General features: G+C 40.9%; 1 protein-coding gene across 4 annotated transcripts; it reads left to right on the top strand.

Annotated features, from left to right (window-relative positions):
• Positions 1-72853: 72853 nt before the first annotated feature.
• Positions 72854-223625, top strand: FAM110B (family with sequence similarity 110 member B). Of its 4 annotated transcripts, XM_047727566.1 has the most exons (4): positions 72854-72981; positions 96331-96402; positions 156646-156732; positions 220370-223625. In XM_047727566.1, exon 4 carries the CDS (start codon positions 220675-220677, stop codon positions 221785-221787), a length of 1113 nt encoding a protein of 370 aa, XP_047583522.1. In that variant the 5' UTR covers positions 72854-72981; positions 96331-96402; positions 156646-156732; positions 220370-220674; the 3' UTR covers positions 221788-223625. The 4 variants fall into 4 exon arrangements, with proteins under 4 accessions (XP_047583522.1, XP_047583523.1, XP_047583521.1 ...); XM_047727567.1 differs by lacking the exon at positions 96331-96402 and having other exon boundaries at positions 72871-72981; XM_047727565.1 differs by lacking the exons at positions 72854-72981; positions 96331-96402 and adding an exon at positions 151298-151473.
• Positions 223626-288358: the final 64733 nt, after the last annotated feature.

The following is a 288358-nucleotide window of genomic DNA, read 5'->3' as shown; positions in this document are numbered from 1 at the left end:
TGGTCACCCTCATTATGATCAGAAATATTATCACAGAAGGATTATTCATGATCCCAAAGTAAGGCTGGTCTCATTAGCGTTGGAGGCCCAGCAAGAGTGGTAATTTATCATACAGACTGCTTTGAGATTGTTTTTCTTGCAATGAACTAAGCAGATAGCTTTTGAAATATGAGAGAGAGGAAAAAAAAAATAACACAGCAAAACAAACCCAAAGAATAAAAGATAACAATGCATCAAGATAAGTGGGACAATCATGAAAAAAGCAGAGTTCCTGCCTCTGCCCCAAGATGCAGAGAGCAGAAAGGGCCTCATTCCCACCCTTACAACATAATCAGCCATACTCCCTTCAAATGCATGTTTGTGTTTGAGCCCACTGGGGAACTGAGATGGCAAAGCAAGACCTGGTGTAAAATATGAGACATGGCTTAATCAGGGATAGGGGCAATGGGACAGCCAGCGGGGTGTGGCAGACATAACCAGACCCCCGTCAAATCATTAGACTAGAATAGTTTAAAAATTAGTGAAAGCCAAGCGTGAACAAGCTAGAAAGTGTGAACCCGGCCAGGGGTTGCAGAATTCGGTTTGCCCCAGACTCTTTCTGTACAAACTCCATTGGCTGCTCGTAGAAAAAGACCATTAAGAGCCCTATGAAGCACACCGATCATGAGTGAGTGAAGGAGAAGAGGAGCAGAATTACAGAAGAGGTAAAGGACTACTGCCCCAAGGCACTTTCAAAAACTCCAGGCAGCGGAGGAGGGAAACAGAAAAAAACTTAAGCCTGGAGAAGGAGCAGGATTACATAGACCCCACAACTACAACCAGCAGAGGGGAAGAAGTTCACATACCCCAAACCCAGATAAATAACACAGGCCTAAATCTGAGGAGTAATCAAAACAACCAGTACCCCCAGCCCCAAGCAAGCAAGCTTGATATAATCAAGTACCAACAGCAGAATAATAAAGGGCAGGTGGGAACAGAGAAGAAGAGCATTCAAGTGATCTTCTTTGAGCCAAAGGGAAGACCTAAAACCCGCAATTCAGCTGACACCCACCCCCCACCCCACGCTAAAGAAAAAGTATCTCTTAGAGCATTTTGAAGCCTGTGGTATACTGACAGTTACCATAGCAACAACAAAGCTCCAACCCAGGCAATCTCAGACTCGGCCACGAAGCACACTCAAATCTTAAAAAATAGAAACTGCACAAAATATGTTCTCAGACCATAATGGAAAGAACTCTCCAAACTTAATGATAAGAAAACAAATGACCCAAAAAAGGGGGAGAGGAGGAAAGACCTGAGCAGATACTTTGTCAACAAAGATGTAGACAGAGAAAATAAGCAGATACAAAGATGCTAACCATCACAAATTATTCAGAAAATGCTAATCAAAACAAAAATAAGGCACTGCTACATGACCCACAAAGATCTTAGAAAACAAAGCAAAGCACAGCTAGAAATACCAAGGGTTCCCAAGGATGTGGAGCAACTGGAACTCAGTATAAACACTTTAGAAACAATAAAGGTAAAATTAGTCATTAGAATAGTGAAACAAACATACTCCCCTTCTGTCAAGGCAAACAGAAAAAACACTAAAAAAATACAGGTACCTATCGCAAATATCTTCCTCTAATTCTAGTTCCAGTTTAGTAGGTTTGGAATGTACCCCTGATCCAGACACCAGTAGACTTTCAAAGATCCACCAGGGTCTCCAGAAACCACTAAGACACTCTTATTTTGAGCCCCGCCATTGTACTTTATCTCTGTATCTCCAAATACTGCTTTAGGTGAACTCTTTCCTTACTTCTCTTTGGCCCCTCCTGTCAAAGTCCCATTAAATGAAAAGCCAGGTGGAACTCAGGCCACCTATGCTTTTAGGCTATTCTTTTCCAAACAATGCTTTTAACTGTATGGGGTAATGTGAGAAGAAGCCATTAAGGTCTTTGGGGAAACCAAAATGTTTGGCCAATCCCTGACTTCATAAGATTGGCCCAAAGGTCAGCGACGGCAACATTTTGCTGGTCCTAGGAAAATACATGAACTCAGAAAGGAAAAAGGTGACCGAACTTTAGGGAGACATTGCTAAAGCACAGATTCTAGATCCTGCAGTAATGGACCTAACATGGTCCAAACATCCTGCCATACTTGTTTCATGTTCTCCTCACAATGATCCCCCAAAGAAAGTAGATTTACCCTTCTTTTACTTAAGAGAATGCTTTCACTGAGCAAGCTTAAGTAAACTGCTCACAGTCACACAGCTATTAATTGGCAAACATAGGGTTTGAAGCCAGACTTTTTCTAACACGTAAGCCCTTTGTTAATTCTGCTCTAACCACAATCAGCTGATATGACACTTCATTTAAGTTCGCAGTCGGGTGGTTAAAGTGATTTTTACTTGGTTTATTAGCTCCGAAACTGGCTTCACGTTCTTTATTTCTCCATGATGAGCCTTTATCTTTAAACCTAAAGAATGATTCCCAGCCTCACATAAAACTCTCATCTCACAAAAGAAATTTTCATAAATCCCATCTTGATTGACTCATCCTAGGGTGTTGAGGAAGACAAGAGGCTTTTCATATCTGTATAAAACTAGGCCTGTTCAGTGTTATTATGCATGAGCCTTGCCAACAATTCCTTCTCTTCAAAGTGGTGGTGTACCTTGAATTCATTTGGAATAGCAAGGCATTCTAGTCTGAGCCTCGCTGATGAATTATGTCCCCAAAGGGATTTTTTTTTTCTAAATAATGTTGAATTAGATTTAATCTGAGAACTTCTCCGGCCGGCTTATTTTCTTATAGCAATTATTGAACTGAATCTCTCTTCTGACTCCCCTGGTTCTTTTCAGATGAGAATAGCCCATTTAATCAGTTCTACATCATTCCTGGATTTGAATAAAACCTTCAAAGCCTATGGGACTTGGCATAGTAATAAATACCTCAAGCGGAGGCAAATGAAGCAACTGCTAGCATTAAAGAAGAGGGAAACAATAGGCAGATATTCTTTGAGTTAATTGCAAATTAAGTCTGTCTGACAAGAAAGGAATTCTTCCTGGTGCATAGTTTCCCTCTCAGGATCTTCACACGAGATTACGAAACATCTCTTGATAGTAACGGCCAAAGGATGTTGCCATTGTTTTGATATATGTTGTTTGAAAATTGATGTATGGAAGTCACATTCCAGAGTAACTTTTTATTTGGATGTTTACTCATCACCCCAAACTCATCATATTCGAAACAAAGCCAACTCCCTTCCTCCTGTATTACCTGATATACATACTATTATATAATAGGTATATGTATACAATATATTACATATACTATATTAATGGCTCAAGTCATTTTTCCTTCTTGGCTTACATCTCCCTGGCAATGGCCTCCCCGTTCCCATACTGAAGGTGGAATCATCTCTAATTTTATATCTTCTTTAAGAGGAAGTATAGAGTACAGAGGGAACGGCTTTGGATTCAGATGAACCTGGGTCCAAATCTTGATTCCACCCCTTATTGGTTATGTGCCAGTGACCAAGTCATTTCAACCAATTTGAGCCTCAGTTTACTCATCTGTAATATAGGGATCATAAAGTTGGTCTTACAACATTATTGTGAAGATTAAATGAGATAAAGTACACAGAACATCCAGCATAGGACCTGATGTATGTTAAGAGTTCAAAGTACTTAAATTCTTATTGTTAAAAATGAAGATGAAACAGTCTTGAAAAAAATTGCCTGATTTTTTTACCCAGGCCATGCAGTTAATAAGACCATTTGAAATTGCACCATAAGCTGCCACAAAACAATGCCACCTATTTCAAAGAAAAGATTCAGTGGAAACATTCACTAAGAAAAAAACATCTTGGTTTATATATCCACCATTTGAAGACTAACCAGGCTGAGAGGAGAATTGACACATCACCAAAAGCAGGATTCTCGCAGTAAGACCTGTGGTGGCAGCTAGCCGGTTGTGAATGGCCAACTGGTGAGCAGTGGGAGATTCCAGAAGAACAGTCTTTTCCTTGTTTCTCAAGGGAGTGCACCGTCCACTTCCATAGTATTTCTAACTTCACATTTGACTAAAAGTTAAGTATTGGTAACCTACTTCATGAATAATGAAAGGTTAATATTAATTGATACTAATAAATAAGTACATTTACTTGTTTCATAATAACACTAATTCAAGATTTTACTAAAAAGTACCATCCAAACTTAGCAAACTGTAAACTACATATTTTGCATGTTCACAGAGTTAACATGCCTACAATTTACAAGAAAACGTCTTTGAATTGGGTGTACAACCTCCATTTTTTTGCCAGATACTTATGTATTCCACATAGCAAGTGATAATAAATAGTAATTATCCATGTGATTTAATTCCCCACAGCCATTCACTCACTGAGTCCTAGATATTCTTCTTCTGAAGTTTTCCCTTTCCATTTTCACCCCTACCACCTTTACCCAGGATGGGATCATCACACAACCAGAGAATTTAATACTTTCCTCTAATACTTTCCAGTCTCCCTGACCTCTCTTTTCAACCATCCTACAGCTAAATCAAACTTCTTTAAATACCACTTCAGGGTAGAATTCATCACCTCCCCTCTCTTAAAATACGTAAATCGAAATGCATGTGTTTGATTTTTAAAACCACCATCCATAATCTGCCCTTCCTGTCTAGTCACCCATAATTCCCACAGTCTGCCAATAAAAATTCTCCATTCCTTGCAAAGGAAGTTCTTCACCGATCCACAGGGGCCTTTGGGAACTCAAGAGTGATATTCCGATAGGGGATAGGTGGAGATTTAATAGTAGATGGGTGGAAATTTGTGCTACACCTATTCCAATCTTGCCAGTCATCAAGATCCACACTAATGCCTCTTTCGAACATTCTTTCCAAACCTCTCTAACCACATTAATTTCCCACTACCAAACCTGAGCACTTAAATATCATGCCACCCAATCTGACAATTATTCATTGTCTCACAAAGTTCTTCAACCACTCCATATATGCTTCCTATATATTATACTTTCCTGTCCAATAGAAATTTCCCCAAGGATAGAAACTATGTTTTATTCATCTCCTACATTTTAAAATAGTGATGGGTGTGTAATATACATGGTCACATAGGGTACAATTATTACTATCAGTCATATTGCTAGGCATTTTAGCCAGATTATTTAATTTAATGCACACATCAATCCTATCTGGCAAATATTTATTATTCTCCATTATAAAGCCAAGAATTCTGAGATTTGAAAGCAAAATTACTTGCCCAAGTTCAGAGAGCTAATAGAAAGAAAAACCACAGGTTGGTTCCAGGAATGTCTGATACCTGAGTCTTTACTGTAGAAGGTATTCAACACAAGGTTGATTGCTGATAGCTGTCTAATACTAACTTATTCCAACACAGCTTCAGTAACTCCTACATACTAAATAATGAGTGGAGTCTCAAGTCTCAATAAATACTTGTTGGTTGATTGACTATAGGCAAATGTCATGCAATTAGCCAAATAAGCTTTCAGTGTTTTAGTAGATAATACAGCAAATAACTACATTTGCAAGACGACTGAGAATTTTTTCAGTTTATTTTCAAAAACTTAAAACTCTACTCCATACTTTCCATTTGGGGAAATAAACAAAGACTACCCAAATGAGAACAGAAGCTGTTCATTAAGATCTTGTTACAGCAAGGAAGTCAACCACTATCACTTGCATTTGGCAGAGGCTCAAGGAAGGCAGGGAAGTGGGAAAGGTTAATGGTGGACAAAGAGAAGTCTTCGGAAATGCCCTGATTAGAGATTGTTGGACTGGGGTGGCTGGAGGTGAGTTAAATATGGCAGGCTATATTCTGTGATTGACTTGGGCAGCTTGTATTTCTCTGGTTGGCTCTGAGTTGAAATGGGGATGGGAGCAGCAAAAAAAAAAAAAAAAATAGAGAAGCTGGCAGGCATTGACCAAGTCCTGGCCTTTCTAGGCCAGTTGCTACAGAGGCTGTGGGTCAGAGTTCTATTGTCCTATGTGGTTTGGCCTTTTTCATTGGTATATTCATTCTCTCACACCTAACCAGAGGTCGCCTTCTACCCTAATGCACATTGTACAGATATTTGGAATGTTGTTTCTATTTTTTGTTTGTTTGTTTTTGTTATAAAGAAATCAAACAGTTTATTTGCAAAGACTTAAGTTTAGTGGGTTAATAAGCTGATTTTCTTGGGAAATGCAATTTTCTATAGAGGTTGCCCAATTCTTAAAAAAATAAGCTCTTCCCCCCAAAAAAGGATGAAGAAACAATTAAATCAAAAGATGACAACAGATCTCATTGCTCTACCTAAAACAGTGAAATTCTAGTAGTGAGGAAGAAAATATTTCAGGGACTGTAGATTATAAATAAGGATGTTGGCCTGGTTTCCACATATACTACGATGAACCCTCTGCTATAACCATACTCAATACCGTCTTCAACCTCTGAAGGTTTTGATATGCGTAGTCACTGGTTGTCTTTCCCCATTTTTACAAAGTTCTGTGTAGCTTGTTTCTGGCAATACCCAAAATATAAAAAGCAGAAATCCTGTAAGGTAATGCTAGGCAGGGAGCAGGGAATATTTGGGAAATCTCTATACCTTCCTCTCAATTTTGCTATGAACCTAAAACTGCCCTAAAAATCAAGTCTTAAAAAAAAAAAAAAAAATTTATAAGTATGATTTTTTTTTCCTGATAGCAACTCTATAAACAGCTCACTTAAATTTTTGCCTACCAGTTTTGTCAAATCCGGGGCTTTAGGGACTTTAATCTCTGAAATACTTAACATTCAGAGATGCTCATTTTCCTAAATCACTAAGCCAAACTCTCCTGCTTGCTGTAAAGTAAATGTATTACAATTCTCTTTATGCTGCTCACATCACATTGGAAGTCATAGCTGGGTTTATTCAAAGCTTTAGTCTGGGTCCAAGAGAATGCAATTCTCCATTATTTAGAAGTGGCATTATCTCTTACCTGGAAATAAGTGAAAAGTCAACTCACTCCTATCAAAACTATAAACAGTTTTCTCAGGGAAAAAAGCAAAATAAGAATCTCCTTAAAAATTAGGATTCTTAAAAAAAAAAAAAAAAAAAAAAAATTAGGATTCTTAGAGAATTAGCATACAATGCTTAGTGCTAGTGAGTAGATCAAAGGAAATAGGAGCTGACCTGGCTTTCAAGAAATTTCCATACAGTCAAGTATTACACTCTTAAGTAAGCACCAAAAACACAAGCCCAGGCCCTGACTAGAAAGAGGGAAAGACAAAAATATTGGAATGAGGCATGAAACGCATGCCTAATGGGGTTAGGGAGGGGGAGTACTAGTGATTAAGGCTCCCTGGAGGAGGCTAATCTTTGGCCAATTCTTGAAATATTTATAATAATAATATGCATTGTAGAATACTTAAAATATGTTCTATACATCATAGGTGGGCATGGTAACCCACCTGATCATTTCTACTTAGCTTGACTTCAACTTCCAAGCTATAATTTCTGCTACTATCAAACTATGAGCCTAATTCAGTCCCTAAATGGAGTAACATAAGGAAAATTTGTTCAGAATTACGTCAGCCCAGCTGCCAGTTAGAATATCATGCCTAAGGAAATAATTTGCTATATTCTCTCCCAAATGTGCCTCCAGAACATAATTTTCCCTTCTTCCTTTCTTCTGCTGCCATAAAAAATAAAAATAAGAAAGTCCTATATGCATGGTTTCAGAAAAGCAAGAGTAATTGAAGCAACATTAAAGCAAGCACGCTCACATACACATCTTGACTCCCACAAGAGTGTTCCCTTTTTAATCCCATTGAACGGGTAAGTGGTATGGTCCAGGTAGAATTTGAAATTCTACCTCAGTCTGTTTCTTCTTGTTATTACTATCTACAGAGTCACATGCATTTACAGTTAGTCTTGGGGAAGAAAAGCTCTGTTTGTGGCCCGGGCCACTCCTAGGGAAGGAGAAATGCTTTCTCATTACAACCTCATGGCTGCCATTTCTTCACTTGTCTTCTCCACAGTACCCTGAATTTCTTCAGGGTAGGGGCTGAATTCTTCACAGGGAAATAAGAAGGTGACAATATGAGGGGGCCAAGATTCTTGCCTTGCATATCTGCCCACCTGCCTCTCTTTCTTCTTCTTGGCAAAGTCACCCTTCAGCTTCAAAAATTTTGAATTCGGTCATCATGGAAGCCATGATGAAATCACTTCTGGGTTGGCAACTGCTTCCTCTGCTTCACCTCTGAAACCAGCAAAGCAGCTCTAACAAACTCCCATGTGTTTGACTATGTTATTACTGAGCACAGTGCAGTTAGTTTGTGATCTTTAAATAGCTCTAAGTCTGACATTTCCAGTTGACAAGCATTTGGGGGGGATAAAGCAAGCACCCTTGACAGCTGCATTTGAGCTGGGTTTTGATGAACTAGACTGGAATGAGTGTGCCTCTAGGGTAGGGCGTGTGGGCCCATCTGTTTAAGGCTGATTATGAATGACTGATAATGAGTGACCAGACAGCAGTCATGCCCTGATAACAAGACTGTGTGGAACAGCAAACACCACTTTTTAAAAAATATTAGAGATAAATGCTATCTCTTTGAATGCCTGGTCTGGTAGTTAGAAGCCAGTTTACATTTTTTTCAATTAAAGTGTTTCATTTTGGGTTGCACTGGTGGCAAGAAAAGAAGGAACACTTTGGAAAGAAGAGCAAATCACCAGGGCAAAGATATTTTAAATATAAACAAACGATTTTAGGAGCAATAATAACTATATAACCACTTTCTATTTAACTTCAATACCAACATACTAATGATCATGAAATGCAGTTCAAGAATGGAGAGAAGGAAGGAAGGAAGGAGGAAGGGGAGGGAAGGGAAGGAAAGGAGGGAAGTTGAGAAGGAGGGAGGGAGGAAAGGAAGAGAGGGAAGGAGGGAGGGAGGGAAGGAAAGAAGGAAGGGAGAAAGGGAGGGAGGAAGGAGGGAAGGAGTTTTTGGACTTTTTCGGGTTTACCTGCCAGTTTTGTTCTTCCTAACACTATAGCTGAACTACTAAAAGTATACAAAGAAAACCTACATGAATTAACACACACTCATTATACCCACAGCAACCCAGATTAGGAGGGAAATAGAATGAAATTAGAAATCCAGGTTCTTTGGTGATAAATTGTGTTTTTGTCAGCCTTAGAAACTGACAGGGGAAAATCCAAAATCGACCAGTCATTGATGGAAATGTCTTTTAAAACAGAGTAATGAATTTAAGCTTCCTGCACACAATTTTACCGGTAGCTCTGTTTTTTCCCACTGTTTCTAAAATCTGTGGCTTTGAGCCTGTCCCCATGCTGTCAGTCCACTTTAGCACATTTTGATGAAGGGAAAATGGAAAACATTGTTCTCTAAACTGCATCATAGTATTTTCTAACAGGGCCTGAATGCACGCCGAGTATCTTGGTGTTCACACTTGATTTAGAAACCACTTTGAAGCTTGGAATCAGAGTCATCAATATAATAATTTGACAGTGTTAATTCCACTTGGTAATAAAAAGTGCTTCTTTTTGGAATCTCTTAGCATTACAAAGAAACAAGGGCATTCCAATCTCTCCAACACAGGAATTCTAGCTCAAGGGCACTTGTGTTCTCATATATATTCCTGATACATATATTTGTTTAAAAATATGAATATCCATTAGCCTCTTCCAAGTCTCATCAGTGTAATTTCATTTATCTTTAACATTAATCTCCCATGAACACTGAAGATTAAGGAATTGAAGTATAATTCACTTTGAGACATTCTGTGTCAACAGACTCTCAGCTCAAACCAGTTAAATATGATTTTAGTTTTCTAAAGAGGGCAGGGAGTATGAGAAATAAATTAGTCATTAAGACATCTAAGATGCCAGGGTGAGGGCAAACGCTCCAACTGAAAAACCCCCAATAAATAAGGAATTAAATAATGACACCATCTGGGACACAATGGGGAGAAGGACAAGTGGATTACAGCAGTGACCTACCACCCAATCCATGATGCTGCGCTGGAAGAAGTGGGAGAATAAATGATACATTCAGGGCATAAATAACAATATTCCCACACACATTTCCAAGATGGCTTCTATAGTCCAGAAGACACCACATTTTTCTGTGGGCTTCTTAACATATAGGCATTGGGAAAATTTTTTTCACAATTGAGTTAATTAAGTAATGCAAAACGTGAATCTGACTGTGGAAACAGGTGGAGGCAAATTCCCTAGAAAAATAAAATTAGTCAGCTGTAAAAACTACTGAAAGTGTTCAATGATTTCTTAAATCACTAAATATGGTCAATGAATAATAATAATAATAACACCATGTGAGTCAAAATTAGGACTGGAGACGCCATGTAGGTTATTGAGAAACACTGCTTTGTGGTAAAATGCTTGCTCAAAATTAATGAAATCGGAATTTGTGGGCTCTCGCCCATATCCGAGGAGGCCAAGAGGTCTGAGTATTATGCTGACTAACTGCCCTTCTTATCCAACTTTCCAGTTTCTCTTAGAGAATCCTGCCTATATAAAAATCCAGCTAAAATGCCACTTCCTCCAGGAAGACTCCCCTGAGCTTTCCCTATTCTGAAAATTCCCTACTCTCTCTTTTTCCTATACATTGTCGCCCACATCAGGGCTGCGTTGTCCACACAGAACAAAGATTGACTCATTATATTAAAATTCCCATACCATTGAGAAGTTAAAAAGAACAGGAGCTACCTGGTACATCATGCTCAAATGATGTGCCTGGCACCACATAGCTATTAATGCACATCTTTCTGAGAACATCCCTCGGGTTAGGTAGTGCTTTGATCCCCATTTTTCAAGTGCAGAATCTGAAATACAAGGGTTCAGTAAGTTGCCCCAGATCACAGAGTTGGCACACAGCTAAGCTGCCTCATGTTTGTCACACACACCAGATAACTGAATGCTGTGAACATGCCTAGATTTTGTATTTGACCAACCAACCAAAATTAGCCATGAAGAGTTAACTAAAGTCTGTGTGTCCTTAACAATTTATTATCATAGGATATATGTGTGAGTGTGTGTGTGTGTGTGTGTGTGTGTGTGTGTAGGAAAGCTAAACCTACTTAGCTTTTAGCTTCATAAATTGCAAACTTGCTTCCAAAGTGCTAAGATTGAACAGTATACTGATTAAGCTCTGCTACACTCTCCTACAGCCTGGAATAGAAGTTTGGGACCACCTCAGTGGCCCCTCGCTGTACAGGGCTGACGAATCCAAAGTCCTGCTTGACTCCAGTCCTAACAGAAAAGCTCCCACTCCATGTGCCTATGGGTATGTGCTATCAGGAAAAAAAAATAACATTCTTAGTTCCTTGTCTTTTCCCTCATTTTTTTTTCTTTTTAACACATTATTTCTTTCTATTTACATACCGAAAGAGTTACACTTTTTTTTTTCATTCTGTATTTGCCTTCTCTTGCTGTAGGAACAAATCACCACAAGCTTAGAGACCAAATTGATTATCTCGCAGTTGGTAGGTCAGAAATCCACGTGTGCTCAGCCGTTACTCTGAGGTTTCACAGAGATGAACTCAAGGTGTCAGGGGGCTGTGTTACATTTTGGAGGCTCTAGGGATGAATCTGAATTCAGTTTTCCTTGCAGCTGCAGCTCCCTGTTTTCTTGCTGGCCGTCAGGCTGTCCGCAGGGCCCTCTCTCAGCTTTCCAGGAGCTTCTACTTGCTCCTTTGCTCACCCCTCCCTGCTCCCTTCCTCCAGCTGATGGCCCACAACCCACAAGGCAGGGAGGGGAATCTCTCTCCTGCTTGGAATCTCTCTGTCCTCCCTTTAACCTCATCACCCATCACCCTCTCCTGCCTTCCTTCTGGTCATTTAAGGCCTCATAGGATTATACTGGAACCATCGTGATAATCCAGCAGGATAATCTCCCTGTTTTAAGGTTAGCTGATTAGTAACTTAATTCCATCTGCAAAGTCCCTTCACAGCAGTATCTAGATTAGCCTTGGATCAAATAACCAGAGGACAGGAATCCTGGGGGCGTCTTTAGAATCCTGCCAATCACACATGTTTACCCTCAAAGTGTAAACATGACAGTGTTTTCTTAATCAGAAGTTAAGGATTTGGGTGCATTTTAATTTTGTTACTCCATGTTCTGTTTTCCAACTTAATAGCTTTTCTACCTATTATAAACAAATAGAATAAAACTAGAATTTAGATAGATATAATGTTAATAAGAAGACTTTTTACCAATGAGTGTTATCACTTACATAACATCTCCTTATGATTTGTAAGTATACTGATGGAATTGAATGATATCAAATATATGAATGCATTAACTGCTGGGTTTTTTTAAAAAGTATCAATAAAACCGTCTATAAAATAATTTCAACACCATGATTAAATTTTGCTTTGGATTTTGCATGCAACATAACGATGCAAGCTTGCACAAATAGTAAGCTAGGCAAGATAAAAATATACTTCCTAGAGATAAACAAAATGGAGTAAAATGGACAGTTTGTCAGAGTTATATCATATGAATGGATAGTTCAAGGATTTATGAGAATTTTATGTATTCTGATGATGAAATCAATTGTCCTCAAAATCATTTTTGACACTATGCAGCACGTAGAAGTGTTCAGTTTATGCTATTGAAGAATGAATGAATGAGATTTGGTGGTGGTAGAAAATTTACTAATTTGCTCTATAAAAGGCTCAATGAAAGGATCCAAGAATTAACCTTGACCTTCTCATCCATGGAAGAAGGTTACAATCACATGTTATCTAATATTCCTCTAGCTTCATATCCTATAATCATGGTTTATAATAATTTTCATTCCGAGTTCTGACGGTTTATTCCACTGAAGATATTTGCAAATGTTCAAACATAGAAAAAAATGTAGATAGAATTTTTCCTCAGGAAAATTTAGAAAACAATTAAAATAGGATTTGATCAAGTGCTTAGAGATGCAATTTGTTTTCAGTAACAGTTATCTGTCCAAAATCTATGAATTCTCAAGATATTAGTCAATGGACCTAATTGGGGAGACAGAAGCAATATGATGAGGAAGAAAGGATATGACATTTTCTCCACCTTCCTTCCTTCCTCTCTTTCTTGGCAGTAGATTGAAGGCAGGACTTTAGGCAAAGCACTTAATTTTTCTTGATTCCACTTTCTTAATCTGTAAGAGAAACAAGGCTTGCCAAATGAGGGGATATTTCATCTAAATAATCAATCTCACTCTACTGGAGCCTGAGGCTGTTCCTAGTGACCCGAGTCTGATGGGACGAGGAGCCATAGCCCCCAGCAAGTTGTTAGGAATGGCAGTAGGCATTGGCTCTTAACTTCAGAAGTGGATGGGTACATAGCCTCTACACACTGAACGGCGTTATGTGCCTCCATCATTGAAGAAAGACACATGTCCATCTTTTACAAATCTCCAGCGATGATTCTCTTGTGGCAGACTCTCACTGTTCATGTTTCCTCTCCTCTGACATTTCCACTGTTTCAACCAAAGGCCATTTCCTTTTGGTCTGTCAACAGTGGAAATTGCAAACAGCTGCTCACCAATCCCTTGGATAATAGGCTCTCTGTACACATCATGTTATCAGATCTTCAGAGTCACCTCCAGTATCTGAAGTAGTCACAAAGAAGAAGAACTTTGAAGTTGAAAGGGGCTTTAGTAAACATCCAACCCAACTTCCACCCAAGGCAGGAGTCCCATCTGTATGTTCTGTGTTTGAGCCATATTTGGCCTCTGCACAAAAATTCCAGCAACAGGGGACTCATGACCCCCAAAGCAGCATATTTCTTATTCAGGTGACTTGAATTGTTAGCAACATTATTCTTATATTTAAGTGGAATCAGATTGAAGTTTCTGCAGAAGCTTATTCTGTTATCTAGAATCAAACAGAAGGAGTTCATGTATTTATCAGGTAGTTCACCTATAAGAAAAAAGTCTTCCTGTTTCCCCAAATGGTTTATTCCAGTTTAAACCTGACTTTTCCTCATGTGAAATGGTTTACATTCATCTTACTATCCTTTTTATTAGTTTCTGCACGTTCTTTATTTTGTGAATGCTCCTCTTTTAAAAAGTTATTCGAATACCAAAATTGGCTACAGGTCAGTAAAAATAAATGATCTACAGTCATAGGCAAAAATGTGGCGGAAACTCACAAGCAGAATATTCCAGAAAATAGGGAGACAAAAGAATACAGTATATAAATTCAAAGTCTGACAAGTTTGCATATATAGATAATATAACTATAAAGAAAAGCCAGCTAATGATATTTATGAAAGTCATGATAATCCTTCTCTCTAGAGAAAGAATGAAGGTGAGATCAGAGACATGTGGCTAAGTTTGGGGGATGTTTTGGAGAGTCATTAGTGTTTCATTCCTTGACCTGAGTGGTGATTTCATGATATTCACTGTATAATTTCATCAGTTTGAATATGTATCTATTTTTATGAATGTATATTTTCCATTTGTTCCCACTTAGCATTTTACTCTTAAAAATATGCATGCATACACTTTGACTCCATAATTTAGTTTCCAGAAAATTATTATAAGCAAATAACTAAGGATATACACAAACTTTTTAGCTCCAGGCATGTTTAATGCAACAAAGTTTGCAATAAAAGGGAAAAAAAAAAAAAAGCCCAGAATAAGTTAAACTTTCAAAGTTAGACTGAGTTACTTGTGACATAGGTATGTCTGGATACAAAAGTATACCCATGATGTTTTTCAGAATAAAAACATACAAGAAGCTGCAAATCTGTATAATCACCTTTTTGAAAAAGTCTGAAAAGGGTTTCAATAAAATATTAATAAGCACTTCTCAGAGGCTTACTAAGGTTCATTTTTATTTTCCTTCCTCTTTTTCATCTCTGCTTTCAGATTATTCTATAATGATATATGCCTTGTATGCTTTTGAAATAGAAGTATTATTAAAAATAAAATAGAATGGACCTGGTGGGCTTGATAACTCTAAATGACACACGGATCATACCCACTTGCAAACTACAAAAGCTATTTTTCAGTGCAGTGAAATTTTGCACATACTTTGTAGGAGTGACAATAGGACACTGTGAAAAAAGAAACGGGGACTAGTCAACTTTAATACAAAATCAATGGAATTCAACCCATATCTTTTTAAATTTAGTTTTTTTTTTTTTTAAATCAAAGTTATTCAATGGCAGAAAGTCACAAAGCCTGTCAATGCCTTGTTGGAAAAAAAAAAAGCAACATATCATGCTCCGCCCTTTCCCTAATTCCTGCCTCCCAATTTCAACTGTTTTCCCTTATCCTTTCAGTATATGTGTCTCTATTTTAAAACAACATATTTACATTGCTTCTTTCTGTAGCTTTAAGCATAATCTGCTTCCCACAACAGAAGGTAAAGATTTATCTCTTTTTCAATATACCATGCCTGTGCGTATTCCTGTCTTCACAACCTCCCAGTATCACCATTGTGATTATACTTATTTAGTGTTTACATCATCATGACAGGAATGCAATATTCATAGCTAAGTCATGCGCCATCCATTGCTGAAAACCTTTCCACTTTCCCTGGAGGTAATAATTATTTTTCTTTGTTCATTTGCTTGGGTTGCAATGTGCTTATCTTCCCCAGTTGTATAAACCCAAAACCCACCCCCCCTTGTAACCTCCTTTCAGTTCAGCCAACATATCGTCTATTTTTCAGGTTAACAAATTTTTTAAAGAAAAACTCCCCAGAGCTTCTGACTTTCTCTAATCAGACCTGGGTACTTGCTCAGGACCCCTTTTATCTTCCTGGTTAATCCTTTCCCTCTCTGTTTTGTTGACCTTCTGTTTCCTGGATCCCATGACTTCCTGCTTGGTGTACTGGTGTACTGTACTGGTGTACTTCTATATGTATGTGTGTGTGTGTGTGTGTGTGTGTGTGTGTGTGTGTGTGTATATATACACACCCACACCCACTCCTATATGTATGTGTATGTGTGTGTGTATGTGTGTGTGTGTGCGTGTGTGTGTGTGTGTATATATATATATATATATATATATTTTTTTTTTTTTTTTAAGATTTACTTATTTGTTTGAGAGAGAGCATGAGTGGAAGGGGCAGAGCGAGAGGGAGAGAGAATCTGAAGCAGACTCTGAACAGAGCCTGATGTGGGGCTCTATACCATGACCATGAGATCACAAGCTGATCAGAAACCAAGAGTCCAAAGCTTAAGCGACTACCCCACCCAGGCACCTAAGCGTACTTGCATATTTCGATGGGATGCATTGTTTTGTAACTTCCCAAAAAGTGGTGCATGGAAAGTAATTTCTTTGAGACTTTGAATGCCCCCAAATTTCTTTATTCTACCTTCTCACTTAATTAATGGTTTCTGTAAATTCTAAGCTGGAATCATTTCCCCTCAGAATTTTGCAAGATTGTTCTACTGTCTTCTACTTTCCAATGTTGCTATTGATAAGTCTGAACTCATTTAGACTTTTGGCTTTCACGTATAGGCTTATAATATTTTCTCTGAAAAATCTTGGGATCATCTCTCTGTGAAAGTTCATCTATTTCATTCTGTCTGGATACTTTGTGAAAAACAGAGTCAGTCCGTTCTGAACCTTGTCTTGAATTCCTTCTTTAATAATTAATTCACCTCCGTTTTCATGTTTTTTTTCTGAGTCTTCTATGATTCAGATGTTGAAATTTCTGAAGTCTTGATTTTCTTACCTCTTCTCTCCATTTTCCACACTTTGTCTTTTGTTATGCTTTCTAAGAGTATTTCATAAAATAATTAGTCTCTACTGGGCGGCTGAGGCTGTTTCCACTGACTGGACTCACGGAAAACTATAGCTCCCAATCACTCCATTGGGGTTTCCCTTTCTACTATTATACTTTTAATTTTAAGAGCACTTATTTTAATCTGTGAATGCTCTTTTCTTTTGTGGCATTCTATTCTTATCTCATCAATGGAATAGCTTCCCTTATCTCTCTAATAATAGTTTTCATTTTTCATGTTTTAAGTAATCTTCTTTCTGTATTGTCTCTGTTTCTTCCAAATTGCTTTTTTCCCTCTCTCTCTCTCTCTCTCTCTGTTCTTGTACTGGTCTCTTTCATATTCTGCAATTCTTGGTTGGGCACCAGAAAGCTGCTTGGGAGCTCTACAGAAGAGAATAGGGCTTGTCAATTATGGGTGTCACGAAAGGGTCATCTGGCTAAGCCCATTAGTTGGAGAACCTCCAATGTTCATATCTTTAGGTCTTTTCCCCAGGGTTATTTGGCTGATGGAATAATTTTCTAATGTCTGCCTGGAGTGAAGAAGCCAGCATACTAGGTCAAGCTGCAGGAAGAGGACTAGAAGTGGTCATAAGGAAGTCTCTTTGTATATTGAATACAAATACACTTTCCTATAATCCCCAATTTTCAGTGAAGAACACCAGCTTTCAGCTCCACCAGAAGTCCTCCAGTTCGGCCAGAGATCCACTACTTCACCCACCCCTTACAGAGATGTACCTCCAGTCTTCTACCAGAGTGGAAGGGAATCTGGGAGCTTCCAGCTTCTTAAACATGATTTCATGAAGTCTTCCAGGCTCCAGGCCCACTTGTGGCCATCTTCCAGGGGGACTTGGTGCTGCCAAACCTTCTCTTTTAGCAGTTTGGTGTAAATCAGATGCTTCTCAGCTTTACTGGAGCCAGCTGAGATTCAAGTTTCTTAAGTGTGCTAAATCAGTAATCATCCATTCATCTGCTTTCTAGCTTTCTAGTTATCTTCTCTTACAGTCTCTTTGCTCTTGTGGAGCATACATACACACATATATGCACATATATACACATACATATATATAAATTTATTATATTATATTATTTATATACATTATATAAAATTTATTTTATACCTAGAAATATTTTTAGTAATCCAATTTATTAGGGATTTGCCAGGATGCACAGATAAACATGTGCGTCTTAATTGTAAGCTACCCATATATTTTGTCCCATGAACTTCTCTTACGACAAGTTTTTCCAAATTTTATATGTTTCAAGATATTTCTTTTTTTTTTTTAAAGATTTTATTTATTTATTTGACAGACAGAGATCACAAGTAGATGGAGAGGCAGGCAGAGAGTGAGAGGGAAGCAGGATCTCTGCTGAGCAGAGAACCCAATGTGGGACTCGATCCTAGGACCCTGAGATCATGACCTGAGCCGAAGACAGTGGCTTAACCCACTGAGCCACCCAGGCGCCCTCAAGATATTTCTTAATGGAAAAACAAGGAAGCATATATACTTTTACATTTTAATCTTGTGCTTTTTTGCCCATATTTCACCCTTTTTAGGTAATTTGGAAACTCAACCATGTGATAGGAATGACAGTCATAATAAAGAGAGCTACTATTTTATGCATCCCTGACTTTATACTAGATCAAAGTAATAGGTAGCCCTCCTAGCTTTGTGTTATCTGCACATCTGATAACCACATTCTTCATCTTCCTTTAAGTCAAGGGTTGGCAAGCTATGAACCGTGATCCAAACCTGGCCTGCTGCCTGATTTTGTAAATAGTTTTATTGGAGCATAGCCACGCTCATTTGTCCACAACGTGCTACAGTGACAGAGGTGAATAGTTGCAGCAGAGACCATATGACTTGCAAAGCCTAAAATATTTACTTATTGGTCCTTTATAGATGAAGTTGGCCAACACATGCTTTACGTTATTGACAGAACCTATTAAATATGACAAGGCTAAATCTAATCCCACTGGTGAGTCACCAAACCTTTCCCATGACTGACATTGATTTATTAACCAGTACAATTACACAACCAGCAATAAATGAGCTTAACTCGTCTTTTGGATTATACAGATCAAATACATAAAAGATAAAAACTTAAAAAATTAATGCTGACTTTACATTGAATGAATTGTCTCATAAGAAGTCCCCTGTCAGTGTGGGTTTAAGCAGTGATAACATTCAAACTCAAAAGAATCACCATAGATGATATTCATGTACAGGATTCCTAAATCCTGTGCCTGAGATTCTGGGGAAGCATGGAATTCTAAAGGATTCTAAGAATTCACAAAATCGGTTTCAAAAAATATTAGACCTATTGAAGGGAGAAAAGGGCTAAGGCTACTTCGAGCTAGTGAAATATTGTTTACTACATTTTCCCTCTTGGAGATTTATAATATATTAGCACACAAAAGATCCAGAAGCTTCCTGCAAAAGTAAAATATGAACACCTTTTTTTATGCAAATATTACCCATTGGAAATGATCTCTTCCAATCCTAAAACTGTGATTTCATCATATATGCATTCTTATCATTGGAAACATTGTAAAATGCTTTACTGACATCATTGGTACTAACCAAAATGAGTAACGGTATTTTTCATGGTTTTCAGAAACTCTAACAAATTTGTGGTTCTCGGTCTGCTATAATAGACGTGGAAGCTAGTTTAAAAGAAGCTGACGGTTAATCAAGACAGAATCCGGGTACTGGGATAAATGGTGTTTATCACTCTTTGCTTCCCTCTCCTTTATTCTGAAGCCACCAGAAAGCAATGGGGATAAGGTAAACGCAATAAATGTTGAGCTAAAGACAAATGGGATTACTTGCCACTGCTGGAAGAAACTGGAATGCTCGGCATTCCACAGCCAACTAGCAAGACAGCCCCTCAGCAGATATATTCTGGAGTTTGTCCAATCTTGGATAGTATTGGCCACTGCTTTTATGCTCTGTTGGTAGAGATCTGTTGAGGACCACTGAGAGAATGTGCTTCTGTCTGTCATTGCTCTGTCCATTGAAATCCCCTCTATCGTGCCAGCATTTCAATACTCTTTTCCCTCCCTATCAGAGATGATTCTAGTCATTAATAAAAGTAATTTATTTGAGTACTATCTTAGGCCTCAATTTACACAGTAATGACAAAATAGAAACCTAGTACTTTTGCTCACTACACACCAGGTACACATTCAGCAAAACCCATCCTTACAAGTTATTTCTTTTCACACAAAGCATAAAATCGAAAGGGTCCCAAAGTAATGAGAAGTTTTTCTCTACTTCCATGAACCTACAATGATTGACTTCCTGATACATTATCTCATTCAAGAATCAAGTTGCATTATCATTCCTGTTTTACAAATAAATAGAACAAAGCTCAGAATGATTAAAGAACTTGCCAAAGGAAGATCTCAGAAGAGAGCCCCAAGATTCACACTTAGATCTTCTATCTACAAATTCCAAGCTCTTTCTAACAAACAATGCTGCCTGTCTAAGCACTCTTTGTTGTTCTCATTCTTCAATTCCATTAGCCTAGTAATTCTATTTAAGAAACAAAAACTAAAACTAAAATTATATGTGGTTCACATTGTGTTTCTGTGGGACCAGCATGGATCTCAGATTCAATGTAATCACAATAAAAATCCCAGCAGATCTTACTACAGAAATTGACAAGCTCATTTTAAAATATTTGGGAAGTACACAGAAGTTGGAAACAGCTAAACAAATCTGAAAAAGAACAAAGTTGTAGGACATACACGCTCTGATTTTAAGAGTTACTATACAATTGTAGTAATTAAGACAGGGTTCTTTTAGTGTATAGATAGGCATAGAGATTAATAGGGAATCGTAAGAGTATAGGAATAGATCTATACATCTATGGGCAATTGATTTTGAACAAGTACCAAGGTAATTTGCTGGGGGAAAGATAGTGTTTTTAAGAAACAATGCTGGAATGATTGTGTATCTGTGTGAAAAAATAAAAATAAAATAAAAATGAATTTTTTAAAAAGATTTTATTTATTTGACAGAAGGAGATCACAAGTAGGCAGAGAAGCAGGCAGAGAAAGGAGGAAGCAGGCTCCCCACTGAGCAGAGAGCCCAATGCAGGGCTCGATCCCAGGACCCTGGGATCATGACCTGAGTTGAAGGCAGAGGCTTTAACCCACTGAGCCACACAGGTGCCCCAAAAGTAAAATAAAAATGAATTTGATCCTTACCTCACACCAAATAAACTTTAATTTGAAATGAATTATAGACTAAAACTTAGAGATGAACTTTTAACCTTCCAGAAGAAAAACATAGTAAGATATATTCATGAAGTTGGGGTAAAAAAAAAAAAAAAAAGAAAAATTCTTGGCTAGAACACACACAAAAAAGTGTAAGTCATTAAATTTAAAAATTGATTAAGTCGGACTTTATCAAAATAAAAAACATCTGCTTTATGAAAGATACTGTTAAGAAAATGAAAAAGCAAGCCATAAACTAGAACAGAGCCACAATATGTAACTCACCAGAGGACTTGTATCCAGAAGGTATAAGGAACTCTGATAATTCAATAATAGGAAAACAAAAAACTTAATAAATAATGATTTGAATAGTTTCATCACACATACAAATATATATGTAATATATAAATATATCTATATATAAATATATACATTATATATATATAAAATGGGGTGCCAATAAGCCCTTGAAAAAAAAATGCTATCCTTTGCCATCAGGGCGATCCAAACTAGAGCCACAAGGAAATGCCAGTATGTACCCAGTACAATGGCTGAAATTAAAAAAGATTGACTCTACTACGTGTTGACAAAATGTGAAACCATTGGGACTGCTATACATACTTTTAGGATTACAGAAAATGGTACAGACCCTTTGGAGAAGAGTTTGGCAGCTCCTTATTAAGAAAAAAAAAAAAATGTAACATACCCTCACCATGACATAGCAATTCCCAAGTATTTACCCAAAGAAATGAAAATGTGTGTGCTCAAGGTGCAGCATCCCTTCCTGATTAAAACTCTTCAAAGTGTAGGGATAGAGGGCACATACCTCATTATTATCAAAGCCATCTATGAAAAACCCACTGCAAATATCATTCTCAATGGAGAAAAACTGAAAGCTTTTCTGCTAAGGTCAGGAACACGGCAAGGATGTCCATTATCACCACTGCTATTCAACATAGTACTAGAAGTCCTAGCCTCAGCAATCAGACAACAAAAAGAAATTAAAGGCATCCAAATAGGCAAAGAAGAAGTCAAACTATCACTCTTTGCAGATGATATGATACTATATGTGGAAAACCCAAAAGGCTCCACTCTAAAACTGCCAGAACTTGTACAGGAATTCAGTAAAGTGTCAGGATATAAAGTCAATGCACAGAAATCAGTTGCATTTCTTTACACTAACAAGACAGAAGACAGAGAAATTAAGGAGTCAACCCCATTTACAATTGCACCCAAAACCCTAAGATACCTAGGAATAAACCTAACCAAAGAGGCAAAGAATCTATACTCAGAAAACTATAAAGTACTCATGAAAGAAATTGAGGAAGACACAAAGAAATGGAAAAATGTTCCATACTCATGGATTGGAAGAACAAATATTGTGAAAATGTCCATTCTACCTAAAGCAATCTACACATTTAATGCAATCCCTATCAAAATTTTTTTCAAAGAAATGGAACAAACAATCCTAAAATATATTTGGAACCAGAAAAGACCTTGAATAGCCAAAGGAATATTGAAAAAGAAAGCCAAATTTGGTGGCATCACAATTCCAGACTTCAAGCTCTATTACAAAACGGTCATCATCAAGACAGCATGGTACTGGCATAAAAACAGACACATAGATCAATGGAACAGAATAGAGAGCCCAGAAATAGACCCTCAACTCTATGGTCAACTAATCTTCGACAAAGCAGGAAGGAATGTCCAATGGAAAAAAGTCAGCCTCTTCAACAAATGGTGCTGGGAAAATTGGACAGCCACAAGCAGAAAAATGAAATTGGACTATTTTCTTACACCACACATGAAAATAGACTCAAAATGGATGAAGGACCTCAATGTGAGAAAGGAATCCATCAAAATCCTGAGGAGAACACAGGCAGCAACCTCTTTGACCTCAACCGCAGCAACTTCTTCCTAGGAACATCGCCAAAGACAACAGAAGCAAGGGCAAAAATGAACTATTGGGATTTCATCAAGATCAAAAGCTTTTGCACAACAAAGGAAACAGTTAACAAAACCAAAAGACAACTGACAGAATGGGAGAAGATATTTGCAAATGACATATCAGATAAAGGGCTAGTATCCAAAATCTATAAAGAACTTAGCAAACTCAACACCCAAAGAACAAATAATCCAATCAAGAAATGGGCAGAGGACATGAATAGACATTTCTGCAAAGAAGACATCCAGATGGCCCACAGACACATGAAAAAGTGCTCCACATCACTCGGCATCAGGGAAATACAAATCAAAACCACAATGAGATACCACCTCACACCAGTCAGAATGGCTAAAATCAACAAGTCAAGAAATGACAGATGCTGGAGAGGATGCAGAGAGAGGGGAACCCTCCTACACTGTTGGTGGGAATGCAAGCTGGTGCAACCAGTCTGGAAAACCGTGTGGAGGTTCCTCAAAAAACTGAAAATAGAGCTACCCTATGACCCAGCAATTGCACTACTGGGTATATATTCTAAAGATACAAACGTGGTGCTCCGAAGGGGCACGTGCACCCGAATGTTTATAGCAGCAATGTCCACAATAGCCAAACTATGGAAAGAACCTAGATGTCCATCAACAGATGAATGGATAAAGAAGATGTGGTATATATACACAATGGAATACTATGCAGCCATCAAAAGAAATGAAATCTTGCCATTTGCGACAATGTTGATGGAACTAGAGGGTATTATGCTTAGCGAAATAAGTCAATCGGAGAAAGACAACTATCATATCTCCCTGATATGAGGAAGTGGAGATACAATGTGGGGGGGTTGGGGGGTAGGAAAAGGAAAAATGAAAGAAGGTGGGATTGGGAGGAAGACAAACCATAAAAGACTCAATCTCAAAAAACAGATTGAGGGTTGCTGGGGGGAGGGGGGACAGGAGAGGGTGGTGGGGATATGGACATTGGGGAGGGTATGTGCTATGATGACTGCTGTGAAATTTGTAAACCTGGCGATTCACAGACCTGTACCCCTGGGGATAAAAATACATTATGTGTTTATTTAAAAAAATAAATAAATTTAATTAAAAAAAAAAAAAAGAAAATGTGTGTGCTCACAAAAATTTGTCCTGGAATGTTCAGCACCTGATTCAGAAGAGCCAAAAACTGCCCAGTAATAGCTGAGTGGATAAATAAATTATGGTATATTTATATAATGGGATGCTATCTGGCAATGACAGCAAATGAACTCATGTAACAACATGGTTGAGGCTAAAATATGATCTGAGCAAAAGCAATCAGACACCCAAAGGGTGAATGCTGCATAATCTCATTTTATGAAATTCTTAGAACAGAGAAAACAGTGTCTGGTAACAGAAAGCAGATCAGTGCATGCCCCAGATTTGCAGTACAGGTGGAGGGACTGACTTTATACAGGCAAAAGGAAACCTTTGGGGGCAATATTCTATACCTTAATACTGACGGCAATTACATGCTTGTATATGTTTGTCAAAATTCACCCCACTGCATATTTAAAATGGGTGTGCTTTGTACACTTGAAATTAATAGAACTCTGTGTGTTAACTATACTGGAATTTTTAAAAATTAATTAATTCATCAGATGGGTGTGCTTTATTGTTTGTAAATTATACCTCAATAAAGTTGATTTATTTGAGGCATATGTACAGAAACAGGAAAAAAAAAAACAACCCAGGAGCACAGATGACAGCATGGTAATGCCTAGATGGTAATGCCTAGATGGTAGAACTGTGGTTGATTTTTTACTTCCTTTATCTTGCTCCTCCTTGTCATCTAGCATTTCCATTATTATATATAATGTTAGTGATAAAAAAGGATAAAAGTAAAAATAATACCCCTTCATTAAAAAAGAAAAAAGCCATGTCTGTGTTTTTCTCATCCCCTGCAGTATCTCATCATGAGATTATAGACAAGCTTATTCATCCCTTAAGCAGCTCCTGAAACCCAGGCCCCCAGTAGTGCCTAGTGAATGGAACGGAAATGCTGGATTCACTTAGGTCATCACCAGTCCAAAACTCCCTGGTCTGCTGCCTCTTGAGAATCATCCAGAATGTCCTCCACCCAATCCTCTTTTTCTGGACCTTACCTGCTGACCTCCATATAGTTTTATAGTCCTACAGGGTGTGTCAAAGAAAATCCAGAGATGAACAAAGAGGTAAAGAGGTAAAAGCAGATTCAGCCAAAAACTATTGTAATAGGGGAAAAGAAATCTCAGTATAGAACTACACTCAACTCCAGATACAGCAGGGAAAAGTGGGCCTTTATAGCCAAGGAGCCGTGTGAAAAGTACTAAGAAGAAACAGGAGGGTGGTGGTGGGGGGGGGGTTCTGGTTAAACTAACTTGGCAGGATTCTTGCAAAAGGCAGGCAGAGGAACCAGATAATCATAGGGGATGGGCCAGGGGTGGAGGTGAGGAATTTGATCAGATATGAAGGGTGATCAGGTACCAAGGGCAGGGGATTCTCACTAAACTGATCCAGCAGGATTCTTCTTGTTCTTGAGGTCAAGGCCCAATCGAAATAGGGCTTAAAGGAGACTGACCAAAGTTGGGTCTTTGTCAGGTGCCTTTTCTCTTCCCATTTCAAATTGCCTTTCCTGTGCAGGCAGGTTCTCCGTCCCTATAAAACCAGGCAGGTAACAATCCCTGGAAGGCGTCATGGGCTGCTAAGACAACTCCTTTGCCCAGAGCTGGGCTATTACCCTTACTAGGACCCTATATGTGTTCCTTGCTAGTGAGAGAGCTTCTCCTTCTTCACAAGGTACTGTTCCTTGGAAGAGCCTCAATTTGGGGGAGGGGGCCTTTGTGCAATTTTGTGCAGTTTTCCCTCCTGTTCCTTCCATTCGTTTCTTGAAATCTTTCTTTTTTGGCTAGCTTCTGCCACTGTCTTTTGATCCGAGGAGGCATTCCTTCCCCTGCCTAGAAAGTCGAGAGGATATAGAAGCATTACTTAATCCTTGTCACTTCCTCATTCCTCGGGCATTGCAAGCCTTTGGTGTGTGCCTCCTCTGACAAAGATAAAGAAAATATCTAGTCTATCTTGTAGAGCACAGAAGGCTCCTCTGGGCAATGGTGACAGGCCTGATAAATTGAGTTGGGGACCATGTGTGTATTCCCAGGCAGAGAAAGGAAATTTTTTATACCCGAGGAAGCCAGCCAGATAGCAGGCAGCAAGCTGGCGAAGGTTCCCTCTGTGTCTTACCATCTTGCTTTCCCGTGCCTCCTCTAAAGCTATGTTTCATGAGAGGCTTTTACCCATCATGTCAACGGATCATAAGGAATCGCTGATAAGGCACACTTTCAGAGAATGTAGTCAAGAGACTTGCACTCCTGCCTAGCTGTGCTTCTTTTCCCGGGATGGGATAGGGGGCATCACAGAGGAGACTAAGTCCTAGTGGCACTGAACTCCGGGTACAGGAAGGACTGGCATCGGTGACAACTTCCAGGCCATGGAAAGTCTGTTCCAGACGCCTGAGAGGTCTCCCAGACAAGGAAGTATAGTAATCTCTGTAGGACTCATAGAGTTGCATATGGATCAGTTGCTAAATGATATTCAGTCACTCTAGTTCTTATAGAAAAAGATAAACCTGAATTTAATTCTCATGGGAAAATGTGTAGTATCTGAAAGTCTTCAGGCCTCGCAAAGGCACTGTCATATTTGATATTTGAGAAAAACATCTGTAAATGATGAAGCAGGCAGGCTCTTTGAATGGTGAGGAAACACACCCTTTTGTCCTGGGCTCAGTTTTCTCCATGAACAAGTGTTCGAGGCCAAACAGATGGTTAATGGCAGGGATACAGCATAAGTGAAGTACTATGTCAAGTTCAAATCTGATGGTTTGAAAAATACAAGCTTCCCCTCTTTCCCTGCATCTTTCTTATTACATTTAAAGAGAGGATTTTGCAACCTGCCTGGTCTATTATCAGTAGAACATGCAAGACAAGGAGCATTCCACTTTAATAGTTGCTCACTAGAACCGTGCGAATCTATGTGAGCTCTTCCTCTTCCAGTTCAAAGTTCAAAGGCACAGGCACCTTCGTTAAGTGTGATCAATAAAATGACCCTGTACAAGTTCTTAATTGGGTATAAGATTGAAGAGTATATTAATCCATACGGAAGTTGCCATTTTTGCCTGTGATACACGGCGTTAATAATCGAATACAATGTTTTGGAGTCATAATCTTTAGTTACACGAGAACTGGCAATTCATTTATTCTAAAAAGGAGAGAAATGGAGAAGCATAAATTTTAAAATTCAAAAAAAATTTTTGAAATGCATGTCTGCTGACAAAAAGTTTTCTCCATATTCCAGTAAGGAAGACTCACAATAAAGTAGGTTCTCCAGATAGATGGGAATGTCATCACATGAAAGTAAAGTCAAAATCAAGATATATGTATAATTTACCAACTTTCCTATTTTGATCTGAATCTATTTATTTGGGAGAGAGGGTAAAATACAGTAAGGTGTTCTTCAGCAGTCTTCCCTAAGAAATTAAAAAAAAATTGTGGTTTTGAAATATTATGGTTCACGTATTTCTGAAATATCGAAGAATATTTGCATTTGTTCATTAAAATAATGAGATAAATAGGTTTGATATGTTGACAACTTAAACGTGTAATTTTCATTTTCATCAAATTTGTGTCTTCATTCTGAGTGTATAATAAGTTGCTATTTTGGGATTGACTGGCACTCATTATTAGGAAGGGGAAGGTAGAATAGAGCTAAGGACTCTCAGTACTATGACAGTCTGTTTTCCTCACCCAGAAAAAAAGTTATCATCATTGCTCTAAGCCTTAAATACTACTACTTTGCCTTAAATAATACTACTTTTTTTTTTTTCCTGAAAGGACCTGTCCAGCTCCAGGATTCTTTAATTTTACAAACCAATTAAATTATACTACTGGTGGAACAGAGCAGTTACTCTGAATGTTCTGTGTTATTCTCTGTAGCTCATACTCTTCTGCCTATTGGAATTTTAAAGATAGTGCTACAGTGATCATGACTGTGATCTCTACCAAATTTCTAAACAACTGAGAAATAAGATAATGGAATAAGGCAGTTGAAGAATAGGGCATGACTGGAGAATGTGGCTCAGACAAAAGGATTCCAAACAGGTGACCCTAAAAATTCATCCAGGGCAGGTTGGGGCAAAGAACAATGTGGAACCAGGACAGGGTTGCCCCTCACCTCTCCCTTACATTTCTCTCTCCAACAGAGCCTTCCCTAGAGGGATAGTCAAGGAGAATGCTTATTGCTTATAGGCAACAAATCCCAAATGAAAGTGGCTAGGCTAACATGCTCAGATTCTCCTTCCCAAATCACCACATGGGTCATTCCATATCTTTAGGAGTGGGATGGTTAAGACACACAGAGACACACTAATGTTTTTCCATCTGGAAGGGCACATCAGAATGGAATAATCTTTTAATCTTCTTGTTCTGTATCAAGGATTGGGGATCTGTGACTGTAGCAATTTTATTGTCCAATCCAAGAAAGACAGGTAGGTTTTATCCTACATGATACATGCAAAGCTGTGTGACAGACAGTCTTCCTGGATCACTGGCTGGCCAGGACAGTGAATACATATGTATCCTCCATGGTAAAGAATATCACAATGAATTGGTATTATCTGTGTGGACAGGCATGGGAAGGTGAGTGACTGAGTATATGCAACCCATTTCCCAGTCCTAAACCCTGGGGCCTATGAATGGAGCTCTTTGAAATCAGGAATCATCCAAGGAAATGAGGAGAAGCTGCATTATTTGGATTTAAAAAAAAAATCCTACTTTTGTGATTGTTCCCAAAATAGCATTTTATTATATTGTTCCGCAACACTAAAACACTGACAGGCATCCCTATCACCTCTGAGATAAAGGTCAAGTTCTCTGCTGCTACACCAGTTTTTTCTCCCATATTCCTCTCATGACTCTACTCAGTCAGTCAACAAGGACTCTGTCTCTACTACCATGAAAATAGATTAACCAACCTGGCAGAAACTTCCAGCTCTTACCTGTAACACGTGTTTAGGAATTAAGTAATTGTGTGCTATGGTCTGAACATTTATGTGCCCTCAAAATTTATATGCTGGTATTAGGAGGTGGGGCCTTTGAAATGTGATTAGGTCATGAAGGTGAAGCCCTCATGAATGGGATTCTTCTTTTCATAAAAAAGACCCCCCCCCACACACACACACAGATCCCTTGTCACTTCCACTGTGTGAGGACACAGCAAGGAGGTCCACAATGAACCAGGAAAAGGGCTCTCACTAGAATGCAACTGTGCTGGTGTTTTGATCTTGGACTTCCAGCCTCCAGAACTGTGAGAAACCAACTTCTATTATTTATAAGCCACCCAGCCTATGGTATTTTTGTTATAGCAGCATGGAGGGGTTAAGACACCATGAATCCTTTGAAATTGCTTGAATGCATGTGCAGTTTTCTTGGGAGAGGATTCATGGCTTTCATTAGACTTTTCAAAGGATCTGGGCCCCAAAAGATAAACACTCCACTCTTTACAGTCCCTGGCACAGATCATGGACAGAGAACAGCAGCTTTTCTAAAATATCCTCTCTTTGTCACAAATCCTTTCACTGGGACCACCTTCCCCTTTAGAAACATGTCAAAGGTGTCATGTCACAGGAAGAGCAGGGAGATATTTTGCATCTTCCAATAGCTTGGCGGTGTCCCTTCATCTTGCTTGGCCACAGTCCTTGCTTCACTATCACCACCTATCATTGATCTAATGATAGATCCAAGTCTGCTCACATTCCTACAACCACCACCAATTCCAGATCCTGACTGTTGGAAATATCCAGTGGACCTATTCACTGAGAATGTCTTAATTCTGCTTTTTTCTCAATCACCCCGTTGAGCACTTTTCCCAGTAGGGAATGGGTGAATTAAGATGCTACTGTATTTCTCCCAGAACTGTTCAAGTGTTGGGCATGGAGTAGATACAGAAGAGAATTTTGGCTCAAGTAAAGTTCACTCCAAGTTCATAGTACCTTCAGGTAGGTCTGAAATGCCTGCTCTGCAGGTATTGGCCACTGCTCCTAAATGCCATTCTTAACAAAGGGCAGAAAGGAAACCACTGTTTACACAGGTTCTCCACTATTTTGGAACTGCAAGAAATTCCTAGACTGACCTTCTACTGGGCTCTTTTTCCAAACATTTTTTTCAAAACTTGGTTTATAAAAGCAATAACTAAGTTCTCAGAGAGAGCTTAAATCTGTCCTTTTCTCTTCCTAAGTTTCTAAGGTTTCTTATTTTCTACTGAGATAGGAGTGTTACTGGAAGAACTCTTACTATAATTTTTTTCACCTTTGTATACAATTCAAACTTGAAAATGGAAGAGGTTGTTTGTGGAAAGTTAAAAAAAAAAAAAAGGAAGACAAAACAAAAACCCAGTTTCTTAGGTCTCCAGTTTGTGAAGTCCAGACCTTGAAAACCTTCTTTGATCTATCATTTTAAAAAGTAATTAATTGTGGAAAAAATAATGAAAAAAATGAAAAAATACTTCATTTCATTTGAATATAAGAGAAATGTTGGTAAAAAGTGAGAGGGTATATAAACTTGAAAGTTGATTCAAACTATTCTCCCAGATTCTCTCTTTCTTCTTACCTTCTTACTAACTTGAGAGATGTATCTATTTTCTTTTTTTTTAAAGATTATTTATTTATTTGATAGAGATCACAAGTAGGCAAAGAGGCAGGCAGAGAGAGGAAGGGAAACAGTCTCCCCGCTGAGCAGAGAGCCCGATGCGGGGCTCGATTCCAGGACCCCAGGATCATGACCCGAGCCCGAAGCAGAGGCCTTAACCCACTGAGCCACTCAGGAGCTCCTTACCTATTTTCATCAAGAGCCAAATCTTAGTTTATAAGGGGCATATGCCAAAACGTTCATTCATGGTTTTCCTCTCTTTTTGTCTTTCTTGTATCTTTTCCTCCTTTTTGCCCTTTGTTTCTATTTTGACCAGCTCTACCCATGTCCAAATATTTAGTTCCTAAATTATTTAGTCATTATGATTTTTCCTTAGTGCCTAGGAACTTTCCAAGTATTCTAGAGGTGCTCACTAAGCATTCTTCAGTGTCAGCCAAGACAGAAGGACAATGGCTTCTTCTCTCTTCCACCTCAGGGACAGAGAAAGAATTGCTCCCATCCACTCTCCAGAAGAACAAGGCTGCTTCTATGCTCATTCTAAAAAAAGGTGCAAGGAGGGGCGCCTGGGTGGCTCAGTGGGTTAAGCCTCTGCCTTCAGCTCAGGTCATGATCCCAGGGTCCTGGGATCGAGCCCCGCATCGAGCCCCGCATCGGGCACTCTGCTCAGTAGGGAGCCTGCTTCCTCCTCTCTCTCTCTCTTTCTGCCTGCCTCTCTGCCTACTTGTAATCTCTGCCAGTCAAATAAATAAATAAACAATCTTTAAAATAAATAAAAATAAATAAAAATAAAAATAAAAAAAATTAAAAAGGTGCAAGGAACTTACTCTAGCTAAAGGTGGGAGAGACAAACTCAGTATTGTCACTCAGAAGAACTGGTAGCTTCCATGGAGGTTTCTCTTCACTCAGAACCACCCTCCCTCCACACACACACACCCTGGACAAAACCCCATCACCTCTTGGACTGATGATTTAGGACTTGGAAGTTACTGAGGGAGTATCATCTACAATGCATCCTCAGGAATGCATGTCATAATAACTTCTTCACCCCAAGGAAGCTAGTCAGCCACAGTTGAAGTTGGAATGTTTTCAAGTCAGAATTCCCTTACTCTAGGTGAAGTCTGTAAAATTACACTGAATTAACTTCATGAATTTTCACCTACAGATGTGGCAGATTCCCTTGTCTCAAATCATGCTATTTAAAAAGGTAATTTGGATTTCTTAATTAGGTAGAGTAGGTAATAAATTAATTTGCTTAATTACAAACATGATATCAGTTTGCTTAGTTATGCTAAAAAATGTTATTCACTAGAAATATCAGTAGGTTAGAGAAATGCCTCTCTTCTGTTTTCATTTCAGTGGTTTCGTAGAAACGAAAAATCAATTGAGAGATCTTGAGTTACACTCAAGCAACAGAGAAAAAAACATTTTCAAGGGATTTCTTAGTAGAAATGTTGATGTACTGGTTCTTAGCTTAGAAGAATCCATTTATGAAAATATTTTTAAGGGTCTATAAGACATCATTAAATTTAGAAGAATAGTCTTGGATGAAATCAAGGTATCAGATTGCAACATCCAGCTTCATTTATATGATTGTTATTGTGCTGATCTTCAAATCAATATTTCTACAAAATGAAAAAAGAAGTTTCCCTGAGTTATAATATGTTCTTGAGACTTACTCTCTATTTTCTTCTCCAGATGCCATTTCCAAACCCACGTAAAGTAGATAATGACAAAGTCAGTTAGTCATGAGCCTTTCTATTACTATGCATGCTGTTTCAGTTTACAGTTTTAAATTCATCTTCCAAAGTTACTTTGTACTAGTCCTGAATCTGATACATTTAAAAATGATGCAATTTTTAAAATGGAACCCAACAATTCAGCCTGACTAATATCTCACCAAATAATACTTTTTAACCTAAAGAGAAATTTCCATAGTCTGGTGAAATTCTAGGATTGAAATATAAGGATATGCCCTAAGTCTGATTTTATAATGAGAATACTACAAACACGCTCTGCAGATCTCCACTTGAAGCTTACAAACCTTTCTCAGGAAACTTTGGGTAGTTCAATGTAATTCTGGGGCTTCCATCGTTCCCTGACCTATAGCTCAAGTTCAGCTTAAGGAATGCTCCATTTTAGAACTGTTTCTAGGAAACAGGAAAATAACGAATAACCTCCAAGTGGGCATTGAGCACTAATATGGTGCTCACCATATTCAGACTCAGACACAGTTGCAGAGAGTTTTCCAAATAGATAATTATGAATCCACCACCATGAAGATCTGATATGCTAGGATAAATCAAAGAAGAACAGTAGATAAAAGCCTGCATCTGTGCATATATAGTCTTCTCATTTCAAATTGAATCAGAAGGTAACTTGGTTTTGTGGGTCATTATTGTTCGATGTCCATTCTTTTTTTTTTTTTTTTAAGATTTTGTTTATTTATTTGTCAGAGAGAGAGAGCGAGCGAGCACAGGCAGACAGAGTGGCAGACAGAGGCAGAGGGAGAAGCAGGTTCCCTGCCGAGCAAGGAGCCCAATGCGGGACTCAATCCCAGGACGCTGGGATCATGACCTGAGCGGAAGGCAGCTGCTTAACCAACTGAGCCACCCAGGCGTCCCTTGATGTCCATTCTTTAAGCACACTCAATGGTTCCTTAGCACTTTGATAAAGTTACTGTACTCAGTGGCAAGATTCTGTAGGCACACTGGGATGCTTTGTAAATCCATAGAAGTTTCTCTGGTTAATAGGGAGTAAGGGTAGCACACTCATAAATCTTGTTCTGCTCAATATCAACATTGACGTCATGATATTGAAAGGCTTTATTCTTTACAATCATAAACCTGGAGAACTTAGTGTTTACAATCATATCAGGGACAAGAGCAGAATAAATAAACCATATACTGAGCTAAATCAGAATGTTGAGCATGGTAACACAGCCCCACTTGAGTCTGGGAGCAATGAAATTCTTTTTCTTCTGTGATAGAGCCAGCCATTCCCACTTCTATTACAACTAGTCAAAACCCTATTCTATGTACATATCCACTGATCGACTGCTGAGGCTCTGTCTCCACATACAGGTCTTTCTTGCCCAGGACGTGTATAAATCAGCTTTGTCTGATAGTTGCTTTCATATCCCTATTAATGCTTGTTCTGTGAAATGTATTTGTCTGGTCAGACTTGGATGTGTTTCTATTTGCCATGCAGACAAAACACTTGGAACACAAAAACATCTTAATACTAGTTTGCTCTTAAGCCAGTCTCTTAGACCTGTCTGAACCATTTCTCAAATATAAATAAAGGTTCATATTCAAGGATTATTGTTAGGACTAAATAGATTTTTTAAAAAGCAAAAACATGTTGTAAATTAAATAATGTTCACTTACTTGTGGAGCAAAAGGAGTAACACTGAGGACATGGGGAGATGGAGAGGAGAGGTCAGTTGGGGGAAATTGGAGGGAGAGACAAATCATTGAGAGACTGTGGACTCTGAGAACCAAACTATGGATTTGGGAGGGGAGGGAGTGGGGGGTTGGGTGAGCCTGGTGATGGGTATTTTGGAGGGCACATATTGCATAGAGCACTGCATGTGGTGCATAAACAATGAATTCTGGAACACTGAAAAGAAATAAAATAAAATGAAAAAAGAAGGATGTTTACAAATGTTATTATTATAATTGTATATAGATGCATTTATTATATCCTTCCTTAGATCCCATCACAAAGAGAAAGAAAAATTAATACAGAAGTAAAGGACTTTGTAAAAATACTTAGGGATTTAAAATCCTCCCATATCACTTTTGAAGTGGATACTGTTTTTTCAAGACCCTGAAATTCATTAACTTGGAAAAAGGATATACCAAAAAAAAAAAAAAAAGTAACCTTTGAAAACTACCAGTTTAAAAGCATCATTCACAGGGTGCCTAGGTGGCTCAGTGAGTTAAAGCCTCTGCCTTTGGGTCCTGGGATCCAACTCCGTATCGGGCTCTCTGCTCAGCAGGAAGCTTGCTTCCTCCTCTCTCTCTCTCTGTCTGCCTCTCTGCCTACTTGTGATCTCTGTCAAATAAATAAGTAAAATCTTTAAAAAAAATTTTTAAAAGCATTATTCACTATATTAAGTGTATATTATAAATATATAATAATTAAATATATAATAATTAAAAACATTATTCACCTGCCCACATCATACTAGATGTTGGAGTGAATATATAAATACACATACGGACAGCTCCTAATATCAAATAATAAACAAATGATTTAAGCAGATAAAACCAATGCATACAAAATAGAGGATAGTGTAATACTAAATGCCATGATCCAGACTATGATCCAGACATGTGAGTTTTAATAAACTATTATAAGTAAAAAAAAAAAAAAAAAAAATAGCATTCTTTGGTCCTCTGTTAAAACAGGAGAATCTCAGTAAGAAAGAAAGAAATCCATCAGACTGAAAGAAACTACATCATGAATCAGCCCAAAGGTATTATCAGTTACATTATCAGTTACATACCATAGGAAATTACACCGTGATTTATTTTATAATTATTTTTGTCATTAAAAAATTGTTGATATACAGGTGCCTGGGTGGCTCAGTCAGTTAAGCATCTGCCTTCCACTCAGGTCATGACTCTAGTCAGGCTCCCTGCTCAGTGAGGAGTATGCCTGTCCCTCTCCCTGTGCTCTTGGTTTCTCTCATTCTCTCTCTCTCAAATAAACAAAATCTAAAAAAAAAAAAATCACCGCTATAGTTCACAAAGTACTCTTTGAGAAATAAAATCTAAATGATTTGTTGAACAAAAGAAGGAATTAAACAATGAAAAATACTGAGGACTAACAGCATTACATCATTACCTCCCAGGGGATGGCTTTCTGTAGTCACCTTAAAAATCGTGCTAAAAGTACATTCCTTGTCTTAGAACCTAGAACTATTGAATCAGAATCGCTGGGGAGTGGGGGAATAGTTTGCATCCATCTGAAGATTTAGCAAGCACCCCAGAGATTCTGATGCAGTTAATCTAGGGAAAACCCATAGAGAAACACACCTTAAGAAGTAAAATCATTTGTAGAGGACATGGCCTCTTATCACTTAAAATGTTCCTTGGTTGCAAGTTAGAAAAAATGTTTTATTAGTACTTATAATTAGAAAGCTTTTCCAACTTTCGGAGTATATATATATCTTTCTTAAACACATACATAACATTTATAAATGTTCACAACATTCAGTATCATATAGACTACAGCATGGATCTAGAATAAAATGAAAAGTAAACTTAAAAAATTTAAAATATGTTGGGAAAATTTAAATTATATTTTTAAATAATTAATTTATTAAAGGCTATATCTTAAGGGGAAGTAGAATGGACCCAGAATGAATGAAAGTACTGTATATCGAAAATTGCAAGGCATAACTTAAGCAGTACTTAAAGATAAATTTATAGCCATAGATTCTTACCTTAGAACAAGAGGAAGTTGAAATTTAATGAACCAAATGTCAAAACTAAAACAGAGAAAAACATAAACTATTGGTTCCAAGAAAATGAAAGTCAGATAATAAAAATAAGAGCAGAAATTAAAGGATTCAGCAACTGTATCATAAAGAAGATCAAGAAAGCCAAAAATTGTTTTTTTGAAGAGACTACAATAAAAATCTCTGCTGAAACTGATCAAGACAAAAAGAGATAGTCTGTACACAGACACAAATATGGTTAACAGAGAAGGCAGGATACAATACAGATAAATCATAGATTAAAAAGGATACAATAATATGGATGACTGTTTAACCTATTATATTTTAAAACTTGGTTAAAATACATTGTAGAAAGGATCGTTAAACAAAATTAGTTAAAGAAGAAATACACAACCTAAACAGCTCTATAATATTTAACAAAATTGAATCAGTATTTAACAATCTTCACCCAAAGAAAATATAGAATTTGGTTGTTTTGTGAAGTATTTCAATATTTTATAAAATCATCTAAATAAGAGAAAAAAAGAGAACACTCTGAATTTCATTTCATAAGACTAAAATTATCTTGATGCCAAAAGTATATAAGAAAAGCAAATGAAAATTAAATTATAAACCAATGCACTCCTGTGCATAGACTCAGGAATATCTTCTAGCTAAATCAATCCAAGCAATATATGTGAAAATACAATCAATTGTATCAAAACGCTATCTTTCAGGAATTCAAGGTTAGTTTAACATTAGAACATTTATTCAAATAATTGAGCACACATGTTAGTAGATTAAGAGAAAAAAACCATAATATTTTCAATAGAATCAGAAAAAATTGTTTGATAAAACTCAAAGCTTATTTATAATAAAAATCTAAACTCAGCAAATTAGAAATAGGAGATAATACACACTAACAATTGACAACAAGTACTATACTAACGATCAAATGGTAGTAAGCAGGAACACAACAGTAGTGTCTTATACCATCATTTCCAATAAACATTTTTGTGGAGACCCTAAAATTCAGGTCTTCATACATTGCACAAGAGACTTCCAAATGTCACCACTGCCATAGTTCCAAACATGAAGTGTCACCTGGTGCAGAGCTAACACTTCACACATACCTGTCTTCTGTTGGAGATGCTTTTTGTACCACAGCCTCCCAAATAGTAACTCAAGTTTATAAGCATTTAAGGGCAAGTTGAAAAAGATCTCTGTGCATCAAAGCTGAACCAAGTCTTTACAGAATCAAGGACACCTGAGGCATGACATGATTCCTTTTTTTGTTTTTCCCAGAATTTTTATTTATTTTTGTAAGACACACACACACACACACACACACACACACACACAGAGCACAAGTTGGGGAGTGATAGAGGGAGAATGGATCCCACATGACCTGAGCCAAAGGCAAATGCTTAACCGACTGAGCCACCTAGGCACCCATGACATGATTCTTCAACAGAAGTTAAGGGCGACCTGCAGTCACTGATCAAGGGAGAGGCTCCTTAAATCCCCACAATCATAAAATCTGTGAGGTCCAAATGATCCCAACTTAGGAAATTCTTTATTCGTTGTGCTTCTCTAAGAAACTTCATCAATAGCTTCTGGCATCTCTCCATTTCTGATTTCTGAGGACAAGGAATCCTGTTGTTCTGCAATAAATTATCACAAATATGGTGGATTAAAAAAAAAAAAAAAGGAATGTATTCCTTCATAGTCCTAGAGTCTAGAAGTCCAAAATTATTTTCACTGGGCCAAAATCAAGATGTCAGCAAAGACTTGCTCCCTGCAGAGGCTCTAGGGAAGTACTCTTCCTTGCCTCCTCCTGCTTCTAGAGGCTGCTGTCATTCCTTCCTTGTGCCGGATCACTCCCATCTTTGCCTCATGGTGACATTGCTTTCCATCTTCCGGGAATGTCATCTGCCCCCACCTGTCTCTTAGAAAGACACTTGAGACTGAATTTCGGGCCCACCTAGATAGTTTAGGATAATGCCCCCCATGTTGAGATCTCTAACTTAATCATATGCGCAACATTCTTTTCTCATATAAGGTAATATTTGCACATTCCAGGAATTAGGACTTGATATCTCTGAGTGGCCATTATTTAGCTCATGACACAAAGTGACCCAACCTTATGGGGAACATCTGGAGGCCCTGACCAGTAGCAGTCTCTATATACCCTGGCAGGGCTCCACTCAACTTTATACCTATGATGGCTATCCTCAAACAGGTGGCCATATTAGGTTCTGCCTTTGCAGGCCAAGAAGTGACAATGCCTGCAGCTGCTATCATAGTAACAGGTAGCCACAAGCTTGCAGTTGCTACTGAAATATATATAAGATACTTACTTTAATTTAACAGCACATCAGTATGCTCAAAATTAAGGGACACTTGCCCACCGGCTAACACAGACCTTGATATATAACAAAAAGCCACTAAGTAGGTGTTTAAGTTGAGCCAAAAATACCATAAAGATATTTGTCAAGGAGATTAGATTCGGAGAAAATGTTCCTTTATTACAGTAAAAACTGTAGAAAGCATACCAGAATATTTGTGCTTTAGCAAGGGTTATTTGGTTACAAGGGACAGAAATCTACTCAAAAAAAGAGGACTGGGGGTGGGGTTACTGTAAGAATGTGCACGGTGTACACAATGGCACCCAAAGCTGTTCCTCTTTATCCCTTTCTCAGACCCCATTCGTTTGCCTTTGTTTCTTTAGATTCACCGTGCTTTTCTCCATATATACCCACTTACTCAGTTTGAGTGGAACCCATGACGGCCACCCCCCTCAGCTTGCCTTTGGATACCTTTTGGCAATTTCTTTCTGAGTGTCTTACTTCAAAAGGCAAAACACCTGATTTCTCCAGCTTTTGTGAACTAGAGCTACACTCAGAGGTTATGGATTGGCTGACCTTGAAGTCCTTGTCAATTCCCACCCAAGGGCAGAGTGGGCAAAGGATTAAGGCAGGGTCATGTGCTCAAAAACACACCACCTGGGGTAGAAGGGGCTATATGAGGACACATCTCCCCACCCTAAACTTTAGGCAGGCACCCTAAACTATATCAGCCACAATCTCCTGCTGAAAATCTAGATCATTAAAATTCAAATGACTCTTCATGAAACCAGCATAAATGTAAAGGTTAAAAATCTTAAAAAGCAAAATATACCATCTGGTTGTTATATTATAGGCATTTACTGGGGAATGGATTTTTTAAATATAAATATGCTCAAAATCTAATGTCACATTCACAGTATTTCACTATTCCCTCTTCATCTCTACTGCTTCTAAACCTTCAGTAAATTTACTAAAAGTTCTCTTACCTATAGCCTTACCTTCCAATTTCTCTTTATTTCCCCTCTGTTGTCACTTAGACATTTGGGACTAAAAGGAGAGCTGAGCTCTGTGGGACTCAGATCCCAAAGAAGGGACAATCTTTATCCCTTACCTATCTGTTTCTAAGATGCCAAGCTTTCTGCTCTGTGGGAAAACTATTCTTAAATCCTGAAAATGTGAACGAAAAGAGAAACCAGCATAGAGTTAAAAATTCCAAACCAGACCAGCATCAAAGGGATTGTTTTGCTAGTTCCTGAAAAAATGTGATGTCAATTGTGGTGAAGATCTACTTAGAGATGCCCAGCCTCATATATTGAGTCCCACTATGAATTGAGAATAGTGCAAAGCACTGGGTTAGGACAGGACATCCCTGGACTTGAAGAACTCCCCTTAGCAATTGAAAGTGACATGGACCAAGTGATCACAATCTAACATTCAGGCAGAAGAAGAGGTTTGTACGTAGTGACAGCTAGAAGGATCTGGAAACATAGTATTGGGTATTCAGGAAAGGTTCCATCACGCTGGTATCATGTTTCGTATATGAAGCAGATGGGAGAATTCCCCAGGCAGACAAAAGAGAAGGGGGAAACAGTGGTACGAAGATAAATGTGTGCAGAAGTATCTGTCTGTATAAAAACACCGAAGCCTAGTGGTGTCGAACACAGTGGCTGGAATTTTCAGAATGTGTGACAAGAGAAGTGTAGGACGTGAGACAAGAAGCATAAACTGGAGCCATGTGGTGAAGAACCTGGATCGACCGCAAAAAAGTATGGATGTATCCGTAGGTCACCAGAAGACACAGAAGGGTCTGAGATAGAAGAGAGAGATGATCAGATTTGGGAGAGACAAGACAAGGGCAAGAGTAGGTTAAAATGGGGAAGACTCTGCTGGTGGGAACTCATTCGGGACACATTCATAACAATCCAAGTGGGGACTTAGGGGGGCCTGAAACAAGGTTCAGAAATGGTAGGAAGTGGGACATTTCAAAGGTGGGGTCCATTGCGGTGTTCACACTGAATGAGAAGAGAACCCGGACGTCTTCCATCAGGCTTTAACCCAAGATTTCTGGCGTGATTCAAAAGTGAGGACAATGCTATCAATGAACTACTTATGAGAGAAAGAACAGAGTTGGAATAGGTTTGGAAAATTTGGGTTGAGAAAGGGGCTGAGTGGGGATGGGGACGGAAATGTACCAAAGGTGAACTTCAAAGGATTGGGTAACATTTAAATAAGGCAAAACAACTCCATGACTACACGAAAAGCTACAGAATTGTACATTTGAAATGGGTGACTTTTATGTTATTTAAATTACCTCTCAGTAAAGCTGTTAAAAAACAAAAAGGCCAGGGAGAAAGGATTCACAAAAGTGACTGAGAATTTCAAGGAGTAGAAGGTAAATATTATTCAGACTTTTCCTTGCTTTTCTTATTCTGTTACTTTTTTTTTCTCACTTTACCATTCCTTGTTCAGCTTCCAACCTCAAGCTGCCTGTTTCATAATCCCCACCAGAAAGGGCCTACCATTCCTTTTAATGGACCCAAATTCTGATGACTCCAAGTCAGTAGTAAATTCACACATGCTGGTAGTAAATTCACATATTCACATTTCTCATAAATGGCACTTGTGACCAAAGAGAAACTATAATTTTTATTTGATGGAGCATGTGCAGAATGTCAGAAGAATTTAATGCACAATAATAAATCAAAATGTTTTATTTGCTACATTTTTATAAATGATTTTGAACATCCCTATCAGGGGACCTTAAAAGTGAAGCTTTTAGCCAGATAAACCATAACCATACATAAATACTACAATAGTGGTTGAGAAAAATTCTTTATATCGGATAAATTCGTAATCCTGAATGTTTTTATATCAGTAATAAAGTATTTGTATGCTTACTAATGTATGACATACTGATGTGTGATCCTGAAATCATGTGATTTATTTAAATAGGCTAGAAGGTGACAACCACAGGTGTTCTACCAAGAAAGAATGAGATTACTACCAAAATAGAACTGTGATTTAAAATAGGGGGTGAGGGGTACAAGAAGAGCCCCATTCAGAGATCCTGTTAAAATGGGCATCAGGTTGTGGTTATGTCACCTTTTCTGCTCCAAACTTCCCCAAACCTTCCCATCTCATCTGGAATAAAAGCCAAATGCCTCCCACTGAGCTTCCTGGACTTCCCCCACCCCTTCCCTTCCTGACCTGGTCTCCCATTCTCTGCCCCCATGTCACATGCTCCTCGGCCTCTGGCCCTCTGTGGGTCTTGAACCTGCTGCTCCTTTGGCAAGGCTCTGACTCTTGCCCTGCCCTCTGGTCAGAAAGCTCTTGAGCTAGACAGGCACCTTGAGCTAGATAGCTCTCACCTCCTTCAGATCTTCCTGGTCTTGATCCTGGACCTCCCTATCCTCCACCTTTGCTCTATATTTCCCCATAGCACCAGTCCCTAAAATGACCATGTTCCTTTTATTTGGTTTTCCTGTCCCATTTTCCACACTTAACAATGGCTCCACGTAAGCAGACAGAAACCTTTGTCTATTTTGTTTGCTCACATGTCATCAGCACCTGTAAGAATACCAGGCACATAATAAGCTGTCCGTAAATATTTTTGAATGAATGAAAGAATCTATTCCTTGAAGTTTGGGCAATACATATTTATCCAGTAAGTATTCTAGAAATCAATACACTCTCCACAACTAAAGAAGATTTTTCTCGTTAACATATATTAAGAAGTACAAGGTATTTCCAAAGAAGATTTCACCTCTTTGAAGTGCTGAGAATCCAGTATGAATCTTAAGGACTTAAAATGATACGCATCCTCTAAAGGAAATAAGCATAGGCAAACATGTGTTTAGCCCATCCTGTGGTTCACTGCTGGTCACATTTGCTTATGTATCAAGTATCTATAAGAAGCCAACTCATACAGTGAGTAAGGCTGAAATTCTACGTATATTTCTGTATCAAAATAATTTTTCGAAAAATAATCTTCATGAAGTTTCTTGAATTCTTTTGCGTGTATGTGTGCTTTCTTTAAATATATTTTTATGTTTAATTCCTGTGTGTTGTACTTCTTGTATTGGTTGATTGTTAACTCTGGGTGCAGAGAATATTTATCTTTCTTTTTTCTTGGTATCACTTCCCCGAGTTTTATCCAATAGATTAAAGAAAGCCCATGATATATGTTGCTGAATGGTTGAAAGCACATAAAGGCGAGACTAAGGAAGTACCATACGTGAACACTGTTGGCATGGTCCCCAGACTATCAATTTGATTTTCTTACATTCATTTTGTCCATAGCTTCATAGAGCTCTGCCCTGATTAAGTAAATAAGGAAAAAATAATTGGAAATCTTTGGCATTGATACTGTTTGAAAAAATAACTCCCATGAGAGATCAGAAAACACACACGCACATTTTAATGAGATCTTCTATTTCAGAGTCTAAGGAACATCTGGTTCATTTGGTGACATATATCATAATGTTAAGAACATAGAGTGGCTAAAGCCCAGGAGAATAAAGTGTGGTGGAAAATATATTCAGCGTTATTGGAAATGCGTTTTATTGCAAAACAGTAAAGATTTATGACCGAGTCAGGAGGGTTAGCAGTAGTTTTCTCATTTCTCTTTAATAAATAAATTATGTTAATAATAGATTTAAAAAACATCAGCCAGGTACACTATAATTTTTAAGTTACATAATAAACAGTGACGAGAAAAATGTTTCTCTAATTAAAATTTCTATTTAAAATTCCCTACTAAATTTATCTATAATTATTTTTAGAGGTCTGTGAGGGTTTCCAGCTTGCTGACCTGAATTTAATTACTGCTTAATGTGTTTCATGCACACGTGTCCAAAATTTTAAAATGTTTTCTATAGATTATTAATCAATATTTTATATTCTGCCAGTCTGGTTGAAAAGCGTATGAAAATAAGGGGAACCAACAAGGAATAAAAGTTTGCTGTGCATTATCTCATGTCCCAAATTTAACAGAGTATAAATATTATTCATTTAAAAATTCATTCTTTGAGGACAATTTCCCTGAGCATAAATAAAAGAGATGCGTAACGTTGTAAGGACAAAGCTCACCAGTTAATTACCTCAAGGTAATTAACTACATGTCCATTATGGAAAACAGATTTTTCTGACAGAACGTAATGGAAGAAATATTTGAGGATTTATAACAACTATTCTGACGTCAAATTTTATAACATTATTTCCTTCTTCATGAGTTTGAAGAGTATGGGTGGAATTCTCATGAAATTCTCAGAGCCCCGGCGTCAGTATGGTGTCAGCAAGCAAGTTTTCCAGAGCCAAGTGGAGCTGCGCCTTTTACCCAGGTGAATTCCATAAACACCATCTGTAAGACCCTTTGCCATTAAATAAGTCCATTTGCTTGTTTAGGGGAGGTATACACTGCAAGACATTTGGAACTATGGTATAAATCACATGCAATGCTCCTCCAACAATTCTACATTTAGATAAGAATATTCTCTTACAGCAGGTTTCAAATTACAAAGCCTAGAACTTCTAGGGGGAAAAAAAAACATTTTAAGCCCCCTAATATAAACACCCCAGGAATAAATTACTGCTTCCAGGACTTTTCTCCCACCTTCTCAGCCCCTGTCTGACTATAATTGCTTCCCCAACTAGCTCCATCATGTTCACTAACTGAGAAAAACCATCCAAGAAGTAAATATGGAAGGAACCCTCCGAGGCCAGTTTGAGGATGTTCCATAGGCTCTCTGTTGACTAGATGTGTGCTCTTACTTCCAGAATCTCTTCAAATATTATTCTTGCTCTACACGCTGCTTTCTGAACTTTTGGAAGTAGGGCCAACTTTACAGAGTTAGTAGCCCAAGTACATAATGTCTTCCCTTGAGGGATATTGGGCTGGCTCTTTCTCCAGAAAATTTTCTCTTTTATCCCCTTAAGACAACTAACATTTCACCATCAAAGAAAACTTCACACCTTTGGGTTTCCATACCAGAGAAACACCAATGGAAAGCTAAATGTTTCCAGACTTAGAAGTCTGATGGAAACAAGGAATAACTCATATGTTAAAAGACCAACTTTCCATACTCCCCCTTTTTTTTTTTTTTTAATTTTTTTATTTTTTTCAGCATAACAGTATTCATTATTTTTGCACCACACCCAGTGCTCCATGCAATCCGTGCCCTCTACAATACCCACCACCTGGTGCCCCCAACCTCCCACCCCCCACCCCTTCAAAATTCTCAGATCGTTTTTCAGAGTCCATAGTCTCTCATGGTTCACCTCCCCTTCCAATTTCCCTCAACTCCCTTCTCCTCTCCATCTCCCCTTGTCCTCCATGCTATTTGTTATGCTCCACAAATAAGTGAAACCATATGATAATTGACTCTCTCTGCTTGACTTATTTCACTCAGCATAATCTCTTCCAGTCCCGTCCATGTTGCTACAAAACTTGGGTATTCATCCTTTCTTTCTTTCTTTCTTTCTTTTTTTTTTACAGCTTTATAAACATATATTTTTATCCCCAGGGGTACAGGTCTGCGAATCGCCAGGTTTACACACTTCACAACACTCACCATAGCACATACCCTCCCCGATATCCATAACCCCACCCCCTCTCCCAACCCACTCCCCCCATCAACCCTCAGTTTCCATACTCCCCTTTTAACAAGGAAAGGTCCAAATATCACTTGGTTCACTTTTTCCCGAATTTCCATTATTATCTTGAGACAATAATAAAAAAAAATAAAAATAAAAACTTGCATCTGCGTTGTAAACTAAGAATGACAGAACATGATATGCCAAGAGTCTTGGGCAAATTTTTACTATCCAATCTACTGCATTCATAGGGCTCAATGGAGAAAAAGAATCGTGGGTCACCCTACACTCAAACCAGTACAGTGTGGTTGGGAAGAAGGAATTAGGAAAACATTTTGATTTCTGCTACACATTCATTTCAACTTCCATCCTTACCACCTACCAGAGACTGAAACTGCCAATAAAAAATGCAGCCTGCATTCCAGAGACAAAAACAAACAAAACAAACAAACAAAGAAAAACGCAAGCACACACACACAAAAGAAAACAAAACCTTAAGAAAAAAAAAATTACAGGCAAGAAGAGAGAAAAGTCTTCAAAGAAATGCATACTAAGAGATCTTATCTTTTATGCACTTAACCTGGACCAAATGAGCTACTTTTTAAGCAATGAGAATGCAGGTGAAAGAGAATAATGCAAATCCTACCTCTTGCCTCAGTCTAAAAGAATGACACTGAATAAGTATAGTATCATTCAAGAATCTTCCGTGGAAAATGACAGAAACCTAAATCACCTTGTGCTAAAGAGGGAAGTTTATTGGCTCAGTTATCTTCAAGGGGTGGGAGATGGGGAAGGGGCAGAGGTCAAGCTGGCCTTGGAGAAAGCCGGATACTATATCCAAGTGTAGTATCTCCCTCCTTCCCCTCTTCCCTCTTCCTTCTTATCTTCTCTTCCTTCATCTTTCACTCACCTTTCCTCCTTCTCTTCCTGTCTCCTTGGCTCCAGGCCTTCATGTCTCTGTCTCTTCCTTCATCTTTCCTTTCTCCATCTCAGCTGTATTCTAAGTGCTACAGTCTCCACATAGTAAAGGGACAGGTTCCCAGCAGCCTTGTACTCATATCCTAATGGCTCTAACAGCAGAAAGAAAAGGAGTCTTCTCTGCCAGCTCCATTTTAATCTTGAAGGACACTGAGAGGCTTGGCTTGGGTTACATTTCCATCTCTGTAACAGGGGAGAGAGTAACATGACCAGCATGGCCTGAGTCATACATCTGTGTCACCATGGTTGGAGTGAGAGAACAAGAAGAGCTCAAAGGAAGGGAGAAATGTTTTAGAAGAAAAGGTGAAAAAAATCATGTTTTACTTACTGCAATGCCTGCAAATGATCAGAGCTTTTGTTAGGTCAGTATTAACCTTCTCTCTAGGTATGGATATTTCTTTTTATACAACTTTATTGTGGTATCATTGAAGTACATTAAACTTCATGTATTAAAATGTAAATGTGATCAGTTTGGATATAATGTATATACTTTTGAAATCATCACCACAATTAAGATAACAAACATTTCTATCACCCACAAGTTTTGCTCATGTTTCATTGCAATTCATCCTCCTCTACTCCCTTTACCTAGACGGCCATAGACCTGCTTGCTCTTACTAAAGGTTAGTTAGCATGTTCTAGAATTTTGTACAAACAGAATCATGCCATAAAGGTTCTTTTATGCCCTGATTCTTCTTGCTCAGGATTATGTGTTTGAGAGTCACCAATATTGTGCACATGGATAGTTTGTTCCTTCTTACGGCTGAGTTGTATTCCATGGTATGGATGTACTATAATTTGTTTATCCATTTCCCTGTTGATGAACATTGGGGTTGCTTTCAGTTTAGGTTATGACAAGGTTGTTAGAGGTTTTTGTGCATAAGTCTTTGTGTAAACACATTTTTGTTTTCCTTGGGTAATTACTGAAAGTTGAATGACTGGGTCATATGATTGGTATATCTTTAACTCTTTTAAAAAACTTGCAAATTTTGTCCCATGTAGGCTATCCTTTTCACTTTCCCATCAGCAGTATGTGAGAGTTCCCATTGCCCCACATCCTCACCAATACTTAGTATGACCAGTCTTTTAAATGTTAACCATTCTATTGACTGCGTGATGGTATTAATTTTTTTTTGCATTCACCTCATGATTAATGACGGTGAGGATCTTTTAATGTGTATATTGTCCAATTTTAGCCGGTACATTCAAGTAGTCTTTTTTTTTTTTTTAGTTGTTTCTCTTGTCGTTAGTCATAAGAGATCTTGATATGCTCTTATTATAAGTTCTTTGTCAAATACATATTTTATATTTTCTCCCAGTCTTTGAATTGCTGAGGTATAAAAAAATAAATAAATACTTGGTGTTTGTAGGCTGTCCCCTGCACAGAGCTTCTAAAACCTTTGGAACTTCCTGAATGATTCTAATGACTTTTTTTTTTTTTTAAAGATTTTATTTATTTATTTGTCAGAGAGAGAGAGGGAGAGAGAGCGAGCACAGGCAGACAGAATGGCAGGCAGAGGCAGAGGGAGAAGCAGGCTCCCCGACGAGCAAGGAGCCCGATGTGGGACTCGATCCCAGGATGCTGGGATCATGACCTGAGCTGAAGGCAGCTGCTTAACCAACTGAGCCACCCAGGTGTCCCAACTTTTTGTTTTTTTAAGTATAGTCCAGACAATGCTACATTACTTTCAAGCATACAGCATAGTGATTCAAGAACTCTATACATTATGCTAGGCTCACCACAAGTGTAGCTACTATCTGCCATCATATGTTATTGCAACACTATTGACTATATTCCAGGTGCTGTACCTTTCATCCATGTGACTTATTCAGAACTATCTTTTGTTATTCATAACAAGCTTCTTTCAACCACATTTGAGTATATGTTAATGCAATGACTTAAGGCCACTAGAAAGCCTCAGAATAGAACTGATCGTCACCAGAAAGACCAAGTGATTAGACAATTGGAACTTTAAGCTCTACCCATCTACCTGAGGGGAAGGGGTCACCTGGAGATTGAGCTCTATATCCATGGGCTGGGAGGGTAGCCTTCCCCAACTTCACTAGGACAGAAGCTTCTGTGCTTTGGATCCTCCCAGACCTTGCTTTATGTATGTTTTTATCTGGCTATTCATTTATATCCTTCGTAAAATCTAGTAAGCATAAGTGTCTGAGTTCCTTGAGCCGTTCTAGAAAACTGTCAAACCTTACGAAGGTATCCTACGAACCCCCAACCTACAGCCGGGTAGTGAGAAGTCTGAGAGGTCTGAGACCTGCAGCTGTCATCTGAAGTGGGGCGCAGACTGTAGGACTGAGCCTTTAAATTATGGAGTCTGTGCTAATTCTGAGTAGTTAATGTCAGAATTGAATTGAATTGTTGAACACCCGAATGGGTGTCTGGAAAATTGGAGAATTGGTTGTTTGTGTTGAAAAACACTCTAATTTTCAGTTTTCTTAATGGTGTCTTTCAAAAAACATAGTTTTTGCTTTTGTTATATTCCAATTTTTCAATTCTTTCTTTTATTTTTCATGCTTTGGGTGATCTAATAAATTTTTGCCTATTCTAAAATCTCCCAAAGATTTTTTTCCCATATTTTCCTCTAAAGATTTTAGAATTTTAGATTCCCTATTTAGATCTACATCTGTTTTAATTTTTGTTTATGATGTGAAGAGTTGAGGATTTCTTTCTTCTGTACAAATACATAGTTAGTTCACCACTATTTGTTTAAAAATCTTACCTTTTCTACATTTAATTTTCTTAGAACTTTTGCCTAGAATCAATTGGTTTATATGTGTGGATTTATTCACAGCACATAGGAGTAATAAGTGCCCCAGCATACCTCCTATATTCCAGACACACTGTTTACTCTGTTCTACTCAACTGTATGTTTATCTTTTCATTAACAACAAAATGTTTCAATTACTGTAAGATAAGCCTTAAAATCAAATAAGATAAGTCTTATTTGTGAGAGTTCGATTACCTCTTTCAAAATTGTGTCATCTGTCACTGGGTCCATTGCATTTTAATACATATTTTTCTTTTCTTTTCTTTTTTTTTTTTTAAGATTTTATTTATTTATTTGTCAGAGAGAGTGAGCACAGGCAGACAGAGTGGCAGGCAGAGGCAGAGGGAGAAGCAGGCTCCCCGCCGAGCAGGGAGCCCGATGCGGGACTCGATCCCAGGACGCTGGGATCACGACCTGAGCCGAAGGCAGCCGCCCAACCAACTGAGCCACCCAGGCGTCCCTTGATACATATTTTTCAATTGCCTTTTGGAGTTTATGGAAAAAAGTTAACTGGAATATGGATTAGGATTATATCAGATTGCTACATCACCTTGGAAATACTTGTATTTTCATAATTTTAAGTCTTCTAATCCATGAACATTGTATATATCACTATATTTATTTAGGTAATTTAAAAAATTTCTCTATGCAATGCTTTGTAGCTTACAGCTTGAGGGTCTTAAGCTTCTTTTGTTAGATTTATTCCTATGTATCTGTATCTTTCAGAGTTTTACATATATATGCATTTGTAATGGGAATTCGATAATGCAATTGTGAGAATCTTTAAGGTTGTTGTTTTTTTAGTGCTGGAACAGAACAGATAATTCTTTGTGGAAGATAGATATAAAGTGAGGAACAGCAAAATCAAGCTAAACCCATGAATATAAACTGAAACTTATGAGTTATCTGGAACCCACGAAGACACACTGGACCCTTACCAGTTCTTATTGCCTCTACCATGACGAATTTCATGTCCTGCAGGAGAAGCTGACACCTTGAATAATGGAGTTAAAGCACACTGGCTCATCAGTAAAAGCAGAAGGAGGATTTAACAGTAAGTGGAAGAATTGCAGACCTAGGTGTTCCCATACATCAAGGAGCTAAGCCAAGAGGTGAACACCAACATGAATGAGGTACAGAGGTTGTTTGCCCCAACCTCCCAAGCAGATACACAGAAGGGCCACTACTTTACTTCTGCTTTCCAAATCTTGCATGAAAATATGACTACAGTTTACCTGATTTGGAAATATGCAAGGAAGAGAACACAAAGAAATAGTTCATTGAAGATGAGTTTAACACATCACAAAATCACAGGAGTTCACTCCTTATCAACTTGCCACCCATACATATCTCTTCAAACCATACTCAGTGTTCAAGTAGAAATAATAGCAAAGTCACATTTCTACCAAACATGGGGCAAACAATAAAAACAGTAAGACTTTGCCCCAGAATGTATGCAAAGGCCTTTCTGGGTCTCGGGTTGATGTTCATTTTTCTTCCAGATGATTTACACTCTTCATTTGACATTTTGTAACCTAAATAGATATAAAATAAACTACTATTAATGTATCTTATGTTAACTAGGAAACAGAAAGGTGAAGAAAACAAAAATGCTGGTTAATATAAACATTCATATCAAGATAAGAAAAAATACTCAACTATTACCATATTTAGTTCTCTAAGTGTTTACATGGTAATAGCTGGTAATTATAACTAAATTATTTTGCTACCCATTCAAAATTCCCTTTGCCTTCAGAAAGTACATCAGCTGGTAATGGTTGTTCTCTCTTGAGTGACCAAACCTTCATTCTTGAATGCTCTAGTTATTAGCAATGCTGCCTGAATTGGCTTTTTGTAGTTTCCAATGACTTTAATCTTAGGACATGAAAGTAACTGAGAAGTGCCCCTCAGGGGTATCCTACATTCCAAGCATACTGTTTCCTACCCCCACTGTGGAGTAGCTACCCTATTGTTCCTTAATGGCCATGATCAATCATCCCAGCCAATATAGTAACAACTTTCTTTGCCTGGTGGTTCACTGATTAAAGCATCCCAAAGTGGCCAGGTAACAGTCTTAACTTCCAGCTTAGCGGAATTATTGTTGTTCCCACTGGTGGAAATGTTCATCTTTTGGAATTAAGATCTCCAGATAAGCAGTGTCCAAAGTTGCAGAAACAGAAAGCAAAAATTTTTCTGGTAGATCATTAGGAATCAGAGTAAGATATTTCCAATCCCTCATTCCTAGATGCCTGAATCCTGGGTATGGGAGAAACAATTGACTTGTAGTGCATACTGCATCCTGGAGGAAGTTTTTCTACCTCTCCAAGGTGCTGTCACCTAACTGATGCTATAAGTGAGTCCTCAAAATGCCAGTCTACCTGCTCTTTCAGGATAGTGGGAAACAAGGTAAGACCAGTTAATTTCATGAGCTGGGGCCCACTTCTGCTCTGCATCTGCTATAAAGTGAGTTCCAACAATAAGAAACAATGATAGAATCCTGTGTTGATGGATAAGGCATTAATAAGTCCATGGATGATGGCATTAAGAGAAGCATTGTAGTCAGGGAAAGCAAATCCATATTCAGGGTCATTGAACAAAGTGCTGCCCCTTCCATGATGCAGTTGTTTATAAAGCAGTCAACATGCCACCGGGTAACTAGCTGATCACTCCGGGGAGCGGTACCATAGCTGGTACTCAGTGTTAATCTCTGTTGCAGGCTGGGCATTCAGTAGTGGCTACAGTCAGATCAGACTTGGTGAGTGGAAGGCCATCTTGCTGAGCCCACGCATAACTTCCATCTTTGCCACCATGGCCATTTCATTCATAAATCCACTGGGCAGTGACAGGGGCAGTCAAGGATGAAGCTGACTGGTATCTACAGAATGGGTCATCTTCTCACTTGATCAATAGAAATTCACTTCTGCTGACATCACTCTTTAGTAAGCATTCACATGGAACACAAATGGATTCACATTCTTCACCCATTCTGTCAGATCAACCTACTTTCCCCTTCCCCTGGTGACTGGAGCTTGCCTGACCCTGAGAGTGAGAACCTCCTTAAATTGTGTGTGCTATGCACCTCAATTGTCCCACTCACCCTAGTCCTGACCCAGGTTGATATCTCCTTCTCTAAATTACTTAAAAGACCAAGAATATTCTATTTTAGAGTTTCTAGTGCCTATCTATCCATCTATCTATCTATTTTAGAAATAGAGGAAAACAAGAAAGATGCCAGAGGGCAAGAAGAATAACTATTGACCAATTCTGCCCAGAAATTTCAGAAACCAATGGTTCATGCATCCCTGTCCATGAAATCGACAGCAGACCAGACTGGACAGTTTAGACTTTATGTTGAAGACAGTAGGGAGTCATTGAAGAGATGACATCACTAGATTTGTAGTATTCATAGAAGTATCACTGATTGCAGTGTGGACCATGGAACAACCAAAAGGGAAGGGACTGAAAACAGTGTCGACACATTCTCTTCCTGAATGAGCTTAGAGAAGTGATTGCCATTCTACCTCAAAAAGTTTATAGGAAAAAAAAGAGTTGTCAGTTTTCCACAAGCTAATCTAGAGGAAGGTTGGGGAGTGAGGATATTGGAATGGGAGTCAAAAAGAAGAGTTTCAAGGATGAGATAACACTTGCACAGTCTTAGAAAAATATGTAGATAACTAATAGATGAAAAAAAGGGGAAGGTGTATTCTAGGTAAAAGTGACCTGATGATAGAGTGTCTGGTTTAAGAATTAGCAGAGCAGGGGGAAAAAAGAAAAAAAGAATTAGAAGAGTATGTGCAATGGCTGAAACCAAATCTTGGGGAACATCTACCCCTAGGGAAGAAACAAATATTTTCACCAAACCATGAGAAATTCCAATGCATTCAGTGGGACTCACTTCTATGTCAGAGTACTAACTGTTCTAATTCCTAGTTGTGGTCTTCAGGAAATTAATTTACCCAGCCTCTCGCAGGCCCAGGTAATTATCAGGCACGATATGATGAAGTTTGTTTAGAGAATTATGTGCAAAATCCAATTCCAAGCCCTCACATATTAGGTGCTTAAAAATGGCAGTTATTATTATTACAATGATTAAAAATGGTAACTTGAAGAATCGTGCAGTTATGTAATTTTGTGAATCCCTATCCAAAATGGATAATTACCAAATGTTACCCTCAAGTAGAATCTTGAATGACCTTCTCTTTGGGTTTCTCTCAATTTGGGCCTGCTCAAAATATTACCAATGATTCCAGTGAATCCTAGAATATAAGTTTATTAAATTGACAAATAACATCAAGCTTGAAGAAAAAGTATATTTGGTAGCAAATTAGAATTCAAAAAGGAAGCAAAAATGGTAGAAGCTTAAATTATTAGGGACAGTTAGCAGAGTTTAAAAATAATGATAATAAATCTACATGAACTTTCTTTCTGTTCTTCAAACACACTGGGTTAACTCTTGCACTGCGGCCTTCGCACTAGTTTCTTCCTTGTCAGGAACATTTCACTTGCTTGGCTGATTCCACTGAGTCATTCAGGTGGTCATCAAAGATCATCTTTGATTTAGATGGCCATTCAAAGATATCTTTTCAGAGTGGCTTCCTTGAGCACCCCATCTTATATAGCACTATCCTTCCATCTAGCAGCAGGTTATCATATCCCTTTCCATCATTGCCTTCATTACATTTATCAAAGCCTAACAGATTTTCATTTCATGAAGCTCACATAGAGTATGGCAGGTGTTTCCTTTGCCCAATGACTATTTCTTTGATAAGATTCTTTTATGACATTCACAAACCCAAGGCCCCACTTGAGATTCTGCCTAGACTGGGCATGCTCTGCTGGTCCCTATACTCAGTTTCCTTCCTTCTTTTCAGGAAGGAGCCATCTCCAAGCAAGAAAAGCAGTTCTTGGTGAAAGTGGGGAGAACAAATAAGGAGGCCATTGTCTTCATTGTCCATTGTCTGAATGGGGCAAAATCTTGTTTTCTCTTTGGGCTAGCAGGAAGTGAGGGAGAAACAGCTGGAGTCCAAACTTAATTCTTCTCAGTAGCTTTGTTCCACTTCATCTGACCAAATAGCTTCAGGCTAACAACTATAATTCTTAATTCAACGACACCTATCCTCTTTGATACCTTTAGGAAAATTTTCTCAGAAAATAGTCTAATTGTTACAATAGGTTGAATGACAATTTTGGTCTTTTCATTCTATTTTCAGCATCTTTATTTCTCTTTTAGAAAAAAGTTAATGGGAGTCACAGAGGAGCTGCTATCCAGACTACTTTTTAACTATTTCAGTGTCCTCACTAATACCCCCAGGATTTCTTTCAAATGTATTGTTGGCTACTTCAGAGTAGGTTGTTACTGTTTTAAACAAAAATAACTGTATACTTAGACCTCTCAAGCTTCACCTTGAAGATTTGGTTTATGTCCCAACCTGATGGGATTTCTTTGAAATCTGTTTCATATTTTTCCTTTAATTATATGCAACTTTGTACTGCTTGAGATGTAATAGGTTATGTTCACGTTTAGAAATTTTGTAGTGTTAATGTAGCTCCTTTCTTTGTACATTTTAATACAATTTTAATTGAGATATAACTGGCATTCTAGCATATATTTACATATATTTAATTAAAATGTAACCCATAAAGATTTACATGCTTATATATATTTAATTAAAGTATAATTGAATATACAAATCTTGAGTGGAAGCTTGCTGGATTAGCACAAAGTGAACCTCTGTGTAGCTACCACTTATTAAGGAAACATCAAATAACTACACCTCTTAAGCCTTCCATGCTCCTTCCCAATTACTAATACCACCCTGTCCCCCACCCCCCAAATTCCTCCTATCCTGATTTCTAATAGTTGGCCCTTCTATTAAATATAAGTGGAACCATATAGCACACATTCTTTTGTATCTGACTTCTATTATTTAATAATGAGTTTGAGTTCCACCCTTGTGGTTGCACTGACCAGTAGCTTATTTATTTTTGTGCTATAGAGTATTTCATCGTATATTATGATTATACCACAATTACCTATCCGTTGTACTACTGAGAATATTGGGGTTTGCTCGTATTTGGCTCTTACAAATACTGCTGCTGTGAGCATTCTTGTGCATGTCTTTTGGTTCATGTATCTATACATTTCTTTGGGGCATATATTGAGAAGTAAAATTACTGGGTCCAAGAGTATGAGTACGGTTAGCTTTGGTAGACACTGACAAAGTGCTTGCACAGACTTACGCTCCTACCACCATGAATCAGAGTTCCAGTTATTACATACCCTGTCAGCGATTTTGGATTTTAATTTTACTCATTCTTGTAGGTATGTAGTGGTGACTTATTGTGTTTTTAATTTGTATCCCTTGATTATTAATGAGGCTGAACACATCTTTTAAATACGCTTATTGGCCATTTGGATAGCCTTGCTTGGGAATCCTTGTCTAAGTCTTTTGTCCATTTTCCTTTGTTGTCTGTGAGTTCTTTACATATTTTGTATATAAGCCTTTTGTCAGTCATATGCATTGCAAATGTCTTGTCCTACTTGGTTTACCTTTTGATGAACAGAACTTCTTAATTTTGATGCAGTTCATTTTATTAAACTTTTATGTTTTAATTACTGTAGCTTTATAACAGATCTTGGTACTTAGTAGTAAGATTCCTCTAATTTTGTTCTTTCTCCAGATAGCTTTGAATAATTTTTTTAATGTTATTTGTTTTCTTTGTGCACATTTTAATCCAATAGGTTATAAGTTATTAAATGGCAGAATCATCATTTTTTCACTGGAAAAATGATGTATGCATTGTGAAATTCTCACATCTATGTGATAAAATCTCTCTTCTTCTGTTCTTTTCTATTAACTAAATCAAAATCTCTGCTGACCCCAAAACAGAATCAACAATATTTCTATCATACTTTGGCCTATAATCAATCAATCAGGCAACTAAGAAAGTTTTAATTCACTTAGTAGTCTTAACAATAGAAAATCATCTGACTCTCTACTTTCAATACATGGTCTTGATTACCCAGAACCAATTGTTTTCTAATTTAATCTTCAAGGGCTATAAAACACAAAAAATTTTTCAAATAGTTTGCTTCTTAAATCTACAAAATTCTTTCTGATTGCAAAATAAAATAGTTTCCTTACCTAATTGATGTCACTTTTTTCATGCCTAGTCATTTATAAAAATTCAGAATAACTGACCAGTCTGCTGTCTGCCACACTCCTCAGACTCTCAGAAACTTTAAGAATTGTCTCTCTTAACCATAAGTGACTCTTAATCTCACAAAACAAACTGAGGGTTGCTGGGGGGAGGGGGGTTGGGAGAGGGGCGTGGGGTTATGGACATTGGGGAGGGTATGTGCTATGGTGAGTGCTGTGAAGTATGTAAACCTGGCAATTCACAGACCTGTACCCCTGGGGATAAAAATACATTATATGTTTATTAAAAAAATAAATAAATAAATAAAAGAAACCGCAAAAAAAAAAAAAAAAAAAGAATTGTCTCTCTTCCCTGTCCTCCTATGACCTATTTCCAATTCCCCTGCAAAATTGTTTGCTATCTTTAAAATGTGATAATAAAAACTAGCCAAAACGGAGAGTGAAAAAAGGGTTATTTCTCAGACTTTGAAATGAACCTTTTCCCAAAGATACCATTCCAGTACAGAATTGAGTTTTATGAAACAAAAGATTCCAAATCTATCTCATTTTTGGCTTATGAACTGAGGACTGAGGTGGGCTTTCATTAATGAAATAATGGTTTGCCACGGTGTTTTCATCACTAGTGTTTAAGCAGAGGCCATCTGCCCATGATGAAGTAGGCACTTTGGGTATGAGATTGAACTAGACATCCTCTCAGATCAAAGGCTAAGATTATTTGACCCTCAGGACTTTTCCTTTTAGTAATTCATTAGCTTGCATTATATTGCATTTTCTGTTGTCACTATTTATCACAAAGGGTTATCATTTTTCCTTATTCTAGATCATCCTACCTCTAATATACAATCCATTTTCAAGTCCCACTGGCTGGACTTCAGAAATACAACTCAAATTCATTAAAAGTTCCTCCATCTTAATTACTACCACCTTGGTGCAAGCTACCTCCTCCATCTGCTTCCCCAGACCACTGTGAAATTTCCAAGCAGGTCTTAACGCTGCTTAACTATCCTGCCCCACCACCCTGCAAATTTGTGACATCTCAGCTAGACTGGTATTGCAGGAACAGAAGGCAGATTACACAGCTTTCAGGAAGCACGCAGAATAAAATGTACATTTCTTACCACAGCCTTACTTTTCCAAACTCACTCTAACTTTTCCTTGATCACTGAAGTCCAGTTGTACAGGTCTTCCTCTACTTAGACGATAGAGTAAGTACCAATTAACTCATTGTAAGTTGAAAATACAGTAAGTCAAAAATACATGTAATGTACCTAACTTGTGAAATATCATAGCTCAGCCTCACCTACCTTAAATGTACTTTGAGCACTTATATTAGCCTACAGTTAGGCAAAATGATCTAACACAAAGTCTGTTTTATAATAAAGGGTTGACTCACTCACGTAATGTATTGAATACTGTACTGCAAGTGGAAAACAGAATGGTTGCATGGGGACAGAATGGTTGCAAGAGTGTTGGTTGTTGGCCCTCGTGCCTAGGAGCTGTGGTTCTCTGCCGCTGCCCCCCCAACTCCCCAGCTCCGTCACAACAGAGGAAACTACCATGTATCGCTAGTCCAGGAAAAGATTCAAATTCCAAATGCAAAGTATGGTCTTTCCTGAAAATACATATTGCTTTCACAGTATTGTAATGTTGAAAAATCGTTTGAGCTATTGAAAGTCCAGACTTTCTGTACTTGTCTTCCTTTATCTCAAATACACCTAACTGATTTCTCCTTCAGGGCATTTGCCACAGCCATTCCCTCTGCTTGGAATACACTCTGCCCTCATCTTTGCATGGCTGGTTCCTCAAATGCCATCTTCCCAACTAAACCTTCTGCACCACATGATCTAACTCAACCCCACCCCTCCTCCGTCACTGGCTTTCTATAGCATCATTCTATGATAAACAAGCACCCTCATCATCACCTAGATCTTATGCAATCTTTATTAGGTGACTAATTTTGCTCTCCCACTGTGAGAATATGGTATAAGAACCTGGTCTGCTTATTCCTGCTGCATCATCTTAGAGAAACTTTGCCATGTATGTTGCTTAAAGGAATAAGTGAATTAACAAACTACTGAATTAGTGAGTAAACGCTTTTGATGAAATGTCCATTCTTCCTGCATCTTCCTCTACTGCCATCCTCCTAATTTTGACTTGTTATTGTAAAAACCTTCAACGTAATTTACACTTGTAGTTTGTTGAGTACATAACTGCAAAGGTCTCATCTTGCACTGTGAATTCTAAGGATCTATTTAGACACGCTCATACAAACATTATCTTCAGCATATAAATATTCTAGGTTTAAAAAAGTGTTTTAGATTCCTTAATTCTGGATTAGTTAAATTGTTATAAATGATTTGCCTGTCATTTGGTGAAGCATCAACACTATACTATTGCTGCCATTCAAGTAATCTTTTCAAATACCTGGGATTTCTCTTCTATAAAATATTATTCTTGGATTCTCTTTTATGAATTTTGAAGCTTTTCTTATCACTGCAGAGAAAAGAAATCCAAGTAAAAGGACCAGAAGCCAGAACTCTGCAGGCATATTTGTGGCTGGAGTTATTCTACTTCTTGTACATTATGTGGTTTACCTCAACATGTGGAAAAATACAGTAAGTTCTTCATTGCCCAGGGTACAGTTATAGTCTTGTGTAACTTAGATGCTTTATTCTTTTTACAAATATCTCATGATAAACACACACTATGCTAAAATCCTTTCTGAATAATTACTATTTGCTTAAAGAAACGGAACTTTTATCTATAAGAACTCTTTTAAACAAGCATGTTTCTGCCTGCCCCCTTACCTCTACTAATAAATTTCAACCCCACAAATGTGGAAAAATGCCTTTAGGTTTATTAAGGTCATTTATTCATGGGAATCATGGGAATATACAGAGTAAATCAGACCTGCCTATCAGGAAAGACAAAAAGGAAGAAATCTGAGTTATGGCTATACCAGATACGCTTATAACAGGAAATGTACTTCTTCTCTATTCCAGATAATATTTCTCTACTATTATGGGGGAAGGATTAAATTAAGTGTACAGTGTATTCAGTCTATGTCTCACTTATTACTTTTTTGTTATGAAAGGTTTTTTAAAAAGTTCTAAGAAGTCATCAAAAAATTTAGTTTAGTTTCTGACACTTTCAATGACCTCATCAATTTCACTAATAAGAAAAAGAATTCTTTTTGTATTTAGTCTTAATGATTAAGAAGATCTTAAAGATCAATTGCTTTATTTTCTTTGGGATCTTGAGAATTCATGAGGGCTTACTACTATTTTGCTATATCTATAATATTAGACATACTAATCTGAATGGAATATTAAGATTATTTTAAAAACAACTAAAACCTTTCCTTACTCCAAAATCTCAAAATTGTTTTTTATGTACAATTTTAAAACATTTGTTTGATATAAAAATTTGTTGAATATTACATCAAATAATTATGACTCATATTACTCTATATTTCTCTTTATACATTAAAAAATCTTATTTTAACATTTAATCATGCCCATTAACAGAGATTAAAAATACTCAACAAGAATATTTTATATTAAAGTTAGTGCTACAATAGCCAAACTATGGAAAGAACCTAGATGTCCATCAACAGATGAATGGATAAAGAAATGTGGTATATATATATATATATATATATATATATATATACACACATACATACAATGGAATACTATGCAGCCATCAAAAGAAATGAAATCTTGCCGTTTGCAATGATGTGGATGGAACTAGAGGGTAATATGCTGAGCGAAATAAGTCACTCAGAGAAAGACAGTTATCATGTGATCTCTGTGATATGAGGAATTTGAGTGGCAGGGTGGGGGGTTGTGAGGGGTAGGGAAGAAAAAAACCATAAGAGACTTAATCTCAGGAAACAAACAGGATTGCTGGAGGAGAAGAGGATGGGAGGGATGGGGTGGCTGGGGTATGGACATTGGGGAGGGTATGTGCTATGGTGAGTGTTATGAAATGTGTAAGCCTGATGATTCACGGACCTGTACCCCTGGGACAAATAATACATTATACGTTACTAACAAACAAATAAATTAATTTAAAAAGTTAATGCTGAATGAACAGTGACTTTCTTATGACCATCTAGAATCTTTGGAAACATTGTTTAGAAGGAACGATCTAACTGGCTTGTGTGTCATTCCCTGATGATTCTTATTCTCATCATTTCTGAAGTTAACTTCCTATTTTAAATCTTTGTCCAGCATAGACTCTAAGAGCATTTATCAGTTCTTTTTATTTTATTTACAATTGTAATTTCTCTAACAGAAAAACCCTATGCTCCTCTTTTTAATCCTCCCATTTTATAAAGTCGTATTAAAATTTCATTTCCTCGAAAAAAATTTTATAATTACCCCTCCTATCTGACTTCTCCATAAAGCATCTGTTTGGTACTTATTTGAAATTAATCTTGCATTATATTTATTTGACATTGTTTATCTGTTATGTTTTTTTCATGGGTCTATTCTATTACTTAAGGAAATAAAAAATTACCCATGGATTGAAATGACATCTTATAATTTGCTGATAACTTTGACTCCTTCCAGCCCTTCTGCATCATATGCACAATGGGCTCTCTACAGTTTGAGTAGCTCATCGGAAAATCTCTTATTATGACTAAACTCAATTATAGATCGGTGCATCTCTATAAATTATGTAATCACTTTACTCTAGTGTTGCAGTTAGGGCAGAAGATTGCAACCTACATGAACCAATCTATTCCTCATGCAATAGTTTTTTAAAACGCTCTCTTAAATATAATAAGCTACATTTAAATAGCTTTATCCATTAAAAGACTCACTCATTAGGAATGGCAAAGCTTTCTCATTGCAATTATTAATATGTGTACATATATAGAGATAAGCAGATAAGTAGAAGCTTATGAAAAGCACAATTATTTACTCATGTCACATAACAGTCTGCAAAATGATTTCTAGTACATTTAGAGTTACAGCATTTGATCTATTGCACCAGAGAGAAAATCAGTGTCTGTGCAAGGAAAGACAGAAAAAAATCACAAAATAAAAATTTCTAGCACCAGAATTTCTGTATGCCTTCCCCCAGGGACAGCCACACCTGTGGTGTGGCCTGTGGAGTTGGGCACTGGAGATCACTGGCTTTTTTGACAGTCCTGCAGAAACCAGAGTATAGAGAGGATATTAAATAATTTTAAACTTCAGGGCCAGTCCTTAGTTAAATAGTCTTGAAACTTCTACAGATGACTAATGAATCTGTTATAACTCATCTTATCAAAATGTACAATGGTCCTTACCAATCATTCTATTTATTTGAGAATAAAAATAAGATATACCCATAAAAAGTAAATTATGTATTTAAGATACATGTGAGTAAAATAGAAGTGACGGAGAAAGCACAAAATGTAATATGACTAGCATCAAAAATTAAGTATTTTCACAGTCTAAACTGTCTGCAAATATACCATGAGCATTAAAAATTTATACTGCTTATATGAGTCTTATGGCTCAAAATAAAAGAAGATTTTGTAGTGACATTTCAGTGTCCAGAAGAAGTCATTATTCAGGAAAGCTAAAATTATTTTATGCTAAATTAGTAGCATAAAAGATTTCATAATAGCATATGATCTTTCATATGAATTATATATTCTGGGTTATTTCTCAGTATCTCTTAAACATTATTTGACCACATGAAACATTGAAAATTGAGATTTGTTACCTATCATATAAAATACATATATATATATACTTTTTAACTTAAATCTTTTTTAGAAGCTGAGGCACAGGAAAACAGACATAGTATCTATTTCATCCACAATTTAGCTAAATGCAAGTTAAGGAGTAGGTTGTTTATATTTATATAAGATAACCTTCTGTGTTTATAAAGCTATATGGAAAATGCAACATGTCACGGGGGCTATACACTGGTGGGAAATCTGTGTGTATAGGAACACATCCCCTTTAATTAGTCCATTTTAACTAACGAGGAATATAAATTACGAACTGTGTATATAGCCACCTAGATGGAGCTACAGATAGCCCACACCATGCAGGAAAGCATCTCTCAGCAGGATTCTATGAGCAATAACTATTCAGTGCTTATAAATACATATTTACAATATTGACTGTAAATAAATAAATCAGTATTTCCTCTGCCTACTCTTATTGTATTTGGGCTTGCCTCTTCATTCTGGAATAGCTAAAACTATGCTTTAAGAGAATATTACTGGAAAAAAATGTTCTTCCTCCAGTGATGATGGATCCTTTGCCAAATATTAGTTGACCAGGTATGCGTGGGTCGATTTCTGGGCAGTTACTTCTGCTCCAGGGGTCAATGAATCTTTTTTTAATGCTGGTACTATACTGTTTGGATTACTATAGCTTTAAAATATAGTTCCAAAATCAGAAAGGGTGATGTCTCCAGCTCCATTCTTCTTTCTCAGGATTTCTTTGATTGTTTGGGGTGTTTTGTGGTTCCAAATAAATTTTAGGTTACTCACCAGAAAAAAAGACAGTTTCTTCAATAAGTCTTACAGGGAAAATTGGATATTCACATGCAAAAAAAAAGAAAAGAAAAGAAAGAAAGAAAAGAAAAGAAAAAGACAGACAGACCGAAAGAAACTAGACCCTATCTTAAACCACTTATAAAAATTAACTCAGGAAAAGTTAAAGACTTAAATATAAGACCTGAAACTATAAAATTCCTAGAACAAAACATAAGGAAAAGCTCTTTGACATTGGACTTGGCAATGTTATTTATTTATTTATGTTTGGCTAGGACACCTGAAGCACAAGCAACAAAACCAAAAATAAATTAGTGGGACTACCTCAAACTAAAAAGCTTCTGTGCCTCAAAAGAAATGATCAACAGAGTAAAAAGGCAACCTGTGGAATGGGAGAAAATATTTGAAAACCATTTATCTGATAAGGGGTTACCATCCAGAATACTTAAAGATTTCATATAACTCAACAACAACAACAGAACACACACACACAAATAATTCAATTTAAAAATGGGCAAAGGAAAAAAAAAATGGGCAAAGGACAAGAATAGACATTTTTCCTAAGAAGATATATTGAGGCCAAAAATACCTGAGAAGATGCTCAATGATATCATTAATTATCAGGGAAAAACAAATGAAAACCAAAACAAGGTATCGCTTCACATCTATTAGAATGGTTATTATCAAAAGGGAAGGAAATATGTGTTGGAGAGACTGTAGAGAAGAGGAAACGTTTGTGCACTGTTGGTAGGAATGTGAGTTGGTATTGCCACTGTGGAAAAGAGTATGGAGTTTCCTAAAGAAATTACAAATAGAACTACCCATCAAGCAATTCCACTTCTGGGTATCTATCCAAAATAAATAAGGAGACTAACTCAAAATGGTATGTGCACCCCCACGTTCATTCCAGCATTATTTACAATAGCCAAGACATGGAAACAGCCCAAGTATCCATCAGCGAATGAATGGACAGAGGAAATGTGGCCTATATACACAATGGAATATTATTCAGCCAAAAAAAAGGGAAGGAAACTCTGCCATTTACAACAACACAGATGAACTTTGAGTGCATTATATTAAGTGAAATAAGTCAGACAGAGAAAGACGAATACCATGTACTGTCACTTCTTTGTGGAATCTAAAACCTCAGACTCCTATCAACAGAGAACAGATGGATGGTTGCCGGGGGTTGGGGAGGAGGTGTGGGTGGTCACAAGGCACAAACTTCTAGTTATAATATAAATGTGTTCTGGGATGTAATGTACAGCCTGGTGACTGTAGTTAACAATATTGTACTGTATATTTGAGAGTTACTAAGAGAGGATCTTGAAAGCTCTCATCCCAAGGAAAAACATTTGCACCTATGCAAGGTGATGGATGTTGACTGAACTTAGTGTGGGAATCATTTCAAAGTACACACATACATCAAGTCATTATGCTGTACATTTTAAATTTATGCAATGTTAAGTTTCAGTTATATCTGCATAAGATGGCGGGGGAGGGAGAAGTTTTAGCAAGGCCTTGTGCTACTGGGGGAAGAAAGCAAAATCAACCACGCCCAAAGAACCCCTCTGCTTCCAGCTTTCCAGGATTCCAAAACCCCATTCTACTGTGACTCCCCTACCACCTTCACCGCTCTGCCTAGGTGATTCACATCTTGTTTAGAACCAAAACAGTCATCACAACTCTATTTTCTCAAATATAATATTTTCCTTTAGAGAAAAAAATAACACCTTAGGCACAGGAAATTAACAAGAACATTCTGCTCTTCATTTCTTAAACATGCGGCTTTATGAATCTTTTCAAGCCCAAGGATGAGCTGGATCCTCCCGTAATTCCCCTTTCGCACTGCCAGGTGGGACAGGTGCCCTGAGCAGCGTGCAGAATTGGGGCTTCTCCAGGCTGCCAGAGCTTCCTGTGTTCCGCTCGGTCTTGCAAGAAAGTCTGCAGCATAGAACTTTAGGCCAGTTCTGAGGGATGGCAAGTTAATGGATATGAAGTGACATAATAATTACGCCACTATCAGAGCACGGATTTACCTCAGTGAGTATCTGATGAAATTTTGTCAAGTGCTCTCGTTTTGCTAAGTAGTGTGAGAAATTTCACAAGGGCGTTTAGCTGCATCTCCCTCTCATATGGCTTACAGTTGTAATGAGGTTAATGAGAGACACCCGAATACCATCAATTGAGGACAATTTATTAATGCATAGTGAGGTCTGAGTTCTGAGAAATAAGCAATCTAATCAAATGAAACGTAGGAAGACCTTCTAAGAACAGCACGATTAAGATATTTTCTAACAGTTTGGGAACCCAGCCAATCCAAAATTCAGAAGGTGGTTATGGTTGATGATTAGAAGAAAATTATGGTAGTATTTAAATTTTCTATTTACTGTTTTGCATAAAACTCCCAACTCACAGCTAAATAGAAAAGTAGAGGCTGTCACAGGAAGATGTGAATATTGATAAATGCCATAATTATGTATCAAGATTTTTGTAGCCTATATTGATTGTGTATCCATACTTCTGTTCTATCAATAATACCAAAATGGAAGCATAGACTGATTTGTTTTTTCCCAAAATATTTCAACGTACTACGACTTAGTCTTCTTTATATTCTCTGGCAGAGTTTGGACAAAGAATTTGGATTGGCTGGAATAAAAAGAGGGGAGTAGAGACATTCTCTTTGTCACCCCATTCTGTCTTTTTCTAACCTTTCTCCCTCTGTTCCTCTATCTCATCCCCCCTCTATGACAAACTAGCTGGCAAATCGCAATTGCGGATGTTCTAGAAGGATATCTACTTAGAAGTCTTGACTGCTGGTGGTGAGACTAGCAGAAAATTTATAGTATGTGTAATTCGTGAGTAAATAAAATGAGTTAGTTATTGAAGTACTGCACAAAAGATTGATTTTTACCAATTTGGAGAATGGAAGAATAATGTCGAAGAGGTAATAAAGAATACATCTGACTGGTTTGTGTGATTACACAATGAACCAGGAAAGCTGTTGTATTAAGCACATGTAAGATGTGAATGACTAGATGCATGAGTGAAAACATTGAAAATGAGAGATTTGGTGACAGAATAAGTGAGGGAGGAATGAGTGGGTGAATGAGCTAAAAATCACATCCATACCAAATGCACTCTGACATTTTGTTCAAAGTTTCTGATAATTTACAGATGATTTCTGCAGATGTCAGAAATACATTGTTCATCCTTCAGATTAATCCAGGTGACTGAAAAATAGAATGCCTACACGAAATTCTGAGTATATTTTTACCAAACATTTAGAAGCTGTAACATACACTTGAAAAAGAGTTCAGGGGGAGAAATGCACATTGAACCCTTAGACTCATGTCTGTATGCCTACTTTAAGCCTGTTTTAAATAGAGGAAAATGGTTATTATGTATCAGTACCATTTGTGGCTCAGAGACCTAATATTCCCTCACTTGTCCTTTTCTCCTTGTTCTCTCCTGGTTATTATGTATTTTGCTCATTTGTATCTCCACCATATAAAGGTAGAAAGGAGGAGAAAAGTTCAAATTAGTTCGTTTTTCTGGCTACTAATTTCTGGTTTAATATTTGATTAGGACAAGGTTTGGATGAAATCAGCGATTTCAGTTATTCATGCCACTTTTGATTTTTGATTCCAGGGAAAATGAGAATTAGTGAGCTGTACACAAAATGAATTATATTTCTATTAAAGAAGCAGCTTAATGTTCTAAATTCACCTTGCCACAAATACTTTAAAAATGCTCTATATGTTTGGTACATTATTCCATACCATGAGAATACAGAAGGTGTATATACATTTTTTTTAAAGATTTATTTATTTATTTGTTTATTTAAAAGGGAGAGAGAGGAGGGGGAGTGGGAGAGGGAGAAAGAATCCCAGGCAGACTCCATGCTGAGCAGGGAGCCAAAATTGGTTCTTGGTCCCATAACCCTGAGGTCATGATCTGAGCCAAAACTGAGAGCTGGATGCTCAACCAACAGAACCACCCAGGTGACCCAGAAGATGTATATATTTTCCTAGTATTCCATATACCATGCAAGCAAATTCTGGCAGCTTAATTCTTCCACAAGTTTTGAAAATCCAGAAGCAAATAAAAATTCTGAACCAAATAATAACAAGAGTTCACGTATTTACTTTTTATTTATTTTTATTTTTTTAATTTTTTTTTAAAGATTTTATTTGTTTATTTGACAGAGAAAGATCACAGGTAGGCAGAGAGGCAGGCAGAGAGAGAGGAGGAAGCAGGCTTCCTGCCGAGCAGAGAGCCCGATGTGGGGCTCGATCCCAGGACCCTGGGATCATGACCTGAGCCGAAGGCAGAGGCTTCAACCCACTGAGCCACCCAGGCGCCCCACGTATTTACTTTTTAAAAAAGATTTTATTTATTTATTTGACAGAGAGAGACATAGTGAGAGAGGGAGCACAAGCAGGGGGAGTGGGAGAGGGAGAAGCAGGCTTCCTGCGGAGCAGGGAGCATCATGGGGGCCTCAATCCCAGGGATCATGACCTGAGCCGAAGGCAGCTGCCTAACAACTGAGCCACCCAGGCGCCACTATGTATTTATTTTGTAAAAGCAGACACAACCTCTCAGGGCTGAGGCACAGATCAGCTTTAGAGCTAGAAAGGACCTCAGCAGTTTCCAGCTCCTCTGGGTAATTAACTTGTTATACACAATATTTGGCAATCTAGAGTTTCTCAGGAAATTTTCTATTGTGTTTGGTGTCAAGAACAGACTAGGAAAATCAGTTCATTCAGTTCAATTGAACAGGCAGCATCCATGCGCCCCTCATGGTCTCAACACCACGGAGCGGCGGCTGGGGGAACATTCGGTCATCAGCTCCAGCTCCTGGGTGCCAACGATAACAGCTTCTCCTTCATCTGTGTTCTTCGTAGTGGAGTTCCTGGCTCCCACTAAAATCTAGGCTGACTCTCTTTTCTTGTTTGTCCTTCAGCTTCTTGAGAACTGTTGTAAGTAGTTCCCTATATTCAAGTCCCTGTTTCCTGCCTGGATTCTGACTGATGAGAGGGAGTGTTTATGCAGGGAGAGAGGGCTAAAAGGATAACTTTAGCTATTAACAGGTGACAGGCAAGCATCAGGGGCTGTAGGAGATAGCTGGATGGAGTCAGGTACAACATTTGGGTTTGTTGGTTTGTTTGCTTTTAATCTCCAACCCACTGTAGTCTGTTATTTGCATACAGACTATAAAATACAATGCAATATAATGTTCCAGCCATGACAAATGGCTATAAAAGTTTCTAAATGGTAGCTTCCACTTTTTAACCTCATCTCTTCTTACAACAGCAATCAATTCAGAGCTACTGCTGGCCTCCAAAAAGCGTGCTGAGTAGCACCGTCCAGTAGAGAGCTAGTACAAAGAAAAAGCAAAAACAAAACCAAAACGAAACCCTCTCTGAAGATTAGAAAATGAGACGGACGTTAGAGACCAAAATTTTGGAGTCCCTGGTAAATTAGCAGTAGTTGGGGACATGGAACTGGCAGACAACGCATAGGAAGAATGCGTAGGAAGAAATAGAAACAGTCTAGGGCAGAACATTAATGAGCACTGCAGTGTGGTAGATAGTCTGAGAGAAACAAGAAACAAAGATGGAAAAGAGGAGGAAAGAGAAGCATGAGCCCCACAGCATGCCACTTGGGTCCACTGAGGCATTAAAGAGGCATTTTGTTCAGTGTGCTCTACTGATTAAGGCAGGCTGCCATTCACATTTACCTACCCCAAAAATCAAACGTTGAAATCCTAACCTCCCCAGGTGATGCCATCAGAAGGCATGGCCTTTGGAGGTGATTAGGTCATGGAATTGGAGTCCTCATAAATGGGAAGAGTGGCCTCATAAAAGAGACCCCAGAGACTCCTGCTCCCTTCCCTTTCTGCCACCTGAGGACACAGTGAGAAGGCCATCTATGAACCAGGGAAGTTGGCTCCCACCAGACGCTGAATCCCTTGGTATTTTGATCTCTGACTTCCCAACCTGCAGAACTATGAGAAATGAACTTCTATTACTTGTAAGCCACACAGTCTATGGTATTTCTGTTATTACAGTTCAAGTGAGCTAAGACACGGGAACATAAACATATTAACATGTTTTAGAAAGAACTCCATCAAAACACTGGGAGCAGTTTACTTGAAAAATTCAATCACAGAGAACTCAGGCTTTCTTTATCGGTGATAGAGACAATAGGTACCAACAGAACTTTACTCCATGATGATGGAAATGGTTTTTGTCTGTGCTGCCCAATGGGATAGCCATTAGTGACCCGCGGCTATTGGACACTTGAAAATTGCCTAGTGTGACTGAGAAACTAAAGTCTTCATCCAATTTGATTTTAATTCATTTAAATTTAAATAGCCACATGTGGCCAGGCACTATCTTATTAACTAGATGATTTGTAGGACTCAGAAACAAGTTTGGTTTAGAGTAAAAATTATATAGGCTTTGAGGTCACATGGACCAGTTTAAATCCTTCGGTTATTAACTCTGTGATCTTGGCTATGTCACTGACCTTCCCTGGGTCTGGGCTTCTTGTTCCTAAAATGGGGCTTCTAACATTCATGCTTAGAGCCATTGCTACAATTCAAAATGAGGCATGTAGATTGCATAGCACAGACCAAATATTCAATAAATGATAGCTGTTAGTGGTATTAAATGAGGCAGGACAGTATTCGCGAACATAATTCAATTGTTTTGATTTCTCTGATCATGAGCATGCACATGTAATAAACTGTGAAATACACAATAAGAGATAACCCTGGGAGCGGTTGCCTCTGGTGGAGTAGCTTCTTCCGGGTGATAACGTGTGGACAATGTTTTCTAGTTAGCGATTCTCTTATCTCCGCCTTGCTGAGAGCTGTCCTTTTTCAGTGCGATTGCTTCTGGCAAATCCACCCTGCTCCTCCCAAAGAGCATTCTTCACTGCTTTTTCTATAACCTCGGAAGAACTATAGGCTGTTCAGGAAAAAAGACAAATAGAGCTTGTTCAATCAATAACTTTAATTTTACATACAATTCTAAGTCAATGGAGTCTGATCAGATGGTGTCAGGTTTCTTTCTGTGGAATGAAGAGCACACCTTCAGAGACATTTACTTAACCCTGGCTCATCCTTACAATCTCTGGGGAGAACTTCTTTTTTTTTTTTTTTTTTTTTTCTGGGGAGAACTTCTTAAAAGAATATACATGCCTATCCCTCCTCCACCTGACTGGAGACTTGGCACTGTTATGAGTGTTCCAGGTGATTCTGTTTCAGGGTTTGGTGAAAACTACTGATGTACACTATTTCTCTCGGGGGGACTCTGGACAGATGGGAGCCCAGGTTAAATGAGAGATCTCTGTACCATTCCAGGGCAAGGACATGGCACAAACATTACATGGGTCCAGCACAAGGATGTGGCAAACCTCTGAACACTGGACTGAAGTTTTCCTATGGAGAATCGGAGCCAATCGTTTGAACAAGTGTCACTTAGAGCTGGGCCTGGATTCTAAAACTAACTTCTCTTTACTTCTCCTCCTAATCTCCCCTGTCATGTTTCTAGAGATGGTCTACTTGTACATTTTGTGGGGCTCAAAACTTTTTCTGATATACTATCATTCAGCTCATCGGCTTTTGAGCATGAAATTTCACTAGTTGTTGACATGACCAGGTAAATACCCATCTGAAGAAAAACTAAGGAAAACTCCCCCCCCTTTTTAAAAAGATTTATTTATCTTAGAGCTCAGAGTGTGAGGGGGGAGGGGCAGAGGCAGAGGAAGAGAGAATCCTTAAGCCGACTCCCCACCGAGCATGCAGATCCAAGGCCTCTGAGATCAATACCTGAGCTGAAATCAAGAGTTGGCCGCTTAACTGACTGAGCCACCCAGCTCCCCCCCTTTATCCTTTAGAAACCACTCTTGCAATCAGAGGTTTAGAGCAACATCTTCATGTCTGTCTGACCCACTCCCTTGCCACCCAAAAGTGACCTGTGATTTATGGTGAGGCAACATACCGATTAACGTATGTATGCTTGTTAGGGTACGAGCGAAATATTGTTACATACTTTGGGAGACAATTTCTGTGGAACAAAAGAATTCCAAGCATAGGCCAAGGGCCCACTTCTCCTGAACAATATGCAACACAGAAAAATTCCAGCATAACAAACCAATTTCAACAGTCCCTGAAAGTCTGTAGCAGGCCCTAAAATTTTCAGTCCAGAAAGGAGGAAAGTATTGGGAATTATGAAGGCACGTTTTATTGGAATAATTGGCAAGACAAAAAATTTACTAGGATGTAATGGTTTAGACATATTATTGTTTTCTTTCTGGTTTTCTAACCACATCTTTTATTAATTTTTGGTTTTAAGGGGGGCAATGTGAAAATATTAAACCTACACTGGGCAACAGTAATACCTTAAATGAGAACCTTAGTCCTAAAAAAGTTAAGGCTTCCTTATTTTATTATGAAGAAGCAATTTAGGTGATAGAGAAACTAGGACTCATTGATTACATCCCTGATTTTCAGAGGCTGGATCACATGGGAATCTTTTATGGCTTGATAAGTGAGTATTTTGGAAAGAAATCTAACTCCCAATAAGCTAGAAAGACAATTGATTGGTGCATTTCCTTAGAAATTGGGGTTTTGATTGTTTTCAGAGGTGGCTGCCTGGAGGGGCTCGTTAATGTCATCAGTACTCTTCCCCTCTGTTATCCAATTGGCTTTCTTCTCCTGTGGCCTTCTTCTCCAATAGGTTATGTGTGGCTGCTTCAGGCTTACAGGTCACAGTCTCAGAAGCTGCCATATTAGCTCAGAAAAAGGAGCCCCACCCTCCAGGATTTGATCATGGGTATCTCCCCTCTTCCCTTTGCGCCTGGGGCATGAAATGCTCTCTCATTGGCAGGCTTGGGTCAAGGACCCCTTCAATGACAGGAAAGGTCTGTCATATATGCTGTGAGGGAGCAATTCTTAAAAAGAAGTTGAGACAAAGAAGTTAATTTTTTTAATAGCTTACTTTGGGGTGAGAAGAATTACTTCTGATTTGCTATGCTAATGATGAAAAATAACTTCATTCTCCCATTAACACGACTTTTGGGTTTAATGAAGACCACAACATAGTGTGTGACCATCACATGGAATGCAATTGTATGCCGAAGGAAAGTTCCATTCAAAACCCAGTATCATGTCACTTTCTTAAAATGGTTCTCTTGTAAATAGCCAAAAATTTATTGTGGAAGTCTGAGTTTTACTTATTTGATAATCTCTGAACTGGAATGAAACAAGTCACACAATTCAAATATAGATGATCTTTCTGAGGAAATGGGATGAATGCAATTTCATTTCAAATGTACAAAAAATATAAAGAAATCTCTACTAAATATTTTAGAGAAATATTTATGTTGTGAATTTGTATCTCATTCAATCGTTTTGATAAATATGGATTTCATCCACTAGAGTTCCCAATAGTAAAAACTAAAGTAGAATGTGCTTAGTATTCCTAAAACAACAAAAACCTCAAAAAACCAAGTAATTAAGAAAATCTGAAGAAAAACATTACCAACTACACATTATGACATGGATCCTGATGTACCCTGAAACATTTAGTTAATTGGGGAACATCAGCTGGCCCCATACTCTAGGGGCTGTACATCGTACTTGAGATTTTTTTCTATATTCTTTACTGTTTTTTCCAAACATCTTTTGGAGTCTTAAAAATGCTTGCAGTAATTAAGTTTACAAATGCTAGGCAGGCTCCACCGACTATGCACAAGCGAGTCCATAGCAAATGTCAGGCACTAAGATCATCTGGATGGGTTGGTTAACCAGGTGAGGTTATCACATTCACAAAACAGACTCTAGATCCCCAGTGCGCTGTGGTCTGATCTGGGGCTTCCTAGCAGTTGAGATCATGTGGATTCTTTCCACCGGGGTGGGAGCGGCGGTGGGTGTGTGGAAGAGGTTTGAAGGTGGGAGTCGGGGCGGGTGTGTGGGAGGGGTTTGGAGGTGAGAGCATGGGGTGGGCCTGTGGGAGGGGTTTGGAGGTGGGAACCCGAGTGGGAATGGGGGAGGGGATAGAGCGGAGGGACGCCGCCAGGCTGGAAGTGGGGGTGCAGGAGGGGGCGGAAACAGGGAGGGTTGGGGAGGGGGCGGGACGGAGGCGGGGCGGGGCGCTCTATAGGGGCGTGCACACTCCACAGGGACACGCGCTCTGGGGCACAGCAACTCGCTCCAAGTTCCCTCCCTCGCGCTCCGCGAAGCCCGCCTGAGCCCTCCCACTCGGTGCAGACCGAACCATCGCGGCCGCCGCCAGCCGGGCCCTCCACGGCCTTGAGTCCCCAGCCCCCTTGGCTAACAGGGTCAGCTCTCTATCCGTGGCCCCGCCGAGGCGGCGCGAGGACTAGGCGCCCCCTGCGGCCCGCGCTCGGCCCTCCGGCGGCGCCGGCGGCCCGGACCCCCTTCCTGGCTGGCCCGACCTTCCTCCCTGCCGTCCCCGGAGCTTGGAGCCCGGCTGGGGCCGCACCGCCCGGGGCCAGGGAGCGCGGCCGAGGTAAGTCTGGGCCGGGAGCCGGGCCGGGGCGGGGGTCGGGTGGGTGGCCGCGCGGCACCCCGACTGCGGACAATGCCCGAGCTGCGCGCGGCTGGAGCGGAGCCGGATCCGCCTCTAAGCCTCCGCGCCCGGCCTGGGTGTCCATCCAGCAGGGCCGGGGAGCCGCACTGGCCCGGACGTACCCCCCGGCTCGCTGGGTGGGCCGCGAGAGGAGGCGCTCGGTGCGCGTCCGGGCTGGGCGGGGAGGCCGGGCAGGGGCGCTGCGGAGCCCGGCGGGCTTGCGGGGCGCGAGCGGCGGGCTGCGAAAGCGCGCCTGCCGCTTGCTGCTGAAACACTGGGTAGGCGAAGGCTGTGGGGACGGCTCCTTGCGTCGTTCCCAATCTCGGGGGCTAAATACCTAGGGGGTATCAGTATGTCCTAATCGCCGTCTGGGAATTCTTGCAAGAGATGCAGATTCAGAGGCTCTGAAAGTTTGTTTTTGGTTATCCCCTCCAGCTGCACTCATGGTCTCGATCGTCTCCGCTTTCTTTGAAAGCACACAGATTTGAAGTAGAATGAAATTATCCTTGGCTCATTCGTGCCCCCGTCACCCAGCGGAGCTCATAACTTGGCAGCAAAGCTCGTGCAGGCTGTGGGAAGCCGCCGGTGTCTGCTGCCCAGCCTTGTGCCCTCTGATTGTTGTTGGAGGAGGAGCTGCGTGGTGGAAATGGCAGTGACAGTTCTCCCTCCGCGCAGAATGTGGGGAGGGTAGCAGAGATAACTTTGCTGTGTGCTTCAGTTACTCGGCAAAGTGGAAAGAAAACACCTGGTGCCGGCTTTTTAACCCTTTCAAGTTGTTATTCAGATTCACTGAGCCACAAAAATGAACAGGCTGCCTTCGCTGCCTAAGATACGGGCAAACTCTGGGTTTTTCCTCACGGCTATATCCTGTGCAAAATCTGGCACACATCTGTGACAACATTGCGTGGCTGGCATTGTAAGGACTGCAAACTGGTTTGTTTTTGAGAAGGGGAATGTGATAGTAGAATACGCATCTTTGCGGTATAAATAATGACTTTCATTGTCCTCATATCCCCTGCTGGTATGGAAGTCCCATATATAGCCTCTTCTCCCCAATTTACACGCGGAGTCTTTCCATGGAAAATACCTGTACTAACCTGTGCCTGTTTTGTGACATCACAGCCCCTGGTCATTCAGATGAGCTAATGATTAAGCATAGTTATTTTACGTAAGGGTGAGGTCATGATAAGCCAGACTTCTTTGTCCATAACATCCCATTGATTTATCCCATGGTATTTATGTTGCGACTATAGATCTTATAACAGTACAGTCACTAATTGAACAGGGAGGTGACCATGCTTTGTCAGCCTGATAATCTGTAAAGTGCTTGGAGCAGCAAGGCGCTGCTCCAAGCACTTGCTAGGTAAGTGTCACCTAGGTTTTTTTTTTTTTTTTTTATGGACCTAGTTTTATTTTTAATTTTAATTTCAGTCCATGTGTTTTTTTTTGTTTGGAAAACAGTTGTTTTGTTTTTCAGATCGCAGCACTTTTAAGTCATTGTCTATTTTTGACTCTAGTTTAATTTTAGATCAGAATTGAGGTTGGGTTGTTGTTTTGCTTATGACTGTCAATCCATTCTGTGTGTCATTCTTACGCACAGTATACAGCAGATCTGTAAGGGCAAGAACACAGTCCTGAGCTGTCACATCCAGGTACTTTTCATAATGAGGAGACTTAATTATCCTTAAGGGCCTAAATGTCTAAGGAAGAGCCTAGACATCGGGGAAACGTGGCATCTGGACCCCATTCTGAACACCCTCATTCTCCAGGTTGACATTAATACTTCCAATTATTACTTGAAATTCTACCGTGGTGGCACAACAGTGGGGTAACTCCCACTTGGTCAAAAGGTAATAAAATATAAACATGCGCATTGTATATACATCAAACAGATCTTATCATTCTTATTTGTGCTTCCAAATCTTTCGAGCAACCTAGTTAGCTAACATAGGAAAAATGAAAACTACGTACTTGCCATGTGTCCATAACCAAATGATTGTGTTTGCCACCTAGATATTTTAAAAGATTGTCAGGGGTTTACTTTCATTTTGGGGTCCTCCCCCACGCTCTTTTAACTTTGAAATGATATCTCTCTCATTCTTCAACAGTTTACTTAGCTAATCAAAGACATGGCTAACTCTTGGGGCCCAACAGTACCAAAGCTGCTGTAGGCACAGTCTGACAGTAGGTGGTGCTGTGGGTAATGCTGGTGGGCAAGGTGCATTTGTGGTCAGGTAGAATTGGAGGGGTTAATTAGTAATCCTATTGCTTGCCCTCTCCCCCAAAATATGCTGTCACTACACAGGTACCATCTAACAATCTTTTTAGGAATAAACTTTCTAAAAAGTCTCTCCTTTGTATTTCCACCTTTTTTGGACTATTTACTCAGCCAGATTTTTCTTCCTGAAAACCATAGTATTCCAGGTGTTAAGACAAACAATGCTTTGTAAAAGTCTTATTTAATCAACTGTACTCTTTACTCTTATTTTTTAATGATAGGTTAAGGTTGTCCATTCTGAGCCTAGAGGATCTCCAACTAACCTGGACTTTTTTTTTCAGTACTTAACTTGGAAGAGAGAGAAACAAATGATAAGAAACTCAGTTGCATCATGGCTTTAAGAAACCAGCTTCTCGTTTACTCTGATTTTTACCATTTTTCTGGGTCCCAGTATGATGCAATGAGCATTGATATTCAGGATGAAGACTGAAACTTTGCAAAGCCATGACTCATCCAAGAAAAATATATTCATTCTATTTAGTAGAGCACGGAGGGTAGGGAGTGAATAAGAAGGCTCAGAACCAGGGCTCTCCGGACTGTAATCCGAGTTAGCTCTGTGGGCTGGCTGGGGGACTGGCCTGGTCCTGGGCAGTTGACAGTGGATTCTCTTTATTCCAACACAGGATAGTTGTTGTTATCTTCTTTCTTCCGGTGACATGAAGTGACTGGCTGAGTCACATAGCTACTAAGTAGCAAAGCTGCGATTTTAACCCCAGGACAGTGTGCCTGTGGAACCCATGGATCTTTCCACCACACCATGTGGACTAATGTCTGTTTTGCACAGTCAGGAGGTGCTCATTGCATTCTTTTGGGGTTTGATACCGACAAGTCTCTTCGTCATAACTCAGTGACGTGCTTTGAATTTCCTGGGTAGCGTTAGGAGTCCAAAACCGGAGAGAGAAAGCTCATTTTGATGTTTAGAGGTAAACCCCTGAGATTTCACAATACTTACTGAAGAGTGCTTATTTCGGAAGGACTTAGGAGAAGGCTGGCAGGTTTAACTTCTTTGAGCTATGTGAAGGCCAGTGCAAATGGTTTAGAAGATGAAGTCGTGCTGGGTCTGTTTTTGGCTTTCTTGCTCAGGTGATCTGGTGAGAGAGTCCTAGCCTCCCCTGTACCCACTAACTTTCCTCCCCTTGGGTTAAAGGAGCTTTATTCATTTCCATCACTTAACTACATCAAATAATTAAATACATTACAATGATTAATGAAACACCAGATCAAACTCCTTTTGATGTATTTTTTTTTTTTTAATTTTACACTTTAGCCAGAGCTTGGTTTAAATTTTAGTGGTCATTTTTGTATTGGAAACATTCTAGAAATACAAAATAGTAGTATTGGGGAATTGTTCAGAAGAGAACACAAATTTTACCCAAAATGTTTACCCAAGAAACTAAAGGTAGCATTGATTCTGAAGTTTGAAAGGATAAGTTAACAGGATCATTCACATGCAAGGTTTTGGAGAAAGTGGTAAGAAGTACCATTTCTCATTGCTTTTGGTTGTCAGCACCCACACAGTGAACTACAGATAATGAAGGTATGAGCAAGGCTTCAGAATGTTTGCAGAATACATTTTCCTCCTGTTTTTAAGCCTGGGTTTGTTTTTTAGATGATCTCTTGTGGTACAAGGTTAATGACCTTAAACCATGTATATCCCTATTATGACACGTTAGGTTTCCTCCTTCTTGTGAAAGGGGACTGCATGTCATGTTTATGTTTTTAACATTTAGAGTCTCATAAGGAGAGTCACATAAGAACACAGCATTCAAAGACATAAGGCTGGTTTTTTGTTTTTCTTCTTTTTTTTGAAACTTTAGTAGTTAGTAGATGAAGCAATTTACTTCCTCTTTCCAGTATGTTTGGTGACAAAAATAGTGAAAATGTGGATGATTAAACAATTTTAAACTGGAACTAGCACAAAAGCTGGGATTTTAAAATGGTAAACACTTCAGAGGGAAGTTCAAAGGTGAATAGTAAGCAAAAGGAAACAATATGTTATTTGGCAGACAGGTTTCTAGAATTATAAGAATTCCGTGGTATGTTTTATACGTCCGAGCAAGATCAATGGGTTTTGAAATTGTCCAGCTCCAGATAAAGCTTTTAAAGATAAATTTAGAAGCATATGGGAAATTTTTTAATGGTTTTGTTGTAAGGCAGAGCATTTGCTCCTCAAAAGCTCCACTGGAAGTTTGTTTCTTTTCTTTTCCTTTTTTTTTTTTTTTTTTTTTTTTTTTTTTTTGGTCTTTTTCAGGAGGAATCACAGATATGCTTCAAAATAATCATTGCCAGCAATTTTTTTGGGGGGGGGCGGTATCATTGTCCGGAACTTAATGAAAAGAAAGAAAGTATGAGAAAGAATATCGTTTGGTAATTTCTTCTATTATGATTATTATGTTTAATGGATATTTTTAGAGGATTCACTGTGCACCTAGGTACTAGGGATAAGTAGTGCCCAGGAAAGACTAGGTTCTTGCCCCCTTGAGGTTTCATGGTATCAAGTGGAGGAAAAAGTTAATAAAATAAATAAATGAAAATCTAGTGTTTTTTTTTTTTTTAAGATTTATTTATTTATTTTAAAGAGGGAGAGTACTTGTGTGCATGTAGATACACTCAAGGTGCGGGGCAGAGGGAGAGGGAGAGAGAATCCTCAATGCATACTCCCTCCTGAGCACAGAGCCCAACATGGGACCAATCCCATGATCCGAGATCATGACCTGAGCTGAAATCAAGAGACAGATACTTAACCAACTGAGCCACCCAGGTGCCCCATGAAAAGCTAGTTTGAAGCAGTAGTAACTGCAGTCAGGAATGAGGGTGGCATTCCCAGCTTGGTTGGGTGGTCTGGGAGGGCTCCATGGAGGTTGCTTGAGCTGAGACTTACATGGGGGTGGGGGAGAGGCAATCTCTGCAAGGTCTCTCGGTAGAGAGGACAGCCAGCTTATGCAAAGATCCTGAGGCAGGCAGAACCTGCCTTGTGAAGAACAGGAGATAGCATCAGAGGAACCAGATCAAAAAAGGCCTTGCAGACCCCAGGGGGTCGGGGGACGGGAGGAATTTCTGTTTATTCTGAAGCAGTGGGAGCTGCTGAGGGTATGACACAGGAGGGCCAGGCTCTAGTGTGCAATCTGGCAGCTCACATGGCCTGCTTATGGAGAATGGATTGCCAGAAAAGAGTGGAAGTGGGAAGACAAAAAGCTGTCATGGTTACCAGCCAGGTGGACTGGAAGGAAAGAAGGGAAATGGGAGGGGGGAACACGAGGTTTGCACAATTTTGAATTTCTCCCAACCAAACCCATTATTGCTCTTAAGATGCATCTTTATTGTACTAACACCAAAAAAGAAAACATTCTGCCAGTTAAGCTTTGACATATGAATCCTGATTTCAGATATTAAAATGGGAAAATAGATGTGTCTTAGAATTGGTGAAATATGGTATATTCTGGAGCTCGAGCCAGTTTGTATTTTATTTCTGTTTGTTTATCAGTGATCCAAGTTGAATCCTATTTTTTGGAAAGACCTGCAGGTCGTATGTAATGGAATCCCCTCCCTCAGGATTAGAGGCTGATGTAGACAATTGCATCCAGTGTCGGTAGTCTTTCTGATACTTTCAAAAATGTGTAGAGAAGGCCTTCACAGACATTCATTCTGTTGCCCCCACATGCACGACAGACCCACTGGTGTCAGAGATCGAGGAAACTGTGACGGTCCGTATTTGTCAGGTTCAAGGGGAGTCACGGACCCTGTGTGCACATTCAGAATGGGGAATTACTGGCTCTATTTCTGTGGTACCAGGAGCAGGGCAGAGTGAGGCCGGGGTGAGGGCTCAGTTAGGCCATGAGAATTCCAGGCCAAACACTTAGTTGAAGGCCAGCCCATTACCGAGACACAGTTCTCTAGGTGAGTCTGTCTGGGTGCAAAGACTGGTTCTGTGTGAACGTGAGTGAGTTATGGAGGCTTCTGGAACCTCAGTTTCCTGATCTGTAAAACGGGGATAACCTACTTCGTGTTGTACCTACTTCATAGGGTTGCTGGGAGGGTTCAGTAAGATGGTGCTTGCAAAACGGGAAGCATTTCACCGAGGCTAGTTGCTGTTCTGTGTTACTGTGTTGCACACTTCCTTTATGTCCTCATCATACAGGTCACAGGCTGAAAGTCACTTTTTCGGAGACTCGCCCTGACCCCAGGAGCTAAGGTAGCCCCTTCTCCAGCCACCCTTTTCCCCTTCATCCTGCTTTATTTTCTTCAGAGCCCCCGTGTCGAACTAGAAAAGTATAATTTGTCTCCATGATGAAAGCGCCTTCTCAGGTTGAAAGGGACACTGACATGGCGGCTGCCAAATCCACATTGCCTAGAGCCACACCAGGCCCCTTTCAGGGCCTTGTAAGTGCTTACCCGGTGGGGTCCGAGGGTGACCTGCTGGTTAGGAGGTCTTTGCCTCCCTGGGACCTTGAAGGCACAGCAAAAAGGCCAGAACTCAAGCAGAACTCTGCCCTCACCTTGGTGTTTGTGCTGTGGGTTGACCGGCTTTCCAGTGGGGTACCTGAAGTCCAGCGGGCAGGCTTCAGAGAGTCCTTGGTCACATATTTTGGGGACAGAGAGTCAGAGGAGAGCCAGAGTTTGTATTCAAAAACAAGGATTTCTTGGGGGTAGGACATGCTCGTTGGTTCACCCTGCCCTTTCAGAGAGCGTCATTAGCTTCTTGCTCAAGCCAAACGCCACCCAAGGCCTCCCTGGTCCATGAGATGGCAGAGCTCCCAAGCACCTCCTCCTTGTTGTCATCATCATAGTCCTCCTTTTTTTTTCAAAGTATTTTAAAAGATTGTATTTATTTGTCAGAGAGAGAGAGAGCCCAAGCAGGGGGAGCGGCCGACAGAGGAAGAAGCAGGCTCCCCACAGAGCAAGGAGCCCCATGTGGGCTTGATCCCAAGACCCTGGGATCATGACCTGAGCCAAAGGCAGATGCTTAACTGACTGAGCCACCCAGACGTCCCTCAGGCAACTAGTCCTTCTATCAAAACCACAAGAGGAAACAAGGTAGAGAAATATACCCACTGTAAAAAGCAACCAGTGCTTGTCAGACTGCCCTGGACGTTCCAGAACCCCGCCCTGAAACTGGGGCCGTAGCCTGCCGTCTGATAGACCTGTACAGTCAGCAGTCTGGACTGAGGGCTCTCGCCCCTGCATCTGAGCCAGATCATGTTACTTACGAGGCCACATCTCACTATAATGACTCTGCTCAGGGTGCATTTGGATGCATTTGTATTTCGCAAAGGGAAATCATACCCATTTTAGAAACAAGAATATTTATATATTCCTTTCCAGGCTTTTAAGCTGTCACAGTGCTCCTCACTATTTGACTGTGGTCTTTGAGTAAAGTTAAGTGAATAAAATGTAAGGACTTCTTTTCTTTCCTTTTTTAAAAATTTTTTCTTTCTTTTTTTTTTTTTTTTTGTAAAGACCCACTTTCATATCGTGCAGACACACTCCACAATCATAGGTGTATGCTTGTGTCTGTTCACCTACACGTGCAAACTATTTGTCGTCTTTCTTTCTCTGGCTACCATGGGGTCATTGCTTCCATAGGTGGTCAGAAACAGACAGAAACTGAACTCAGAAGTGTTGAGAAATACCAGTGAATCCTGACAGCACTTCTGTGCCTTGACTCCATGGTTAAAACAAGGTCAAATTGTACTTAAATGTACTATTGTACTCTTGATATGAGTTGGGGATTTAAAAAATTCTTTTAATCTATCCCTGGCCTGTGCTCATTCAAATGATCATTAATTGGAATGTTGTGATTTTAAGAATCTGATGTTGTTCTTCCCAAGACATTTTGTTCTTGTTTAGTGACCATGAGAGAAGAGGAGAAATCTTTGTGTTGGTTCTGAATGTGACTGGTCAGGGATGTTCTTTGTAGCTTCTGAGGACTTTGTTCTAACCTACAGCACAAATCGGGTGTGTAACCATGTAAATCTTTATATAATGTTTTGGCCAAAGTGGCACCCATCTTTGAGGGGTTAGACTGGCTATCTAACAACTCAGTTATTTCACTTAATGAAGATTTTTTTTTCTAGTTCCTGTTAGTGAATTTGTATTTGTAGCTCTTATACGGGAAGAGGATTACAATCATATAAACCTATATTTTGTGGAAAGTTGAAATAAGGTTCTATCTGTATTGTTTGGAAATTGGTCTATCCTACCTGACGGTTATTTGGAAATTGGTTTAAAGTGAATTTTCCACAGAAGTGATGGGAGTCCCATGCATATCATGTAGCTGTGTGTTTGTGTGTGTGTGTGTGTGTGTGTGTGTGTGTGTGTGTGTAGAGGTCCAGTTTTCAATATGAACTTCACAGTGGCCGCATTTCCCAGTCAGAAGCGGCTCTGCCGTTTCCCCACTGTCACATACTCCAGCTCGTATGGCCTATTTTGCTTATCTGATTTCTCCTTCAGGTATTTTTTTTCCTCTCAGAATTCACCAGCACAGGACCAGACTGCTTTAGTTGTTAATCCCCATTGCTATTTCCACATGCCTTTTCCAGAGTGATTTCAGTGTGAGGCATTCAGCTGTTGAAGAGCTCTGTCTGCCCTTCGGACCTTTCCCCAAAAGGTGTTTAGATACTGTGAGTTAATGATAAAGAGACTGCATCCCGAGGACCTTTTAATTCAGGATACTAAGACATATTCAAACATTGTGCGTCTGAAAATACTTAAATACTCCTCATTTTAATTTGGAGGTTTTTTTGTTTTGACCAGGTAGAATTTGTTAGTCATAGATACCTCATGTTGGTCAGGGTCCTCCAGAGAAACAGAACCAATAGACTTCTTTCCCTGTCTCTATTTCCATCTCCTTTTGAAGGAGGTTTGTTGTAGGGAAGTGGCTCGTGAGGTTATGGAGGCTGGGAAGTCCCACATCTGTCATCTGCAGGCTGGAGACCCAGGGGAGTCCATGGTGTAAGTTCCAGAGTGAGGGGAGGGAAAGACGGGTGTCTCAGCTGACCGAGATCAGATCCTCCCTTTACCTTTTTGTTGTATTCAGGCTTTTGACAAACTAGATGAGGCCCACCCACATTGTGGGGGAGGGCGATCTGCTTTACTCAGTCTGTCCACTCAAGTGAGTCTCATCCAGAAACATCCCTACAGGTACATACTCATTCAACCAAGTATCTGGGCACCTTGTATCCCAGTCGAGTTGATGCACAGACTTCTGTCGTCCTCATGCCATGTCACTGCCTGTAGTAGAATGGAGGTGACCTCAGGGGTGCTTCTGACCTCGTCTATCCTCCGAAGTGTCCTGTTGCCCTTGTTGGAATTGTCAGGGTATCTTGTGAATGCGGTCATGTGCATCTCGCTGATGACTTCTTTGACATGGAGGATTCAGCAATAAAGCCAAGATTCATCTATCTTCAGAGAAAAATAAAGCTATGTCACTTTTTCTTTTTTTCTGTCACTTTTCGGTCCCCCTACCCCCTCTTGGAATAAAAATATAAAAGGAATATGTCAGCAGGTACTTTTTTCCCTCGCATTTTGATAAGTAGAGAAGGAAAACTCCTATAAGAAGCATCCTACCAGTAAGAGGATAAATTCCTCAAACCTTAAAATAGCAAACATACTGGCAAGCAAGACAGTTTTTGTCTCTGCTTGTAGATTTCTAGTCAATTCATTGATGCTTTGTGGTCTAATAAAATGACACTGTAGGAATCCCTAAAAGTGTTTGGAAAGGGGTGAATTCTTGCCCTGCAGCTGAGCTCACACTGACATGGGGAATGAGCCCCATGAAGGGGAGAGGCTTTCAGATTGATGGCTCTTTCCAGCTGGAGTGTGGCATCTTGATATTGAGGTCAGTACCCCTGTCCCCTTTGACGTCCCCTCTGTATTTCCCTCTCTAACTCTGAAATATCTCTTCTGCCTGCCCCTCATTTCCTTTCATCTTATTCAGTTCTGGGCCATCTTGTCCTTTCTGGCTGATAGCCCTGCCCTGAACTTTCTTCCCTTTCCTACCTCCACTGTGCTATCTCCAAAATTAGCTGAGGTATCCGTCTGTCACATTGCTCACCTGCTCCAAGCCCAGAGCACGTGCTCAAAACCAAGTCCCATTAACTTGCCTTTCCAGTTCTTCCCAATGTGGCTTCTGTGCCCCTCTGGGCCCTTCCCTTGGGCGCCTCCCTGCGTTGCATGGGCTCTTCATTCTGTCCGGAGTGCCTGTTCACCTCTGCTCTGCTTCATGCGATTGCGGTCACCCTAAAACACATCTGTCATGCCTCCTCTCTAATTATTTCCCTTGACCGTATATGGTCTGAATAAAAAAAGAGCAGAAGAGGGGGCGCCTGAGTGGCTCAGTCAGTTGAGCATCCAACTCTTGATTTCAGCTTGGGTCTTGATCCCGGGATCATGGGATGGAGCCCTGCGCTCAGCATGGAGGCTGCTTCTCCCTCTCCCCCTGCTTCTCCCTGCACATCCTTGCGTCCTCTCTCTTTCTCTCTCTTTCTTTCTTGCAAATAGATAAATAAAATCTTAAAAAAAAAAAAGAGCAGAAGAAACAAATCATGTCTTTTATGATGTTGAAGTTACTTGAATGTGAGGGCATAAAAGTATATCTCTGCCTTATGACTAATGTAGACTTGATAGAGGGCATAAATCATACTTAAACCAGCAGCTTCTTGTGCATATCTGCCTCCATCTTAAGCTACTCTGCTACGTGAGTGGTTTGCATCTCAAGATTGAGGTGAATGATCTCTCAGATGCTGAAGGGGTTCGCGGCTGGGATCAAGGCACCACTATTGATGATATCCTGAGAGATCACGGAGAAGATGTGAGGTGCCAGAATCAAGTCAGATGTCCCGATTTTTCAGAAAGCGACGAGATCCTAGACCTGCACCAGTATGGGGGCCGCTGGCCACACATGGCTATCCAGTGTGGGCTACATGGCTAGCGTGAATTGAGCTATCCTATAGGCATAAAGTACCAGATTTTGCAGATTAAGCTTGAAAACAGAATGTAAAATAACTCATTAATATTTGGGGGATATTTTGGATTGATGGGGTTGAATAAAATATATTGTCAAAAGTGATTTCATCTTTTTCTTTTTAATTTTTAGTATACCCACAAGAGGATTGGAAATAACATATTGTTCACCTTTGCTGCTTGCATTGTATTTCCATGGGAGGATGCTGTTCTAGACTCTATGATTCAATTATTTCACTCCAGCAGCAGCATTCTAAAACATAGTGTTAAGCAGATGGTTGTGTACTTGTAGAAAGGGAAGTAGTAATAACTAAAAGCAAGCATAGTTTCACTAAGAACAAATCATGCCAAGCTAACCTCATTTTTTTTTTTTTAAATCAGGTTACTAGCCCAGAAGATCAGAATGCTTCTCTAGATTTCTATCTGGGTTTCTGTAAAACACTTGAAACATCTCCTCTGATAAGCTCAAGAACAATTTAGAGTACATAGGGTAGTGGTCTATTGTGTGGCTGTGTCTGTAGCTGGTCTATACAAGATCTTAGAAGATCTTGTATAGGGGCGCCTGGGTGGCTTAGTGGGTTAAAGCCTCTGCCTTCGGCTCAGGTCATGATCCCAGGGTCCTGGGATCAAGGGTCCTGGAATCGAGCCCCGCATCAGGCTCTCTGCTCAGCAGGAAGCCTGCTTCCTCCTCTCTCTGCATGCCTCTCTGCCTACTAGTGATCTCTGTCTGTCAAATAAATAAATAAAATCTTAAAAAAAAAAAAAGATCTTGTATCAATTGTTGTGTCAGGAACAGACTAGGGATGCTCTCAGGCTTCCAAAGAGCTTATTCCATTTTAGTCACATGAGGGAATATAAACTAAGGTCGTTTGTGAAGAGGTCAAGTTTGACCAGGTTTCAGGGGTCTGGAAGAAGGTATACCACATCAGCCATGTTCTGCCAGACGGTCTGGAGTTCATTCATGGCACACATGTATTTAGTTCATATATGCTCAGGCACTACATCAGGTGCTGAGAATCAAGATTAATAATGCATTGTCCCTAAATTCAAAATTTCATCTTGTGGGAAAGAAAAACCCCCGTAGAATCACGGACTGTGTGGTAACACATCAGTGTGTTGGCTGCCCAGCAATGCTGAGAATATCACTTCTGCTCTGCTGCCACAAAGAATGGCTTGGTATTAATTGGTCTGAAACTAAAATCATTATCTTTAATGGTTCATATCTAACAACTTAATACATAGCAAATTAATTTATGGAGGGTTTTTTCCTAATTGGTTTTATTTATGTTTTTCCAGCTTTATTGACATATAATTGACAAATAAAACTAATTTATGTTTAAGACATACATTGATAGACATACAATGTGATATCTTAGTGTATGTATCCATTGTGAACTAGTGACCACAGTTAAACTAATTAACACGTCCACTACTTTATGAAGTTACTGTGTGTGTGTTTGTGTGTGTGTGTGTGGTGAGAACATTGAAGATCTACACCCTTAGCAAATTTCAATAGGTTATTATTAAGTATACTCATCATGTTGTACATGAGGTCTCTAGACCTTATTCATCTTATAACTAAAAGTTTGTTCTCTCTTCTTTTTTTAAAGTTTGTTCTGTCTATTTTTTTTTTTTTTTTTGAGATCTTATTTATTTGTTTGACAGAGTTCACAAGGAGGCAGAGAACAGGCAGAGGGAGAGGAGGAAGCAGGCTCCCTGCTGAGTTGAGAGCCTGATGCAGGGCTTGATCCCAGGACCCTGGGATCATGACCTGAGCTGAAGGCAGAGGCTTTAACTCACTGAGCCACCCAGGCGCCCTCTCTTTCTATTTTTTAAATTTGTTACTTTGACCAACATCTCCCCATTTCTCCCACCCCCTCCTCCCTGGCAACCACCATTCTACTCTCTGCTTCTGTGAGTTTGAATTATTTAGATTCTGCATGTAAGTATGTGAGATTATTTTTCTGTTGCTATGGTAGAAAGCTTGGTAATATCTACTTTGAAACATTTCCAGAACAAAAACACTGACAGTATATTTTGCGGGGTTTATTGGACCCATGTAATAGAGTGGGTCCTTCAAACTCATTTCTCAGAACATTCTGGCTTTGCCCACTAGGTACGTATACAGCTGCATTCATACAGAGGTGGATAATTCTGCATTCTGGGCAGGCTTTTGGAACTTCTGCTGAGAATTATGAATCTTCTGAGCTCTTATCAATCTAAGAGCCTTATTTATTGTGGATGATTCTTTCAAGATTTTACGTAGCCCATCCACTGCTTTGATTTTGTCAGCTTTGGTCTTCCAAGTAGGTGACTCTCAGTAACACTTAGGTGGCAAGGAGTTGTCTTAGACCCTTCTAGAATCATCTTCCTGACTGAGTAGCCCTCTCACCCATCACACTCTCTGCTTTGGCTGAAGAAGATTCCAGAGGCAGCCAGGTGACACCTCCTCCTGTATTTTGGTGGAGAGGTCAGTAAGTACCTCTTGCACTGTTACCATCCAGTGTGCTCTACCCTTTACACACTTAAAAATTTGTCAGAAACATGCAAGGCAAATAATTTGATTATAGATAATGAACTTGAAGCAAAATCAAAGCTCAGCTGTAATCAACTTAGTAGAAAATTATGATCAATTTCTTCTCTATCTTGACCTGTTTCTGTGTTTAATTTTCTCTAGGTCTGTTTTTCTCTGATTTTATTTTTTTTCTTCAAAGTATCTCACACCTTTTTGTGAAAGAAGCAGGATTTATAGTCAAACTGGAGACTTTCTTAATGTAATTTTTGGTCTGTAAGTGGGTTGTATTAAACTCTTTATTTTGAGAAGGTCTGAGTTATATATTTGACCTTGTTGAGACTTTCATACTAAATATTTAAATCAGTGGCATTCAGCTTTTTAATTATTTATTTTTTGTAGAGGAGAAGAATATTTAGTGGTCACTCTTTTTTCACATCCCAAATCATAAGTTCTATGGAGACCTGTGGCAGAAAAATCTTCCAACTTAATGATTTCTTGTCTAGAAAATCTCAGAGGGGGATCCGGTGATGTTTCTGGGCCCCAAACAGTGCATTCTCTGGGAGGGGTTGGAGGACCATGGGAGGCAGACATACTTTTGGGTTCCCGTGCCTCAGTGGGGGTGGGGGGAACCTGCTGGAGGTCACTCAAGGTTACTCCATTTCTTTCTCAGAACAACATTGCAGTGTTGGTATTACTGTGGTCCTACCTTACTAATAGGGACATTTGTGCCAGGAGGTGAGATGGAATCTTCCAGTCACTGGGGAGTGGAAGAGCTGGTACAGCGCATGGACTCAGTGAGCCACAGCTGCGTGCAGTGTTAGCTGTGGGCAGGAGGCGTTCCCATTGCCCTCCCCAGCCTGGCCATCCCTGGTGGTGCGTCTCATTTCCCTGAAATGGCAAAATGGAGTGAACATTTCCACATTTGCCTTCTCTGGCTGGTGCCTTCCTCCCCGGAGTGGCTCCCAGAAGTCCTGCATTTCACTCTCCCCTGGCATGTCCCTTCTGCCAACACTACCTCCCCTCCCTGACCCCCCACTGCAGGCCTGAGGGGGATCGTTGATGGGTTTTCCCATCTGATGAGTTTTTCTAGAGCATCTCCCCATCCTAAAAGACTGTTTTGGAATTAGATAGTGTACTTTCTCTGGAACTGAGACTGGCCGGGCTTTACCCAACAAAGATTTCTCTCAGTACTGCAAATGAAGGCAAATACTTGATGTTCCAGAATCTTTACCTATATGTATCAAAGATGGACTGTAACAGCAAGAAATGCCAAGGCCAGCATAAGAGTGTGAGGGGAGAGGATTTGGGCTGTGCCCAGTGGCAGTCCTCAGTCACACACTAGGGGCTTATGTGGAGATGAACTATTATCCTGTCCAAGACAGCTGCCCCAGCCTGGCATATGCCCACACTCAGTAAATAGTACTTGATGATACTGGAAAGGTCTTTGTGGGGAGGAAGGATTAGAGGATTGTATGCTGTGCAGATTATCCAGCCAAGACCCATGAGGGAAAGTGATATGAAGGTAACTTAATGAAGGTCAGAGGTGTCCCAGACCAGATTGAGCCGCCATGTAAAATGGATCCGTTATTGTTTGGACTGGCAAGGGGGGGATCCAGAGGGGGCTGGACAGTCAGCTTCCTGTCCCCTATGCTGAGACTCAGATTGTTTTTATCCTGACACATACCAGCTTCACCATGACCCACATGGTTGTCGCCATTTCTAGCGTGATCTTTCTGACTTCTGATTTTGGGTTCATTTCATCTTGCCTTAGAAGCTTATTTGGCTCCACGGTAGATTTAACAGAATCTATTCAGGGCACTCTCTCAAGGGCACGGTGTTGGAAAATAAGGTCACATCTCTCTTTTAACACCGAAATAAACTGATAAATGCTTGCAAGCAGAGGAGGAGAAGAACGAGGTGGCTGGCCTTCAGTTTGGGGGCATTCGTTACAGTGCTGGAAATGAGACTGGGGCACGTGGCTCCCAGGAAAGGGGATTTTCTGGGCATCCATATCCTGGCTTCCACATGTGCAGAGATATGCTTTTGCCTTCCGTTCTCTCTGGCTTGGCAAACGCCCAAGCAAAACGGGAACTCTTGGGGCTGACTTGGCAAAACAGATGTCAGTTCTTCCTCGAAAGGCCTTTCAAGAATGCCTACTGCAGTGGTCCACACCGTCAATTGATAAGAACCTCTGGGATTCTGCAGTTCCCCAGGGGCCCTTCCCTGAGTAGGAATTTGGGGGCACCATAGAGGTCAGCTTGTGACAGTGCTGCACAGCTGGCTTTGGGAGTCCTGGATCTGGGTCAGTGGTTCACAGATGCCAGCACACCAGAATCACCTGGAGGGTTAAATGCAAATTGCGGGTCTGTTCCCAGGGTTTCTGATTAGTAAGTCCAGGGAGGACCTGGGAAATTGAATTTCAAACAGGTTCCTTGTTGTTGTGGAACGGCTGATCTGGGTGAAGTCCTCATTTTAGGAGTGCATGGTGCTACATTGAGAGCTCCCAGGCACAGTAAAGTTGGCAAGAGCCTGTGCAGGAGGGAAGGAGACAGAGGTTATTTGAAGGTTGATGTCCTGTAAGAAAATGCTGGGCAGGCCCGAAAGGGTTACAGACGTTCTCCCAGACAAGCTCTGCCTTCTGTCATAAGCTTTAACTTCTCATCAAGAATATGAAACAAACAAAGAATCTGAAACAAAATCCATAATTTTTAATAGATCATTTCTGCTTAATAAGCCACATATATGTCTGCTTTTCCCTAGCCATTTTGCATTTGTCTTTATAGTCTGTGTGGATATTCATGTCTAAAGTATCAATGAGTTATGATTTGCTTTTGGGGGTACCATTTACTAAGTATTTTTAGACATTAGGAATCAAGACTATGATGAAGCTATGTTTTATTTTAAAATTAAAAAAATTTAATGGAAATCTGGTTTTGGAGCATGTTCAGCCTTCATAAAAATATTTTTAAATGCCATTCTAAGATGTTTTTGTTAACATCAAAACTTTGGGCCATGAAAATGTACTTATTTCCTCAGGTTTAAAAAATGTTTTTGTGTGGGCGCCTGGGTGGCTCAGTGGGTTAAGCCACTGCCTTCGGCAGTGTCATGATCTCAGGGTCCCGCATTGAGTCCCGCATCAGGCTCTCTGCTCAGCAGGGAGCCTGCTTCCCTCTCTCTCTCTCTGCCTGCCTCTCCGTCTACTTGTGATCTCTGTCAAATAAATAAATAAAAATCTTAAAAAAAAAATGTTTTTGTGAAATGATATCCTTTTTTCTTAGGAGTTTTTGGTCTCTTAGCTGATGAGTTTGATGTTCTTTTAGACAGGTTCTTTTTTGTTTGTTTTAGAGTACATAAAATATACACTCTTGGAACAATTTTTCTTACTTCAACAAAAATTAATGTAGATATTATTAAATGGATTAAATTTGGAGGAATAAATATATAGCAAAGGTGATTTCTAAATTTAGTCTTAGGCTCGTAAGTAAAAATGCCTTCAGTGAACTAAAACATGGTTTTAAAAAGTTATAAGGGTTTTAAAGAAACATCTAATGAAATGTGTGTTCTATAATTAAAATAAGTCCTATTTGGAAACAAACTTAACTCAAAGAATATTGAGCTATTTCTTACTATATCGTTCAACTCATTCTATTTTTATGGTTTAATTATATAGTTGACCCATTTAATCTGAATACCTCACCAAACAGAAACTAGGGTATCTTTTAAACAATTTTAGAATCTGAGAAATCTGATGTCTCTTTGGTGAGGGTGGCCAGAGGGAACTAGAGCATGTATTCTCTGTGGCTCTTTGATTTTTTTTTTTTTTTATCTATGAAATAGATACTTTTAGATAAATGATTATACTGAGCAAAAAGGAAGCTAGGAGTTCAAGTAATATCTGTATTATCTCTTGTTACATAAGAAGTGACCCCAAAACTTAGTGGCTCAAAAAATGTTAAGTGTCCCATCCTGACACTTGTGTGGGGGATTCGGGGTGTCTTCTGGAGGCCACAGTCAAGGTGTGGCTGGGGCTGTAGTCACCTGGAGGTTGGGCGGGGCCTGGAGCAGATGCATTGGAGGGGGCTCAGTGAGGAGGCTGGTAGGTTGAGGCTGGCTGTTGGTTAGGGCGTGGAGCTCAGTTCCTTCCCACGTGGGGCCTTTCTGACTGCTGTTTGAACTGTTTACATTATAGGTCCAATTTTTGGCCAGGGAAGCACAAGAGAATGGTTTTTCACAACGCCCAAGACTGGCTCCCTACCCAACTCCACATATTCACCAAATTTTTCCTGAGGTACAGCTTTGCACCAGAGTTCTCCAGGCAGACACCTGCAATGTTCTTTGCCTCAAGGAGCCCAGAAGAGATGGTGGAGTGATCAGAATGTTCTAGCCTAAAAGGGAGAGGAGGGAATAATAGCCCAGGGAGGTTTTCCTGAGGCAGGTCTGATCTGAGCTTTGTCACATCTATCTACCCAAGGCAAGGTGGGTGTTAGCCAGGTTTGCTTTAGGCTTGAACTTTGTACAGTGTGGGGTGGGAAATTGGAGGAGAGGGGATTCAGTCTCTTTTGTATGGGTTTGAGGGGCATGAACACAAAGCGATGGTTTGTCTCTAAATGAAATTACAGTGGACGTTACAGCAGTATTTTCTGCTAAGATTACCAGAGTCTCTCAAAAATAAATTGTGAAGGAAGATATCATCAAGTTAAGTATCTTGGACTGTACTTATTTTCATATTTGATTTTCATTAATTGATTTTATTGATATTTGGTATTTGGTTTGATTTAATATTTCATTTGAGTTAGTAGCTGAAAGGTGCTAATGAGGTATTTAATACTTGTACTGGGGCCAAAAACTGAGAAATATGTGACTGTAAGAGCCTACATCAGTCTTAATGTCCTGTGGTTTCTTAAGATTTAAAGGAAACCAATGGAATTCCTAAAAAATTATTCAAAAATGTACCTTGGTGTTCAGAATTCCTCTGTATTTTATAATGTACTGTTCTAAGCACTTCATATGTTTTGGAACATCTTATTCTCAAACCCCAAAAAGCTTAGGCTTCTGTTTCCATTTCACAGGGCTATAGAATGTGAAGTTTATTTAGAAAAGAACATATGGGGCACCTGGGTGGCTCATTCGCTAAGAGTCTGCCTTTGGTTCAGGGCATGATCTTGGGGTCCTGAAATCGAGCCCCACATCGCCCTCCCTGCTAAGTGAGGAGTCTGCTTCTTTCTCTGCCTCTGCCTCTGTCCCTGCCCTGCTCTTGCTCTCTCTCTCTAATAAGTAAAGTCTCTAAAAAAACAACAGAAAGCTCTTGCTCTCTCTCTCTAATAAGTAAAGTCTCTAAAAAAACAACAGAAAAACCAGAAAGAAAAGAACATATACACGAGTTAATTATTATGTTTTTAAATGTTCAAATAAATATATTAAAATGTCTTTATCCTTATCAGTTTGTCCACTTGTTCTCCCAGTTGTTGAGCACAGGATGCTCAAAGTCTTCAACTATGATTGAGGATTTGTGTCTTTCTCTCTTTAGTTTTGTAAATTTTTGCTTCAATTAGTTTGAGGTTCTATAATTATGTGCATACACTCTTAACACTCTTAATGTCTTTGCACTGAATTGACTCTTTGATCATTATATAATACCCCTTCTTATCTCTAGGGATACTCCTTGTCTTGAAGTCTACTTTATCTGATAGTAATGTAGCCATACCTGTTGTTTATGATTGGTGTATACATACACACACACACACACCATCATATGTATGTGTGTATGTGTATGTATGTTTATAAATCCTGTTATTTTTAACCTATCTGGCCTTTATACTTAAAGTGTGTCTTTTATAAGTGGCATATAGTTAGTTGTTACTTTTTGATCAATCTTGAATGTTATCTCTCTCTTTTTTTTTTATTGTGTTATGTTAGTACCGTATAGTACATCATTAGTTTTTGATGTAGTTTTCCATGATTCATTGTTTGCATATAACACCCAGTGCTCCATGCAATCCCTCTTAATTGAGGGTTTTGTCCGTTTACATTTAATGTCATTATTGATAGGGCCAATTTTAAGTCTGCCCTCTCATTATTTGTATTCTGTTCATTGGATGAGTTTTTCCTTTCTTTTGTCTCATTTTGGATTATTCAAGTATTCTTTAGTAAGCAAAGGTTTGGTTTTATCTTTACTGGCTGTTTTAGGGATTCATCTATGCTGAATTCATATTACAACTTCCAATTTAATCTAAGAATCTTACAACTGTACATTTCCATTTACCCTCCTTTCATCTGTTGTGCTGTTGCTATATATTTTACTTCTACATAAGTTATAAACTGCATAATACGGTAGTATGTTTGCTTTACAGCCAATTATCATTGTTTCTTTTTTAATTTAAAAAAAGTTTAAAATATTTATCCACACTTTTTCCAGGTCTTTGCTCTTCATTCCGTCTTGTAAATCTGAGTTTTTCTGTTTCGTGTTATTTCCCTTCAACCTAAAGAACTTCCTATGTCATTTACTGTAATGTGGATCTGCTAGTGACAAATACTCTAAGCTTTCATTTAGCTGAAAACGTCTTTAAGGTGCCTTCATTTTTGAGGGGTAATTTTGCCAAGCATAGGATTCTAGATTGACAGTTTTCTCTTTTTTCCTTTTAGCACTTCAGGTAGGTTGTTCCATTCTGGCGTCTATTGCTCTTTATGAGATGTTGGCCATTATTATTATTATCTTTGTTCTCCTGTATGTAATGTCATTTTTACCTTCTTGCTCTCTTTTAAAAATTTTAAAAATTTTTTATATTATGTTATGTTACTCACCATATGGTACATCATTAGTTTTTGATGTAGTATTCCATGATTCATTGTTTGTGTATAACCTCCAGTTTCCCTTGCAATATTTGCCTTCCTTCTTGCTTTTTAATTTTTGTGTCTTCTTATGGTGAGTTTTCAGAAATTAGACCATGATATGCCTAAGTGTGGATTTGTTTGCATTTTTCTGCTTGGGATTCATTGAGTGTCTTGGGTTAATGGTTTGATGTTTTTCAAATTTGGTACATTTCATTCACATTTCTTGAAATATTTTAAATTCCATTGTTCTCTCTCCTCTAATTATTCATATTCTGAAGTGTTTGATATTATCTCTCACGTCACTGCTACTTAGTTCATTTTTCTCCTGTTCATTTTCTGTGTTTAATTTGGAAAATGTAAGCTCACTGACTTGTCTTTTGTGATGCCCATCCAGTAAATTTTTTTTCAGATTTTTACTTTTTTAATAAAGTTGTGCATTTTAATTTCAGTATTTTTAACATACCATGTTATATTAGTTTCAGGTGTAGAGTATGGTGATTCAGCAATTCTAGACCTTCTTCAGTGCTCATCATGATAAGAGCTCTTTAATCCTTCTCACCAATTTCACCTGTCCACCCTCCCCTCTGGTAACCATCAGTTTGTTCTCAAGAGTCTGTATTTTTTTTTTTTTAAGATTTTATTTATTATTTATTTGACAGAGATAGATCACAAGTAGACATAGAGGCAGGCAAGCGGGGAGAGAGAGAGAGAGAGAGGGAAGCAGGCTCCCTGTCAAACAGAGAGCATGATGTGGGACTCGATCCCAGGACCCTGAGATCATGACCTGAGCCGAAGGCAGTGGCTTAACCCACTGAGCCACCCAGGCGCCCAAGAGTCTGTATTTTTGGTTTGTCTCTCTCTCTCTCTTTTTTTCCTTTGCTGGTTTGTTTTGTTTCTTAAACTCCACATATGAGTCAAATCACATAGTATTTGTCTTTCTCTTTCTCTGACTTTCTCTGACTTTGTATTTCTCTGAAATAATCACATGGCTTATTTCACTTAGCATTATACTCTCTAGCCCCATTTATGTTGTTGCAAATGGCAAGATTTCATTCAATTTTTATAGCTGAATAATATTCCTGGGTGTGTGTGTGTGTTTACCACACCTTCTTTATCCATTCATGTATGGATGGACACTTAAGCTGTTTCCATATCTTGGTTACTGTAGATAATACTGCTATAAACATAGGGGTGCATGTATCCCTTTGAATTAGTGTTTTTATATTTTTTTGGATAAATACCCAGTAGAGTGATTACTGGATGGAAGATATTTCTATTTTTAATTTTTGAAAAACCTCCGTACTGTTTTCCAAAGTGACTGCACCAGTCTGTATTCCTACCAATAATAGTACACAAGGGTTCCTTTTCCTCCACATCTTTGCCAACTCTTGTTGTTTCTTGTGTTTCTGATTTTAGCCATTCTGACAGGTGTGAGGTGATATCTCATTGTACTTTTGATTTGCGTTTTTCTGATGTTGCGTTATGTTGAACATCTTTTCCTGTGTCTGTTGGATGTCTTTTTTGGAGAAGTGTCTGTTCATGTCTTCTGCCCACTTTTAATCAAATTATTTGAGGTGGGTTTTTTTGTTTTGTTTTGTTTTGTTTTGTTTTTTTTTTTGGTGTTGAGTCGTATAACTTCTTTATATATTTTGGATACTGGGTGTCTGGGCAGCTCAGTCATTTAAGTATCTGCCTTTGCCTTAGGTCATGATCCCAGGTCCTGGGATCGAGTCCTACATTAGACACCCTGCTCAGTGGGGAACCTACTTCTTCCTCTGCCTCCCTCTCTATCACGAATAAATAAATAAAATATTTAAAATACATAAATAAATAAATATTTTGTATACTAACCCTTTTCAAATATGTCATTTGCAAATTCATTCAGCAGGTTGCCTTTTTAGTTTTGTTTTCTTCACTGTGCAGAATCTTTTCATTTAGATGCAGTCCGAAAGCCCATCTTTGCTTTTATTTACCTTACCTCAGGAGATACCTTATCCAATAAATTTTTACTCAAATACTGTATTTTTGATCCTGGATTTTTATTTAGTTCTATTTTAGAATTTCTATTCTATACTAATATATCTCAAATCTGCTCCCAGTATATGCTTATTTTTCTATATATTCCTTAAGATATTTATCGTAGTTGTTTTAAAGTTGTTAACTACTAGTTTCATGAATGGAGTCATCCATGTTTCTTTTCTTATTCACTAGGTTAATTCTTAATTATGGATCACATTTTTCTGTTTCTTTATATATTTTGTAATTTTAAAAATTGTATCCCAGATGGTGTAAATAAAACAGTAAAAACTGAAGTATAATATTTTGTTTCAAATCTCAGAGTGTGCAAGCTCTTCATTCTTCATGGAGATTAGGGTGAGGAGCTGGAAATTCAGATCCATTAGAATTCAGTTAAAGCCTGGGTTGCACTTTTAATCAGATTGAGTTCACCTGATCTCCTTTTTTTTTTCTTTTCTTATCTCTGTCAGTATTTCAACTGGGAGAGTGTTGGACTACCATTTTAGGTATTTTGATTCCCCTTCGCATTCAGAGCTTAAGGTACCATGAGAATGAATATGTGGGCTATGTGATTTCTCTTAGCTTTCTAACCTCTTCACTGTTGCTCTGTTGGTTTTTGGAGAGGCAGGTATGGGGGTAAATGGGAAGACTTACCAGTAATTTGCTGTTGCATTTGTTGTTCTTCCAGATTCCTGTTTGTCTGTCCTACCAGTTCACACTGTCCTGGAAGGCTGGTGTCTCCGTGTTCCTGCCAGCTCAGGTCTGTCTGTGGGATCTTCATCCTGCTCTACAGGCTAGCCAGGCCCAGCCTTCAGATACGCCGCCGACGCTGGCTTTCGTGAAGGGCTTGTTTCTTGTTGAAATTAGGTCTTGTTGAAATTAGGTCTTACTACTCTTTGCTAGACTGACCCACAGAAAAGTATGTTTTTATTTTGTCCAGGTGAAATTCCTTGCGACCACAAGATCAAAGGCCTTTTTACGTGCTCTGTATCCTAATTGGAAATGGAAGTCTCATATGCATTTTTTAAAGCAAATGCCCCACAGTTTGAAATCCCTCAGTGAGTTTTCTGGATTATGGTCAGGTTTGATCAATGGAGAACACTGGCAGGTGATCAGTGCAAGTTGAATGTGTTGGGTGAGATGCTTCTCCTTTTTCCTATTTCCAAGATTAAAATCGGATACCTATACAATTTTAATGAGCCACCCCTAGTTAAAGATAGCCAATAATAAAATGTCTGAAAGAGCATAAGAATAAAATCAAACCTTGTTCTCTGGCACTTGCCCTGAGACAGACTTCTTTTCAGTTATGAAATGGCCAATCAAATACAAGTCAGAAAACAGGAGAAGTTAAAGATACATAAAGTGGACCCATAGCTGTCTTAGTCTTTTTAGACTGCCGTAACAAACTACCATTGACCAGGTAGCTTAAGCAATAAACGTTCATTTCTTAACAGTTCTGGAGACGGAGAAGTCTAAGATCAAGGTTCAGGCAGATTCTTTGTATCATGAAGGCCCGTTTCCTGGTTCATGGACAACTGTCTAGTCTTGTGTCCTTACAGGGCAAAAGGGGTGAGGAAGCTCCCTTGTGTCTCTCTTACAAGGGCACTAATCCCACTTACGACCCCTCCGTCCTTATGATCTAACCACCTCCCAGAGGTACTGCTTCCTAATACCATCATAAGAGGTCCATTGCAATAACATTACTACCACTAATGGTTGAAACATGATGGATTATTTACTGTATTTCAGGTTTTGACCCAGTGGTATTGAATGTGTTGTCATTTAATTCAGAACAATTCTGAGTAGAACTGAGATTTAAATTGGTAAGTGTTTGTCTACAAAACAAACACTTGTAACTACTAAGCTATAAATACCCCCTTGTTTAACCACTTTTTTTATGATCAGTCCATTATTTAATATGTGTTTGATGGTCCTATCAATTCCTTTTTGATCAACCAGTAGCATTTTACCCAATACCTATTTTTTGTGAACAATAATGTGAAATGGTTATAAAAGAATTCCAAGACTATATTTTTTGAAGTATATAATTTATTTGGGGGAAATAAGGCTTATATACAATAGCCACACAGCCAAAAAGTGCTACAAAAAATGATGTAATAAATGCTGTATTTTATGGAGCAAGTTGTATTTTATATCATGCAGTCTGGTATTACCATCAAGATAGGTAAACTGGGATGCTTGGGTGGCTCAGTAGGTTAAGTGTCTACCTCCTGCTGAAGTCATGATCCCAGGCTCCTCAGCAGGGAGCCTGCTTTCCCTTTGCCTGCCGCTCTTCCTGCTTGTGTGTGCTTGCTTGTTCTCTCTCTCTGACAAATAAATAAAATCTTAAAAAATATGTATATAAGACTGATGAATCATAGACCTGTACCCCTGAAACAAATAATATATTATGTTAATTAATTGACTTTAAATTTAGAACAATCGAAAACAAAACCAAAAAGATGAATTATGTAATTTTGAAGTAGTTTACTACTATTAAAAAAAAAAAGATAAGAAAATTGTCTTAAATGTAACAGAGCCATTAATTCGATGTTTACTAATGGTGTCACTTTTTCCTGGCCGGGAATATATATATTAACACTCATTTCCCCGAAGCCCTAAAGACTGGGTATAGCAGACATGAAAAATGAAAAGTTCAGTCCTCAGCGAAACCGTACCCTAACTGATTTTACAGACATGCCAGGTGGGCTGGCTCTCATGCCCTACTTGCTCACTTGCTGGAAGCAGCGTTGGGAAGGAAGGCATGAGCAGCATCCTGTGGTCTGTGGATGCTCATCTTCCTGGATCCTGCTGGTACCGTCCAACTCTTGCTTTAATAAACACAGTGATTTCTGTCAGGACTATCCATTGACAAGGGCTTCACTGCTGAGATGCGTCTGGCTCTACATTTCTGTTCTGATGGCTAAAGCTTTCCTGTGATACGTGAGGTCAGGAGTGCCCACTAGAGGGGCGCCTGGGTGGCTCCATCAGTTAGGTATCTGCCTTCAGCTCTGGTCATGATCCTGGAGTCCTGGGATCAAGCCCCTGCTTAGACGGGAGTCCACTTCTCCCTCTGCACTTCACCCTGTTTGTGCTTGCTCTCTCTCTCTCTATCTCAAATAAATAAAATCTTTAAAAAATAAAAAGAAAAAAATAAGTACCCAGTAGACGGGCTACAACATGGATGAACCAGGAGGTCTTATGCTAAGTGAAATGAGCCAGTCTTTAAAGGATAAACGCTGTATAATCCCACTTACACGAAGTAGTTGAAGAAGTCCAGTTCATGGAGACAGAATTAGCAGTTGCTAAATATGGGGTGCAGGGCCACTGAGGGTGGGGGGAGGGGTGGGGGGGCAGAGTACAGAATTTATTTATTTATATTTAATGGGTACAGAATTCCAGTTTTTCGAGGTGAAAAGAGTTCTGGAGGTGGATGTTTGTGATGCTTGGACAAGAATAGGAATGTGTTGATGCCAGCGAACTGTACACTGGAGAATGGTTAAGATGGTAAATTTTATTTTATTTTATTTATTTTTTTATTTATTTGACACAGAGAGAGAAAGAGATCACAAGTAGGCAGAGAGGGGGAAGCAGGCTCCCTGCTGAACAGGGAGCCCAATGGCAGGGCTTGATCCGAGGACCCTGAGATCATGACCTGAGCCGAAGGCACAGGCTTAACCCACTGAGCCACCCAGGCACCCCAAGATGGTAAATTTTATATCAAGTGTATTATACGACTGATTAAGAAACCTAATAATATAAAACCTGATGTCTCAGTAAAAGCATGTATTTAAACGTTAAAAAAAATAAATGCCCAGTAGATTGCATTGCGTTTTATTAAGATTTTGCTTAGTTTTTATAGGACAGCAGAAAATGCCAGCATTGATGTTGGCATTGTTCTCTCCTTGCTTATTAATGAGACGAATAGCTTTTTAAAGAGAAAGCTAAAAGTAGAAGATTCTTTGGCCTGATATCATTGCCACCTGCTCTGGGAAGTACTTGAAAGGGACTCCAGTGATAGTTCTCACCTAGACAAAGGGCCCCAGACCTCGGCGTTGTTGAACAGTTTTAGTCTCTTGAGGACCAAATAAAAAACAACAGTGTGGGAAAGCCGCTGTGCCTGCATGTTTGATGAGCATAACGAGTGTGTGTGTGTTTTACAAACAGTGTAATTGATTCTTAGAGTCCTTGCGGTCCAGCATTGAATATATCATGGAGACTCATTTTTTTAAAGCAAAAAAAAAAAAAAAAAGTGAAGAGAGACAAAACATCTCATCAGCACCCTCTTTTTTTGGGATTTGGACATTCCTGGTAGAATGAGAAATCGCCAGTTTATGATCATAGTGGAAAACAGAATTTTGTGGACATAATTTCTTGGCATGGTAGGGTTATGTAAGTACTATTAGATAATTTTTATTTTTTGAGGAACATAGTGATTGATTTAATTACTCATTGATTTAATTTACTCATCCAAAAAGTGTAACTTAAAAAAGTGGAATTATCATATCCAGCAGTTCCACTTCTGGGTGTATGCTCAAAAGAACTGAAAGCAGGGTTTTGAAGAGGTATTTGTATACCCATGTTCATAGCAGTATGATATACAGTAACTGAAACATTCAAGCAACTCACGTGTCCATCGGTGGAGGAGTAAATTAGCAGAATGTGGTATGTGCATAGAATGCAATGGTGTTCAGCCTTCCAAACAAAGGAAATTCTGACACGGTCTACAACATGGATGAACCTTGAAGATAGACTAAGTGAAATGAGCCATCCCAAAAGGACAGATACCACATGATTCCACTTACATGAAATACTTAGAGTAGTCAAAATCATGGAGACAGAAAGTCGTTGTCAGGGGGAGGGGGGAGTGGGAATGGGATTTGCTGTTCAATGGGTACAGAGTTTCCATTCTATGAGATAAAGAGAGTTCTGGAAATGGATGGTGGTGATGGTTGCACAACATTAGGAATGCATTTAATCCCCCTGAACTGCACACTTAAAAATAGTTTTAGATGGTAAGTTTTGTGTTGGGTATCTTACCACAACAAAACATTTTTAAATATAACAATTTAAAGATCAGTTTCCAGAAAAGATAAATGCTTTTTGCCTTAGGTTAGGAGGTTCCTTACTGCTGCGCTTTTTTCTTGGAAGAAGTATTTTCCATAATGTAGGTTAATAAGGGATTTTGCACATAAAAATTTGAGTAACTACAAAATACATGTTTTCTGCAAATACTTTCTGCTGGACAAAAAAGTACAGTGACTTCGGAAGTTATATTTTGGATTTAGGAAATCTCTAGTGTTGTACAAGTTCAAAAGAAAATTTAAGTTTTATTTATTGAAGTAATCCCTTATACCCAATGTGGGGCTTGAATTTACAACCCCAAGATCAAGAATCATATGCTTTTCCTCCCTGAGCCAGCCAGGCACTCCACAAGTTTGAAAAAAAAATTTTTTTTTAAGAGTATTTATTTGAGAAAGAAAGGGAGAAAGAGAGCATGAGCAAGGTGAGGGGCAGAAGGAGAAGGGGAGAGAGAATCCATCCGCAGACTCCCTGCTGAGCCTGGAACCCCACACAGGGGGCTTGGTCCCAGGACCCTAAGATCCTGACCTGAGCCAAAATCAAGAGTCAGAGGCTCAACTGGCTGAGCCACCCAGGTGCCCCTCAAGTTTGAAAATTTCCAAGGAAGGAAGCTCCTCTGTTTCTTTCTTCCCAGGGTAGCATGTTAGTCCTGCGGAATATATCAGAATTACTCCTGCTTTATATTCACGTTGGTGCATCTAAATACTGTCCCACCCAGCTGTTGCAGGCATGTCAGCTGGGAACTACTTACCATAAACTGTTTGCTTTGGTGTTTTATTAATCTTTTCTAAATGAGATATTATTTCAGGTACTGACTCACAATCATTAAAAACCCTGGAAAAATGAAAATATTAGTAATTGGATTATAAACCAGTCAATAAGTGCTGGGTTTATAAACACATATTTGTATAATAAGCTCTGTGTTGAGTGTTAAAAGTGAATATTTGAGGGGTGCCTGGGTGGCTCAGTGGGTTAAGCCGCTGCCTTCAGCTCAGGTCATGATCTCAGGGTCCTGGGATCGAGTCCCACATCGGGCTCTCTGCTCAGCAGGGAGCCTGCTTCCCTCTCTCTCTCTCTCTGCCTGCCTCTCTGTCTACTTGTGATCTCTCTCTGTCAAATAAACAAATAAAATCTTAAAAAAAAAAAAGCAATTAAAAAAAAAAGTGAATATTTGAAATGACACTCTTAATACAAAATGTGTTGTTTGGAACAGGTGCATTTATCCTTAAGATAAATTTGTGACATGGACGCTGTAGTAGGCCGTTTACAGGTTTTTCCATTGGGGCATTTTTCAGAAATTTATATCTTGGATAGAACATTTCTTTGACCAAATATGGTTTGCTAAGTGTTATTGTTCATGGAGAATAGATGAACAAAAGTGATGGGCTACATTTGAGTAAATTTAATGAAACTTTCGAGTGTGCTTTTTTTTTTTGGTAAAGCCTAGAGAAATATAGGGATCTGTTTAAATTCAGTCTAAATACATTAATTATTGGAATACATAAAAAGCCTCTTTTGAAGGAGTCTTCACGGTATGTGAGGAGTTTTATGTGAGGTGATTATGGTCTTTTTGGTTTGAACCTCAAGAGAGTCTCTAGTTGTATAATCCTGTCTTTTTTAAAAGAAAGGGTAATTTTCTAGGTTTAGAAATCAATGGTTTATAATCAAGTGACTCCTGTGTACCTGGCATTTTTGCACATTTTGTTGAAATACCTTATCCCAGAGCAGGTAATATTTCCATTCCTTCATGGAAAAGCAGGCAGGACAAAGTTCAGGGGACGTTTGCCACATCCTGATTCCTTCACTACCTCCTTTATAACACATTGGCACGTAATCTTTGGTGATCCTTTCAGGTAAGGATACAATTATCTGCATTTTATGGACCAGGGAATCTGGGCTTTTAAGAGGTTAAGTTAGTTACTCAAGGTCACATAGTGAAGGTGGGAAAGCAAGATTTGAACCCAAATGACTTCACAATAGCCAAGAGTGTCCATGAGGTAATTATTTTAGTTCTGTTGCTCTATCCCATTGAAGGCTGCCTGGAATCATTAGAGGGTCTTAGAAAGTCTTCTGTAGCCCCAAGATGACACCATTTGCCTGGGCTCACTCTGTACCCACTACAAAATCCCAGTTGATATGCTGCTGATGGGTATAAGGACATAACAGAACTGGGGTATCTTGGAACCCCTGACTCATCAAAAGTATCTATGAAGTATCATGACCTGGGCTAAGTCCCAGGGATTAAGAGGACCAGGCAGGGGTTTAAGGTTCAGCAGGGAGATACAGCCGTAACTAATCTTTGGATCTGGGGTGAATGTTTTCATGGAGACCAAAGGCACCATGGACACAGAGAGGAGGAAGTGGTAAAGCGTGGAGGGCTCCTCAGAGGAGGGATTGTATGAATTTTGTGGAGGCCACGTGGGCTGAAGCCTCCAGACACATGTCAGGAGGTATGGGATATTTCAGGCGGTGAATGTAAGGCACAGCATGAAGGCAAGAAGGAGTGCAGCCCCATGAGCGTGTTCTGCAGTGATTCAGGACTGCTGGACCCAGCATATAAGGGAGATTGGCAGGAGAGGCGAATTTGTTAGGGTGCCCTGTCTGCCAGCACGAGGGGTGTTTGGCTTTGATCCTGTCCATGATACAGAGTCATTGGGAGAACAGAAGGATCGTAGGCATGAGGGTGGGTAGGCGGGCATGGTCCTCAACGGTTATGAGAAGGATCCATGCAGAAGGTTGGAAATCTGGGCGTTCGTTTGGGAGACAGGTTGTGGGATGACAGCACATTATGATGAAGTACTGGAAACAGAAGAGGGCTAAACTGTCAGCTGAGTGAACTTATGCTGCTCGGTCTCCCTACCTCATGAGGCAGTATCTTCAAAGTTGAGATTGGTCAGGGCTGGAATGCTCCTTCATAAGCCATATTTGCCCCTCTAACTTCTGCCCCTCAGAATGATGTCTCTTCCTTCCACCTTCCACCTCCACTTCCCTAGGTGATTGCAATATTGCTGGGTCTTTTCCCCATCGGCCTGTGCCTCAGTTTGTCAAGATCTGACAGTATGTAATGGTCTTACCAGAGCCTGGATTGTGTAGGAGGTACAGGGTGATTCCAGGCTTGTGCACGCTCTTGGGGACTAAAGCACTGGGTGGATGGCAACAGGTAGAAGATGGAGGCACCTAAGCTGGGCTTTGAAATGGGACTTGTAATGAGTACATCCAGAGTATAATGTCGTGTTATCTGCACCCTTACGTGGCTGGCCCATTTGAAGCACAGTAGTAACTTGTGTGTATGTATATGGAATTTGATAATTCTGTTAGCTCAGCTTGTGATTTCACTAGTATTTATGCCATAGGCAAAGAGTTGTGTGATAAACTCAGGCTTGTAGGTCTTTTTCATATTAATTAGTTTAGAACTCCTATCATGGAGTGCATTACTTACATTTTTTGGTTGATAAATTTTGGAAGGGCAAAGAAAGGGCTCTTTTGGTGTCTTTTCTCATCTAGTTACCAACAACATGGCAGCCCCTCAGAGAATATTTGTTGAATGAATGCCATTTTTTCCCTCTATATTTGACACTAATACTATAAAATTGTTCCATCTCTATACATTTAGAATCATGATTCTGCTACATAATATTTTAGCCATTTTTAACCTCTGAGTCAGCTGTAACTTTGATAAGCCTATATTAAGTATTTATTTACATTGTAGATAAACATGTCCTGTAGATCAGGTCAAAGCTCTGTGGATGCTTAAGAGCTGTTTCCCAAACAACATATCAAAGAGTTTTAAAGAATAATTTTGGAGTTGATTTATAAGCTGACCCATATTTCATCACGTTTCCATACTTGCTGGTTTTTTCCTATGCATTTCTTGGTAATTCTTCAGTCTTCTATATATTACCCTACATGGATCACCAACAGTTTTTTTTTTTTTTTAAGATTTTATTTATTTATTTGACAGAGATAGATATTTATCTGACAGAGATCACAAGTAGGCAAAGAGTCAGGCAGAGAGAGAGGAGGAAGCAGGCTCCCCGCTGAGCAGGGAGCCCGACCTGGGGCTTGATCCCAGGACCCTGAGATCATGACCTGAGCCGGAGGCAGAGGCTTTAACCCACTGAGCCACCCAGGGGCCCCATATTTTATTTGTTTATTTGACAGAGAGAGAGACAGAGAGAGCACACAATCAAGGGGGAGGGGCAGAGACAAAAACGGACTCCCCGATCCAGGACCCTGGGATCATGACTGAGCCACCCAGGCACCTCTGTATCACCAACAGTTTTAGGAAGACTTTTCTTTTACAATGAGGAGGTTTATTTTATTTTATTATTTGTTTAAAGAATTTAAAAAATATTATTTATTTATTTGATAGACCATGAGTGGTGGGGGGGGAGGGCAGTGGGAGAGGGTAAAGCAGACTCCCCAGCGAGCAGGGAGCTGGACTCAGAGCTCCTTCAGAGGACCCCAATGTCATGACCTGAGCTGAAGACAAACATATGCCCAGCTGAGCCACCCAGGCACCCCGAGGAGGTTTGTTTTAGACTACATTTTATTAGCCCACTTTCTGGAAATCTATTATAAAGCCAAAACATATTGGAATTGTTGAAAAATGGAATAATTTAGTTTTCCTATAAGCAGTAAATTTGACTGTTGGTTTTTTCTTTCTCTTTTTTGGTGGTCTCCAGGCTGGTACTTACCCACCACTGATTATTAAATATTTGAAGATGTGGAGTGCCATCTGCTGAAGGATTTTCAGGTCTTATTGATGAGGTTACTGATTTCCAGGTTACATGATGGTGGCCCAGAGTTTCGTTTTTAATCAGTTTTGTTGAAGTATACTGAATATATATTTGAATTCACTGATGTTAAGGGTATAATTCAGTGAATTTTCAACAGTATGCACAGGCATGTAGCACGACTACAGTCATGATATAGAACATTTCCATCCCCACCATACGTTCTGTCATCCTTGTTGCAGTCAGCCCCATCTCCCCTTGTAACATTAATCTATTTTCTACTGCTATAGTTTTGCCTTCTCAAAAAGTTCATATACATGGAATTGGACATTTAGTCCTTTGTGTTTGGCTTTTTAGTGTAAGGTTTCTGAGATTTACTTATATTGTCCTATGCATCAGTAATTCTTTAATTACTGAGTAGTGTTCCTTTGTGTGCTATACCGTAATTTATTTATTCATTAGTTATGGATAAATGAGTTCTTTCAGGTTTTGGGCTATTATGAGTAAGGCTACTATGAACATTCTTGTACAGGCCTTGGGAATTTGTGACTTTAAGTTTCTCTTGGGTAAATACCTCAGTGTGAAATTGCTGGGTCATATGGTGTGTGTTTAACTTTATAAGAAACTGCCCAGTTGGACAGAAGAAAGAGAATTAAGGAGTCGGTCCCATTTGCAATTGCAACAAAACCATAAGATACCCAGGAAAAAACCTGGGAATAAACCTTTGCCTCTAACCAAAGAGGCAAAGGATCTGTACTCAGAAAACTATACAATACTCTTGCAAGAAATTGAGGAAGACACAAAGAAGTGGGAGAATGTTCCATGCTCATGGGTTGAAAGAACAAATATTGTTAAAATGTCTGTGCTACCTAGAGCAATCTCAATTCAGTGCAATCTCTATCAAAATACCATCAACTTTTTTCACAGAGCTGAAACAAATAATCCTAGAATCTGTATGGATCAGAAAAGACCCCAAATAGCCAAAAGAATGTTGAAAAAGAAAAACAAAGCTGGTGGTATCACAATCCCAGACTTCAGGCTCTGTAACAAAGCTGTGAACATTAAGACAGCATGGTACTGGCACAAAAACAGACACATAGATCAATGAAACAGAATAGAGATCCCAGAAATGGACCCTCAATGCTATGGTCAACTAACCTTGACAAAGCAGGAAATGGAAAAAAAAGATAGTCTCTTCAACAAATGGTGTTGCAAAAATTGGACAGCCACATGCAGAATGAAACTCTACCATTTCCTTACACCACACACAGAAATAGACTCAAAATGGATGAAAGACCTCAATGTGAGACAGGAATCCATCAAAATCCTAGGAGAACACAGGCAGCAACCTCAGTGACCTCAGCTGCAACAACTTCTTGCTAGACACTTCTCCAAAGGCAAGGGAAACAAAAGCAAAACTGAACTATTGGGACTTCATCAAGATAAAAATCTTCTGCACAGCAAAGGAAATAGTCAACAAAGCTAAAAGACAACTAACAGAAAGGAAAAAGATGTTTGCAAATGTCTTATTAAATAAAAGACAAGTATCCAAAATTCATCAAGAACTTATTAGACTCAACACCCAAAAACCAAATAACCCAATCAAGAAATGGGTAGAAAACTTGAATCAACATTTCTCCAAAGAAGACATACAAATGGCCAACAGACACATGAAAAAGTGCTCAACATGACTCAGCATCAGGGAAATGCAAATCAAAACCACAGTGAGACATCACCTCACACCAGTCAGAATGGCTAAAATTAACAAGTCAGGAAACAACAGATGTTGGGGAGGATGTGGATAAAGGGGAACCCTCCTGTGCTGTTGTTGGGAATGCAAGCTGGTACAGCCACTCTGGAAAACAGTATGAAAGTTCTCAGAAAGTTGAAAATAGAGCTACTCTATGACCCAGCAATTGCACTACTAGGTATTTACGCCAAAGATACCAGTGTAGTGATTTGAAGGGGCACCTGCACCCCAATGTTTGTAACAGCGACGTCCATAATAGCCAAACTATGGAAAGAGCCCAGATGTCCATCAGCAGATGAATGGGTAAAGAAGATGTGGTGTGTATCTATCTATCGATCTAGATAGATCAATAGATAGATATATGATGGAATATTATGCAGCCATCAAAAAGTGAAACCTTGCCATTTGCAGCAATGTGGATGGAACTAGAGGTTATTATGTTAAGTGAAAGAAGTCAACAGAGAAAGACAATTATATGATCTCACTCATGCAGAATTTAAGAAAAAAAGAATCATAGAGGAAGAGAGGAAAAAATAAAACAAGACAAAATCAGAGAAGGAGACAAACCATCAGAGACTCTTAATCACAGGAAATTAACTGAGGGTTACTGGAGGGGGAAGGGCGTTCAGAGGATGGAGTAACTGGATGGTGGACATTAAGGAGGGCATGTGATGCAATGAGCATGGGGTATTATATAAGACTGATGAATCACTGACCTCTGCCTCTGAAACTAATAATACATTATATGTTAATTAATTGAATTTAAGTTAAAAAAAAAAAAGAAATTCACCATTTATCTTTCAAAGTGCCTGTGACTTTTTGGATTTTCTGCCAACATTGTATAAGGCTTCTAATTGCTTTATATCCTTACAAACACTTGATATTTTTGCCCTTTTAAATTTAGTCATTCTTGTGAGTTTTTAGTGTTATCTCGTTAAGGTTTTACTTTGAATTTTCCTACTGACTAATTATATTGAATATCTCTTCCTGTGCTTACTTGACATTTGTTTATTTTCTTTTTGCAAGTGTTTAAATCTTGTCGCCCCCTCCCCCAGTGGTTTGGTTTGTTTGTTTGTTTTTTGTTTTTTTTTGGGGGGGGGGTCTGGCACTCAGTTTTAGTACCATGAATGAGTGATTATGAAGAAATATAAGGGAGGTATTTTGTTGCTGACTTATTTTCAAGAAAGGAATCCCATTCAAAGGATGATTTTGTTTCCCGCACCATTTTTTTGCTGTTTTGAGCATGATTAGAGGGAGTCTTCTGTTATCTGTTGGTTTATTTTAATTTATCTTGCCCTTCTTCGCTACCTATACAGTTGACTTTTGAACAGTACAGGAGTGAGGGGGCTGATCCCTTTCCATGCAGTAGAAAATCCCCGTGTAACTTTTAACTCCCCCAAAACTTTACTAATGGTCTGCTATTGACCAGAAGCCTCACCTATAACATGAACAGTCAATTCACACATACTGTGTATGTTATATGTACTATATATTATATTCTTACTGTAAAATAAGCTGGAGAAAACAAAAATGTTATTAAGAAAATCATAAGGAAGAGAAAGTACATTTATAGTACTGTACTGTTTTATTAAAAAAAAGAAAATCAGGTATAAATGGACCCTCACAGTTGAAACCCATGTTGGTCAAGGGCCAACTGTTCTGTTGACAAAATCTGTCAACTTGTATTCTCTGAGAAAACCTGAGTGATTCTATTAACTAGCTCTCTAAGCAAACGTTCACACATATACATTCATCACGTGCAAATCTTGACTCAGTCAGATGCCACTGTGAAAGCCTCCTTAATTATCTCCCTCATCAGCCTCCAGAGAGCGAGGACACTGTCTCATGCTTTTGGGTTCCTTTGCACCTGGCACTGTGCAGTATGAATAATCGAGGAGTCAACAAATGACTGTTGATGATAATAAGTTGCTGATCTAGGTAAATTAAGTGCTCTTGAGTGATTCCAGAATTTTAGAGAATAAGGGTTCTGTCTGAACTGGTGGATCTAATAGGGAAATATCTTGAAATTCTTACTTTACAAACTGCTTATATAAGCTTTTACTGTAGAACACCTACATTTTGCTTGCTAGCTATCTATAAAATCTTCTAGAAAATGTGTTGTAGCAAAGCTATGATTATGATTTGACTGTGAATAAGAGAGGGAAAGAGAGGGAAAGTCTATTTTTAGAGTAGACGTATCTAGGTTAGATACATTTAGGGTATTATTCTTCAACCCGATCATAATGATGTGACTTTGACATTTCTCAGTCATTAGAAGAAGAGCTGACTTCTGTGTTGTTTTTCTCTTCAAATTTTATTTCCGATTTCTCATGGGCATGAATGGCTTAATCTGTTTTTTTCCAGTGGAGCAAAAGGCAGAGTATGTTTTTGATAATTTTGAGTAGTGTTTCATATTAACATAAAGTGAAGTTGACTTACCGAGTGGTGTTCACGCTGTGTAGAGTAAGAGATTTGTAGAAAACAGATGAAATTACAAGCTCTGAAGCGTTTATTTATGGAAAGTAAAATCCAGTTATGATCTAACAGAGAGCACTTGATTGGCATCTCTGAAATCTGAGGTCCAGGACCTGCTGAGCTGTGTGACTTTGGAAAAGTCAGCTCACCATTCTGGGCTTTCATTTCCTTAGATGTGGAAGGAGTGGATTTACAACACCTGACCACGCAATCCTAGCTTGAAACTATGTGCTGTGAATTATTTCTATCAGGATGGCTTTAACGTCACATGGCGACTTTGAGGAAAAATCCAATCCTGAAATTCGTTTAGGGTATTATTCTCCAACCCGATCATAATGATGTGACTTTGACATTTCTCAGTCATTAGAAGAAGAGCTGACTTCTGTGTTGTTTTTCTCTTCAAAAGTGTTAGAAGGAAAAGGCAAAAATAATGATAAAGATGAAAAGGATTTTTTTTTAAAAGGAATTTTTGATACAGTTTAGGGCAAAGCAAAAAATGCTCGTTGGAAAAATTGTTAAATATAAAACTTTTTACTTTGTTATTATGAGTCACCATCAATCTCAAATACCTCTGGGCCCAATTTAATTAAAAATTTCTCTAATGCTTTGTTAAATATAAATGATTTTATTCGTTTGAATTCTGGAATCATCTATTTCTTCAGGTGGATAAAACTTTAAATTGCAGGTAGTAAATAATCAAAAAGAGCTGTAGAACTTGGGAGTGCATATTTCTATTTTAATCTGGTGCTAATTGTTACTTTATATTCTTGCTGAACATGGTTAGGTACAGGGACAAAGGAAAGAAGATTGTTTTGAAAGTTTTAAATGTGTGGGAAGTATCAGTCTTAGTTGTTATTTAAATAGACATTTTCAGGCTTTCTTTTTCTTTTTCTTTTTTTTTAAAGCTCTGCAAAATCTGGGTCAAGATTTGCAGCCTTACTAATAAACTTCCGACATACCGTTCATTACACATTACTCCACAAAGAAGATAATGAGGGTTGGGACATTGGCATTGACCTTAGTGAAGTGGTTCTAAGCCATTGTTTGTCGAAGTCACAAGTGCCTCCTTAAAAATTTTACTGTGGATTACTACTACATCCATGGAAAATATACAGTAAATCTCAATTTAAAAAAAAAAGAAAAGATACCTTTTGCAGTTGGAGCATTTTCCTTCTCTGTCTCTAGCTCCCACTTTCAAGTAAACAAAGACGTAGTTATTTGGATTGATGATATACAAGGAAAGCAGATGCTGGAGAAGATGTTTAGATTTTCCACCATGGTATTTTCTTGGTGCGTTGCTGGATATTCAGATAACAATTCTTTCGGAATGAATCCAAATACAATGAAAGCATTTATGTGTCAGAAGACCTGTGGACTGGACTTTGGGTCACGTATTCCTGGGACCATTGAGCTGTGCCAGCTTTGAGGTTGGATTTCGGTTTCCTTGTTGTGAGTTTCTTCAGGGAAACTTGAGGGGTGGGTCCCAGCCAGATTTAAGAGTTGGCTTGTGGATGAGGGGGTTCAGCTCTGACTGCACCAGCCCTGGCCCCTTTCCTATCTGCTCTCATAGCCCTTCTCTTAGGCGGGATGGAGGGCAGCCGTGGAGAGCCAAATTCTTTGGGGTCGGTGGATAAGACTGTGGCTTTGGTGTTCTGAGGATCTAGGCCCTGCCATGTAATGTATGTGATGCTGGGAAAGCTGTTTGCTCTGTGCCCCGGTGTTTCATCTGTCAAGTCAGGATAATAGCAGTGCCATTTCATAGGATTATTGTGAGCATTTAATGAGTGAGCTGCAACATAGAAGGGTGCATGCGGGATGCTTAGTAGCTTTTGTTACAATCCCCTTCTGCAGAGCAGAGATAATCACATTCACTTCTCATGTTTCCTAGAAGCATGAAAAGAGGTGGTCCTATACCGTTGACCTTTAAACAACATGGGTTTGAACTGCGTAGGTTTACTTATATGCAGATTTTTTCCCATAAACATATGTACAGTATTGTAAATGTATTTTCTCTTCCTTATCATTTTCTTAACATGTTCTTTTCTCTAACTTGCTTTATTTTAAGAATATAGTATGTAATATGTGTAACATGAAGTGCGGTGAGTCTATCATTTATGTTCTCAGGAAGGCTTCCAGCCTGCAGCAGCCTATCGGTAGGTAAGTTTTGGGGGAGACAGAAGTTATATGTAGATTTTTGACTGCATGAGGGTTGGTGCCCCTAACCCACATGTTGTCGACTGTAAAATACATTATGCCAGACACATAGTGCACTCAGCAAATGGTAGCCCTCAGGGGCAATGGTAAACTAACAATACATTGTCAGCAAATGTATGCAGAATGGGACAGATATGGTGACCCTAAGTGCGGGCTAATACCTACCAGTAGTATGCAAGAATGGCTACAAATTCAGGGGGCGCCTGGGTGGCTCAGATAGTTAAGCGTCTGCCTTTGGCTCAGGTCATGATCAGAGTCCCAGAATCAAGCCCTCATTGGGCTCCCTACTCAGCCAGGAGTAGACTTTTCTCTCTGCCCCCTCCCCACTCTCATGCTCACATTCTCTCTTTCTGTCTCTCTCAAATAAATAAAATCTTTTAAAAATATGGCTACAAAGTCAGTTTGTCTACCAGGACCATATGTATTTATTGAAAGCATTTTTAAAATCCCATCATTAGCTTATTAAATCATTGCCCACACATTGGACACAAAAGTTAACTCAGAAAGGCTTTGTTTATGATTAACTATTGGAGTGAATAGTCACAAAGTTATATATTCCTCTTATTGTTTTATTCTTATTAGTTGTCTACGTTTTAAATAAGAAAGATAGCCTTCTCTTGGATTTTTATGAAATTGTAAAACTACTATAAGAATAAAGATATTAGATCTTGAATAACTTTAGGATCCCTTCTCCTACCTATACATGTCTTTGCTCACAATATATATTTGTAAATATTTTGTTTTTTCTCATTAGATAATGCCTTTCTTTCATCATTCTTAAGTATTAAGTATATTGAAGTATTATCACCCATGTTATATGGTTGTTCCAAAACTATAAAAGGGGAAACAAACTGAACTCTAATAACATTTGATTCTACTATACCTAAATTAAGTGACGCTTTCAGGAGTAACTTTGACATGCTTTTTTCCTATACTTTGAGCCAAACACATTTGAGTCTTCAGTATATTAGAGAATTTCTTACCGTGTCTTTAAAGATTTTATTCATTTATTTGAGAGAGAGAGAGAGAGCCCAACTTGGGAGGCAGGGGCAGAGGGGGAGGGAGAAGCAGACTTCCTGCTGAGCAGGAAGCCCAATAGGGGCTCAATCCCAGGACTCCAGGATCAAGAACTGAGCCAAAGGCAGACACCCAATTGAGTGAGCCACCCAGGCACCCCTCTTGCCCTTTTTTTTTTTTTTAAACATATTTGCTTTTGGTACACTTGAAACATATGACATTCCATGGCTTGAGAATGTCTTTTAAAGAAAAGAGTATATCATTCAAGTGACTATGAGTCACCTTAGGATGTGAATGTGTTTGAGCCCTTTTAGTGAGAGAAGCCGGTCTTGTTGTCCTGAAGAGAGCACGCTCAGTGAAGATGGGAACTGAATTAAAAACACAGCAAGGCAATTGGAGAACTGAAAGTGCCCTTGCTAGAATACCAAGAATATGATGACTTTTCAAATTTGCCTTTAGTATTACTGTAATTCAATTTGAACTATAAATAAAGACCTTTCTTTTTTTTTTTTTTTAAAGATTTTATTTATTTATTTGACAGAGAGATCACAAGTAGGCAGAGAGGCAGGCAGAGAGAGAGAGAGAGAGGAGGAAGCAGGCTCCCTGCCGAGCAGAGAGCCCGATGCGGGGCTCGATCCCAGGACCCTGAGATCATGACCTGAGCCGAAGGCAGTGGCTCAACCCACTGAGCCACCCAGGCGCCCCATGAACTATAAATAAAGACCTTTCAATGGGAGTGACTTTTTGCTTGTATTTGGAAGCCGTGAAACTAGTTCTTTGGTCTGTCTGAAGCTTGCGATGCTGATAGCCTGGGGTCTGTCTTGTCTTTCCTTCTTGTCTTCATGCCCTCTCTCCTTCTCTGTCTGCCTTCCTCCCTCTCTGCACCCCCACCTCCTGCCTATTTCTGAGATGGACCAGGCCCTTCTGTCCTTGGGTGTCGTCTTCAGAGGTCCCGAGGAGAATTCAAACTAATAGCAGCAACCGGCTTTGATCAATGATGCTGCAACCCTTGCCCTTTCTGTTATGACTTGTATTCTGGTAGACCCCTGTCCCACCTGAGGGAGGGACAGCCTCTCTCTTAGACTCCTGGCTGTACATCTCTGATATGGAGTTAAAATCGCCCCCACCTCTCTTTTATTTATTTAAGAGAGAGAACAAATGGGAAGTGGGGATGGGGCAGAGGGAGAGGGAGAAGCAGGCTCCCTGCTGAGCAGGGAGCTGGATGCAGGGCTTGATCCCAGGACCCTGGGATCCTGACCTGAGCCGAAGGCAGATGCTTAACTGACTGAGCCACCCAGTGGCTGAGCCTTAAGTCCACCTCTTAGAGTAGTTTTGTCAATGTCCTCTGCTGCATCTTTCCTCAGCTAATTTGGGAAGGAAACATTCTGCTTCTATAAACATCACTCTTTTCTGGCAGAGAACAGTATTATGGTTGTGTTTCACAGGAAAGACCCAGGCTCAGCCAGAAGTGTGAAGTTCTGTTTGAAATCAGACTTATTCTCTTATCTGCCAATATTTATTCCTCATGACAGAAATCTAGAACTGTGACTCCTGAACTGGCTTAGCATTCTTCCCAGCAATAGACATTAATCTTTTTTCACAATGCTCTTTAAAATTTTTGTATTTGTGTATAAATTGACATAATCATTATGATTTTTTTGGAGATTTGCACAATTTAAAACATTTGACTTTGTTACATGGTTGCACAAAAATTATGGTTTGTCCTGAGATTGAACAAGTAAAAAGAGTGCAGCTACTTCTCAAAATTTGTAGCATGACAAGTCAGAGCTTCTGGAAACCAGGAAGTAGTTTAGTTGCTGTACTGAATGGAATGTTGGTGAGCCCCTCCCCTCCATACCCCTGCCCCCTCCACCCTAAGGTAAGCTTTGGTTCAAACTCTCAAGGAGACTTCTTTGCTTTTGGTATAGATCTGATATGAGTACCATCACAGAACAAACCATTTAAGCAGGAATATATTTGTATATATGTAATATACAATCATAAAATCTTAGGAATATTTGAATTTTTCTTTTCTAAGTACTGAGCGTCCTGTTTTTTTTTGTTTTTGTTTAATTTTTATATTTTGAGTTTCTGGAATGTAAACTCAGATTTTCCTAGACTGAGATTTTCTGATTAATGTCCAATCAGCCAACCTGCCTTCCTCCCTTCCTCCCTTCCTTCCGTTATTATTTAGTTGAAGAAGAAAAACATCTGATGGTATGTTTCAGTTTTTCAGGGGTTGTTGATAGACCTTTCATATATGAGTGGCATTAAGTACATGTTGTTGTTGTTGTTGTTATTTTTTTCCTTTTTTGCCAACTTGGTTTTCTAATCCTAGGCTCTGATTAACCTAGAAAGCCTGTTACCTACAGTACATAAATTCTAACTTTTACTACATATGATTCTTCTAAAAAAGCACTTAGTGCTTTTTCAGGTTTCATACCCAAATGTGTAATTTGGCTTTCCTTCTCTAAAGGGAAATGTGTCTTTTGTATTGATTTAAAATGTTACCAGTTTAGGTTGTACAGATGAGAGGCTCTGTTTTAACAAGAAGTACTGGGTATAATCTTTAAAGGTTTTCTAGTAGCATCCCTTTTTAATGAGTACCCTTCTTTGCTATGTTTTCTGACTTTCTTCCTAAGTTGATTAGAATCGGAAAGCAAACATTTCTTCCCTCTCTCTGTTCAGGGACACCTCTCCACCCACCCTGATTAGCATTCCATCTCAGAAGCTCCTCTCCCTTTGTCAGCGGGACAGAGAGGCATCACCAAAACATGACAAAGCAGGGACTGTCTGGGTTTGAAATGCAGGCTGTAGGAATCAAATGAATTCTAGATTGTTCTGACCTAAGAACTCACCCGATTTTTGTTTCTCAATCTTCAAAAGGTACTATTTGGAGGATCTTTGTGCCTATTGAAAAAAATGAGCTGTCCTCCTCTCCCTGAATGATAGCTAGCACAAGTATAAATGCGTGTTAGCCTCTTTTCACTTAAATTTTAAATCTCAGATATTACTCATTCTGAATTAGGTGGCGAAGCTCCATCGTGCCTCCCATTCAGCCCTGGGAACATTATTGATGACTCTTCTCTATACCAGGAGCTGTGTTGTGTTTGCATTTGAAATCATGACATGCTTAAGTTAGAGATGTGGATTTCACTTCAGTTCCTTGGTTTTATGGAGGAGAAAATTGAGACCATGTTCTCGTTGCCGTCACTTAAAATATTTATAGGAATTCAGCAAAGATATAATTTTCTATTGTTATTCTCCCTGTATTTTTATGTAATTGAAATATTTCTGGAAAGTAACTAGTACATTAAATCTTATTGAAAGTGATTAAGCATCAGTACCCACCCCAGGAAGGGAAAGATTTCTTTTATCTGGGACCTATAAGAGCCAATCTGTCACTGGGATTTCCTAAACAGTCACATATTTCTATGTCTTCATCTAATAGTTCACATAACAGACATGTCTTTGGGCGTCCACAGTACCAACCATATGGAAAGATTGGGCTCCTGCCTTTGAAAACAACACACTTAATTTGCCAGATCGATTTCATCTAATCCTGGACTTCTGTAAGTTTAGCATTCTCTTGGGCCACAGAGATGTTTTTGGTAGAAATTTCCTGAAGGAGCTGAAGAAATCCTATCACCGGTATGTTAGTTTATGCGACTGCATTTCCTGCTTGTCCTTCTGAGGTCATTCTGCACGGTGTCTCCTGCAGTGTCCGGGATTAGGGTACAGTTATCCTGGCTGGCTGGAAATCCCAGGGCATCCTCACTGGCCCTGCTTCAGGGAGGTAAACTGAGCTCTGAGTCATCCTCATGCTAAGAGAGCTGGGAGAATGTCCTTGTGAGAGCCTCCCGTGAGTGGGTCCTGTGAAAATTGCTAAGAGCTTAGATTATTCTCCGTATGATTCAGAGACTGAACTCCTTTCCCTCACGTAATGTGTTTAATACCTAATAGATCCCATGCTGGGGGGGGCAGAGGGCTGATGGCAGCCCCAAAGCACCCTGGGTTTTGTGTTCTAAGGAAGGCTTTTGTCACCAGCTCTGATTTCTTTTGCTCCCCTTGGAACTCTTTGCCATCCATGTAGAAAATCTTATCAATGTGGGATTGCACTGAGATCACACGGTCTTGAAATTTTTATTCCCTGGTACTCTTTTCACACAATTTTTAAAATAGTAATTTGGTAAATTGCTTCTGTTGTATCGGCTGTGATCAGAGCCAGGCCTGTCTGTGGGACCCTGGGAGGGGTGACTGGAATTTCAGAGTTGAATCCCGCTCTGCTGTCTTGCAGTGGTTTGAGTTGCCTAGAGAGGTCACTTCCTTCTCTGAAGGTCACCTGTGTTTTGACACGCTGTACCTGCCTCAGCTCTCTTACTTCTTCTTTTCTTCCTGCAGGACATTTACTTTTTCCTGCTTTTGATTTGGGCACAAGTTGTTCTGTCCCCTGAGCCAATTCATCTGCGTTCTGTGACCGTTTATTTTTTGAACATAAAAGCAAGAGCAGTTTGTTTTTCTCTAAGCATTTCATTTTTACCAATATCTGAGACAATGCTCACCAAGAGAAGATATACGCACACTCAGAGACATAGGTGCTCCTGGATGGTCTCTCCTGAGATCAGGACAAGCATTTTTTAAACTCTATTTTCAGCAAGGCTTAAAATGTCCACTCATGATGTTCCTCCTTTCTCTGTTGCCCTTACTTCAGCAGCCCAGATGGCATATGATGGTTTATTGGTAAAATAAATTTTAGTGACAAATGCACGGGGTTTTTTGTTTAAGGCGGGGGGTTAGAAATGGGGAAATGGTAATTGCTAGCGTACATCGCAGTAACTTAACCACGTGAATAAGCAGTAAGTGGAAGTGTTTACTCCAGCGAGAAATAGGACCACACTAATGTAAACCATGGTCACGTTTCCGCCTCTTCTCCTGTTCTACCCTTTTACCAAAACTGGAAATATTCCACCATGACTGGATATTTTTGATGGTCCCTGTCACTTAATTCGTGGTGCTATTTCAGCCACCACGTCAGCACACGTTCTTTTATGATACTGTCTCTCCCCTCCCTCGTTTGGATTGGTGGTTATTCCTACTTACGGAAGCCGCAGCCAGAGGAAATCATAGCAGGTGCACTGCACGCTGGGCGGTGTTGTTGCCAGATAGGGAAGGTGAAGGCATTGCCCTGGGTGGTGCAGTGTGCTCACCATAGTGGTCACTAGCTGTCACAGACATGTGGCTTCAAGGTTCTGGGGTACTCTGGCTGGTGGAGGAAGAACTTGGGGTCAACAGCACTTCCTGGTGTGAACCATCTGCTAAGTGCGGATGCTCCCAAAACTAGCGTGTGTCTCACCACGTTCTCCATTTTAGCTACAGGACTTGGTAATCCTGCAGTGATCTGATCGCCAGATGGTTGGCAGACGGCTAACTTTTGCTTGAGTCTGAAAGCAGCACTGAGAATCAAAGATACTTCCTTGTCCCTGAGTCTGTCATACAGGGAGTAAACGGGGATCTGGCTTCAGTTCTTTAGTAGGACTTGACCTCAGATAGGCCGTATAAAGTCTCCAAGCCGGGGCACTGGGTGGCTCAGTGGTTTAAGCCTCTGCCTTCAGCTCAGGTCGTGATCTCGGGGTCCTGGGATCGAGCCCCACATCGGGCTCTCTGCTCAGCGGGGAGCCTGCTTCTCCCTCTCTCTCTCTCTGCCTACTTGTGATCTGTCTCTCTCTGTGTCAAAGAAATAAATAAAATCTTTTAAAAAAAAATTAAAATAAATAAATAAATAAAATAAAGTCTCCAAGCCTTAACCTCCTTGTGTTTACCACGCAGAGAAGTAGATTCTGATTTCTCTGCTTCGCAAGACATACAGTTTTTGATTTGACCATGATAATCAGGTGGTAAATTAGAAAAAGTGATGTTACTGGACTGAAAATCCTGTTATTCCTTTTTCTTAGACACCATGCTCCCCATACTTATCTGGGATATTACACTAATTGCATTTATGATGAAGACATTTTAAAATCACAGATGTTAATTGATGTAAAAATAGAACGTCTGCATTTTTATTAAGCTGTTGAGGAACAAGGTTTGGGTGCTTCTTCCTGATTTTCTAGCCAGAAGCACCAGCGATGAGAATTGTGGGTAAGACGTCAATGTCCTACAGAGACGATATGGTGTGACCTATTTGGGTTTTGGCTGCTTTGTACACAGACTGTTTCACACAGCATGTCTGTTTCTAGTTCATTCACCCGTCTGGTTTACTTGGATTTTTTTTTTTTTTTAAAGATTTTATTTATTTGTCAGAGAGAGGAGAGAGAGCGAGCACAGGCAGACAGAATGGCAGGCAGAGGCAGAGGGAGAAGCAGGCTCCCTGACGAGCAAGGAGCCCGATGCGGGACTCGATCCCAGGACACTGGGATCATGACCCGAGCCGAAGGCAGCTGCCCAACCAACTGAGCCACCCAGGCGTCCTTTACTTGGATTTTCTGCTGTGCAGAGTCACAGTGAGCTCTCTCTGTCTCCTCTCATAAGCGAGGGTAACTAGTTCGGTGATGCTAATACGGCAGCCCATAGGGAAGGGTTTAAGAGGTGCTCTGGACAGCTGTGTCACGGGAGTAATGCGTGCACCGCCCCCCGACCGTGTGCTAAAGTTCATGGGATGAGACTGCCATTTCCACTCCACTAGGTGAAGAGGTGGGTGAGGAAGTCGTTTCCTGGGTGTCATGCTGTTTTCTACTCTTTAAGAGCTGCCATCTGCATCAAAACCAGTTATCAGATCTCCCTGGATCCTTGTAGAAGAATTGAAATAGAGAAAAAGCATCTGTTCATTAGCATGCCAGGCCTCCCTGTGATGTCTAGCTGCCCCCCCCCGCCCCCACACTGTGGAAATGGGCCTGACTCCTTTCGGTCCCTGAGACTTTGAGTGACACTTTGATCTTCAGAATACATCCCTCTCCCTCAGGGCTCTGGGAGCGGACACTGTTTGCAACAGAGACGAATGACATGATTTTCCAGGGTAGGAGTGTAACGCCTCAGGGATTGTCTGATATTTAAAGACCATGAATGAAAGCAGTGGACAGCTCGCCAGGGCAGGACGTGAGAGCTGTTGGACGATTTTTCCCTTCTGGGTTGGGAGCCTTCTTGGTGGCTGATTGTGTAAACTGGAGTTGTTTGTCCACTGGGTGTGTGTCTCCCCACAAGGAGAGGGGGGCTGGTAAATGTCAGCCCAGGCACTGGCGGCATGTGGCTTCAGGAGGCCCCATGCCTCAGCCCTGGTGGCCTGTGGAGGACGACTCTTGTCCGTGATCAAAGCACTCAGGTGCCTGGCGGTTTGCTTTTCAGATGTGAGAATGACTTCAAGTCATGGGTTTTACCTTCGTCAGAAAGTTGGGATGTCAAGCAGTTTGGTCTCATGAAAAATCTGTCCTGTGAATCAAGAGTTTTAATTTCCATTCTGGAGGAAATCACTGACTAATTCTTAAACCCATGACAGGTTACCTAATCTCTCCCTGCTTTGATTTTCTTACCCAATGACAGTGATTTCCAAATTTGAACACTTAAACACTGTTTACTGTGGTCTGACACTGGTCTCAGTACTTCACATGTATTACCTTATTTAATCCTCATAAGGGCTCTGGGTTATGTTCTTTATCCCCATTTTATAAATGGAGACACTGAGGCATAGAGAGGTGAAAGACTTCATCCCGGATTACACAGCTAACAGTAGTGAAATAGTAATAGAAATAGTAGGGAAATGTAATCAGACTGATTCTAGAATTCCATTCTCTTAAACAACATGCTGGATTGTCTCTTCCTGAAACATTAGTACAACAGCCCCTGATTCCTGTGTAAGTGGTTTGATTGTGTGAGTATACATTGATTCTTTCCTGGGAGGTATGAATATGACAACCATTTGGTCTTTCATAAATGTTGGGGGGCTTGCGTAAAGCACTGTGCTACTTGGAAATGAGTTTCTGCAGCAGCCTGGATTCATACTTAGACATTTGGGTGCTCAAGGCACCATATACACTTGCACAAATGAATCGTGGATGGCCCTAGGGTGCCACTCAACACAGACCAGCATGGTCGTGACATCTCTCAGATGGCATCATTGGCCGCCTGTACCGCTATATTCCCAACCCTGTATAAGCTGATAGCCTTATTTAGAAAACATCCATGCACATATAGAAAAACATATTGCATCTATGATAATAGTTCATGCTTTATAAGCTCACCCTCGTGTATCAAAGCTACCTTTGAATGAAGTGAAAAAAAATAATTATTTTACATAGCAAACCTCTATATGCTGACATGCCCCTATGAAAGCAGCCGCTGCCAGGTAAATAAAGAGGCTGGTAGGATTGCAACAGAAGAATGAAAATAAGTCCCTGTACTAATTTCTCATTTGGGTGGACATGAGTTGGCCAGACTGTGGGTATTAGAATTACAAACTAATCAGCTTAGTAATTTTGCAAATTATAGACCTCACCCAACAGAGAGTCACAGAATAAAAGCCAGCTTGAAATATTTCAGCTGTCACTTAGCTTCAAGCCAACACAACTCACTCACACGTCAGATTGTAGAGACTCACGGCTATCCTTCAACAAAGCCCCACTTCTGTTTCAAATCAGGTAGCACTTGGAAATCCTCATGAGATAAGGACAAAATACTGTGTGGGTCAATTGAAACAAAGCCCTCAACCCACTATATCTCTTAAAGACGTTGAGTAGTAAAGAGGTTATAGAACACTTACACTATTTAGTTTTAGGAAATCCTGAGTTAATGGGGTAAAATAAAGGTCTCTTTTTAAGCAGCTTTAATTAATTAGAAGTTGAAGCTTAATAGTCTGTTAAAAAGTTATTTTAAAAATCAGTGAAGTGGGGACGCCTGGATGGCTCAGTTGGTTAAGCCCCTGCCTTCAGCTCAGATCACGATCCCGGGGTCCTGGGATGGAGTCCCGCATCGGGCTCCTTGCTCAGCATGGAGCCTGTCTCTCTCTCTGCCTCCGCCTGACACTCTGCCTGCTTGTGCGCACTCTCTCTCTCTCTCTCTGACAAATAAATAAATAAAATCTTCAAAAAAAAATTCGTGAAAATTAGTGGAGTGAATTAATTGTAATCAGACAGTAAGTCAGTATGGTGTACATATGTGTAATTAGAATAGTTAACGACCATGTTTATTACATGGGGAGGCGTAGCCCTGAGTCTGTCATGTTGTGTGGTTCAGAGCACACTGGAATTGCATTCTCTAGACACTCAAAGCAGTTCTGGATACATCTGCGGTAATCAGGTCTACACAGCTGTATCCCATCTCTGAAAACATGATCACACTCTCCCTTGCTCCTGTGTTGCTCAGCCATGAGGGTCTTGACTAGTCGAGATGCATGGTAAACTGCATGAGGGCAGTAAGTTTTGTCTGTTGACTGCTCTATCCCCAGGGTCTAGAGCAGTGCCTGACACCCAACGGGTGCTCTACTAATAGCAAATGAGTGAGTTGAACTATTTCCTCATCTAGGATTGCTGCATTCTCCAAAATTATTTGTACGTTTTGTGGCAATTCTGAAGAGTGCCCACTTCATAGATAGAGAAACTGAGGCACAGAGAGGTTGTCAGAGCCCAGACATTAACTGTCATATGTATAGAGAAGCCTTGTACTTCCATGCATCGGGTTTTCTCTGTTATACCGTGTATACCAAGAGTCTTCATTAAGCACGTAGTCACCCGTTAACAAACCCGAGATAATCAGAATGTCTCAGTACCACTTACATAATTTCTTCCCTGCCCTTTCAACTTGAGGAACCCACTAGAGCAGAGATTTGAAGAAGGAAATTCGTGTGCGCTTCTTATCACAGATGAATACATGAACTTGTATTCGCATGTCTTAATCTTCAACTTGCATCACCTACCCTAATTCACTTTTGTAAGAACATGACTTATGTCAAGTCAAGCAACCACTAGTTGTGCCACTCAAACGACTACATCTCCTGTCTTACACTAGACTGTGGCATTCTGCCAAATGACGGCTGTGGGGTCACGATTTATTGTAGTGATCAGTGTCCAATTGAATATGCGGTGCTTGATGGCTTGACAAATGCTGGAGGGAATTTGCTTTACTTACATAGGTTCCGCAGGTCTTATGGCTTAAACTGAGGAGCCTTTTTTGTATCTGTGACAGATTTCAAGAGCTGGTGCTATTGAACAACCGTGATGTTCACATGCTTTCAAATCAAAAGAAAGTTCTTTGGAAGATTTCAAATTTGGGTGATGGTAGAGAGCATTTTCAAACAATACTGAAATGGTATTCCTGGAGTGAACCTAAATGGGTGGAAAAGGGAAACTCAGTAGATTTCTTTCCTTTGAAAACTGTAAAGATTGTACAAGAATGAGATGCCCTCCATCTTTTGGAAGCAGTGACGTGAGCCTTCTGAAGGATTTCAAATGGTGATGTAATTCCCATTCCTTATTTTAGCAGTCCTGGCCTATCTAGAGAAAAGGTAAATATTAGTTACCTGAGCTATGGCATCCATGGTCTGCATTTGGTAGGATGCTTGTCGTGAGGTTTGAGGGCTAGGGTGTATATTCCTAAACTGTAGCTGTATCTGGGATGTACTGGGAGCCGCCATGTTTGTTTTTTTCTCTTGTGTCCTCAGCGTTGTCCCTGGAAGCCACTGGGCCTGGGCTTTGGTTCTGGTTACAGAGGCACCAAAGCTGACCAGGGGCACCAGAGGCCTCCTGAGACTGGAATTAATCATGTTCTCTTTTCCCTTCTCTCTCTCTTCTTTTTAAACTGATGCTAATCAAGCAATGATTCTTTGTAAATCTTTGAAGAAGTAATTTTCTTTCAAACAGTAATAGAGGAATTCTGTCTTTGTACAGTTTATACTTGTTTTGGTAAATGACTGCTCTCTTGTAATACTTGAGAGGCTATTTCATGCCAGTAATGAATATTGAGATTTTAGTGTTTTTAAAAATAGCTTCTTCATGTAGGAGGTTGGTGTGCTTGGTCACCAATTTGAGAATTTGGGGGAAAAAATGTTAATGTCAGAGTTGGACTTAATTTAAACTTTAGCTTCTTTCTTTTAACTCTCTTTCAACTTCCCCAGAACAGTTATTAGCATAAAAGCTTAATGGATTCACACTCCCTGGGGTATATATGTGCTGCTGAAATTCAGTGTTTGGTTCTAAATACTTGCTTAATAATCCCTAAACCCAGCCTGAAATGCTAGTGTGCTTAAGCATAGTCCATTATTACAAAGCCAGGCATATTTTGAGGATAAAAATAGAAGTATTGACTGTTCCTTTGGTGCATGTTTGGTGGAGAATATTTTGGTGCTGCTGAATATTTTTCACTTTTAAAAGAATGTTACATTGACCTCACCATTGTTCTCACCTTGCTGAACCCTGACTCCATCATCTCCACTGTTGGAGTCTACCCATCTCCCTTCCCTGCCTTGAACCTCACAACATGTCCGGGTGTTCTGCTTGCTCATGCTCACCCTGGTCCTTCCCTTCCCTTCTGCCTTCCCTCAGCACTGCCTCTTTTTTGGTACATTCTGGAGGTTCTCCATCCTGATTTATAGATCTGGGACACTAACATTCCTTTTTCCCCTGACCTCAGGACCTTCTGACTTGCTGCTGTTTTCTCTTGTCTTGCTAGGTCAGAGGCTCTCATCCCTTCTGCTTCCTGCCCTCTTGTCCGTCCACTTCTTGTGACTGAAATGTGCGCTTACACCAGGGCTCTGGCTCAGCCATTAGGTCGTTTTGCACCCTTAACATCACACCCACACCTGCTTCCAACTATTCACACATTGATTATCTCAGCCTTTTTTTTTTTTTTTTAAAGATTTTATTTATTTTTACTTGAGAGAGAGAGAGAGATGAGAGAGCACACACAGAGGGAGAAGCAGACTCCCTGCTGAGCAAGGAGCCCAGTGTGGGGCTCAATCCCAGGACCCCAGGATCATGACTAGAGCCAAAGGCAGACGATTAACCAACTGAGCCACCCAGGTGCCCCAATTATCTCAACCTTTATGTCACTTGCTGGAGTCACTTAATCGATAATGTACTAGTTCACAAATCTCCAGATTTTCCTGCTAAAACCATTCTCCTAGCTTTTCTTCTAGAGTACCACTGAGGTTGTTATTAAGGAACCATCTTTGGAAAAACTGGAGAATCACCTGGACTCCTCAGCAGTCACTCATTAAGTATTTTGGTTCTTGGACTTTTCATATTTGCTCTTTAATTTTTGTCTTTCCTGAGTTCCAAGTCAAGCACCTGTCTTCTTTCACCATCTAACATTGCTGAAGCTGTCCCAGTTGGTGACTCTGTCCCTCGGGCATTCCCTTTCTGGTTTACTTTGTGTGTTGCCTGTAGGGGCATCTTGATAAAATAGTCTTCATGTCACCTTCATTCTTAAAAACCTTTTGCTAACTGCCTTAGACTGTGGGGGCAAAAGGTACAAATAAGGTAGGGTGGGTGCCCACCTTTTGCCATAGGCAAGCTCTGATTTACCTTTTTAGCCATTTCTGTTCTCCAACTCGGAATCCTCCTCAGCTCTGTTGATCTATGGGAGATCTTGAATGCTTTTTGCAAATGCTGCTCATTTCCTTACTCTCACCCTGGGGTAGAGTCCCTGCCCCCTTTCTTTGCCTAGCTAAATAATGGTAATACAGGCTGTAGTCAGCAAAACCAAAGGAGCATCTCATGCCTCCTTTAAAGACAAAACTCTTACTTGAATTTATAGCCCTTATTTTTATGATCTCACAGTTAGTTTTGAATTATTGGTGGGGTTTGTTTTTTTTTTTTTTTGGTTGTTTTATTTTTAGCTGTGGTTAAAAAAAAACACAACATAAAATTTACCACCTTAATATCTAAGTATACGGTTCTTGGTGGTGGTGTGTTACTGTTTTATATTATCACTTTCAAATTTTCTGTGTGTGGATTAGCTGCATCTCTACAGCTGATATATAAACTGAAGCGTTGGGTTAGGTATTGTTTGCTTCATTTCCTTCAGTTGTGCATTCATTATGTGCCTATTGTTTCCAAACACTATGTTTTGCATTCTTGACTCTGTCTAGCGCGCACAGCAGATGTGAAACATCTGACAACTGAGTTTAAGACATTTCTTTTAGGAATAATTTTTAGTGGTGGAATTTGAAAACAGCTTATGTGAAGAGTCATAGCTCATTCTTTTAAAAATAAATGCCAAATTAGACAAGCATTATCCTGGGGGTAATTTCTCATGTAAGAAGAATCTTTACAATAGGGATGAGGATTTTTATTTCCTCTCAACAAGACTGGTATGATAGATATTTGGTGTGTGTGTGTTCTTAAACTGTAATGTTCAGTATTTTCTATTATAATCACTCTGTCTCTCCAATTTCATGGTTATTGTCATTTTACATTGCCGGGTCAAGAATGAAAGGTTCTGTGTGTTTAAGTCCCAAACTCTCATATACTCTACTCTGTTTCTGGGAAGTCAGCTTGATTTTAATATAACTTTTTTATTTGGAGAATTTTAGAAGTTAGTGAACTAATTGGTGCACCCTTCCCATGGATGGGCACCATTTTGTGGTACTCGGGCTATTATTTTAGACATATGCAAACTTGATTGTGACAGATTAAGAACTGTCTCCTTTCATATGTAAGCAGATGACAGTGGATACAAGTATTTCTTGAAAAGCTAGTTTTCTTTAACTAAAAAGAATGCAGTTGGTCACAATTCTTAAGCATAGAACAAATGTCAGAACTGCCATTAATTAGGTTAGATGTTTCTGTATAACTCTTCACAGTCTTGGATGGATGGATGGATAGATGGAAATATATACTTTTTTTTCAAAATTCTGATTTTATTTTATTATTATTATTTTTTAAGATTTTATTTGTTTATTCGACAGAGAGAGATCACAAGTAGACAGAGAGGCAGGCAGAGAGAGAGAGAGGGAAGCAGGCTCCCCGCCGAGCAGAGAGCCCGATGCGGGACCCGATCCCAGGACCCTGAGACCATGACCTGAGCCGAAGGCAGCGGCCTAACCCACTGAGCCACCCAGGCGCCCCTGATTTTATTTTACTCTAACATTTTTTCTTTAGTTTCATGCCATCTTATTTCTTTTTTTAAGTGAACTATAGTTGACACAATGTTACTTTAGTTTACTGTGTACAGCATAGTGATTCAACAGCTCTACACATTATGCTGTGCTCATCACAAATGTAGCTACCATCTGTCACCATACAGCACTATTCCAGTACCAATGATTATGTTGCCTATGCTGTGCCTGTATCCCCATGACTTTATTCATTCCATAACTGGAAGCCTGCAGCTCCCACTCCCATCACCCATTTTGCCCATCCAGAAAGTAGTATGGAGGTTCCTCAAAAATTTAAAAATAAAAACACATATGATCCAGTAATTCAGGAATTCAACAACTGAGTATTTACCCAAAGAAAATAAAAACACTAATTCAAAAAGATATTTGCACCCCTATGTTGGTTGCAGCATTATTTACAATAGCCTAGATATGGTAGCAACCTAAGTAGCCATCTGTAAATGAAAGGATATAGAAGTGGTGCACACACATGCACACACACACAGGCATATTCCTCAGCCATCAAAAAGAATGAGATCTTCCCATTTCTGCCAACAATGGCTGGGCCTAGAGAATATTATACTAAGTGAAATAGGTCAAAGAAAGACAAATACCATATGATTTCATTCATTTGTGGAACCTAAAAAACACAAGTGAATAAACAAACAAATTAAGTATACACTTTCTTAATTGATCACACCACCATCACACCAAACATAATGTGAGTCTCAGAGTATACTCTATCTTATACATCACACATACCAGTAATAATACTGTATTGATTGAAATTGTTTTAATTCTTCTTTTTCTTCCTTTTTTTTCTTTTTTTTCCTTTTGGAGAGACTGTGCACATCAGCAGGGGGTGAGGAGGGGCAGAGGGGAAGGGAGAGAGAATCTTAAGCAGGCGCTACCTGCAGTGAGGAGCTCCAGGCAGGGCTTGATCTCACAAACCTGAGATCATGACCTGAGCTGAAATCAAGAGCCAGACACTAAACCAACTGAGCCACTCAGGTGCCTTTGTTTTAATTCTAATAGACTTATTTTGCTTTCTTCTAATAGTCTGAGGGTTTCTGAAAAGCAGGGGCTGCCTTGTTTATCAGTAGTGCCTAGCAGAGAGCCTAGCATGAAATAGAAATGGAGCAAATGTCTATAAATTGAAATAACAGCAGGATTGCTTATAAAAGCAAAATGAAATGCTGAATATTTATATTTTAATAATAAATATCTACTCTTAAGCAATGGACAAACATCCTCTGATATTTACTTTTCTTATAATATGTGGATGGCATGTGTGTCTTAGCATTCCCTAGAATTAGTTAATAAGCACTTACAAAGGATATAGTAATGTTATTACTTTGATGAATAAAAGATGAACACTTTTCCTAATATATATCATACAAACCTAAATAAGTTGTAATGTTAATGTTGCTCTTACTGATGTTAACATTAGTAAACTATTGCAAAAGGGCTGATTCCTATTTTAACATTTCTGAGTATTGCTTATATGTGATTATCTTTAGAATAGTCACGGTCTTAAAAAAAAAAAAATAGTCACTATCATTAAAGATGTGTATGTCCTGGGGCACCTGGGTAGCTCAGGCTGTTAAGCATCTGTCTTTGGCTCAGGTCATGATTCCGGAGTCCTGGGGTCAAGCCCCACGTCAGGCTCCCTGCTCAGAGGAAAGCCTGCTTCTTCCTCTTTTGCTCCACCTGCTTGTGCTCTCTCTCTCTCAAATAAGTAAATAAAATCTTTTTAAAAAATGTGTATGTCCTGCTTCCCCTCAGATTTCATGGTTTTATAGGAGGTGTGGAGATTTCCTTCAGTGCTGCTTCTACTTTTCATTTTTTTCCATTTGTTGGTTATACATTCATGCCCATGAGGACAGTTGATAATCCTGAGCGTTGATGGGAGGAGGTACTTTTAGGATAATGTTATTTTTATGTCAACAGAGTCTGGCTTAAATGAAAGCATATTAGTTTTCTTTTGCTGTGTAGCAAATTTCCACAAGCAGCCATTTCTTAGTTCACAAGTCATGACTCACAAGTCATGGCTCATCCGGATTCTCCGTTCACAATCTCACACTCAGGGTATTGGCTGGACTGTGTTCTTGGTTGAGATTTTGGGGAAAAATCAGTTTCTAAGCTCCTTCAGTTTTTTGGCAGGATTGAGATCCCCATGTCCTGGCCCTCAGCCAAGGGCTGCCATTAGTTCCTAGAAGTTTCTAGAAGCCTTTGGCATTTCCTTCCCCAGGTCCAGCAGAACCTCTCATCAGATCTTCGTCACTTCCCATCTCTTTAGTTTCTCTTCTGTGCCCAGCCAGAGAAAACTCTGCTTTTAAAGAATTCATAAGATCAGGTGAGGCCCATCCAGATAATTTCCCTATCCTAAGGTTAAGGCACCACACATATAACATCCCTGAGTACAGGAGTAAAATCCATTATATTGACTGTCCTGGAATTATGCAGGATGTGTACGGGGTTGGGAATTCCTGGGGGCTGTGTTAGAATTCTCCCTCCACAGAAAGTTCAGTTAAGATACTTGGGAAATGCTAAGTGTACCTCCACACTTTTACTTTGAGAAGTTGAAGACTATGTTTTATAGGCTTTCTCTTTCTCAACCCTACTATAGTTCTATAGGAAAGAGCAGTCATCTGTCTTCATATTAAGAGATGTCTTTATAGCCAGTAAGGTTTACGGTTTACTGTTTGTGGTTTTCGTCATTGATCTGTATTCTTTCAGCCAATCACTCCAGGGCCAGTGGGGGCCAGATGAGGACTGGAGTCAAGTGTGCAGAGTCTTACAATTAACATGGAAACCAAACTGACCCAGGTTAAGTAAGGGCTTAATCCAGGAGAAGAACTTGACAAGCGAGACCACAGGGAATGCTATGAACTTGACAAGCTAGACCATAGGGAGCTGCCCTCAGTTCATGACCAGAGGAATGACTTGCCAGAGTCACTGTGTTGGGCAGATGAACCTGGAAACTGTATTATGGTTAGAGGGAGAAGCCAGAAGCAGGAACCAGCCCGGAATTCAGAAGTGAATGTTTATCAGTGGCAAGGGAGATCTAGAAATTTTATTATGTTCCTTGAGTTACATTAATAGAAATGCTGCTAGTAAAATAAACGAGAGTGGGGGGAGCTTAAACAAGATAAAAGAGAGAATCAGGCTGCTTTGTATGATCTCTGATCAACTGGGTAGAACTTGGTTAATTTTAATAGGGACCATGGATAAGTGTTTTTCAGGCTGCATGTCAGGTGAATGATCGATTTGTTATTAACTTGCTGATGCAGTTGGGCTGATGAATATTGCTTTAAGTGCCTACACATTTTTCTTCTTGTCCAAACAGCTTCGCTAACCAGAAGCACTTGGGGTAAAATGGGTGCCCAGTACCCGATGTGTAACTGACATGGAGTTGTCTTTCACATTGATAGCATTTGGCTTTGCTTGTTGCCCTATCCCTTGCAAAAAAAAAATGCAGTACTCCCTTTAAATGAGATGGATAATTTACTACCATAGTGATAGGCTCTTTGTTGTTTTGGAATACCACACTTCTCTCCTTATTTAAATCACATACTCCTGGTTTTCTCAGGGTCAGTATTCAAAGGGAGTTTGGCTTTTACTTCCTATTCCTTCCATTCATTTTTCGACTGAAGAATTTTTAAGATACAAACAAACAGACATAAAAGCCATCTCTGAGCCTGGGAACCAGACAGGGAACATATCTGTTTTCACATAAGCAAAAAAAAATGCTGCTGCTTTTGCAACTATTCACGGTGGAGTTCTCGTCACATCGTTGGCTGATAAAGCTATAAATAAACTCAAACTTCAGAGCTTTGTACCTCTGAGAAGGAGAGCATTTAGCTTCATCTTTTGCGACTGAAAGTCGCGATGCAACCGCAGTATGAAGAGGACACGGTATTTTGCAGGGTAGCAGCGGAACCGGAGACGTGGACATGCTGACGGTTTTAAAGCAAAGCTACAGAGGAAATCATTTATTCATTCCATAAATATGTATTTGAGCCTCTTCTACAGCTGGCATATAGTAGGAAACAAATCAGACAGTGAGTTCTGCCCTTGAGAGGCTTCTGTTTCCGTGAGATGGAGCAGAAATGCGGAAGAAAAATACATAAAATATTTGATATTTCAAGTGGTAAAAAGTAGCATTCAGGAAACTCAGGGATGGGGATAGATGTGTGTGTTGTAGGATGAGACAGTAGCATTTTAGAGGGTATGCTAGGCTCTAGGACAACCCTTGTATTGGGTGGGGAGGCCCAAAGAGCATGTTGTGGCTTTTCCATAATGTCATATAAGATGGCATCTCAGCAGACTGGGGTAGAGATTCTCCTGCTGGCCGTGAGGACGTGAGCCGTGAGAAGGCCACATGGTGGGAGTGGGAGCTGCTTCGACTAGTGCAGGCCCCACCCACAGCCAGCAGGAAAACTGGGACCTCGGTCCTGCAGCCCCAGGGACTGAATTTGGCCAACAGCCACAGGAACTCAAAGGAGAACCCTAGGCTCCTAAACGAAAGCTGCCCGAGAGAAACCTTGATGGCAACCTTGTGAGACCTGGAGCCAAGACAGAGGTAAACCACACCTGGGCCTTGACAGATACTGGGAGATGTTAACTGGATGCTGTTTTAAGCCACAAATTGAATTTGTGGCAATTTATGACACAGCAGCAGAAAACTCATACAGGTAGGGGGCCAAGGAAGGCCTGATTAGGAGGGGATGCTTGAGTCAAGCCTGTACCTCGGAGAGTGTGAGCCAGTCATGCAGGTTTCTGTGGGAAAGGACCCCAGGCAGAGGGAGCAGCCAGGAGAGCATCATTGATGGGGTGGAAGAGGGGGTGGGGGGAGGTATGCTATTAGAAGTGAGGTCAGAGAGAGTTTGGAGCCAGAGTGGAAAGGGCCGTTGGGCTGTTAGTGTTTCGGCTGCTGCCCTGAAGGCAATGGGAAGTGATTAGAGGGGTAAGGACCGAGGAGTGACAGAGTCCAACCTTCATTTTAACAAAGTCTCCTTGGCTTCTGTGCTGAGACGGCATGAGACCGGTAAGACACTTGCAGTAAATCAGAGCACAGGTTTGGCAACTTGGGCTAAGGTTCAGTTGTATGGGGGTGATGAGGAAAGGTCAGGTTCTGAGAATATCGTGAAACTGAGTGTATGGGATTTAATGACATCTTGGATGCATAGTGTGATAGAGAAAGGAGCATTAAGGATGATTCTAGGGTTTCTGGCCAAGACAGCTGGAAGGAAGATGATGCCACTCATTGAGAAGAGCAGGATGGGAATAGGGTCAGGAGGGGGATCGGGAGCTCAGCTTTGGGCCCCTTAAGTGTGAGCTGCTGATGACAGGCACAAGGAGACACCGGATTGCTTCTGGGTGTACCAGTCTGGCATTCTGGAGAGAAGATACACATGGGAACATACACATGGGGAACTAGTTAGCACATGTATGGGACCTAAGGCCGTGAGGACCCCAAGATAGTCAGTGTAGATAGGCAAGAAAAAGATTGAAGGCTGAAGCATTGGTGCTCCAGTAACATATTTCCAATTGATTTATCTCCATGATAAATGTGTTTTCTATTTCCCCAGAACTTCAACTCACTCTTAACACTTTTTTTCCCGTTTGCTTTCAACATATGGTATTATCTGTTGGACCCTGGTGGGTAGAGAAGTACAGCTGGATATGAAACCCTGTTGTCATCTCATGCTGGGAAGATTCTAGCACTAACTAGGAGCAGATCTCTTCTTCCTGAGGGCAAATAGATGTGTAAGCCTAGACCTCCTTCCAACCCCAGCTGAGTAAGAGCAAGCAGAGCATTCATGTATCTTATCGGAGACCTCAACTTCATTACCAAAGAATGGATAAGCAATCAGTGTGGCTTTTCAAGATGGCATTTTCAGAAGACCCATGACTTGCTGGTATATGGTATAGTTTGCCTTTTTTTTTTTTTTTTTTTTAAGACAGAGAAATCGAGCAAGCACAAATGGAGCGGGGCAGAGGATGGAAAGAGAATCTTAAGCAGGGTTCATGCTCAGTGTGGAGCTTGATGCAGGTCTCGATCTCATGACCTTGATGTCACAACCTGAGCCAGAACCAAGAGTTGGACACTTAACAGACTGAGTCACCCAGCCTCTGCTAATTTGCCATACGTCTTCAGTTAGACACAACTAAACTGAGAAATAGACAAAAATAGGAGGGTGCTCGCTGGGACTTCAGCAGATAGGAAAAGATTGAGACTCCAAAGAGCAGGGAAGTTGAGAGGAGGGGAGGGAGTAGTCTCTGGACCCCTGTGTAATCTGCATTTATCAAGAGCCCCAGGGCTGGTGTATGGAGCTCACGCCCCTTTGGAGTTATTGGGAGTGGGGAGAGCCATGTACCTCACAAACAGAAGATCTCTCTACCTGTGGATACATCTGCTTTTATATAAGTAATCCCTTTAGTTCATAAATTTCTTTTTCAGGCTCATTAACATATTTATTCCTAAATCTTCCAAATTAACAATTACTCTGTAGCATTTTCTCTTCTTGTTTTGCTTTCCCAGTTCTCCATATTATCAGATGGGCGATTTAATCTAGTATCGAATTGCTACATTGTCAAAGTAGTACCTTTTTTTAAAAAAAAAAGGGTTACACGGGTGGTGATAGAGAATCTTTGGGAACGGAGACAGTTATTCATGCTCTCTCTTGCTCCAGAAAGGGCTCGAGCGGCAAACCTTCAGAGTTTGGGTTTCAACTGGTTGACCTTCAAATGAGGACACCAGGCTGGCCTTGTCACCCAGGACAGTAGCAGTGGAGTCAGAGGGCAAGCCTGTTTGAATGTATGCACCCTGATTTATGGTGCTATAAGTCCAGAGTACCTGTCCTTTCTGCCCACACTGAGCATTGCTATGCTCAGACCTGACTGCACGGCCGAGGATCTTGTTTTGTTCTCCAACTTCATCCCCCTTCTCCCACTCCCGCAAGCATCTTTTTTTTTCCCCCCATTTCTGGTTACATTTCCTTTTGGCATTTAAATAGTTAACCATTCCTCATCTAAAGATTACATCTGAATTAATTTTCCTTAACCTGTGAACACAGATTCTTTTGTGTCATTGGAGAATACATCATGCTTTTCCCTACTCCCTTACTGTTTTGTGTGCCAAAGCACAGCATTTTTCAGTACCCTTTTCAAGTTGAGTGAATCAGTTGAGCTCTTAACAGCGGTGATTTTTTTTTTTAAGGTGCTTTGGGCCTGGGGAGATATCCAATCCCTGCCCAATGAAGCCTTCCTTTTTTTTTTTTTTTTAAAGATTTTATTTATTTATTTATTTGACAGAGATCACAAGCAGGCAGAGAGCCAGGCAGAGAGAGGAGGAAGCAGGCCCCCTGCTGAGCAGAGAGCCCTATGAGATGCGATGCAGGGCTCCATTCCAGGACCCTGAGATCATGACCCGAGCCGAAGGCAGAGGCTTTAACCCACTGAGCCACCCAGGCGCCCCTGAAGCCTTCCTTTGTAAGAACACATTCTGTAGCCATCTTGAGTCACACTTAGGACATGCTCTGTTTCCAGCTGTGATCAGCATTAACACCTGCTTGCTAATGTGCTATGTGCAAGAAAGGATAAACACCCTCAAGTCTTCTGCTGCTTGATAAAAATTAGCAACTTACAGAAACTTGAGAAACACTTGCCACATCTAACATTATACACTTGGATACAAAGGATTGTTTATTTGTGTATCTGTTTTGCTCTGAAGCATCAGTTTCCAATTTAAAAGACCAGATTCCACACTGCTTTTAGGCCAGTCTGGGTCAGAGGTTGACAAATGATGGCCCGTGGACCACATCCAGCCCACTGTCAGGTTTTGTAAATAAAGTTTTATTGGAACACAGCCACAATCATCCATTTTAGTGTCGACTGTGGCTGTTCCATGCTGTAGGTACAGAGTTGAGAAGTCATGACAAAGACTGTGTGACTTGCATAGCCTAAAATACTCACTATCTAACCCTTCACAAAGTTCACCAATGGTGGTCTAAAATATCTAACTTTTTTTAAACTAAAAATTTGCAGCCATAACATAATTTTGGAATCATTGATGTCCCCAGCTTTTTAAAGTTGTCCAGAAGAGTCCATAGAGAAAAGAGCTAGTGGTTTAAAATAAATAAAAATTCAATGTTGTTGTTTTTCTACTACCACTTCCATTTCCACAGGTTATCAAAATGTGTTTAACTTAAACAGAATGTGTGGAAATGTAAAATAAAAAACATTTCAGGTCACACTAAAAGAGAACATTGGCGTTTCTCTATAACCTCCGTATTAGGTTGCATTCTCACAGGGCCCGGTCATATTTAGAAGTAAAATCCTCGTGAAGGCACAATTCACACATAGCCCAAGGTCTCCCTTATCACCCAGTTTGACATGTTTATAGCCTAAAATGAAGGCTGCATTTGCTTTGACTGAAATCAAATGAGAGCTTAGTTTGCATAGTTTTCCGTGTGTGTGTGTGTGTGTGTGTGCGCGTGTGTGTCTGTGAAGATTCCGATGCTTTTCTGATGGGTTAATTACATTTTCGTACTAATGCGTAGTTTCTTTGAATGGCTGTTCTATTTTCCATAGGCTTTGGTGGTTAATGTGTGTTCCAGTATGATAAGGATAGATCCCCTCCCTCCCCGTGCCCTATCCATCCCCATCTCCGGTGTAATTACAGGGAATTGTCGTAGAAGCCAGACGCAGAGAACATTCTCTCCGTGGCTGTCTTGTGCTTCGAGGGCTAAGGCGGGACACCGGGCTCACAGTTAAGAAGTCTGTTGTTTGGGTGGGAACGGTCTGCCTTTCTTAGCCATCCAGGCCTGGTAAATGAGGGCAACGGAGGGGTTGTGTTAAATGTGGCAAAATCTAATTACTGCTTGATTTATAGCCACATCACACTGTAGCCGAGGGGCAAGTTCACTGTCATGAAGCACACTTGGCTGGTTACTGGCTGCCTGAGAGTTCTGCTCGCTTCTGTTGGTTGCTGGAACAGGTGGCTCCTCTCGTTGCTGAAGTCCTGGGCCCCTGGGGGGAGATCAGGCCAAGGCCCTTCAGGCACCTGATGCTGGCATGGGTGAGGTCATGCTGGGCTTGCTGGACACACACACACACACACACACACCCCACACTGAAACAGCTGCACGCAGTGTTTTCGGCAAGGCTGCTCTTCCCCATTTCCTGGATATTGGGAAATGAAACTAGTTTATGTTCCTAAGGAATCTAATTGGAGGTCCTGCCCCCTTCATTGTTCTGATTTCTTGTGCCGTTGTGCATCAAGCTTGAGGATCCAAATTCTCCAAGACGACAGTTTCCAGTCCCGAGACCCCCTTGGTGGACCCATCCCACTCCCTTCCCAGTCTCCTTTAGAAGGCCCCGTGAAGGCTCAGAGGCTCAGAAGCAGAAGTGTAGCCTCATGGTGGCAAAGGCGTATGGCAGGGTCCTCTGCCTGCGAGCCCCTCCTTCGACCGGTTCTCACTGGCAGCCTTGAGGTTACAGACCTCTCTCTGTTCCTGACCTATGAAGTGGTGACAGTAGTTAGTGTCTGCTTCATAGAACTGTGGCAAGGTGAGGAACAGGTGTTTCCTGATGGGACCAGGCACAGAGAAAGTTTTTGGTGAAGATTGGCTGTTCCTGGGCCAGAACTGAATAGAAGACTCACTCCCCGTCTTGTGTTCTCCTGTTCTTGCCCCTCACCCTCACAGGTGGGCCGACCATAGTGGTTTGATCTCATCTGCTTTGTCCCTGGGGACAGGCAGTTTATCACTGATACGTCTTGGAATTGTCTGCACGTGGCTTGGCTGGGGTTTTTTGTTTTTTGTTTTTTTTTTTTAATTTTCTACAGATGGTACACCCCCTTATTAGCTTCAGGAAGCCAACTCCCACCTTTCCTTCTCTCCTCTCCCCTCTCAAAGTTGTGAACTAGTTATCCATACAGCTGTTTTTATTTCAGAAGAAACTGAGGCATAAAGAAATTCAGTAATTTTGCCTAAATCCACATAACTCGTAAAGAACAGAATAGATATTCAAACCCAAGACTGTCTTAAAGCCTCCTAGGACCTTAAGATGCTTAACTGTGAGTTTGTTTATGTGACATACAAGTCAGAAAAAAAAAGGCAAAGGGATATAGAATATTCCTGTGAAATACATTTTAATTTCTTCCAGAAAACTGCTTTATTACCAATGGAGATGGGTAAAAGAAAAAAAGGTCGGGTAAAAAGCAGAAGAGCCAACAATAACTTACAAGAGAGGTGTTTTAAATGGGTGCTAACAGTGGTTAACTGTTGGAAATAAGCTTTCCCAGGGCCTATAAATAGAAAAAAAAATTCTCAGGTCCTAATAGAGTCCTCTAAATCTAAGCATAAAGGTGCAACATGCCATTCAAATGAGTAAAATTATAACTGACATGAATTCATGGGGTACTGAGTCCTCTTTCTTCTTTATATATGCATGGCATACTATGTATAAATAAGAGGTTGGAAAGTTTAGAAGAATTTAAAATAAAAATAGTTTTTAATTAAGACATCAAATCAGCAATACGACTTTAAAAACTTTGTAGTGAGACTATGTTGGAAATAGCGTTCCTTTAATACAGTATGGGATATTTGTTGAGGTAAGACTTACAGATGTTGGGACGCCTGGGTGGCTCAGTTGGTTAAGCAGCTGCCTTCGGCTCAGGTCATGATCCCAGCGTCCTGGGATCGAGTCCCACATCGGGCTCCTTGCTTGGCAGGGAGCCTGCTTCTCCCTCTGCCTCTGCCTGCCACTCTGTCTGCCTGTGCTCACTCTCGCTTCTCTCTCTATGACAAATAAATAAATAAAATCTTTAAAAAAAAAAAAAAGACTTACAGATGTTAAGTGTATAGTTTGATAAGAAGGTCTAAGAAACATAGACTCTCCTAGAACCACCCTGATCAAAATGTAGACCATTTCCATCACCCCAGCAAATTCTGTCGTGCCATTTGGCAGTCAGTTTCCCCTTTCTAGCACCATAAATTAGTTTTATCTGTTTTTAAATGTATATAAGTGGAATCACAGTAAATACCCTTTGCTCTGGTTCCTTCAGTTCAATAATATGTCTTCCAGATTCATCCATGTTGTCTCAGTAGCTGGTTCCTTTTAATGCTGAGTAGTATCCCATTCTGTGGGAGTAGTGCAGTTGCCTTTTCTCTGGTCTTCTGTTAATGGATATTTGGCTTGTTTCCATTTGGGCATTTGGAATAAAATTGCTGGGAACAACACTGCACAAGTCTTTTTGTGGACGTATGTTTTTCTGTATCTTGGCTTATACCCCTGAGTGGAATTTCTGGGTCAGGGGCCAAATGTGTGATTGACTTCAGGCTTTCCCATTAGCAGTGTGCGAAAGCTCCAGTTATTCCACATCTTTGCCGACAATTTGTATTGTCTTTATTTTTAGTGATTTGAGTGGCTATGAACTAGTGCCCTACTGGGTTTGAATTCATATCTCCCTCATAACTAATGCTGAATACCTCCTCAGGTGCTTACACATGTCTTGTGTATCTTCTTTTGCAAAGTGTCTATTGAAGTCTTTTCCCCTTTCTAAAAGTTGGATTGTTGGTCTTTCTGTAATTAATGTGTAGCCCTTTATTTTTTCTGTCTAAAAGTTCTTTTTCAGATATATGTATTAGATCTATCTTCTCCCATTTCTTTTTTTTTTTTTTTTTTTTTTGGGACAGCATCACTTGATGGGCAGAGGTTTTTAATTTTTTTTAAGAAACAATTTGTCAAGGGGCGTCTGCGTGGCTCAGTGGATTAAAGCCTCTGCCTTCGGCTCAGGTCATGATCCCAGGGTCCTGGGATCGAGCCCCGTATCGGGCTCTCTGCTTGGCAGGGAGCCTGCTTCCTCCTCTCTCTCTCTGCCTGCCTCTCTGCCTACTTGTGATCTCTATCTGTCAAATAAAATAAATAAAATCTTAAAAAAAAAAAGAAAAAAGAAACAATTTGTCAATTGTTTCTTTAACAGTGGGTTTTTTTGTGTGTGTGTCACTCTGGGATATCTTAACCTACTTCAAGGTTGCAAAAATACGCTCATGTTTTTTTCTAGAGGCTTTACACTTTTAGATTTTAACTTGAAGGTCTGTGATCTGTCTCGAGTTGATCATTTTGGTGTGAGGTAGGGGGTCAACGTTTACTGTTTTTCTAAATGAATATCCAGCTAATCCATCATCATTTATTGAAAATATTTTTTATTCTCCATTGAGTTGTCTGAGTTCCTTTGTCCAGAATCAGTTGTGTATTTATGGATATATTTCTAGGCTCTTCTGGTTCACTGATTCAGTAGTTTGTTCTTATTAATGCCATAATATTGGAATTTCCTTGTCTTTATGCAATAGCTTATGGTCTTTCTTTAGGACCCCTTCTTATCAATGGAAGCACAGATGACCCAGCATACAGGTTCCTCACAATGAGACACGTTTCCACAAAATGTGAAACATCACTAATATTTGACATGGAATTTTGCAGGTGGAATGTGTTTTGCAGTTGGATGACTTCGGTTTATTCAGATATGAAAAATCCGGTGTATTCCATTTCACTGCAATTTAGGTCAGAGAATAATGCTGGAAAGAAATATGTATGAAGACCTGAGTGAACACAGACTACAGAACAGCACAAAACTAGTATATAAAAAAGGAAGATAGGTTAATGGAAATTCCAATTAATTTCATACAACTGAGTCAGCCAGAGTTTGAAATGACAGTGCTTTAGTATTGCTCCTTCTTGGTTGTCATTGGAGTATTTTTTTTTCCTATAAAATACATCTTTGGACTTCTTTTGGGAGGACAGAAATGAAGTTGTTTGTCCAGAAGAAAAAAAAATAATAGAGGAAATTGTGCTCAAGTTCCATTGCTAAAAATGAGGAAATTAAGAAGAGTAGTAATTACAAATCAAGAAAGATCTTCCTTCTCTGTGCTTCCTCTTCTGTTCCTGTCCTAGGCTGGGGTTTGAGGCCGGAGGCTCTGGCCCATCTACGCAGGGCCCTGACTCTTGCCTGGAACATCTAAAAAAGTTAGAGTATTGATTTTGAGCTGTTGGACCACCCATCACTACTGATGGAAGTATCAAGACCTTTAGGAATTTCTAATTACTTCATCCAAAAACGCAGGATCCACTCTTTGTGGATAAGCTGTGCTCATTGTAGGCAAAATGAAATTAACTAATTTCCTCCTGTATCCCCAACTCACCCTCAAGGTAACAGAACACGGGGTACTATCTTCTTAAATCCTGGCATTGACTCATATCACATATTCAAATTGCATATGTTCTTAAACGACATTAAGAACACCCGCAGGGACGCCTGGGTGACTCAGTTGGTTAAGCCGCTGCCTTTGGCTCAGGTCATGATCCCAGGGTCCTGGGATTGGGTTCCTTGCTCAGCAGGGAGCCTACTACTCTCTCTGCCTCTGCCTGCCACTCTGCCTGCTTGTGTTCTCCCTCTCTCTCTCAAATAAATAAATAAATCTATCTTAAAAAAAAAAAAAAAAAGAACACATGCAAATATTATGCCTACCTTTTGGAGTAAGATGATTAAAACTGCAAATGCTCCTTTAGTCTATAACATGTGCCAAATACCATCAAGATATGGGGTGAGCGGTTTCTCTTGCTGCCCTCTGGGCTCCTATAGTGCTTTTCCACTAATCTGTTAGGCACTTTATGCCGTTTATTCCTATTACAGAACATTTCTCTGATGTTAATTTAAAAACCTTCTATGTAATTTGGTACACAAACCACTGTGTAGGCTTGACTCAGACTTCATGATAAAAAAACATTCATCATGTGCTATTCCATGTAGAAAGAATTTAAACTCTCCTCTTCATTAGAAGACCTGCCTGCAGTAGAATTAAAATACCTTCTCCCTGAATGGGAGCACTGATTTGGCAAAGATCATGAGCAGTCAGTTCAAGAGGAATGTAATCGAATACTTGAAATTTAAATTAGCTTGTAATCTGACTTTGAAAATAAAGCAGAAGAGAAGCTCAAGAAAGTTTCCTTAAGGTGAATTAATGTCCTTCAAGTCACTTCCAGTTTCAAAGTTAATAACATACGTACGATAAAAGTAATATGCAATGAGGCTTATCTTTTCCTGTGCTTGTTCTCCCTGAGACACTGACACCGTGATTAGAAAATGCTCCGTATGGAGAGAGCACCCACATCTGCAGAAACGGTTTTCAGATACCACCGAGATTTACAAAGTGTCTCGGTAATGTTTGGAGGAGTAACTTTTCTCTTTATTGCCGCTATAAAGCATAAAGCGATAACCCAAGAAAGAACCTTCAATAAGTAACACGGATTTTGTTTATTTTGAAACTAGTCAAGTGTTCCTATTTTCAGAGTTTTCTTTTCTCTTCAAATCACTTCTTCCTCATTCTTAAAGGACACATTGTTTTTCCCCTAAAAATCACTGAGCGGTAAACACTCCAGGAGAAGAACACTAGTTAAATGAAAAGGGTCCCATAATTATCGTCGCTGCTTTTAACAGGATTCCGTAAGAGAAATTTTTTCTTGCTATAAAAGAAACCATGGAAAAGAATGTCTACATATGGAACTAGGAGCAGGAGAAAATAGGAAATCCAGGCACCATGTATGAAAAACTTAACATTCAAAAAAGGAACTGGGAGGGGGAGTGATTATTTTCAGTAGGGGAAAAAAAGAAAAGTCTTGGCTTTACAGATAATTACACATTTAACAGTATAGATGGAGTAAAGCTTAAGTTGCTTCAAGGCAAATTTCTGTTAAACAATTCCCACTTGCACATTAATTTCTATTATGACACTTAAAAAATTGGTCCCCGGATATAATAAAATTGCCTTTAAGATATACACAGGTAAATGGAAATATCTTTCCGACAAAACCATCGAACCATTATCTATTAATGATCCTGAGCTAAGGTTCACAAGATTTTTTAAACTATGAAAAGTAAAAACAGTCAGTAGAGGCAGACACACTGAAAGGTAGGTTGTTTTGCTTTATCTTACTTTAAACTCAATTGCTACTCTAGTAGTAACAATCCATAAAGCTTCAGAAACCTGCCAAGGTCTCAGTCAATCTTGAAGCATGCTAATGTTCCTAACTTTATGTCCAAAGAAACGATTTTCCATTTCCTCCATCACTTAAACTTACTGGTTTCTTTCCAGACATTTGAACCGAGTCATGCCTTCCAAGTGTGTAGGAATGCTTTTAGATAAAAGGAGACAATTATCCAAATAACTAAGGCAAGGACTATCTGAACTGCGCTTAGCAGTGCGGACTTAACCCCGTGCCAGGAGAGGCTTGCCCTAATGTCTAATCAGCAAATTGACTGACGGTCCAGGCTGAACTCTTGGTTCCCATTCTGATGGTCTGACTTAGGGCTGGGAAGATTAATTAGCTCATCAAAATTGTGTTTGCTGAGGTTGCTCCTAACTGGTTATTTACCTGCTGGTTAGCAAAGTTAAGTTGCACCATGAAGACTGGCTGTAGGCTAGATCTGTCAACCAGGACACGAGGCAGCAAGAATCCCCCAAGCCTGAGACATTAGAGGGGCTGTACTCATTCAAAACTTGCCACCCACAGGTTTTTCTTTTCCTTGGGAGGGAGTAGGAAGAAACACAAAGTTTTAATAAACAATTTATGTTCAATGTTAGTAATAGCACAGTAGAAAAATTTAAAACTTCAGACAAGTCAACCACGCAGAAATTCACTATTCACGTTGTGGGATTTTGCTCCCACACTTTTTCTCTATATATTCAGACATCTATGTATACATACACAGGGAGGTAATATTAACAAAATGGAATCATAATATATGTTGATTTATGACTCTCACTTAATATTTTAGCTTATAGTCTCATTTAATAAATACTCCTCTAAAATATCACTTTTGAATAACTGTATAATGTTCCATTAATTTTTATTATACACAGTGAGGTAATCAATTGGCTGTTGTTGAATACAATTTTCTTTCTTTCTCTTTTTGCTCTATAAGGGATACTGTGATATGACAAATACCATAACTATATATTTTTTGCAAATATCCTCAGTTACTTCTAATTTATCTTTGCGCACGTGATCCTTAGAATGATTTTCCCATAGCAAATGGGCATGGGTAAAGGTATACACATTTGTAAAATTTTCAAAATGTTTTTTCCCACATCGCCCCGGGGGGGGGGGGAAATCCATGCTTATTTAAATTCCAGAGTTTCTAGATGAAGTTCTTAACAGTATAACATTTCCCATCTGGGTTGTCCCCAGGGCATGCTGATTATATATTTATATTATGTACTTATTTTGCTAAAAGAAGGGTCTGTTTTTCTAATACCATTAATATCACTTGGCCTGGATGTTTTTCAGTCAGCCAAGTATGATTAAATAATGTTTACAAAAATGCTAGGTACTCTCTAAATGCTTTCTGTATGTATTAACTCATTTAATCCACATAATATCATTATCCTCATGTTCTAGATGAGAAAATTCAAGCATGAAGAAGTTAATTTACCCATGGTTGCCAGTTGGAAAGTAGCTAGATTGGGATAAAATATAACATGATACAAGGTGAGAAGTACATGACGTTCTAGCAACATAATTACTCCCAAAGAGTATCATTCAGGAGGCTAAAACTTCTAAAGTTTTGATATGAGCCCTTTGAAGATACCTATTCTTTGGCTCCTACTGACATTAAAAGTTTCAGAAAAGGGGCACCTGGGTGGCTCAGTGGGTTAAGCCTCTGCCTTTGGCTCATGTCATGATCTCAGGGTCCTGGGATCCAGCCCCGCATCCAGCTCTCTGCTCAGCAGGGAGTCCGCTTCCCCCTCTCTCTCTGTCTGCTGCTCTGCCTACTTGTGATCTCACTCTCTGTCAAATAAATAAATAAAATCTTAAAAAAAAAAAAGAAGTTTCAGAAAGACCCCAGATGAATTTCATAACAATTTTGTTTTGTAGTTAAATATTTATTTGGATGAAAGTAATCGTTCAAAGTTAGTAATGTTAAAACACGATTATGAGCATTCGTACCATGCATAGTTGAAGTTCTTCCATGAAGCTTTTGCTTAAAATAGCAGCACACATTGCTCATGCAAGATGATATGCCTTGATTTTGGAACAATAATCGTAGAGATAACACTGAAACACTGATGCTGATGCTATACAGAACTATTTATAATTATAGGAAATGTCATTTAACCGAAATCTGAAATGTTTAGGTATTCCACTTGAGGAGACAGAGCTACAATTTAGGATGTTAGTCCATTTATTATAATTTAAAGGTTTGTAGGAATTATCCATGGTCAGTAGAGAAAGAGTCCAATCCTGAGCCCTTTTGGTAGAACAGAGATAATTGATAAGGTAAACACTTTCACATCCTAGAAGATGCTTGTCAATGTCCATAAAATATGGTATGATTTGAGAACAGAAGGGAAGGTAATAAGCTCAGGACTATTACTGCAAGCTAATTCAGAGCTTATTATATAATTTTATATAAGATTTATATATTACATATATATTATGTGTGCTATATTTATATTATATTATTTATCATTATATATAATATATGGCATACATAAAATTATTTAATAAAATTTAATTATTACACCCACGGGGTAACTAATTTTTTGAGTATAAGAATAAATGTGGTTTTAGTGTGAAACAGAGCAAAATAGGAACAGATTGAATCTGGAGTCCCTGAACAAGCCAGTCTCTGGGGCTCCCCTTTCTGAATTCTGCACCCCACCCCCTCAGGGAGCAAAACTCCCAGGTGCTTACAGCCTCCCTTGTCTGTAAATTCTGCCAGGGGAGAGGCTATATTCTTAACCCAGGGTCTTATAATAGGGAGTCAATATATATTTCTGGAACTAATGAAGCAACATCACCTCAGTATTTTATTTTATTTTATTTTTACCTTAGTATTTTAGATTCTCAAATAACCTCCTCTTCCTGCCTTAAACTTCCATTTCGTAAAAGTTGCCAGTCAGAATGTCAAAGATTAATCTTAATTGGTTATTTAAAATCATTCCTGTTAAGGTATAAATCACTGATGTCTTAATTAGTGATTTTTATTGTTGTTAAAGAAAGTTTCTTAGAGATATTAATTTTTAATTTCCAGAATGCCCATTCATTAAAGGCTCTCTGCTGTCCAGTACCATTTGGACATGTGGGTTCTGATCCCAACATGTCCACAGCCATGTGTGAATGTCCTTGTTCATTCTACCTCATCAGCTGAATAAACCCATGTTTGACTTGTAGATCTATGTAAATATAAATGAAAGGAGGATAGGAGGTTTGATTTCTGAAGAATATCAAAGTTCGTTATTTATGCAATGCTTAAAGTTGTATGCAATGAGAGACTTTGAAAATTCCCTATCATTATTATTAGACTTTATAATTAGGAAACAATCATTTGGGTAAAACTGGGCTGTTCTAGAAAATAGGTGAATCAAAAAGATACTTTCCTAAGAATATTGTGTTTGTGAGTTAGGACTCTAACATGCGAAATAAAACCATCTTAATGAAGAATTTTCTTAATCTGATGTTCATTAGGCATGTGTGTTTTTGCATCCAAATTTCAAAACTTTCTTATGTTACCCTAATCATTTAGTTTCTTAGTTTTGGGAGGAAAAATCCCTTTTGCATGACCATATCCCAGCTCTCTTCTTAACCCTGTTGACCTGCACAGGAACTCCCTTGTGGATTCTTAATCTGAGCCATGTTATGCTGGGAGTTGAGGTTGCCATTCTTTCTGAGGTTCGAGAGCTCACCTCCAGGGCAGGGGTCTTTTGTATTTCTGCGAAATTAGCATAAGTAGGAGTTGGAGTCCAGTTTTTCATTTTCCCATAGAAGGGCAAGGGACAGGTTGATTAGTGTTAGGATTTGCGGAGATGTGGGGGCTGGGCAGGCCTACAAGGTCTGCTAAGTTTGTAGGCACTTGCTACTTTTGTGCCCTGAGGTCAGGATGCTAAATGTTGGAGAAGGATACAGAGGGTATGGGACATAGCAGACGTAAATTTTGCCTGTTTCAACTTTTTTGATGGTTAGTCCCATACTTAAGAAATTCTTTGTTCTCTTTCTCTCTTTTTAAGATCTTATTTATTTATTTGACAGAAAGCCCGTGAGAGAGGGAACAAGAGCCAGAAGGAGAGGGTGAGGGAGAAGCAGGCTCCCCGCTGAGCCGGGAGCCCAACGTAGGGCTCAATCCGAGGACCCCAGGATCATGATCTGATCCAAAGGCAGATGTTTAACGATTGAATCACCTAGGCACCCAATTTGTTCTCTTCTTCCACCAAGTGACCTCCGCCTCTAGGCCTAAGAGGCCAGTTTCATTCCTGGTTAAATAAGCATGATGGGGCTAATCCCAGCGCAAGACTGACCTATCATTAAGCCCATTTCGAAGTCCAGAGTCCTAAACTCAGTGGTCCATTGGGTGGGCCGGGGTGGCAGACTGTTAGGAGAGGCTGAGAGCATGTAGGGTCTTATAGGTTTATAATAGGGGGAACAGCAGGAGCATGGCCCAAGGAAGTGGGGAGGGAAAGAGACCCTGAGGAATGATCTGTCCAAGCACTGTGCTCAAGAACCACTGAGTTGTGCTGTCCAGACACGCACTTGTGGGTCCTATGAAGGCCCTCTAGGAGGGTGCTTGGGCCGTGCGGGATCTTCAGTTTACAGATAGAGGCCGTGTGTGTGTGAGGGTCTCAGACACGCCTTACTGTGCTATCAACTGTGGACCATTCATAGCAAGCCTCCACGACAATCTCTCCTGAGCTAGCTGCCCCTCAAATTCCTAACTCCTTAGCTATCTCAACTGTTCCCTATCCTTCTGTCTCTCTTCGCCAATACTGTAAAATACGTATCAGAAGGATAAAAGAAAAAGGTGGTGGCACCGGCAAGGCTTTGAGAAGACACCACAAGATGCACCATTGGATTGTAAACCCAGTTCCACCAAGAAGACTCACGTAGTCTGCTTATGGCCAGGCAAGATGACCGTCTACACACAATCATCTTTATCAACGGGTGGCTTCCCAGGCATCCCTGAGAGAGGACTCCCACAGTGGTGGTCTGCGCTGATGTACAAATGAGCCTCTGAGGCCCTGTTGACTCAGTGGGGTGGCTTCGTGGTAAACAAGGCAGCATGCTAAGCGTCTGAATGAAGAGGGGCCTGAAGGCTGCAGGTGATCTTTGGAGCAGCTGGGGTGATTTCCGCGGCTCCATTCCGTCTTTCTCAGCCTACCCATGTTACACCTGCATCGAGCATCTTGTATGCTGCATTCTAGGAAGGAGGGAGGAAGGAAGGGAGGGAAGGAGGGAGGGAAAAGGAAGGGGAGGGGAAGGGAGAAAAGGGAAAGGAAGGGAAGGGAAGAAAAAAATGAACAGCCAGTGTTTGGGACTTATGAACAGAGAAGGAAGGAGCACCATACTTCCTAACTACTCACATGCTTTTCCACCAGTTGTCCTACCTGTTGTAGTCAGAGGAGACTTTTCACAGCTTGTACATGCTTTTCTTTTCCTTGGAGTTGGTAGTAAGTGGTATGCTAAAGCCCCTCACATGGTCTGGGGGGAGCTGATTGTTAACATCTCTGCCCAGTGACTTCATGTTAGTTGGTGGCTTGACATCCCACAGTGGACATGCTGCTGGTCAGGGCCACATCATCCCAGGCTGGCTATTCTGACACATGCTAACCCATAGTCTACATGGGTTGGGATCCATGGCATGTCCTGGACCATGGCTCGGCTGCCGGTCTTTGCTCCCTCTGCTGGCAAAGCTGGGGGAGTAGAGCTGGACTGGGACTCCCAGTCAGCTGAGTGAGAGAATCATCAGCCATGGAGGTCCAACTGTTGAGCAGATACTGTTCTTTATAAAACAGCCCTCCTGGATCCCTTTCAGCAAGTTGGACTTTGACCAACAACCGAAACTGAGACACGACTGATCAGTCTAAAGTTATCTAGGAGCCATAGGCTTAAACAGCATCATTTTTAGTATATGAACCCTAGTTTCTGTTCCAAGGAAAGGACACTTAACAAAGCTCTACATGGAAATTCTTTTTTTTTTTTTCTTTTTTAAGACTTTACTTATTCATTAGAGGGAGCACAAGTGGGGTGAGAGGCAGAGGGAGAAGCAGACTCCCCGCTGACATGGGGCTCCATCCTGGGACTCTGGGATCATGACATGAGCCAAAGGCGGACGCTTAACAGACTGAGCCACCCAGGTGCCCCCCTAGATGGAAATTCTCGAAACGTAGGCTTTCCTCTCCTCGTTCTCCAAGGTTGGAGACTCAGAACAGAATTTGAGGAAATCATTCAGGTGGGTAAATGGTGTGTGTGGTGAGGGACTAATCTTCCTTGCCCGGTGTGCAAATGTGAGATGTACATGTTTTTGTTCTTTGTACAAGGAAGGGTAAGTGAAGGTTTTGCCTTGCAAGATAGTGGGAACCTCTTACTCTTTAGTAAGAACTGAAAAGGAATAGGCAGAGTTTCAGAGGCCTTGGCCCAAACTCTCTTCCTCCTTTGATGTGTGCTGTTTGCCTCCGTGTCTCCAAGCCCTTCATTTGTCCTCAGGCTCCATCAGCAGCTCCAGGACCTTCACACACTCTTTGTCCTCACCCTCCCTCCCTCTAGAAACCTTCAGCCACAGACCAGTCAGTCCACCCCCACTTCACAGCAGTTTACCCCATGGTGCTTACTCTTTTGTTAATGAATCACTTAATGTTTAGCTCTCTCATTAGTGTGGAAGCTCTGTTAGGAATCAGAATACTCTGGCTCTCAAGGTCCCAGGTGTCTTTGCACATAGTAGGTGCCAGAAGGTGTTCAATGAGGGAATGAATGATTTTTCAGAATCAAGGATGCGTTGACAAAAGTTCAAAGACAAAATTGCTTATTCCTGAGGTCAAAAAAACAGAGGCTCACCCAGCAGAGTGGCAGTCAGAAAGATTACCAATTAACCTCTACTTAGTTTCAAACAAATATTGGTTCCAAACATGTTGAAAGATAAGACCGAAGAAAGGATAGCCGCTCCCGCCTCTCAGAAAGGGTCTGCTTAATGCTTATACAAAACAGGCATGAGAGAAATTCATCAAACAGCTTTTTAAAGTGCCGTTTTTGAGCTAGCAGTCTGTTAAATGAAGGGGAAGGCAGGGCTGTTCAATGTTTCCTAGATAAATGCCTGGAAGTGTTACTAGTCTGTATCCTGGCAGCCTCTGGGGAGCTGTGCCTTAGGCCAAATCACTGAAGCCAATTCCTCTTGGAGTTTTAGCTCCTGATGATACTGATTGCACTTTGATAATTCCATGGTTGACGCTTCCAGGTAGCACACCGAGCAGTCGTTTTCTTTAGCAGACTCATCTCTGTCGTATTCTCCCAGAGTTTGTGTCTCCGTGTACGTTTCCTCACACTTGTTGGCTCTTGAGTTTATGGACCATGAGTTGCTGTGCTCTCCCTTGGAAGTTTATGGGCCATGCCGTCCCTTTCTCTAGCTCACTTCCCAGACAGGTGTGGGACACAAAAACTGGAGTATGAAAAATGATCCGTAGGCAGGATTCCTTTTCCGTGGCTCCTGATTAATCCCTGGGGCTATCTGGTTCCTTGGAGCAAATCATAATGTCTTTTGAGAATGTCAGCCTTCTCTGAAGGTTTTCAAAGGAAAATCAGAGCAAAACAAAACTACAGAAATGAGAAGTTTGCATCATACTACTGGATTACAACTTGACTGGTAAAACGTACCCATTTCTGGGAATTACTGAAGGAAAGTTTAACATGTGAACAGATTTGATTCATATCACCGCAGGATGGTTAATTTTGTAAAACATACTGAGAAGAAAGAAATTACTTTAAAGGAGAACAAATCCATAAACAGGCTGCAGAGACAAAAAGCTGCATTAGACTAGCTGGCTTCTCTCCTCTCCCTTTCTCACATAAACATGTCGTTTTAAATCGAATCGAACTTCTCATTATCTACTTTCCCAATTTATATTCCATAGAAAACACTTTTAAAATGTATATCACATAATCTATATTGCAAATCATTAATGAAATGCAATTATATGCCCATAATTTCCTGAAAATACCTTCTAAGATTGGTTCTTATAGAGTCAAGTGAAATTGTAGCAATTACATAGACAAAAAGGAGGTGTAATAATTTTTGTTTCGAGAGTGAGTACCAGTAATGATTCTCTGTGATGAATCAAGTCTGCCATTAGCTTGTCACTGTTAATTCTAAATGGTGTTTCTGACAAAACTCCGCAGTGGGGAAGTGTTTAGATACTTTTTTTAGAGGAGTGTGATGCTGGAAGAAAAGGTAGACAATAAGAGGTAGCAAAAAGCTTGCTGCTATTAATAATAGCTTGATTAGAACTCACTGTGTGCCAGGCCCCGTGCTAAGTGCTAATAGCTCATTGAAATAACCCTGCAAGGTGTCTCCCATTATGGCCTCGGGGATACAAGAGAAATCCAGTCCCTGGCCCAGTCACAAAGGGAGGAAATAGCTGATCCAGAACTTAAACCCAGTCAGTCTGACGGTTAGGTTCATGCCTTTTATCTGTGCATCAGACCACCTCTCACAGGATTTGGCTTCTAGAACTAATTTTGCCATTAAATTGTGAGGTAGGCAAATTTATTTAATTTTTACTTTTATAATAATTTCTTTTTAATATATTTTTATTAATAACTTCTGATATCCCTTTTGCATCTCTTGTAGCTCTTAATTATTATTCAGTACTGTAGTCAAGATTATGACTTTTGACACCTTGATTAGCCCTTTTCCACTATGGATGGCAATGTGCATGGTATTTCCAAGTATACTGAGAGATTAATTAGCACTTTAGGACAAATGAGTGGCAAATTGCTAACCAGGGTAAATAAAAGTGAGGCTTGGATTTTATAGCACTCAGATTTTAATATCTTCCTTGTATCGATTTTATTATTTCTCAGTGCTGGGATCTGTTAAGTTTAAGTAAGCCTGTAGTTCTGTGGATTGATTTGGCCACTCTTTGTTTCTCTGCATTGGAGAAAAAAACAAGAATGCACTTTTAAAAATCACTTATAGTTTATAAGGTGATGCATTAATCTTCAAAATGACAGGAAATCAAGATGATTTTGTCTTTGGGGTTTAATTTATTAAAATTTAATTTGCTCATGTGCTTTGCTCCAAGAGCTCTGTGCTAGCAAACTAGCTATAATTAGATTAGCAGCCTGCTAAGCGCTGGTGACAGCCTGCGCCTCAGAGAGCATGTGCTGGATTCTGCATGAGCCTCTCCTCATTGGTTGCTAGCATCACTGCTCGCCAGTTTGATAGGTTTCCACAGGACTCTTTATGCTGCATTGGAGACATAGATACAGAGATACTCTTCTGTGTTCTTGCAACGGTGGAGGTGCTCAGCTGGTAACGGTAAAGGAGGAGGAGGGCACCGGGGAGAAGGTGTCTGTCTTTGTTGTAGTGTATTGGAGCCACCAGCTGCCGGCTGCTGGGGATCAGGGAAGAAGTTTCAGTTCACGGTAATTACTTGGAGGCTTTCTCTCGCAGGAAAAACAGGGCCATGCATGAAACGAAGCGCGGTCCTCATGTCATCTGTTTAATTTGTTCTTGCTTTTGTTAATATCATGCATACTCCAGCGTTCCTGGATTGTGGTATGTTCTCCCGGAGAAGGATTGGCCGGTAAACAGCTACCCTGTTCGTGAAGGAATATTGTTTTTACCTGGATTCAAGTGTGTTATGTAGTGGGGATTGATGCTTATTGGTTCTCTTCTGTTTGGGAAAGTCCGATGTTGCATCAGTGTAAGTGTCTTTGGAGGTGCGTGTCAGTAGCCGGTTGACTTTGTTTGCATGGAGTCCGGACTCCCGTGAATAATGAGCAATCAAGGAGAGTTCAGTGAGACACACTTTAATTAGGACGGGGCAGCGATTTGCCTGGTGTCGATGCAGGGTCTTAGCAGAAGTAATGTGCTATTGTTTCTTCAAAGATGTGTGCAGCCTTCATTTTGGATGGTTTTCTTTGTTTCACCTTTTGTAGTTTTCATTAAGCCTTCTGAATATGGAGAATATTAGCATATCCCATTTTGCCAAAAAATATATTTAGGTGTATAGTCCGCTGTGCCAAAGGGAGAATTTTTCACTCTGGGCTTTGTTTAACAGGGACATTGCTTTCGGAGTTGAAATGAAATCACAGAAAGGTGGGGTTCTTACCACTTTGCCTCAGGTTTGACAACATTTAAAAATTCCTGGGTTGTTTTCCAGATCAAATCATAAATGATCCTAAATTCCATCATAAAGATGCTCTATTTTGGAGGAAAAATATCTACGTGGCCAAGGCTGGGCTGAAGGAAACCCAAACAAACGCAGTGGGACTCCTTGTTTCTCAGGGTACCTTCGCCATAGAGTGGTTTTACACCAGGAGAGCCCCTTGGCATCCCTTAGTCCTCAAACTTAAAAATCGGTGTCCTTACCATATCAGGCTGTGGAGACCACAGAAACTTGTGTATTGACTCACCAGTCACACGGCTGGCTAGCTGCCACCATGCGTCTCTGCTATCAGTGGAGAGCCCTGCTGAGAGCTGAAGGCTGTCAGGAATTTTTTCCCTGCTCCCAAAAAGCCAAACATTGCCATTTAACTATTTTGTTAAAATAACTGCTTTGATTTAAGGCTCTCTTCTGGTTGAAGGGGTTCCATATATTCTTTGGCAGAGGAAAACTTGAGCTTACTTAACTTGGCTTCTCTCCCCCACCCCAACTCCATGTTCCCCTCCCTAGGCTATCCCAAGGTGTAATAAATGGTCGAATGTCCTGTTTCTCTCAGATGACAGTGTGAAGAAAAAAAAATAAAGGGCTATCATGAAAGGTGGTCATTGATGGTGACGGGGCATCATGTGTAAAGACAAAGTTTGATAGTTGTTCAGTGTAACGCGGGGTCTCTAGGACAAGAGGCAGGATGCAGCGGTTCCATGTTAAGTCACCACATGTGATAGGTTGGATGTGAGAAGGGTTGCTTACTTCCTGTCTGGACTCCCCTGACACGAGCCACTCCTGCTTCAGACCTGAGAAGGTTGCTTTGCAGTGGCCGAGATCACAGTTGGCTCCAGTGCTCCTTGCTCTCCTTCCCACACCCCAACCCCATGCTCCCTTTTCAGCCCTCGGTTCATCCAGACATGGAAAGCAGCCTGCTCCTGACAGTCAGGCTTGGACACTCGTTTGGGGAAGAATAATCGGATGCATTTCCATGACTCTCTTTCTCCCTCTCCTTCTCTTCATCTCCTGAAATACTTCCTAAATTACTTTGGTCTTACAGAATTTCCAAGAAGTAGGCTGCCTTAAGAGTAAATGATTGCTGTCCTCCTCCGTTAACATCATAAACCTCCTTTTGTGAGCTCAGCTCCATTAGGCTGTGTGTCTTAGGAAGCTGTGGGAAATAGTTCTAAGTGACAGATTCTCATGGGCTGGATCTTAAAAGACTTTGTGTGTCTAGAAGGAACTCCTTAAAAATGTGATGTAAATGTAAATGTGCATGGATATTGTGTCATGTACTGGGATATCCCAAAGGGCCTTTTAACATAACACTAAAAGGGCATTTTTCAGATAGCATTAAATAAAACGTTATTTAGCTTTTGGCAAAGTTAACAGAATCTGTACTTTTATCCCCAGATGAATTACAGCTCTTTTTTTTTTTTTTAACTACATTCAGGGAAATCTTTATGTATTTCTGAGATAAAACTGTAAAAATAAATTTCTTAGACACTTGAAAATTTTGTTCTTTCCCCTCCTTGTAATTCTGTGGCTCTTTCCTGAAGAGGGAATGACATTCCTGACCAATCAAACATAGGTCCGTTAGCATGAACTAGAAAAGAAAATGGATAATCTTCTGAATTAAAACACGAAGTGATACTTTCTTTTTCTCGTAGGAGCTCGTAATCACAGCAGGAAAAATGGTAATCAGTTTAAAAACAAAGTCATTCCGTGTATATAATGTCCCACAAAGCAGCTGGGCTGAGCACAGTCTGGAAGGAATTGTAGGAAAGAAGGAGCAGTGTGCACTGCGGGCTCTTGGATGTAAGGGTTGCAGTGTAACACCTGTGGGTGGCTTTCTGGCTGGATACCCAGGCATCTGTGATACCAAAGGAACTGAGGGACATCTGTCATTAGCTGTTGATCACCATCTCAGGATTGACCCTCCAAAATCTGCCTGGGTTGGAAAACTATTTGAAGAAACATCAGGTGTCTCCTCTAAGTCTCTTTCTTTTTCTTTTTTTTTCTTCTCATTATTTCATTCTGTAGTTATGTTCACTTAACATGTGCTAGGATCTGTGCTAAGCGTGAGTGAGAGAAAGATAGACACACGGCCCTCTGTCTGTAAGAAGTGGTCCTATGGAAGACGAGAGAGAGTAGAATGAATAATACATTAACAATACGGTGTACAAGGAGAACAGAGGCATTAGCTTGGTGATACCAAGGAGGGGTGACCAGTTCTTAGGAAAGGGTGGGGAGAGAAGGCTTTAGGAAAAGAGAGATGGTAGCACCCGGCTCCCAAACCAGAATTCTCCAACTGCCACTCAACCCACACCACATCCACTACTCCTAATATCTAGCAAGGGTTGGTGTGGGCCGCAGATCTGTTCCATATCTCACACTGACTTTGAGTTTCACTATGTGGTCTTATTTGTTACCTATAATTAATGTAATAAATATAAACTCTTTTTTTTTCTTCCTGCTAACACACCTTTTCAGAATACACAGTGGACTGTTGCATAGAAGTATTTTTGTTTTAATAGATTTACATAGCATGGGATTTAAAAAAGATTCTTTAATGTCGCCAGTAATTTAAATGTATTCAGTAGTTTCAAAGTTCATCTTAAAGGAATCACCAAATACTTTCCTTACTGTTGGACTCCCCAATCATTTAGTGATTATTTTTGGAACTGTTGGCATAGCCAGGAATGATCATTTGCCATTGGATGCCTATTGATGCTTTTATTTAAGTCATTCATTTTGTACATGCTCATTAAAGACAAGCTTGCAGAATTGGGGCTTGGAGTATAACATTGGCATTGAACCTTACTATGAGTAAGGCCTTCTTCTTTCCGTATACATTTAATTGAATTTAGACATATTTTAAATCTGGCTAAATTTGGTGGGAAAGTCCACTTCAAGGATCGTGTGTTTGTGTGTAGATGTTGCCACCAGTGAAACATCTGTATGAAAACACGTTCTCCATTTCCAGTATTCAGAGCCTGGCATCACAGAACCCTCCGAAATCTGCTGTGTTTTGCCCTAGTCAGGCTTCCCTACCGCTTTTTTCTTAAGTGGGGATATAGCCTTTACTTCTCTCCGTCTTCGCCCCCCTCACTGTGTGGGAGGTATTCTTCTGAGCTCACTGCCCAAGCTGGCCGCTCGCCGACCCACTGGCCTCTGGGAGACCACTCCCTTCAGTTTTTCTCCTGCCTCAAAATGTTTCTTCCCAGTCTTCTCCTTTCCAGCCCTCCTTTTTTTTTTTTTTTTTAAGATTTTTTTTATTTATTTGACGGAGAGAGATCACAAGTAGGCAGAGAGGCAGGCAGAGAGAGAGAGGAGGAAGCAGGCTTCCTGCTGAGCAGAGAGCCCGATGTGGGGCTCGATCCCAGGACCCGGAGATCATGACCTGAGCCAAAGGCAGATGCTTTAACCCATTCAGCCACCCAGGGGCCCCGCAGCCCTCCTTCTAAGTAGACGTACTCCGGAGTTCTGTGCTTCATCAGCTTCCCTGTCACATGCCCTCCACTGGCCGGTCCATCCACTGCCACAGACTTAGCCAGCACTCCCGTGTCCCCATGTGTCCCCTGCTCCCATCCTGCCAGCCTCCTGAGCTCTTTGTGCCTCATGGGCCTCCCTGCCCCCTCTGCCTGGAATGTGCATCTCCCAGTAGAGCTGTGGCTTGGTCCCTCCCCACCTTCAGATGTCTCCAACTGCCGTGGCTGCAGGAGCGTTCTGAGATAGCCCTTGTTGTATATAGCCTTCCCTGTCTGGAATGTAAACTCTGAGGCCAGAGATTCCTCCCTTAACTCCCAGAGCCGAGAACAAAACTCAGTCCATAGGAAGTGCTCCTGTCAGTACTTAAGAATGAATGAATGAATGAATGAATGAATGAGCATGTGTAAATGACTGCTGGCAAGGGAGTGTGACAGTGCAGGGGAAGGGTGCTTCTGTGGCTGTCAGGAGTTCTACCGCAGCCAGCTGAGTGGTCTGTGGCAAGTGCCTTACCTGACTGGGCCTGTTTCCTGTTCCAAAATGGGGCTTGCACACCAGATGGGCCCCAAGGCCCTTGGAAGATCTAACACTTTATCTCACCGTGAGGTAGACTTGGACTCGGGATATGCAGAGCAGCCATTCCGGAAATGAGATGACGTCCTGTAAGCCTTTATTTATGTGACTTCTCTCAACCTGACGTTTATATCCTTCTGTATAAGTGCTATCTCTGGTCAGATGTCTCCTTTAAAAAAAAAAAAAAAAGTTGAAGTGAGCAAACCCCTTAGCTTCTACATGAAACATGTAAGAACCAGCACGTTTTGGTGTACTTACATGCTTATCTGTTTTTTTATTTATTCACCATTTTTAAAAAGAATTTTCTACTGTTATGTATACTTAGCAGCCTGCCTCTTTTTGTCAAGTAAAAACCAATCGCCATTTTTTCCTGTGTTTTCAGATATTACGTGCTGCTGAGACTAGCTGGAGGTAGAACAGACCCTCTGTGACACCTGGCTCCGGTCCATAATACTCATCCCTCTCTCAAGTAAGTACGTCACTTTATTTTGACCCATTCTGAGCAGAAGGTATCGATTCTCTCTGAAAACCTGTGCCATTATGACATTAAGACAAAGAGGCTGAGAGGCTGAGGTTTCAGATATTTTGCTGTCTGGCAAAAAAAAAAAAAAAAAAAAAAGTCCCTGTCTTCGAGGTCTCTGCCCGGACTAAAATAACAGTCAGCATGATTGACTTGTGCTTTTGCAAGGGTTTCCGTGATAGGTCTTTTACATATTTGCTTTAATAATTATGGTTTTTTCAAAGGCCATGTCATATTTATCAATCATACTGATCAGATATTTGGATTTGAAGACAATATTAAAAAGTGAACATCTTTGCACTTTAATGAGAAATACACTGTCTGTGGTTGGGGAATTAAATGTTTTTTTCTGACATGTCAAATGGTATAGGGCCAGCAAAGAGCGCCCTGGGAGTTTGGGGAGAGAGAGTTTTGCGGGATGGCCCGCCAAAGGAGGTCATGTCAAGAGGGAAGTACCTAAGTGCCAGCCAAGGGACAGACTGAGAGTAGGGGGCACGTGTTGTCAGAGAGCCAAATAGCCCTGGGAATGTGCCTGCTCCGTGGAAGGTCCTGCTGGGGACATTGCCCCACATCCGTAACACCCCAGGATTCCTTCCCGTCTCCAGAGCTGATGGAGAACACAGAGACATCCTAGAACCAGACCCATCTTCTCATGAAGGAGCCAAGGAAGTGGATGAACAGTGGTCAAGGTCCAGATGGTTCCTCCTTTTTTCAGAGAGGTTGGGAGTTCAGTATCACCAAATGAGGACATTGGGGATGTTTAGGAAGTTGGAGACGGCTCTCCAAGTGACTGATGTCTACAGTGACTACGGAGTGGTAAAGAGCAGCTCTCATGAGGACACTGTCTTAACCTTAGCACCATATTCCCGAGCGACCACATGCTTTGATTTGATTAATAGCCTTCCTTGAGCCTCTTTTCCAGCATCCCTATGTAATGGGCCATTGTCTATAGAATATGTAATGCTTTATATAATTTATTATAACTGCCTAATGCGTGACCTTGTTGGACAGATGTTACCACTCTTCAGGAACCTCAGAATCCAATTTAGATTGACAGGTAAGAACCAGCCTAGACCAGGTAGATTTCCTGCAGTCCATGGACAGAGGGGCATTACAGAATAAGCCAGCAATGACCCTCAGTGATAAACCCTGAAATCCTTCACTCATCACTGTTAAGACCTTATCTTCTGATCCCAGATTTCCAAAGTTATAAAATGAAAGCCCTGGGCTCCTGTTGGCTGGAGGGAGCTCCTCATCTCCCATCCCCAGGTCTGAGATTGCAGAGCTGCCCCTGAGCACAGGCAGATTTAATGGAGAATGCCTCCAGCATTCTGTGTGCTCCACTCTGCCTCATTCTAGGAGCCCACCTATCCCCATCTGCCCACAAGTGAGGAGTTATCTGTGACATGTGCTAAAAGCAGGAGAAGTCCCCCAGCAAATGGGCCTGTTGGTCTCCCTTATGATTCCCAGCACCCCTGCTCTCCCACACACAGCCATGTGTGATGGTTACACTCACCAATGTTCACCCACTGGCTCCTGCTGGCAGGTGAATTGGCCGCCCGGATGGGCAAAAAAGGGCAGAGGGGTTGGGGCGACATGAGTATAACCTTAGCTCCACTGTTCACCAGCCTGCGAATGGACTTTACTTTCTGAGCCTCAGTTTCCCACATACCAACTGAGAATACCAACAAGCTAGTAGAGATCTGCCGAAGGCTAGGGGCATAGCTATAGAGTGCCCGGTACGACGTAGGCACGGGAGAGATAGAGGACCCTTCTTCCCCCCTCCCAGACAAATTTTGGAGAAAACAGTTGGTTACCTTCACAGGCATAACCGTCTGGAGTTTGTCAATATTTGTCAATATTCTTATTTAGCTAGGTCCTGCACTGGGGAGATTAGAAAGGACTCAGCCACGTGACTCAGTAGTGCACTGTCACCTGGACTGGAGACACTAATTCTTGGCCTTGTATCTCATTCTCAAATAAAGTCAGGTCACTGTGTGCAAGTTGATTTCAGTTGTGTGTCGGTTTTCTTGTAAATAAGATGGAAGCATTTATTTAAAAAGCTATGTAAAGGGATGCCTGGGTGGCTCAGTGGGTTAAGCCGCTGCCTTCGGCTCAGGTCATGATCCCAGCGTCCTGGGATCGAGTCCCACATCGGGCTCCTTGCTCAGCAGGGAGCCTGCTTCTCCCCCTGCCTCTGCCTGCCACTCTATCTGCTTGTACTTACTCTCGCTCTCTCTCTCTCTCTGACAAATAAATAAAATCTTTAAAAAAAAAAAAGCTATGTAAAGATCACTGTGAAAAGCATAGTTTTTTTTTTTATTTTTAAATTTTTCTTAACATATAATGTATTATTAGCCCCAGGGGTTCAGGTCTGTGAATCGCCAAATTTACACACTTCACAGCACTCACAATAGCACATGCCTTCCCCAATGTCCATAACCCCACCACCCTCTTCCTACCCCCCCCCCCTGCAACCCTCAGTTTGTTTTGTGAGATTAAGAGTCTCTTATGGTTTGTCTCCCTCCCGATCCTATCTTGTTTCATTTATTCAAAAGCATAGTTTTTGTCTTACTATCCAAATGTTTTTCAACTGTTTTTGGCGATTTTTGCATTTAAAGTTCATTAAGTTTTCTTCTTTTCTGAGCTCTTACCTTAGATAGATAAGCAGCCTTAAGAAGGCAAATGTACGAATATTGTCATTAATGTTTTTCACTACTTCTCAATACCTACATTTAAGATTACTTTGTTTTTAGAGTACAGGGTGTGTCTTTTAAAACCATGGTTCCTTGTTTAAGGAAATTGAGAAAAGAAAGGCATAAGGTGGACTTGTAATGCTCCTTTGGTTAAACTTTTGAGTTTTTTCAACCTGGAATATAAAACCTCCTATATGTTGTATATGTGAGTCATTTTTTTAAGATTTTGTTTATTTGAGAGAGAGAGAGAGAGAGAGAGAGCATACATGCATGGGTGGGGAGCAGCAGGCAGAGGGAGAGGGAGAAGCAGACTCCCCACCAAGCAGGGGGCCCGGACTCTGGGATCATGACCTGAGCCAAAGGCAGACGCTTAACCGATGAAGCCACCCAGAGGCCCAGTGAGTCATTTTTTAATAAGAATATACAAACACTGATTTCTGTGCATTATCCACGTGATTGCAATTTCAGGGAATAAGTTACAATGTTCACCTTTGTTTTTAGTTTCTTGTTATCTGAGTCAAACTTAAGTCACTGATCAAGTCAGTTTCTCCTGGAAAGTTTCCTTTTTCAAAACTTCTCTGGGACAGATCTTTTTCTTCTTTTATAGTGTAAGTGCTAGGTACTTAAGAAATTGCTGGGAGCAGAAACAACCTTTGCATGCCCTTTTCTGCGGGTTAAATGGTCCTGACCAAAAAATATGAGCTAGTTTTCCCCAAACAGCTTTTTTTCCATTTTCTGCGTTTCCCAGATCTGGTCCTCCATAACGAAAGATTTGTTCCTTGTCTGTGACTCATCTACCTTTCAGGCCCAGCATCTCTGACTTTTGCCTTTTTTCCCAGATCAGCTCTTTGCCAAGCAAATATGACTCAGAGCTCAGGTTCCACGGGTAGTCAGGTGTGCCTCCTCAGAAGCCGGCTCAGCTGACCTTGAGCAAGTTCTCCCCGGAGCCAGAGAAGCCCAACCACTGTAATGAGAGCCACCTCGCAGCCCAATGGAGCCAGGTTTCCACCTCGCTCGCTGCTTTTTAAAAAAGAGGAGAAGAGGAGCATTCTCTGGCAAAAATAGCTGGGATTTTTACTTGTTTTATTCTCCTTCTTCACAAAAATCATCCAGGCTTCTTTAAGGATAGACGTAAGGATAGTCTCCTCTCTAAAACAAAATATTCCTCTCCTCAGAAAGTATCGTTCTATTTTTGAAGATTTAATACATGTTTATCGTGAAGTTCAAGAGGCCATTAGGGATTGCAATTTAAAGTGTTAAATTGCCAATTAAGTTATTTGGCATATTTTATTTTATTTTTTTTTAAGATTTTATTTATTTATTTGACAGAGAGAGATCACAAGTAGACGGAGAGGCAGGCAGAGAGAGAGAGAGAGAGGGAAGCAGGCTTCCTGCTGAGCAGAGAGCCCGATGTGGGACTCGATCCCAGGACCCTGAGATCATGACCTGAGCCGAAGGCAGCAGCTTAACCCACTGAGCCACCCAGGCGCCCAATTTGGCATATTTTAAAATGCGATTTTCTAATCAAATGAAAGAAATTCCGTAAGTTACTGTGTGTGTATCTAGTTTTTCATTGTTAATTATTAATGGCTCTTACAGAATAGATCCAGTTCATTGTCAGTGTAGTCACCGCTTTTCTACAAGGAGCGGTGGAAGAGTTAAGCCCATAGTCTGTGGAAAGCTTGCCTTGGGAGCGCTGTGCTACCGGCATCATATGCTTCATCTGTAGTCCGCACGCTTGCCCTGCAGAGAAGGCATTAGAATTTTCATTGTGTGGATGAGGATACAAGAATTGAAGAGTTCAATCTGATAACAAAAGGCAACCGATGCACTGGGTATAAAACCCAAGTTTAGGGGCACCTGGGTGGCTCAGTGGGTTAAGTCTCTGCCTTCAGCTCAGGTCATGATCTCAGGGTCCTGAGATCGAGCCTCACATCGGGCTCTCTGCTCAGCAGGGCGCCTGCTTCCTCCTCTCTGTCTCTGCCTGCCTCTCTGCATACTTGGGATCTCTGTCAAATAAATAAATAAAAAATCTTTAAAAAAAAAAAAACAAACAAAACAGCCCAAGTCTACCCCCAGGTCTTCTTTTCTTACTAGTTGATTTCTTTATTGTGATGGGGTCATGAATGGAATGAGAAGGGTAATTGAGGGTGACTGGACAATGGGAAAGTCACAAGAAAACATGGATGTCTGGTGGACTATCAGAGCAGTTCCTTAGAAACTATGGGCAGTATCCAATTAATTAGAGAAGGGATGAGGTCCAAAAAGTCAAATAATGAGAGAAACGAACCGTAAGAGCACACCCATTAGAGAGAGAAAGATACCTACAGAGTGATTGCAACTGTGATGGGTGAAAAGCTAGACTATCAAGACCTTACTCTTTCTTCTCCAACGTGTTGAGTGTCTGCTCCATCATTAGGTGTAAATTGAGAAAGCGTTTGTGCATCCTGACTACTCAGAGAAGTTTAGAGAGGTGGAGGCCCATCAGGACTGAGTGACTAGTGAACACTGGAGTATCATCCCCATACTGGTCGTTCTCCTCCATAGCCTGGTGCTGTGGTCTGAATGTGTCCCCCACCCGATTCATATGTTGAAATCCTAAATGGCCGTTGTGATGGTGTTAGTTCATGGGGCCTTTGGGAGGTACTTAGGTCATTAGGGGGGAGCCCGAGTGATGGGACGGTACCTTGGTTAGAGAAGCTCCAGAGAGATCCCTTGCCCTTTCTGCCATGTAAGGACACCGTAAGAAGCCTGCAGTCCAGAAGAGGGCCTTTACCAGAACCAGTCATGCTGGCACCTTGATCTTGGACTTCCAGCCTCCAGAACTGTGAGAAAGAAATGTTTATTATCTATAAACCACCCAGTCTGTGGCTTTTTGGTATAGCAGCCCTAACAGACTGAGACACCTGAGATGAAGTTGGTCCCTGCATGTGGCCTTTGGGTAGTTCTTGCACGTACCTGCTCTTTAGCTTCACAAAGCCCTGGTCTGGCGTTACCTTGAAATTTACCTCTTGCTCTTGCTTGAGTCTCGTGGGTCTCTCTGAAGGGCACATTTAAAGCAGAGCGCAGCTCAGCAGCATCCTCAGACAGAGAGATCCAGTTTTTGCCGGGACAGTCAACGGGAGGAGCTTCCTCTGGCAGGAAGCCCCACTGAGGGACCGCTGGCTCTTACCATGCATACTCAGGCGCCTCAAGCCCTGCTCGCTTTTCCTCAGGGCTTGTACGCTGGCGTCACCATCTCTTCAACACCAGGCAGCTCGGGGATGACTTAGCCTTATTACAGCAGTCAGCCTGCCTCTGGTCTCTGCTCTCAGTCCATTTAGCAAGCAGAAAATTCTTTTAGAAACACTCTGTTCATCTTGTTACCTCCTTGCTCCCAAACCGTGTTTTCTCCCAGGTACCTATCGATCAGATTTAAAGTCCAGAGCCCTTCAGTTGAAGCCACCTCTCAGCTGACCTCCCCACTCTCATCCAGAGTCAGCCTCCTTCACCCTTCTCGTGTTCCTGACACACCTGGCTCATCAGACTGTGGGCTCCGCTTCCTGCCCCGTCCTCCTACCAGTGGCTCATCCTCAGAGTCCATGAGTTCCTTTGAGGCCCATTTCAAAAGTTACCTTTTCCTTTATTTAAAAAAAAAAAACACCTTTTTTGAGCAAAATCCAAGAATCTCTACCATTCACTCATTTATTCAACAAATTCATTCAAGCCATTTCTTCACAATTTAGTATATATCCATGTACCTTCATAGGTAGTCTTTTTTTTTTTTTTAACATTTTATTTGTTTATTTGAGAGAAGAGAGAGACAGTGAGAGAGAGCATGAGCGAGGAGAAGGTCAGAGGGAGAAGCAGACTCCCCGTGGAGCTGAGAGCCTGATGCGGGACTCGATCCCGGGACTCCAGGATCGTGACCTGAGCTGAAGGCAGTCGCTTAACCAACTGAGCCACCCAGGCTCCCCTCCTTTATAGGTAGTCTTAAAATTATCCTTTGCTTTAAGCATTTATATGATTGTCAAATTATATGATAAGTTTATTTTAAAATTGCATCTTACTGTAAAAATTGCATCTTACTGCATCTTTACTTAAAGGACAAACTCCCAGCAGTGATGTAGGAGCATCCCTCTGGTGCCTGCCCTCAGGGAGCATGGGCTGGGCTGAAATCTTAAAAAAGACTTGCAGATGTTCTGCAGTTGTCTGAACAGTTCTAGGGACTGATTAACTTCCTGAAGAAACGTGAAGTTCTTTACCAGCGCGGCATGCCCTTGGTGAAAGTAACGATTTCATTCAATAGCCCAGATTGGAAAGCTATTGCCAGTTCTTAAGGTCTCCAGAGTAGAGTGACATCTAAGTAGACTTAAAAAAAACACAGTCGAGAGAAAAACACAGCATCTCCTCTGGAAGGACCCCTGGAAGGAAAACAGACCCACTGACAGCAGGAAGCATGAGTATAAACTCGATCGGAATCCCACCCATATATGAGGCCCAGTTTGGGTTTCCTCTGCCGTGTGAAGACCTCACTTTCTCCTAAATCTTCATTTGTTCAGAATTGGCATTGCCCGTACTCCTAGTCCCTGATGATGGTGAGTGCGTATCCTGGGCTCTCTGCAGTCCCTGAGTCCATAGGGTGTACTTACACATTGTCTGGTTTCTGTCACAGTTAAGTTCCCTCTGCCTCTCCCTAGCACGTTATACGTGATTGGGGGGTAGGAATAACATGTGTACTCTGTGTCTTTAGAATCCAGCATAGAATCTAGCAAACTATAGAGGATTTGTAGACTTTATAGAGTCTTTATTTATACTTTATTTGTAGAGCAGTTTGTAGACTTTAACAGGACTGAAGGGCTTTCTCTACACCTAAAGAGGAAAGTAATGGTAGGTTTCTCATCTGCCTTTTTACAAACGCTGATGGCAGCCTTTACAGGTACAAGACACAGCAGCACCAGGGGTCAACAGGACTGGTGGTATCATTTCTCTGAAAGAGAAAGACACCGTCTACTTGTGGAAAAAGGAAGGAGGAAGTGAAGTCAGAAAAAGTGAAGGGGGTGGGAGGAAAATTTAAATTATTTGTGGTGGGTTATAGTTGAACATTTTGGTATAGAATTAGAAGAACTTGAACTCCAACTTTAAACTAGTCCAAGTGGGGAGTAATCAAGGCATAAATAGCTTTATCGAAAAGCTCTTTAAGTCTGGACTCCTCAAATGCATTTAAATATGATTCTGTTCACAAAATTTAGTTGAGATACAAGTCTGTTCTTTAGCACAAATTCAGCATTCCCTAGGGACTCATGATCAACATTCAGAAACTCAGTTGTTAGTATTTGGCTCCAAGTTCAGTAATTGCCTTAATTTGCAACTTGAGGGAGGTCCCACCTCCAAAAGCACATATCAGCACTGATGAAAAATAAGGAATGAGCACAGCTATGCCCACTGTTCACACTCACCCCAGCTTCGCGTTCTCTGTGTTAATCCATTCATTTCTTCCATTTAAAAAATACATGTATGTAGGCAGAACAGAAGCTCTGGTTCCATACAAGAAGAGTGTGGTTAATTCGTGGGTAGGTCAGATCCATGACATAGGAAAAAGATTCCAGTACTACATCTTTGGTCTCTTCTCATAGATCAGAGCAATCTATGAATGCCAACCAACAGTCTATTCCCTGTGTCCTCTGAAGCTTCCAGGTGTGTTTCTGGGAGGTGTGCTTGGGAGCAAGGCCTCGATGGCTGACATTCTTCTCATAGAGTGGCGGAGTCAAAGGAGAGAGTGCAACGTATCGATGGGGTACACTCCCCACTGAAGAGACAAACACACAGTTTTCAAGCATCATTTTAATGGCAGTTGGCCTTAAATAGTGTCAGTTTCAGGTTTAAGTGGTTTGATAAGGGTCTCATGCTTGCCTTCCATCCAGTTGGCAGCGGACTTGGAATCTCATTTTAACACGACTTTTCACGGAAAAGCTTAACACCTTTTATACCCTGCTGCTCTCCATCTCCCAGGTAGAGAGCGGGCTGCAGAACTGTTCTCTTCACCGGTTAATGTGGATTACATTCCAAAGAGGTTCCACTGAGATGCCAGTGGGGTTTTTATACGTCATTGCGGGAATCATGGTAAATATCCCCACCCAGTAGTGTGCGATCCTAAGCGTAGCACAAGGTGCTAGCTCCCATCCTGCATTCCCCAGACCTCCTTCTGCACTCCGTCTTGCAGGGGTTGTCAGCGTGGTCATCCCTGGCCAGACAGAGTCAGGATCGATATGTGACTGTCTTCCCCAGTCCCACTGCCTTTTCGAGCTTCTGCCTTAGGCTCTGTCTCCCTGCTCCAAACCTGGAAGCAGACAGCAAAAATAAGGGGGGAAGGCAGGGCTTCATTTCCTTTTATCCTCCAAGAGTTTCATTTGTAGTTCATTTCATGCTGTACTTTTTAAGAAAGAAAGAAAAAAAAAGACCCACTTTTTAAAAAAAAATTTCTTTCATACCGTTTAATCATCCAGGAGATCTTAGAAAGCTGATACCCTTATAGATTTAAGATTTTGACCATTGGCTTGTTTTGAACCAGAAAGATGCAGGCGTTTGTTGAACTGGGCCTAAGAAGGTTTTACTTGACAAGTTTTTAGAGAACATAAATAAATTATCTCAGACTATACCTGGTATGTTTATGCATAAGGCCTTTGAAGACCATATTCATCTTCTCCCCCACCGATGTGTATTTCTCCATTTTGAATCTCCCCCGGGACTTGGTCCCTGTTATGTAACATGCTGCATTCTGCCTTCGTGTAGCTGATTATTCCTTCCTGCAGTCCTTGAAACTCTCATCTGGTTGCAGATGAGACATTACCCACCACCCTGTTGTTCATCAGCTGTGTACTGTGCTCACATCTTCATAACTGACGCTCCAGCTGTTCTGAGCTAGTCTCCAAGAGTGCCAGACCAAAGCAAATGGCCTCATTTGGAGCCTTTGGAAGCATCTCTCTAATTCTTAACATACTTTGGTCACTAAGCACTCCATTAAGATATGCTAAAGTGCAATTAGGAAGAGTCCTATGAATATGTTACTTTAAGTCCTTCTCTAAGAAAAAGAAGGTTAAGGGGCACCTGGGTGGCTCAGTCGGTTAAGCATCTGTCTTCGGCTTAGGTCATGATCCCAGGGTCCTGAGACTGAGGCCCGCATAGGGCTTCCTGCTCAGTGAAGAGACTGCTTCTCCCTCTGCCTCTGCTGCCCTGCCCTGCTTGTACACTCTCTCTCTCTCCAACTTTGTCAAACAAATAAAATCTTAAAAAAAAAAAAAAAAAAAGTGAAGAAATTCCTTGAAGACATTTTATGCCATCTCTGCATCCCTTGGGGGTTTCTCATTATCCTTTATTTGTCATGACATCATGTATTAATCTATATTTCAAACCACTTATGATTATTAGACTTCTGCATCCAATTGATCTCATATTTTTAAGACTACTGGAACCTGGTTTTGAAGTGCTATCTGAAACATTCTTATGTTTTAAAGTAAGAAGTAGCCACCTCATTTGGCACTTAGTGTCATACATATGTAAGACCACTGTGCACTATCTTAGGATATTTTGTAGTGAATGTTACCTCTGTTGTAAACGTGTGCCTTATTGCTATGATGTGTAAAAATACTTTACAAACTGCCTTCATGGATTTCCAGTTTCCACACTGGTCGGTAATGGCTGGCGATATTCTTAGAGTATGTGTTCATACTGATATGTTTCCCGGTGAAGACAGTGCAGTGCTTTTTGGGGTTTGGGGGAGGGGGGGTTTCAAGATTTTATTTATTTATTTGACAGGGAGGAAAAGAGAACATAAGCAAGGGGAACAGGAGAGGGAGAAGCAGGCTCTCCCCTGAGCAGGGAGCCCAATGCAAGACTCGATTCCAGGACCCTGGGATTGGGACCTGAACCGAAGGCAGACGCTTAACTGACTGAGCCACCCAGGCACTTTGAAGATGCTGCAGTGTTGACGGACCAGAAATTCCATAGCATACATAGTAACTTAAATGTTGTGGCACAAGCAGAAGGTGGTGAAGCTGTGTTTGACTTGGGATTTCCTGGGCCCTCTGCAGGGGCCTGTCACGGTGGGAAAGCATTTATGTGCTTCAATCACCTCCCTTAATTTTCCTAACAGGTAGTTGTTGGCAGAAGCAGGTAATCAGGAGGCAAGTTACAAGCCCATGTTTGTCTGTCTACAGGTGCAGCCTTCTCATACACCTTACCGAAGGGTGTCAGTCATAGCCTATCCGCCAGATGTTCCTCAGACTTTGGAGCTAAAATGTTTCCTTCCTATTTAGAAACCATATTCTTTGGGCAGATGAGGTTTACGAAAGGATTCTCTGAACCAGAAAACTTGCAGTAGATGCCAACAAGAGTTCCACTTCAGGCTGTTTACTCAATAGCGGCTTCAGGGATACCCATGTTCTCCGTTTCTGTCCTCATCAGGGGTAGGGTGGGGGGAGAGGCTGGGGACTTGGAAGGGTCACCTGGCCATCTGGGACTCAGGTCACTGGGCTTTGCTGCCAGTTCTCTGACTTGAAGCTGGAAATTTGCTCCCCCCCGCAACAGACCTACAGATTTTATAAATTCATCAGCCTTGGGATGGGGGTGGGGGGGCATTGTCACCTAAGACAACAGAAGCACAGGAGAAAAGTGACATCTCAGAATAGCATGGCTCATCTCTGGGAAAGCCAGCATATACACCTCTCTGTCTCCCTCTATATCATAACTCTGAAAAAAGACCTCTGCCAAGGGGACCTCATTTGCTCATCAGTAGAATGAATGAATTGCATTTCATCACTGGTTTTCAGTATAGGTCCTGGAGTACAGAGGTTTCCAGGCTGATGGGACATCGAGATTGGAGGCTCTGCTTCTGCCCAAACCACTGTGTGTCCATGTGTTTTATACATGGATGTTCCACATAACCTTTACTTTAGAGACAATTTCTGTCACTAAAAAAATGCTCTGAAGACTAATGAATGTCAAAGTTCTTATTACATCCTAAGCTCTATACCCTTCAGGGCCCAGTACCAACTTAAAAATCAATGAAATTAATATCAACATGGGTAAGTTGTCAATGGGAAATTAGGAGTTGGCTTACCAAATTAATTTGCAGCTTTCCAAAGATGTTTCTGTTGGGTAAGGCCAAAAGAGCTCCCCAGAAGTAAGACTCCCTAATAGCTAGCTAGCTCAACACCAGATACCCACTTAAAGCCCTACTCCCACCTCCTCTAAAGTTTTGATGTTCTCCTTGCCTGCTCAGGTCTACCTGCATACTTCGAAGGGCACAGGTGATTTAAAGTGTGAGGTTGCTCCCTGCTCACCACCATTTGCTGACTCCCATCACTTACAAGGTCAACTTTAGGCCCCTTCACTTCAGATACAAGATTCCCCATGATAGTCTGTTTACCTCTTCTCTGTCTGTGCCCCTGCCACCACGACAATTTCCCTGTAGGATTGTGAAAGGATACCTAGCCTCTATAATAGCAGGTTCTCAACGCCCTTGATCTTGGGTTTAGACTGTTCCTGGCCTGGCACTCAGTTTCAGGAGTCTGCTTACATGCATTCCTTCCAGAATGGCTTCATTACCCTAGACTCCGTGATTTACTACATGCTCCCCTCAGGTGGTCTCATGGCCTCTCCTACACTTTCCCTTCTGCACTGAGATCCATCCTTTCAAATCCATTGGTTTCTCTTTTCCTCTCTAATCTGATCTCCTGGGCACCTGGGTGGCTCAGTCCGTTAAGTGTCTGCCTTCGGCTCAGGTCATGATCCCCGGGGTCCTGGGATGGAGTCCCCCATCGGGCTCCCTGCTCAGTGGGGAGCCTGCTTCTCCCTCTCCATCTGCTGCTCCGCCGGCTTGTGCTTTCTCACTGTCTTTGTCAAATAAATAAAATCCTTAAAAAAAAAATCTGATCTTTTCAATGACAACACAGATACCAGTCATTTTTGTATCCTTAGTGGTTTTGTATCCCTCATGGTTAGAATAGCACCTGGCTCATGGGAGGGCCCCAGTAAATGTTTGCTAAGGTGAAGTTAGATGAAAAAATAAATTTTATTACAGTATGTATTTTAAGCAATGCACAGAGTATCAAAAATTTACTTACTTTGTACTTGTGATAGTATGCAAGGATTATAAGTAATTTCATAATTTTAAAGGATAATCACATCCTTCGGTTTTTCCATTAAATCTCATTTTACTATGTGCCTACATATATTCAGTGAGTTTGTACACAACGGTGAATTTCCCCCATTTAACCAGTCACTCCATAGCTATCTTCACTGTTTTACTGACTTGATGAATTCCCAGTTCCATCATGGCCCAGATGTTTTCAAGTCACATATCTAGTTTAGAACTCCTATAATAAAATGACATTTCGGGATGGAATTCTCCATATTTTGTAGTTAAATTCTGAATTCAATGAGACGTTTCTTTTTTCTTTCCATAATCCCTTGTCTGTATCCTCTTCCTTCCTGGAGGAGGTCCGAATAGAGGGATTGTATATGCTGCTTTGATAGGATGCCATGAACACGTAGTTTAATAAACCACATTATACTTTCCCCATTTTCCAAACTTCAGGAAGGTTTCTGATCATCACTTGATTGGATGCACTAGAATTTGTGTGAAAGTTCCAAGAACACTGAGCACTGCTTTCGAGTTACACCTTCTGCTTGGCGCAGTCCGATCCTGAGTGTGGGGCTGGGCGGGGGGACAAGAGTTACGACCACCTTCCAAGGGGAAGTCATATTTTATCTGAAAACCATCAAGGACAGATTTTTCTGCTTTTCATGCTCCTTTTTTGATCAGAGGGTTTACAAGATGAAACCCATGCACCTCAACTTGCTGCCTTGTAAATTTGATCCCTTGTAAATCTGCGACATTCTTCCTTGTTACAAAAGTTTTATATTCCTATGTACATAAATACTGCCTTTTGACAGGATCAGAGCGCGCACCATGAATATTCCTTTAGCAGTGGTGAAAACTCTGCAATAAAGCATCGAAGTTTTAGGATGACAATCAAACGGTCCAACAAAGGGCAGGGAGAAGCTAAAATAAAACCTTCACAGATGAGTGGTTTTATTTCACATCAACTCTCTGGTCTTAATACTGTCTATCATTTGCTGCCTTTGTGCATCACCCACGTGAATCAGTGAACTTTAGTGTACGGAGCTCATAAAGCATTTTGTCCCTTGAAGGTCATCCTTGGCTAAGCTATAATCTCTGCAGTTCTGAGAACATTCCAGATCTCTGTCAACTCCATCATTTTGACTGGGGATCTGTTTCAATGTTTACTGCTTCTATTTTGACTGCTGCTTCCCTCAGTGTAGTGCTTAAAACGTGGTGCCTTAAATTCACAGTAATTCAGTTTCATGAATTGATCTATTTGTGGGTGCCTTAGTTTTATGAGTTTTGCTTTCCACAAAAAAACATAATAGAATCTGAGCCCAAAGCCATTACCTTCTACTGCCCAAAATACATTTCGTTCCCTGGTCATTTTTATTTATTTATTTTTTCCTGATTAGCATGGTTTTACCTTGCAGTTATTCTGTTTGGTATGATAAATGGATTATGAGCAAAATAAAGACAAAATAATTATGACAGTTTGAAAACACATTCACCGGGTGGGAGGAAACCATAAATATCCTAACGTTGTAATGATTTGATACGGAGAATTTGAGAAATAGGTATAATATTTGTGCACTGCTAAGTTTTACGTCTAAGCTACTTATTTGTGGTAAAAGTTCACGTAGTCCTTGTTTATTTTTAGATCAGGTAATCATATTTTCAAAGAAAGCATTTCATAGAAGTAAAATGGCACCAAAACTAGTTTTTATTCTAAAAACATAATTTTGCCATGATGGCATCTTCTAGAAAATTTTATTACTTATACATCTGAAGTATGATCTTTGCACTTCTCCCCAAATGCGTCATACATTAGCAAGATTCAGGAGCTGATCTTCAATGAATTAGTTTTATTCAAAATAAAGGCTAAGGTGTCTGTATACTCTTTTGGAGAGTTCCTTTGAGAAGCTCAGTGTTTTCATCTCATCATTTATAACGGTTGCCCTGAGGTCTTCCCCGCGAGGCCTCGTGAAGGACACTGCCTCATTTTTAAGAGTAACAATACTAATCCACAGTAATAATATAGAGCAGAGGACATTTCTGGGATGCTTGTGTGCTTTGCCCCCTTTTAAGCATTTCCCTGGAGTTTTCTCACTTCATCCTTCCAACATCCCTTTGGTACAGATGAGGAAACTAAATCACACAAGTTCCATCCTTGGGGTCAGTTGTGCCTTACAGGTGTGGCCCGGCTGTGCCTTGCAGATGTGGTCCAGATGTGGCCCAATTGTGTCCCAGGTGTGGCCTTGCCTTCACCAGTCTAGTGAATCATTGTACAATCTCTGTAATGGGCCAGAAGTTAAAACCACCCCAGAAGTCGAGCATTGTAAGACAAAAGAGAAGGGCATTTTTATGCTCATCTCTCCAACCCAAATTCTATTTGAAACCTAATGGAGATGCCCCAATTTAGGGATTAGTGTCTGCTCATTTCTGGGTTATGGAGCATCTTCTGTGCTTCTTGTTTCCAGTTGGGGCATAAGCCTCTGTCTTTACAGAAACCATGCTCTGCCTGATCCTTCTGATAATCCCTTGGTCATTTGTCCCAACTCCATTGTCCAGCTGTGTTCAGAACAGAAGCCATCTGCTCTGCTTGATGTACATGAAGGGTGTTATACGTGTCTAGCTTTGGGGCTCAGCCCCTCCTCCATCAGGATTCCACATCAGGCCACAGCATGAATTAAAGTGAAATCTGTGCGTGACTTGATCACCACCATGCCTCCCTCAGAGCACATTCCCAATGGTCACTGACACCTTGAAGAGTTGAGAAAAACGTGATGCTCAGGTAACTTACCAACATTATTGCCATGTGCATTCTTTTTTTTTTTTTTTTAAGATTTTATTTATTTATTTGACAGAGAGTCAGAGGTCACAAGTAGGCAGAGAGAGAGGGGGAAGCAGGCTCCTTGCTGAATAAGCTCTTTGGAAGCCTGAGAGCATCCCTAGTCTGTTCCTGACACAACAATTGATACAAGATCTTTTTTTTTTTTAAGATTTTATTTATTTATTTGACAGACAGAGATCACTAGTAGGCAGAGAGGCATGCAGAGAGAGGAGGAAGCAGGCTTCCTGCTGAGCAGAGAGCCTGATGCGGGGCTCGATTCCAGGACCCTTGATCCCAGGACCCTGAGATCACGACCTGAGCCGAAGGCAGAGGCTTAACCCACTGAGCCACCCAGGTGCCCGCCATGTGCATTCTAATAAAAATAAATACACTAGCAAAAATCATAGTTGACGGTGATCCTGAAAACCTGAAATGCAGATCTCCTCCTCCTGTGGTCGCTGGGTTATAGGGAATGTGTGAACTGATCTCTCCTTGGCAGAGCGGCCTGTTGCCATGGAAACGTGCTTACTAGTTTCTAAACCCTTCTGGCTAGTTCCAGGAACATTAACTCTATACTAGTACTAAAAAAATCATTCTAAAATTCATATATCTGGCATTTGAATATATATAATTATTTAAAGAAGAGCATTCATTTCAAATTACAGATAGACTGCTCATCTGAAGAGTAGTGCATTTGCTATTATTATTTTTTTAATAAAGATTTTATTTATGAGAGAGCATGAGCAGGTAGAGGGAGAGAGGGAGAAGCGGGCTCCCCACTGAGCAGGGAGCCCGATGGGGGACTCCATCCCAGGACCCCGGGGATCATGACCTGAGCTGAAGGCAGACACTTAACGGACTGAGCCACCCAGGCACCCTGCATTTGCTGTTATTAATAATAGTACTTCATGTAAGTGTAGTAACCACTGCTAGTAGACCGAATTTCAATTGCCACTGAACCTTTTCTCCCCCATCATAGTTTTGGCGGTGGAGTCATCTGGGAGAACATAATTTTATTTAGTCATACTTTGCTGTTTATGTACTATTTTTGTCTTTTAAACCTCAACTTCCTTATGGAGACATGCTGTATTTACCAAGCCTACTGTCCCTGCACAGACAGGATGAGTAACTGTTCACTTTTTCCCCCTTAACAGTAGATTTTGGGTGCGGCGCCTATATTCCTGCTAATTTCTTCGTCTAAAAGTGGGGAAAGCTTCTAAAGGAATATACAGAAATCTCAAAGTTATATAGTAATTAATCGCAATATGTTAAATATTTATGTGTGGTTTTTGAAAAAGGATAATTAGGTTTAAAAATTTGAACATGAGTCGTTTTCAGTATTTAAATCTATTTTACAGACTTTGAAGAAAGTAAGTTTGTTTATTCATTCTGGTTGTTCTTGCTTGTAATTCAGGTTTGATCCTCTGGTCTCACTGGGCATAGTTAGTCTTCCCATGTAACACATTAATTTCAATATATTTCTATATGTGTTGTTAAGATGTTTAAATGGAGGGGCGTCTGGATGGCTCAGTGGGTTAAGCCTCTGCCTTCAGCTCGGGTCATGATCTCAGGGTCCTGGGATTGAGCCCCCCATTGGGCTCTCTGCTCAGTAGGAAGCCTGCTTCCCCCTCTCTCTCTCTGCCTGCCTCTCTGCCTACTTGTGATCTCTGTCTGTCAAATAAATAAATAAAATCTTTTTAAAAAAAGATGTTTAAGTAGATATAAATGTGAATACTGTACATAGGCACACACATGCCTATTTATCCAACCATACTGTTGTTCACTTTCAGAGGAAATCTCGTCTACTTCTTACGTGTTTCTTATGGTCTTTCTTTTTATTTATTTATTTATTTATTTATTTATTTATTTATTTGACAGAGAGAGACCACAAGTAGACAAAGAGGCAGGCAGAGAGGGAGAGAGGGAAGCAGGCTCCCTGCCAAGCAAAGAGCCCGACGCGGGACTCGATCCCAGGACCCTGAGATCATGACCTGAGCCGAAGGCAGCGGCTTAACCCACTGAGCCACCCAGGCGCCCCTCTTATGGTCTTTCTTACTGCATATTTTCTTTTCTCCCAGGTAGCTTATGGCCTTACACATAGGTGTACCTAATGAAGGCTGTGTTTTATGTGCCTCACTTTTCATTTTTGAAAATTTTCATTGATTTCTATCCTTGTCTTCATTTTTCTTTCCCAGTACCCAGTTGCCAAATATTCAGAAACATCACCCTTTTGTTCTGCTGTCCCAGTCACAGTTTGTGAATTTGTCCATGCTTTTGCTTCTCTGGAGTGCTCTGTCAATACTGTCTACCAAACTTGGGATGCCTTGGGTGGCTCAGTGGATCCTGGGATCGAGTCCTACATCGGGCTCCCTGCTCATCAGGGAGCCTGCTTCTCCCTCTGCCTGCCATTCCCCCTGCTTGTGCTCTCTCTCTCTGACAAGTAAGTAAATAAAATCTTAGGAAAAAAAAAAAAATACTGTCCGCTAAACTTTTCCTGGCCCTAATCCCTGCTCCTTGTCCATTTCTTTTCTCTTATATCGTCAATTCGAGGATATCTTTTGGAAGTCAGGGATTAGAAATTCTGTGCTTCTAGTTCTTTATAATATCTAGCACATAGACATTTACAAGCTATAAATATGGAAATGCCACTCCCTAGGTTTCATTTGGTGCTTCCCCTTATACTTTGAAAAAAATAATCATTGATACAATTTTGGGTATATGAAGTTATTACCATAAGATGCGTTCTGAAGGTGGATGGGGTCCTTCAGAAAGCAGCATGCAAGGGGGTGATATTTTGGCCCCATTCTCAATTGAATACATTTCACAGATGGTCTGAGCTTGCTACCGACGCGGTAACAAAGTTCCGTAGCCTGAGTGGCTTCAACAGCAGGAAGGTTTTGCTTCTCCGTCCTGGAAATAGGGGAAGTCTGAATCAGGGTGTCCAGGCTTCATTCCTTGCTCCCTGCCTCTCCCCGACGTTCTGGTGGCAGTCTTTGGTATTCGTCGGCTTGTAGAAGCATCACCCCGAGCTCTGCCTATATTTTCACACAGTGAAAATCTGTGTCCAGATTTCTCCTTGTCAAAGGGACACGAGTCACTGCATTAGGGCCCACCATCCTTCAGTATCACCTCCTCTTAACTAATGACATCGGCAAACTTCCCAAGCAAGGTCACATCTTTTTGTTACTGAGGAGTAGGTGGGACTTCTATGTGTAAGTTTTAGAGGGATGGAATTCAACCCATAACTCCTATCATTATAGTAAAACTCGCTTTATAGCTCAGGTCTGTTTGGTGATTTACAACCGGTGGACCTTGTGTTGGGACCGCAGGAGAAACCAAACCCAGTTGGTGCGGGTGCTCTTACCAGATGAAGTCTTGCGCATTTATGCCGCGGCCAGCTCCACCAGGCACTCCGATTGTCGCATACTTGGAGCGTCCAGTTATATCTCATCATCCAAGCTTCAGCTCGTTTGAAGAGTAAATTCATTGTGTCTAAATGTTTGCCAGTTGTCACTTCCAAAACAAATCTTTAAACATCTTTGTCACCTTTTTGTCAAATGATAATTTCATTTTAACCCAAAAATAACCATGATCAGATGAATATTTAGTCAGAATAAACCACAGTATTTTATTGATTAGAGCTGTATTGATTTCCAGTCGAGAAAAACTGACTTCCTCCAAAATCTAATTATTTTTCCTGCTTGTGATTTAATTATGGTGGATTTAAGACACTGGCCAGTACGAGCACCAGGGTCTAAGGGCAGATGGCATCTATTGGCTCACCATCGTTTGTCATTCTTGGTACCCATTTCCTTGAAGCTACAGGTCTGTGACCTCCAGCCATGAGGCAGAAGAAACTGTCCGTTGGGAGTCCCATGTCACAGGCGTCAAGCCCGAAGGGAGACACTGAAGCAGTTGCTGGATGGAGCTAGCTATCCCTTTCACCAGCTTGTATTTATTCTATTTAAATGATGCTCAGGTCCTACCTCTAAAATGTCAAAGGAAACAAAGTCTCCAGTATTAATGCTACTTCTGATTATTTTGGGGGTCATCACTTCTTACTCTTCCTTTCATTCAACAATGCTAATTTCTTCACCAACACTTTCCAAGAATGTGTTTACATGAGAGCAGAGCCAGGATGTTAAGAGACCCAGATTGCAAACAACTTTGCCACTCGTCAGTGGCATTCGGAGTGAGTCACCCTGCCTCAGTTACAGAAAGAAGAGCACTGATTGACAGAACTGGGAGAAATGACACGGAGCAACGAATGGATATTCCCCAAAACCACTTTACTTCCGTTTCAGAGCCCAAAATTAGGAGATTACTTATTCACCGTGTACCAATTTCTTATTGTATAATTCGATTTTCATTCTAGGGGGGCTTTCCATTGTTTATATAATTTGATCTCTGATAAAAGATGTCATTCTCATGTCTAACTCTTGGTTCAGATTATATCTAAGTCAGCTGTTCAAGAATATTTTTTTAGACGTAGTAAGCTACTTTAAACCAGAATCCATGGATTCTAGTTATGGCAAGGAATTTATCTTGGCAAGTACTACTATAAAGCTAATTATACACGTTGCATAAACGAGTTGATTTCCGCCAAGACTGTCACGATGTATTTCAGCCTCCAAGGGGGGGTCCTCATCTTAGCTGCACATGAGCCCACTGCCTTCTTGTACCTACGACTCCTCATATACCTCAGCCATGCCATTACCCAGGATGGACATTGGTCATTCTGGCTGGAAACTTCAAAATCATTAAAGAGATTCAAGAAAAGAGTGACATGATTGGACTTGTGGTTTAGAGAAGTCTGTCATCATCTTCCTGTGTGCAGTATTATGCAGTGCAGTGCTTATAACAAAAAGACCTATTGAGGGGCGCCTGGGTGGCTCAGTGGGTTAAAGCCTCTGCCTTCGGCTCGGGTCATGATCCCAGGGTCCTGGGATCGAGCCCCGCATCGGGCTCTCTGCTCAGCAGGGAGCCTGTTTCCCTTCCTCTCTCTCTGCCTGCCTCTCTGCCTGCTTGTGATTTCTGTCTGTCAAATAAATAAATAAAAAATCTTTAAAAACAAAAAAAAAACAAAAAAACAAAAAAAGACCTACTGAGCGAAGCAGCTCTTCAAAGCAATAAAAGGGTTGAATATGTCCATAAGGGTCTTAAACCTTAATTTTTAAAAATTTCTTATTTTGTTGAAGGTAAGTTTCAGTTCTCAAAATTAATTAAATTTTGTAAGGGGACCCAGAGAGAGGTTTATGCAGCTGACCTAGTTATTGCAATATGTAGAGTGGGACATGTATTTCTAGAAGTAAATACCCGTGACCCATATCAGTCTTGATAATAAACCGCACAGGTGCAGTAGCCCCATGTTCCCATCATTTCCACTACTTTGACTCTTTCCAGGAGACATAAGGTACAAAAGTGAGTCATAATAGTTTTATTTCCCCAGCACATTCTGTCTCCTTGCTTGGCACTTACCAGCCTTTCCTTGAAGCTCCGCTAGTGCTCTGTTCATAATTCTCATGGACTGTGTTTCACATTCCAATGTAGTCGACTGGTTGTGTTGGCCAGCTAGAGCACACTTTGTCGGGGCTGGAACCCTGTCATTCTGTGACTCGCTGCCTGTCACCCAGCGCCAGTCTTCTTCCTCAGCCTACTCAGTACATTATTTGCAAAATGAACAGATAAAGGATAAAGACAGAGCTGCTGTGACTCTGCAGCTTGCTCCTCAACCTTTGCCTCCCAGCAGACTTTGATTCCTTGCTTTGATTTTTCCCAAGACTAGTCTCTTGAGGTTCACCTGTCAACTCGAGAAACACAATTGATGGGCTAAGATATTTCTTGGAAGTGTGATACGGAATCGTGTGGTTTAGATTGGGACATTATAGTCCCACCTGTTTTTCCCCCAGAATGGCAGCAAAACCTTCTTGATCTCATGAGCATGTGGTGGATATTAAGGAAATCTAATAAAGAAGATTGCAGAACATGGGAGAGCAGGCTGGGTCCTCAGACAGAGTAGAAAAATCCTCTGTTGTAACTACAAATAAAAAGGAAATATAAACGTATCTTTTTATATACAGACCATTTTCTTCCTCATTCTCTTTGCACCTGGGGAAGGGAAGACCACAGGGCAGAGTGAGACTAGATTAAAAGACTATAGGCTTTTTTATAACGTAGAATTGATTCTAACTGTTAAAAGTCAACCTGCAGTAACTTGCTTGCAGCCTTCTATGCTGTAATGGGGTATTTAATTGCTTTTGCAATAATTACTCCCCACAGTTTTTCTACTGATTGTTTTTACATTATTATTACATATTTTCAAAAATTCGCAATTGATTGCCTTTTTCACTGTTCTTTAAATACTTGAAATTATGTTTTTACATGCCAATACAGCCAATCAAAATAAAAAGCACACTGTATGAAGTTAATTCCAAAAAGTTTCTCAGATGACATGGCGCGGTGATTTCTTAAAGGATAGAAGAGCACTTTATTAGTGGAAAAAACCAAAGTCTATCTTCTCCTGGGAATACAGGTTGCATTTTAACTGAGTAACTGTCAGTCAGCCCCTTCATATTACTGACATTTATTAGGCAGTGGATTTCTACACTAGCAGTTTCTTCTTGCCTTTCCTGAGAGAGGAGAGCTTCCTCAGATGGGTAACCATCAAATCTCCAGCCCAACAGCTGTGCCTAGCAGTGGAACTAGGTGCTCTGGGACGTTGGTGTTTCTTGTATGGGGGAGGGCATAGTTTCAAAGATGTTTGCCATTCTCCTAAAATTGCTTTGGGCTCCATGTTGCCTAAGGTTGAAGAACAAGTTCAGGAGCTATAACCACCTGGATTTCATTATAGCTCTGCCACCTAATAGGGAGGGGGGTGATCTTGACAAGTTAGTTAACTTCTAGAAGCCTCTGTTTCTTTAGTTGTATGCCTGAAACGAGAGCTTGGATATAAAGTACTTAGGATACAGTGTTACTTTGTTATTATTTTGATGGTCCCATTTTTTTTTTTCCGAAATTTTTTTTATTAACATATATTATTTGCCCCAGGGGTTCAGGTCTGTGAATCATCAGTCTTACACATTTCACAGCACTAACAATAGCACATATCCTCCCCAATGTCCATAACCCAGCTACCCTATCCCTACCGCCCCAACCCCCGGCAACCCTTAGTTTGTTTCGTGAGATTAAGAGTTTCTGATGGTTTGTCTCCCTCCCGATCCCGTCTTGTTTCATTTTTTCCCTCCCTACTCTCCATGGCCCCCAACCCTGCCTCTCACTATCCTCATATTGGAGAGATCATATGATAATTATCTTTCTCTGATTGACTTATGGGGTCATGGGGGTTAGGGAGGAAAAAAATGAAACAAGATGGGGCCAGGGAAGGATGGGCCAGTTTTCATTGCATTAAAAAGGATGGTTGAATTATTTTTCAAAATGTTTCATTTTTTCCAATTTTCAGGTGTCATTTCAACTCTGAATGTGTGTACAAAGCTGGGGAATTTGGTTGTTGCACTTATGTAAACAAATAGGAAATAGTTATAGGCCATGGAGTTAGGACAAAAATGTCTAGTGGTTTTATATTCTCCCCAATCATTTCTCTTTCCTTTACCTGGTTCCAGTCTACATGAATTTCAGTCCCACAGTTTAGTTAATAAAACCCAACACCACGGTTCCGATTTCAGTTACCATAGTACATTAACTGTCACTGCATTAAGTGGAGACGTCATAGTTAGCTCTTCAATCCACAGATCACTCCATATAAGCAGTAGTTTCTCATCATGATGAATGAGCAGTCATGTCGCTTCTTTCAGAGGCCATCAGTGATGGGTCACTGCCCCTCTCATGTCCAGTTCACCCAGAGCCGGATGTGTAGCTGCATCTCCCCCTTGCCTCCCAATAATAACTCGCAACATTTTATAAAAATGGATACTCAGAAAGGGAATTGGCCAACCAAGATGGAAGTGCCGCACAGCAATGAGATTGGAATCGAAGGTAAACAGAGGAAATGGCTCTCTGGGGAACGTCAACCTTGTGTCATTCAAGAGACTCCAGAGATGCCAGAGGAGCTGAGTGAAGGATGTTTATCTCATGGGTGAGAAAGCCATTGTGCCCAGAAGGATGAGGGTGTTCCACAGGAAGTGACGCCATCAAAGACTTCACGTTGCAGGGGTTTTCGGGCATCCTCGTGGCACTGAAAGCATAAAGGATTAACTGTTGGAAGAGGAATGTGACAGTTCACCAAAATGTAGAAAAAAATGCTTGCCTCCTCCCTGTAGGGTGAGATGGAGAATGCAAGCATCAATCATTTGACCTACTTTTGCTCAGTTCTCATAAGAAATTAAAAATGCTCGATGTGTTTATGTTGTCGATTATAGTGTTTTAAATTAGAGTGTTCTTTTCACTACACATTTATAACCGACAATAAGAGAGCTTTAAGGTTTTGACAAAAAAGTTTAAAGGCCACAGAACCTTCATCATTTTTGTCATGGCTTAGTAGGTACCTATTGCATGGTTTCAGCTTACGTGGTTCTTTTCCTAGGCATCACCTTGCAAAGCAGGGCCCATCTGTAGTCAAAAAGAGTCAAAACAAATCCTGTTGCCATTTGGATTTTCTATTACTGAAAAATCAGTTCACACATCCTCTTTAATACTGTCATTATTTTCCTTTTAAAAGGAAAATGCTTCCTTCTCCTCTTATTTATAGCCTTTTAAAGGCTGTTCATCTAGTAACAGATGCCTTATCGATCATAGAACTTCCCTGACTGTCATATATTGGCTATTTTTAATTTTCAAAAAGTCCGGAAATTAAATATTTAAAGACTCCTGTTTTTGCGGTGCTTTTAGTGAAATATTTTTGCCCTGTGAAAGTTAATGGTTCCTTTGTTTTCTTCATAAAAGAAGGCCCTGCTGGTATGTTTCATAGGCCCACAGCCTGATCACTGCATTATACATAGCAAGGTTTAGTGACAGTTCTTTAGTGATTACTAGAGTCACCATTCATATCTGTAGCCTCTTCAGGGGTGAGAAATGTAATCTTGTTTGCTAGCTTAAGTCAACAAGCTGAGGGGATTCATTGTGTATCTTGTCCTATGGGTGCAGACTGTTTTGATTTGAAGAGCTCTAAAATAATTAAAACCGTCTTGTATCCTTCAACCTCATAATAATTACTTACCATTTAAAACCTCCGAATCGGTTGGTTTTGAAAGATGTTAGTATAATGAATAATAATCACGGCCTCTGGGTTATCTCGAACGTCTTGTGCTCTGGTGTGTCTAATAGAAAGGAACCTTGATTATAATTTTGGAGACTGTCCCCAGTGCCACCAGCATGCTGGTGTCGCCCTGCTGGTCCCCATGGGGCCTCACGCTGATAGCATGCTTGGTCACATACAGTAATGAAAAGCCTTGTACGGGGAATGTTTGTGCTTTCGGTGATCGTTTTAATCAGGTTCAGGGAGTGAAGCTGATTTTAACAGAGCGCAGATAACTCTGATAGTGGAAAGATGGGACTTTCTGTACTGTTTTTCCTGTTCTTACTAAAGTAACCTCCTTAGCAGGCATGTAGCAAGGAAAGCGACTGCTTTTGTTCTTTTCGGAATCTGACCTCATAATACACATGAATCAACATATAGTTTTTCATGCGATTTATTTTATCCTATTCATCAGCTCTATAAAGGGAAAATGTTTTGCTCCAAAGCATTGTTTCCTGAACCTGAGCCAGAGATTCCCATGAGGAACGATGAGGAGGTGACAGACATAGTGAAGAAGGGGGGAGGGGGGAGTCAGAAATGGTGATTTTGAAGATCTTTGCTAGTTCTCAGAGTCTAGTTATTTTATTTTTTTTACTTCCATCCAGGAAAAAAGGGCAATTTCAGGAATAGGAAAATGAAGAGCACACAGACCTAGGGCAGCACGGGTGCAGGGGAGATCTTCAGAGTCATTGTAGGCCCACAGAAGGCTGCCCGGAGCTCCTGAAGGACAGGCCTTCACTTTAGACTTGGTCTAAAACCTGACAGGAAGTCTCTCCTTTGGCTTGAATCCCATGGGAGGCTTCCTAGCTCCTGTTAGGAAAACAGGTGACTTGGAATTCAGTGCTTGGCCTCCCGGCCAGAGGTGTCTCTTCCTCAGGGGAGCTGGGCATCATGGCCCAGGCCTCCCGACGGTAGCCTGCCGCTGCTGATGGCCGGGGGGACAGCCCCCTTCACTACAGCCCTACATGCTCCAGCTCCCCTTCCTCCCCCTCCTCAGGCAGAAGTCCCTCCCCTCTCCCACTCTGTCACTCTGTGAACCCCAGAGAGTGTTAAAGAAGTCTGTCCCGCCTTTCTCAAGAGTTTCATTACTTCTTCACCTTCAGTCCTTCTTCTTCCAGAAGGAATTTATTCTTGACCACCATGATAGTCCTGTTTTGGGGGTGCCTGTTATGCACCAAGGCACTGACATGCGAGATGTCGAGCCACCCATCGGCCACCTTCAGCCGTCTTACAGACTCTAATGGATGAAGGAACAGCTGCCTTGCTCAAGGAAGTTGCCAGTAAATAGCAGAATTTGTATTAGAACGCTTGTCCTCTTGTACAGCACATCACACATGCACCGGCTTCATGTTTATCTTCCCCGCTAGACTTCATAGTCCTCTGTCTTACCTGCTTGTCACTTCTACCACCACCCTAAACATCCAGCACCTTGCTTGGCTTTGGCCCTCTTTCCATAAAGAAATTTTACTGGAGGACCAAATGAGTGAATCGATGAAAGTTTGAACAAACTCCCAAGAAGCTACCAAGTAAGATTAAAGAGTAAAATCCAATTTTAGAGGCACCTGGGTGCTTCAGTGGTTAAGTGTCTGCCTTCGGCTCCGGTCCTGGGATTGAGCCCCACGTTGGGCTCCCTGCTCAGCGGGGACCCTGCTTCTCCCTCTCCCTCTGGCTGCCTCTCTCTCACTCTCCCCCTCTCTCTTTCTTTCTTTTTTTTTTTTTTTTAAGATTTTATTTATTTATTTGACAGACAGAGACCACAAGTAGGCAGAGAGGCAGGCAGAGAGAGAGAGAGAGGAGACAGCAGGCTCCCCGCTGAGCAGAGAGCCCGATGCGGGGCTCGATCCGAGGACCCTGGGATCATGACCTGAGCCAAAGGCAGAGGCTTTAACCCACTGAGCCACCCAGTCGCCTTCCCTCTCTCTTTCTCAAATAAAATCTTTTTTTTAAAAATTTAAAAAACAGAGGTGCCTGGGTGGCTCAGTCCTTAAGCGTCTGCCTTCAGCTCAGGTCATGATCCCAGGGTCTTGGGATCGAGCCCTGCATCAGGCTCCGTGCTCAGTGGGGAGCCTGTTTCTCCCTCTCCTACTCCCCTTGCTTGTGTTCCCTCTCTCACTGTTTCTCTCTGCCAAATAAATTAATAAAATCTTTAAAAAAATTTTTTAAATAGATAAAAGCAAAATCCAGTTTTATAAAATTCACATAATATTGGCAGGACTGTTTTTTCTGCTGTACCTGTTTGGCCATGGTGCGAGTCTAGGGCTAAACTTACCTCCTGGCCTCGAGCAAAGCCACGGTAGCTGTTTCTAGTAAGCGTACTGGAAAGTGACAATTGCATTCTCCACAGTACTAATCCTGCATGGACCCCTTTTCTGGTTACTGGCCAGGTGGCACGTAAAGGCAATTTAGGGAGCCAAGCTGGTGTAGAATCCCTTATATTCCAGCCCAAATGTGTCCTCCACTACCAACAGTGGAAGGATAGGCAGGGAAACAAGGTCAACGATCCTGGACAGTGGTGAGGTGCCCGGGTTGCTGATGAAGAATCCAGAGGGGTCGGCAGGCATGCCGCCACCATCAGAAAAGCAGAAGGTTGTAGAACTGCCAGAGTGGCCATTTGAGCTGGTGTAGTCCCACCTGCTGTGATCGGTGACCCTTCAACTAAACAACACCCTGGTGCCCTCGAGTCATTAATCTGCCCTTCTTTGCAACCAGTGTAATATGGACGTGAGTCACGCCTGGAGAGAACAGTCTATGGACTTACTCAGTTTACTTTCTCAAAGGCCGTAGTGCGAGGCTTGGAGACAGGGCCAAATAGAAAATTTGGAACATTGTGCATCCTTGTTTATTCCGACGATTCTTTCCCTTCCATTGCTATCAGCTGCACCACACCAGGGACAGAAGCCCATGAAAAACTGAGCTGTGGCGTTCATTGGACAGAAGTCATCTGTGATGGGTGCCTGGCTGGCTCAGTCAGTTAAGCATCTGCTTTTAGCTCAGGTCATGATCCCTGGGTCCTGGGATCAAGTCCCACATTGGGTTCCTTGCTCAGTGGGGAGCCTGCTTCTCCCTCTCCCTGTGCCTCTGCCTGCCTCTTCCCCTGCTTGTGTGCTCTCTCTTTCTATCTCTCTCTCTCTCTCTGACAAATAAGTAAATAAATAAATCTTAAAAAGGAAAGGAAAAGGAAAAAAAACTATCTGTGATGCGGGGCTAGCAGGAATTAAACTTGCTGTACATCATACCCACTCTTCACATTTGGGCTGCCTAGAATGATTTATTCAAGAAACCCTACAAGATGGGGCGCCTGGGTGGCTCAGTGGGTTAAGCCGCTGCCTTCGGCTCAGGTCATGATCTCAGGGTCCTGGGATCGAGCCCCGCATCGGGCTCTCTGCTCAGCAGTGAGCCTGCTTCCTCCTCTCTCTCTGCCTGCCTCTCTGCCTGCTTGTGCTCTCTCTCTGTCAAATAAATAAATAAAATCTTTAAAAAAAAAAAAAAAAGAAAGAAACCCTACAAGGCAGGTGATTATAATGTCATACCCACTTGTTTACAGGAGGAAATGGACTCACAAGTCTATTTGTCCTAACCAGAAAGTACTACTAACTGCTGTGATTAGAAAAAGGAAAAAGAAATCTATGTTAGTTCATTTTTTACATGATTATGCATTTTAATTAGTAGAGAAAAAAGAAGGGAAATGTTAAGATGGTTAAAACTTAAATGTTTCTCTGGAGAACCAGTGACTCATGAAATGGCTCAAAAAGTGGTAATGGTTGGAAACGTTACCCTGATTATATGGAATGAAAAGTTAATTCTGTTTTAAGTAAAGGTAATGGTATTTTGAGTATATTTGACCTGGTAGCATTATCTTTCCTGTCATTTTTTTTCCTTTTCTCTAAATCAGAGCCCCTAAAGATTCTTTTTCTCTTAGAAAAAAATTACTTCAAAACTTGACCATGTTATTGGCCAAGTATTACACTTTCTTTTTTATTTCAAATGCAGACCAACAGGGGTTAGAAAAATCAGATTAAAGCACAGATTTTGAGGGGCCTTTTTTCAGTTTTTGAGAACATTTCCACAGAAAGTCAATTACATATTAGGCATTTGAAGGTGTCACTTGAACAATACATAAAATTGTCCGAAACACTCTGAGTGACACAGAAAGGGAAAACACTGATGGTGATTATTCCTCAATTAAACTCTTTAAAACTCCTCAAATAAACTCTTACTCTTTAAATAGCTATAAAAAATGCCACAGGAAATTAGATTCCAGGTTATGGCAGGTCATATATAAAGTCTTTAAAGTGTTATTTTAGAACACCACTTTCCAGAAGATAGCGTGATTTCCTAATTGTATAAAACATATTTGATTGAATACTGTTACTTGATTATAACAGTTCGTATATTTTACGTTTTAAAAAAATATTGGACTTCTGAATAATGTGAATTAATTAATCTTTATGAAAATAATGTTAGGTTTTGTATTTATTTACAATTCTGTGAATCTCTTTTGGCCAGCACAAAGCAACGTTCTAAATGCACATGTTCATTTTGTACCAGACCCAACCCCCATCTACCCATAAGTTTAAAAAATAAGGCTGTGCTCAGTAAAGGGCTGTCTCAGTGTCATGGACAAAAATATGCCCCTCACCCCTTCGCTGTCCATTCAGTGCCTTACTGGCTTACATTTAATGCAGATTTTTAAAAAAATTATCTGTGTTTTGAACTCAGTAGATTTAGGGGCAGGAATTGTGAAGGGGTTAGGAAATTTCTGGACACACGAATAATCTAATGATAAGACCATTAGAACTAATGACGTAGTTCCATGAGGAACACCAGAAACCTAAGAGAGCCGACCTCTCCAGGCAGTGTTTCTGGGTAGTTAGGTAATAACCAGGAATGATCAATAAACAGATGTGCAGGTAAGTAAGGTTCTTTTAAAGGAGTCCATCACAAATGCTCCTTTAAGCAAACTGTTTGGATCCTTACATAGACATGCGGTGAGTTAGTACAAAGACATAGCTCCTGATTTCCCGGTCTCCCCACTTGTGAGCAGGCCCCTCATTCGCCCACAGTGGGAAGGAGTGAGGGATTAAGGCCACAGTTTCTCCTTCACCGAGCACACAGTTATGCTGGACAGTGTGCTAGGCACTTTCTGTGTCTCATTTAACTGAAATAAGGAAACAAATTCACCCTCGGATATCCAGATACCTCATAGTTCGGATCAGTGACATGTAAAGCAAAGACCATTGGTAAAAAGCAAATCTCTCTTGAGTTGTTTCTAGGACTATTTAAAATCGTAACTAGGTTTCAGTTAAAATCAGTATCTTCTTATTGACAGTTTACAGAGAAATTTCTACAAATAAGTTCTAATTTGTTTTTGCTTAAACATCATGAATATATCCTTGTCAAAAGCTGGACTTCCAAAGTCTGAGGAGCCTAATCTGTACCTTGAGCGTTTGTTGGTTGAGCTAGTAACAGCCCCCCGCTCATCCTGCAGTGGAAATCCCCTGGTTGTGACTCCCCTCTGCTGTGGAGTGTGCTGCTGAGGGCTGGGCCTGGTCCCTGGGTCCCTCCGGTGAGTTTGTGGCCCCACCTCGTAGTTATGCAGCCCTGACCAGATCCAGCCTTGTTCTAGATGAGTGCTGATTGTCATGAAACCTGGAAACCATTTCTGGCTATGTCTTCCCAAGAACATTCCCATAGGAAATATCGGGCTTTATGGTTTTAAGGGATCTTCCAGTTTCCTGCAGAAGAAGGAAACAAATCTCTGATGGGAGGTGAGTCATTAATAAAGGGGGGGTCTCCTGGGTACAGGTCTTTAATGGCATTTCATAGGTGTCCGTGCACGCAATTGCTTTGGATTCATGTCTTGGCTCAAACTCAGTAAGCACCGATGATAAATGGCAGAGGTGAGTGTAAGTGACTTCTTCATCGTTTTTTTAAAAGGCTCATGTGCGCTCACAGCCCCTTGTCCCTTTAGTTCGGTATTCTGTGTTTTAAAGTAACTCACATCCTGGCCTACCATTAATGTCATCTGCAAACTTAATAAGTTTGCTCTCGCCTGCCCTCTGGGTCTTTAATGAGCATGCCTTGTCCCTTAAGAAGGGAAAGACTCACTAATAACTCAAAGGCTAATATTTGTAGAGGGAGACACTACTCTCCCAGATTATCGCTATGATATGAGATGGAATCAGAAGTCCTCAAAGGGTCCGTCTGTGACTTGTCCACTGTCCATGAAAAGAGGCTCTATCAGTCTGAGAGAATTATTCCTAGAATCAGGATTGCTGTTTCTTAGGTCAAACAAATTTGTATTTCATAATTATTTATTCATTATTATAAGCATAATTATTTGTTATTGTATTTTGTAATTATTAAAAATTCATGCCACAGTAATCAATTAAATATTTCCATGGATTCTCAGAACTTTCTTTGAAAGCTGTAATTATGAATAATACTAATCAGTATTCTCTCCACCTGTGTTCATTCTCAGTCCCTGTGACGTCCACTGTCACAGCCAGCCTCACACTGACCTCAGTGACTTGACATTCTTTTTTTTTAGATTTTATTTATTTGTTTGAGAGAGAGAGAATGAGAAAGAGAAGAGAGCATGAGAGGTGGAAGGTGAGAGGGAGAAGCAGACTCCCGTTTGAGCAGGGAGCCTGATGATGGGACTCGATCCTGGGACTCCAGGATCATGACATGAGTTGAAGGCAGTCACTTAGCCAACTGAGCCACCCAGCTGCCCATGACTTGACATTCTTGATCATGAGACTCCCAAGTTCATCTCTTTTGAACTCCAGGCACAGGACACCAGGCTCTTCCTTCTGGACTCAAACACCCTTTTTAGTTACCTGGATGAGTTGGCAAAGAGGCAGGTGGGGGGGACAGGCGTGTGCTTTAAGTGCCTTTTCTGGTACCGATGTGAAAGATGAACCCCCTAGGTGAGTAACCAGTTTTTAGTAAGGGCTACTTATCAATGCGAGCCAGACACTGTTATAAATCTTTCGCGTGAGGGTGTCTGGATGGCTCAGACATTTAAGCATCTGCCTTCAGCTCAGGTCTTGATCTCTAGGTCCTGGGATCGAGTGCCGGGCTCCCAGCTCAGTGGGGAATCTGCTTCTCCTTCTTCCCCTCCTGTGCTCTCTCTGTTTCTCTCTCTCTCTCTGTCAAATGAATAAATAAAATCTTTTTAAATAAATAAAAAATGTTTTGTCTGTATTAATAGAGTTAATCCTGACATAATTCTAGGAGATGGGTAATATTTTATCTCTTTTGACAGAGGAGGAGTTTGAGACACAGAGAATTCAAGTATCTTACCAAAGGATATTTAGCAAGTTAGGTAGAGGCAGTATCTCAACCCACCAGGCGCCTCTCCAGACTGGACATGTGCAGTCCTCTGAATAAGGGCAGCAGGAGCAATTGTCTTCACTGGCGTCAGACCTCTAGGGGAGCTGAGTGCTCTCAGATTACCTGTTCCTCTCTTGCAGACTTTGTTGTTGTTTTAATTTGTAGTTGGATCACTGTAAGTTCTAGGAAAATCCGTTTTCCTCAGAATCTGTGACTCATCTTGACTAACACCATATTTTAAAAATATTCCACTGTTCACCTACCTGTGCCCACCCCGATGCCCCACCCCATTCAGTTTCCTGCAGATTGCTTCCCGGGCTTGTTTTCCATTTTCTTTAGAACTGCAAGAAGGAATTTCCCTCATATGTCTTTTGTGTAGCTATAGAGTGCTATTAATATAGTACCTTTACCGAAGAGTAAATTACACACACACACACACACACACACGCACACACATGCACACACACACACTAACCAGGGCTGTGCTAAGATCACGTCAGAGTATGTAGGAGCTTTTTGGGACTTTTCCCTTGTTTCTGACCCTTAGCTTCCAGATGTCAATACTGTGCACAGGTGGCTAGTGATAGAGTGTGCCTTATTCAAATGTTGAGTTATACTCATTACTCTGAGTATAACTTAGAGTGGGGGGAAAAGTTTTTTTTTAAATTCCTGGTAAAAAGTTCTGTTAGTAGAAGCAGAATAGCATAGTGATTATGAACTAGAACTTGGGAGTGTGAAATCCCTGGATTGGAATCCCAGTTTAGCCTCTTGAGGGGCGCTTCAAACTCTAGCAAGTTCATTGACTTATTCAGCAGATATTTGCAGACTCCTATGTGCCAGGTACTGTTCTGGGCTCTGGAGATGCAGAGGGCAAAACAGACCAAGGCTGCTCCAGTGCAACTTAATACTAGCATGGAGACAGACAGCAAGTAAATAAATTTAAGACCATCCTCTGGGCTCCACCTTCAATATATTTCCAGAAAATGACTGTTCTCATTTTCTGGAAATGAGAAAGTTCTCACACTGCTGTTATTGAGGTCCAGACCCCTGGGATCATTGAAGTGGTCTCTTCATTGATCCTTGCTTCCATTCTGGGCCCTACAATCTATTCCAAAGAGCCCCAGCTAACTCATGGGTCCAGATCCTCACTTCTGGGCTCAGCACAACAGTGGCCCCTATGCCCCTGTGGAGGTAGTCGTGGTATTTATAAATCCCACAGCATGTCAAGGTCATGCCCCTTAGGTGGTCCACCTCCTTCCACCCTTGCCCCCCACAACATGTGTGCCTCCAGACCTCTGCACTGGTCTTTCCACACCATGTCTGTGATCACCCTCTCACCTCCTTCCGAACTCTGCTTAGAGGCCCCTTCTTCAGTGAGGCTGAAGAGTCAGTGAGTCTGACATAGAGAACATTGCCTGAATGTGGAAGGAGCTACCATATCTGTTGAACATGCAAATACGCCAACCCTAAAATTCAGACCAGATCATTGCCTTGAGACTTTTAATGTTCAGTAACCCATCAGTAGGATAAAAGCCTATTCTGAAGGTCTTGGGAGCCCTCTTCCTTACACACACTGACATTTGGATGTATCGTGACAGTCAACCCAGAGATGAAGATCAATGAATATTTAGCCTATTAGGAGATAAGGAGAAGACAGGTAAATTACTTCATTTGTTCCTGTCCAAAATTTCTTCCATTTCAAGTTTGTAATTCTGGGTTCTGGATGCTGGGGGTTATAAGACCCTGTAGAGTGTTCGGAATGGTTTGTTAACTGCAAACCATTTCAAGCTTCCCCTTAGTCCAATGCACACGACATTTGGGGGCTGCCTCTGGGAGTGTAAGCGTAGCAGTTCCCTCAAGACCTAAAGAAAACTGAGTGAGGAGGCCAGAAAGCACATGTCTGAGGACTCCATGGGATGGCTTAAAGCAAAGAGTCTCTTTAGTGGCAGGTTTATTTCACAGCATTTTTTTGTGCTAGTCCTATCCAGAATCCCTTAAGCAAGAAAAAAAAATCGATAGCAGGTAAACCAATTAGGGAACCTAAGTGAAGTGGTTTCTGTGAGTCTAATAAAGCAGAAGGCAAGCTGAGCTACATGAGAAGAGCTGATAGGATTCCGGGCAGTGCTTTCTTGGTGGCAGCTGGACATAGATACGAGAACAAAGAGGAGTTTGTTCGAGTTTCCTCCCCAGTGGGACGAACCCTGAACCAACATTCAGGAAAAGAGCCAGAGAAAACTTAGAAAAGGGGAAAGCTGCAGAGGCCAGAGCCATAGAATGATTGTCAAAGTAGGGGATGGCAGATATCTGGGGTTGGGGGCGAGTTGATGGGGGAGGGGGGGCTGGGGGGAGGGGCTTAGCCTCTCAGCACCGCCATTTCTTTGTTGGCCCATTGTGATCCTCAGAGGCATGTGGTGTGGAGCCAGATTGCCTTGTTTGCATTCTGGCCCCCATGTCTTCCTGGCTGGGGCCAGGCGGCACATCCTTGAGCAAACTATTGGACATGGTAACACGTTAGGGCCTCAGGTTCTTCAGTTGTAAAGTAAAGGATAGGCAGAGGCCCTCTTAACTGCCGTAGGAGGGCATCTGTTCATATTCATTGAGCACCTTGAACAGTTCTGGTGCACGTAAGCACCATCTTGGAGTCACCTCTGTAGTCATTACTACTATTTATGAGGCGCCTCATGAATATGTATACCAATAAACATAGTGTGTAACCGAAAGGCATTTTTACAATTTCCTTATTTAATCTGCATTAGACTTACTAGGTACTTACGTCGCCTGTTTCTTTAGAAAAAAAAAAAAAAAAAGATTAAATATGAGACAGCATTTTAAAACTTTAAATCAAGGGGTACCTGGGTGGCTAAGTCGGTTAAGCATCTGACTCTTGATTTTGACTCAGGTCATGATCTTGGAGTCGTGGGATCAAGCCTGGCATAGGGCTCCGCACTGAGCATGGAGTAAGCTTGGGATTTGCTCCTGCCCACTCTCTTCCCACTCATTCTCTCTCTGTCTCTCCCAAATAAATAAATGAAAGATTTAAAAATAATTAAAAATAAAAATCTAAATCAAAAAGTATATCTATCTCTATAAACACTTATGCAATCCCGTGAAATCTCTTGACCTCCAAAAAAGTATCCGAAAGATTCTAGAGTGAGATCCTTAGATATGGAAAAGATATATCCTATGTGAACAAATGTCATTAACCTTAAATAAAAAGAAAAAAATGTTTACCCAGTTACCATCAATCTCCATATTGATAATAATGCCATTTTCATAATCCCAAGAGACTTAATTTGATATATTCCTTTTCTCTTTCCTTGTTCCATGACATCACTTTTCATAAAATTGATGAAGGACCACATACTGTCCCTGAAATGCCAATCTCTGCTTCTCCAGTCAAGAAGCAAGCAAGCATCATTCACATCTTAAGAGCCAGAAAGCTCTGGTGTCTTACTGACCATGAAAAGGGAAACGAGCCACACATTCCAGGGCATTCAGATTTCAAACGTTTCCTATTCCAAAACCGGTCATGTATTATTGCAGGACACGGTGGAGACCAAATGTCAGGTCGGAGTGCTGTGTCAGATCAGTGCGGGGAAGTTTAGCTAAATGGCTAATGGAAAGCTTCGTACCAATGGTGACTTCTAAGCAGAGGGTTCTCGGGGAGGGGAGAGGATGGCCATGGTAGGATGCTTCGTTAGAGACAGATCTAAGGGGGATGCCTTTACTCAGCACACTTGGATTTTCAGCTGCAAAACAACAGGATCTGTAGCTGCTTCTGTTGTGAACACCTTCCATGCCACTTAGGTTAAAAATTCCAAAAATTCCTCTCTGAACCTTACAAGTATAGTTAGCAAAGTACCTCTTTTTTACAGGTACAACTTCAGGTGTTAATTTGGCATGGACTGCAGAAAACTTTTTACGTTTTCTACTCTAAAACATGTAATAGTAGTAATGATGATACAGCTACAAACCATTCACCATATTTGTGCTTCCAGCCTTATAATCTCATTTTTAGATTCTCATTTTAACATTGTGGGCCGACATTGTTCCTATATATTACTTTAAACATTCAGAATTAGTATTATCCATGATTCCTCTGAACGAGGAAGATAACAGTATCCCTCTGGTAGCCAAAGAAACTCTGGTAAGTGCCCATCCCCATGCCCACTATCTCAGGATGTCTGAACTGAAATTCAGGATGGAACAAGTAAAAATCAGGTAGCATCTCTGAAGAAAGTTTGTATGCGTGCTCTCTTTTGTCTTAGTTTTCTCCTCATCTGGGTTGGGGAAATGGTGGTTTTTAAATTTCTCTTTGGGATAGAAGATCTAATACTCCAAATAACCAGCTTCTCGTTGGCAAGGTTTTGAGAAATATATATTTTGAGAAATACATATTTTACTTTTCTTGAGGGTCCTTGTAGTCTTTCTGCAGCAATCGCCTTAACATGCATTCGACAACTCTGATGGCTTTAATTCCTCCCGCTGACCTGTTTTCTCAGACGTTCTCTTGACGGTACCTCTTCGCAGGCTGCCCCGTGCAAGGAGAGTGGCTCCTGGCTGTGACCAGTTTGCCCTTTGGTGCTCGCGGTGCCTGGCAGGGTTCTAAGTGCTTTGTACGTGTTATGTCCTTAACCATGACCATCTGGTAGGATAGGTGATACGTCTCATACCTTTACTGTCAAGAAAGCCATAATCTGCATCAGGGACGTGCCTCCAGTAAGCAGGAGAGCCCAGAGTGAAGCCAGCTTCCGTCTGAAGTCCAAGTTCATACTTTCAGTCACTATTCCTACGGTCACTGAACAAGTGAGCAAAACATCCTGTCTCCCGGCCCTGTGTCTTGTACTCAGTGACTCCAAGGGCACCTTCCAAAGGGCATATGATTTCTGATTGAACGAGGGCTGAGGAAATGCACATGGCCTGAGCATATTTAAAGAAGATAGACAAAATGCATTTGCTCATAAATATTTATCATTATGCACACCCTGTACATGCCACATTGCTTTCTTATTGAGATTGCTTTGGGAAATCACTTTTTCTGGGCGTTTCCCTTCTGGTCTTCCTGATCTGACTATTCTTGTGTAGAATGCCCTAACAACTGCTTAATAGTGAAGAGTGATGGGGGTTGTAGGAATGAGAGAACAACCCCACTGATGACTATTATCTAACCAGGAGACATTCCAGGAAGTGTACCTCAGGGAGTACCTCTTGTATTTCAACAGGTGAACTTCTTTTCTCTGTAGTTTATTTTTGTATTAGAATACTGGCTTATAGACTTCTGGATCCCATCCCAGCGTGGCGGCCCCATTGCTGTAGATAAAGATAATCCACATCGAACGAGCTGCTCGGGAACTCAGGGGGAGGGAATACCTCGCCCAGACTGTTGAGGTTTGGATTTATCTACCCCAGAGCCATGTTATAAACAATCTCGCGTTTTAAGAAGATGCCTCTGGGATCCATGAAGTTCCCACGGTGAGGAAACAAGAATGGATGTAACCGAGCTATGAGACTGCGGGAAGAGGGGGCAGTGACTGACAATCCCAGAGAGGTGTCTGGACTCAGAATCCGCTGTGAACTTTGTTCAACAGACACACCTCTCGCCTGTCCGGACAGCGTCCACATGGCGGGGGAGTTCAAGGGTTAGTGATTCAGAGTGTCCCTCCCTGAGAAGCACTAGGTTAGGGGATGCTCGGAGGGAAGCTGCTTTGGAGGCCTCTGAGAAACAGGCTTCTCTCCTCCCTTACCCTTTGCTCCTTCCATCCCTCAAACCTTTGCTCCTGCAAACCGGAAGATCAGTGATCTCCTTTGACCATGTGCGTGCATGGCCGCTTCAGTCATCCCACGGATGTTATAACAGTGCAGCAAAACCTTCCGTTTATTGTGATGTGGGTCTGAGAAGTCTGGTAGGGTTCTGCCAACTAAGGAAAGGTGGTTTGGATTTCAGTCAATATCAGGGTCCCGGACTCCACACATCCATCTGAGAATGCTCCATATTGAAAATCTTAAAATGTAAAAAATTAAATTTTTAAATTTAATTTTAATTTTAATTAATTTTTAAATTTAAATTTTAATTGTAAAAAATTTAATCTGGGCTATATGCAGATGTGATGCAGTAATGATTTAAACTCATTTTTCATTGTTTCTTTTTTTTAAGAATTGCCCTGGGAATATGCCAGACACCAGACAACTATATTAAGGTTGGAGTCCTCATAGTTTATTTGTAAGTTAATTTGATTATAAACAGTGTATAGCTACCCATCCCATGTAGTTCATGTACTAGAAGCCTACCTCCTTTCTTTTAGAAAACTGTCCTGTTTCATAGTTACTTGTGGCCTCCTTTTGCCTTAACGCCTTCTTTCCTGATATACCTAGAGTCCATTTTTTCCCAAATGTTCCAACGTTTCTGCCATATGCCTTTGAATAACATTTCACAGATACTCAAACATGCCTCCTTCCTGTGGCTCTTTATCCCCCAGGGTCATTTCCAGGCCATTTACTCTCTAAGCTACCCCACAGCTGCAGTGGCCTTGACTTCTCAACACAATGCTAGAACCTCCCTTGGCCCTTGGCGGAGGGGGCGGCGGGGGGGGGGGGGGGGTTGAGGGGAGTAAGGGTTGGGAGATCTTTCCTTTTCTTGGATTCCTGTGTCTTTCCTTTCTAGGTTTATTCTCCCATCTGACAAAGCACATCCTCTATGAGTTCCGTAAATAAAGTTTTCCTGGGAGGTGTACTTTTGAATCCCTGCATGCCTAAAACGTGTCTTTATTCTCTCTGTGCTTGAAGAAGGATGGCCTGGGCATATGACTGTAGGTTAAACGAGCATTTTCCCTCAATTTTGAAGACATGGCACCACTGTTTACTGGAATGCTTTGAAGAAGTACGGTGCCATTCTGGTTCCTATATGTGTTCTGCTTTTCTCGTGAAGCTTTTTAAAAAAGATTTTCTATTTATCCTGAGTTCTGAGATTTCACAGTCATGTGACTTACTGTGGATTATTTGTTTCTTTATTCTTTCCTTCATTCTTTGTTCTTTGAACTGCTCTTCCTGGCTCCAGATGCCTGTGTCCCTCCATGACTAATTTTTTTTTAATTTTTTTAAGAATTATTTCTTAGTTTCTCCCTGCCTTAACCTCTATTCTCTTTGCCTAAAATGTTTATTACTAGATTTAGTAATATTACTAGACCTGGATAGAGCATCTCATTTTTATCACTTTCTTCATAGCTATTTCCTAACTTTGTTGTTTGGTTTTTTTTGCTCTACCTTCTGGGAGAGTTGCTTGATGTTCCTTCAAATCCTCCTATGGAATCTTTACTTCGGTTAAATATTTAATTTCCAACTCTTATTTTTTTTTTTTTTTATTTTTTTTTTTAGGAGCGTTTGGTTTTTATATTAGGGCTGCAATAGCTTTACTTATTTCTCTAGACAATTTCCTAGGCCTTTTGAATTTTCTTCAGATGTCCTTTGAATACCTTGTTTTCCTCCAGGTTCCTTTTTTCTGTTTGATTATTCAGGTCTCTGGCTTTCATGTTGAAGGCTTGGCTGCCCATTACCACTTAAAAGGGAGTTAATGAGAATCTGATCAGGATCTCAGGGTGAGAAAGTAAGACCTGTGGATGGCAGAATGTACTGTATTGAATCCCGTCCTAATCCAGCTTTCTCCAGATTGGAACCCCTAAATTTCCCGAGGCGTGCCTTTCCCTCTGCCCCAGTGCACGCGTGTGCACACGCACACACACACACACACACACACACACACACCCCTAGGCTGATGAGTTTCTTCCAAGGGAAAAAACAGTCCTTCCCAGAAAGCATCCTGTATCTGGCTGCTGGCATGGACAGCTTGGCAGAAGAAGTGAGACAAACGCCCCACCACTTGTCACCTTCACTGTCAGTCAGTCCTGTGGGGGCTCACCGAGGTGCAGTGGGGTCTTGCCTCCATTCCCCGTCATGAGGGGGGAGCTCAAGGACCCCCCCGGTATTGTGTTTGGAGTTTCACAGAATCTGTATTTTCAGCTTGCTTTCTAGCCACACACCCCACCCCCCCCTCCAGGCCTGTCCTGCGCCAGGGTCTTGCCTCTTTAGGGATGTTGCCAAGAAAATTCACTCGCTTATCACTGGGATCTTCCAGCACACTTAGATGCCATTTCCACTGTCCTGTTGGGTTAGCTTCTACTCAACCCTCTGCTTTGGGTCTCTCTTGCTCTTTTTGCCATTTTTATTATTTTATACTCATTTTATTTATTTATTTATTTTTAAGATTGTTTTTATTTATTTGACAGACAGAGATCACAAGTAGGCAGAGAGGCAGGCAGAGAGAGAGGGGGAAGCAGGCTCGCCACTGAGTAGAGAGCCCGATGCGGGGCTCAATCCCAGGACCCTGAGATCATGACCTGAGCTGAAGGCAGAGGCTTTAACCCACTGAGCCACCCGGGCACCCCTTTATACTCATTTTAACAAGATATGGGGAATGAAAGGAGGTAAAAGAAGTCAGGCTGCCATCTTGAACCAAAAGTAACATTTGGGATTTCTTCTCCACTTTCTTTATATATATATTTCACATTATTCAAATTATAGCAGTTGCTAGCTATATTCTCCATATGATGCTTCCATCTTTAGAAACCATTGTGCAGAAAATGCTAAATTCTGTAACATATCAACATGACAGGGTAAAGATTTTATACACTGATACTAATTATAAATTATTTAATTAACATGACTTGTGCTTTTTAAAGATCTGTTGAGAGAGAACTTGTCAGCTGCGCCAGACTTGTTTCCATAGCTGTCCTGATCGTAGACTCCGCCACACCATTTCTTGCTATACAGACTTGCTTTGGAAGACAGAATAAAAGCAGATTTCTAAGTTAATTAATAGTGTTTGTGACAGAGATTCAGTTTTGTTCTATTTTTATAGAAAATGTGTTCTTCTGATTCTTGAGGAGGTTATGATATCCATGTAGGAAAAAGGTCTCTTTAATTTTATATGCTCTGCTAATCTGCCTTACTTTATCTCTCTTTTATCTTTTTTCACATCTTATTCTGGAGAGAGGATCCCTGTTATTTAAGAAGAGTGTCGATATACAGAAGATAATAATGGAAATATTCAGCTCTTAAAGGGAAGATAGGGTTCCCAAGGAACATCTTCTTGGCCACTAGGTCTATTAATAGGCTTGATTAGAGCCTAACCTGCAGATTAGAGACCATCCATATACTGGCAGAACCTTTAGTACTAGGTGAATTAGGATACTCAGTCATCCTGAAATAAAGTGAATTGGACCAGATGGGTCTCTTACATCTCTTCTGATGATAAAATCTACTGTGAAATCCTCCGTTTTCTTGATAGCAAAGCATAATGGACCATTGCTCAGAAAAGTTCTAATGGATTCCTTCTTGGGTTGCACTATCTACCAAAAAAGTTGCATTCCCAAAGCCAAACACATCTCATAGATTAGCTAGATGTAGGAATTGGGATTCCATATTATGCTGCACACCTAACTTTGTTCATGATCTTTGCTTGCGCTCTTTCAGTCTCAGAAATAATAGCCTGCACCCTAGTGATGCGTGTAAAGGTAGGCGAAGGCAAGAAGGGGAAGACACCCTCAACTGGTCTGGTATGTTTTGAGATATGCCAGAGGGTAGGAAAATTGCTTTTTTTTGCATCACCAATTCTAGAACAGCTTTCCATATTTAACAGAACTTAAATTTGCAAAGCACGTGTTTTTAAAGCTTTGCCTCTTACTTTAACACACATCTCTGTTAGAATGGTCATTTAAAATAGAGAATGAATGAGGAACACTTAGGAAATGTCATATATGAGATGACCAAATCCTGTTCTTCTAAGTCAGTTATATAGGAACTGGGGAATTTAGAAAGAAAAAAAAATGATTCATTCCTTTTAAGTTTGGTAGACCAAGAAGTCAGTTCTGCCCCAAATCCTTTTTCTTTGATGCTAATTTTTTTTCTTTTTTAATTTGTTGTTAAAATAAGTTTAAAGCACTTCAATCTGGAGTAGGAAATCATTGAAAATCTAGAATTGTTCCATATGAATTAGATGGAATTTTTCCTTGAAAATAGTTTTGAGAAACAATTTCAAAGAACACTATGAATGTATTATTTTATTTTATTTTATTTTACTTCTAAACTCATACACTTCCAACTTGGTATCTTCCCAAGCATGAGTAAGTTCATATGTTAATGCCTTATTGTTTTCAGTACTATTTTAATAACATATTTCAATGCCAGAATCTGAACTGTAAAAAGGAAGAGGTACTTTTTTTTTCCAAAGCAAAGTTTCATTTTAGAATCTCAGCTTAGAAAACACAGTCCCATCTTAATGCTTTTGAGGCCAAAATTTGAGTCTGAGGTTGTTTTTTCAGTATTTAAAATATGGGAAATGTTAAAGCTTATTTCTTCATAGAAAATGTCTCCTAATCTGATAAACATGTTCATTTCTGTTATAGTTTAACCTGTTATTTTTTTAATCTGTGTTCTTTTTAAAATAGTAATTGTTCATTTATTTAGGGAACAGAGTGGGTGTTCCCCCCACATCCTGAGCAGGCTTTTTTCCCCCACTTTTTATTCTGAAATTATAGATTAATAGAAATTTACAAAGATAACAGAAATGCCCTCCCAGCACCCTCCTCCCCCACCATGGTTGTGTCATATAATTATAGTGCAGTATCAAAGCCAGGAAATGGACATCATGACAATGTGTATGTGTAATGACATACATATTTTACTTTATCACGTGTGTAGTTTCACATAACCACCACAATCAAGATACTGTTCTGTATCACAAAGGTCTCCCTTTCCATACTCCCTTAAACACACACACACACACACACACACACACAGGCACACGCATGCACCCCTCCCTAACCCCTGACGACCATGTATGTGTTCTCCATCTCTGCAGTTACGTAACTGACAATGTCATATAAATGGAATCATTTAGTATGTGACTTTTGGATATTGGCTTTTTTCGCTCAATGTAATGCCTTTGAGATCCATCCAATTTGTTGCATGAATCAGTAGTTCTTTGTGATTTCTGACTAGCATTCCACGTTATGGATACACTGAAGTTTAATTAACCATTCACCCACTAAGGGGCATTTTTCAAGTTTTTGACTATTACAAATTAAGCTACTGTGAACAAGTATGGATAAGTCTTATGTGGATTTGGTTTTCATTTCCCTGGAATAAATGCCCAGAAGTACAATTCCTGGGTTCTATGTAAGTTTACACTTAGCTAAAAAAAAAACCAAAAAAACTGTCAACTGTTTTCCAGAGCGTCTCTACCACGTAATATTCCCACTCGTTGCATACGGTGATCCAGTTTCTCTGCAGACTTACCAGCATGATCTTGGTGATACCACGTTTTTATCTTAGTGGCTGTAACAGGTGTATAGAGGGAACTCTGTCGTCTTAGTGGTCAGGGATGTGGAACATCTTTTTCACATGTTTGTCTGCCCTTCATATGCCCTCTTTGTTGAAATGCTTCTTCATATCTTTTGCACATTTTCCAGTTGAACTGTCTGGTTTTTTTTTAAAGTTGAGTTTCGAGTTATTTATATGTTCTAGATAGGAGTCCTTTGTCAGATACATATTTTTCAAGTATTTTGAGTCTGTAGCTTATCTTTTAATCCCTATAACCGGGTCTTTTACAGAGCAGAAATTTTTTAATTTTGGTAAGTCCAATTTATCCATTATTTTCTTTTTTGGATCATACTTGTGTTGTCCTATCTAAGAACCTTTCACCAAACCCCAGAATCCCAAAGATTTTCACCTCTATTATGTCCTTAAAATTCTCTAGCTTTATGTCTTCCAAGTAAGTCTATGATCCTTTCTGAATTTCTGCATAAGATAGGAAGTTTGGGTCCAGATTCGTATTTTGGCCTATAGATGTCCGGTTGCTTCAGCATCATTTGTTGAAAAGACCATCCTTCCTTCATTGAGTCACTGTGGAATCTTTGTCAAAATCAGCTGACCGGGGGCGCCTGGGTGGCTCAGTGGGTTAAAGCCTCTGCCTTCGGCTCAGGTCATGATCCCGGGGTCCTGGGATCAAGCCCCACATCGGGCTCTCTGCTCAGCAGGGAGCCTGCTTTCCCCTCTCTCTCTCTGCCTGCCTCTCTGCCTACTTGTGATCTCTGTCTGTCAAATAAATAAAAAAATCTTTAAAAAAAAAATCAGCTGACCGTACTTGTGTGTGAGGGATATTTGCACTATATTTGGGTTCTCGTTCCGTTCCATTGATCTGTATGTCTGTCCCTCTGCAGTATCACACAGACTTTATTATTTTGTTATTTGATAAATCCTAAAAATAAGGAGAGTGATTCCTCTCACTACATTCTTTTTCAAAATTGTTTTACCTCCTATAGTTCCTTTGTCTTTCCATGTAAGTTTTAAAAGAATCTTGTGTGTGTTTGCATCTAACTGATACAAGGTTTTGCTTGGTACGTTTCCCGTCTTGCACAAAGTTGCATTTAAACTACTTTGCTTCTACCTGCTTCTTCTTTGTTGTCTATATTGTCTGACATAATTGTCTACTCTGAAAATATCAAAAATTAAAATAAAAAAATCTAAAAAACAGATTCAGCAAGGTTGCAGGGTATAAGATCAACATATAGAAGTTAATTACATTTCTGTATACTAAAAATGAATGCAATAATGAGTGCATAGAAAATTAAAAATCCACTATTATCTAAAATGGCTAAAAAACCAAAATACTTAAGGGTAAAGCTAACAAAGTACATATAGGCCTTATATTCTGAAAACTGTAAAACTCTGACAACGAAATCTGGGATGATATAAATAAAAGGAGAGACATATCATATGAATAAACTGAAAAATTCAGTTTAGTAAAGATGTCAATTATCCCCAAATTTCTAAGCAGATTTAATGCCTCTCAAAATCCCAGAAAGATTTTTTATAAATACAGTTTCCATTTTCATGCACTTTTTTTTTAACAAGGACATCTAGAATTTCCACATTTTAAAAATGATGGTTTGACCAGGGAAATGATTTTCCAACACTACCAAGTATTTTTTTTAATACTTCAAATTAAAGGGACGCCTGGGTGGCTCAGTCGGCTATCCATCCGGCTCTTGGTTTGGCTCAGGTTATGATCTCAGGGCGGTGGGATTGAGCCCCTTGTTGGGCAACGTGCTCTGCGGGGAGTCTATTTGAGATTTTCTCGTTCTTCCCTCACTCACATGCCTGCATGCACCCTTTCTCTCTCAAATAAATAAATCTTAAAAAAAAAAAAATACTTTCAGTCAATAATAACACTTTTCCTGTAAAGCTTGAAGGCAGTAGCTTCTGAGTGCCATGCCTCGTGCTGCCATCCTGAGTGCCCACCATATCCTTCATGTCCACACTGGGAGGAAGGTGCTCTTGTCATCTCTATGACAGAAAAGCAGAAGTGCATGGAGGGAATTTACTCACCCAAAGTCACAGGACCAGACTGTACAGAAGCAGGATTGAAACATACACCAACTTGAGTCCAGAGTCTGCCCTGCAGTCAGAGGTCTTGCTGTCTTCCTCAGTATTGTAAGGGACTCAGACCAACATCTTATTCAGATAACCCTACTTCTTAAAAATCACCATAATCCTTATATCTTTTTGCTACCTGGTTTCCTACAAGGCTGTTTTGTTTGTTTGTTTGTTTGTTTTAAGAGAGAGAGAGAGAGAGGACGTGAGCCAGGAGAGTAGGGCAGAGGGAGAGAGAGAATCTGAAGCAGGCTCCATGCTCAGCACAGAGCCCGACTCTGGGCTCGATCTCCCAACCCTGAGATCACGATCTAAGCCCAAATCAAGAGTCAGATGTTTAACCGACTGAGCCACCAAGGAGGCATTACCCCCATGCAAGGCTATATTTTCTAATATTCCCAGTATACCATAACATTCCAGTTCTAGCTAGAGAGTTGGACCCAAGGATTATAGTAAATTGTCCAGCTACAACTAGAATAACTTTTTTGGGGGGAGGGAAGGGGTTTAGCTGAAGAGCTTTCCCATCTGTCAGAGAAGGATGGCTATGGAAGTGTTGTCTTTTGCCCTGCAAGTGGAAATGGATTTTGGAATGACACGTTACTTTTCATAGGTGTCAGGGGAAGTAGGTCACTTTATAGTATTTATCAGAATATTTGAAAAAGCTGACATTAAAAAATGAGAAGTTGAATATTGAGTAGTTCTTTGTCCAAAAACTGGAAATGGATTACTGAGATACTTTCTTCTGAGACAGACAATAGCTTTTTGTATATACTTTCTTTTCTCCTCTTTCACCCTAAGATAAATTTCAATTTAATGGTCAGTTGTAGCTTCACAAAAGGAGTCATTTTGCCTTTACATATATATTTTGGCTTCATTTATAGAAATATTTTTCCAGACATACTTGTATCCACAAGAAAGCTCTAACCTCCTTGTGCTCCAGAAACAACAATTGGAGAAATCGAGAGAGCCTCAGTAGTAAAACAGGTGAGCATTTAAAAGCCTCCATCTGTCTTTAAAGTTATTAAACAAAAGAGAAAAATCCAGTGCTCTCTCTCTAGAAATCAATAAAGAAAAAAGAATATCACAGAAGAGTTAGATTCCCTCCGTGCTAATGGAGGGGGAAGTTACATGAATCAAAATGTTAATTTTGGAGATGTAGGCATCGCATCCCGTGGTTCCTAGTGATATCTCTCAGTTCAGAGCCAGCGGCCTCCCATTGCAGGCATGCAAAGTCCTGACTGCAGGATTTAATGACTCCCATTTCTAAATCGCAGTTGTGGATAAACATTTTCTAAAGAATCTGGAATGACATGATCTCAAAAATGATCTGATACTCTGCATGCAAACGTAACACCGTCAGCCTGTGCACCAGTGTCAACGCCCCATCTCTTGAGCACATTGGAGGCTACCTCTGACCTCCTGGTGTCATCAGCGCCTTTCTTGCCCCTGTAATCATTCCTTAACCCAAGACGTGGCTCCTCCATGTGATTTCCAGGGTCAGCCCATAAACTCACAAGGCATCTTCAGAGCCTGTACGCTGCTTGAAGGATTCTACACAGTCCGTATATGGAAACACGCCGTGTAAAAGGTACTAGAATTTCTGGGTCATAAAGAATGTGAGACACCAACTACGGCACAGATCCAGAACCACTAGTACAGTGTGGGAAGAAAGGTGGTCCACTGACAAGGCCCCACTGGGTCTCTGTAGCCATGGTTGACAATATGTCCAGCTCCCTCTTCCTTCCTCTCTTTCATCCAGGCCTCTTCATCCATACCTTCTTCTTCTTCACTGTTTCTTGGAAGACTTAAACTGAGTATCAGAAATATTCTTGCCACTTTCTTGGGGCACCTGGGTGGCTCCGTTGGTTAACATCTGACCTTTGATTTTAGCTCAGGTCATGATCCCGGTTGTGAGGTCCAGCCTCCTGTCAGGCTGTGCAGTCAGTGGGGGTCTGCTTGAGAGAGTTCTCTCTCTCCCTCTCAAAAGGGGGGGGAAAATATATATATATATATATTTTAAATATTTAAATATTTAAAATATATATATTTTTAATATAGTCTATTCAATTATTCTTTCAGTGCTTAATGACTTAGGACAGTTTGTCCTCAAATGTTTCTGCTGACTTTGTCTTCTTTGTGTTTTCTCTGCCCTCATGTTCCTGTCTTCTTGCTCTGAACATAGATTAAATCTACGCAATGAGAAACGTTTCAGAGAAACAGACTCGTTAAAAAAGCACTTGCCATTCACCTGCCACACCCTCCTTCCCACTGCATGAATCCCCTCTAAAATTTCTTAGACAGTTGGTAAGTCTGTGTCTTGCACAAATCCTTCCTGGGAGGAAAAGCTCACTCTTTACAAAGGACTTAGTTCCAGTGCAGGATACTTTTAACTGTTCAAGAATTCTTCCTTCAGTCTGCAGATCGCCTCTGCAGTCTCTGTTCTTCCTCGGATAGTAGTGTTTCTCCGGGTCCTTATAAAGAACGGTGGCTAAGGCGGATTGCCCCCTGCGCTAACGTAGATCCTACTGTCATCTGCATGGCACAGGTCAGGAACAAGGAGGCCAGGAAGATGCTGCAGTAAAGGGTGGAGCCAGGGGCAGGGTAGGAACCCCAGAACCTGGAGGATGCAGCCCCATGAGCCCCTCTTTCCTCCTTGTTTACTTAGCCCATCTGGACCTCTGTAATCGGTGTCTCTCAGACGACTTTCCCCCACTCACCACTGGAATGGTTACGAGTTAGACTCTGACTTTTCCGTCTTTAGCTCTACCCCCCTGCTGTTCTTCCTTAGAACCCAGCCATCATATCTCTCTGCCTTTTCTCTGAGTTGTGCAGTCTGTGCCCTGGAATGTTGTGAATGCCACACACTCCTCAGTATGTCCAGCACCTACATAGGTGGCTGGTGCAGGGTTGGCTTTAGTTGGTATTTGTCTAGTGATTGACTTCCTGCCATTGTTATTATACATGCGGTGAATTCTGAGCTGTTTCTCCCTGGGGTCTCTGATTTCCCATTGGTAACCTTCAAATCCGGGGAAGCGATATGTTCTTCCTCTGTCTTGTAGGAGATAAAATTGTAATTGATCAGAGGATCTGCTTTTGGCCAAAGAAGCAGCAAAGGGAGAGTTGTCGCTTCTTGTCACTTGTAGGTTTTGCCTCTGTGGCAGTCTGTTATCTGTGCCAGAAGGTAGCTGCTGACTCACTGGAGTCAAGGAACATTCCCGCAGCAACAACACCGGTGTTCCATCTTGCAGCATCTGCCCCATGCCCACCCATGGTCTCTGAGGGGGGTCCATAACCTCCACCTGGACCCTCAGCGTCTCTCCCCCCTGCCATTCCTTTAGAGCCATCATAATTCAGAAAGGTCTCCTCCAGGGTCACAGGCCAGTTACAAGATGCCCCAGACAACCTCTGACTCCTCTAAGCCATTACTCAGTGCCTGTGTTAATGTTTGTAGTCTGGGTTTTGTGCCCCTGTTCTCAGCATTTTTGTGTGAAGTCTCTCTCCTGCCTCATGCTCATGTTTCTCTTTCTGCTGTATCATTTCTGTCAGCATACACGTGTGCTGTCATTTCTACCATCTTAAAGAGGTAAACAAACAAACAAACAAAAAACTCTCTTGATCCCACTTCCCCTCTAGCCATCACCTCTTCTCAAAGCTCCTGGAATAAGGCGCCAACACTCAGTCTCATCTTTCTTCCCTTCTCTCCCTAGCACTTTCCCGAGCTCTTTCTACTGAAGTCGGCAGGTAGTTTCCACCGTGCCACTTCCTTGTTCTCTTTTTCTTGTTAGCAGCTGTACTCATCAGACTATGTATTTTCTTTATTCCTCTTACTTATCAGCAGGTATACCAGCGCCATAAATGTGATTCATTTTCTTCATTGCCTGATCTACAGTAGATGCTCAGTAAACATTTTCTGAATGAACCACGAGGCTGCTGGTGCTTCCTACCTTCTAGACCTTCTGTGTACATGAACTTGCTTAAACATGCCCCTTTAGGGGGCTGCTCCCTTGAGGGCAGGGAGGTTGTAGGACGTTGTCATTGTCATAGCAAGTGGGTCTCCATGGTCTGAAGGACTCATGCCTTCTACAGGCAAGCCCAGAGATGGGCTCAAGCTTCGTCAAGACAGAGTCGGGTTGTTACTGCATCACCTGATGACTAGCTTGTTATTTTTCCTGCGTTAAGAAGACATTCTGATTTCCTTAGGAAGATATTGGCATAATTATTTTCCACCGAGGAGGGCGAAGTGAAATTTTGAGATCCCCTCAGAGAACCTTCCCAGACCGAGTTTTTATTGTCACAGCCACAGACTGGATTTATTGGGCCTATTTTTCATATTTTATGAAGGCCATCTTGCCGAGTTTTCAGAACATCCTTCCTCCTCTCATCCCCCCTCACTGTTTCATCCCTCTGGCACAACCTAGCATGGCTCTCTGCGGTTTCTCCGACAGCGGGGGACACAGTTTCTGCCACTGCAGCAGGAAGGAGGTTTTGTTATGAAAGCAGCCTGAAACCTGGCATCGGATGGTTTGGAGGTGGTGAGGAGGGCGCCTGCTGTGTTCTTTCCTCCCTTCCTTTCTGGCTCACATCCAAACCAGCCCCTCGTCCCTCCTTCCAGGGATGGATGTTTCCATGACTTTTAGAGCAGTGCAAGGGCACAGGGTGAGAATATAGCCAGACCTGAGGTTGACAACAAGCTGGCCAGCTTCAGGCAAGTCCCTTCCACGTTCTGAGCCTCAGTTTTCCCATCTGCTAAGTGGAACAAATGATACCTGTTAGGCAAGGCTGATAAAATATAAGGTATCCATCCCACCTAGCCTGAGGTCTGGCAGAGGAAAGGTAGCACCCCACCTCCACAAATGGTTACTGCTCTATTTCTCGTCTTAGACTTAGCGATTGTGCCTACAATCAAAAGCTTGAGAGATCATGAAACACTAAATCTCAACAACCACGTTTTGGCACGAGCAAGATAATTCTTGTTAAAAAATAATGGAAAACTCCATTTCTCGCCAAACAAACAAAAACTGCTAGAGACTGAGGGGGGAAGAAAAACGATTTTCGAAAAGTCTACTCCCTTTTATCACTTTGAATGAGTCATTTTTCTTTAGTAAACAGGAGTGAGAAGCTTAAAATTAATCAAGATAGGGGCAGATAGCATCATTCTAAAGTGAAAGCATGAAGGGAAGTAGTAAAAAAAAAAAAAAGTGCCTTGTGTGTGAGTGGATCATGAAGGCGAGCGTTCAGAGCTTATGACAGACACGTTTTGTCCATCCTGCAGTGTCTGTAGTTTTTACAAGTTTTTATCAGATTACTTTTACTATGGATTTGCGATTACCGTAATCCTTAGAGAGCCTCTTAAGTGCACAGCTGTGTGTTTGTTTTCTTTGTTTGGGTAGCAGGAGCATGGAGATGGGGAAGGAAGCAAAGCCTTCGGATAGTTTTAGCTTTTTGTTGTTTATACTGAGGCGGAGACCCATCCTGAATTGAACACATGTCAGACAGGGTCCCTGCAAGAGGTACCATCAGGGAGTGTGGCCCGGAAGAGGGGGTCCTGGTGGCAGTTGAGGATGGACAGGCGGGAGAGGGCTGTGCCGCCCCCGCTCCCCAAGATGTATGTTTGTCACCAGGATCTCTCCGTCCCTCCTAATGGCAGCTTGCTTCCAAAATGCCTAGCAGAGCCGCCTGCCTGCTCCAGTTCCAGCGAGCTCAGATGCAGAGCTGGAACGGGCCTGGGCAAGTTGAATGAACGTATTAGTCATTCCTGAGCTCCTTGTCACCTGGACCCAAAAATAATACTTCAAGTGCAAATTGTGGTGAAGCCTTACCTTGTGCCATTCTCGGTTGGAAAATGATTGGTCTAAGATGGGTAAGTGCTAGAGATTAAACTGTGTGCTGCGAAACTAGACATCGATCTACTGAGGTATCGTACTTTGAAAATGAAAAAACTACGGTTATTGCTTCTGAGTACACTTGAGGCAGAGAACTAGTTGTTCTAACAACTGCCGTATACGAACTATTCAAGAAACAGTAATTCTAAGTGCTGCTTGGCAAATGAGATCCACACTATTTGTTTGAAGTGAAGCTACTGGTTGTGCTTTAAAATTCTACCTTGTATTAATTTCCCTTTGCATCACATTGGCGTTCTAAGCACAGTTCAGTGCTGATGTGTTCGTTAAGTTGTGAATGAACAGTTTCTGTGCATTGGCGGGCTGTTGCCTCAGAGTCTCCAATCAGAAGGAGGCACTTTGAGTGTAGTTTCAAATGTGTAAAGTTTCTTCCCAGTTTCACTTTCAGAGCTTTTCATCTGACATCTTCATTGAGTCTTTACAATATAAAATGATGTGCTAGATCTTCTGCTGGGTGCTTAGTATTTTATTATAGCCTACTATGTTCATGGCTGGTGGCTTTTCTAGAAATAGCAATCAAAAGCGTGTGATCCCTACTCTCCGATGCTCTGGGTCGTAAGATAGTATGAAATCTCTGTCTTATGTTGCTCATTGTTCTTTCTAATTTATTTCTCATTATTTCCATCCAAGTTCAGGTAACTTCGATAGCTCTGCAGTCAGCGGTATCCAGAAAGAAAATGAAATTAATGGAACCCAATTTATAACCACTCCACCTTCTCTACTTCTGTATTTAAGCTGTTAGCAAATAGCATGGTTATTTGATTTCACAAAAAATTAGGAAGGTAAACCGTAAGTAGTAAATAGCCATTTGCTAAACAGTAAATAACCAAGGGTAGAGTTTAGAACTAAAATATAATTAGCGTGGGTCCTTAGCCATATTACTCAAATATAAAACACGTAAACTGCATCACCCGTATCTTTTTAAGAACACCGGAGTGACGGTGTGACTCAGTGAGGTGGGCCTAGGTGTACTGATACAGGCCTGGGTGTGGAGCCTGCAGCTCTCCAGTAGCTGAGTACCTTAGCTTTCACTGTCTGGACATCAGTCTCTTCATCTGAAACCTGGGGAGAATAACGCTTCCTTTAGGGACATTGGCAAGATTGAATTTTAAAACCTCGGGCACCTGGGTGGCTCAGTGTGTTGAGTGTCTGCCTTTGACTCAGGTCATGATCTCAGGGTCCTGGGGTCAAGCCCCACACTGGGCCTGCTCAGTGAGGGGCCTGCTTCTCCCTCTCCCTCTGTGCCTCCTTTCTGCTCGAGCTCATTCGTGCTCTCCTTCAAATAAATAATTTTTAAAAAATAAAAACCTATAAAATGCATTAGTGCAGTCCTGAGGACATCATATGTGCTTACCAAGAAATGGTCGTGATTAACAGGTTAATTATTAAACTTAATATCTAGGAATTTAACTAATACATTTACAGTGATCTTGATCTACTGTCAAAAAAAAAAAAATGCTGCTTTGCTTTTTCTCCCTTCAGGTTGAAAAATGTTTCACAAATTTATTTTAACACGTTGTGAAGTATATTTCAGAGTAAATATCCTTTTACCCCAAGGCTGATCCCTAGAAATTAAAAATGTTTTCAGAAATGAAGGATCGCTCTGTACTGTCACCCTTAATCTTTGTTGTTGTATGTATGTGCTGTGGTTGCCGTAGAGTACAAGTTTACACAGCTAAAGGGAAAAGTAGTATGTAAAATGCATTTACTGAGAATGGATTTTGGTGGAGAATGGGGCACAGGGTCCCCAGATCCACACAGGCCCGGATTCCGGTCAGTTCTCTAAGAGGCGAGGCACAAGTACTTACCCTCTCCTCTTATACAGGGGCTCAGACAGCATTTCGGGGGTAATCATGGGGTTGGATACGGTGGCACTCTTAGCAGTATCTCCATGAACAACACACGTAGCTCTCAGAGTTCATAATCTGTGATATCGTTGAGCCCCTGCAAGATCATTAGGTTCCTGGTCTCTAACTAGGGGACCCACCTAACACTGAGACTGACGTGAACTAGCAAGGCTTCTAAGGCCTGTGATTTGAGTGCCCTAGACTGTAAAAAAGGACAGTGGTCCCTTGAATTCAACATTCATTTAGAATTTGGCCTTGGCCTCCCACATTCTCGCAGCTGAACGTAAAGCCACATAAAATTCTCACTAGAGAGAATAAAAGTGACAGAATAAAGAGAATAAAAGTGATCCGAAAGTGGTATCATTTTATGTTTGTTTGGAGAAGACAGGCAGTCCTATTGGATTTTCATTAGGAATTCTAGTAGCCCTGCTTTTTAATTATTTGTAGTTATTTTCATTAAGCAAGCAGTTATATTGGCCAGTGATTTTTGGCACTGGCTACACACACAGCCTTGATTTCTGTGATCTCCGGTGAAATCAGGCAGAGCTTCCCCACATTGGAACAAGTTGGTGGCCCTCTTATAGCAACATTTCCTTTACCTTTGGCCAAAAAAGAATGTTGAACCAGAAATGTGATTTTTTTTTTCCCCTCTGATCCGCTGTTTCCTTTAAATTGTCTTAAGTAGGAGAAAGACATTTTCAAAGAAACCCATAACATTCTTAAATAATGGATTGACTTCAAACTGAAAATGAAGCATGTGAATATGTTTTCTAAATGACCTTGAGAATGACATTAAAGAATCCATCATAGATTGAGATTTGACCTACTATTTTTCTCCTACCAATTTTAGGTTTGATTTCATTTTTAATAATGGCTTTATTATTTACTCTAGCCTAGTTCACTCACATAACTGTTTGCTTTGAAATTCGAAACCACATATTTTCTCTGTAACTCAAATAAAAATGGGGTCACGCAAATGACCTTTCAGACAGAAACTGCATAGTCCATCCACTTTGACAGAAATAGCACACACACACACACACACACACAAACACACACACTATCGCTGGAGAGTAATGGAATCATTTTAAGACAAAAGATCATTCAGTTACCATAAAGCTTGAAATCTAATGATGGTGATTATCAGTGCCAAGTTGTGGACACTGGGGACGAAATTTAATAACCGCTCACATTTATTGAGCAAACTTGGTGCCGAGTTCCACGCTGAGCACTTTTCAGTGTATTCCCTCACAGAATTCCCACATCAGCTCTAGGAAGCGTAGGAATCATTATCCATAGATGAGGAAATTGAGGTACACTGAGCTTGAGTAATTTCCTGGGGTCGCAGACCCCGCTGTGGAGTAAGCACAGCAGACCTTGACCTGGAACCTGGGCTCTGAACTGAGGAGGGACAGCGAGTCCAAGGGCAGAGAGAAAACCTGAACGATATTATGTGGAGCCCTTTTGTCTTTTGCCCTGGATTCATGAGGGTTAAACCGGAAGTGTGTGTACTTTTTCCCCGTGCCCTGAGAACTCACCTAGCCAAGTTTTCCTTTCCATCGCTGCGATGAAATCTCAGATGGGACCCATAGCCTCTTCAGTTAGTCTTAAATAATTGAAAGTTCTCAGATCAGTTTCAGGATAAAAGAGCCCAGGCCAGCATTTGTCACAACCCAAACACCAACCTCTCATCTGGTTTAAATGAGCTTCTGCCTCTTCCAAATCAGGCCTGTGTTGGCTTGGAAGGGGAGGAGGAGGAATTACTGTGGAGGAGGAGACTTTATAATAAACACTGTGGGTTTTTCCTCTCCTTCCTTTCTCCAGTTCCTTTCCCACTCATGATTAGGTATCACCTCTGACCTCTCCCTGTAGGTCCTGTGAGGGTGTGCGAATGTGCAGGGCATGCAGAGTGTTATGGGGAAGAGGACAGGGTTCCTCTCCTTGGCCCTGGGCATGGGGGATTTCATAGCTGGCTCTTGCTGGGAGTTTTTGGGTTGCCTGGGGGCAGCCATACCCCCTCCAGCCACTCCAGGGGGCGCTCACAGCCTTTCCCTTGGTGCAAGGTGGCTGGCTTCTGTTGGGGGTGAATCTTTGGGGGAATTCCTTTTACCATAACCCCAGACCACCTTTTCCCAAGTACGAACGTGGACCTAGGTAGCTCCCATCCCTGTACGCATGGAAACACAGCTTCCTCTCATCTGTCTGAGATCAGGGTACACAGACATAGCCTCCTACATCACAGTCCTGAGCAGAGAGCTGAGACTCCTATGGCTAAGTTGTCTCCCATTCTGGTCTTTGTTTGCCAACTTGACATGAGGCAACACTGTGGGTAACAAATTGCACCCCTCTACGCTTCCCTCTGGTCTTGCTCGGCTCACAGCGCCACCTGGAGGATATTTCCATAACACAGGGCCTCCTGGGTTGTCAGAATAATTTTCTCACATTTATCAAAACGCAGGCACAAGTTTCCTGCTGCTCCACCAGTGTGCCCCAGCACATTATATGAGAGCTAGTGAGATAGACATCAGTTCTTGATCCATATCTGGGTAGTTGTTTTAAGTGAAGAGTTGGCCTCTCCCACATATGTGCCCTCATTCCAACATCTGTTTCTATCCTACCATTGTGTAGAATGCACATTTCAGGAGAAACAGGACTTAAAGGAGGTGCTGAGAAAGTGTGGGAGTGGTTTACCTAACATGTGGAAAATTGAAACAAAGTAATGGAAACCTAGGGCGGAGATTGTTACTAAATAACATATGAAGACCTCCTCTAGCCAACTGAAAAAATAAGCTGAAAAATGATGAGGATACTGGAATCAGAAGTTGAAACGTTATGAGGAAAAGCCCCTAGGGGCACCTGGGAGGCTCAGTCAGTTAAGCGTCCACCTTCAGCTCAGGTCATGAGCTCAGGGTCCTGGGATCCAGTCCTGCATCGGGGTCTGTGCTCAGCGGGGAGCCTGCTTCTCCCTCTCCTGCTCCCCCTGCTTGTGCGCTCTCTCTCTCTCAAATAAGTAAATAAAATATTTTTTTTAAAAAGTCAAAGGAAAAGCCCCTGGCTTCCAAGAGTATTCAAAGTGATAGCGTGAATGGCCAGATTATTTCACTTACAACTTGGAGCTGATGCTGATGGTCACGCTAAGGTCAAAAAAGAGAAGATTCAGCCATCAGAATTATAGACGAGCGGGATTCACCAGATGATAAGAAAGAACGAGGCACGTCATTCAGTAATTGAAAAAGTACAGGTCCTGAAAGGGCAGTGGTTTTGACTTAATGCTTCCAGATGGTTGGCCCTCTGATTTCTTAGTTTCTGTTCAGTCACTAGTGTGCAAATTCAGTCCATTTTTGGAAACATACTTTTGCGACATCCCCATTTACTTTTCCACTTTCGATATGCTCCTCTACTTTTGCATTGTATTTTTTACAATTATTTTAGCAGCGTGAAAGAAACCAATACAAAGGAGTCTGTACTCGGAAGGGAAGATGTTGAAAACATGGTATATTCACTAAAATTGATAAATCAGTGTCTTCCAAGGGGAATGGCATTGCTTCCTTTAGCCCCCAGAACTAAGCATTATTTTTGAATGCCTTTTGCTTCTAAATATAATCTTTTTGTGATAACCACGGTATTATTAACTATGTGCGATACCTATTAAGGAGGTGACAAATTTTGTGACACCCTGCTGGTTCAGAAATCACCAGCGTTGGAGGTCAGGACCGATGTGTGATGCACTGGGCTGGTTTGTAGGGGCCGCTAGAGCTGGGTTTGGCTCAGGCCTGGCATGCAGAAGAGCAAGCAATGGAAGAGAGAGTGTACTTACCCATAAACCACTTCTCAGTAGTCCTACCAGAAGCCCAGAGTCATCCTCAGTATGCTCCCTCATCCTCCACACCTGGTGCGTCTGCAAATTCAGCCCAGTGCACCTCGTCAGCATCTCTTGAAATTGTCCATGCTTCTCTGCATCCCCAGAGACCCCCTCCTCATAATTGTTATTTGAACAAAAAGTGCCTTTGCCCCTACTGAATCTTCTCAAATCCCGGAAAGAAGTGGGTACTATTATTATTCCCATTTTGGAGATGGAAAAGTTGAGGCCCAAGGCTACTCAGCTTTATGGGGCTGAGCCAGGATCCAGACCCAAAGTCAGCTCCTCTGAGCCCTGCTGCTCTCTCCCACCCCCAGACAGTTCTGACTGGCTCCTGTCGAAGCCCCTCTGGCTCCCCTCTCTAGCTACCCATTCTCTGCCAGCAGGGGATTTCTTAAAAATACAGATCTGACCATGTCACTGATGCTTCATTCCTTCTGTTTGCTCCCCACACTCTGCCTAAAACCTGGAGTCCATCTGCCCTTGCCACCTGCAGTGGGTCTCTGATCACTGTCCCCTTAGCACACCGGACCAGCCACTGGCTGTCTTTGATGTTTCTCAATTGTACCATGAACTCAATAGACAGCTGCTTTGAGAATGGATGGACGTGCCTTTATTCCAGATCCTCATTGCCCTTCATATGACTGACTACTGAGAAGTGGTTTGTGGGGAAGTCTTTTGGGACAGTCCTGCCACATTTGTCACCAGCATTATTCAATTCATATTCATCATATGCATTTTGAGTCTTTTTTTTCCCCTAAGTTATCATGACTTCCTCTTTCTTTACACCTGACACCTAGTTGCTCCATCAACAGGTACTAACTGATTGAACACAGCCCATCATTCAGTGAGCACTCCTACATTGTGAGTGCATTTCTCTTATATTTGTTAAGAATTCAAAGGTAACATTGTCCTATGAAACTGTGTGTTTTTTACTTCACTGACATGGATGCTTGTCTGTCCTTAAACGGGAATATCCAAGAACAGCTGTGAGAGTGCCCCCCCCCCCAGCAAGTTGGAATTTGATGCCTTAAAGTCAGTAGCACGAATACTATTACAAAAAAGTCAGAAAGCGACATGGCACAATTGTATACGTATTGTCAGTGTTCTGTGATCAGACACGTGAGGAAATTAGAAAGATCAGTTCTTCAAGAATCCTTATTAACCTCAAAGGTAAACTGCTTCTTTTCTTACTTGCCTCCAAGAATGTTCGAACCAGGATGTTTTCAAGCTCACCGAATTCAACACATTCAATTTTCATAGATAAGGTCACCACACTGAGCTGTTTGGTGATTGGAAATGGAATTAAACTCCCCCTTGACAGCAACATTACCACCTTTTCCGTGCCGGAAGGCACCTGGGAAATGGCCAGTCTTCACATATTTAAGAAACTTCTGTAGGTGGATCTGGGACTGTGTTCAATCCCAGGGTCCTTGCTCTAACTGCAGTGCTTTCTTGCTACTTAAAATTTAAAGACCAATTAAGCATTAACTATCTCTTTCTTTTTACTTACCAGAAGCACTTGGCCCCCAGTGTTTCACAAATTGAATTTTAAAATCGTAAGAGTTTCTGCAGAGATCTGGATTTGCTGCTTCAACAGTGAACAGCAGTCCCCATGGCAGCCCTTAGCCGGTGGCCCCTCACACAGGCCACAGTCGCCCTTGATCAGCCCCACCTCAGAGGCACTGCAGTGCGTGGTACCCAGATTCCAGGACCTTTGCCTTTAAGCATTTTTCACATAAAGTGTGTAGAGGCATTTCCGTTCCAACCTATTGCTTGCTAGTACAGCGGCGGGCTTCCTTCCCTTTGCTCTGGACAGTCAAAGGCTGGACCAGCTTCCTGGGCATCACCTGGGATCTTTGAGAAATGCAGAAGCTCGGGCCCCACCCCAAATCTACTTCAGGATTCTCCATTTCAAGGACATCCCCAGGCAGCCACCAGCACCTTCAAGTTTCAGAAACACTGCTACAGTGAGTGGGAGTCACCATTTGTTTCTGAGCCCTCTGTCCCTGGCTGGTATCCCACTGCCACACCAGATAACGTGGCCAGAGCGCAGTGGAGTTCATGCGTGCTCTGCTTCAGCTGACCATTTGGTACCTTGGCTCTGCCAAGCTTTATTCCCCAGTTCATTCTAGACTTTCATGAAATGTTCCAATGAATATTCAGCAAGGTCGAATATAGCAAAATAGTTTGCAAGTGGACGTTTCTCTCTCCGTCCGGCTTATGTTCCCTCTTCTTAGCCCGAAGTCAGCACTCAAGCAGGACTGTGTAATGACTGTGGTGCATGCAGTCCTGTGCAGCTGAGGTCTAATTTTGCTTTCCTGGAACAGGATGAGGCAACAGCAGTCTCTCCTGGCCGCCCCTGAGGGGTCTGCCCAGGTGTTGGGGACCAGTGGCAGGGCTGCGTCAGCAGAGGGTCGTGTGCCACAGTGTTCCCTGAGCACAGTTCGTGGTTGTCACAAAATGATGTTGAGATGTAGCCCCAAGTGTGTCATCTACCATTTGACCCATCTTTTCACCAAATGTGGTCCTCATCGAGACCATATACCTTACAGAACTCTGGGAATATACAGCTCTGTCCCAGCCCACACTGTTGAAGCAATGAAAAGTACAAGAACAGAAGTTAGGGATTATATGATTAGATAAGTATTAGAAGAAGAAGCAGCCTAAGCCACCTTCATTATGTTTGAGGTAGGCATAATTTGTTGGCTACACCAGATCCTCCAACACCCAACCTGTTCCTATAGCATTGTCTTCTGCTTTCAATTCTTCCAGGAAGATGTTTTTCTTGTCCTCTCCGAAGAGTTCAAATTAAAGCTTTTTAAACTCTGAACGTGGTGCTGTGTAAATATCAGTGTGTTGAAAATTACTAGGGCAATTGGGCATGACAGAGGAAAGAAGGGGGGGGCGGAACAAAAAGGAAATGAAGTGGAAAGTGGTTACAATCAGTGCCTTTCTTACATAATCCTTCGACACCGGTTTTGTTCTAGAAACTGCTTCCTAAGGTTAGATGGCTTGGAGCAGACAGGCTTGCCTGCAGGAGCCCTCCTGAGGGCGTCTGCCTCCGTTTACCCATTTTCTCGCCCTTTTTTCCAGGAAGAAATCAGTGTGAAAGCAGCCCAGTGAGCTTCCTGAGGCGTGAGCCCTGGTAAACAGACTGGTGTCCGTCAGTCTTGTGCGTTGAGAGTAACGATTCTTACTTAGTGTTACAAAGGTCTCAGAGCCTGCCATGACAGGGCATGCTGGAGAGTTTGGGTCCGTGACAGCATAGATATTTGGGCTTCTGCTCCTCGTATATGGAATTACAAGGGAAGACAGTCATGCAGGGGCATGGGCTTTAAGGCTAGTTCACAAAAGGATAATCAGGACAACTCATCATTCAGAGAATATTTTCCTAAGAACAGTAAATGCAGGAACCATGGTCCAGTCGTAGGCCAATAGTCCCAGGTGCCATTTTGAAATTGGAGATAGTTCATTCATTCTTAGCTTCTCAGAACCCCATGATTTAGAGGGAGAGAGGATCTTGGGAATCTCAATCAAGCACCTCATATCCCAGATGAAGGGAGGAGGCCCCAGGATAAGAGGTATGAGCTCTGTCACCTACCCAGACCACCTTCCCACTTGCCTTGCAGAAAGTTTGCTTTGGTCTTTAACACAGAGCCGATGGGCGTAATTCTCAGTCCTGTCCTTCACTCTGCCCCCAAATGTACTGCCACTGTCCCAACTGCGGACACATTTGGAAGCCCCAGATGTGAAGCTGGAGCTGGAGATGTTATACTCGTTCACTTACTGGGGAGAAATGTGGCCTGGCAGGAGTGGGGATGTGGTGGGTGGGGCAACCCTCTCTCAAGCACCTGGAAAGATCCGGTGGGGTTGCCTCTGAGCCCAGGTTCTGCTACCTGTTCTGCTTCTGAGCTCCACAGGGAAAGGGGCTCCAGTTCACCTTCCATCAGGTGGACCCTAGGGTGGTAGATGAAGAAACACAGAAGGCTCCGCAGAGAAATTGCCGCTCCCCTCTGGCATTTCATTCAGAATTTTTTTTTTTTTAATATTATTGATTTTATTTTTTTAAGATTTTATTTATTTATTTGACAGACAGAGATCACAGGAAGGCAGAGAGGCAGGCAGAGAGAGAGGGGGGGAAGTAGGCTCCCTGCTGAGCATGGAGCCTAATGTGGGGCTCGATCCCTGGAATCTGAGATCATGACCTGAGCCGAAGGCAGAGGCTTAACCCACTGAGCCACCCAGGCGCCCCTTCATTCAGAATTTGTTCAAAGAAGCCATCTCATTTAATCTTCATGAGAAGGGGGAGGAGGTGGCTCTTTCAACTAAATTGAAGTATCATAACAGAACTGCACAATTAAAGGAAGTCATTATGTAGGAATTGCCTTGGGGCTTCTCAAGTCTCGCATCGGAAAATATTTTTATTAGAACAAATCCTTTTGCAGATTATCGAAATTATCTCTTTACAAAACATGGCAGTGAGTGTATTTGGAGATTAAGTTTTTAAAAGATGGTAAGGGAGGGGCGCCTGGGTGGCTCAGTGGGTTAAATCCTCTGCCTTCGGCTCAGGTCATGATCTCAGAGTCCTGGGATCGAGCCCCACATCTGGCTCTCTGCTCAAGCAGGGAGCCTGCTTCCTCCTCTCTCTCTCTCTGCCTGCCTCTCTGCCTACTTGTGATCTCTGTCTGTCAGATAAATAAATAAAAATCTTAAAAAAAAAAAAAAAGATGGTAAGGGAGAACAATCAGGCTTCCCTTCCCCCACCTCCACGCTCGTTCTTAATAGACACTTTATTTTTTTACCATGAGAGCAGATGATTTTATAGTAATACCACTCTATTTATTTTGCAAGTTAGTTTTTTGATGTTAGTTGAATACATGATCCTTAATATTCCTAATTATAGCCAAAGACGCCGAAAAAGTCTGTACCCAGTTTGGGATGCTGATGCATTCAAAAATGTTCTCTGCCAGCAGGAACAGGCAGAGAGCGGAGTTGTTCTTAGAAAACCGCTACATACATTGTGTACTAAGTAGAAAGACGGCCTGTAGATTTCTGTTGGGAGTACTGATAAATGTTTCCTTATAGTGGTTTTGGTTGGGGGAGAGGGTGGTCAAATTGTTCAGAAAGCCATAAATAATAAGTACATGAATAGTTAACTATTATGCCAGTTTTCTCTAACCTAACATATTTAGGTGTGACTGACCTCTTTAAGATTGTGTTCTGAGTTCCCTAGGGGATTGAGGGACCTACACACCACAGAGACACTTTTGTTTTCTGCTCATTAAGTGTGAAAAATCATGGAGCACTTATAATCAAATTATCTAGTTACAAGGTTAATCTAGAGGTTTTTCTAGTTTTCTTGTTTAATTAAAAAATAAGCTTGTAGTTAACAGGAGGTCATACATTTGTCTCCGTTTTCAGGAGAAAATGTTTTCAAATATATTAGTTGGCAAAAGTAAGATAACCGAAACATGCTTTTTAAATTTTTTTTTCATCTTTGCTGCCAATCCCTTTTCTTGCCAGTATTTTCAGGTTTTTTTTGTTTTGTTTTGTTTTTTTAATTTGATAGAGATCACAAGTAGTCAGAGAGGCAGGCAGGAGGGAGAGGAGGAAGCAGGTTCCCCACTAAGCAGAAAGCCCGATGCGGGGCTCGATCCCAGGACCCTGGGATCATGACCTGAGCGGAAGGCAGAGGCTCTAACCCACTGAGCCACTCAGGCGCCCCAGTATTTTCAGTTTTTGAAGAATTAAAGAAGTGCTCGTTTTAGATGTTATCGAGAGATTGGGTAGTAAGAAATCAGAAGTTTTGCTTCGTTGAGAAAGAGACGTATTCTAATTCACCGCTGCCAGAGACTGAAGCAGATGCCGGATTCCTAGGAACCCAGGGGCGTTCAGTGAACTGGGAACGCGGCTCTGCCAAACCCGCATTTCCACATTCAGCCAGGATTTCCTGGGTTTGATACAAGGAATGCCAGCCAGGCGTGATTAGGGGGCGGATCTCACCAACGGGGAGGCGGCCACAAGAGCCCACGCGTGGGAAAGCTCGGCCCCTCTCTGTCCCCCAGCACCCGCGTCCGACTGCGGGCGCCAGGGCGCAGGCTGGGACGCCGGGCGCGGGCGGTCCTCGCTCCGGAACCCCGGGATCGCCGCCCAGAAGCGGCCCAGAGCCGGGAGGCCGGCGGAGGCGGGGGCGCCGCGGGGTTTCTCTGTTGCTACAGCCGTGATGTCACTCGCCCATCCTAACCCGCGGTTGGTTGTTGTGTGTTTCAGCTCTGCCTGCAGTTGAGCACAAAGACCTGGAGGAGACTCCCACATCCTTCGGGGAGAAGAAAGGAGGCAGCTAAGCAGATTAAAGGAACTTGTGGCTTGTGGCCTTTCGGAAAGGGGGAAAGTGAATCAGGGGCCCGGTGGCAGTTAATGAGCTGTGAGATGAGGCGCCTCTGCTGCTGCTGCTGACACCCAGATTCCAGGCTCCGTCCGCTGCCCTTTGTGCTTCGTGTACATGTGTCTATTCAGCGTATCCGGAGGCGCCCAGACCAGAATCCAACACGGCTGCCGGGGAGAGACCACCCACCATGCCCACGGAGACCCTACAGACAGGTAGCATGGTGAAGCCGGTCAGCCCCGCGGGCACCTTCACCTCGGCGGTCCCCCTGCGCATCCTCAACAAAGGGCCGGACTACTTTCGCAGGCAGGCCGAGCCCAACCCCAAAAGACTTAGCGCCGTGGAGAGGCTGGAAGCGGACAAGGCCAAGTATGTGAAGAGTCAGGAGGTCATCAACGCCAAGCAGGAGCCCGTGAAGCCGGCCGTGCTGGCCAAGCCCCCGGTGTGCCCGGCCGCCAAGCGCGCCCTGGGCAGCCCCACGCTCCGGGTGTTCGGCAGCCACGCCAAGACCGAGAGCGGCGTGCAGAGGGAGAACCTGAAGCTCGAGATCCTGAAAAACATCATCAACAGCTCCGAAGGCTCCAGCTCGGGCTCGGGGCACAAGCACAGCTCCCGGAACTGGCCGCCCCACCGGCCAGACTCCACCGACCTGCACCGGCACTCCTTCGCCGAGTCCCTGAAGGTGTACCCCACGCAGGGCCGCGGCAGCCCGCAGGAGGGCGGCTCCCACGTGGGCAGGAGGCTGCTGGAGCAGTCGACCGAATCCTTCCTCCACGTCTCCCACAGCTCCTCGGACATCCGCAAAGTGACCAGTGTGAAGCCTCTAAAAGCGATCCCCTGCAGTAGCTCCGCCCCTCCCCTGCCTCCCAAACCCAAGGTCGCGGCCATGGCCACCGTGAAGTCTCCGGAAGCCGAACCGGTGGAACCGGCCTGCAGCGTCAGCCGAAGACCCTCGCTCCAGCGGTCTAAGTCGGACTTGAGTGACAGGTATTTCCGCGTGGACGCGGACGTGGAGAGGTTCTTCAACTACTGCGGACTGGACCCCGAAGAGCTGGAAAACCTTGGAATGGAAAACTTTGCAAGGGCTAATTCCGACATCATATCCCTCAACTTCCGTAGCGCAAGCATGATCAGCTCAGACTGCGAACAGTCTCAGGACAGTAACAGTGACCTTAGAAATGATGACAGTGCCAATGACCGGGTGCCATATGGCATTTCTGCCATCGAAAGAAATGCTAGGATCATCAAGTGGTTGTATAGCATCAAACAAGCTAGAGAGTCACAGAAGGTCTCTCACGTGTAAGACCAAGTGCGTGCAGAGGAGGGAGGGGTGGGTCTCTGTACATCCGCAGTCGTGAAGGTTGTGAGGTCTCCTTGAAGTGTTGTGAGCTTCTCCACTCTCTTTGTGTTGCTCGTTGTGCAATGTTTCCAAGTTGCATGCCTGTCAACATGGGGACTGACCTGGCTTCCACGTCAACCATCGCTGCAGAGCCTGACTGAACACAACGTCATCTGCCAAGAGTTTCAGGCCAGAATCCGGTTAGGGCTTCAATCTTAAGCAAAACTGTTTACACGAAAAATGGTATACAACTTCTTCGATATTTATGTGGTTCTTGTGTTTTTATATCCCACGCTCTTGTGTCTTAATTAAAGGTTTTATCAACTGGCTTTTAAGTTGAGAGTAGAATCTTTTTGAAATAAAAAGCCAATTTGCCTACATGTGAGCCCGAAACAGTGGGGAAAATCCATGGGATCTGCTACCAAACAGATACAGTGACTGACCTAAGCTAGAGAACCAGGCTGGGTTTTCTGAGGAAGAAAGTGGTGAGCCTGATGTTAATCATTTGCGTATTGGAATTCTCCTGCCACTTACTAAAGTAGTGGTTAGGGCAACAGTGCTACGTTTTGTGTCCAATTAAGTGTGTAAATGTTGGTGCTTCTGTGTAATACCCCAAGGAAAGACAATCAGAAACAATGAAGGTGATTAAATCTAGGAGTTTGGGGGTTGGGGGTTTTTGTTGATGTTGTTCTGATTTGGGATTGATTCCGAAATTTCTACTATTAATCTTATGATGGGAATGACCATCCTAAAGCTGATACTAAATGTCTTAAAAAAAAAAAAAAACTTGTTTGTTTTTTGATCAAGAACTAATATTCTGTGCTGACTCTCTTGCCTCTCTCCTTCCCCCCCTGTGCTGTTGATTTATTTGGGAGTGGGGAGTGGGGCTTGTGCAGGTGTGAGCTATCTGAAGACATGAACACAAATGGAAATACCAGCCATATCGGTATAGAGCCTCCCATTCAAAAGTGAATACCTTTAGTAACCGAACCATTATCTGAGCAGTGCGATTGTGTTGTCTTGCATATGTTATTCTCCCAGGCTGTGGACCTTTGTTACAGCTCTAGGAAACTGTAGAAACATGATGCCATGTAGCTTTTCCACCCCTTGGTCTCTAGTGCTGCATAATCGACTCGTTCCCGTTTTCCCCAGTAACCTGTCTTGCAGGTGGATCGTTAGCTGTGGACCAGCTGACAGTTGTGGTGTGTGGTGGCGGAGAGGTAAAAACGTGTAGCAGTCTGCTTCATTGCTCTGTACTCATGCTCTGAAGTTCTCAGCGGCACTACCTTACACTTCATCAGCTAATGGGAAACTTTTTATGGTGTAAATGCTGTAAGACTTTGTACATACTTCAGTTGTTACGAAATCTTTAAGAAAAAAGAAAAAGTTATGCTAATAAATAGCTCTGGTGCAGGCACTAACGGTGGTGATTTCTCTTTGTCCTTGTCTTTGCTCCTGCACGAAAAGTTTAACTTTGGACTGTGAGCCAGAAGCAGGTTTTTAGTAGCTTCGAAGGAACATGTTTTCATTAAGTTACTTTCGCCATATCACAGTTATTCTGAACAGCGATAGGCAGTGTGCTTTTGCTAAAAGAGTTTTGTCAAGCTTCCTAAAATATGCCACCTCTTCTTTACTTAGTTCACACTTGCGTTATTTTTACCTTTTCTTAAACATCAGAATTTTTCACATCTTCCGCAAGACTTTCGGTTGTAAATATTTATGAGTTCTTACAGCGGAGACCTACCTTTGAATGTTATTTGTACAAGTCCAGAGTCATTAGCATTAAACGTGTTCATACATTTGTCCACTTGTTTGTTCATTCCTCTTGCAACAGGTCGTTTGGTAAGTGGCCCCCTTTTGGGGCCTCACGGTTGGCACAGGACCACTGTGGTCAACAACACAGCCTTTGCCTCAAGGAATATAGTTGCTTCCTTTAAGAGAAATAGCATTCCTCTTAGTGGACAGATCTTATCTCCTCTTGTTAGGACGCTGAGTATTCAAGTATCTATTGGATCAAGTTATCTGAAGATTAACATTGCTTCAAAAGTTCCATATACTGTGTAAATGTAAAAGAAAGCATTGTTTAAGAAGCAGTTTTCAGAAGCAGATATGATAAAATTCCCAACTACTACTATTTGCAACTTTTTCCTTCTGGAAATCAAATGTGGTTGCTTTACTTTCTCTCTGCTGGTTTGGAATTCTTTCTAGTTCTCTGATTAATTATCTGTTCCACTAGAATGCTACTTTCCAGGAGAAACTTCTGGAGATGTAGCTTTCAGTGGTGATGACACAGTGCATTCAAGATTATAGAATGAAAATAGGTTTCTTTCATTTAGTTCGAAAATATATATATATGTGTGTGTATATATATATATATATACGCATACACACACACACACACACACACACACACACACACACACACACATAAATATCCTCCCCTCACCATTAGGGCAGAAATGTGGCCATTTGAAATATTCATGGCTTAGCATTTATATGCATCTCTTTCTAGGGCTATTGAAATACCAAAAATAGATGTCATTTTTCTAAGGACACCAGTTTTCTGGGGGGCGAGCACTTCTTAGCTAATTTAATATTACTGTCTGCTGTTTTATTTTTTTTAAAGATTTTACTTATTTATTTGGCAGAGACAACAGTGAGAGAGGGAACACAAGCAGAGGGAGTGGGAGAGGGAGAAGCAGGCTCCCCGCCAAGCAAGGAGCCTGATGCAGGGCTCTATCCTAGGACCCTGGGATCATGACCTGAATTGAAGGCTGGCGCTTGACGACTGAGCCACCCAGGCACCCCCACTGTCTGCTGTTTTAGTCATGGATTCTGCTGAAGATTTCAACATTTCAAAATCACATTTAATCTGTGTCCCACCAAAATTCAGTCTAATCCTCTGTGGCCTTATTTGTGCATTGGACAAATGTGAGCCTTTTGGTTCCCTTTATAGAAGGAGGAGCTTATTATTTTTTTGTTCGTGAAATTAGAGTTTCTATAAAGCACTGTTTGAAAGGCTTAATATTAAATCCTAAGAGTGAGACATTTCCTAATTGTGAAGTCCTTTTTACAAAGTGCTGATTCTGTGCGTGCTTGAAAATTATCTCGTGTGTGTGTGTGTGTGTGTGTGTGTGTGTGTGATGATCATGATGATGTTGGTAGGAATACAGAGTTGTCATGTAGTTCAGCACACTTTTACCCCTACACGATGCAGAGTGGAGTGTGATTTCACAAGACGGCTCTAAATACTGGTTGTTTCTGAAAACTGCCAAATCTTAAGACAGTCCTCCCAATATCCACCCTCTCTGCCATTGTCTTAATTCAGGCTTTCATCTTCATACCTGAATGATTGTTCCTGTAACCCGCTAACTGGAGTCCCCTCGGCCCCCAGCCAATCTCCCTTCCCATCCCATTTCATGCCAAAGACTCTGATCATATCACTCCTCTATGTAAAGACATCCTCCAGCTTGAATATGTTGCTGAGAGGATAAATCTTAATTTCTTATCAGAGAATGTTGGGCATTTACCTTTCAGACCCCATTTTCTCTGTCCCCACGCCCCCAGGCTCCAAGCAGAGGAAGTTTCCATTGGGATCTTTTTGCCACTGTGTTAGTGATCTGCTGCTGCAAAACAAATTTCCCAAAGCTCAGCAACTTAAAACAATAAATATATATTATCTCCCTTTCTGTGGATTAGGAGTCAGCCACTCCTATACTGGCGTAGTTAGATGGTTCTGGCACAAGGTAATGTCGTTAGGCTCCAGACAAAATGTCAGTTGGGGCTGCACCCTCTGAAGGCTTGACTCTGGCTGGAGAATCTGAAATTCCAAGATGAATCACTTGATAGTAGTGAGAGTCCTTACAACATGGCATCTGGCTTCCTCTAAAGGGAGTTGGCCCAAGAGAAAAAGCAATGAGGAAGCCACAGAGCCTTTTGTGATCCAATAGCTGAAGTCACACCACACACCTCCACTGTGTTCAAATCCTCAAAAACATATCACTACATACAGCCCACATTCATGGAGAAGAGAGACCTCATCTTTTAAAGGAAAGAATAAGAATTTATGGACAGGTTTTAAAATCACCACTACTGCTGAGTTTCAGTAATTTTTCATTCTGTGAGGAATGCTTTTTCCTTCCTCCTGACCTTGCACACCCCTGTTCTTTCAAGACCCAACACAAGGATCAACTGGTGAGATTTTTGTATTTCTGTGTTGCCTTTTCCCATCACCTAGTAATTTGTGTACTGTCCATGGGCCCAGCATTTGCTAGTTTAAACAGGGCTTGTGTGTAAATGGTTAAAAAGTATACCTTCCTCAAAACAATTTATTTTAAAAAAACTATCCTAATAATCCATAAATCTCCAATGATTCTAAGGTGAACTGTGAACCCAGGGTCACAGCACAGCAGCCCAGAGCATCTGGTAGATGCTTCATAAGTGTCAACTGGATTTTTTTTTTAACCTATCACTTTTAAGTCCTGTGGTAGTTACTCAGTAAGTGTTATCAAACCAACCTGGGGGTGGGGGGTGGTAGTTACTGAATCCCATTTTACAGATGAAGAACCTCAGTTCCGTGGAGGTGAAGCCCCTTAACCAAGATCCCATAGGAAGTAAGAGGCAGAATGGGGCTTGAACTCAACACTGCGACTCCAGTTCTGTCCACCCCCTGCCCCGCCCCACCACCACAGCCCAGCTCAAGACAGAGAAAGGCAGACTAAAGTGTCTTGTATTTTAAAACCAAAGTGCTCTTAAATTCATCTTATTAATTTCATCTGCGGCCAGTGTGTACAAACCTGTCTCAAACACAGAATCTCAACAGTTTCACTCTTACCAAAATGGTCACCAATAAAATTTAGAAAAAGACTTCAGCTGTTCCATGATGAGTAACCCAGAGCCTGCTTAGTCCAGAGACAAGGCTGTTGTTAGAAGAACATTCCTTCAGTTTTGAGTGCACTGTGATGTTGAGGTACATCCTGTCTTTTTTGACCAAGGACTTTCAGAAGGGTAAACAGAGATAAATGTCTGCCCATAATTCAACAGTCAGAAAGCACATTTTAGCAATTTAGTGAATCAGCATCACTCTCTTCTGCTGTCCTTGAGGAGGGACATGGTGTGTTTTGCCCAGAAGATGCACTGGGGAAGGAATAACAAGGTTAAGGATGTTCCAGAGGAGCTGGATAGATTCTTAACTCAAAAAGGATGGTGAATCTCACCACAATTTTGAGAATCTGAAACCTGCCTTGTCCACTTAGCTCTGTGAGATGACCAAGAGTTCCACTGGCTTCCACATGGCTTCCTAGAGCTGTCTCCTGAAGGCCCACAGGCTTGGTGGCGGTGTTGTTCGCTCTGCACAAGGCACCATCGTGGAGGATTTCTCTCATATATTCAGCTCACACTCCCTTGCTTTGGCAGAAACCCAGCAGAAGGAAAAGCCAGAGGGAGATGGGCCTCAACAGCCTTTAGGAACCTCCTCCTCCGATAACTGACTAAAACTTTGCCTCATTCCCTCACTGGTAAAACAGAAGGAACGTCATGTGGTATGTGTGTTCCCTTGGCCTCAGGGCTGTGGTGGCCCTGAGAGCTGTTTTTGGAACATTAGAATGAGATGCGAGATTAACAAAAATTCAGAGAAGACTGGGTTTCATGTTGTCATGGTAAGCAGGATGGCAGGCAAGTCTTGATGGGGACCAAATACTTCCCTGACTTAGCATTTTATGTACCAGCAGTGAGAGAGTTCTAGTTGGAGAGAGAAATGAAGTCTGCAAAAAGATTCTTTTCTGAATGGAAGGAATCTCCAGAAACATGACAGGTTGTCGGAAGCTGACAGGATCAAATGTGACCAAGCTCACACAACACACAGAACTGATGATGATAACAATGAAATAGTCATTCACTAATTGGGCATTTTATTCATTCCACATTCGTGAAACAATCTGTAAACAAACTAACAAGTGTATCTTAGATGTGATGCTAAGCCCTTCATCACATCATCTCATTTTATTCTCACAGGAACTTCACAAGTGAGTTAGAATCCATTTTGTCGATGAGAGATCTGAGAATTGGGCAACTTCTCAAAGGCACACATCCAGTAAGTGGCAGGAGTGAACACGCAAACCCGTGTTTGTAAAGCACATGCTAAGACTCATTCCTTAATGCATTTTTAGCATCTAAGAAGGTGGGAGCCATTTTCGCTCCTTTGTGGTAGGTAAGGTGTATCACGGTAAGGTAGGTAAGGTGTATTCCCCAGAAGCTGAGAACACAGCTGCAGATACTGCATTGCGGTTCTTCCCCACAGTGAGGGACTCAAACCTGCTTCTCATATTTGATCACATCAGAACTGAAGCTGAGACATTAGCAATCAATTCTCCCTCTGTCGTATCTTACAGAGGAGGAAACAGGTGCAGAGAAGTGAAGCAGGGGAGGGGATTCAGGTGTGTAGAGCAGGTGACTCGGCCCATGGAGCTGGAACAGAGACATGGGTGCCCCACCACACTTGCAAAGGACCAGCATCAGGGAACGGGGGCTCGCGACCACGAACATCACGTGATATAGTTAACAGATATTACTCCGTGCAGTGTTCCTTGTCCTCAAAAACTAGCAGATATTTAAAGAAACTTTAATTAGATTTTCTATTAATATGCATTAACTATTTTTCAATTTAACCATGGCAGATATAAAAATACTTAACAGAGATGAAGGAATTTCTCTAATATTGGAAATACTTAGTACTATGCTCACGTTATTTTAGTAACTCCACTGTCCATAGATGCCCCATATTCCTCGAGAGCTTAGGGGCCATTTTTATAGGCTTCATTCTTTGTCTCCTGTATTCTCTGGTGCAGACATTGCCATTGGTTGTAATATCCGTTTGCTTCTCCTTCCAGCTCACCAGAGGATGCGTGTTCACACCTCAAAGTGTTAGGTGTGGCCAATGAAAGGATGTGACTGTGTTAGAGTAGGGTGGAGCCAGTCCCGGGCTCCCCATGTTCTCTTCCTTCAAACGTAGCCAGCAAAGTTCCCGAAGGTGGAGTTGTCATTAGGGTCCTGAATGAGGACAATGGGGAACAGAGCCCTCCACCCCTAACACAGAATGGGTATGTAAGCCACAGGGGATGAATCCTGTCCTTGTAAGCCACTGCGATTTGGGACATTATTTTGTCCTGCAGCACAACCTGGCCCTTCCAGACTATTGCTTCAGTTGAAAACTAACCAATAAAACTTAGAAAGCTACAAGGATTCCAGCAAGAGGCAGGATCAAAGGGCCAGCTCTACTGCATATTTTCCCAAAATGTGCCCCTGAAACACTATATTTGAATTCCTTGAGATTCTCAACACAGCAAATTTCTGAGCTCCCTTCTAGACAATCCTGAGTCAGAAGCATAAGGAGTGGGCCCAGGAATGTGCCGTTTTAACCAGTACCCTGCAAATGGTTATTTGGCAGGTTAAAATTCCAGACTTCCTAAGTTCACAGTTAATCAACTTTCAAGGTCACTAACTGGAAAACAGGGAGAATGCTATAGTTGTCAGATATGGAAAATGTTTTTGATACATTCTGGAATCATAAATACAAGCGCTAGTCCTTGGGATCTTACTTTCGGAAGTGAAAAACACAGGAGAGACCACATGCCAGCTCTGATAAACGCAGGGAGAGTGGCATCACGTTGTGACCTCGCCTCACTTCCTTTGCCCAAGGCATACTGGCCTCTGGGACCTTCCCCTGGACCACTGCCATAGCCTCTGAGTGGGTCCTCCACTCTGCTCTCCCCTCAACTCACTCCCATCAAGCAACCCAAAGTGACCTTTGCAAAACCAATAGCACATTGTATCATTCTGCTGCTTTAAACCCTTCTAGTGGTTTTCCACGGTGGTGATGACAAAATTTAAAAATGCCTCTCTTGAGGCGGTGATCTCCTCACAACCCTAGTCCCCAACACCGAGGCTCCCCATTCTCTCTGTTCCCACTAGTGTTTGTGAACAGCACAAGCTCCTCTCACCCCCAGCTCCAGGATCCAGGATCGTGCTGGCCTCCTTCACAGACCCTTTTCCTCTTGACAGTCTGTCCCTCACACTGCAGACTGCCCCTCTCAGATTTCACTGGCGTTGCCATATCCCCTTCCTGCCCCTCTATGTAAAGACGATTCCTAGCGTTAATCTCTATCCCTTGCTGATTTCCTTCCTGGTGCTTAGGGCAATCTGAAATCTCCTATTCATTAAGTTATTGTCTATCGTGGGCACCATTTTACCCCCCTTACCTGGTTCAGTGCCTGGCATGGGGGGAGGGGCTGAATAATATATACCTTCAGAACAAATGGATGAATCCAAACCTAATTCCACCTCAGGGTTTTGCAATCCCCTCATCAAGTTGTCCTTCTACCCCTCCTGTCTTTAACTGTGACACTGTCATTCTACAAGTGAGAACTGGGGTTGGCATCTAAGTTTCTTGTCCTAGTATTTGTTTTTGGAAAATGGAGGAAACAGCACATTTAAGGTCACGGGAGTCCACAATATGAACCTCTCTGCATAAAAGGATTTTATAAGCAAGAATTTGTCACTCATTGCACAATGACCTTAAAAAGAAGTGGAAGTCTCCTACTCACTCCATACCATACATAGCCAAAAGCAGTGAGGACCTCTCCTTGGGATGGCCTGGAGGGGAGGGAGGTGACGATCTAAGAATACATGATCTCTATCTTGACTTTTTCTCAAAGGTCAACGAATAACATACCCCATTTTCTTGCCAAAATACCAGTTTGCCTTTTATATGAAAACATATACTCAAGGTAGCTCTATTGGGTATAAGCCATTGAAACGCTCCTGGCAGACTGTCTCAAGGCAAATAGGGTTCAGAAACACCTTCCATTTTAGCCTTTCTGGGCACAATGACTTCTCTCAACCACGGGCTCACCATCCCCTTCTTTGAAAATTCTGCTAAGTGGGGAATTAAAAAAAAAAAAAAAAGGTAAGCCATGCTTGAATGCAATTGCTCTCTCAATGGAATGAAACTGCGGTGGCTGGTAATTGAGAACATATGGAAGATCGACGGGGAAAAGGAAAACGGGGAGGGAGAGCGCTTCATGGCACTGCCTCCTAACATGTTGGGGGGATCATGTTTCGCCTTCATAAGCGTAAATAAGTTTGAAGCTTTCGAGGATTTCGAGGCATTCTTAATCTGTTCTGATCTCCGCCCCCCCCCCAAGATTTTGGTTTTCTTCTTTCATATTAGATGGAGAACAGCAGTCAGGGGAGTTACTTCTGTGCCTCTCGGCCGCTGACGGCCGAGCTCTCCAAATGTTTCAGGCAGACACGTCATTTCCCCACCGGCTTCTCAACCATTTTAAGGACTTGAACTACTGAGCATTTTATTTCGGAAAGTAAACGTGGACACATTTATTTAGGAACTTCACGGGCTTCACCAAAGGCTCTTCCTGTTTGCTTGCAATGACTAGACAGCTGCACGTGGTGCCAGGAACATGGGGCTAAGGTCTGTGGCTGCGAGAAGATGATTCCATGTGGTCTGAACAAAGGCTTGCTGTGTTTTGTCCATGTTTCAAATTCCTCAGAGCATCTCCGTGTGTAAGCATTGGATAAAAAAAACAACCCACTCCTCCCAGACTCCTTGCTCTGAGTTTATGGGTCTGCTTCCGTGTGCTGAGAATTCTCTGGTTTAAAGAATCTGCGAGTTGAGCTTGGGATAGCATTTCGGGTTCCAAGGTTTGGTTGTCAGCCTTTAATTCACTACCTGATGCCTTTTAAATCCGGTTTAATGGTCGAAATGGATTTTTGTGCTTTCTGCTCTTAAATGATTATGTATTTGTATTCTTTCTTAAAGAATTTATTCCAGACAAGTGTGCAGAGTGTCAAATGACACTACCGTTATTTTTTAAATTAAAATCCTGGTGAGTTGGGGGAGGGGGACTTCAGGGGAATCTGACCCAATACGTAGCCTGGCAGGTAGGAAGGCCAAATTTCAAACTGGAAAGAAAATGTAAAGCATCTTCTCTTCTTCAACATATATGGACTCTTAATCCTCTTCTCCTGGTGATTTAATTGCTTCTCCACACATTCATGTTAAGGGGAACAGAAGACATTGGAGAGCAAACATCTTGCCTTGTGAGAAGACAAAACTACAGCTAAGAAGGTGACATAGTTGTGTTTGCCTTTCCTCTTTCTGTTCATATGGGTGCCAGGCGGAGGGACACTCCCCTGAAGGCGGGGACTCCCCACTGCAGTGTAGCCACTGCCTTGTTAACTGTCTGGTATGTGTGGGATGTAGGTGCTTCAAGTCTGCTGAATGAATACAGGGTAAGAGGAAACCCAAGACTCCTAAAGAGATCCCTTTAGGAGTCCTAATCTGAAGGGAGAGATTAGAAAGGCTCAGCAGGGTGCTGTCCCTTCACAGGTTTCCAACTACGTGTTCTCTTTGTCCGCCCACCTACTGCCTCTTCCATCTCATTTCCCTTCCGAGAGTGGCTGCCCCATGGCAGGCTCTGATGGAAGACTAGGGGTGACGCAGTGACCCCACCAGGCAGAACATCACTGCCCCTTCCCACCCCACCCCCCAAGAAGCTCTGGTCTTTTTGTGGGACCACACAGTAGATAAGCTAAACAAGCAGATATACAGAATATGAGACAGTGACACAAGCTTAGGGGGAAAAAAAATAAAATAAAACAGGGCTAAGTGCTGGGACTCCTGCGGGGCACAGTCGGTCAAGCGTCTGACTCTTAGTTTCAGCTCAGGTCACGATCTCAGGGTCCTGGGATTGAACCCCGAGTCAGGCCCCACCCTCAGCATGGAGTCTGCTTGAGATTCTTTCTCTCTTTCTCTGCCCCTCCTGTTCTTGCTCATGCTCTCTAAAATAAGTAAGTAAATAAATACATAAAGAGATAAATTCTTTAAAACAAAAACAGGGCTGAGTGATAAGCAGTGGTCTTACTTGGGTTATCACTTGAGAAGTAACTGAAGCAAGTGAGGGAGGAACCCTACAGATATTAGGAAAAGCAATTCAGGCAGGACCAATAGGGCTGACGAGAAGCAAAGAGCCTGTTAGCTACTTAGTAATGAGTGTCTAAGAGAGAAAAACGTTGTATGGGTCAAATGCCATGTAGGGGACCCTCCAGGTTAAAACAAAACCTCTGCTATTCTATGGAATCTCCATGGGTACATTTCCATTCCGAGAGGCAGTTTTAGTGCGTAGTGGTTCCTAAACTGTATTTGAGTCTGGAACCACTTTGAGAGGAACTTGGTTCCCTCAAGATCGCAGAAACAAGCTGATGGCCAGATGGGGGCGGGCAGTCTCATAACCCACCTTCATCACCAGCTGCGTCCCCAGTGCATCGACCCACATCCAGGAAAGAGAAGGGCGGGTCTATGGAGAGCTGCTGTGTCAGACAACGGACAGAGCATGGGGAAAGATTATGTTCTCCTGACACAGAGTATTTATTTGTTTGCTTAGTCCGACTTTAATTACCACCAATTGCCACCACTTGCTCGTCTTATTTCTGTTTTCTTTAATTAATAACATTTCTGTAATAGAAAGTAAATCATACCAAATAATACATGATTTCAAAGAAACACCATTTTTATATCTTTGTAATAAAGTAAGACATGTGTGTGTATATATATATACACATATATAACTCGATGTAGATATATATGCATATATAACATATATACTATGTATACATCTATAATATACCTTCATATTCTATGTATGCATATATAATACATATATATAGTATCTGTACAAGCTGGTCAGCCAACTTGAGCTCAGATTTCAGTTTCAGTGGTGAGTTGGAGACTGTGTTATCCCCTAGCCCCAGCTGGAGAACCAAGACAATAGAAACCAACAGAAGAGTGCAGACCAGCAAATACTCACCGGGTGGAGGTTCCTAGAGACAGAAAAACTAGTCACCTTGACTGGAGCCAAGCAGAGGCATCTCTGGGAACTTGAAACTTCAGTGGCCTTGGCCCAGCCAGGGGCAGCTTCTCACACTCTCCTATCTGCTCTGCAAAGTGCCAGACCCTCCCCACCTCCCCATTCTGTTTTGGTAACTGAGGATTCAACTACCAGTGCCTTCTCTTCTGGCCAGAAACCTTCAGCAACTCACTCAGACTTGCTGAGCCTTCCCTTCCTGGTTTGTAAAATGAAGACACTGTTGCCTCCTCCTCAAGAGGAAAGAGTTATTCTTTTGAAAGGGAAAAATTTGTGTACACAGTAGCACAGGGTGGGGTCTGGTTTCTCCCCTCTTTCTCCCAGTTCTCTTTCATTTCATGAATTTCTGAAGGTATTGTCACTTCTAGGGAGCTCCAACTTTAGAAAACAATTAGCCATGGGAAACTCTCTTTCATTCATTTACATAAGAATTACCACTGCTGTCAGGCTAGTCCAGGGTTTTGTGGAACACAAAAGGAAGTCTGACAAGTTAGTAGTGGAGAGGACACAACTCCCACTCCCGGGTGCATCATTGTCCTCCCCCTCCACAGCTTCTAGCAAAACTCCTGTGGACCCCAAATCAAACTACCTCCTTTCTAAGCCTTGCCATCCTGCCACACCACGTACCTGATCTTCTCGCCTCCCTTCGGCATATGTGTATGACCATTATTCATCATAGAGAACATTTGGCAATAAATCACATATGGCTCTGTGGCGTGTCTTCCAGTGTTGTTTTAATTGTTGTTTAAACATGTTTAAATCTCACATTAGTCTATTTAACTTTTCCCACTGAGAAAGCAATAGGAAAACCCACCCATCTAAATGTTCACACTGTGGTTTCATTTGGGAAAATCCACTTTGCATACACACTGCCCAGAATTAACTCCCACTTGAATTTATTTTGTAAAACTTTCTGGGTTTGGTTTATCTGTAAAATCAACTGTAGTTCTAAAAATTGTTTTTATTCAAATGGGAAGTTGAGACGTGTAGACATGGGCAGTTAATTAAAACCCTAGGTGGACAATCTCCGCTCTGAATTGAACATTGCTATTCCTTTCTTTGTGAATGCCTGAGTCCAATATCCTTCAAAGCAATTGGGTTTTTCATTGTGCTGCACTGTTACTGTAATAGGAACTTTAGTGAACTTGGGGTAGGAGAGAGGGAGAGAAGCCAGAGAGAGAGAAGTTTTCCTAAGTGCTGTATATTGTTGTGAACTTGACTTTTGGAGATAAGGTTTTTTGGTAGAACTTATGATGTACGACAGCCTTCCATGGGCTGGGAACTACACTACACACTGTACCTAGTAGATGAGTTGTTCTATCTCCTCGCAGTAATTCAGGGCTCAGTTGTGCAGAACTGTATGATAGCACTGAACTTGAAATTAAAACAGGCAGTTTGCTGGAAAAGTGACCAAGAATGGGGACTGAGTGAAAACAACCTTATTTGATGGGCTTGTCTGAGATGATTGAGTTGTATAGCTCCCTCCCACCACTGGCCCAGAAAGGCTAAGGAGCTACAAGACCATCATACAGGATTAAATGATGTTCTAGATGCTCCTGGAAAGTGAAGTCTTTGAAAGACTTAAAAGTGTGGAGCTGAAAGGCTTTTCTGTGTGAAAGCTTTCTACAGCTGTCTGTGCGTGTGTGGGTATTCATACTTTTATTAGAGAAGTTGTACTCTATAATTTCAGGATTTGAAAATGTGAATAGAGGGGACAGGATTCTGCAACGTGGGTTTTGTTGGATGATTCTTAATCTAACTGAGCCAGTATTTTAAGCACACTGATCTCATCGCCACCCTGAGACCTTGCAGATAAAGTAGATGTTGCTGCAGACAGTGCTCAAGGCAGGAACACGCACGCATGCCAGCTGCAAAGACAGCCCCACGGGGCACCGTCCCCTCTCCTGCCCCCAGTCAGTCACAGACCAGCAAAAACAATGGCCCTGTCTCTCCACCGAGCACCCGGGTGCTCAGCAGAGCTCGTTAAAACTCCACCAACACTGACCTCTGTGTGAGATGGCATTTCTTTTAAATGACTGCAGTTTGTCAATCTGCAAAAGGAGATCTTATACTCTGGGGATGCAGAGCTGGGGAGGCAACACGGGCACTTCCCCCGGAACAGGGCAAAGTCCGTTCAACTGTTCAGAGCGTGAGATGGCCGAAGAAGGGAACAGCATCATCCACCCAAGAAAATAACTGAGGGGCAGAAATAAGGGAGCAGGGGGCAAGCCAAGGACACTCCCAGAACTAACCCGTTCTAACTGTCTAACCAGTTCAAGTAAGACTCCTCACCTAGATTTGGGTGGCGGTAGTTTGATTTGTGAGCACTCAGGGTAAGTTACCTCTAACAACTCTTCTCCTGCCAAACGAATACCTAGAAATTCTGTCAAGCGCTCACATCTCTGATTCGGTCTGATGGCCCCAGTGCGTCGGCCCTGAGTGGATGCAGAGAACAGCGCAGCCCACCCGCAGAGACCTCCAGGCTGCCAGGCACCGAGTCCTGGACTCTGGTAGAAAGGAGGTATGGAGACAGGCCGGCACACTGCTGTCCTGTTCTCACTCATGGTTTCGGTGTCATTGACTAGGAGGGAATTCTACGTGGTCGACGGTAAATAACCTACACTGATCTCAGATATTCCTCTGGGTGCCACTGTCCTCAGAGGTCATGCCTGTGGGAATTGCTGGTTTGACCTTCACTCTGCTTGACCTTCACTCTGTTTGACCTTCACTCTTCACTCTCCACTCCTTCCCTGAAGACACTTGTGGGCATTGCTGGTTTGACCTTCACTCTGCTTGACCTTCACTCTCTCTCTCCACTCCTTCCCTGAAGACACTTGTGCCACTCCTCCCCACAGCCACCACTTCCCCTCATGCATCCATCTCTCAGTGGAGGGTTGGCCTGTGATCCAGGAAGGGCCAGTTATAGAGTGTTCCAAGTCTCAGGCCACAGGGACAATCAGAAGTCCTCCCAGTGAGAAAGTGGGGGAGGGGACAGGGGGGTCCACTAGAACAAGCCAACAAGCCAGTAAGGGGTGACCCGGGAGCCACTGGGGGTCTCCACGGAGAGTGATGCTAAACCAAGATAGGGGCCACTCGTCAGCCATGCACATCTGATGGTAAGTTCTGTAGCCAAAAAAAAAAAAAAAAAAAAATCCACAAAAATCCCTCCCCTCCGCCCCTCCACTTTTCTGCATTAGTTTCAGTTGGGTTTTCCGTCATTTTCAACACAAAGAGTCCTGACGAATGCCCTATGTATGGTGTCTTTGACAGAGTCTGTTAGTTTAAAGACAGGGAATATTTGCACAGGGTTAGTTTGAGCCAGTTTCCAGGACTCATGCTCTCCTTGGAGACTGTGCCCACTAGAAGTCTTCATGAGAGCGCTGGAGTAAAACCAGAGGGAACCCATCAATGGATTGTTAAGAATGGTATCTACCGGGGGCGCCTAGGTGGCTCAGTTGGTTAAGCGTCTGCCTTTGGCTCATGATCCTGGGGTCTTGGGATCAAGTCCCATGTTGGGCTCCCTGCTCAGTGAGTAGCCTACTTCTCCCTCTCCCTCTCCCTCTACCTCGCCTCTCCCCACTGCTTGTGCTCTCTCACTGTCTCAAAAAAAAAAAAAAAAAAAAAAAAAAAAGGTCTGGACCCAAGGGCACCATTCAACCACCACCCAAGTCAGGGACTCCCTCCACCAGGGTGCAAACAGCCCTCTGAAATAAGGGACACTGAAACATAAATTTGCATGTTCCTATTTTGCAATTAATATGTCATAGTTATAGAAAATCTAATAAGATAACAAGGAAAGAAGGGATTATTTCTCCATCATTCTCACTATACACATAGGTAAAGATGTTGCTAATTCTTGACTACCACTCCATTGCATGGAAACACACAGACCGGGCTGTTACTATTATAATTCCAAGACCTAGCACTACGATTGACTCCTAATAAGCATGATAAGCTATTAGAATAGTGAATGGGGTAATGCATGCAGAAAATGGTGTAGCACAACGCAGCTTTTCCAACCCTTCCCAGCTCCCATGAAAAGCTCATATTTGCAAAGCACTCTGGGATCAATGAGGCTCCTTACAGCTGGAGACAAAGTCCCTCTTAGGGGCCCTACCCCAGGTATATGACTCCTACTACAGTTTGAGGAAACTCAGAAGGAGTTCTGCACAGCCTGGTGTCAGACTTACATTCAGTCTTGGATCAGAGACTTGCTAGGCTTTCGAGCTTCAGTAAGTGCCAGGTGTGATGATCACATAGGCTGGGTGTTTGTCCCAAGAGGTACTACTCTGATTCTTCCTTCTACAGGAGAATCAAAGCTCAGCTACCCAGCACCTCTCTTTAGCCCTCGTCTGGGGAAAGGGCATGTCCTCCTCGGTGTGTGAACTTGAACCTGGATCCACAAACCTGAAGTGTGATATGTTTCACGTTGGTTAGATTATCTTGATATTTAGAGATTGGATACATTTGGGGAAACAACACAAGGAGAATAAGAGTGATCGAAGTTTACTTTTATTTTAGGATAAGAGACAATCATAGAGTAGACGAGGCATTGATCATTCTTATGTAGTTAAAAAAAAGTATTATACAGCTATTCCAAAAACAGAGCTCCAGAGTATTTTAAGAAATGGCACCTCTGTGAGCATGTGTGTATCCTTTCCCACAATAACTGCTCCACAGGAAAGCCTCATTTAGATGTATGAGCTCTAGCCAACTTATTGAAAAGCATATGTCTTTATGGTAATACCATACAACTCCAATGACTTCAGAAATACTCTGTCACCTCAGCTTGGAAATGTGTAATGCACTGTTCGTATGGGGTCAGGTGTCTTTCACGGTCACATGGATTTATTGTGGAAGGGAGTGTTAGTGGTACACAGCCAATAAATATGGGCTTTGTCTTGCCCCTGACCCACACAGAGCCTAATGACCCTGCTTAACCTCTCTCAGTCCCAGGCTCTTCAAGAAGGGATGACAAGGACAAGTTTTCAGGCTTTTGTGAAAAAGTCCAGCTATAACCATAAGCAGTGAGGGGCAAAGTGACTCTTCAAGTTTTATAATTGCCAGTCTTTAAAAATCAGTATCTGAACTTAAGTTCAAGCTTGGATCTTAAAACTCTTTTTTGATAATAAAACAGAGGTAAAAAACCATGTTAGTTTTCTTTCTATATGATGTAAAATTGTGTCAGAAAACTATCTTAGTGAATATTACATTGAAATAAAATATATTATGTGGGGGCACCTGGGCGGCTTGGTTGGTTAAGTGGCCCACTCTTGACTTCGGCTCAGGACATGATCTCAGGGTCCTGGGATTGAGCCCAGCATCGGGCTCTGTGCTCAGCGGAGAGTCTGCTTGAGGATTCTCTCTCCCTCTGCCCTCTCCCCTCCTCCCTCTAAAACAAATAAATAAGTCTTTCATATATATATATTATAAAATGTATAATGTATAAAATGTGTTTTATATATATATATGTATGTATATTATAATGCAATGCTTTATTTATGTGGCACCCTATATTAGGCCATACTATATTATATTAATTGTTGGTATGTTGTGCCATATTAATAATAATCACCAAAATATACTCTGTAAATGAGAAAGAAATAAAATAATAATGAGAACCTGCACATCTTGTGCAGGCACTAAACACTCTTCAAATGTAATCACACTTTCTTCTAGCAGCATCCTTGAGAGAGAAGTATGGGAGTCCTTTCTGCATGGCCACCCAGGTAAGATTTTGACTGTACATCCTTAGTCTAGAACATTATCTCAGGGCCTGTTTTTCTGGAGTAAAATCTGGGATATTGAGGTCTAACCCAATACTTTTAGGGAGAGCTTTCTTTTTTCTCTCTCCAAGACACAAGTGCATCTTTCTAACTGGGCCTGTGTGAAACAAGAGGCTGGAGGTCAAGCAATGTCTCCCTTGAGACTTGCTGACCAATGGTTGTTCCCTCATGGCAAGGGGAATTCAAACATACTGGCTTTCAGTTCTGTCAGAGTACCAGCGGAGTGGGGTGGCTGGGAGGAGTGCTGGGGTCCCAGCCCCTGCCCATGAGGGTCCCGCCTGACTTCACTTTTCTTCCTCTAATGCCCTCACTATCAAATGCCATCTCCTTCTCTGTTTCTTTTTCAACACCACTTATGGAGATTAAATAGCTTTCCCTGACATGCTGGTCATATGATCCCATGGCCCTTTTTGCAGATTTTGCCTACTTTTAGTTATTTGCTCTTGTGTTGATTATCGTATGTTTGGTATTACACATTAAGCACCATGGAGAGAGGGACATGATGTCTTGTTGTCTGACGTACCCCCAGTGCTTAACCACAGTTCCCGGGTCATGAGTATTTATTGATGGAGTTTTTAAAAGCCTATGTAAATCCCTTGATGCAGTCTTTGTGTTATTCATTGTTAATATTATCAGCTTTCTGTTTAGGCAGCTAATGAATGTGGAAGAAATTACGGAATTAGGATTTCACCATGTTACCACCAACAGAGCAATAATCGATTCAGTCAAGAGTCATCAGTGCATGCCAAAACTTCTAGATATGTGTTTGATGAAGAACAAGGATATTTACATAGCCTCAAAAAATATCCCCACAAACTACTGGCTAATTAAAAGGAAAAATTTTAATTTTTCTACCTTATAGTAGAGAAACCTAGTAGATACCAACTTAACCAATGGCTCCAAGTAACATCACCAATGCTGTGACCAACCAACATCATGTGATTCCTGGTGTGATGCACCAAAAGGACTGAGCATCACCTCCGTAGAGTCCACGTGGAAGGAGCAGAAAGTCTTTTCCTTGGTTCTCATGACAACACCAGAGATTATAGATAAGACCCACCCCATAACACTAACAAGGAAGCACCCGCAGGGCATTAGATGACTTGGCCAATAATTAGCACTAGAAGGTGTCAGAGTCCCATATTTAGAGTGAGTCCAGAGTCCCAGCTCCAGCCTTAGTCTTCCATCCATGTCCTGCTATCTCTCCCAGGGCCTCAAATCCACACAAAAGATGAGTGAGTGGCTCCAACTATGGGAGGGAGCCTAGTGGTGAGCTCATGGAGAGGGAGTCTGTAGGTGTGGGTCTAGTCCCACCATGGCCACCATCTATGGGAACACGGCAGGGATGGGGGGTTTCCTCTGCACCCCTGCTTCCTTTTCTGTAAAAGATGGTTCTTATATCATCTATGATTTTGGGAAGTAGACCTTTTACTCTAGACTTTTGATACATAGATTTAGCAACTATTCATTTGCACTATGACTTGGAAACTTGCTATGCATGTTTTAAGAGAGGTAATTTCCTTCAGAGTCAGATATTTTGACACAATGAGTACAGTATCTTAGATTTGAGACAGGAAGAAAGAAAGGGGAAATTGTACGCTCTTAGGAAAACCTTCCAGATGTAATAGAAAATGAAGCAAAACTTCTAACACCCTGACAACAGGTCAGAACCATCCATTCATTCATTCATCCATCCATCCATCCATCATTCATTTGTTCATTCACTCATTCATTTAATCATTTGGTTGAACCATAATTTCCAAAGCCACATCTCCATCAAACAAATCCTCATTATGTAATACTCCTCTAGAGGTTAGAAACCGTAAGTATTCATTGGCTTGACTGAAGCACAAAAAGAACACTGCCCCCCACAAAGAAAAGGAAGGAGTTTTCACTTTAATGTCTTCATTCCAGAGGTATTTAATGTGGACTAGTATGTGCAAGGCATGATACTCTGGGATACCAAGGGAGGTTTAAAGTGGAACGTGAATAAGGGGATAAAAGATTAGTAGACTGTGCATGTGGAGATAGAAGGAAAGAGCCCTACGTGCAAACACAGGGAGAGAAGTACAGTCCTGTACAAAGAGCCATGGGTATTGTTCAGCTCACTTGCCTAAAGGGTCTGTGCATATCAGGAGAGGGCAACAAGGTGGCAAGGGTAGCTTTAGAGTTAACGAATCTGAAGTCTATGTTGTAGGTTTTTAGGATTTCATCAGGAGGATTGTTTTTTTTTTAGCAGAAGTTTGATGCTGTAGTTTTTTGTTTGCTTGTTTGCTTAAATGCTGCTAGCTGGAGGAACCATGGAATGTTTGGAATGTCCCCAGTAGCCAACAGTCAGCTGAGAGAGAGCTGGAGCCCAGACCAGGGCCCCAGAAATGAAACCTCTGATTTCAATGGCTACTTGAAGGACAGTGAGTTGGAAGAATCTCAGGGTCTCTCTAAATTCTCTTTTTATTTTTTTTTAATTTTTTTTTATTCTCTTTTTAAATACTGTGCAGTGAAAAATACTTCTCATCCACTAGACAAGGTTGGTCTCTCCCCTGTCCCCAGGAAACCTAGTCACCTTTCTCAGATATACCCCTGGTTATACTCCAAAACCTTCCCCATGCCTCCTCCCCACTGACATTATCCCTGTCTTGCATAGTGATGAGGCTCTAGAAATAGGGGGTAGAAGATTGGAGGAGGGAGAGCAGAAGAGCCCCCCTGAACTGTCAGATCTGTGTGGGTCAAGGAGCATCCCACAACAATAGGCAGATAAGGGGGGGGGTGTTCAGAGAGACTTTGGGGTATTGGAGGGTAAAGGCACATCCAGTCTGATGGGGAAGACTGCTCACCTTGGAAGTAGGTAGCACAAGAGGGGGGATGGCCCAACTTCACACCCCTCCACTAGCTCCTAGAGGTTGGGGGGACCAAAATGCTGTGCCACCCTCCCCCCACCGTAGATCAGAGCAGCTCCAGCTCAGGTCATTTGGGCCTTTGAGGGCAGTAAATGAGATGCAGAAGGGAGGGATTTGGCCTGCAGGTTTCAGATACCCATTCCAAGCCCAAAGCTCTTCATTCCTCGGGAGGCTTGGATACACTCCGTGCCTAGACTAGGTAGAAGGAGCCAACGCTCAAGTCACAGCTGGCAAGATCCACTTAGGTTATGCAGTAGGGCTACTTGAGAATCCAGAAGTAGCCAGGAGGGAAACAGCCCATAAATACTCGATGCTCAGGCATTAGCTCTTGTCTGAGTTCTCAGCAAATGTTATTGACAGTCGTGGGCACCTCTGAGAAAATCCTCACACGTTTCTGGCAGAGGCCACGGTCTTTCCCTGCCGGTGATAGTCCCGCATTGGAAGGGTGTCAGAGCCTGAATCATTCTCAGAAATCCCTGAACTAAATTCTTTGGAGTCACCTGCCCCCCCGCCACTCACATACCTGCCTCTGCAGTGGCTTCTGCTGTGGTCTTGTAGGAAAACCAAGCTGTGGAGAAGAAGCAAGGATGAATTATCTGAGAGAGAAGCGCTGACAAGATAAATGATGGTCTTGCCCCTTGGCTCTCAGTTTCTGGAAGGATCGCAGAAAGGGCATGTCTGCTTATGCACATGCTTTACTCTGCAAGGATTCTCCATCCGACTGTTTAATGAGGAAGCTCACAAACAGTAACAGCAACACTATTCCTAGGGGGTGGGAGGGTCAGGGAACTGGTGCTGGTGCGCAGAATGACTGTTACTACTTCACAGAGAGATCAGGGCAGAAATCATGAGTAAACATTTAGAAACTTATGGCAGGGACTCCTGGATGGCTCAGTGGGTTAAGCATCTGCCTTCAGCTCAGGTCATGATCCCAGGGTCCTAGGATCGAGTCCCACACCGGGCTCCCTGCTCAGTGGAGAGTCCACCTCTCCCTCTGCCTGCTCTTACCTGCAGCTTCCCCTGCTTGTGCTCTCTTTCTCTGACAAATAAATAAAAATAAATAAAATATTTAAAAAAAGAAGAGACAGAAACTTTTATGGCAATTTGACATGGCCAAGACATGTGAGCCTATGACCAAGGGACCCATCTCACCAAACAGAGTAGAGACAAAAAATACCATTCTGCGACAGACTGGAAATGAAAACAACAAATAAAAACCAAAACGATCCTTCACTGTGGGTAGCTTTAACAGCAGGGCTATGGCAAGCACGGTGGGGAGGGGACTGGATTTTATTGGTTCATCATGAACATGCATGGAGTGCCAGCCTGTGCCAGCAGCTAGAGTGGAGGCAGAAAGATTGTCCTTGAGGAGCTTATGGTGCTCTTGGCAAAGCAGATGCATCAATGGACTCACGTGACCTAGTGGGATAGATGCTAAACTAAGCTTACTTTAGTTTTCTCCCCTGCACCTCCAAAGCAAGGATGCTCTTCTTGGTTATTTGGGATGCCTGGTATTAAGGATGCTAGTGTCCATTTATTGAGCATTTATACAGTGTCAGCCTTTAAATTTAAAGCTTTGCATGCATTGTCTATTCAATCCCCACCAGAAGCCTGTGGGACAGCTACATTGTTGTCACTTTCAGCTTACCGATGTAGAAATTGAGGCCCAGAGAGGATACAAAATCTTGTGTGAGATCATAGATTTAATAAATGGAAAAACCAAAATTCACAGATTGCCTGACTTCAGGATCCAGATTCTTTTAGTTTTTTAAAGATTTTATTTATTTATTTGAGAGAGAGAGAAAAAGAGCACTAGCTGGGAGAGAGGAGGGACAGAGGGAGAGGGAGATGTAGACTCCCTGCTCAGGGGGGAACCCGGTAATTCAGGGCTCCATCCAAGGATCCTGAGATCATGACCTGAACTGAAGCCAGATGCTTATCTGACTGAGCCTCCCAGGTGGCCCCAGGATCCAAAATCGTAACCCCTACTTATGTTGCCTTTAATCAGCCACACTGTATTTGCCTGTTAAATGATAGACGCTTGGTACATAGCAGGTGCTTGGGATAGAGCTGATGACTGTTGAGCAAACATTCATTCCCTCCCTCCCCAACCAGACTCTAAGAAAGATGCGTACACCCCACACTCCTGATGGTGCATATAGCCAGGTGACTTGTGTGGCTAGCAGAATGGGTCAGCGTGCCAGCTTTGACCACAAGAGCATCACATTTCCACGTGCCCCTCTTGTGCTCCTGCCTATGCTATCAGGAGATTCTTGGGTTTCCAGTGGTCTAAGGCAGACAAAGAATGAATGGAGTAGACCTGGTCCTATGTCAGAGTTGAGAACCGAACTCAGCCGAGACACCTCTATCAGGTGACACCCACTGAATGGGCAGATGAGAATAAATGCTTGATGTTGTATGTATGAGGGCTTATAGTCGTGATTGTTCATTTTGTAGCAGTACCTGACTAACAACAGGTTTAAGAAATATTTGCTGAATAATGTATCTGGTGTCATGGGGGCATAGAAAAAGGTACTGACTCAGTGGACGCGAGGAGGAAAGTGTCCTCCTAGAGAAGCCCCTTCCTGAGTAGTTATTCCTGCAAGCTTATCCACGAGTGGATCCCCAGTGCCTCAGCCAGCACCTAGCACTGACCTGTAAATTAACATAATCTAGATGAATGAATACCAAAAATAAATTAGGTTAATATAAAGTGAGGTCTATGAGCTAAAAAAAAAGGCTTTTTATCTAAAGGACTAAAGTTGGGGCACCTGAGTGTCTCAGTCAGTTGGGCGGCCGACTCTTGATTTTGGCTCAGGTCATGATCTCAGGGTCATGGGATCAAGCCCTGTGTCATGCTCAGGTCATGATCTCAGGGTCATGGGATCAAGCCCTGTGTCATGTCAGGATCTTGTCAGATCAAGCCCTGTGTCATGCTCAGCACAGAGTCTCTGCTCTTCCCTCTCCCTGCCCCTACCCCTGCTGCTACATGTGTGCTCTCTCTCTTTCTCAAATAAATAAAATCTTTTTTTAAATTTAAAAAAAAAAGGGTTAAAGTTATCAGTACTGAAATTTACAACCTAGAGGCAGAATGTTCCTCAAATTTGGTAACTATTCAGTGTCTCCAATCTGAAACAGCCATAGCTGGCTCTTTATCCTGGGGCATCCTTTGATGTTACATAAAGGCAATGCCAAAAATGCAGCCCTTTCTTTCTCTCTCAAAATGTGGATGTTCACTCAGTACCTGCATTGGTATCTAGCTGCCTGGACTCAGAGAAGAAGCGACAAAATGCCACAAGATCGACAATTGGCCCTGGACTGCCAGTCAAAAAGAAAACTAGAGGTACTACTAGCAAATTTCCAAGAAATGCTGCACACTCAGAAGATTCTGGCCAGATTTGTACAGTGCAAAAGGTTTAAACAAACATCCAGACTTCTGAGTGCTTAGCAGTGCTGCACCTCCCTGAACCTACCACACCCAGACACATCGAAAGCAAGAGAATGAGAAAGAGTGAGCGAGCTCATGAATAAAAATTACATTTAGCTCTAAATGCCTCTTTGCTCCTAGTGGCTTCCCACAGAGGGAGGATAGACTATTTTGAGCAGATCAGGCAAAAGCACCAGCCTATGTAGGTTACATCTGAAACAAAGTCATTACCATGTGAAGTATCCTTAGCAGTCCTAACCCTAAGAACACAATGCAGTAGACTTGTGTGTAGTAGCACATCTTGAAGTGGAAATGGGTTTTTCCTGAAGAACGTATTTCTAGTTCATCTCCATGAATATTTGATATATCTATATTACTGGGCTTTCAATTTGTCTGCTGCTTGAGCAGATGGCTAGTAGTATAAAAACTTGGAACTTATTAAAACATCTGAATCCCAGGCCACTTGGTTCATTTTGAATACCAAATTAAGTATTTGGATGTTTTAAATTAAAACACATAATTCTTACAACCTTGACTAGGGGTTTAGATTCTGTAGTTAGATTAACTAATGAAGTCACAAATCATGGAAGATTTTTTTTAAAAAAATAAGGCACGACAGAGCCTCTTTAAAAGATGATTTGTTCTCAGGAGGGAGGATGTAAAACATTTCATGCCAACCCCTTCTACCCTGATTATTTATATACCATACATTATAAAGGCAACTTATTTTCTTCTGTGCCACTCATGGGACATTTTCACTATGTCACTCATCAGTCAAAATGTTCTTATATTATTGTATATTAAACCAAGTTTGCCTCATGGTTCCAAAACTCCCTGGACATGTCCAAGACTCATTGGCTTTACCACCTTTCCTCAGGGATCTACTATTCCCTTCTCTCTTCTACCTCCTAACAAATCCCTGTGGCTTCCCAAATTATTTGGCAAAGATATGGCAATTAATTAATGTGCTATGGTACTTGGTGACTCTTTCGGGGGTGGCAGGAGGAAGAAAGAAGCCCCATGTCTCCTGCTCTGGGGAGCAGGAAACCTCTGTCCTACTGCCCTCTGCTCCCTCCCAGCTACAGTCCTGGGCAACTTCTCCCAAGGCCCAAAGACTCAGTCCCCACAGAATCAATCCCTTGTGGACAGCCTCAGATGCTCCCTTCTGTGTGGTCTTGCCTGTCTGTCCTTAATCGTGATGTGGGATCCCTGAAGTTAAAAGCCCCCCCCAGACAAACAAGCCCCCTTCCCTGGATCAATCCATAGTCTCCTCCAGCTACCCTGTCTCCTTTTTCTCTGTCCATTCAAAGCCAAACGTCTCTGAGGATTTGTCCACATTCTCTGCTTCTGCTCTCTCATGTCCTGTTCACTTCTTAACTCACTGCAATCAACCTCTGATGCTCTCAGGTCACTGAAATTCCCCATGTCGGGGTTGCCCAGGACCCCCATGTTGCCAGGTGAAGTGGGCATCGCAGCCTACCTGCATTCACTTGTTTCCTCCTTGGACATCCTTCCCCTCCTCCGCTGTCATGGCTCCATCTTCTCCTGCTTTCCCTCTTGCTATGCTGACAACTCTCTCTGTTTCCTTTGCCTCTTTTGCCAAAACTTTAAAAAGGGTGGAATGCTTCAGAGCCCATTTTTCTACTCTGCTTTATTTTTTCTATATTCTCATTCAGTCTCATCAGTATGCTGATGGCACATGCTTGTGTCTTCAGCTCCAGCCTCACACCTGAGTTGTAGACTTACAAGGCTCACTCTCTGCTTGTGATCTCTCCCTGTATAACTTGAAACCCAAAATGAGATACATAACAACAAAAGACCACCTAGTCAATGATTTCACTTCTCACCCTCTCTCTTCACCCCTCAGTCTCCCCCATCTTGGTGATTGGCATCGTTGTCCCCTTGAAGATCAAGCCATTCCACTACCCCCACTTTAGATGACTAAGTCAGTCCTATTGGCTTTGTCACAGTGTATCCCCAATTTCCTTACTGCTTTTCACCCCACAGGTACCACCCTTATCTAAGACATTACCATCTGTCACCAAGAATATGGCACCAGACCTGTGGTTCTCAAAGTGTGGTCCCTGGACAGGCAGCATCTGCATCATCTGGGAAATTGTGAAATACAAATTCTGAAGTACTGAATCAGAAATTTTGGGGGAGTGGCCCAGAAGCCTGTGTTTTAACAAGCCCTCCTGGGGATTTTGGTAAAATCCAGAAAGCTAACTTAACTCTTTCTGCTTAATTTTTGTCTTAGATAACACTGTCTTTTTTTTTTTTTAATTTTTACTTATTTATTTGAAGGACAGAGTGGTGAGGGGATTGGGTGAAGGAGAGGCAGAGGGAGAAGCAAACTCCATGCTGAATAGGAAGCCCGATGTGGGGCTCCATCCCAGCACCTTGAGATCCAGACCTTAGCTGAAGGCAGATGCTTAAACTACCAGCCACCCAGGCACCCCTTAGATCATACTGTCTTGCAATAAAACTTCCAGTGGCTCGAACTTGTTATAAAAAAAATTAACCATAGCACATACAGTTCTAAGTGTTCGGGTCCCTTTCTACTTCTCTGATCACATGTCATGGCACATTTCCCATCCTGTCCCAATGCTCCTATTGCATTGACCTTCTCTGTTCTTTGACTGTGTGAAACTCATGTCTACGTCAGTGCCTCACACTGACTGTTCATTATTCCTGCAATGCTTTTCCCAAATCCCCCCAGTCTACCTCATTCTCACTGGTTAGATTTCAGCTGAAGGGTAAACTCTACAGAGAATCTCCTCTAACCTTCCTATCTACTCACCTGATCACTTCCTATTGAGTTTTTTGTTTTGCTTGTAACATTTATCACTACTTAAAACCATATTATTTTTCACTTTTCCTGGTTATTGTTTGTCTTTCCCACTAGAATTTAAGCTTCAGGATAAGGGTGACTTTATCTCATTCATTACTCTATCACCAATGCCTAGAACAGTGCCTGACACATCCACATTTGTTGAATGAGTGAAGATCCATGTTCTAGAGCTATCTCTACCTTGAACTTGGATGTGTGACCTTGAGTTAGTAACATTACAGGACCTCAGTATCTTGTCCTGGATGAGTGAAGATGCTGGAGTATTTAATTTCTAAGTTCCTTTCCATTTTTATAAGTTGTTAAAATCTATAAGTGTTTTATAGATTTTAAGAATGTTTTAGGAATCATTAAGAATCATGTTTTAAGAATCATTTAAGGCATTTCAAATAATTGTCCTATATGCAGTAAAGTAAACACCAGAAAAGATGTTTTAAGAAGAAAAGAAAATAAGAAAAGAGGGAATAACAGAGAATGAAAGATAATGAGAAGAAAAAGAAGAGGAGGAGGAATAAGGGAAAGAGAGAGAAGAACTTCCTATAGTCCCACAAACCAGAAATAGTTACTGTTTGAATTTTTGTGTATTCTACCCAATATTTTTGCTATGAGTATTTCGCTTCCCCATCCTTAAAAATGGGATTATGTTGTACTTTTTTTTTAATTCCCAATTACTCTTAAAGTTTTATGATAATCTTTTTTGTATGTTTTAGTTAAGGTTCTCATTTGCAAACAATAAAACTTATCTCTGGCTAAAATTAACAGAAAAGGAACTTAGGAAAACGATATTGAGGAGCTCACCTAAAAGGCTAGAGAGTCAGGACTGAAGCTCACTGTACTCAAAACAGTACTCAAAATGATACCAAAGATTGAAACTATGAATACAGCTATTGCCACCCATGCAATCCACCACTAGAATCAATTTTTTACATCACCTACTTTCATTTCAATACATGACTGGTGAATGCCTATGTTATGTGCATACACGTTAGCAGCAAGAAAGCCAGGAAAAGAAGGATCTGGTATTTTCAGCTTTTAAAATGGAAGCCAAGTTTTGCTCCATAAAATAAGGAATTGCCCCAATATAATTCTTCATAGATGCTACATGGCCTGAAAAGAAGGCAAATTTCCAGTACAAATCACTTTTTAAGACAGACACAATGACATGTACACACACACACACACACACACACACACACACTGTTCAATTATAATGCAACATATAATGCAGTTAATGGTCTCACACCTGAAAATATGCTCACCAATTCCCCAAAGATGATCAATCCAAATTCTTTAATTACTGCAGGCATCATGATTCAAAATGTCAAAACTATGTCCATTCCTTCCTTAGTTCTTTGTAATTCTTTCTTTTTACCCTGTAGCCCAAGGACTACATAGTATAGTCAACAACCACTAACACACACACAAAGATAAAAGAAGAAAGAACAATAGTGGTTAATAAATATATGCATGAAAATACAAGGAATAAAATGCAATTACATGGCAAGTCCCGTTTCTGCAACTAGTCCCCAAGCTTTATTTGGTAATTATGTCTTGCCTCTTCCTCTACCCAGTCCTTTTGCCTTCAGCCAGCATTTTATGGAATGATGAAAATTTTTGTATCTAGAGGCTGTGTTCCCTTGGTAGTACTTCTTTTATAGGCTTCTTTTAGTTTTTCATGTACCAGTTGATGTCCTAAATACTTCTGTAGTTTATTAGCAATCTGATTTTCCATAGAGTTAATCATCCCAGTGAACCATAACCCTATTTTCTTACCTGTTTTTCCAGTGAATGAAAAGCCTGAAGTACAGGTAGCAATTTCAGCGTGACCAGCTACATAACTTGCAAAGCTGTTTGTGAAATGAAATGTGAATCTCTTGTTAAATATGTATTAAGAATTTCAAGATGGGGTACCTGGGTGGCTCAGTTATTAAGCACCTGCCTTTGGCTCAGGTCATGATCCCAGGGTCCTGGGATTGAGCCCCACATCGGGCTCCCTGCTCAGCAGGAAGTCTGCTTTTCCCTCTCCCATCCCCCCTGGTTGGGTTCCCTCTGTTGCCATCTCTCTCTCTCTGTCAAATAAATAAATAAAATCTTAAAAAAAAAAAGAATTTCAAGATGACAACAGCAGAGCATTAAACCAATCATGGGGTGCTTCTATGCATAGGACGCTGTGGGACTACAGTGACTGCAAGCCCACAGGTTGACACTGAGTCTCAGTTTTTCATTCAGCGGAACAAGTATTGTGTCCTATAGTAGACTGTACTTCATTGCTACATCAATATCTGTTTCATTACACATGCTCATCTTCCAATGTATTATTATTAACACTCCTGCACTGAGAGGTGAGGTCTATGTCCCCTCCCCTTAAACTTGGCAAAATCCTTGTAATTGCCTTAACCAACATAATGTTTTTCTCTCTCTCCCTCCTTCTGTCTTTCTCTCTCTTCCCACACCCACCCCTTCTTCCCTACCTCACTCTCCCTCTTTCCATGTACTCTGGAACTTTGAATTACCCTAAAGTTGCTATGCTGGAGCGATCGTAGGAAGAGACTACATAGTGAGGTACTCAATGAGCTCCAGCTGTTCTGGTCCCCAGCTGTTCTAGTCACCTGGTCCAGGCACTGGACTAAATGAAGAAGAAGCCTTGGACCCCAGTCCCACCTACCATCTGCCTACAACCTCATGGGAAATCTCAAACAAGAATCATTTAGTCAAATACATCCACATGTTTTACCCAAAGTCTTCATGATAGATAATAAATGATGATTACCATTTTAAGCCATTAAGTGTTGGAGTGAATTCTTTTTCTACAGCAGTAGATAACTAATCCATATCCCTTGAACGATAACCTCCAGCCAGCAAAGTCCACATCTTAGGGATGGGAAGCAAAAAAATTATGCAAGAGGATCATTAAGTATAATAGTGAGAGATACACTCATCCTTATATCCAATGATCCTTGGATGATAGTGTTCTATTTAGAGAAAGAACAGCACCATATACGGAGGTGGGTTCAGACTTAATATTGAATCCTAAAGGATAGCACCACAAACTTACAAGGGTGGTTTTCCAGTTAGAGCTGTAATTGAAATGTCAATAAGAATTTTGAGAGCAAAGGGAGCACTTTGAATAATTATTTGGGAACAATAAGGCATAAATCAAGGCCATCTTAGGCACAGCAAGATGTATGGTCACTCTATCAATAACGTACTTCTGGGTCCTGGGATATACAGTAAGACTGGTAAGTCACATGAACATTAACAATCACCTTACATCCACTGATGTAAATTCCTTGGTCAAAATAATGTTGTCAGGGATACCATGATAGAAAATAAAGTCTTTAGCAAATCAATGATAAGTGATTTGGGGCATGAAAGTAACTTCAAATATAGAATACCTGTGTATATTCCACTGGGGACAAATTGCTGCTCCTCCACGAAAAGCACATCCATCCATCGCCAGGTGACCAGGTGGTCCACCCAAGATGTGTCATCTGTTGGGACTCATAGTGGTCACTGGTGGTGTGGTTTAGCAGCCAGACGACCATAGGAGATATTCAGGAAATGGTAGTTGGTAATTACAAGTTTGTGTTTCAATATCTGGTAGGCACACTCCTGTCTTAACATTTTTTTTTCTAAAGATGCTTCACTTCTTGGGCCTGTATTATTTTAGTTAAATTTTGGAATTCTGTTCCAATTTCCAAAACTCTCTTAAGGGATTCTGATTAGAATTCTACTGAGAGGTGAGGTCTCAGTAGATTAATTTGGGACTTAATGAAGGCTATAGAGGGAATTTATAGATTAATTTATAATTTATAGATTAATTTGGGACTTATTTATAGATTTATAGATTATAGATTATAGATTATTTTATAGATTTATTTGGGACTTAATTTATTATTATAGATTAATTTGGGACTTAATGAAGGCTATAGAGGGAAAGTTGCATTCTTAGACATATAAACTAGTTATTCAAGGTATTCATGAAACGATATCCCACTGCTTAATACCTGGTGTATAATACCTCATAACAGGTCCCATTGTAAGCACTTTAAAATTGACCAGTTCCAAGTCTTTCCTAGAAGAAAACAAAATCAAGTTTTCCCAAATGATTGTTGAGATTTGTTCATGGGAACAATTCAGGTAGAATATGTAATAATAATCTACAGTTCCTTGGAAAATATCAATTAGATATTTTGATGTGTTGGCTCCATCCAATGGTAATCAGACATATGGTCCTTGGAGCTTCATGTGATTTCATGTAAGTGATCATTTCAAAATGGTTCTTTCAAAATATTTCTTATATTTTATTTTTATTTTTTTTAAAGATTTTATTTATTTATTTGACAGAGAGAGATCACAAGCAGGCAGAGAGGCAGGTAGAGAGAGAGGAGGAAGCACCCTGCTGAGCAGAGAGCCCGATGCAGGGCTCGATCCCAGGACCCTGAGATCATGACCTGAGCCGAAGGCAGCAGCTTAACCCACTGAGCCACCCAGGCGCCCCTATTTCTTATATTTTAAATGTGCAGCTTTTCTGGTGGGTCAGCTGTACTGTAGGAGCTAAATTCCATTTCTTTTTTTTTTTTTAAGATTTTTATTTTTAAGTAATCTCCACACCCATTGTGAGGCTCAAACCTACAACCCTGAGATCAAGAGTCACATGCTCCACCAAGCCAGCCAGGTTCCCCTGTTTCTGACAAAAGAATTATTATGCATTAGTTTCTTGCTTGGCAAAATAAATAAGATCTAAACAAAATATTATTCCCATTTATTTTTTGAGAGTGGGCGAAAACTACATATGGTAGTAGATAAGAAACATTTTTCAGAAAGTTCTTAAAAGCCATTAATCAGGTAGACATAGTGATCTGAAGATTCTGTCTTGCTTTTCCAATATCTTGAGGCAACTTTACAAATTTCTTGGTGAGGTTACAAACCTAGTTAATTGTATTAGCATCTAGTATAATTAATATTAAAGTGCATTTCTGTGACATTTCCATATTAAGAATTACTGATGCTTAACTAACCTAAGAAGTGGGTAAAGATATATGAAATTTGCAGGAAAAAAACTAGCTTTATGGGGAAAAAATTACAAGAATTTACTATATAAGCCTTTATTTTGGTAACTTCTAACGTTTCTAGTTAGAAATGATTTTCTTAAATATCATTTGGAAGCAGATAATAACATCAGAATAAAAGTCTTACAAAAGAGGTTTAAGATTATTTAGTTGCAGAGACATTCAGGGAAAAGTAGATAAATAAATTGCTTACTACTCACTTAACAGAAGACTCAGAGCACACTATACCCTTTCATTTAAAATTTTATTGAGGTACATCATATATCCAGTATAGTGCACAATTCTTTTCTGCCATTTTTTTTTAATTTTATTTTTTATAAACATATATTTTTATTCCCAGGGGTACAGGTCTGCGAATCGCCAGGTTTACACACTTCACATATAGTGCACAATTCTTAACTGACGTATTTTAATATGCTTATATACCATGAGTGAACCCCTCCCCCAAATCAAATGACAAGACATCCCAAAAGGGTCTCAAGGGTCTTCCAGCCAATATTTCCCCAGCCAAGGCTAAATGGTAGTTTTCCGCTATCACTGTAGATTAGTTTGCCTGCTCTTGAACTTCGAGTCAATGGAACCACTTGTAAATATAATATGTAAAATTTTGTTACCGACTTCCTTCACTTAACGCTATGTGAGATTCATCCATATTGTTACATGTAGCATCCATTCCATTTTCATTTCTGCAACTCAAGAGTAAAAACTGAACAGTAAAACCTCTGAGAGAGTTTAGAGAAGAGCAAAGAAATAGCTAAAATTTGGTTAGTTAAGCATTGGTCTGCATCTGCATTTAATCTTCAAATGAAAAGAGCCAGGATTACTGTTTATAAATCTCACATCCCAGAATGATCAGCCATGAACCCCAAGGGACCTCAAAATGGAAAGCACCCATAAGAAGCACCGCCATAAGGAAGAAGAGAGGTGAAGGCACGCATCCTACAGGAACTGGACAATAAAAGAGTTTACACAGTAGTTATCGAATGAGTATTTTGAGTATTTGGTTAAATCAAAGGGAGTAATTCTCATTCTGGCAAAAACATGGTTGGAGTCTTAAACTGAATGGGTAACGAATGACATCAAATTAAAGATGAGAAAGATTTAATAACTATGAGAACATGGAATAATACAGAAGGCAATTACACTATCTCCTTCTCTGGGAAGTTTAGGGAAAAAAATAGGAAATAAGCATTTCCAATAAGCACATAAAATATTCAACCTAATCAAAATAATGTAGAATTGACCCTTGAACTGTGCAAATCCACTGATATGCACATTTTTTCCTCAATAAATACAATATGGTACTATAAATGCATTTTCTCTTTCTTACACTTAAGATTTTCTTTAGCTTACTTTATCATAAGAATACAGTACCTAATAGGCATAACATAAAAAAAAATGTGTTAATCAACTATGTTATCAGTAAAACTTTCAGTGAGCAGTAGGCTATTAAGTTTTGAGGGAGTCAAAAGTTATACATAGAATTCCAACTGCAGAGGGTTAGCACCTCTAGCCCCATTGTTCAAGGGTCAACTCTATTAGAACAATAATAATCAGAAATTGCAAAAGTTAAGAAAGATACCAATATCAGTGCTGGCCAGAATGTGAGGAATGAGCACTCTAAACACAGCCGGTGGAATATAAATTAGTACACCATTTCTGGAGAACAGTTGGTCAGTATGAATTCACTACACTCTAGTAGTAATTCCATGTCTAGGGATTTCTTTTCAGGAAATAAAGATGAAAATGGAGTTATATGCAAGATTATTTTTTATCACAGTACTATTTTTATAACAACATTTACTGAAATTTAAATATCTAATAATTAGAGAATAGTTTCATATAGCAATATGAAATATATGATATGATTATCATATAGCAATATGACATAATAATATACAGCCATTCAAGAGTTACTTTTAAAAGAATATTAAGTGGCATGAGAAAATACTTTTGAATAAAGCCAGGTGAAAAAGAAAGACATAGGACTATATCCAGCAGCTGTCATAAACTCTTTTCTGTTTGGTCTACATAATGCTTTAAAAAAGTTTAAGGTTGGCGTGCCTGGGTGGCTCAGTGGGTTAAGCTTCTACTTTCAGTTCAGGTGGTGGTCTCAGGGTCCTGGGATGGAGCCCCGAGTCAGGCTCTCTGCTCAGCTGAGAGCCTGCTTCCCCCCTCCCCCTTCTCTGCCTGCCTCTCTGCCTACTTGTGATCTCTATCTGTCAAATAAATAAATAAAATCTTTAAAAAAAAAGTTTAAGGTTTATGGGGCACCTAGGTGGCTCAGTTAAGCATCAGACTCTTGGTTTTGGCTCAGGTCATGATCTCATGTGTTGTGAGATCAAGTCCTGCATCAGGCTCTGCACTAAGGGCAGAGTCTTGGGATTCTCTCTTCCCCTCTGCCCCTCCCTCCCACTCACGTGCTCTCTCTTTCTCTCTAAAATAAATAAACAAATCTTAAAAAAAAATTTTTTTTTTTAAAGTTAAGGTTTCCAGGGACCTTGATGCTCTGACTTTCTACAGAACAAGGTATTCGTCCCCTGTATTGATGGCAGTGTGCTAATGGATCATGGTCCGCAGGAAAGGACACATACTTGGGGTGTCCTAATAAGTGAAAGAGTGCCATAGAGTAGGAGATTAACCTTACAAATATAGAATGGCCTGCTGCATTGTAAAATTTTAAGGGGCCAAATGGTCTGGGCAAGGCAGGTCAACCCTTTTATGATAAAACACAGATAACACATCTTGTATCACTTAGATTTGTAGGCAACATATAATTGGGACCACCACTCCTCCAACCATTTATCAAATGACTCCAAAGGCTTCCTGTTTTGGGGGAAAACCCAAAACAACAGAAGGTACTGCTGCAGGTCTAAGTCCTGCCATTCATGCTGCATGGCCCCGCCGACCCCGCCAGTGCTAGGGAATTCTTTGTGTGGCAGTCACTAATTAAAGAGGTATAGCCCAGATCCCTAGAGTTCTGGACTGAGGACTTGCTTTCCACAGCAGGAAACTGAACATCGACTCCCACATGCTCCTGGGCCCTAGTAGAGATGGAGTAATTGACAGTGGGATATCCAGTGACAGTGTGATCAGTCTGGCCACCACAGGCTGGGGTCTGTCACAAGCTAGGGCTGGCCAGGAAGCAATTGGTTGTGCTATGGAGATGGTACACAGTGGGGGATCCTCTCAAGGCAGGTGGAGAGAGCACAAGTAAGATCCAGAAGTATGTCACTTCCTTTAGCTCATACCTGAGGCCTCCAAGGATGCTGACAGAGAGGAAATACCTGAGGTTCCTCCTGGATTAACTCTGTATGTATTTGTGTGAGCTGAAAATGGATTCTGCTTCACTAGAGCCAATTCTGACAAATGGCCACATTCATATAACCCACACGTTTATCAAGACAAGTCATCTACTTCTAAGGAGTGATTTGTATACAGACTTTCTCAAAGATAGGAAGATGAACTAATCTCTCAAAACTATGTTTCACAGGAAAATGACATCATTTTGTAATCACAGTACTAACCTTAAATTAACTGTGGCTTTACTTGCTGTAGTCAGGTTATTTAGTAGAATTGATGAATAAAACTCACAATTTAGCTAGTACACAATTACTACTAGACTTAGGCCCATTATAAATGAACTGTCAAAATATATTGGTTTGTATGGGCAATAAACAAATATATGATTTTTAAATTCTTGGTCATTTACTCTATTTCTCAGGATAACATTTGTATATTCATAATATTAGACATAAACCCATTATTTATCTCTATCATCTATCATCTAACTACTTACCTGTCTATCTATCTGTTATCTATCTCTATCTTGTATTCTGATCCCTTTTAGCTCTGCTAGGGAGTAACATTTGGGTTACATTAGTTTTTGTCATAAATCAGAAATGTCCTGATTCAGGTACTCATGAAATTTTAGTGACAGTTTATTTGCTTGTATTCAATAACAGAAGGACTAGAATAGATCTTCAAATGGATTCCTTGGTACTAGTGGCTCTTCTAAACATATCTAATTTGAATTTTTCATTTACACAGCTGGTTTTATTGCTCTGAGGTATTATTGCAAAAAGGATAGAAGCAACACATGTGTTATACTAAGCTTAAGGCTCATTTAAACATTTTATCTTCCAAATCCTGAACTACAATTGACCCCTTCAAAGTTCAGATTTATACTTACTTGTGGAATTATTAAAATCCCTATTTTTATGAAAGAAGTCACAGAAAAAATATTGGGAATACAATCTGTCTCTCAAAGTCTACTAAGTAATTATAAATGGAACTAAAATTGTTTACTTAATTTTCCTTAAATAACTCTAAAGGGTATGATTTAACTATACAAATAAAGCAATTCTATATTTGCTATTATTTCACTTGTTTAAATTGTTATTTGTTTCTACTTCTTTATTATCTAGGCTCATGAGTCAAAAAAGTCAGACACGAAAGGCCCCTTGGATGTTGTCCTATCTTCAAATATTAGAAGACTTACTTTCAAATATTAACTTTATGTTTTGCTGATGACTTTTTTTATTGCATCTATTATAAAGTTACCAGAGAAAGAAATGTAGTGATGGAACCATAAAAAATACATAAAATACATCATGTGGAGTATTTTATATTCATCTTAAGACTAAAAGCTACTGTAAACTGGGATAGTGTGAATAAAATAAATCATCTTAAATCATCTCTTTGGGTGTCATATTTTTTATCTAGTTTCACTTTAGAAACATGAAATGCATTATTTGTAAAAGCACTGGTTTTCCCCCACCAAAGGTACAATTGATTACCTATGGAAACAGACACGTGCCTTTAGCAAACCTGAGGAGCCATCACCACGATTTGCATCACATTAAATTCTTGCTGCAATGATCAGTCCTTTTACTTAGTGATTTATCACACCCTTGGAAGATAGACTGGGGACAGTTAAGGAAGAAGATGATTGGTGTCTTGGTAATGGCAGGACCAAGGATATGAAGGCGGATGAGCACAGAACAATACTTGGAAGGGTGTGTTCCCAGTGCTCCCACTTTTCTATGGCAAGACCCTTGGCACAAGAGCCTATATGATCAGACACAGTGGAGGGAGAATGTGCCAAGGCATGAAGGCTCTTGGATGCAGAGAAAGAAGGACTTGCTATGGGCGATAGAGGGAGGATATTGAAAGAATATTTTTAAATAGGCCCTTGGCATAAGTGACTGGTTTAGGAAGGGTACTTTAACATGTGTTTATTAGTTCTTTTATTTAACAAATAACAGTTATTAAACTGTGCCAGGTGCCTTCTAAATATGGCAACACAAAGGGACCTTTGGATGGTTCTTTCCCTCACAGATTTCACACAGTTTCTGGTGAGACTATATAGGATGAATTGGAAAAACAAAATAATGAGGGCAGTTAGAAAACATTTTCAGCAACCCAAGGGAGAAAACCTAAGCTTGTCGGTGGCAGTGGGAATGAGGATCGAGCAGTTGAGTTGGGTTCAGTTTAAAAATCTATGGAAAGTTGATAGAAGTTGATAAATCGTTTTATATGGAAAAGAAGGGGAAATTTTTTTGAAGATCTCAATAATTTGATAAATTAGAGATATCAATAACACAAATAGCAGCCTGCAAGTGTAGGTTTGTAGAGCAGAATTTGGGCTAAGATTGGGATGAACTGATTTTCAAGGTCTTTTGAGGTATCTAGTTGAGTCAGGAGTTAGAACAAGAAACCATGGTTGGGTTAAGGAAAGGATGACCATATACTTCATCATCCAAACCAGGACTCCTATCATCCAAACTATCATCAAAATCATCCAAACCAGAGTGCATTGGACACTAGTAATACCTACACCAGGACAGTAAACATAAATTGGAAATACCTCAGGCAACCCAGAATGGATGGTGACTCTTAGTTATAACTATCCACATCATCTGAATAGTTGGCTTTCTAGAATAATATAAAATTATTAATTCTACTCCATGAAATATGTCATTAAATTGTGCTTTGGGAGACATTGATCTTAGATTACATCCTGGGAAGTTTTCCAAAGCTGTATAAGAGGCTTTGGCCAAGCAAAAGTTAAATAAATGTCCCAGTTAATCTTTAGAAGCCCATCTTGGAGTCACCATTTTGCCACAGAAAAAATCAAATGGAAGAGAAGGTAGGTAAGTTACAGTGCTTCTGCAATCTCTGTTTTCAAGACCATGTCCAGGGTTGGAAGGGGTGAATTCCTGTGTGAGAAGTTAGGGCAGCACTGTGGACTGTGGCAAGTATGGGATGGGACAAATGGAAAAGCATGGTGTGATAGGACATGCTCTTCACAAGAGAGGAAAAAACCTGAAGAGGAGGGACTGTGAAAACAGAATGTCAGGGATCAACAATAATGTGTTGGCTCACAGGAAACATTTATTTCCTCATTGCATCCCATCCACTGAAAATGTGTATTGGAAGATGCCTAAAAAAATGTGAAGGGGATGGTAAATGAAATGGGATGTGTAGCAAGTACTCATCTAGATGCTAACCAAAGGCCTTCTAAATTTTCATCCTCTGAAAATGAAATTTTTTTTTGGAAAATATTACTTAGTTTGGAAAGTCTTACCATGACTGCTCATGCTAAATCACAGGAATCCATTGTTAAATTTTCAGGAATTTTTCAAGCCCATTTTTAAATAGAGCCATTCTTTTTTTTTTTTTTCTTTTTTTTTTTAATTTTTAAAAATTTTTTTATTTTTTTTTCAGCATAACAGTATTCATTATTTTTGCACCACACCCAGTGCTCCATGCAATCCATGCCCTCTACAATACCCACCACCTGGTGCCCCCAACCTCCCACCCCCCACCCCTTCAAAATTCTCAGATCGTTTTTCAGAGTCCATAGTCTCTCATGGTTCACCTCCCCTTCCAATTTCCCTCAACTCCCTTCTCCTCTCCATCTCCCCTTGTCCTCCATGCTATTTGTTATGCTCCACAAATAAGTGAAACCATATGATAATTGATTTAAATAGAGCCATTCTTAAAAATTGCATAATATATTATACAAGATTATGTTATTTTATTATACAAAAAGGTATAAACACTTGAAACTCAATAGTTTCTAATTATTTTATTGCATTGTACTCTATGCTCTTGAGGATTTTTTGCTTCTTTTTGTACCTATTTGGTAGAAATACCATGGATGGGGGTTACTTATACATCTACCCCCCCAATGCTGCAATTTGTTGATGTCTAGTTGGTAGCTTGAAATCGGTCACAATGGGCATATTAACAGAATATAGGTAAACATTACAAAACAGGGCAACATTCAACCCTCAATCTCAAGAACTGGTTGTTCAATATCTATATAGATAATTACTTTACCACTTCAACTCTGTATTTTATGATAAGAATTATTTAAGGGGAGTGCCTAGGTAGCTCAGTCAGTTATATGTCTGCCTTTGGCTCAGGTCATGATCCCAGGACTCTGGGATGGAGTCCTATATCCAGCTCTCTACTCTGTGGGGAGTCTGCTTCTTCTCCAACCTCTCCACCCCCCAGCTCAATGTGGACACTCTTTCTTAAATAAATAAATAAAATCTTAGAGAAAAAAATTAATTAAGGGGATTGCACATGTTAACTTGAACACAAACCAGTGACCAGGTGAATTATTAATTGCAGATTATAGTAGACTGTTAATGCTTCTATAGGACTCCTTTCTAGAAGTAAATTCTCAACAGTGACAGCAGCATGTTAGCACTCATGACAAAAAAGCAACTGTTTATGAACTGTCAGACCATTCACTTTAACTGAAATGTTTTATAACAAAGCGTTCAAAAAAAAAGTTATGAAGCATTTTGTAACTATTTCTCTGAAATATTTGCACTCCAGTATACGTTCACATATATTCACAACAAAAACCAGAATCTTAGCCTGGGCACTACTCTGTGTTAGAAAATACACATTGTATTCTATATTCCTGGATCGTAGACAACAACTCTCAATTTTCTGAGAACTGGCTTCTTCCTCAATTAAGTGTCCACTCATAGATTAGATGGGCTCTTTTGACATTCTTTGTATTATTTTTACATTTGTATTTACTGCTTTATCCCTTCGACGATTTTTTCCTTGATAAAAACATGCTAACAGAGACAGCTTACTTATAAAGCCTAAATTAATGTCTTTTTAACCACAGTAGTTTTGCTTTGACATGTTTATGTGCCAGAGTTAAATAAACTTATATTTAATTTTTCTCATCGTGGGTGGGATGTAACTCAGATTTAAATAGCTGTGGCCCCAGTAACTTGCCCCCCTCCCCAGGAAAACAAAGCCAAGACCATCTGCATTTGCTAACATAGAATTTCAAGGAGTTGCTAATCCTTGAATCAGCTAATCAGCTGATTTTTATTTTAACCTCACAGTGGCTCCTTTAATTTGTTGCTTTTGTGTGCTGGTGTAGATTTCACTGACACTCTTTTTTTTTTTTAATATTTTATTTATTTATTTAACAGAGAGAGAGAGATCACAAGTAGGCAGAGAGAGGGGGAAGCAGGTTCCCTGCTGAGCAGAGAGCCTGATGTGGGGCTCGATCCCAGGACCCTGAGATCATGACCTGAGCTGAAGGGAGAGGCTTAACTCACTGAGCCACCCAGGCATCCCTGACACTCTTTTATAAGATTGGATAACCTAACAATAACTGAAAAGTTTGATTTCATTTCTCCCCCTTCTGCCTGTTCTAAGAGGCTTACAAAAGACCACTGTGCGTAAGCAGTGCATTTTAATTAATAAATTAACATACAGGCTTACAGCATATTAAATTCAGTTGATCAAGAAGAAAAGTGATTTACATGAGCTACCTAAGATGTAGTATTATTTAAGAAAAAGATGCAATTTAACATAAAATGTTAGCCATTATTTGTAGTTGGTAGGCTCCACGTTTCTCTGGATGTATGGAATCCAATAGGAAGGCATAATTCTAGTGACTCTTCGAAATCTTCCTGAATAACTGTGTTTCAAGGAGATACCCATATGAAGAAAGTCACATATGAAGTTCAGAGGGTCTTACTGTACCATTTAACTTAAGCCTTAGCTAGAGCTAATGCCCCACCATTCACTATGGACTGACTGAAGTTTGGAGACCCTCCTATCTTTTATAACACTTCCTGAAAGTGTCTTATGGAAGAACACAGTAAAAAAAGGAGAACAAGTTGAACACAGAGAATAACTAAAACTTTATCTCTTCTTCCAAAAGTATTTTTGCATTAGAGCAAAAAAGTGTTTGGCCAAATCTTAAGCAAGAAAATCATTTGCTAATTACATAGAGACAGGCTCAGTGCAAGCCTTGAGTGGAGATGTTTTGTTTTGTTTTTTAGGTAGTGCCTTCTCCAAAGACGTTTCTATAATAAATAAATCTTAGGGGTATGTACTCTCTTTAATAGATAAATAGGTGCTAGATAGGTAATAGAAGTAGACAGACACACATATCTGAAGGTGTGTGACCAACCCCATTTCTCTCCCTTCACTTTGTGCCCGTTCTGTATGGGATCTAGGAACATAGGGTCTTGTCAATCTTCTTCTGCGCCCACAGAATAAATGTCCAGTGCGTAATGTACATATGTAGGCTAAGCCTCTATCCTCTCCATTTTAAAATTGCAGCTCCACACTCATCACAGACAATATGGCCACCTTTCCAGGATGAAGGAAGTGTTTGACTAAAGAATTCACAGACGTCTTAATAGGAACCCCAGGCCAGCCTTGGGCACCAACTCACAATTTTTCTCTTTACCCTGTAACTCTCCCAGGAGTGTCACTGCTTTACTCATTGTTTTGATAAAAGCCTCCTAGAAGGAGCGTCCTAAATACAGAGCATATGGAGGCGCTTGGCAATGCCCCCACCCCCCACTGAGAGAGAGCTGTTGTCAGTAAATCAGGCTCCTTCTATTGTAAAGTCCATTTTATGTTGCTAAGGGGAAAATAGCACTGAAACATTAGTCATCTAGAATATGTTTTTCAACTCAGAAAGCAACAGAATGTATCTCTGAGGAAAATTCATCTGAGGCTACCACCGCAAATGAAACAGGAGGTTTCTGAGTCTGGAAATTTGATTTAAAAATAATTTTTGCACAAATAGATTTATGCTCACATTTTTAGATAAATGTAAGTAACACATCACCAATCTCATAGGTAACTTTCCAGCTAAAAATGGTGGCGGAGGGCGGCGGGGGTTGGTTGGATGGGAACAGTTGAGGAAAAGAGTAGAAGATAATTCTTCCGGGATCCCTGGGTAGCTCGGTCAATTAAGCTTCTGATTCTTGATTTTGGCTTGGATCATGTTCTCAGGATGGAGGGATTGAGCCCTGTCTAGTGCTCTGCCCTCAGCACGGAGTCTGCCAGAGACTTTCTCTCTCCCTCTCCCTCTGTCCCAGCTCTGTTCTTGCACTCAAGCACACACTCTCCCTCTCTAAAAATAAATGAATCTTTAAAAGATTTTAAAAAAGAAGAAGATAATTCTTCAAATGAAATATGATACTTTTGTAGCCTGGCATTTTTTTCCTTTTCTCTTAAATCACTTTTTGATTTAGACAACAAGGAAAGAAAATTATAAATACTTTTAGTAATAAACCTGAGTTCCACACAATTGACAGTAGGAGTGAGATTGGCAGGCATTTTGATTGGCATTAGAAATCTATTCCTGTTTATTTAATTCTGAGTTACCATTATTTTGATATTATGTTAATAGAAAGGGAAAAGACATACCATCATCTTGTCAAGCTATGCAGAGAAATAGATCTGATTTCCCATGGGGAAATTATAAACATATCTTCTTTCCTTTTGGGATAAAATCACAACTGCTGTTCATTTCCTATTAGCCTTATACTGGTTGTCTCTGTGTCACCGAGAATGTAGATGTGGTGACATTGTTAGTATACCAGGATCATGATTGTGAAAAATATCTATGCAGGAAAATGATGCAAAGGGCAGCCTGGAGTATAGAAATATGAGATCACCAAATGCATCTGCTGGTTTTTCAACTATATTTTGAGAGTAGATTCTGGAATGTGCATAATTAACATGTGTTTTGCTTTAGACTGTTAGTTTTTTTTTTTTCCTCTTCTGAATATGTCATTTTTTTCTTTGTTATAGCTCATTGAGTATTTATCAAAAGACTCAAATTATTGAAACTATGGGCTTACTTTTTTGGGTTAAATGTAATTACGTGTTTATCAGAAATAGATGAAGAGATTAAGAACTTCTGGTCTATGTAGGGCAAAGTCTGACCTGAGGGACTTCGAATGAAGGGAAATCCAGCTCTGAGGTAGGGAAGCTGAAGGGACTCCATTTTAAAAAGTCTCCATCTCTGCTGTTTTTCTGTTAAGCCCTGTTTGCACATGTTCTGTATTTTGCTTCTAAATAAACCACTCCAAGGGGGAAGCAAGGAAGTTAAGTATTCTCTGAGCTTTGTCCTAGACCCCCAAACACCTGACAACATCTAAGAAGAGCTGGATCCCAAACACGTTCTAGGATGTTAGCTTCAAACAATCCTCGGCAGATACTGGTATCAGTACCCCTACCCTGGGTGATTTACACAATAACACCTACTATTCACCTATCACTCACCTTTGATTCACCCTACCCTGGATTCCTGAAGAAGTATGGATCCTGATCTCCTTTTCAGTATAAAATGCTAACCCCAAGCAATGGGGAGACTCATTCCTCTTTCCTTTCCGAGTCTCCCAAGCACTGTCTGCTATGCTGTGTGTGTCACTCACACTGTTCAATAAACTCTGCTTGCACTTTCTCCTACTTGGGTTTTATTTCCATCCTGCACAAAACCAAGGACCTGGCTGGTCCTGTGGGACCCCTTCAGGGTCCTTGAACCTAGCCTGCTTGCATCACCTCCATGAATTAGAACTTGATAGGAGTTAACAGTTCTATGAAGCCTTTCTCCCCCTCCATGGATGTTTGAGAGAAAATATGTGTTCTTGCATAAGAAACAGACTGTTGTCAAATGTGGTTACCACAAAGACCTAGGATAATTAATGAAATTAAGTCTCCCCTATGGTAGCCAAACCCATCCTCAGGGACCACCATTCTCCCTTCTGCTTTATGTGATGTGGGTCAGTTCCTTTAATCTCTAACCATCCTCTGTTTTTCTTTCTATTACAGTCCTAGTCAAGTCCTCTGGTATCTACAAACCTAATCAAGAAAGGGATCTCTTCTACTGCACCATCAGGACTTCAATGCAGAAGCCAAAATAAGAGTTAACTGTAGAGATTTAATGGAACTTTAATAGAGCAACAAGTCATTTTTCAACTGCATTTTGGTGTTTCACAGAGTAGAATTCTTCCCTCCCCTGTCGATTTTTACTTTAAGTTTGCAGAAGTCATTCTCCCCCTTATAATGATTACAAGGACATGAAATTAGATAGAAACACTTTTATTTACTTATTCAAAAAATACTTACTATAAGCCTACTATGTGTTAGGCACTATTCTAGACCCCAGGTTGCAGTAGTGATTAGACAAAGTCACCAAAAGGGTTTATGTTCTAGGGGACAATCTAGACAATACAAAATAAACATGTAACACCATGGCCACAGTGATGCACACCTTGAAGAAAAACAAAGCAGAAGAGGTGGGTGAAGGTTGACCCAGAAGAAGAGAGATAGGGGGTCAGAAAAGATTTCTCTGAGGAAGTGACATCTGAACACAGAATCGATATTGACAAAGATAAGGTAGTGAACCACATGAAGGGCCTAAGGAGGGGCATTCCAACCCAAAGGAATAAGAAATGCAAAAGCCTTGAGACAGGAAAGACCTTGATGTAAAAGGAATCCTGATGAAGGCAAGATGGGTCGATCATGGCCAACTTCAAGAGGAGATCAGAGAGCCTGACCAAAGTGAAATCATGGGTGGCATTCTGGATTATGTGAAAGAGTTTGGATTCTCTTCTAGATTTGGATTCTCTTCTAGAATATGTTTTTCAACTCAGAAAGCAACAGAATGTATCTCTGAGGAAAATTCATCGGGAATTTTCATCAGGAAATTCAAAATTTCATCGGGAAATTCATCAGGAAAGCCACGGGAAAGTTGACAGCAGAGAAATGTCATAACAGATTTATATTTAAAATAAAATCATTCTGATGGCTATGGGAAAAACCAAATGTAGGGGAGGGGGAGGAGAGGGAGAAATCAGGGGCAAGAGTAGAAGCAAAGAGGACCAGACAGGAGATGATGGCTGAGACTTACCAAGAGATAGAGACTGAAGTGGCAAGAGGATGTCAGACTTGGATACATTTCAGAGGAAGAGCTGCTAAGATTTATTGATGGACTGGATGTTAAAGGAGGGATGAACAGTGGGGATAAGGATAATTGTAGGATTATAACTGGAAGAATGGAGTTATAAGTTATGGAAACAGGGAACACAAGAAGGAGCATATTTTGGGAGTGTCTTCATTATGGCCTTGTTAAGACTGAGGTGCCTATAGAGGAGTCAATGTAGAGTTTAGAGAAGTAGTCAGGGTTGGAGAAATAAATTTGGTAAGAATGGGGACTGAATAGTAAGACCCTCTAGGAGATGAGCGTAGATAAAGAAGAAATCTAAGGACTGGGCACTGGGCTCTAAGACCTTCACAATTCAGCAGTTGAGGAGAGGTAAAGCCAACAATAGAGGCTGAGGAGGCATGGGGAGGATGGTAGAACACGGGAAGGATATGGTGCTCCAAAAACCAAATGAAGAAGGTGTTTCAGGGATCAAAAGAATGATCCCTCTGTCATAGTCTCCCAAGAAACTGAGTACAATGAGTACAATGACCCTGTAGCCTTAACAATTATGTTTTCAGTCTGGAGGCATGGGTAAAGGCTGAGTGAGGTGGGTTGAAAAGAAAGTTCGAGATAAAGATGTGGAGAGAGTCCATAGAGACAACTGTCTCTAGCTGTATGGCTACAAGGCAACAGGTAAGTATGGCTGAGGCTGAAGGGAATGGGGATTCTTGGAAGAACATTTTTATTTTTATGGGAATTGTAGTATGTGCGTTGACAGTCCTGATCTAAGAGAGAAAATGTAACTGATGAGAAACATGAAGGAGAGGAAATGATTACAGGATTAAAGTTCTTGAGTAGCTGAGATTCAAACACACATCAAGTGGTTGACCTCATGTAGAGGGGTTAAGCATTGTGAGAGGGCACACAGAGAAAACTGACAAAGATGTCAATAGGTTGGTAGATTTGATGGAAGGTAGCCAGGGTATTTTTTTTTCCTAACAGTTTTTTTTTTTTTTTTAAGTGAAATGAGAAGGAAGGTCATCACCTAAGAGTGTGAAGAGGAAAGAGATGATTGACATTTTTAGAAAACAGATGTGAAATAGTCCTCTCAGAGAGAGGAATCATTCATTGATTAGGGAGGGAATTAAGGTGAAATTTTTGAGCAGTGTTGAAGAATTACTTGAAAAATATGGCCTTCGATTTACAGTGAGCATGTCCATCTTAGGGCAGGGCTTTTGCTCAGCCCATCCTGCTGCTTTCAGGTGGGATATGGCAGATGCAGAACTTGATTCATTCCGAGTAAATATGATGGACAGTGTTGGGCATGGATTAGAAAAACTTTCTTGTAACGGGTTGGACAGTAAATATTTTAAGCTGGCTTTATGGGCCATAAACTAATGGGTGTGGTTGTGTCCCAGTTATTTTTTTTTCAGTTATTATTATTTTTTTAAATATTTTATTTATTATTTAACATAGAGGGAGAGAGCACAAGCAGGGGGAGTGGCAGGCAGAGGGAGAGGGAGAAACAGGCTCCCTGCCAAGCAAGGAGCCCAATGCAGGGCTTGATCCCAGGACTCTAGGATCATGACCTGAGCCAAAGGCAGACAGATGTTTAACTGACTGAGCCACATAGGTACCCCTGGTTGTGTTCCAGTTAAACAGTATTTTTAAAAAACAGAGACCTGATTTGGCCTGAGGACTTTAGTTTACTGTCCCCTTGTTTAGGGAGTTGAGAGTGCATGCAAGGGACTGATTGTAGTGATGGACTCTAGGCTGGGTGGTGTCTGGAGTGGAGGCAGGAGGATGTGATAAATTGCAAATGACTTGGATGTCAAGGGGTTAGTGAATACTCCTGGAAAAGGGACACTGATGAAGATGAACTGGAAAGAGAGAAGTTAGACTGTTGGCTGGTTGACATCTTATTGTGAGAGATGACACACTCATTGGGTAGGAACCATATGAAAATAGGAGCCTTGGAGTTTTAGAGGCACCTTCTAATGTTCTGGGGCTGAGTCTTGGTGAGCAGAAGGAAAGAAGGAAGTTTCTTACCAAAAAGCAAGTGGTGCTCTGGAAGCTTCTCTCAAATCAGGGGCATCTAGTGTTTTAGATGTTTCCTTCATCAATTGCCTTGAGCAGCAAGATGGGCTGCCCTCCCAGGACTCAGATCTCTCCCCAAAGCCTGTGAGTGATGGCATGGCCAAATAGAAGTCATTTTGCAAGAGGACGTGCACTCTGAAGTCTACTTTAATTCATTTGCTGGTTACTTCCTGTGTATCTAGTACCATATTTCTTCCAGATCATCTTTTGTTAATATTCTATGGGAGGGGAAAAAAAGGGTTATTATTATTTTAGCAAGATCATCTTACTTGGTATCTACCACATGATATTCTTGATACACCTCTAACAAGTAATGCAATATTTATGATGTCCGTCTTCTCATTAGGAAAATTTAATGGCCATTACAAATGTAAAATTGGTAAATATTATAAATTAGCTCATCTATTTGCTTATTCATTCATCTGATTTGCTAAGCAGATAAATATTGTTGACCCTGAATAATGCAGGAGTTAGGAGTACTGATGCCCCACCAACACAGTTAAAAATCCCAGGATAACTTTTGACTCCCCCAAAAGGTACCTGCTATTAGCCTACCATTAACCAGGAGCCTTAATGATACCGTAACAGTTTATTAACATGTATCTTGTATGTTACATATACTGAATGATGTATTCTTACAATAAAGTAAGCTAGAGAAAAGACAATGTTATTAAGAAAATCATAAGAGAAAACACATTTACTGTATTGCACTATATTTATCAGAAAACATATGCGTATAAGTTGACCGATGCAGTTCAAACCCACGTTGTTCAAGGGTTAACTGCATATTTAATGTATGGTCTCTGCTCTCAAGATACTTAAAGTGCAGTGAATTTTGTACATAAATAGTTACATGTCACTAGATTAATTGTTCTGACAAAGCAAAGAGAGTCATTCATTTGTTTCTCCTCACAAGTTTCCTTTTTAGTACTCTCTATAGGACAGACAGATAAAAATGAATAAAATATTTCTTTCACTCTCAAGGTGCTCAAAGGACTGGCACATGTGGGGGTGGATACATAAATAATTTCCAGATACTACACTTACTTCTACTGCAATGGAAAGGTACAAGTAAGCTACCATGGGGGCGCAGAGGAGGTAGAGATCACTTTGCTTGGAAGGTCAAGAAAGGCTTCACTACTGGGTATTTACTCCAAAGATACAGATGTCGTGAAAAGAAGGGGCACATGAGCCCCAATGTTCATAGCAGCAATGTCCACAAGAGGCAAGTTATGGAAGGAGCCTAGATGTCCTTCAACAGGTGAATGGAGAAAGAAGATGTGATTCCTATATACAATGGAATATTACTCAGCCATCAGAAAAGATAAATACCCACTATTTGCATCAGCATGGATGGAACAGGAGGGGATTATACTAAGTGAAATAAGGCAAGCAGAGAAAGATAATTATCATATGGCTTTACTCATATGTGGAACATAACCAATAGCACAGAGGACCATAAGGCAATGGGGGGAAATCTGAAGAGGAAGAAATCAGAGAGGGAGATGAACCATGACAGACTATGGACTCTGAGAAATAATCTGAGGGTTTCAGAAGGGAGGGGGTGGGGGGATGGGGTAATATCGTGATGGGTATTAAGGAGGGCACTTGTTGTAATGAGCACTGGGTGTTATATGCAGATAATGAACCATGGAACTCTACATCAAAATCTAATGATGTACTGTAAGGTGACTAAAGTAACATAATAAAAATAAATAAAAGAAAATTTAAAAAAATAAAAGAGAAGGGAAAGAAAGGCTTCACAAAGGCAAAGACTCCTGAACTGGGTCTTGTAAGGTGGTTAGGATATCCCTAAGAGCAAGGGAACATTCCTGGAGGGAGGAATTGCAAATATGTCTGGTGCTGGTTGGGCAAGAGAATCAGGACAAAGGAGGTGAGTAACAGGCCCTGAGGCTGAGAAGTAAGAGAAGGGGAGGAGCTGCAAGGAGACTGCAGACTTGATCACTCAGGCTGGGGAGACCCCCAAGGGCATTCATCAGGAAAGTGAGCATCACATTTGCACCTCAGATCGCTGGTGGAGGATGGATGGATCCCAGGAAGGTGATACTGGAGGCAAAAGTTTTCTAATTTATTTTTTATTTATTTCTTTATCCAGGATTAAGCAGTCTATTTGAGTATCTAGTAATTATTTCCAAGGGGTGGATGGAGGAGTGGGAGGTGCTTCTCAGGGAGGTGTCCAGGACAGGGCAGGGGTCCTGAGCCATCCGCCTGATCCCAAGGCAGGGGATGCCGGAACTTCTGGGTCAAACGGAACACAGTGGCCTTTCTCATGGGGTTAACCCGGAGGCCCCCACACACTGTGGCAGGTATACCCCACACCTGTCAAGTTCCCTGCAGTGTCCCTGCGCCCTGTGGAGCAGCGGCTGTGGTCTGTGAGCTGAGAGCCCGGGCTGGCAGCTGGAGCAGGTGCTGGAAGGTGTTGTGGCTGGCACTCCGTGTGTCTTTGGGGCTGATCCATGCTGAGTCCATGTTGACAGCTCAGCAGGACCATCTGGGAGCCCATGCAGAGGCGGCTCTGGCTTTCTAAAAAGTGCCAGGTGCACCTCTCTGGGGGGTATTTGTTCCCAGTCTCCCAGGAAGCTCCTAAAATGTCTTGTAATTCCAGCGCTCTCTGTACCCTGGATGAAGCCCTCTGACAGGAGCCGCTTTCAGCTGTCTCTTAGCTGGAGCCAGAGAGCAGACCTCTGGCCCGATGTGGCTGTTCTTCAGCTTGGGGGGGTTGTGGGGGTTGTTGGTGAGGCAAGCCCACAGCTACATTATTTTTTCTTTACTTTAAAAAAAAATGTTGGTTACAACCTATGGAATTGATATCATGATCACTAATGGCCTGAGTTGTGAAACACACAAACTCAGAATTGACTGCTTCACTAGGTCCTTTATAATTTTAATCTATGTTGTTCTTAGGTGCCTTCTCTGCTTACATCTGTCGTTTTAAAAAAAAATACTTTATTTATTTATTTGAGAGCAAGAGCAAGAGTGAGAGAGAGCACAAGCAGGGGAAGGGGCAGAGGGAGAGAGAAGCAGACTCCCCGCTGAGCAGGGAGCCCCTCATGAGACTTGAACTCAGGACCCTGGGATCATGACCTGAACCAAAGGCAGATGCTTATCAGACAGCCATCCAGGCGCCCCTGCACATAGCAAGTCATGTGGTAAATATTCATAGGTGGACCTTCTCTGACACCAGACGGGGAATTCCTTACGGGTGAGGAGCAAGACCTGTTTCCCTCAGTGTGCATCTACCTCAGGTCTCGCTGTACAAGCACCACAAATTACTGAACTGAATCCAAAACTTATTGCTTTATATTCAAGAGCTATCATGAGACAGGGGGTTGGGGAAGAATGCTTACTAGCCATATTCTTGGTGCCCTGAAGCCATGTCTACCCACAGTGGAAAGAGGGCAACAGGCTCACACTTCTAAAACATAACTTGGCTAACGTTACAGAGTTGAATAACCTGAAGCAATTTAGGGAAAAAAAAAAAAGGAGGGGAGAGTTCTACTGGTCTTAATGTGATTCTAACTTCTTTAAGGTAGGTATTTTTTTAACCTACTTGTAATTTATTTTCAAAAATGCTTCCTCATCATCCAATACATGAACATGGCATAAAAGCAATTTTGGAAGCAATATTAGAAATGCCAAAGTTAGGGTCTAACTTAAAAAGACTGTCAAAAGCCAAGGTGGAAAATGATATTATATACAGTTGGCCACCTGTTTGTGTCTCTATTGGACTGTGGTGCCTGTGGTTTTATCACATCCACCTGCTTAAATTGAACCCACACTGCTCTATTGGACAAACAGAATAACTGTCTTAGCAGACTTTAGTTTTTCACTTTTCTCCTCTGCACTATCCAACACTGCTTGAAAATAGTGGCACTGTTTCACTAGTTATTAGTCACTGGATAAGATATAACATCAAAAATGCATTCCATATTATATTTTCCTCAATATAATTTAAAATATACTGATGCCCTTTAGCATCGTGAGATGGAAAAAAAGCAGGTTGCTCTATCTTGGAGTCCTAAGATGCAGGTGGTATCTTGAAAATTGTGCCATTTTTAAAGAACAGTGGCAACTAAGTTATTTATATATTTACATTTAATAAATTATTTATAGCTCTAAAAAGAAAGAGATCCTCATGGGACCTATAGAAATGGGAGGGGCAATATCCCTCATCATTACTGGTTTGATACCTGTGGTTATGATATCAAGATGGGTGTATCCTTTCTAGGCTTACAGTATGTGGCGTTTACAACATAATGTTAGAATGCTTACCTTTATGGTTGATGTATAGACAGAGGCACTTTCTCACATAGGATTTGTTCTTCCTCTAGGCAATGAAGACCCCAATTAGATATTTCATAATCTCTTTGCAAGGCCATATTGATGCTTTGCACTTATATAATAGACCCACACACTTTAAAAGATTTGTTGATCACGAATCACTTTGCCTCTAGCACATTTCTATAAATTAGGTCTTGTGGCATTGTTTATATGGCTGATATATCAGAGATGATAAACAGGTTGTCTGGCTTTTCAAGAGAAAGATGAGAGAGAGTAAAAAGAGGCATTCTCTAGTAAGGCATCTCCTCATGTAGTCACAGCAGCTGGAAGTCTGCTTATCATTTTATTTCTTGATGTAAAAGTTAAGAAGCAATCAAGGAATTTCCAACATGACAGAATGTACTTAATCATTCTGAAGCAATCACTTATCCACTGGTCAAAATAGGACACTGCTTAGCTAACAGAAACCCCAGGGAGCCTTTCATCAAGGAGATTCTATCAAGATGGCACAACCACTTCCCTCTGCTTAAGCCCCATCCTCTTCATGTCAGTTCCGGTTCCTCTCCACAAAAGCACTAGACATGGGAAAGTCATAAAACGTAGTCAAGGAAAAGCAAGAATGATTGCAGCTAATGAAGAAGTAAATTAGAATGAGTCCCAAGGAAGACTACTGAATCATGTTCCTCTGTGCGACTTGAGTTGTTTTGGGTGTGATCCCCAAAAGTACATGTGATGGTCAGTTTTATATGCCAACTTGGAGGGTATGTTGGGTAAGATGAACATTTAAGTTAGTGAACTCTGAGTAAGTAAATTGTTCTCCATAATGTGGATGGACCTCATGCAATCTTTTGAAGGCCTGAGTAAAACAAAAAGACCAGCTTTCACATGTAAGAGGGAATTCTCCAGGAGAGTGACTTCAGAGTTCATCTGCACCATTGGCTCCCCTGGGTCTCCATGCTTTTGGCCCATGAACTGGAAATTCACCATCAGTTCTCCTGGGTCCCAAGCATATGGGCCCACACTGCAGGTTTTGACATGCCATTCTCCCTACCTGTGTGATCCAATTTCTTATGATAAATCTCCTCCTGTGTGTGTATGTGTGTGTGTATGTCAGTTCTGTTTCTCTGGAGAACCTTAACTAATACAATACAATATTCATCAATAGACCAGTTGTATCACTTGTTCATTCATAGACTTATAGAACTCTGGATCCTATATTTATTGGTCTCTAAAACCACACTAAAAATGATTACCAGAGTAGACATGCTTTATTATTAATATCTGGATTACTTGCCACTCTTTGAATTTCTTCAAGACCCTGAGCAGAGGCAGGTCTGGATGGTCATGATTGTACCAGGTTACCCAATCCCCTTGGCCTAGAGGTGGACCAGAGGTGGATAATGACTAGGGGTATAGGAAGATAGCTAATCCATCTGCTGGTCTGAGCTAAATAAGTATTTGGCCTTAGGGATCTGAACTAAAAGACATTGAAACAGTCAGAATAGATGCTGTTGATGAAAATAAGTACTTATGGGGGTCTGTGTGGCTCAGTTGGTTGAGCATCTGCCTTCAGCTCAGGTCATGATCTCAGGATCCTGGGATCCTGGGATGGAGCCCCATGACCAGGGGCTCCCTGCTTTGTGGAGAATCTGTTTCTGTCCTTCTCTGTGCCCCTCCCCCCACTTGTGCTCGCTCTCTCTGTCTCTGAAGTAAATAAACAAAAATCTTCAAAAAAAAAAAAAAGGAAACAACTTTTTCTAAGAGGCTTTGTAGCCATCTTCTAAGCCTACAGGAGGCTAACCAAAGGCACAGGAGGTGGATAGCATGCCTACTATGAGGTAAAGAGAGAGGGGGCTTGAGGCTGAGAGAAGGAGAATCATGCATTCACATGAGAAGAACTACAGGAAGGCTAAGAAAACTGCTATGCACAGAGAACACTGAGAAAGACCCACCCCTGCCAAACCACTATGACTTTGGCTCCTGGTTCCAGCTGCACCATTATTTCACCTTGGGATAAGTCACTTCCCTTATCTGGGCTTTAGTTTTCTCATCTATGTAATAAAAAGGCTTGCCATTCATTATGGAATTCTAGAGAATCCGGCAGTTTTAAGTTTGCCCTATGAAATAGAGATTGTTTAATGATGAGTTTTCCTTTAATATTTTTAGGCTCTATATTCTATCAGTTGCATCTGTGGCAACAATGTGGTTGTTTTCCTTAGAGAACTAATTTTCAAACTTTCCTTCATATCAGGGAGCTCTTTGTTTAAAGGAAGTCTTAGAGGGAGATTTAAGCAAATAAAACAGATTTAAGAGCTGAGCGGATCTTATCAGAGTAACTGGGGCTTGGAGATACACCCTGGTGGCCTTTCCCAACCTCCCCCATTCCCACACACCCCACATATCAAGCTCTGCAGACTCCAGTGTGGAAAGCCTGTGCCCTTGAGAAACAGCTAAGATGAACACAGAAGACGGAGAATGAAATAAGTATAAACTGCAGGAGCAGCTGGAGACCTGCGGGATTTTAGAGATACACAATCTGGAAGTATTTCCTGCCTGAGCATGGTGAACTCCAGCCAACGGCACACACAAGGCAGGGGCTGAGGAGAGACAGATGCAAAATTGGGGCCAGAGGTGAATGGGTATTATGGAGAAAAATAACAGGAGAATGCAAAGGTGTATGGTGTGGTTTTGTGTCTCTGGCCTCAAATGACTTAGAAAATAAAAGAAACAATGAAGGAAGGAGAAGCTTTTTAAGACACTGTTAAGATATTTAAAAGAAGGAGACTTCTTTTTTTTTTTTTTAAGATTTTTTTTTTAAGATTTTATTTATTTATTTGTCAGAGAGAGAGCACAAGCAGGCAGAGTGGCAGGCGGAGGCAGAGAGAGAAGTAGGCTCCCTGCTGGACAAGGAGCCCGATGCAGGACTTGATCCCAGGACCCTAGGACCATGACCTGAGCTGAAGGCAGCAGCTTAACTGAATGAGCCACCCAGGTGTCCCAAGAAGGAGACTTCTTAAAGGAGTACCATAATTAACTAAAAAGAGGAAAAGGGACTTTTCTTAGGAAAGACCAGATTTGATGTTGTTTCCATCAGAATCAAAGGAGCTGAGGACACCAAGAGAAATGGTGGAGTAAAGACCTTCAAAAATTCTCTCCTCCATAAAAGCAATGAAAACAATGGCAGAAATCATCAGAATCAACTTTTTCTGAACTCTGCAAATTAACCAAAGTTTCAGCCACCTGGGGAGGACTTGTTCAAGGAAAAGAGCTAAATTTCTGTAAGAATAGTGAGCTCTGTGGTGTTTCCAGTTCTCCTATCCTAATTCTCCCCTCAAGCTCTACAGAAACCTTGAACATTTATAGTCAGAAATCATGATGGAAACATCAACCTGGCAGCTTGGAGGCAGAATGGAGCTGGTGGAGCTCCTTTAAGACCCTTCCCCGGAGAATTAACATTAGCTAACCTGTGTTGTATTTTCCTGCAATACCCCACTTGCAAGATTCCCTTTATTTGACCTTATTTAGAGCTCACCCCATACAAACAACCTTTTTTCCCATGGACATTTGTTGAAAATAATCAGAAGCAATTGAATATTGTAGCTACCTACAATAAAAGATAACAGTTAGAGCAAACAAAACCTGACCAAAATGATTAATAGGAAAAGCTAGGGGTTGAGATGTCCATACGGAGCGTTTGAAGGCTGCAACATGTTGCTGGGAATCTAGAAAGCCACATGCTCAGATAAGGCTATTTGTACACCCAGGGTTGTGCACATGCCTCAGAAAAGACAAGAGAAGGCCCAAAGCACTCACTTTGGGTTAAGTTTATGGTTCTGCATAAGCAAGAAGTGAAAACCAAGACAGAGTTGCAAATTGCCTGGCTGAATGTTGAAGGCATGCTTCACCACATGCGGAACTTCTTAGCAAATACAGATAGAAATACTGGTTGTTTCAGGAAGTAAAGGGTATCTTTTTCTAATCATTAGTTGACCAATATGCTAACCAATCAGAGGTGTCACTGGCCACACAAAGAATGCGGACTTTACAGAATTGGTTCAGAAAAGTCATTAAGCAAATAAACGACCACAAACAGTCAAAATAACAAACCTGAGAAGGAGAGAGAATCTGATTATCAGAGTTTCCACATTATATTAGTCTAGTTTCAAAATGTCTAGTTTCAAAAAAGAACTATGGGACTGGCAAAGAAACAGAAAAGCATGTGTCATACACAAGAAAAAATATCAATTAATTAAAAACTGTCCATGAGGAATCCTGAACATTGGACATAGAAGTCTTTAAATCGCTAAACAGAGACTATCAATAAGTAGAAGTTACAGAAAAGAACCAACTAAAAATTCTGTAGTTGAAAAGTATAATAACTAAAATTAAAATTTTATTGGAAGCTCTCAATAGCAAATTTCTGCAGGCAGAAGTAATAAACAAACTTGAAGATAACTCATTAAGATTATCCAGTTTGAGGAATGGAAAGGAAAAAGATTGAAGAAGAATAATCAAAGATCTGTGAAATGCTACCAAACATCTAATCATATATATAATATGAGTCCCAAAAGAAGAGAGAAGAGAGAAAAGGACAAGAAGAATATTTGAAGAAATAAAACTTTCCACATTTAATGAAAAATATTAGTTTATACATCCAAAAAGCTCAATAAAAGCCAAGAATAATCATTCAAAGAGATCTGCACCAAACAGGTTATAATCTACACTTCACTGTCCCACTTTCAATACTGAATAAAAGCACTGTACAGAAGATCAGTAAGGAAATAGAGGACTTGGACAATGATATAGACCAAGCAGAACTCACAGATGTCTATAGAACACTCCACCCAACAACAGCAGGATTCATATTCTTCTCAAGTGCATGTGAAACATTCTTCAGTATAGACTGTACATTAGGATACAAAATAAGTCTTAACAAAGTTTAAAAGATTGAAATCACATGAAATACATTCTCTGGCTATGGTGGAGTGAAACTAGAAATCAATAACATAATGAAAATTAGAATTCACAAATATGTGGATATTAAACAATTCACTCTTACACAACTGAAAGGTCAAAGAAAAATATTAAAGGACATTAGAAAATACTTAAAGACCAATAAAAATAAAACACATCACACCAAATCTTATGGAATGCAGAGAAAGTAGGGCTCAGAGTAAATTTATAGCAGTAAACACACACATTAAAAAAAAAAGATATCAAATCAATAACTTTACATCTGAAAGAAATAGTAAGAGAAGAGCAAAGTAAACCCAAAGCTAACAAAAGGAAGGAAATAATAGACTGGAGATAATATAGAGAATAAAAAGGAATAGAATCAATGAAATCAAAAGTTGATTCTTTGAAAACATCAACAAAATTGACAAACCTTTAGCTAGACTTACTATGCTAAAAAAGAGAGAAAATTCAAATTATAAATATTAGGAATGGAAGAAGGAAGCATCATTACTGACCTTATAGATATAAAAGAATTCTAAGGGAATACTATGAAACCTCATACCAACAAATTAGAAACTCTGCTTGAAATGAACAGATTCCTAGGAATATACAAACTACAGAAACTGACTCAATAAAAAGTTAAAAATATGAATTGACCTGTAATAAGAGATTGAATTAGTAATTAAAATGTTATCGCATGCACACACACAAACACACAAACACACACAAAGCCTAGGATCAGATGGCTTCACTGGTAAATTCCATAAAATGTTTTAAAGAATTAATACCAATTCTTCGCAAACCCTTCCCAAAAATAGAAAATAGGGAACACTGAGAAAGGAACTCATTCTGTGAGGCCATATTATCCTGATAGAAAAAGCAAAGATTTTGCATAAAAAGAAAACTGCAAGCCAATGTCACTTATGGATATAAACACAAAAATCCTTAACAAAAGATGAACAACTTGAACAGCAATGTATTAAAAAAGAAAAAGATAATACACTATAACCAATTGAGATTTATCTCAGGAAAAGAAGATTGAGTTAACCAATCAATGTAGTACATCATATTATCAGAATAAAGGGAAGCTACAGGATCATCTCAATGGATGCAGAAAAAACATTTGACAAAACCCAACACCCTTTATGAGAAAAACACTCTGAAAAAGAAAATTTTCTCAATCTGATAATGGGCATCTGTGGGAAACCCACAGGTAACTCACTTACTGGTGAATGACTGAGAGCTTCCCCTAAAATCAGGAATAAGGTAAGGATGCCTACTGTCACCATATCTTTTTAATATTGTACTTGAAGTTCTAGCCAGGAAAATTAGTCAAGGAAAAGAAATAAAGGCTTCTAGTTTGAGAAAAAGAAGGAGGAGGAGGAGGAGGAGGAGGAGGAGGAGGAATAGCAGCAAATGTGTCTCCATTTCCAAATGAACTGATTTTGTATTTAGAAAAATCTCAGGGATCACCCCCCAAAAACATATTAGAGCTATTAAACAAGTTTATCTAGTTTGAAAGATACAAGATTAATTTACAAAAAAACACACCACTGTATCTCTATATACTTGCAATGAGCAATTTGAAAATAAAATTTTAAAATATCCATTAACAATAACTTTGAAAACAATAAGATACTTGGAAATTAATTTAACAAAAGACGTGAAACACTATTACACTAAAAACTAAAAAAATTTTATTGAAAGAAATTAAAGAAGTTCTTAAGAAATGGGAAGGTATCCCATGTTCATGGATTGGAAGAGTTAACATTGTTAAGGCAATATTCTCCAAATTGATCTATAGATTCAACACAATTCTGATTAAAATTTCATCTGGATTTTTTTGGGAAAAATTGGCAAGTTTCTCCTAAAATCTGTAAGAGGAAATGTAAGGGACCTAGAAGCAAAAACAATCTTAAAAAAAAACACCCACAAATTTGAAGGATTCACATTTCCCATATTCAAACCTTACTATAAAGCTACATTAAATCAAGACAGTTTGATACTGGGATAAGATACTGATATAGATCATTGGAATAAAATTGAGAGTCATATTTAAGATGAATCTATTCTCAAGAAGGGTGCCAAAACAATTTAATGTAAAGTTTTTATTGGTATAATTGGATATCCATATACAAAAGCATAAAGTTGGAACCTTGTTTCATACCAATACCAAAATTTCATACCAAAAATTAATTCAAAATGAATCAAATACCTAAATGTAACAGCTAAAACCATAAACTTGGAAGAAAACGGATGTAAATCTTTGTGACTTTAGACTAGGAAATGGTTTCATACATAGAATGCCAAAGCACAAGCAACAAAGGAAAAAATAAATAAATTGAACCTCATTAAAATTTTTAAGTTTGTGCTTCAAAGGACACAATCAGGGAGTAAAAAATAATCCACAGAATTGGAAAAGATGTCTGTAAATCATATGTACAATAAGGACCTTCTATCTAGAACTTATAAAGAATTTTTATAATCCTAATAAAAAGAAAACTATTTAAAAACGGGCACTGAATCTGAATAAACATATTCCCAAAGATTTATTGATTTCCAATAAGCACATGAAAAGATGTCCATTACTCATTAGAGAAATGCCAATCAAAACAATAACGAGATACCACTTCACACTTACTAGGTTGGCTATAATTTTAAAAAACAAAACAGTAACAAATGGAACATAAAATGGTGAAGCCACTTTAGAAAATAGGCAGTTCCTCATATGCTTAAATATAGATTTACCATTTTATACAACAATTTCAATTTCCAGGTGAATGCCCACAAGAATTGAAAACATATGTGCTCATAAATGCTTATGCATGAATCTTCAAGAACAGCTTTACTGATTATATCCAAAAAGGATATAATATAGGAACCCAAAATATCCAGCTGATGAATGGATGAACAAAAGCGGCATAACTATATAATGCAATATTATTCAGCCATTTGAAAAAGAATGAAGTACTGATTTATGCTACAACATGAATGAACTTTGAAAACATTATGCTCAGTGAAAGAAGCCAGATACAAAAGGTCACATATTATATAATTCCATTTATATGAAATGTCCATAACAGGCAAATACATAGATGCTGAATATAGATTTAGTTGTTGCCAAATGCTAAGGTAAGAAGGGAATGAAGCACTGACTACTGACTACTGTGTTATGGAGTTTGTTTGGGGACTCATGAAAGTTTTTAGAATTAGGTAATGGTGAGCAACGAGCAAGATTGCAGAGGAGTAGGAGACCTAAATTTCATCTGGTCCCAGGAATTCATCTAGATAGTTATCAAACCATTCTGAACACCTACAAACTCAACAGGAGATTGAAGAGAAGAACAGCAGCAATTCTAGAAACAGAAAAGTGACCACTTTCTGGAAGGTAGGACATGTGGAGAAGTGAATCCTAGATGATATATGGGAGGGTAGACCGTGGGGGCAAGGGCTGGCTCCCAGCAAGCAATAGACCAGTGAAGCACAAAATCGGAACTTTTAGAAGTCTGCTCCCCTGAGGGACTTCACTCCAGAGGCTAAGCTTGGGGTGGGGGGAGCCCTTGCTGGGACAGTGTGGTCTCAGAACCTGTGGGGTCACAGAAAGACCTGGGATGCCTGAATGTGGCATAGCTCCCAGGTGTGAGAGCAGGAAAGCCGGCTACAGAGTTGAGCTGAGGAGTGAGCTCTCAGCCCGGGGTTACCTTAAACCATGATCCAAGGCATAGTTGGGCCACTGCTCTTCGAGCAGGGACTCTACTAGTGGCAGATCTGGGGAGAACCCCTCCTTCCTCCTCTGGAAGAAGCAGCATGGGTGTGCGCTGCAGAAATCAGCTGGGTTTGGAGACTCCAAATGGGGCCATGCACGAGAGAGAGAAACACACAGTCATAGGCTGGGGGAGCCTGGAGTGTGGCCAGAGACCAAGGAGACAGGAGGGATTGACTGCTTTTCTCTGAGGGCACACGGAAGGGGGAGGGGACAAGGAAGGATTGACTGCTTTTCTCTGAGGACATCCTGAAGGGGGAGGAGACAAACTCTTGGCTCCTTCAAGGCTGGACACTGGGAGGCTCCCATTTTCATTCTCATCCTCTAAAGCTGTATGGAAAGTGTTCAGGGAACAAAAGTTCCCGAGAGCAAACCCAAGCAGATTACTTATCCTGGCCCCTGGCAAGGGCAGTGCAATGCCACCTTGGGCAAAGACATTTGAGGATCACTGCAACAGGTCCCTCCCCCAGAAGATCAGCAAGAATATCCAGCCAAAACAAAGTTTACTGATCAATGAGAACTGCAAAACACAGTGCTAGGGGAATACAGTGCATAGAATTCATAGCTTTTTTCCCATGATTCTTTACTCTTTAAAAGTTAATTTTTTAAATTTTCATTATTTCTTTTCTTTTTCTATTTTTTTGAATGTTTTGAAGGTATTGATAAGATAAAATAGTTAAAATAGGTTAAGGTAGTCTTTCCTATCTTAACCTATTTTAACTATTTTATCTTATCATAACTATTTTATCTCATCAAGATAGTCTTATTAAGATAGTCTTTCCTGGAGGAGGAGTCAAGATGGCGGAGTAGTAGCAGGCTGAGACTACTTCAGGTAGCGGGAGATCAGCTAGATAGCTTATCTAAAGATTGCAAACACCTACAAATCCAACGGGAGATCGAAGAGAAGAAGAACAGCAATTCTAGAAACAGAAAATCAACCACTTTCTGCAAGGTAGGACTGGCGGAGAAGTGAATCCAAAGCAACGGGAAGATAGACCGTGGGGGGAGGGGTCAGCTCCTGGCAAGTGGCAGAGCAACGGAGCATAAAATCAGGACATTTAAAAGTCTGTTCCGCTGAGGGACATCGCTCCAGAGGCTTGACCGGGGTGAAGCCCATGCAGGGTCAGCGTGGCCTCAGGTCCCGCAGGGTCACAGAAGGATCGGGGGTGTCTGAGTGTCACAGAGCTTACAGGTATTAGAACAGGGAAGCTGGCTACAGAGACAGAGCCGAGGAGTGAGCTCTAAGCTCGGGGTTACCTTGAACCGGTCGCAGGATCGGTCAGCTCGGAGCGCGGCCGGAGGCAGGGTGACAGGAGTAACTGGGCGCTGTTCTCTGAAGGCGCACTGAGGAGTGGGGCCCTGGGCTCTCGGCTCCTCCAGGCCGGAGACCGGGAGGCCGCGATCTTCATTCCCGCCCTCCGGAACTCTATGGAAAGCGCTCAGGGAACAAAAGCTCCTGAAAGCAAACCCAAGCGGATTACTCAGACCAGCCGGGGTAAGGGCGGTGCAACTCTGCCTGGGGAAAAGACACTTGAGAATCACTACAACAGGCCCCTCCCCCAGAAGATCAACAAGAAACCCAGCCAGGACCAAGTTCACCTACCAAGGAATGAAGTTTCAATACCAAGGAGAGCGTCGGAATTCCAGAGGAGGAGAAAGCAAAGCACGGAACTCATGGCTTTCTCCCCATGATTCTTTAGCCTTGCAGTTAATTTAATTTTTTTTTTTTTTCAATTTTTTTTTCTCTTCTTCTGCTAAATTTTTTTAACTTTCACCCTTTTCTTTTTTTAACGTTTTTTAACTAGTTTATCTAATATATATATATATATATATATATATATATATATATATATCCTTTTTATATTTTTTCTTTATTGGTTTTCTTTTTTTAATTTTTTTTTCTTTCTGAACCTCTTTTTATCCCCTTTCTCCCCCCTCACGATTTAGGATCTCTTCTGATTTGGCTAAAGCATATTTTCCTGGGGTTGTTGCCACCCTTTTAGTATTTTACTTGCTCCTTCATATACTCTTATCTGGACAAAATGACAAGGCGGAAAAATTCACCACAAAAAAAAGAACAAGAGGCAGTACCAAAGGCTAGGGACCTAATCAATACAGACATTGGTAATATGTCAGATCTAGAGTTCAGAATGACGATTCTCAAGGTTCTAGCCGGGCTCGAAAAAGGCATGGAAGATATTAGAGAAACCCTCTCAGGAGATATAAAAGCCCTTTCTGGAGAAATAAAAGAACTAAAATCTAACCAAGTTGAAATAAAAAAAGCTATTAATGAGGTGCAAAAAATGGAGGCTCTGACTGCTAGGATAAATGAGGCAGAAGAAAGAATTAGTGATATAGAAGACCAAATGACAGAGAATAAAGAAGCTGAGCAAAAGAGGGACGAACAGCTACTGGACCATGAGGGGAGAATTCGAGAGATAAGTGACACCATAAGACGAAACAACATTAGAATAATTGGGATTCCAGAAGAAGAGGAAAGAGAGAGGGAAGCAGAAGGTATATTGGAGAGAATTATTGGAGAGAATTTCCCCAATATGGCAAAGGGAACAAGCATCAAAATCCAGGAGGTTCAGAGAACCCCCCTCAAAATCAATAAGAATAGGTCCACACCCCGTCACCTAATAGTAAAATTTACAAGTCTTAGTGACAAAGAGAAGATCCTGAAAGCAGCCCGGGAAAAGAAGTCTGTAACATACAATGGTAAAAATATTAGATTGGCAACAGACTTATCCACAGAGACCTGGCAGGCCAGAAAGAGCTGGCATGATAGATTCAGAGTACTAAACGAGAAAAACATGCAGCCAAGAATACTATATCCAGCTAGGCTATCATTGAAAATAGAAGGAGAGATTAACGCTTCGAGGACAAACAAAAACTGAAAGAATTTGCAAACACCAAACCAGCTCTACAGGAAATATTGAAAGGGGTCCTCTAAGCAAAGAGAGACCCTAAAAGTAGATCAGAAAGAAACAGAGACAATGTACAATAACAGTCACCTTACAGGCAATACAATGGTACTAAATTCATATCTCTCAATAGTTACCCTGAATGTTAATGGGCTAAATGCCCCAATCAAAAGACACAGGGTATCAGAATGGATAAAAAAACAAAACCCATCTATATGTTGCCTACAAGAAACTCATCTTAAAACCTGAAGACACCTCCAGATTTAAAGTGAGGGGGTGGAAAAGAATTTACCATGCTAATGGACATCAGAAGAAAGCAGGAGTGGCGATCCTTATATCAAATCAATTGGATTTTAAGCCAAAGACTATAATAAGAGATGAGGAAGGACACTATATCATACTCAAAGGAACTGTCCAACAAGAAGATCTAACAATTTTAAATATCTATGCCCCTAACGTGGGAGCAGCCAACTATATAAACCAATTAATAACAAAATCAATGAAACACATCGACAATAATACAGTAATAGTAGGGGACTTTAACACTCCCCTCACTGAAATGGACAGATCATCCAAGCAAAAGATCAACAAGGAAATAAAGGCCTTAAATGACACATTGGACCAGATGGACATCACAGATATATTCAGAACATTTCATCCCAAAGCAACAGAATACACATTCTTCTCTAGTGCACATGGAACATTCTCCAGAATAGATCACATTCTCAGTCCTAAATCACGTCTCAACCGTTATCAAAAGATTGGAATCATTCCCTGCATATTTTCAGACCACAATGCTCTGAAGCTAGAACTCAATCACAAGAGGAAATTTGGAAAGAACCCAAATACATGGAGACTAAACAGCATCCTTCTAAAGAATGAATGGTTCAACCAGGAAATTAAAGAAGAATTGAAAAAATTCATGGAAACAAATGATAATGAAAACACAACGGTTCAGGGGCGCCTGGGTGGCTCAGTGGGTTAAGCTGCTGCCTTCGGCTCAGGTCATGATCTCAGGGTCCTGGGATCGAGTCCCGCATCGGGCTCTCTGCTCGGCAGGGAGCCTGTTTCCCTCTCTCTCTCTCTCTCTCTCTCTCTCTGCCTGCCTCTCTGTCTACTTGTGATCTCTCTCTCTGTCAAATAAATAAATAAAATCTTTAGGAAAAAAAAAAAAAAACAACGGTTCAGAATCTGTGGGACCCAACAAAGGCAGTCCTGAGAGGAAAATATATAGCAGTACAAGCCTTTCTCAAGAAACAAGAAAGGTCTCAGGTACACAACCTAACCCTACACCTAAAGGAGCTGGAGAAAGAACAAGAAAGAAACCCTAAACCCACCAGGAGAAGAGAAATCATAAAGATCAGAGCAGAAATCAATGAAATAGAAACCAAAAAAAAAAAACAATAGAACAAATCAACGAAACTAGGAGCTGGTTTTTTGAAAGAATTAATAAGATCGATAAACCCCTGGCCAGACTTATCAAAAAGAAAAGAGAAAGGACCCAAATAAATAAAATCATGAGTGAAAGAGGAGAGATCACAACGAACACCAAAGAAATATAGACAATTATAAGAACATACTATGAGCAACTCTACGCCAACAAATTTGACAATCTGGAAGAAATGGATGCATTCCTAGAGACATATAAACTACCACAACTGAACCAGGAAGAAATAGAAAGCCTCAACAGACCCATAACCAGTAAGGAGATTGAAACAGTCATCAAAAATCTCCAAACAAACAAAAGCCCAGGGCCAGATGGCTTCCCGGGGGAATACTACCAAACATTTAAAGAAGAACTAATTCCTATTCCCCCGAAACTGTTCCAAAAAATAGAAATGGAAGGAAAACTTCCAAACTCATTTTATGAGGCCAGCATCACCTTGATCCCAAAACTAGACAAGGATCCCATCAAAAAAGAGAACTACAGACCAATATCCTTGATGAACACAGATGCGAAAATTCTCGCCAAAATACTAGCCAATAGGATCCAACAGTACATTAAAAGGATTATTCACCACGACCAAGTGGGATTTATTCCAGGGCTGCAAGGTTGGTTCAACATCCGCAAATCAATCAATGTGATACAACACATTAATAAAAGGAAGAACAAGAACCATATGGTACTCTCCATAGATGCTGAAAAAGCATTTGACAAAGTACAGTGTCCCTTCCTGATCAAAACTCTTCAAAGTGTAGGGATAGAGGGCACATACTTCAATATTATCAAAGCCATCTATGAAAAACCCACCGCAAATATCATTCTCAATGAAGAAAAACTGAAAGCTTTTCTGCTAAGGTCAGGAACACGGCAGGGATGTCCGTTATCACCATTGCTATTCAACATAGTACTAGAAGTCCTAGCCTTAGCAATCAGACAACAAAAGGAAATTAAAGGCATCCAAATCGGCAAAGAAGAAGTCAAACTATCACTCTTTGCAGATGATATGATACTATATGTGGAAAACCCAGAAGACTCCACTCCAAAACTGCTAGAACTTGTACAGGAATTCAGTCAAGTGTCAGTATATAAAATCAATGCACAGAAATCAGTTGTATTTCTCTACACCAACAACAAGACAGAAAAAAGAGAAATTAAGGAGTCCATCCCATTTACAATTGCACCCAAAACTATGAGATACCTAGGAATAAACCTAACCAAAGAGACTAAGAATCTATACTCAGAAAACTATAAAGTACTCATGAAAGAAACTGAGGAAGACACAAAGAAATGGAAAAATGTTCCATGCTCCTGGATTGGAAGAATAAATATTGTGAAAATGTCTATGCTACCTAAAGCAATCTACACATTTAATGCAATTCCTATCAAAGTACCATCCATTTTTTTTTTTCAAAGAAATGGAACAAATAATCCTAAAATTTATATGGAACCAGAAAAGACCTCGAATAGCCAAAGGAATATTGAAAAAGAAAGCCAAAGTTGGTGGCATCACAATTCCGGACTTCAAGCTCTATTACAAAGCTGTCATCATCAAGACAGCATGGTACTGGCACAAAAACAGACACATAGATCAATGGAACAGAATAGAGAGCCCAGAAATAGACCCTCAACTCTATGGTCAACTAATCTTCGACAAAGCGGGAAAGAATGTCCAATGGAAAAAAGACAGCCCCTTCAATAAATGGTGTTGGGAAAATTGGACAGCCACATGCAGAAAAATGAAATTGGATCATTTCCTTACACCACATAGGAAAATAGACTCAAAATGGATGAAGGACCTCAATGTGAGAAAGGAATCCATCAAAATCCTTGAGGAGAACACAGGCAGCAACCTCTT

The sequence above is a fragment of the Lutra lutra genome, chromosome 4 (assembly GCF_902655055.1).
Source record: "Lutra lutra chromosome 4, mLutLut1.2, whole genome shotgun sequence".
Classification (NCBI taxonomy): domain Eukaryota; kingdom Metazoa; phylum Chordata; class Mammalia; order Carnivora; family Mustelidae; genus Lutra; species Lutra lutra.
The sequence above is the reverse complement of the archived record's forward strand: the minus strand, read 5'-3'. Positions and strand labels throughout refer to the sequence as shown.

Coding starts and splice junctions, on each gene's coding strand:
- FAM110B (XM_047727566.1), top strand. CDS start 220,675: ATGCCCACGGAGACCCTACAGACAGGTAGCATGGTGAAGCCGGTCAGC.